The sequence below is a fragment of the Podarcis bocagei genome (genome assembly GCF_964188305.1).
Source record: "Podarcis bocagei genome assembly, chromosome: 4".
In the NCBI taxonomy this organism is placed as follows: Eukaryota; Metazoa; Chordata; class Lepidosauria; order Squamata; family Lacertidae; genus Podarcis; species Podarcis bocagei.
This window is the reverse complement of record NC_138128.1, coordinates 80,222,684-80,451,798: the sequence shown is the minus strand read 5'-3', so window position 1 is coordinate 80,451,798 and position 229,115 is coordinate 80,222,684. Positions and strand designations below refer to the sequence as shown.

Genomic DNA, 229,115 nt, shown 5'->3' with positions numbered 1-229,115 from the left:
TCGCTGGAAACCTTCGACGGGGGTGGGGACGTGTTTCCTTACTGCACCAAATCTCCTCACCTACCTGATACGTGGAGAGGGAGTGTCGGATTAATGTATAAACTAAACAAGCTATAGTTTAGGACCCCACTCTCTTGGGGCCCTCCAAAAAAATTTAAAGAGAAAGAAAACCTGGGTGTACATTTCCAAAATATAAGATAAAAAAACAAATAAAATAAAACCTATGTACAGCGACAGCGTTTTGTGTTGTGTTGTGTAGTAATGATGTAAGTAATGGGCACCGCCTGCTCCCTAAAATATCACTGGTTTGCTCATTTCTATATACAGTATAGGGTGCCTTCTCATGGACTGGTTGCATGGCAACATGTGCAAAAGCTTTAGATACCTATTAGGTCCATAAATTACCATATAGCATACATTCAACGCAAAAAAATCAACAATTTGTTGTTGACAAAGGACATTATAAAGGGCCCCATTACTTTCAGTAGCTTAGGGCCTCGTCAAACCTAAATCCGTCCCTGAGTCTCCCTGATGTGATTCAGTCCAATATCCACCCCCCCAACTTGGTATTACAGGATGCAGAAAGCGCTGACTCTGCCGTCGTTTGTTGAAGCCGTGCTTCCTATGAGAGTTGTGAATGCGAATGCTGCCCTTCCACCTTGTTTGCAAGGCGCTGCCAACGCACCTGTACGCATATAGGATTGTAGAGTTTGGAAGGGGCAGAGTCATCTTGTCCATTTGGCCCCATGGGGTGCTTAAGATCCACAACCCTGAGATTAATAAGAGTCTGATACTCTACAGACCGAGCTATCCCAGCTGTCCCACCCTGTATAGACATTTCCCCAACTGGCAGATAATGCTCTAGGTGTGGGTGTGCAATTCCGGTCACCACACCTCAAAAGGGATTTGTGAAGCCGGGAGAAGTGCAGAAAGCAACCCAAAATGAGGGAAGCAAGTTAATTCCCCTGCGAAGGAAGGAAGGTTGTTCTGGCCCTTTCAGCTTGGAAGAAGAAAATAAAAGAGAGCCTTGGAGCCAACCCCTAGGGGCCAAGTTGGCTCCTCCAGCCCAACCACCCCCAATGAAATATTTGAGGTGGCCAGGGCATTGTCATTCAAATACTGTGTGTGCACCGCATCTTGTGATCAATTTTGCAAGGCAGGGCTAACTTGCACCCCCACCCTTATTTTATTCAAGTTGGCACCCTTGAAAGGGAGGGCAATGCCAGAGGCATAGAAAAACACTGCACAGTGTGAAGAAAAGTGAACTGTGAGATCCTGGAATAAGGCCTGAATTGTCCAATGAAGTTGAATGGTGGGAGATTCTTCATGCAGCCCATAGCTGAACCTAGAAATTGCTGTCACAAGATTTAGAGACGAGCCACCAAAAGTGTTATAAAGCACCATTGATGTTGCTGCTAGGGTGGTACAGTGGAACTCAAATTTGATCAGTGAGGATGATACAAAAGTCTCTGAGATATGTAAGACCCACATTATTAAAGGTTTATAGGTCGATAACGAGTGCCATGAAATATTCTTAGAAGCCAAGAATCTTTTAAAATATGCAGTGGATTCCCGGGCCATGGGTTGTCAGTGATGTCAAGCAAAACATTTACGTATTGTTATTTCCCACCCCCTCTTTTGTTATACTTATGAAATAATGTTGATCTCATTATAAGAAAACTCATTACCCCAGAGTTTGATTAATCCTATCTTACTGGACTAACTTCTGTAGGACAAACAGTTATCATTAATGGCAAAGCTTGCATCCATGAGACCCATTTCTGGTTTGCATTTACCATATATTACCATTTTTATGTATATTTTATGTAAGCCGCTTAGGGCTTTTGATGATTAAGTAGTATATAAGTAATAAATTAAGGCTTCTCCCACTGCGCCTGCTTTTTCTTCAAACATTGTGGCCAGCTTGCAGTGCAACTGGCTCAAGGGAAAGGGATGAAATAGGTGTACTGCATGCAAGGTTGATACAGTATCCCAGCACAGGGGGGGGGGGCTTTCCTTTTCTTGCCTAATACTCAAGAATGGTTGTGTCTAGCTGCAAATACAGCATTGCTCTGCTACTTGGAATGTCGCCAGCCAGTCACCCACCCCTGATAGGTAAGCTCACCAACAGATGAAGGGATACTTTGCACTCGCTCCCTTCAAACCTGGTGTCAGCCATGTGTGTGCAATCTAGAGTGGGAAAGCTTTTTGGCTCAATGGGCCAGATATGTATCTCCTCCCACTCCACTGGCCAACTTTAACAGATGTTGTGATGGCAATGTGCAATCCTTTCCGCTCCTACTGCTCCCCCCCCACAGTCCCCCCCCCCAGCCACATTTTCCACAGTGGATGTCCCTAAAAGCATGCCCCAAAATTCTGGGTGTGGGAACTGCTAAGTGTTAAACTTCTCTGCACATGCCAGCCCTGGTGCTGCCATTTTGCAGCAGAGAAGCATCTTTGCTGCCAAACTAGTTTCATCCCTTGCAAGTTATTTGCGCGGGTATCTTCACTCACTTCAGTGAGAGGGGCAGATCACACAGTGCTCTCATGGTCAAGCCAACAGTGTCTGGGATTGCACAAATAATCCTATTTAGCAGTTTTAAGGTTTCTAGAGTGCATTCTGCGTTCTGGGGCATTTTAGAGGCACAGGCCTCTTTGTGTGGGTGGGTGTGGAAGAGTTGTTCAGATTATCCTGAACTGAGATAGTATGCTGAAGAGATCTTCTGTATCTTCAAAGTAAACTAGGTGTGTTTCTAGTGCTAAGGTGGCAGATCAATGAAAGGCAAAGAACAATTCCTGTTGCATTGGGTAGAGGTGAGGTTTATTTTTTAAAAAAGGGGGGAGGAGGAATAAAGCAGATTGAATTTGGGTAATCAAGTGACCTTTATGTTTAGGAATGCTATTTTATTATAGAAGAGTTCTTTCAAAACATGACAGTTCTATAAAGTACATTAATTTTATTTTTATTTCGGATCTCCCTGGCTTGATAATGTCCATTGAAACACCAATTTCACATGGTTTGTTCCCCTACCATATATATATATATATATATATATATATATATATATATATATATATATAGACAAGCCTCATGTGGGTATGCTGCAGACAGCATTAGAAAGTGTCGTTGCGGTTTTGGCAGCAAATGTTGTTAAAGTGAGTTGCATTGTCTGTGAAATCTACTGTAGAAGAACTCTTAGGTTGTGCTAACATGCTTTCTCTTCTCCTTCGCAACTGGCTAGAAGATTGTTGCCCAGGACATAGTGGCACTTTCTCATGGCAGAGTGCCCTCTTTAGTCGAGCAATTTCTAAAGGGTGCCTGATTGGGAATAAATGCTCGAGGCACTTAAAATTGGCAGCTGGCCTCCAACAGAATTCTGTGGGAAACACTGGCGTATATTGTCAGAGGTCCAATCCAATATTGTAAGCTAGCAGGCAGAATGAAGAGCTGCTGCTTCAGCTGGGGAGATGATAGCTTTGGCCTTGAGAGCAGTACTCTCAATACAAGAGTGTTTGAAACACTTCGTACATGCTGTGTTCTCAGCAACCCCCTACAGTTCTATTCATTTTATTCTGTTTGCAATTCTTTTATTATTCTTTTACGATGTATTGTTTTAGATACTGCAAGAAGCCTGGAGAATCAATTACCAAATTACAGGGCAAGGATGTTTTAAATAAATAGTTAAATACAATAAATTAATTAATATCACACTGTAAGAAAGTCCATATCTGTTATGTACTGAAGTTCTCACCCTGGACCAGCAGGGGGATACTGTAGATAGTTATGCAAATAAGGGATTGAAAGTGACATTCAGTGATTGGATAGTTTTAGAAAATTGTTACAGTTACATTGTACTGGAGCTCTATGTAAGCAGGCTGACTGAACCCTTCAGTTCAGTTCTGTTCTGGCCTGTGAATAAATAAGAGCTGTTTGAAGAATCGCTGTGTCGTCTGATATGTTCACCCACAACTTAATAGTATCGCCCCACGTTGCAGACTGGGTGGTGGGTGGGTGATTGCTGAGAGTTCGTGACTGAGATGAGATATGGCTCACAGCTCACACTCTTGCCTGGCACCATTTCTACTGGATCCCCATTTCACACATCAGCTAGTACTAATTAACACAGAATAATGTTGCAGTATGAATCTTAGCTAGGGAATGACGGGACTTTGTGACTGGCCATTTTATCCTCCTTGCATTGCTGGTATCATTGAGTGGTCACGGTACACATTACAGCTTTCTTATATGGAGGGGGTGGGATTGGAAGCAAAAAAATAGAAGCTTGTGTTAGTATACAAAGTGGGTTGCAAGTATATATGCATTGAAAGGTGCAGTTACACCAGTCAAGATACTGTTTCCCATAAATACACTGACTTCAGGAATAGTCTTCATGCAGAAAAATTGTAATGTGTAAACCAGTCCTGAAATCCAAGTACAGGAAAGTACTGTAAAAGCAAGCATGCAGCAGAGGGAAGGCAATGATTATTTTATTTCCCTTTTGTTTATGTGGGGAGGGTGTGTGAGGGGGTGGGGAGTGAAAGAATGACTGAAAGAGACTTGTCCAAGGTCACTTAGTGAAGCATGGTGGAGGATAATTCAGATTCCAGACTTCCCTGTTGCAAGTCTGGTACTATCTGTAACAAAGAAAATGCCAACTTTAGATTAAGGGTTTTGCATTTTTTACATTCTGTTTTAATATGGATAACAGATTTAAACAATAGAATGGGAAGTCTGTGTTATCTCTCCCAGACAGTAATGTGAAAAGTCTTTTCCTATGAAGTGCCTCAAATGGTGGAATATGTGAAGGGGGGAGAAAAAAAAAGGGTGTGTGTGTGTGTGGTGTGTGTTAAAACAAGTTCAGTTATAAACCTTGATGTGGAGTGCTGTGTTGTTCTTCTTTTGTAAACCAATGGTTGCCCCAGTTTGACTGATCCCACAAACCTCTTATTTCTTCATGAAGAAGTGTTTTTGCTTACCTATCAAATACTTTTTTTTAACAAGTATGCTATCCTAAACTTACTTACTAGGGAGTAAGCCCCATTGAAGGCAGCGGTGGTACTTCAATCTAAGAAAACATGCTTAGGATCGCACAGTTAACTGCTTATATTTTTTCTAATTCTAAATGCTATCAATTGAAACCTAAAAAAAAAATTGTTGATGCACTGAGTGTAGGATAACCAGCCTCATATAACCAAAATGTTTATGTCCAATTCATGCATGAAGGGGTTAACGCCATAGAGTAAACTGTCCTGCCAGGCTTAGCAAGGTCATTCACCATCACCTTGAGAGGAGTGGTCTATGCTAGATGAAGTGGGAAACTTTGGAAGGAATTTAGAAGGGCATATTTTAAAGGTCTAACAGCCTATATTTCCATTCTTTACTTTGCAGCATATTTTTGTGATTTCAAATCACAGCTGGGGTTCCCCAAACCTGGATCTTGCCACCCAGAGAATTCTCCTTTTATTTACCTATTTCCTTGCCAACCAACACTGAGTTTATTTCCAGCTTCATAAGCCCTATAGGCCTTGCTCGGTTTAAGCGCTCCAGTTGTCCATTTTACAGTTTGCATGTTGGATAAATTATTACCAGCTATATGACGAAAGTGATATAATTGCTTAATAGCGGGAGCAAAAATTGCACAACAGTATTTTTTATATTCCAATTAATTACGTTTTATGAATCAGTGTAGCATTTGCTCTGTTAACAACTACCTTTAAACCTGAAAGCAAAGAATCAAACTTATTTTATCCCTTTGCTTTAGTGCATGCATGCTTGCACTTTTCCCCATTTACATGCCCAGAATAGTGATAAAGCATTGTAAATGAAACGCTCAAGATTTTAAAAATCACAGCACAACCGCTAGAGAAGTTTATGACACGATCCAAAACCTTAAACAATAGTTTCTGTTGCAAACGCAGTCACAGGAAGCTCAGCTGTGCTTCTCTTACAATTAATTGCTTCCGCTGTATATAAAATTGAAAGTATTGGGCACTCTGGTGCGGAAAAAGGATATCCTCATACAGTGCTCCTATTTCCTTACCAAGGGCTATTACTGAGCCTTTCACCATTAATCCATTTATAATGAATTATCCTGTGATGACAAAAGAGAGGCTGAAACAGAAGGCCAACTATGACCCTTAGCGTTTTGCATTTTTGTGCTCTTTTCCATTTGGATCATATTTACAAAGTGCACCTCTGCTAGAAGGTGTTTACTTTTAGGACTTCAGAACTTTAGAAAGAACAAGGGCTTAACTCTAATCCTAGAATTGCCATCAGAAACATGAACTTTGGGGATGGGGCAGAGGGATAAGCAGCCATGGAATGGGAACTGGGGTAAGGGTTAAGCACTCCTTCCCCCCTCTCTTCTCTGCTCAAAATGGCCTCACAAAGCTACTTTTCCTTACAAAAAGGGCTACGATTATGCATTTGTGCATAATTTGGAGTTTGTCCCTTAGAGTAGTCTGCCTTTGGAATAATCGCTACAAATTCCCGTTTTGTTTTTAAATGTCTTTATACTGCTATTTTATTGGTTCCTGGTTGCACTTTTGTTTTATTTTTAAATGTATTTTTTATACTGTACAAATGCTTAGAGATTTTTTAAAAAATTAAACATTTTATAATGCTTTAACAAAATAAATAACATGACTTGAAGTAGGCATGTGTATAATATCCGTGACATTTCCTCCACCCCCGATTCTGTGTCTGGAGTAATTCATATGCATCAACCAAATCTGTAACTCTTTAATAGGCATAATCCATTTGGCCTCTGCTACCCAGGGTTCTGAAGAATTCTGAATTATTTATTTTGCAAGGGCTACAGGATGGGAGGCAAAATGCAAGAGAAATGCCAAAGGTTGAATATTACCTGCTTCACAAATAACAGTAAACCATGGCTTTTAAAACTATGGTTTACCAAACCATGGATTAGTGTTATGTGTGAACTCAGTCAGGCAACTGAACTATGTCTTATTAAATATGTGTAAAAGTCACTCATTAAGCAAGGTTTGTAGTTGGCTCCTAAATCTTAGTCAATGTTAACCATAGCTTAGTGTTACAGACAAGCCCAGACCTCCTCTTTAAATATGTTTAAGGAACTGTCAACCACCCAAAGGCACCATGAATGAAAAGGGGCAAAAAATCCAAATGCCTCAGCATTTTGGTTAATGTTAACCAAGTTGTAATGTTATGTGTGAACCTATGTATCTCAGAACTACTTTTCATAAAACAGTTGAAAACAGAAGATGGCTTTTTAAATGAGAGTATTCCTGGCTGATAAATTTTCTTTCATTCTCTATAAAGTTGAGAAAGAATTTTCACAGCGTTGGGTCCTTTTTCTTTTTTCTTTTGAAGGGTGCAGAATATTTTATTTGTGTTGGCACATATAATCCATGCAAAGTATATTCACTCACACCTCACAAATCACACATTACAATGAACATCTGAAATAAAAACCTAGGTGTTCAAAACCAAACCCATATGTAAAAGTAAGGTCACTTGTGGTGTCAAATCAATATTTCCATACATTTTAAAAAAGCAAGATGCATAGTGTGATTGCTGCAGAGACCAAATCACTGAGCTGCAAATGCTAATAACTTTCATTTTTTTACAAAATATCAGCACCTATTACCAGGCCTTCCTATTTAAAATTATGTGACCTAGCAGCAGATGCTATTTTTTAGTTACTGCTGCAGCATCCATGTTACTGAATACAGAGCGAGCTTTGAAATAAATATTTCATCCAAGCTACTGACCGCTGAAGGACCAAACCTGTGCCATTTGCTTGTGTGTATCGGTTTTATTTTTGTAAACTTGCTTTTTAGCATGCAGTGGTAAATTACATGAAATGCTTTTCTGAATGTCTATGACTTATGCAACATGTATTGTCCTCGAGGCAAACAGATTAGAAGCTAACTACAAAGGGGTTCCAAATCCAGATGGAAGGTTTGCCATGTGATTCAACAGGATGTGGATTGCACCCAGAAAGTTTTAAATAGATATTGGTGAGTTTCAACTTTAGAAAAAATAAAAGTTATAGTGTTTACTTAAATATCATTTCATATAATTTATCAAATCCCCTAAAATGATTTAATGCAACTTTCACCATTTGGTCATTCACAGGTACAGTATGTGACTTCTAGGAATAAAAGAAGCAAAAAATAATCACCACTCTTGCTAGTGAAACAAAATAGGAACAAAATTATTTTAGTAGGTAATAGTTATAGGTTACAAAGACGGTGAACAGCTGAACCTGCCTAGTGTTTTCCTTCCCTCAGTAGTTAATTTTCTACTTGACTATAGCCCCTACTCTGTATTACACATGCATATTCTTTTTCTTAAAAAGAGTGGTCTTGGCGGGGCAGATATGTGAGATACTACTTAAAGTTAACTCTTTGATGCTAGATACATTTACTGAGCAGTAAGAGCCACTGCAGATGTTACTTTCAGGCAGGCATGGCCAAACTTGGCCCTCCAGATGTTTTGGGACTACAACTCCCATCATCCCTAGCTAACAGGACCGGTGGTCAGGGATGATGGGAATTGTAGTCCCAAAACATCTGGAGGGCCAAGTTTGGCCATACCTGCTCAGGGCTTTGCATGTGAGAATTATTTATTTATACCCCACATTTTCCTGTCTTACAGATAAGACAGGAACAAGATAAATGGATAATGAAAACGGCTGACTTGCATGAGTCATGCAACATGGAAAGACCCCCCCCCCCCCCGTGGGAGATCTTATCCCCTTATCTGCAACGGTTTTATAGTCGCAGAAAGGCAGCCACAATCTCCCATTTGTGCCCTCCTGTATTCTACTACTCATTTGTGCAGAGCAGCTATTTCTGCAGGTAAACTAGTTACAGCAACACCTGCCCTGGCTCTGAGCAGACACCAGCATCAATGGAACCCTTTTCAAGTCAAACGTGTTTAGGGTCACACTCTACAACTACCACCTAAACATGCAGAGACTTCTGGCAGAGACGTATACAAAGGGGTATTTAAATAATGGCAGGACTGTGGCAGAAAACAAAGGGGCAAATGCACCTAGGAACCACTTAGGAACAGCGGAGCAGGTGAGAGATGCTCACCCTTGTGGTTTTAGTCATCCAAACGTTACTGGAAGAGCATGGGATCCAGTCGCGGGGCAGCAACAGCAATGCTACCCCTGCAACTTAAGAATGGGCCCTAAGTGACAACTGAGTGATTAATGACAGAGTTGTCACAGTACAGTCAACCCATGATCTATTGTAGGGTTTGTCATTCTGTTGTGAAGCAATAAATGTGGCTCACTGTCATTTTATTGGTAGAAAGTGCCCGCCAGAGATAATCTGAAGTGGAAAAAAGAGCAGTGTGATAATTGAGTCCTATTTGTGCGTGGTTGACTTCTCAGATCACAGAAAGTTTCATTGCCACCAACTATTCTAATTGTCTCCGGTTCCTAAGATGTAAAGAGAAAACCAGCATGACTCGTATATAATATTTTTTTTAAAAAAAAGTTTGACTAAAATTCTAGAGATTCTTTTAAAAGAACAATTAACCACACAGTTCTGCAGTCCTTGTTAAAATGACAAGACCAAGAAGAATTAAAGTGCTGTACTTGCATATATTCTGGAGGTCAGATATGCTTCACTATCCAACATAGAGACTGAGGAAAAGGAGCAAAATGTTGCATACAAAAAATTAACCTTGTGGTTTGTCCTCCAGTCTAAGGAAAAGGGGGAAATCAGAGCAGGATCCTGCAAAAGATGAGCACCTTTAAGTCAAATTGATTTGACTTAAAGCATATGCTAAACCAGGGTTTCCTAAAACTTGGGTCTCCAGCTGTTTTGGGACTACAACTCCCATCATTCCTAGCTAGCAGGTGGCTAGTGGTCAGGGATGATGGGAATTGTAGTCCAAAAACAGCTGGAGACCCAAGTTTGGGAAACTCTGTGCTGAACATTCTCCTGCAGAAATCAAAAGTGGTCTTAAAAGTGCATTCCATAACTTATTTATTTTAAAAAGGCATAGTGTTTGAGAGCAAGATAAAGCAGGTCCCCCCCAATTTTTTGACATCTAGTAAATAATAAAACACTACTTAAAAGGGGGTGCTATTTAAATACTCAATAGTCCAATAGTCAACATCCTTAAAATCAGATGGTTCTTTTCCCTTTTCATGAATGCTAAGTATGTGTTACTATAACCTTCAATTCCAAAGCTATTTCCTGAAGGGTATAACACTGGGATGATTTCAAAGTAAATGGCTTCAGATTATGACCATTTTGCGCACTCAGATGTTACTAACACTGACATACTCCTTCCATGCCTAGATCACAGATTAGGATGCTCCTCTGAGTAGACAGTTGCTTGATACTAACTGCTTAAATATCCAAACCTACAGACGGAATAAATACATGCTGCCAGTCTCAATAATACAAAAACTACAATAAGTATACTTGTTCTGATATTGTGCATGATTTGTTCAAAAGGCGTTACACTAATACTACTCTTAATATCCAAAAGCTTCGTTTTCTTGCAGCAGCAAACACAATCACACTTCAGAGGTGACGTTATCTAAGAATCTAATCACAGTTAGAACTGAGCATGCAGGTCATTCTGGGCTGCCCTGTGAACGGTATCAGTTTTAGCAGAAATAAGGGTTTGAATTGCCCCTGGCTGCTCTAGACTCCATTGTCCTTTTGGGAGCTGAGATTACACTATCTATTTTCCCTGCACCCATAAGATGAGAGGACAAGCAAGACGAAATGCTTCTCAGCTACACAGAGAAATACAGAGCGGATCCTCTCCAGGCTTTCCTCTTTCCTTATGTAGCAGCAGACTGGGGGAAACCGGTTCCCTTGTGATGCTCTGAATGAGGTAATCAGCTAAAACTCTTTAATGCTATATGCTCTCTGTTGCTTCTCTTCTTCTCAACAGGAATTATAGTTAACCAGCTTATTTCCTCCCAGCTCGCTTGCTCGCTCTTCCTACCAACCACCCCAACAGACAATTCCCTTCGTACATATCCAGAGCCTTGTGGCGACAGCTTCTCTGTAGCTCTATCCCACAGGATTGCCTCATGCATGTGAACACCGTAACAACTTGGGCAAAGCTGACTGCATGGTTTTCCCTCCCTCCCTTGCACGATCGCTACCCAAATGCCACTCTCCTTTCTGGTGGGAAGACTCATGCAATGAGCCCTGTACATGTGGTTGTGGTATAGACACGCATGTGTCATGGCCATAGCATCACAGTGAAATGGCTACCATGCAAATTCAGGTATGGGCAAAATAGGCCTGAGCTTACTCCACACTCTATCCCAACTAATATCAGGGCCAATTCACAGTCATGGCAGCAAGGAAGCTGCTGCCCCAAGGTGGTCTTGTGTTGCTCCAACAATGCAATGAGATGCACGGGAACCCAGGATGTGGCTTATTTCTATTCAAGTATTCACCAGCTGGGAGGGAGCACAATGCTCATGCAAGGAAAGGACCACATCATTGGTCCCGCCTTCCAGGATTCCTCCATATTCAGTTACCAGGGTGAGGTGGAACTGTACATACTAGAAGGAAGACAGTTCCACATCCGTGTGATGAAGTGTGGACATGCCCTTTGCTGTGTTCTGATTGCAAGCCTTGATTACGTTAACCAATGGGGTGTTTTTAGTTAACGCTATGAGGTTCATAAAAGTCATTCTAGAGTCTAAACTGTGTTTGTTTTGTGAGGAACACTCAGTTGGCCTATCACTATCGACTATAAAAGTTATGCTACGCCTACTATTTTGACACTTTGAGTTGTAAAGTAATACTAATAATGGTGGTTTTTTAAAAGCACTGTTGTGTAGTATAAGCTTTAAGTGTACGGTGCTGAACACACACACACACGAAGATATTCAGTATTTGTAATTTTATGCAACCGTTTTATAAATGATTCCCCCCCCACCCATTCATTTTGCTCAAACCTTTGCAGCAATCTTTCACTGTCAAGTTTTGAATATTCATTTCCTTTTTTAATATGAAGTATGTAGGAGAAAGATCTGCACATAGAAAAAGCAGCTGAATTCAATGTCAGAAGGTTCAAAATTCATTACCTCCCCTGACCCCTCCCGTCCCGGTCATGAGAAATCCATAACTATCTATATTTCGTTTGTTGAGCCAACTCCTAAACTTTTCACTTTGCCTTTAGCTTCTAGTTCTTCCTTTAGACATTGATGGCGTGTGCATGCTTCTTGCATAGCGGCTTATCCTTCTTCGAATAAAATGGCTGGCCTTCCAAATTCACATGGCACACCTGAAAATTAAGAATACAGGGATATTACGTGTAAACAAAGAGGGTGAAAGGCAGCATTCAAATTTCACGAGTTCAACAAAATGGCGTGTGAGTCCACCCCTAAGAGAAGAAGAATAAGAATTTGGACTTGATATCCTGCCTTTCACTCCCCTTAAGACAAGGATGTCCAAAGTTCGTTTTGGGGGCCTAATCCTGGTGTAAAATCCCAATTTCCTGGTGTAAAATCCCAATGAAAGGTCAACAACTTTGGGGTAAAATTGTAAAAAACAACTTCATTCTTAAAAAAAGGTCAACCACTTTAGCCAGCCCTCACGCATGTTCACTTCATCAAATCTGGCCCTCTTTGAAAAAAGTTTGGGCACCTCTGTGAAGGAGTCTCAAAGCGGCTAACATTCTCCTTTCCCTTCCTCCCCCACAAAAAACACTCTGTGAGGTGAGTGGGGCTGAGAGACTTCAGAGAAGTGCGACTAGCCCAAGGTCACCCAGCAGCTGCATGTGGAGGAGCAGAGACGCGAACCCGGTTCACGAGATTACGAGTCCACCATTCTTAACCACTACACCAGGCTGGCACTAACCTAGGCAACGAGCGAGAGTTGCACACAAAAGCATAGACAGTTGTGGCAGGTCCTTTAGGGCAGTGTTTTTCAACCACTGTTCCGTGGCACACTAGTGTGCCGCGAGATGTTGCCTGGTGTGCCGTGGGAAAAATTGAAAAATTCGAAAGATTTTAAAAAAATTAAAAAGTCAAATTTCCGCCCACTAGGCGGGCGCCGGACTGTGTCCACCCTATTTTCCATCCGTCCTGGGTGGGGGTCAGATCGGATGGGATCGGATGAGAGCGGACAGGCGGTCCGCTCTCATCCGATTCCCCATAGAGAGCAGCGGGGCTCTGACATCTCCCTCTCCGCACACAGTGCGGAGACGGAGCTGTCATCCGCCGGCTCAGCGGGGATCAGCGAATCGATCCCCGCTGAGCAGAGAACGGTCCGCAACGTTTGATTCCAGCCAGAATATCAGCTTTGTGTTCAGCCAAACAGGCCCAGGTTACGCACTGAATAAAGTATTTTATAATTTTTCATATTTCTGTTTACTTACTATTTCATAATAAAGTAATTATAAAATACTTTCTTTGTGTTTATTTGATTCCTATTCAAGAGAATTACTTTATATATAGTCAATATAGGCACAGAGTTAATTTTTTTAACATTTTCTAATGGTGGTGTGCCTCGTGATTTTTTTTCATGAAACAAGTGTGCCTTTGCCCAAAAAAGGTTGAAAAACACTGCTTTAGGGTGTATGGGGCACTGCCCCCCACCTCAGTCAGCCCTCAGGAAGCCCCTATCTGCACCAAGTGAAAAATGCCTTGGAGGTAGAAAACTAGTGCATCAGGAAGAAGACTACCCTAGAACCCTCCTATATAGTGAACCTCCCACCCACTGCAGTCAGAATGCTACAGTCCAGAAAGAAACTGCAGTGCCACAAATTTGCTGCACGGGAAGATTAGGAACAGGAGGACTGCAAAGCCCCAGCATGTTTTGATGCAAGAAACCTACAGCACAAATGAAGCAGGTGTCATGCCAAGTGTGTCCAAGGGCTTCGATGAACTTGTCTCCTGCTTCGACAGGGAAGTCGCACCCATGGCATTTGGTGCTGAACAAGGCCACATAATCTAGAAATGGAAACAAAAAACCAACATTTAGAATGCAAAACAGCTTTCTTCCAGGTCTGCTAGGTTTATTGTTGTTTGGAATACTATTTTTCTGCCTTACAAACTTGTTCTGGAATGGATTATTTCTCTCCTTCTGCCACCTATCCAAAACATCTGAGGGCAAATCCATGTGCAAAGTGTGGGCACAGTTTCAAATGGGAGGGTTGGTGGGGAGAATAGGCGCAGTGCCCAGTTATTCCATTCTCTTGGGCAGCCACACTTTTTGCTTGCATGCAGAGGTTTCCGAAAGAACAGAGGGCTAGGGGAGCATAAGACACTGAGCAACACTGTCCGTAAGATTTCCAGGAGCATAAGCTGGGTGTGCAATACCTTTCTCACAGTAGGGCTCTCCATCCTCCATATGGAAGAGGCTATTCCCAAATGGCTTCCTGCAGGCAGCACAGACAAAGCAAGTTGTGTGCCAAGTCTGCCGAAGGGCATGCATCACTTCCTGAAAGGCAAGCAGAGTAGCAGATGTATTGTTCACCACTGAAAGGGCATTCACGGAGAGAGAGACAGATGTGTCAGGCCAGGGCAGTGAAGGATAGGAGGACGATACGTTCTTCCTTAACTGGAGGGAAGAAGCCTTGGGCCAAGTGGAGTGGGGAGGGGGCTAAACCCTTCCCTCCCCAAGTGGCTTTCTCCCGCAAATCTGCTCTGCCAAATGTTTTGCCACAGCTGACACAGATCTGGAATGTCGGCTGGGGGGCAAATCAGCTGGTAGGAAAGGGGTGTGTGTGGATTAAGCATCTCCCACCCGCCCAAAACTTCTGTACAACACATCTTCCTAGGCCCTATTTCCCCAGAAACAGTGAGTGGGCTTTAAGAGCACAAGGTCAATGTGGCCTACAATCTGAGTTTAAAATAATCAAGTTCCTCCCTCCAGGTTCCGGCATCAGCTCAGATGTCTTTTTCAGATGCGAGAATACAAGCTTAGGCTGGCACTGTTTATTTTGGGGAGAAAGCCCCTTAAGCGGATGAGCACAGAACTGCTGTTGCCCCACAGGTGACCATTAAGGTTGGGGCTCCGAGAGGATATTTATGGAGCCCAGAGCCAATGAGACAAGGTCCTCTGACAGAGACATAATTTTGTATTTCTGGGATGGGCAAGAGATTTCAGTTATGGACCAAGACCCTGAGCAAGCTTTAGAGACCTGCTTTTGGACAGCAGCCATGGAGGACCCCAGTCTCAACTGGAGCCCAGGCCAGTTTCTTACCAACCCCCTGCTCTGCGGGTGGGGAGGTGGAGAGGGGGGGATGACTTTGGCATAGCTTGGGGTCCAGCATGGCTGCTTTTCTATCACAATAAAAATAGCCAGGTTAAGTGCACATTTTAGAGAGCGTTTTTAACAAATGAGAGAGAAAAGGGAGAGAGAGAGAGAGAGAGAGAGAGAGAGAGAGAGAGAGAGAGAGAGAAAGAACACAGAGTAATTTATGCACCACTCTGGCCACAGCTAATTACATGTCAGGCAATTGTTTAAATGTGCAGGTGGTGCTATAGGAAATGCTTCCTCTTTTCAGCTATTTAATTCATACTTACACAGATATTATGCAATTTGATCTGATGCTCTGCCCTTTTCGCCTAGCGCCGACAGCCCACCATCATTTAGGTCAGTAGCATGTCTCATTAGTGAGTCACTGTTAGCAAGTTTAATTAACTTTAATGAATGTGTTGCAAAACAACCCAGTAAATGAGCTTAGATTAAGTTATGGAGTTCACAGCAAACAAAATTCAGCTTGTGAACAGAGGCATGTTTGCTTACTGGATTAAAGAAAAAGCTATCAGTCATGGGCAGCCTGTGCTACTTACAACCTGATCAGAAACTGAACCAAATGGAAGCCAAGACAGCACCCTCAGGTTGACAGGCCCAGAAACTGCCTGACCTCTGGTGCTGGCAAGGTCACAATTCATCCTTCTTGATTGCTACTTTGTGGGCCTAACTCTGCCAGAACTCTGCCACAAGTCTTCTGCTGGCATTTGGCTGTGCTTGCTTGCAGACTTACCCCCATGATCTTGGTGTGGCATCTGGCACAGGTAGGGGCAAAGAATTGCTCATAGCAACGCTCACAGTACACACTGTTCTGCTCCTCAACAAAGCCGACGTCAGCCAGGGATGCCTTGCAGTATGCGCAGTAAAATTCCTCAGGATGCCAAGAACGACCCATGGCTACCAGGAAAGGACCCCTGTAAATCGCAGGACAGAAACATTCAAAGGTTGCAAATGTGAAGGACAGGTCTATATAACAACCTTGCATTGCTTTTCTATCTTTTATTTGCTCTGGCTTTCCCCACTGAATCCTGGGAGATGACGGTTTGATGGGGGTCCTGAAAAACCGCCTCCCAGAGGGGAAGTTGTGTCAGTCTGTTGCAACAAAAAGAGTCTTGTTGCACCTTAAAGGCTAATATATTTATTATGGCATAAGTTTCAGCAAAGCACAAGACTTCTGTTTGGTGGTCTGGCTCTAGGGGCACCAACGGAAGGAAGAGCATCTACACACATGGAGATTGCACTACTTTTCCATTCTCTTGAAAAAGTCAGACTTCCTGCAACCTAAGAAAAGACAGAAGAACCACAGGGAAAACGCAGGACGACAATGTCTGGGTGATGGTGCCATGTAGGTAAAGGTAAAGGGACCCCTGACCATTAGGTCCAGTCGTGACCGACTCTGGGGTTGCAGTGCTCATCTCGCTTTATTGGCTGAGGGAGCCGGCATACAGCTTCCAGGTCATGTGGCCAGCATGACTAAGCTGCTTCTGGAGAACCAGAGCAGTGCACGGAAACCTTCCCTCCGGAGCGGTACCTATTTATCTACTTGCACTGGTGTGCTTTCGAACTGCTAGGTGGGCAGGAGCAGGGACCGAGCAATGGGAGCTCACCCCGTCGCAGGAATTCGAACCGCTGACCTTCTGATCGGCAAGTCCTAGGCTCTGTGGTTTAATCCACAGCGCCACCCATGTCGGCGATGGTGCCATGTAGATGCCCCTTAAAAAGTGAGTGAACGCATGGCAGTTTCACGCTAGATACTTGGAGCAGGAAAACCCTAAGGCACCACAACAGCCTTTGCTCAGAATTGTCTGTTAAAATATTGCAAACATCTCTCCCAAACTACGATTCATAAAAGCCATTGCAAAGAAGGGATCACTTCTAAGTTCAAATCTGTAACGTAGAAATGCCCCAAGCTGAAAAATCTGAATGACGCTGACCTAGTGTTGCTATCAGGAGAATTAGATAAAGTAGGCATAATTAAATATGCTGTTTCTTTATATTCAGCCTTGGATAAGAACAGTTTGTACTCTCAACCAGATAAGTAGAAATGACACCTTGCGACATAACTCAAGTGCCCTGCATATGCTTCCACTGTCGTTAGTGATTCTTAAGTGCATATAAGTACCTAGTTTTGAATGCATACCAGCTCTGAAGAGCACATAAGAACAGGGCAGATGGTGATATATTCCTACTGAGTATAGACAATGCATAGATAGTCTTATTTCCCCAAAGCGCTAATAATAATTGTTTGGTTCTCTACCATGCTGGCAGGCTGCTAGATACAAAAGCCTGGGAGAAATTCTACTCCAGTATGGCCTATACCAGGGGTCAGCAAACTTTTTTAGCAGGGGGCTGGCCCACTGTCCCTCAGACCTTGGGGGGGGGGCGGACTATATTGGGGGGGAGAACAAATTCCTATGTCCCACAAATAACCCAGAGATACATTTTAAATAAAAGGACACATTCTACTCATGTAAAAACACGCTGATTCCTGGACCATCTGCGGGCCGGATTTAGAAGGTGATTGGGCCAGATCCGGCCCCCGGGCCTTAGTTTGCCTACCCATGGCCTATACGAATTATTATTATTATTTCAATGGCTTCAGCGTGGTCTCCTTTGCAAGGTAAGGAGACTAGCAGCAGCAGCAGCAGCAGCATGAGAAAGGTGATCAATTCCATGGATCACCTTAACAGAGAAGATGTTGCCTGCCTTGTGCATAGAGCTTAGCTGTGGGCAAAATCCAATCAAAATCCCATTGCAACAGTGTGCCCCAAGGCCAAATTTAATCAGAGTGACTAACACCAATTGCTTCTGCAGAAGACAATCTTATCAGGGTGGGGAGCATCCTGACCATAAATGCAGAGTGAAAAGAGGCATAGGAAATTAAAGGCTGTCTAGGAAGGAAGGACACCTTCCCCCAAAAGGTCTAAAAACTGGGCTTCTAAGACCACTTCCAGTTTCCTTTGTGTGGTACCACTCTTGCTGCTGGGTCACTTTGCTGCTGAAAATCCCTCCTGCTGACAGCCAGAATCCAGGGTTCCTCCACTTTTCCTTCACTGCCTCTGGTTTTTGCACCTCTTGGTCCCTGCTTGCTGCTAAGGGTTCAGAAGTCCTTTTCAGGGCTCTCCTTTGGGGCTTGTCCACACGCCCCCTTGTCCCATGCCTATAAAGCATGTGCCCGAGTGGTTTTCTGCTTGTGTCACGCTTTCTAGGCATGGGTCCAAGCAGTTTTGCCTTTGCCCCACCGCTATCCCCAAGGAAACCTCCTATTTAGTGCTAAATCGGAGCAGACACCACTCTGGAGAAAATCTGATTGATGCTTGATCCAATTCAGCAGTAAATAGCGGGTTTTCCGGGGGGGGGGGAGTGTGGAGCCCTGTTTCTGCTCCTCCAGGGTCCTGCTTGCTGAAGCAGAGACCCTTGTTCAAAAGTCCTTTTCAAGGCTGCTTTCCTTCTTCATCCTTCAGTGCACCCCAGTTTTGCTGCTCATCAGGGTAGGAAAACTAGCTTTATACAGTCGTACCTCGGAAGTCGAGCGGAATCCGTTCCAGAAGTCCGTTTGGCTTCCAAAATGTTCAGAAACCAAGGTGCGGCTTCCAATTGGCTGCAGGAAGCCCCTGCACGTAGGAGATTCAGGTTTCGAAAAACGTTCGCAAACTGGAACACTCACTTCTGGGTTTGCGGCGTTTGGGAGCCAAAAGTCTGACTCACAAGGCGTTCGACTTCCGAGGTACGACTGTGTTGTCTTCCGGAGATCCTTCCACTACAGATTGTAGCTGCCACACTGGCTCCATCTTCGTATCTCTACATGACTGTGTGTTCGAGAAGTATTTTAGCTCTTCCTTAAGTCAGCCTTCCACAAAGCTTGTGCTGGCTGCATGTAGCCAAGGCCTAGTTTGTGAGTGCAGGGAGAAATAGCAGTGTCACAGCAGCAGCAGCAGCAGCAGCAGCAACACATCTTTCCTCCTTTCTTAAGGGCCAAAGCCCTGCTCAACCTCACTAGGAATCCTGGCCCACTGGTCTAAATTGCTCTGCGATGTGATGCCTTCCCATTCCCCCTCCCTCAGAAGAGTCCCACTGGCATACCTGATGATGCTATTACAGTGTCCGCACAGCGGAGTCCGGCTGCTGGCTGGGAAGCGCTCAGCCCTCTGAATCGTTCCCCGGGCAACTGCCGGAGCCTGGGAAGAGGCCGGGATGGAAGGAGGCGGGTACGCGGGGGCCGAGGCAGGCGGGGGTGGCACCGGAGCCCCCCGTGGCAGGATATGCTTGGTGACAGTGGTGGTGCTTTTCCCCGGAGCAAACTTCTGGGAGAAGGAGTCGTCCGTGATCCAGGGAGGACGGCTTGAAGGCTCCGCTTGGCTTGGAGCTTGGGTGTGTACAGGCCCTGGGGCTGGCGCCGGAGCTGCTGTTAAGGAAAGGAAACAGTGTTCACCCGGCTGCCTTTATTTTCGCTATTGCAAGCCGCGGTATTGACCAGAACCTCCTTCAAGCCACAACGGCCTCAGGTGACCTCAACTGCCGCCCAGCCCATTATCACAAATCAAGTGCTGCGCAGCTGATCCAAGGATATCAGATAAGCCCCTGTCTCTGGAGCCAAATCAACGATAAAAGCCACTGCCGAGTCTCGGTTTGGCCATGATTATCAAGGTCACCTACAGTAACATTGCAGCAGCAGCAGTAGCAAGGTTTTATTCAGGGAGGATGGAGGGAGTTAATACATCCAGTGCATTTGGATAAAGGCAGCATGCGACTGATATATATGCAAAACCTGAAGGACTTTTCTTATCCACTGCAGCAAAATATGGAAAGTCCTTGGGTTGTGGTGGCCTATGGTGCAGTCAGAAGTTAAGACCCACTGTTTCAAGGGGGCTTAATTCAGGTAGGTGGGCAAATGTGTGCGCAGTCTCCTGGTTAGGGTGAAGGCGGAACCTCAGCCAACCCCTGCCTTCCTGGCTCCTTATTTATATCCAGTCTAGAGTATGGCATTGGCTGTTTTGCTTCCTCCTCCTCCTCAACTCTCAATGTTGTCATTATATAACTAGGTAGGGAGGAGGATGGGGGCAAAAGCTTGGATCTGCCTGGCATTAGCTCTGGCGCCACCTACTTGTGGTCTCCCTGTCTTCCACCCAACCAGTTCCAATAGGTGCCAGCCATCACTGTAGAAAACACACACAAAAAACAACACCTTGGCCAACTGTAATTGAAAAAGGGTGCCAGACATGGGCATAGCCAGGCTTTTTGTTGGGGGGTGGGGCAGGCTTTTGTTAGGAGGTCAGAACCTCAGATTTATATTGATTTGTATTTATTGTTACTGGTTTTTTTGGGGGGGGCAGCAGTCTCCCCTGTCTCCCCCCACTTGGCTGCGTGCATGGTGCCAGCAGCTTTAATCCAATTTGATTCCTCTCAACCGGGCAGAAGCTTTGTGTTCCTGTGCAACCAACAAAACAGCAACTTTTTTCTTCCTCCAGAAAGAAACGTGTCTGGGCAAATTCCCCAGAAAGACAGGCTTGCAACTCAGTTCTCATGCATTGCACTGCATAGTTCTTTTGAATGGAGGACAGCTGCAGGGACTCCCCATTCCCCCCCACCCAGGAATGGAAAGTATTTTTGTCTCCATCATAATGCTGTTTCCTGACTCTTACCCCCTCCCCTTAACGTCCCTCTCTACTTCTATTAAAAGCGTTGGGGCTTGCCTTTCTTCCTGAAAGGCACCGCCTCCAACCCGACCTCCCTGCTCCCCCCTCCCCCCATTTGTTGCTGGTTCCCTTCCAAGACTGCTCACTTTTCCAAAGTGTGAGCTTGATCTGATCTGCTGGCCACAGCTAAATTCCCTAGTACTTCTTGACGCACAGCTGTGGTATTGTTTGGTGGCTTCCTGACCTCTCCCCTCCCTCCCTCCCTCCCTCCCTCCTACATCCATACATCCATGCACACTGATCCATAGGGTCCCTCCTGAAATCCAGCTGCCTTTTGAGAATGCCCCCATTGTGCTGGGCTCTAATATTATGCTCCGCCTTAGGTATAATGCCTCCATTCACAAACAGCTGTAATGCCCAGGGCGTAAAATAGGCAGCAGCAATTAACCCTTTGCAGGCACCAAGGAATCAGGATCTCTTCCTCCCTTCCACTCCATAAAAACATAGGAAGCTGCCTTAAACCGAGTCAGCCCTTGGATCCATCTGCAACTATGGAAACTAGCAGAGGCCCTGAAGGGTTTTGGAGAAGGGACTCTGCCAGCCTTACCTGGCGCAGACATTCTATGAATGAACCCTTCCCCCATCTATTGATTAGCCATGCTTTCATTCTCCTTGCACTCTTGCCAGATAGGCATGTGCTTTTATGGGGTGCATTGAACTATGGCCACAGCAGTTCAGTTGCATTCTGACAACTCACTCCTGGCTGTGCAAATCAAGAGAGCTCAGCTATAGGATCAGCAGATGCCTGTGATGTTGTTTCTTACTGGACTGCCCCACTTCAGGTGGGAGATGCCGGCTGGGGTCATTGTTTCCAAATGCAGCCGCCCAGTGGTCCCTGGGAAGCTCACAAGGCAGGGCAGCGACAGCTCTCCGCTGTTGGTGTCCATAGCACCTGGTAGGCTGCCCCTGAACATGGAAGTTCTATTTCACTGTCACGGGTAATAGCTGTTGAGATGGACCTATGCTTTGAGAGAATGTGTCTAATCCTTCTCGAACACCATCTAACCCGGGCACCAGGCTTGATTTCAAAAGCTGCCTTCTGATGATCAGCTTGGACCTCTGGGCAAGAGCCACCTGTCCTCTTCTGTGGCAGCCTGCTGAGCTGGGGTGGGGAGGGAGAAGGGGTGTGGCGGGCAGGGAGGAGAGAGAGAAAAAGAAAAAGAGAGAAGGGCTTGTGTGTGTGTGTGTGTGTGTGTGTGTGTGAGAGAGAGAGAGAGAGAGAGAGAGAGAGAGAGAGAGAGAGAGAGAGAGAATGGGGGTTTTATTAGGAAGGAGAAGGGAGTGAATGTGTGAGTGAGAGAAGGAGAAAGAGGAAGGGAGGAAGGAAAGATGACAGTGGCCACTTTTTGCTACATTCGAAACATGTTCTTTTCCTCAAAGAATTCTGGGCACTGCGGTTTGTTAAGGGCTGCTGGGAGCTGTAACTGTGTGTGGAGGGGGGGGGGGAGTAAACTACAATGCCCAGAATTCTTTGAGGGAAACCGTGTTGTGAGGGTTTGATTAGCTGCTTGTGCGTGAAAACGTGCTCCCTCAGAGTTTGTGCGCCCCCACAAACCTCCGTGTGTGACGGAGCTCCTCAGACATGTCTGCTCTAGTCACTAGTAGAGTCCGACAGTGGCTGTCTGCGGAAGCGTTTCCAGCAAAGAAGTTCCTTAACGGAAACGCGTCTCCTGGACTCACGGCGTGACAGTTTCCTGCGAGGTATGGGTCTCCCTATGGGAGACTCCGATACCTCCCCACTGTTCTCGCTGGAAGCCTCCCTGAGCCCTCCCTCCTGCTCGCATTCCCTCAGAGACCCACTCCTCCCCCTGCTGGTCCCTGCTTCAGCAGTTGAGTCTCTTTCATCCTGCCTGAGTCCCTCCACCACCTGATGCTCTGATGGCAGTTCCCTGACATCCACCTCCCCTCCAGGGCCCCCCTCACCCCCTCCCAATTCCTCCCCCCTGGGAGGTGAAGGGCTAAAACCCCGAAACGAATCTTCCTCATCTTCTGACGTCTCGAACAATTCTCTCCATCGATCGTCGTCCTGGCCAGCTGAATCCTCCTCCTCTTCAGAATCTGGGAACCCCTCCAACTCCTCTTCCTCGTCGGTGGTGGCAAAGTATTCCCTTCGGAACCTCGCTACAGGCTGAGGTTTACGTGGGAACCTCTGATGAAAAGTCTCTATTAAAACCTCGTCATTGACATCCTCTGCCCTAACCCAGGTGTTTTCCGACTCCGGTTCCCCTTCCCACATTACCAAATACTCTACTTGATCTCCCTTCCACCTGGAATCGAGGATCTCCGCTACATGGTAGCTGTGTTCCTTCTCCTCCATTGCTGGTCCCCTAGTGACCCTCCCCTCACTGTCTCCTCTATACGGTGACAGCAACGACCTGTGAAAAACTGGGTGCAGCTTCATGTGGTTCGGTAACCGGAGCCTGAAAGCCACTGGATTGACCTGCTGTATGACTTCAAACGGACCCAGCCTTTTGGGTCTTAATTTCTTACAACCTCCTTTGAATGGCAACCCTTGGGTTGACAGCCACACCTGGTCCCCCACCCTGATGCTTTCACCTTCCCTTCTGTTTTTGTCTGCTTGCCTCTTATATTCCTCCTTAGCCCTGTTTAAGTTGAGTTGGAGCTGGCGATGGATCGCTTCCATTTCTTCCACGAACTGTTCTGCAGCTGGAACGCTCCAGTTCTCCCCCTCCCCCCCTGGGAAGGCTCTGGGATGGCACCCGTGATTAGCCAAAAAGGGGCTCATCCCCGTGGACACGTTCTCTGCATTGTTGTAGGCAAATTCTGCCAACGCCAGCTTCTCCACCCAATCATTCTCTCTGTCATTAACATAACACCTCAAATATTGTTGGAGAACCCCATTTGCTCTTTCCGCCTGCCCGTTGGTTTCAGGATGACGGGCCGTCGAGAAATTAACCTCTACATGCAGTAAGCTCATGAGCTTCCTCCAGAACCTGGAAGTAAATTGTTTCCCTCGGTCTGAAACCACCCTCAAGGGGGCGCCATGCAACCTAAACACATTCTCTACAAACAATTTGGCGGTTTCTTCTGCTGTAACCGCATGTGAGCAGGCTATGAAGTGGGCCATTTTAGTTAACAGGTCTACTACAACCATGATGGCTGTTTTCCCTCTAGACCTTGGCAGATCAGTCATAAAATCTATTGCCACTGCTTCCCACGGTCTCTCAGGTGTGGGCAGTGGTTCTAATAAACCAGCCGGCGCCTGCCTCTCCCCCTTGGCTCTTTGGCATTGTTCACACCCTCTCACATACTCCCGCACATCTTCCCTGACCTTGGGCCACCAAAATTCCCTGGTAACCAGCCACATGGTTTTGTGTTGCCCAAAGTGCCCTGCTGTGGGGCTATCGTGCAGCTGCTTGAGTACTTTCTCCCTCAATTCCCCTTCAGGTATATATAACGCTCCCTTATAATACAATGCCCCATTTCTCTCCTCAAAACCACCGGGTTTGTCTTCCTCCCCTCTGAGATCCCTGAGTTTCCCCTGGGCGTATGCATCCTGCACCGTACCCTCTACCAATTCCCTTTGCCCCACCAAAGTCGCCCCACACACCCAGCAGTCCTCTGGAATGATATGGGTTTCTTCGGGTGCTCCCTCCCCCTCCAAATATTCAGGTTTGCGTGAGAGAGCGTCCGCCCTAACATTCTCTGGGCCTGGCACATAACAAATCTCAAAGTTAAATTTGGAGAACTCTTGGGCCCATCTCAACTGCCTTTGGTTGAGCACTCGCGCCGTTCTCCAGTACTCTAGATTTTTATGGTCCGTGCACACTTGCACTTTATGTTGTGCACCAACTAGCAGATGCCTCCATCTCCGGAACGCCTCATGAATAGCAAGCAGTTCTCGGTCGTACACCGTGTAGTTCCTCTCGGATTTGTTCAGCTTCCGCGAGAAGAAGGCACACGGACGCCACTCCGACTCCTCCTTCCCCGGCTGCAGAAGAAGCACCGCCCCTATGGCTCTGTCAGATGCGTCTGTTTCAACCCTTAGCTTCTTTCGTAAATCCACATGCAGAAGTTGTTCTTCAGAGGCGAAGGCCCTTTTCAGTTCCTCAAACGCTCGCTCCGCCTCCGCCGTCCATACAAACTTCTTCTTACTGCTGAGACAGTCAGTGATGGGCGCCGTCAGATGGGCGAAGTTGCGGATGAACTTACGATAAAAGTTTCCAAACCCTAGGAACCTCTGCACATCCTTCTTGGTTTTGGGTGTTTTCCATTCCAGCACTGCCTGTACCTTGCCGGGATCCATGGCCAATCCCTTGTCTGACAGGCGGTACCCCAGGAATTCCACCTCCTTGGTATGGAACCGACACTTCTCCAGTTTGACCCACAGCCTGTTGGCTTGCAGTCTGCTCAACACTTCTCTGACGTCTCTCACATGTTGCTCCTCATTCTCAGAATACACCAACACATCATCTAGAAAGGCAACGCAATTCTTGTAGAGCAAAGGGCCCAGCACGTGGTTCATAAAAGATTGAAAACACGCGGAGCCTGCTTGTAATCCAAATGGCATAACGAGGTATTCAAACGCCCCCAAAGGGGTAAACATGGTGGTTTTCCATTCATCCCCTTTCCTTATGCGTATCAGGTTGTACGCCCCCCTTAGATCCAGCTTTGTGAAAATCTTTCCCTTCCTCACCATGGTCAAAATATCATCAATTCTGGGCATAGGGAACGCCACCGGTTCAGTCACTGCATTCAGCCGCCTAAAATCACATACAAGTCTCGGCTTGTCCGCATTTTTTTTGTCCACAAAGAACACTGGGCTCCCCCCTGCTGCTTTGGACTCTCTGATGAAGCCTCTCTTCAGGTTCTTGTCAATGAACCCTCGCAACTCCTGCATTTCCCTGTCTGACATGGCATACAACTTGCCCACGGGAAGCTGTGCTCCAGGGAGTAAATTGATCTGACAATCAAAGGGTCTATGAGGTGGTAGTTGGTCAGCTTCCTTCTCGCTGAACACGTCGCTGAGATCTGCATACTGTGGTGGTACCTTCACCTTCCCCATTACTTCAGTCCCTGCTAGGGTGGCTTGGGCCCCTACTGAACCCTTCTCCCCTTTGCAGTGTTCTAGGCAATGTGCTGAACCAAAGGACACCACTCTTTGATGCCAGCCAACCAGCGGATCATGTAGAGCTAGCCAGCTCATTCCCAAAATAATGGGAGCGCCTCCCAGGGTGGCCACATTAAACGCTATCAGTTCTGTGTGCCTTGCCACCCTCATTATCATTGGGACAGTCTGCAAGCGGACTCCTCCTCCCAACAACTCCCTGCCATCAATCGTGGTCACCTGCAGGGGGTTGCTTAAAGGGATGGTCTGTATCTGGTGTTCAGCAGCAAACTCCTTGCTCATAAAATTGCAGGAGCTGCCTGAGTCCAATAGCGCCTTTATTTTTAGGGGGTGCCCATTCTGCAGCTCTAGCGACACTTCAATCACTAGAGCAGGTCGAGGAGCTTCTGGCACGGGCACTTTCACTGCTCTTTGGCCTGGCTGCAGTGCCCCAATTGTGGCAACCAGGCGTTGGCTTTTACCTGCTCCGCTCCCCCTTCTTCTCCCCCCTCAACAGCTCCCACCATCCCTTGCCATTCCTTCCTCTGGGGGCAGACTCTGGCAAAGTGGCCTGGCTGTTGGCAGAGATAGCATTTCCGGGGGCCCTTTCCCTCCTTCTTAGCTCCCTCGCTGGTTTTTGAAAATGCGCGCGCGCGCGCTGTTCCGATTTCCATCGGCTCTGCCGGCGGGAAAGCTGGCTCAGGAATGTCTGGAATGCGGAACTCCTTCCAACGTTCCCCTCTCCCTTCCCGCCTCTCCAAGGCTCTTGCCTCCTGCCGCGCTCCTATGGTCAGCGCAGATTTGGTCAGCTGATCCATAGACTCCGCCCTGGGGCTCCGTGCCAGCTCGTCTTTCACCCCCGAAGAAAGACCTTCTTCAAATAGCATTTGAACGGGTGCCGCCGATAAATCCCAACTCAGTCTGTGAATCAGCATGGTAAACTCAGTCCAATATTCACGTACAGATCGACTCCCCTGCTTACAAGCCATTAGCTGTCTGCGCACCACCCCTTCCTCAATATCGCTGGAAAACATGATATCCATTGCACGAAAGAACTTCATTGTGTCCTTTAGTATGTCATTGTGCGTTGCCATTAGGGGTCGAACCCAGTCTCTAGCCCCTTTCTCAAGATGCCCAATTACAAAAGCAACTCGCGATTCCTCATCAGGGAACTCATCGAACTGCACATTAAGGGCATATTGCATCTCTGTCCTAAAAGCATGGTAGTCCTTGGGGTCCCCCCCAAATTTCTGCACCAATCCTGGTACCTTTCTGGGGAATTGAGTGGCTCTCCCCTTCTTGTCTGCATCCTGAGCCCTTCTCTCCTCCAGCCTCGCCGTCTGCAGGGCCAGTTGAACCTCCAACGCTCGGTATCGATCTTCCAAGCTTGGACCAGCTCCAGCCCCTGCTCCTCCGGTTCCGGTTGGTTCGCTCATGATGCCTTCTCTTGCACAGGCAGCGTACAAAGACTGTCGGACTGCTGTGAGGGTTTGATTAGCTGCTTGTGCGTGAAAACGTGCTCCCTCAGAGTTTGTGCGCCCCCACAAACCTCCGTGTGTGACGGAGCTCCTCAGACATGTCTGCTCTAGTCACTAGTAGAGTCCGACAGTGGCTGTCTGCGGAAGCGTTTCCAGCAAAGAAGTTCCTTAACGGAAACGCGTCTCCTGGACTCACGGCGTGACAGTTTCCTGCGAGGTATGGGTCTCCCTATGGGAGACTCCGATACCTCCCCACTGTTCTCGCTGGAAGCCTCCCTGAGCCCTCCCTCCTGCTCGCATTCCCTCAGAGACCCACTCCTCCCCCTGCTGGTCCCTGCTTCAGCAGTTGAGTCTCTTTCATCCTGCCTGAGTCCCTCCACCACCTGATGCTCTGATGGCAGTTCCCTGACACGTGTGTTTTGTATGTGCATTAAAGGCACGGTGTGTACATGTGCCAAGTCTGATTCTTGCTCTGTCAATAACAAGCTTGTTTTAGATAAGCATTCTTGACAGGCACCCAATAAAATCTTGTCTCACGCTCTGTTCTTCCTTCTCGCCCGTATTTTAAAAACAAAAACCCCTTCTGTTTGGTTTCCCCTCCCCATTTCCCCTGCAGCAACTACAAATATCCCTGCTTCGCAAGCAGGCACCCTCCACCTTAGCTCCAGGCTTCATCTTTTTCATGCGGTAAAGGTAAACAGAGTTTAAAGATATCTGAATCAAATCCCCTGCCCGCCTGCCCCCCATCACAATCACCCTAAGCCCCAGGGCCCTGCTATTTCTGTCTCATGGTATTTATTAAGTCAGTAAAAATTAGAGGGCGATATTTCATCTCTAATTGCCAAGTTCAAAAGCCTCCCACCTCCACGCTCTGTAATTAAACAATGTGATTTTCTTGAGTTGGTAGCGTTCCTGGTTTCCCCTCCCTCCCTGCCATCACCTCCAAGAATCAGTGCTCACTCATTTGAACATGAAATCATACCTATATCTCATTGTGTCATTTATGTATACACCACAGTGTGGATCCCCTATCACACTTTCAACGTTGGGGGTGGAGGGAGGAGCAGGATCATGGCAGCAGTCCCTGCTCTCCCGCCAAGTGTGTTCATTTCAGAGGTGTGCACACAAAGGGTTCCCTTTCCACAACCACAAACCCTGAAAAAGAAATTCAGGGTTCTGGATCCTGTGAAAACACCTCTACGTGCATGCAGAGAGTGTGTGTGTGTGTGTGTGTGTGTGTGTGTGTGTGTGTGAAGGTTCTCCCTTGGCCTGTGTACATGCTATGCCTTTAGAGCTCATTTGAAACACATTATTTCCCTCAGATTCTGGGCACTGGAGTTTACTTTTCACAATTACATTTCCTAGCAACACTTAAACAAACTATGGAGCCCAGAATTCTCTGAAGGAAAGAATGTACTTTGAAAGTAGAACGCAGACCCTCCAAGCGTCCCTATTTTCCAGGGACAGTCCTGGATTTACAGAAGCCATCCTGGTTTCTGATTTGATCCTGGAATGTCCTGCTTTTCCTTAGGATGACCCTGTTTTCACTGAAGAGATGTTGGAGGGTATGGAGTTATGTGACCCCCAAGTCAAGGAGATAAGTAACTATACAACTTTTAGAAGACAACCGAAGGCAGCCCTGTAGAGGGAAGGTTTTTTAAAAAAATGTTTAATGTTTTATTATGTTTTTATATATGTTGGAATCCGCCCAGAGTGGCCGGGGCAACCCAGTCAGATGGGCGGGATATAAATAAAAGAAAATATTATTATTATTATTATTATGGAAGAGAACATCCCTATTTTCATCAGAGAAGTGTTGGAGGGTATGAGAATGTGCACACAAATATATTTAAAGTGTTTTTTAAAATGAATGTATTTAAAATGGGGTGAGGGGTGGGACTATCTAAATGGCACTCCTAGTGCGGGAGAGAGAGCCCAACTTTCAGGCCTAGCCTTGACAAACTTTGGTCATCTGAGTAACTATGCGAGGGGGAGAAGAGATGGCCTCATCACGCCTATCCACATCCTAAGAAAAGGGTTGCCACGTGTCCTCTTTTTCCAGGACACGTCCTGGAAGTTTTCATGGGTATGTAAAATGAGAGCTGTGGGTTAAACCACAGAGCCTAGGACTTGCCGATCAGAAGGTCGGCGGTTCAAATCCCCGCGACGGGGTGAGCTCCCATTGTTCGGTCCCTGCTCCTGCCAACCTAGCAGTTCAAAAGCATGTCAAAGTGCAAGTAGATAAATAGGTACCGCTCCTGCGGGAAGGTAAACGGCGTTTCTGTGCGCTGCTCTGGTTCGCCAGAAGCAGCTTAATCATGCTGGCCACATGACCCGGAAGCTGTCTGCGGATAAATGCCGGCTCCCTCGGCCAAGAAAGCGAGATGAGCGCCCCAACTCCAGAGTCGGTCACGACTGGACCTAATGGTCAGGGGTCCCTTTACCTTTACCTTTAAAATGAGAGCCGTCATAGCGATCAACAGTTAAAAGCAGAAGTCGGCAAATGGGTCCTCTTTTTTTTGCTCTTCAAAATATGGCAAACCCAATTATTGCATTTTATGTGGCGTATTTTCAAACTCCAAACTAGCCCCACCCACTCAGGCTGGGCATTAAACCAGAAGTGTTATGAAAGGCTTCCTGGGTCAGCTGGCCTCTTGCCTGCGCTATAAGGTCTTCCTTGCTCATATGTGCTTTTTTGTATTCATTGGTTCACCTCTGACTGCTGCCCCTGGCTCAGTCTTGACAAACCATCACATTGTGGAGCAGACGGCCAGATTCCGTGCAGAAGCTCCTGGTTTCTGGTTAATGTTTTAACTTGGAGAATAGTGTTGCTATTGACTATGACAAATGCCTTTGTTCTCTGAGCATTCCAAGGCCCAGCAGCCTAAACTTGGCTACACAAGGACCTGTAAGGAACACATTCCTGTATGAAGTGCTCTTGCATAGCAAAGTTTCCTTTAGAGTTAGACCCATTCCACTTTAGCTGCATCTATATATCTCTATCTATCTATCTATATCTATCTATCTATCTATCTATCTATATCTATCTATCTATCTATCTATCTATCTATCTATCTATCTATCTATCTATCTATCTATCTATCTATCATCTATCTATCTATCTATCATCTATCTATCTATCTATCTATCTATCTATCTATCTATCATCTATCTATCATCTATCTATTTATCATCTATCTATCATCTATCTTTGAAGAAGGCTCTCCTACATTCTAATTATACAGTGCAACCCCTCAGCAAGTTTAGTCAGAAGTAAGCCAACTGTGTTCAGTAGGACTTACTCACAGGTAAGTGGATTTTTTGGCTTAAATATTTTTCTTCTCTTTTATCTACTCCCAGGTAAATTTGCTGAGAACTGCAAAACAGGATGGGTGGTTTTTCTTTTCTTTTTTTACATATCTAATTTACTTTCAAATTCTCTCACTTCAAAGCATTTCAGACATGGGGGTACCTGGATGGTACTGTCCTCTCGCACGTAACGGCAGCATCTCAGGCTGCCCCCATGCAGAAAAGTCAGTTTGGTTTATACATGTGACAGGATGGCTGGAACGAATTATATTAGGGCTGCAGGTGAGGGAATGCCATTTTTAATGCTCCCCCATGTAAGGAAAAATACCCGGTAAATAAAAAGCTAGCAAGTAAGGAAGCAAGCAAGCAAGCGAGAAAGGTTGTAGCCCAACGTGATCCTGACTGTCCTAGCTTCCTGCTTTCAGTGAGGTTTTAAAAATAAATAGGTAAGAGAACACTTTAAAATATGATCCCCACCTAGGGCCTTAAGTGAGGTTCATCTATCCTATTATTATTATTATTATTATTTCAGTTTCTAGCGCACCCTCTTTTGATTCACAACCCTAAGGCAGGTTAAAGCACGGCATATTAACAACAATAAAAACACAGTAAGTTAAATGTAACTGCTAAAACACTAACTAAAATTCCAACTCTCTTGTTACAGGCCCTCCAACTGTCCCATTTTTACGGGTACATCCTGGAATTACAGAAGCCACCCTCGCTTCTGATTCAATCCCAGAGTGTTCTACCATTTCAGCCAAGGGGGACCAAAAGAGTGCAGAACCGAAAGACGTGTGCTTTGGCTCCACACCTTGCCGCTTGCACACGCACAAGGAAGGCCGCTGCTTCCTGAAATACAGCGCCACTTCCAGAAGTACGCCGCTGTGGCCCTCCTCATGTGTTGGTGGCCACAGTGGCGGGTGTGCGGCAGTGTGGGGTGCTGTGCAGTAGTGGGGCATGCACACACTTGAGTTGGCAAGGCAGTGGGTGGGTAAGCTTTGGCAGTGGATTTTGGGGGGTGCAAGGATGCAAGCAGTGCAGTGGCAAAGGGCTAGTCGGGGTGTGTGTCCCAATTTCTTCTTCAGAAATTTTGGAGTGTATGCTATTAACAAGACAGACAATAAGGGGGAGGGGGATCACAAGCTCATTTCAAAATGACTCCAGAGTTATTTTTGTTTTAAGTATCAATTTCGGCCTGGCCAGAAATACGCACAGCTACCCACGGAACGAGACCGCCTGCACATCTGCAACCGGAGCCCGTTCAGACAAGTGCAAAGGCTTATGGGATCCTCCCTTCCTTTTCCTGGCAGCTTCTCACACTGTATTGCAAGCAGCTTCTCAAATTCTTCCAAGAAGCTGCTTGCAGTACAGTGGAATTGCTTGTCTTTCCTGACAGCGACCCACCTCCAGGGAAAGGGCTGAAAGGGACTGTCACCTCTTTCTGACAGCATGTCAGGCCCACTCCTGACATCTGAATCTGCTCCAGTCCTGCTGCCTGGGAGTTGAAACAGCAGTCAGTCTGTAAATTGCTCAGCGTTCTGACAAAACTAGAAAAAGAACTAGGGCATCCTGCCACCTTGTGACTAGATTCGGAAACGGCAACCTGCAATCCTACGACAGATTTCTGAAAAAGCGATTAGGTTCCCCAAAGCATGCTGAGGGTGTCTAGTTTTATTTTAAAGTAAACCAAAGGACATCAAACGATTGCTAAGCTATGTAAGAATTCTTACTGGCAATTCGATACCACCAAGGAGCCACAGCAATCATTTGAAGTGAAGCATAAGAGCATTTATATTTCAAGGCAGATTTTCAGCTGTTGCCTGTAAAGCTGCTATTTTTATGTTATTTTCACGTCCCCCCTCTTCCTTTCAAGGAGCTCAAGGTGGCCTTCACAGTTCTCCCCTTCCCCATTTTATCCTCACCATGACCATGTGAGGTAGGTTATACTACTATAGGGTTACCAGACGTCCCCGGTTCCCGGATCCAGTCCCTGGATTTGCAAATCTGTCCCCGGACAAATTCCGTCCTCGGAATGTCCCCAGATTTGCAAATCTGTCCCTGTGAAACATGGCAGTGGCAGCCTCAGCAGCCCGGAGCCAGCCTGGTAGCGCAGTTGGCTCTGGCTGGCTTCAGGAGCTGCTCGCTGCCGTGGCACCCGCCATTTCCCCTGCACTACGGCAGCAAGCAGCTCCTGAAGCCAGCCAGAGCCAACTGCGCTACCAGGCTGGCTCCGGGCTGCTGAGGCTGCCACTGCCACGTTTCCCAGGGACATTCCGGGGACGGAATTTGTCCGGGGACAGATTTGCACTACCAGGCTGGCCTCTCCTGGGCAATGGTCGCCCGCCCGTGACTCTCCTGATCTGTCAAAACAAAGGGGGAAGGGGATCGGGGAGGGCTCAGGAGTTACGGGCAGGCGGCGCACTGTTGCCCAGTTTTTAATAAAACTCTGCGCATTTATGTTTCACAGGGTGCGAAAGAAGGGCTTTGCATCTTTATACAATATGCATGTGTGCTTGGGCCCAGGGTCTTTTGCCTTACCATCCAACACTACTGACTCCCTGTTGCTACTCAGCTTAAAAAAAAAAAAAAAGTGTCCCCGGATTCATTGAAAAAAATCTGGTAACCATATACTACTAGAACGTGACTGGCCCATGTTTGCACAGTTTGCATTGTGGTGGAGGGGGAGTTGAACCCGGGTCTCCCCACAGTCCAACACTCTCATCACTGGCTGTCTCTATTAGTGGAACGGATGTCCTGTAGGCACAAAAATGGAAGGGGGGAGTGAAGGACTAGGCAGCCTTTCTCAACCTTGGGTCCCCAGATGTTCTTGAACTACAACTCCCATCATCCCTGACCACTGGTCATGCTGGCTAGGAATGATGGGAGTTGTAGTCCAACAACATCTGGGGACCCAAGGTTGAGAAAGGCTGGACTAGAGGGATATGGGCAAGACACCCAGGATGTGAAGAACCTCCACCCAACCCTGTCAACAGGGCAAGGCAAGGCAAGAGCAACATTCCCTGGCAGTTCTTTCTGAGCTCCTGATAATCAAATAATAATAATAATAATAATAATAATAATAATAATAATAATAATAATAATAATGTATTACATTTGTATACCACCCTTCATCCAAAAAGAGTTCTGGCACCTCTTTTTCTAGAAAAATAGCACTGAAAATGGGAATGCAAAATACTTAATAAAAAAAACAAAACAATTTCACCTGTCTGCTTCCAAAGGAGAGCCAAAAACAAGGCCCATTCCATTGGCTTGGCTCAGACCAATTGCCATTTGGCTCCTCCTTCCCAGAACTGTCTGCCTCAGTAAACTTGGTCATTTCCCCAGTTTTGAAACATGTTGTATGAATTTGTACTGAATGTTCTTATTTTCCTCATTCCTCCCCCGCCCCCACTTTTATACCATGCTTATTTGCCATTATTTTAAACTGTAAATGACCTTGGCTGCATCGGTAGAAAGGCAGCAGATAGACATAGTAAACAAAAATGACAGAAAATGTGAGTTGTGGACCAGTCAAGTACCTGACTCACTATGTCTATAATGGCTTCTAAGCAAGCTCTCTACGAGTGTTTCTCAAATTTGGGTCTCTAGTTGGTTTTAGACTACAATTCCCATCATCCCTGACCACTGGTCCTGTTAGCTAGGAATGATGGGAGTTGTAGTCCAAAAACAGCTGGAGACCCAAGTTTGGGAAACACTGCTCTGTAGTATCTGATGTAGCAAAAGGCAGCCCCTTGTGTTAGCAGTCCGAAGTCTCCTTACCTGGCTGATAGACCGAAGGCCTGATGCTGGCAGTGGTGACAACTCTGGGCTTTGAGGCAGGAGCCGGGGCTTCGCTGTAGCCTGGGTAAGGAGCAGGGCTGTGGGAAGCTGGAGCTGATGTGTAAGATTGGCCTGGGCCTCTAAAACCAAAGCAAAGCTGTGAGCAATTCATACATATATACCACAGGATTAAGACCGATGAAGCATCTGTTGAATGGTGGCTTCCATAGAACGTTGTGAGAGCCTACCAGAAAGTTCCGGAGGCAAGGATGGAGAGATTGTTACCTTAAAACTCAGTACAGCCAGCATGTACTTCTAATGCTGGTGTTTTAAAAGACTGGGTTGAAAACATATTTAATAAAGGAGAGGCATTAGGTTGCTCTTAGCACATCTGCAAAACATTACATCGGAGAACTCTTAGGGCCGCTAAATATGGCTAGCCCCATAGAAAAAGGTGAGATTTCAATAGGGAAAATGGTCCATTGCTTCAGATTCCAGGGAAGATGGGTAAAGGTGGGGTGCATTTCATAGAATCATGGAAGGGACCCAAACGGTCATCTAGTCCAACCCCTGCAATGCAGGAATCTTTTGCCCAGTATGGGGCTCAAACCCACAGCCCTGACATTGAGAGTCTCATGCTCTGCAGACTGAGCTTGCCTTGTGACTGTTCTTGCCAGTTCACTGACTTGGGAATGCCACGTATGGTGCACATGGGAGACGGTGATTTAAAGTAGTTACGAGAGAGTTTCTTAAAGTGGAGTGGGGGGGGAGCCATTTCAACTGAACTCATTTCAGTGGGAACAGTGAAGCCACAAAGGAAGATCTAGATAGCCATCTCCTTCCTGGTGTCGAATTGTTGTTGTTGTTGTTGTTGTTGTTGTTGTTGTTGTTGTTGTTGTTGTTGTTAGTACCCTACCCATCTGGCTGGGTTTCCCCAGCTGCTCTGGGAGGCTCCCAACAGAATATTAAAAGCATGATAAAGTATCAATCATTCAAAACTTCCCTAAACAGGGCTGCCTTCAGATGTCTTTTAAATGTCAGATAGTTGTTTATTTCCTTGGCATCTGATGGGAGGGCATTCCACAGGGCAGGTGCCACTACTGAGAAGGCCCTCTGCCTGGTTCCCTGTATAACTTCACTTCTCGCAGTGAGGGAACCGCCAGAAGACCCTCGGTGCTGGACCTCAGTGTGCAGACTGAATGATGGGGGTGGAGATGCTCCATCGGGTATAGCGGACAGAGGCCGTTTAGGCTGCACCCCACTCCAGTAGTTTGGTCAGGGAATGTCAGGCTACATCTTGCTGCAGTTGCACTTTGCTCAGATTGAAGACATTGGCAGGCTCCCTTTCAGAGTGGAAGTAAAGGATGTTTCTGACCAAGAGACCTTGAGGCTATCCTCTCTTTTTGCACCGGGGATGGGGGTGGGGTGGCAACTGGATCAGAAGCAGTACCTGGCAGACTTCAGATCAACAACTAACAAGGTATTGCACTTAGTATAAAATAAAGGTGGGCAGCTTCTGTAGTCACTGCCAGGGCCATTTAGTTGTCCAGACAGGGGTCAAAAGGGCAGTTTGTTACACAACCAAACCTCTACACAGGTAAACAGGCTCATTTTTTTTAAAAACCACCCTTAGAGCCATCTAGCTGTAAGGGTGTCATATATTGCTTATAGTGTAATTTTAAATTATTATTTTTTAGTGTAATAAATTAGGTCACAGTGTACAGTCGTACCTTGGAAGTCAAACAGCTTAGTTCCCAAACGTTTTGGCTCCCGAATGTCGCAAACCCGGAAGTGACTGTTCCAGTTTGCAAACTACTTTTCAAAGCCAAATGTCTGACCGGGCTTCCATGGCTTCCTGCAGCCAATCAGAAGCCACATTTGGTTTTCAAACGTTTTGGAAGTCAAACGGTCTTCCGGAATGGATTCCGTTTGACTTCCAAGGTACGATTGCACTGTTTATATAGGAAATTTCCTCAAGAAAATTAAAAAGGGAGAAAAACGGTGTTATACAAAGACAAAAACTCCCAGCATCACAATTCATATAATAAAAAAGATAACATCCAGCAATACAGCCAAAATAGGAATGCGGATTAGAATTTGCAGTGACGCAGAGGCTCCTGAAAGAGAGAGAGAGAGAGAGAGAAAGAGAAAGAGAAAGAAAAGCCCACTGTTTCATTAATATAAAAGGTTTTATAGCAAAGTTAGGTCAGCTGTAGGAAGGTATCAGTTGGCATTTCTGCTGGAGAAAGTTAAAACGTTGATGAGGGACTGTGGTGTTTTTTTGAAGAGAACAGTTTAGATACTGGTGACAGTTTCAAAGAACAGCTCAGCAACACTGAAAGCAACTGTGATTGCATCTGCGGCAGATTGCAGCAGGTTTAGACAGCATGTACAGTTGGAAACTATTAGTTGTCAGAGAAAAGGAAAACCACTGCTGAGAATGAGAAAATTATTTAGATTAATGCTTTGCTAACCATCAACTGGTAAACGGAAAGCAGTGCACTAATTGATTAGCATCTGCACAAAGGCGGCGCACTTTATACCTCTTTTTGGACTGGCAGGTGATGGAAGTAGAAGACTGGTGACTGACGCTAAATAAAAAAAAGACAAAAGTTGGTGTGTGTTTTTTTAATGCAATGGAAAACAGGTTCGAAATTTGGAATAATCTGAGAGAACTGGGCAAGTCTGACTGTGCATGGTTTCCAGGTTAAAAAAAAAAAGCGCAAGGTTTGTTAAGGATGTCGATATTGTAAAAAAAGATTAAAGTTTCTTAAATTCATGATTCCCTTTCCACAGGAGTATGTTTAACTGATGCTGAGTCAAAACCTATTTAGTACACTCAATCTCAGGAAGTCCATTAAAGCCTTGCATTTAAAGCCATTTGATTATTAGCCCACATGGGTGTTCTCATTTTTCTGTTTCAGGACTGTTAAGCAGTGCTCCCCCCCCCAAAAAAAATGTTTAGGGGCACTCTCATTTTGACTAAAGAAAATCACCATTTTATAGTTCAAATTGGGAAAAATAAATAAAGTAAATGGACAAAAGTACAAAGATTCACAAAATGTTTAGGGGCATGCGTACCCCAGCGTACCCCCAGAAAAAGCACTGCTGTTTAGTATCATCTTTTAGTAAATGTCAGAAGACAAAAGTATTGCTTTGTTACTATGACTGAACGCCTGACATTACAAGGGAAAAAGAGAACATGTGGGGTCAAGATTAGAATGATTATGAATGATTCAACTAGAGAAAGGCCCTAGCTGCTACAGCGCTATTATTTGGCTCTCTGAAACACTCGAATGCAGTGTTTCCCAAACTTGGGTCGCTAGTTGTTTTTGGACTACAACGCCCATCATCCCTAGCTAGCAGGACAAGGGATGATGGGAAGTGTAGTCCAAAACAGCTGGAAATCCAAGTCTATGAATCCAAATCTTATGGCTCAGGACATATCATGGCTGTTCCCTTACTGTGCAACAGGGGAGCAGGATCCAGATGTCAGGTGTGAGATCAACAGGACAGGAGAACTTTATTAGAAAGTAGTTCACACGGCCTTTGGTGCGTGGCGTGAGACAGCTTCTTTTCCATCCAGACTCAAAATGTGCTTGTGGTGAATGTGGGGCGGGCCAAGCAACATGGTCGGGTCTTCTCCTGCACATCCCACCTGGCGAGTACATTGTTTCCCCCTGCTTGTGGCCAGACCCAGCTGAAGTCCTGCTTGATACAGCAGGTGGAAGAGAAGGCCGGAAGGGAAGTTCTGTGTGTGGAATGGTGTTTCACTGACTGGCAGCAGCTCTCCAGGGTTTCAGACAGGGGACATGTCAAACCCCACTTGTGGAAACCCTTCTTCATGCAGACCCTTCTCTCTTAGGTTTGCTGTGAACACTACCTGAGCACTACTCCTTTGCCAGGGCGATAGGGAAAAACATACATATTCACAATCCTCGTAGGCACCAGCTGCTTTTAAATTAACAATTTCTTGCTGGAACTGCCATGCAATATATCCCTCATACCTCACCAATTGCTGTTATTTCAGTTATCCGCCTTGGAAGCAGATAACACTAAAGTTACAAAATATATACTTTTAAAACCCCCAAATCGATTTATTCCACTTATATTCCACTTTTACAAAAATCTCCTGTCCTGGTTACTTAATGGGTCAGTGCCCACTTATTTTCAACAGCTCTGTGTTTTCCCACAGCATCTGTTGAACTTGGGGAGAAAGAGAATTTCAAGCCCCTCTGATTTGTTTTGTTGCTCTGGATCTAAATTACTTTCAAATAATTTTTCCTTGCTCACAGAAATGTCTATTCCAAGCCAACGAGGCCTGTCCTACACATACATATACTGTATTTTTTGCTCTATAAGACACACTTTCCCCCTCCTAAAAAGTAAGGGGAAATGTGTGTGCATCTTATGGAACAAATGCAGGCTGTGCAGCTATCACAGAAGCCAGAACAGTAAGAGGGATTGCTGCGCAGCGATCCCTCTTGCTGTTCTGGCTTCTGTCTTCGCCGTGCGAAGCCTCTTCAGGGCAGGGGAACCTTCATCCCGCTGCCCTGAAGAGGCTTCACGTGGCTATCCCAGAAGCCAGAACAGCAAGAGGGATCACTGCACAGCAATCCCTCTTGCTGTTCTGGCTTCTGGGATTCAGAATATTTCTTTTTCTTGTTTTCCTCCTCCAAAAACTAGGTGCGTCTTATGGTCTGGTGCGTCTTATAGAGCAAAAAATATGGTACTTTAGTTACCTGTTTTGGTTTTACTGATTTTATCTGTGTGTTTTTTGATGATCGTTCTGGGTATATCTTTTTAATCCGTTTTGTGGATTTTAAATGTGTTTCAACCAAGGTTTTAATACGTACTCTGCTCAGAATGCGCTTTGATTTAAGCACTTCATAAATCTTACAGATAATTTGGTAAATAGTTATCTCCCCCCCAGTATCCTCCGTTTTCTTCCTCTCTTCCCCCACTCCTCCCCTCATTCTCTTCCCAACCATGTTACACACATCTAAGCCAACAGGTGAAGCAAACAGGCACAAAGTATTACCTTTGGCAAGAAGACGAGATGGAGTCGTGCACCATGGAAGTGGCCGCGGCTGACGGCAGGGTCATCTGATGAGCGGCACTGTGAGCGGCAGCAGAGGGCTGATTGGCTGAAGCAGGCGGCACAGCAGAAGGGGTGCAGCTGGTAGACACTGGCGCATGCTCAACAGGGGTACTGATCAAAGTTAAATGGGATAAAACAAGGTTGCGTCTTTAAAAGCTGCAAGCCATTTTTTTCTTTTAACAAAGCCAAGACCTGTTTTGCTCGGGCCCGAAAGGTACATACATACATACAAAGAGGTGAGCAAAATTACTGTCAGGTAATTTTGAAGCACGACTTAACACAGTGTTAAGCTTTGGCCACAGTTAGAGCTGAGGTGAAATGATTTGGCGTTCTCGTTGGACTGGGTCCCACAGCCGAATTTCAGCATGGGGGCAAAATAAGGTTAGTGTGAACTGGGCGGTGCACATGGGACGGATCAGCAGCCACCTTTGCTGGGAAAAACGCAGAGACGATATCAGGGACAGGATCACCAAAAGGGTTTTCTGGGGCCAACACCAATTCTGCATCCTTGCAGGCCTGGCTACACAAGATCTAGGGAGCAGGGGCACCGACTTGCTGCCCCCCCCACATTAAGGGGGCCAGGCATCACGTGACCTGTCCCACCCCCACCCAGCAGGCCAGCCCATCGGTGGCAAGGAGCACAGAGGGTGAAAATTGCCCTCGGCGCCCCCCCCACCTGGTTAGCCAGCACTTGCCCATTGGAGGTGGGGGGTGGCAGCCCCCTCAATATTGGGGGGGGGCTCAGCCCCCTGTCCAAAAATATCGAGGGGGCTGAAGCCCCTTTTGCCCCCTATAGTTGGCGCCCCTGTTTGGGAGGAAACACGGAGTGCAAAACTTTAGCAAGCTGTTGAAAGCAGCTAACATGTGCAAAGGGGGGCGGGGACTTCTATATGCACAGATAGGTTAGAGCTGGAGCAAATTCAAAAACTCTTCCTTCCCTCACCTCTGCTTCTAACTCTGATACAACCACAGTCAGATACATGCGTTGCCAGGTGGATATAGGCCCCACACAACAAGCGCATCTCCCTAAATACCCTTTCCCCCACTTGAGCTGTCACCGAATTGGTTACTGCTTCATACGTGTATCAACCAGTTTGTTATGTACTGAGTTGAATAGGATCCAAAATGCAGCAGTCTGATTGGTCCTAGAACAATGTAGCAGTATGATTGGCCTGCAGGAGCCACCCAATCCAGCTCCAGGTGAAAGTGAATCCACAACCTGATTGGCCTACAGGAGAATCCCGGAATTAGCCAATCATGTGCAGCCCATTGTGTAAATAATGTATATAAAGCACATACTTTGGGGAAACTTTCATTCCTCCTCATCACTATGAGCTGAATAAAGAGCATGAAATCCACTCTCGACTCCGAATATATTTCACAGTTCACAAGAACCTTTCTTAAGTCTACATAAAAAAATTCCTTCCAGTAGCACCTTAAAGACCAACTAAGTTAGTTCTTGGTATGAGCTTTCGTGTGCATGCACACTTCTTCAGGTATCTGAAGAAGTGTGCATGCACACGAAAGCTCATACCAAGAACTAACTTAGTTGGTCTTTAAGGTGCTACTGGAAGGAATTTTTTTATTTTGACTATGGCAGACCAACACGGCTACCTATCTACTACTAAGTCTACATAGTTATGAATGTGCAAATATAATTACATGGAGAATTGTGTGAATGAGCACTGTGATGTAAAGCGGAAGCCCACTTGCCCTCAACAGAACTTTACAACCTATGCAGACTCCCTCCACTAGCAAAAACTCTTCAAGAGGCAGAGTTCGCACATGGTGGTCTCCCTTTGTGGAACTGCACTCATTGCTTACGTGACCCTGTAATGGCACTATGAAGGGTTCTATCTCAGCCATCTCCTGACATGCTCATTTTCTATATGCAGGGAGTTTTATTGTTGCACGGGGGTGGGGGAGCATTCAAATGTGATTCCCCACCTGCAGTCCAAATGGTGTAGCCTAGCAAGAACTTCAGCATGTGATTTTCCTGATTCAATTCGTACAGTCTGGTTGCATAGTGCTGTGGTGCACATCAAACTCCAACATCAACGATCTGGTGCCCTTGTGTTGGCATTGGGACCTGGCCTTGTTCAGCTCATGACCAGCAAAAACACTCCTGTGCCAGGATCTGACTGCTTCCCCACAATCTAGATTACAGGAGTGCCATTAATAAGCAGGATTTACGACAACAGATCCACAGATTTCCTTTCGCAGTGTTCTAATGATTGTTTAAGCCCTGAGAGAACCTGAGGAGATATGAGCAGGTTCTCCTGAACTTTGACAGAAACATGGTTTTCTGAAGGTACAAAAATTCAATTAGTGGTCCCTTGACTTGCTCATCCTGCCTGTTTGCTAGCTCTACAACCTCGCCAATGGCCAGGTTTCCTTGTCTGCCATTACTGATCTTCCCATTGAAAGCTATCCTGATGGATCTTATGCCACCTTTTCTGGTTTGAATCACTAGTGTGTATTTTTGCCTGTTCACAGATATTTCAGGATTTGTCTCCCCTCTAAGTTGTTCTGCCCACCAAAACCCCACTATTCTAAAGCGCCACACATTATATTCTACTTCAGAGATGTTATGGGTGCCCCCCTAAATAACAGGAGTTGCTGTTCCATCTTACTGGTTTGCATGGAAAATACAAAAGTAGATATGCCAAACAATTGGGTGGAAGAATATCACGGGCATCAGTTGTGTGTAAACACATCGCCCAGGGATGGGGAACCTGTGACCCTCCAGATGTTATAGGACCACAAATCCCAGCTTCCTTGATCAGCATTAGATGATAGTAAACTTATGCAAACCAAGTCATAGTTAAATGATCATGAGGGCAAACTATTACGATAAACTAAGGTGGTTTAGAGCAGTTGATTGCACTTAACCAAAATGATTAGTCTTGAAGGGCTATTGGGGGGTGGAATAAACAATAAAATGAGGAGTTGGAAGAAAAAGGAGGGGGAACAGAGATAGGAGGAGGAAGAGAAGAAGGGAGGAAAATTGGGTTTTTGTTTTGTTTTAAGAGACTTGAAGAGTTTTAAAGGTGTTGAGATATCATTCCTAGAGATTGCAACACTCTCTGAATGAAGGATAAACTGACTGTGCATATACATTGACTTCATTTCTATATATTCCAGTTAGCTGTATCAAATGATTACTTTATCTATTAATTGCAGGAGTGTGTTCCAGCGAAGGTGAACCAAAAAAGCTGCAGGGGGAAAAATCAAGTAAGTTATTTACCAACTCTCCTTTCCCTGTTTCACACAAAGGACAATCCCTGTTTCTTACCCAGTATTTCTATGTCAATGTACACCATGCCATTCTTAACAAAAGTTGTAGAGATGCAGGGCACGGATGTTTCGTAGATTCTGTCTGGATTCTAAGTGCCCACACATGGAAGGAATTCTGTCCACAGCCCAGGACAGAATTCAAACTCTATACCTTGTTGAGCTTGGAAAAACGCTATCAGGATCATCAGTAAGTTATTAACATACATATATAAAACAGTGTGAAAATGCTATTTTGACAGCCCTTCATGTGGTTTTAGAATGATTACTGATGTACCAGAATTCATATGAGCCATTAGATATTATACAGAACACTGTGCAAAAAATTAATATCTTATACCTCACAACAGACCCAAACGTTTGTACTGGCCTTCAAAAGCAGCCCACTATCATATTATGTGACAGTTGCACAACAAAACCATTGGATGTTTTCATGTTAGCTTCTACCTGTAGATTGGCTGATTCATACATGCACATCAATTGTAGTGATAACGGCAACATGAATGGATGACCTAGGTGTGTGAATGAACCACCTCAGAGCTAAAATGCAGAATGAACATTCAAAACCACAAAACCTTCCTTCCAACACAATAGTCCACAGCAGAGGCAGTGATGCATCTGAACATGAGTAGCCTGAAATGGTGGGGTGTGTGTGGAGTGTTATTGGGCTCAGATCCTGCTTGTGGGTTTCCCAAAGGCAGCTGGTTGGCCACTGTGAGAACAGGATGCTGGACCAATCCAGCAGGCTCTCCTTACTTTTTGTTGGAATCCATCCGCACGGTCAACTGCAAGCCATCAAGTGTTGCGGAAACAAGTAGTGAGACGTAGTATAAAGCACATGCATGTGTGAACCAGCCAAATCCTCTTGATTGTTCTTCCTATTCCACCAGCTTCTATTAAATCCCATATTTAGAAGGGGGAACTTCAGAGGAAATCCAAGTTTCTTAACATACAACACATACCAGGACAGCACCATACAGGTGAAAATACAGACACACACACAACTTGTCGGCAGGCTTGATGCCTTCTCATACAGAACTGCACAGTCCAGCACACGTTAAGATGATGAATTTTTTTAAAAAACTGTGTTTAAAACACACAAAACCCACGCTGAAGCTTTTAAGCACAAAGTAGGGAACACACTGGTAATATGGAGAATAATGACCAGTCATCATGTGTGGTCTTGCAAAAGAGCACATGATGGACATCTGTGGTTATTCTCTGTTAGGAAATGCACAAATGTATACTTGCACCTAGTTCTCAAGTAAAAATCTAAACCTGGTAAAAGTTGCAAGCTCTGTATTGAATGGGAACTTGGATGGAAATGAACATAGTTTGGAAACTATATGGAAATGTTTTTAATCTTTACAGTTCAGTTCAATGTGTTCTCGGAGGCCCCACTAATTTTAGTAGGATTTACTCCAAAGCACAAGTAGCAAGAAGCTTGAACTAAAACAAATCACAACTTGACTAAATACGGATGGGCAAGCAATTTAGGAAATCATTTAATTCAATAAACTGATATTTCTCCAGGGGTGGCTAACTTGTGGCTCTCTAGCTGTAGTGGGCTCCAACTCCCATTAGCCACAGCCAGGATTAGCCAATGATCAGGATAATGGAAACTGTAGTCCAGCAATATTTGGAGTGCCACATGTTAGCCAACCCTGATGCAGAGATTTTTTTTCTTTACTCGAATTCAGTAATTTCTTGCAAGTGTGGGAATGGTAATACACACCTGGTTCCCAGTCATGGGAACTCTATTCATTTCAGTGGAGAAATCTGATTGTGCATCCCTTTGCACAAATGAAACTGTTATGTACTGAGCTGAATCCTAGAACAATAGGATCCAGAATGCAGCTGTCTGATTCGTCCGCAGGAGCCACCCAATCCAGCTCCAGGTGGAAGTGAATCAGTGACCTGATTAGCCTGCAGGAGCAGCCAATCAGGCTTCTGGAGGCGGTGAATCCGCAACCTGACTGGCCTACAGGAGCAGCCCGGAATTAGCCAATCACACGGGGCCCATTGTGTAAATAATGTATATATAGCTAGACGTTTTGGGAAAAGTTTCATTCATTGCTACTATGAGCTGAATAAAGAGAATGAAATTCACACTCGACTCCGAGTATATTTCAGAAACTGTGCCCTCCGCTAAAGTGAATGGGGGAAATCTCACGCAGGAGCTCCAATTCTGGACCTAATTTCTCTCTGTGGCTAACACAGCCTCGTATTTAAGCACGCACCTTGTAGAAACTGCATGCCAACGAGTGAGTAAGCTAGTGGAGGAGGAGCTGAGAGCTCTGCTCCTCTGAGCAGATTGCAGGAGGAGGGAAGCCCAGGATCAGGAGGAGGGATGCGGCTGCCCACCCCTTCTCTGCCAGCCTACAGCAGGCTAGTAAAACAACTGTAGGCTAGCAACCTCTGTAAGCATATTTACAAAGGCTGGGCCAACACATACTTGTGGAATTGTTTTTTTGAAGCAGAATTAGTTGGGGCAAATTCCCTTTATAAGTGACAGTTGCAGTTATTGTGCAATAATCTGGAGACGTGAAGCTGCTGTAATCATTTATTACAGACAATTATCTAACAGTGAGGTAAGATGTAACATTTAATGTCTCATATTAAATACTGTGTGTGTGTGTGTGTGTGTGTAGACTGTATAGAGCAGCCTTTCTCAACCTGTGGGTCCCCAGATGTTGTTGGACTACAACTCCCCTCATCTCTAGCTAGCAAGGCCAGAGCTCAGGGATGATGGGAGTTGTAGTCCAACAACATCTGGGGACCCGCAGGTTGAGAACTGCTGGTATAGAGAGTCTTTAAATATTGGAACGTTCCATTAGAAGTTAGAAGAGGTTATTACAAAACCCAAAGCAAAGATCCAAACCAGGTCAGTCATGGAGTTGCATGGTGCAGTGTACCTTTGGTTACTGGAGAAAGCAGGAGGGACTGTCTGGCCAGCGCTGTGGCAGCTGGCTTCCTTCTGACTTGTACCAGTCCCAAATCTCACGGACCCTTTGGAGGCCATTGCTCTAGCTCTGTCAGTGTTGGCATCTGTGCTGCAAGACTTAGGGCAATGCCAAACACTTGACGTCGCATACTGTGCATCGTGAGCAGTACCTGCAGCGCTGGGCAACAGAGATTACAAGGGTGCATGTGCATAAGAGAGGTCATTGGGTGGGGAATCACATCATCTCCAACTTAAAGAACAACCAAGACTTTGGCTGGGGAGGGACAGGGTTGGAATCAGGCCAAACAAGGAGCTGGCATTTAAAGGCCATAGATCTACATGGCCACTATGTAAATCTACTGTAGGATGCAATGCTTTGAAACGTTTTTGCATCCTGTTGTAAAGCTCTCATGTAGCAGGGAGGAGATGCACACAGAAGCAGATTGCCGTGTGTGCAGGCAAGGCGGGTGCAGTGTGCATCTCAATGCACAACCATATTGCACTGGTCATCCAGCTCCTGCTGGAATGACAGGATGCAACTTTTGATGTGGACTCACATCCGCATTTGGGGCCACTAGTTTTTATGCAGAACTAGTTGCATGGGAGCATAGCTGCCTCAGGGTCACTATTTCCCATGTGTTAAAGAAGAGCATTCAAGGATACAACCCACCCGGCATAATTCCCATAAAAGTCTTCCGAATTTCAAAGGCTTTTGTGAGAGAGAGCTCAACGAGTTGCTCCTTAAAATAGAATAATAATAATGCCAAGATATAATATTAGGTGCCCAAATAAAACTCCTGGATTTCATAATGAAGACTGTGGTTTTTCTGACATTTTTGTTGACATCATAGATACAAAAGCACCTGAAAATATGCCATATTTCCGTGGTAAATACATTCTACTAGTGGGAAGAGAAAGAAAATAACCACTAGCTTTGTTTTACAATCCCTTGTCCAAGAGTGCACATACTGTAGTGCTTAAATGGGTAGATTCTATAGCAGTTCTTATGCTTCCACTTGCTCATGAAGTTGTGCAAACTCCTGGACAATTTATTGTGCAAACAGGGGGGGGGGGAAATAGGAGGAATGAAAAAAAGAGAATATTTTTATATGCCACAGCGGCAGCTAGAATATTAATAGCTAGGAATCGGAAAAGTGAAATAGTACCAACAAAAAGGGAATGCCAGGATAAGCTATTTGAATATCTTGAGTTGGCAAAAATGACGGATGAGATTAGGAGACAACCTAACCAAAAATTCCAAAAGGAATGGGGAATCTATAGAGATTATGTAAAAAAAACCAGTGTCTCCAAGTAAAAACTTGGATTTGCTTTGAATAATATTTGCAAACCACAATATGGATTATTAGTATAGTATGTGGAAAATAGGAGAAATGAAGAAAGGATAAAAGGAGAAGTTCAAATAGATAAAATAGACCCACTTAGAGGAAGATGGAAGTCTATTGGAGAAGACAAAGAATTCGGATTAAAGAATATGGTGACATAAGTCTGTACATAAGAATTTATGGATTTGTAGTTGTATGTATGCTTTTTGTATTTTGTTTCTTTGTTTTTAATATATTTTATTAATTTGGTAACTTTACTGTTTATGTTTGTCTATTAAGTAAGAAAATTAATAAAAAGCTATTATGTGTGTGTGTGTGTGTGTGTGTGTGTGTGTGTGTGTGTGTGTGTGTGTATGAATTTGGTTTTAATTTTCTTGTGCAGGGTGTTAAAACAGAACTTCCATGAGCTGAAGATGCCCTTTGCTTGAAGATGCACTTATGGATCCAACCCACAGCCTAGGAGTGTCTTCAGAGAACTGAGAAATCTAGAAACTTGTTAGAACTTTCTTTAACTGTCAGGTAAAATGGGAGGTCCAAATACTGAAAAGCAGGAGATTTAAGTCATAAAGCAAAACAGTGAGTCATGAATGGAGGAGATGCATGGTGAACACAGACCAGCTGCACAGTGATAGCTGAACTAACCATATTTCAGCAGTAACATGTGCTGTATAGTACAAAAAATAAAAAATAAACAGGGAAATGGGTGTGACTTGCAAACACCCCTATTATGTGTCCCCTCCTAATTCAGCTGTGAAATTTTCGAAGAGAAATTTAGAATGAAAGCACAAGAGAAGAACCATTCTGTTACTTGACCAGAAAGTTAGGGGGGGGGGAATGTAACTAAAAACACTTCTAAATAAAATGGTGCAGAATTCCAGTGGATTTACATTTGAAAGGTTAACATCTATCCTGATTGAAACCAAGACCAATCTCTTTCTAGAGGACAGTTTCACAGTGCAGACACCCCTTTTTATCCACTATAAACATGTATTCTAATCTGTTCAAACAGTTCATAAATCAAATAACCCCAAATCTAGGATAAAGTTAAGAGGGCTTCAACCCACTGATGAGCAGGATTTAAAGGCATATAACTATTTGCTGGGTGTGACCGTTCTGTGTCCGAGGGAAAGCATCTGTAATAAACAGGGGAGTCAAGTCTACAAAAACACATTACCTGTTTTCGGGAGATCCAGCAACATTTTTCTTGCCACTGTGGAAGGAGGGGAATATAGTATGAATACAATTAATGATTGTTCCTGTGGTGGGAGAACTATTGAATTGTGCTGAAAGGTAGGTGGTACACGGCTGGCTCCAGCAGTTCGCAAAGCAGGGATGGTTGTTGTTAGGGTCCAGACACAGATAAGGGGCTCACTGAGAACATCAGGGAAAACAATTAAAAATGCAGGCCTAATTTCTCATTAGGTGGTACACCTGCACCTGGACTGCCCCACTTCAGACTGCAGGGGAGCTGGGAGATCCAACAATTCAATGTCTCTCTGTACAAAATATTAGTAAATCCATGCACTTAGAAAGCTAGATTACAAGGGGTCTAATCTAGCCGAGCCTTCTTTCTGACAGGCTAGTTTTCTATGTGGAGGGTTGAGGATTTCTTTGGGGAGGAGGGGGTAGGTTGTATGAAAGAACATTCAGTCCCAAGAGTCCCCATCTGCAGTGGTAACAGAAAATTTAATGGATTGAAATTTCAGTGAGAACTAGCACCCCATAAACTAGTTAAAGGAACCCACTGGATATCTATTGCCATATATTCTGTCTAGAGTAAGAATTAGGGTTGAAATGTTTACATTCTCTGCATGTTTGCAGAGAATTACGACCTATTGTGACCAGTGGGGTTTACTGTCAGGTAGGTCTGCATACTGCAAGTCTTAGTCGATAATTAATCAACCAATTAATTAATCATTCACTCAATTCAAAAGGTGCCCCCCATTAAGTGGGAAACACTTTTTCTTTCCTTTCAAAGGCTGTTAATTATTTTAATACAAATTCCGGGTGGCAGGCATCGTCTTAGAAGATGAGTTCCCTCCGCCCTTCTCTCATAGAACAAAATGCCTCATAGAAGATAGTAACTGCTTGCTATTAGGGATGGACAAATTTGTCAATTTCAGTTTCTCTCAGTTTCCCAACTTTAGGTTCAGTTTCCCCCTTTTCTGCACCCATTTGCAAGTGCTTCTTTAAAGCCTACATTAAAAATATGCATTTTCATATGCATTTCTTCTGATATGTGCAGTCTTTGCACACAAATTTGCCTAATATACACATTTTTGCAAGCAACTTCCCCTACCACAAAGCGGCTTGGAATGTTATTTTCAATGATATATGCATTTTTGGGCATACTTTTTGCGTGGAAAAACACTTCACAAAATTCTGAGAAGTGTAGATCTTGAGGGCAGCTGCATCTTGGTTCAGGAAGTGCAAACTAGTTATAGATAAGCATCGAAATGCAAGCTGAATGAATTTCTCCCCGTGAATGATTTTCTGCTCTGTTCCTAGCTGCAATACATGTATGGCTAATCTAAATAATGCGTGGGGAACCTGCGGCCCTCCAGATGTTGATGGATTACAACTCTTATCATTCCTGACTACTGGCCCTGCTGGCTGGGGTTGATGGGAGTGGTAGCCCAGCAAAATCTGGAGGCTGTGAACATTTCCCGTATTTTTCGCTCCATAAGACACATTTTTCCCCCTCCTAAAAAGTAAGGGGAAATGTGTTTGCATCTTATGGAGCAAATGCAGGTGGGAGGCTCTGCTCAGCGCTCCCTTTAAAGAGCCGGGTGGAGCATGTGTGCGGCTCTTGGGGGCTTTTCCCCGAGGAGGGAGAAGGGCAGCCCGTCAGTCCCTTCTCTCTCCTTGGGGAAAAGCCCCCAAGAGTCGCACACACGCTCTGCGCTGCTCTTTAAAGGGAGCACGGCTCTTGGGGGCTTTTCTAGGACGTGGGGGAAGGGACTGACAGGCTGCCCTCTGTCCCTTCCCCCACCTCCCGCAAAAGCCAGCAAGAGCCGTGCGCTCTTTAAAGAGTCGCGCCTAGTGTGTGTGCAGCTCTTAGGGGCTTTTCCGTGAGGTTGGATAGGGAACTGACGGGCTGCCCTTCTCCCTCCTCGGGAAAAAGCCCCCAAGAGCTGTACACACGCTCCGCGTGCTCTTTAAAGGGAGTTCAGCTCTTGGGGGGTTTTCCTAGAAGCCAGAACAGCAGAGGGATCGCTGCACAGCGATCTGTCTTGCTGTTCTGGCTTAGCCGCGTGAAGCCTCTTCAGGGCAGCGGGATGAAGGCTCCCCCTCTCTTGAAGAGGCTTTGTGCGGCTATCCCAGAAGCCAGAACTGTTCTGGCTTCTGGGATTCAGAATATTTTCTCTCTCGTTTTCCTCCTCCAAAAACTAGGTGCGTCTTATGGTCTGGTGCGTCTTATAAGAGCGAAAAATACGGTAATCAACAGCAATAAAAGACCACTACTGTTATGGGAGCAGCTAAAGAGAAACTTTGGTTTCCTGTTTCTGATGTACTTATGTACTTGGTCACTTAATTAAAATTGAAGTGTTTATAAATCAGGTGCTTTGCAGATATACAGTAGGATAAATAGACATATGCATTTAGATCTTTAGTTTTGAGAACTGTCAATCCTTTTTTAAAAAATAGACTGCCATGTTATTGTTTGTTTATTTTTAAATACACACCAGTAAACCCCATGCTCTACCAATACATTGACCTAAATAAATTACTGAGCCATTGTGATGGCACCCATTTACTGGGGGTATAGTATTACATTCCTCCAAAATGCCCATCCTTTGTGAAACACCTAATAGTTGATGGACTCCATACAGATTTCAGTGATTTGTGCCCAATTGTGTACTAATTGCCACTGACGTCCAACTCTCAGCTTGGTTTCCAGCTCTTGGAATAATTGCGTAGGTGCAGCAGTTTACATCTTTGGATCTCTCCAGAATTGAGGATCCTTCTTGCTTTGTCAAACAAAGCACTTAAATTATAAAGCTTTTCCTCAGGAGTTCTGATGCGTGATATCAAACACAGGGGAGATGCACACCTGACAATATCCCACCAATCTATTACTATTGAGAAGATCTATTACTGTGAGAAGATGGTCACTATGCCCATCAGCTAGCTACGCTATGCATTCTTCATTTTGAAGCATGAGAATGGAGTCCCTAAATCAAGCACTACTTATTTTCCATTGAAGCAGGGGCATTACAAACATGGAAACAGCAGTACTTTGGCTACACCAACCCCTTCATTTGTATATGCTCTGAAACTGGCCAGTCCAGGGGTGGTGAGATTTGTGTTCAACACAGATGTATCAACCAGCCTCGGACTTCAAGTTGGGAATAAGAAATTCTGACCAAAGTTGCCTATCCCCTGTTATGCAGCTATAATATACCACATAAAAGCTGTATGGGCAAGCCCAAGTTATCAATCCACTTGCAAGGTTACATATAGAACAGCAGTCAGGCTCGGTGGTGTGCGAGTGTGTATGTTAGACAAAGTAGTCTGTGAACGAAAAGAAGTGTTAAAATAATATACCAAGAACCAAAGGGCATGCAAAAAACATTTTAAAGATAAACTTCCACACCCATTCAGCTTGGGGGTGCGAGGAAATCTGAAGCAGTTTATTTCCAACATAGCCAAATTTACAGCAACATAAAGCAAATGATCCAGATCAAAGACAAGACCAAAGATTAGGCTTCTAGCAGCATTAGGCCTCTAAAATTATGGAAAAGGCACCGGGGAGTGGGAATCATTGTAGGCTATGCTAGCCTAAAGGTGAATTTGTTTTATATTTCTGTTGCTCCTGTTCCAATGCAATTTTTGGCATCGCCCTGTAACAAGGTCCTTATGGAACTAGTCTGAATGGTGACAATTCCAACTTAATTTTCAGCCTTCCACTACATATGTGTGGTGTTGATGTTTAAGCTTGGGCTCAGAGATCCCGTGAGCAGAATTTTGCTTACAGGGGATCCCTGCTGGAAGAAGAGGGGCGGCCATTTTGGCTGATTCCTCCTTCCCCCTACAGCCCCCCTGAAAGGCTGTTCTGTAGGGTTGCGGGGTCTGGGACCCTCCTGGAACAGTGGGGGATCAGTGAGAATCATCCCCTTCTTCCAGTGGAAGCCTCTGTTGGATCTCAGTCCTTTCTGTGACTGTCAGAACGTCAGGTTCCTCAACCCTTTGTGGTGGCTGCAGTGACACCCAGGTCCATGTGCATCTAACTGGAGGAGATCAATAAAATAGGTGTGACCGAGGACAGACAACTGTTTAACAAGTGCACTCAGTAAACTGGTCCTCTGCTTACATACCAGCTTTGCGCACTGCAAGATGATGAGTGAATATAAACGATAATTTATCAATTAGCAAACTCTTGAAGTGCAATAGAACTTTGCTCCTTATGCTAGTCGTCTGTATCATCCTGAGAAATAGTAAGGAATTTTTTTTTTTTTGCTACTCTTTTGCACTTAAAGCTGGGAAAGTAGGCGACTGGCATGATTGTCTACACTACCCGGCAGGGTGATAAAGATGGCCAGCTATTTGAGTGGCAACGTTCATCCATTGGCAACCATCATCTTGCAGTGGGGGAAAAGTGAATCTTACAGAAATTGTTCTTTTAAGTGTCTGTATCAAAGGAGCTACTGAATGATGACGGCAGGGGAGTTGTGAAATTTAAAATGAGAGAGAATGGCATGAGACAATGCAGGGGGGAAATACAGTCCCTTACAGCAATGCAGAAGAAAAGGAAAATATTCAGAGTTGTGACAAAAGGAATCAGCAAGTGCAGATCTCAGCGGGCAATTCTCTATTCTATTTTGTTTTTAAACTTTACATGTTAATCTTTCTTGATGTGCTAGCAATGGGCTATATTAGACGGTCGAACGGAAGAACAACAATTACTGACTATAAACCCAGCTGCCGAGCTATAAGTGCTTTCTGGTGCAGATATCAAGGGCCAGTTCACACATGCGTGTTCATCACTTGATGGTTAGAGAGCATCAAGGGATGACTTGCATATGCAAATAGGCCATTAAAAACTAATCACTACAGGTAGAACTTTCACGTCACCTCAACCACAGTGCTTTTCAGTAGTTTGTTCACACATTCAGCTGACGGTGTTCAAGTGCTGAACAATCAAGCATATGAGAACCAGCCCATTTGGCTGCAGTTGATCTACTTGCTATTGCCATCTATTTTCTGATTTATTATGAACTGCTCCCCCCCCCTTTGGCTCTTTATCATGACAAAGAACTCAGCTAGATCGGTCAAGAAAAAGTGTTTTATATGCATTGTATATGCATTATAACACTGCGACAACACGTTTAACCGAAACGCTTCTTTGATGTGTCTAGATCCAGCCAAAGACTACAAACAAGACTTTAGATAATGTTTGGGGATAATGATACCTAGTCTTGTGTTAAGTGAATATAATGGGCCAAGCAATCCCTAGTGTAATTAGTGAAAAACTTTTGAGCCTAGTAGTCAGATATTACATTATAAGATTGGTACAGGAGAGAGAGAATGCTTTGGACAATATGGTTTTATTTCATTAGAAGCACCAATTAGCTTGCTGTTATATGTGCAGAATGGGACTCATTCTACAGAGTTGCGGCATTATCTCAGGGCCAGGGCCAAATGTGGCCATCCAGGCCTCTGTAACCAATCTTTGGGACTCTCCCTGGGAAATCTGCCTCTCAGGCACAGCAATGACCCTGCCCCATTCCCTCTTTCCGCCCCCATCTACCTAAAATATGTCACTGGCTTCAACTGATATTGCTTGCTTGGGTAAGGAGTGGGGCAATGCACACATGCAAATGTAGAAACTTCTGACTTTTGTGTGGGTGTACAAAGGCGTCACATTTCTTGGTGCTCCACACAGTTGTGCCTCTGGCCCCTCTGATAGGCAGCACCCCAGGAGAGACTGGGAGAATGCGTCTTTCAGACTTTGAAGGGTCACCCATCACTGTTCTAATGGGCAGAGCCTCAGGCAGAATGAGACGGGCAAATGCTGGACGGTTCAACTGCAGGCAGTAACTGGTAGAAGACAAAACACCCCGGTTTCATTTTGCCACCTTACTCTGCATAATGTTGTGATCAGGGTGGGGGGCAGAAAAGTTGCCCTTTCCCCTCAGGCATGAAAAGTTAAGAAACAGAAGCAGCGCTTGCCAAAATGAACAACATATACTTTGCCACAATATTAGCTTGCATGGCGAACATAGGAAAGCCAACTTTTGTCAGAAGGCATTGTGGTTAGTGCAGATAGGAAGACAACAAAATGCTACATCGGAAACAAAACAATGTGGCAGAAAACTACTATAAACTCACGTGCTAACAGCCAGCGATAAGGAAAGCCAGTCAACTCAAGTCAATGCCAGAGATTCATTTCTGCAACATTAATTAATTTAGTCAGGGCTGTGTGCTCTTTATTTCTGGTCGTTTTCTAAAATTAAAATTCTACTCCAAGATCGCTGGAATTTTGCCCCAAGAAAAATGGAAGGCTGCAATCCATATCAATTTATGTATATATGTATTTGCTTATTTTCATAATCAGTCGTAGAGAATGCAGGGTCTAAAAGCTTTATAGGATCTGATTCATGACAATGGGAGGCACTAAGTAGCCCCCCCCTTTTGATTTGATATTTCACCAGGCATTTCCCACACTTTTTAAATTAAAAAACAAACCCAAACTTATACTCACATGGGCCAGAAAATTACTTTTTTAGGAAAAATAAAAATGAAGGCCAAAGTTCTCAGGACACTTAATTTGATATTCTCTATAAAATTTGGTGCCCTTTCTGCATTTGCACAAAATGAAGAACTTACACAGCCCTGAATATAATGTTAAGGCAAATGAAAGCACTGGCTTGATGCAGGCCAATAATGAGGGTATATCTGTAGACAAATTAAAAATGGCTTAAGAGTCATCTCCCTAGGGAACTCTAGTTCTGAGAACAGAGAGATCTCAACATCGCCAGCAATTGACAGTTCCCAGGATTCTTTGGGAATGGGGTGGGAAGCCACAGTGGTGAAACTGATTTAGAAATTAAGTTTATAGTGTAGGTATACCCTGAATGGTTTGCTTTGGCCAGCGGGATGCATTAAAGAGAAATGGGTTTGGCTTTCAATCTTGAAAGCTTCAACATGGCACAGAAACAATCCTAGTGGAAGCCTCTTCCACTGGTCCAACCAGGAAGCAAAATTAACAATGTAGGAAAGTACCTGAACTCTCATCCAGGACTCTCATCCAGAATCCAATAAAGACTTGGTATAGAGTTGTAGAGATGTCTGGCTTGATCCTGATACAGTGATACCTCGCAAGACGAATGCCTCGCAAGACAAAAAACTCGCTAGACGAAAGGGTTTTTTGTTTTTTGAGCTGCTTCGCAAGACGATTTCCCCTATGGGCTTGCTTCGCAAGACAAAAACGTCTTGCAAGTTTGTTTCCTTTTTCTTAACACCGTTAATACATTTGCGACTTGACTTCAAGGAGCAACTCATAGAACGCGGTGTGGTAGCCTTTTTTGAGGTTTTTAAAGACTTTGGTGATTTTTGAAGCTTTTCCAAAACTTTCCCGACACCGTGCTTCGCAAGACGAAAAAAATCGCAAGAAGACAAAACTCGCGGAACGAATTAATTTCGTCTTGCGAGGCACCACTGTAGCTCTAATCCCTCCTCTTGGTAAGAACTACCAAAGCTGCACTATTTGTCTCCGTGGAAGCAATTGCCTTTTCTGTATACTTTTAGATCAAAAGCCGCGAGCGTTTCCTCTCCTGTGGAATGTTTGCAAGGTAGTCAGCACCATCTTCCTAAACACCTTGCGCCCTCAGCCCACAACTGAGCTTGCGATTCAGAGACATACACCTGAAGCGTCCATGATGTCCACACTGGGGTTTTCTCAGAAAGCCTTTTCTCTCAGTGACAGTCGGCACAATCAGGGCTGGTCTTAAAGGGGTGAAGGGCCCAGGGCAAATCACACTGTGTGTAGTCCCCCCCCCCCATTGCCTTGACCTCCCCCTGCTCTGCCACCCCTCTTCCTCTCCTCACCTCCCCCCCCCTAACATTTCCCCCTTTCCTTCTGCTTTAGCGATAAGAATGACAGTAAGGCCCCCCACCTCCTCCCTCCCTGCCTTGTTCTAGGAACTGAGAAGGCAGAGACCCTCCTTGTGTGGGTGAGAGACAGATGGGTTGCTGGCTGTGGCACCCAACATGCCCCCTCCCCATCCAAGCACAAGGCCAGGTCTGGCCCCAGCCAATCTCCCTGGCCCAGTCCCACCAGGGATGTCCCCGACCACAGTGGTCTCTCAGGGTTCTGTTTTAGAACATTGACTGCAGTGTTTTATCATCCTCTGCCCAAGCATGTGCCATTTTAAAAAATTAACTTATCAGCTAAATTTCTATCCACGCTTCCTCCCGAAAGAAGCCTTGCTTAACTGTCATGGCTACAACTGGGACTTATAACTGGCAAGAATGCGAGAGGGAGAGGAGGGGTGATTTGAAATGCAACTGTGACACTATCATATTTAATTTCCCCTACGGAAAAGGCAAGGTGTGGGGGATAAAAAAAAAGCACAATGGGAGAAAAATGAGGCACACAGAAAGGTTCTTAATAGTAAAGGTAGAAGCTAAGAGGTCACCTTAGTCAGACAAGTTAGAATAATAGAATTGCAATGCAGGGATCTTTCACCCAACATATGGTTTGACCCCACAACCCTTAGATCATGAGTCTCATGCTATATCGACTGAGCTATCCCACTCGGGTTGCTCCGTATCGGCTACAATGACTAGCTCTGGTTTTCCATGGTTTCAGACAGGCGTCTTTCCCATGGCTACGTGGAGATGCCAGGGAACCTAGGGCCTTTTGTATGCAATGTTGGTGCTGTATGACTGAACGGTGTCCCTGTCCCACTGAGGCATGGCTCTTCTCCTGGGCTAGAGATGTGGAGATGGAGAACATGGGTCTGCCCTGAAGCACAACCCAATAGAGGTCTTTGCCCACACAAGTTCACCCCAAATAGCACAACTGGCTGTATGCTAGGAGCTTGGAACTACCTCTTCACCCCTCCCAATCCAAGTCCTTCAAATATTTGGAGGGGGAAAAAATAGATGTTCTGTTCTCTTTCCCAAATGGGCACCTAACCTTTGGTTGTTGTTCCACTTGCCCCCTCCCCAAGAGTTCGGGAACAGTTTGGTGAAATGAACAGAGAAAGTAGAAATGGGAGACTTCTGGCCGCACCAATGACAGGAAGACTTGTGCCCCATTGATGAGGACTAAGCTTTTGCGCCAAAGAACAGGAAGTGGAGTGCTAAATACTCGCAGACATGGGGGTAGTGTGAACAGTGTAACCCTCAAGTTACGAAAATAATTAAGGAATCTGTACTCAACCAGGCAGAAAAAACTGCGAAGCCAATCTCCAGTACAGATTTAGGCATTGCGGGAGGGCAGGGGGAAATCAGTGGTTGTAGCTATGCATTTGTACATACGTTCAGCCATGGGCGTAGCCAAGGGGGTGGGCAGGAAGGGGCAGCTGCCCTCCCCATCAATAAAAGTCAATAAAAAATACATAGCCAACTGAGGTTCTGCCCCCCACTAACAAGAGGCCTGCTTCCCACTAACAAAAATTCTGGCTACGCCCATGCATTCGGCAGCTCTGAACTCTGTCAGGAGAGATTGGCTGTTGTTGTCAAAACAGCTTGTCTAGCAAGAAAGAGAGACTGGGCAGGCCTAAATGGAGCCCCACGTTCTCTTCCCCAACAGCTGTTTGGCAGAATGCCTTATCTTTCTGACTGGTGGTAGTAATGTGCTATATACACGTAGCCCTGTCTGTGTGCAAGTTTCCTTAGCCTCCTAACTGGATTGCTATTTGGCTCTGTCCTTTCATATTTACAGCAATTAAGGATAGACAATAAGAAGACTAATAAAGGAGACTTTGGATGTTACGAAGCAAGGTAACTTAAGGTAAAAAGGCACGTAAGGTCATCTGTTTTTTAGAGTCTTTATTTCAGGTCAACCACACTGCTATATACAGAGAAAAGTGGGTTTCAAAGCAACTGCGAATACAGAACAGGCAAAGTTTTGTCTAAAAGTTATGCCATGCTTTTTAAAAATCCAGCGCACAATTTTTCCTCATATTTCCTCATTTCTTCTGGGCCAACATTACAAGGTTTTGATATCTTGTGCCTTTTGCTTCTCTAATTCCTGAGCTACCACCTCCCACTTTACACTCACAGCAAGGTTCAGGTTTCAAAGGCGACACCTTAAGCCTCAGCGCTTAAAGATATGCCACAGACAAGGAAAAAAGAAATTAAACCCTGGACATCAAATGTCTTATCTAAAATGACATCATTGAACTACGCCAACTAAGAGGTCTACATATTTGGCAAGCCCAAGCCCTAGGCACACTTTCCATTCCAACTTCCTATTTCCAGTTTTATTTAATCTGCAGGAACATACTCTGGAGCTATTTTATATATAAATATACTTGCTCGCAGAAATCTGCCCATCTCCCTGTTTCATTTACATTAGTTAAAAGCTAGAAATTATAATAGCTAAGCCAGTCAGCATTTTCAAGCTACACTATACGTGTGGTGAAGGCCAATCTAATCCATTTTACAATTCAGAGGACTTACAGGATGGTGGAGGGAAACCAGCAACAGAAAACAAAAGACAAGCACTTTGAGGGAAAAAACAACACCCAGTGTTATGCCTTCCTAGTGTATCAATATACGGAATACTCCTAGGCGCTAACTCAGGAGAGCAGTTTATTCTTTATAGAGCAGGTCTGTCTTGCACATTTGTTTACTATTCATAGGATTTATTTAGCTTTTGACATTAAGGATTTGCGCCGAAAGGCCGTGATGCCAGTTGCGCAATTTCGCAAAGCGTGGGCTGTTACGTTCCGTTTCAAACCTTTCCCTGTGGCATGAAGAAAGAGACAGAGGGAGAGAGAAAGAGAGAGAGAAAGAGAGGGAGAGAAAAAGGGAGAGGAGGAAGAAAGAAAGAAAGGGGTTAGGGACAGTGGCTACCGCTCCCCTGCCTTACAACTAGGGCAATGGCAATTTATTTGGATTTAAGTTGCCTCAAAAATCAGCGCAAAAGAGAAAAGAAAAGGACAAAAAACAACACCACCACCAACGAGCCTTTTGAAGAAAAATTGGGGTAGTTTTTCATTTTAAAATGCTCAGCTTAATTTAAACACAAATTCCTGCCCCTTAGTCTGAGTTTGGCTTGGCTTGACAGGGCTGCTTTTGCTAGGAACTCATAAGTGTATAGCCTCATCATTTTCCTGCCAGCAAATTTCCGTCTGATTAGGCGGCAGAGTTTTACAGCATGCAAGAACAAAAGCAAACAATTTAAAGCATTCTAGCATCTAAGTAAGCGTACGGTAATTCGTATCCAACGCACACCAAACACAAATCTCAGCAGCTGTTTAACAGATATTTTCCCATTTCTGTTATTAAAGTGTGACCGATTAGAACAGCCTTACACCAACCTGGTGCCTTCCAGCTCCCATCAGTCTCAGCCAGGTTAGGGATGATGGGAGTTTGAGTCCAACAGCTTCCAGATGACACCAGGTTGGAGGAAGCTAGACCAGAACTAGCACAACAAGCTTTGGGTAAGCTCAGAGGCAGAATATTTGACCAAGATGTTTTGGCATCTAGGACAGAGAATCCAAAGGCATCCCTCTTGCAGTAGAAGGGAAGATAATATATCAACAGTGCAATCCTATTCAAGTTCCATTGAGCTCAATGGGCCCTACTCCCAGGTAAGTGAGGATATAGGGTTGCAGCTGGAATAACTTGCAATTTGACACCCAAAATTGCAGGCCTATAAGTGGCTGCTTCACTATGTACAGGTATAATTCTGCAATGTGTCTGTTAACCCCTATGAGTTTCAGGGGCTCTCAGCAATCTTTCCACAAATGTTAAAAATGCACAGAATCTGCCAGGCATTCTACAACTCTGTGGATTGATCTGTGCCAGTAGTTTAGTGGGACGACCATACAGAGCTGGAAAAATTAAGAGAGACAGGTAAACGAGAACGAAGAAGAAGAAGAGGAAGAGGAAGAAATAATTCGTATGATTATCTCAATGTTTGTTTATCTGTTAATAAGTTGTTTAAAAAGAAGAAGTCCCTGGAGCCCCAAAATATCCTTATTTTGATGCAGCACTGGAGCGTGAAACTGGTGAGATGAAAGAAAAAGCACACCCCTGTTCATATGTTATGCCTTCTCCTGATGGGGTTCAGTAAAACATGATGAAATGGAAAGCCCCTTGAATTGAACTTGGTTTCCTTTCTTTTATTTTGCCAAAGAAGACAGATTTGTGGATTTGAAGGGACAGGAATTTGTAGATGGGTTTGCTTTCCCCAGAAACTGGAAATTCTTGCCCTGTGTACAATCTCCCTGAGAGAGTTTGCTCTAAATGAGCAATATGGATTGAGGTGGTCTAAGTACTTATCAGAGTCTGCTATGCTATTGAGGTAAGACTCAGTGATGCCCCTTTCCCTGCATCTTGACACCAGATCTGACATGTTGTTAATTGCGCAGATATAATTAACAGGTATGCTTAAAAACAAAGGTAAGCAGTAGCTGCACTCGTAACATAAAACTAGATAACGGGATAACAGCCGCATGGGTGTTAATTGTGTGAATAAATTGATTGTGCCCAAGCAGCAGCAGCAGCAGCAGCAGCACTGCAAAGGGTGTGGGTCCAAATTGCTGTGATCCAAATAAAAACTGTCCCCACCGCCAAACATCTGTATGGAGAGAAACCTCCATTGGCACCTATGGAGGCTATCTGGCTGATGCAAATGGCAACTTTGAGGGATCAATGTCCATTGAGATCATGGCAAAGAGCAGTGTTTCCCAACCGGTGTTCCGCGGCACACTAGTGTGCCGTGAGAAGTTGGCTGGTGTGCCGTGGGAGGGAGGCGGGCGAGTCGGGCGGTGAGAGGCGGCGGCGGCGAGGATCCGCGTCGAGCCGGGGGCGGCTCCGCGGTGGTGGTGCCGAGGTTTCTCTCTCCATTCTCCCCTCACACACACACACAGGAAATAACAGAGGATCAGCTGACAGGACCCAGCCAATGGGGCGGCGGCGGGGCAGCGCGTGCAAAAGGGAGGAGCGCGAGACAGCGGACGAGGAGGAGGCCGGCATGTCCGGGCAGCAGCAGCAACAACAGCAGCAGCAACTCCCGGCGACGGCTCCTCAAGCCCCGGGCAACCCTACTCCCTCACCGGCCTCGGCCGCCCTCCTGCTCCACCCGCCGCCGCCTCCCCCGCCGCCGCCGGCCACCTCGGCCCCGCCGCCGCCCCCTCCTCCGCCCGCTATCGCCGCCACCACCACAACAGCCGCCGCCGCCTCAGCTACCGCCGTCCCTCAGTCCCTCGCTTTGCTGCCTCCTCCTCCCCCACCCCCAAAGCTTGGAGGTTCCCCGGCAAGGGGGAGGGAAAAAAATTGAAAACTTTCACTTTCGTGCGTCCCTCCCGGCGTGACGCTGCGCGCTGACGTCACGGGGCTGTAATGGTGGTGTGCCGCAAGATTTTTTTCCTCAAACAAGTGTGCCTTTGCCCAAAAAAGGTTGGGAAACACTGGCAAAGAGGGAAGTTCCCCATCTCTATAGTACAGCTTGCTACCATGCCAATGGTTTCTCCTGGGTCCTAGTGTCTGCCCTTCTTTGGCTGCACACAGAGGGCTGACAGGACTGAGTGGAAGCAGCCAAGAAGGCTTGCTGGTGCCTCCCCACATATGACCTTTGAACTCCCCCTCCACTGGCATTTGGCTGACATGCCACACTGATGTAGCTTTGCCCTTAAGTCTGTCATGGCAAAAAAGTGTAGGAGAACATGATGGATTCTAACTGGCTACCACTCTGCTACCAGAAAGCGGGTTCAGGATTCAGGATTGGTGGCTTGTTTGTTTTTTAAGTTTCTAAGTAACATATGAACAGGACCTTGGTTACCGTCGAAGCCAAAAGAAGCACAAACAACAAACAGAATAAACAGTGGAAACCAGACCTTGAAAAAAGGCTTTGAAGGCGATACACAAAGCACAGACATATTGGGGAGTCCTTCTAATGTACCATTTCCAAGGCATGACTCCCCATCCTAGTAAACACGGAATGCCCTCCAAGTGGTGCCATCAGGCCAGGACTTTAGGGCAGCCCAACTCAGCACTGGAGGGCCTGCAAATGTAGCATGGCCTGGCTGAGAACATTTGAAAGAAAGTGAAGGGATGCACAAAGCCACCTAAAGGGAAGAGTCTTCCTGCCTCCCCTTTGACATACCACTATGTCCAGAAACTAACTCAACCAGTAGAGGATGGCCCATTAGGGCACCTGGGGCAATACCCCACCAACCTCAAGTCTGCCTCAGCCAGTATCCACCTGCCTAACCACTCCAGGGGTGGTTCTGCTGGTCAGCAGAGAGAAGGGCATGGACAAAACCAGAGTTAGCTGCCTCTGCCTGTCTCTGGCGCCACCTACTGTTAACCTCCCTTCCCAAGAGCTACCAGCCAGCATTGCTGCAGGCCCCCATCTCAAGTATCCTCTTCACCCTTTGTGACGTTTCATGGCGTTCTGGAGTTAAGCCGAGCTTTTCCTCACCTGTAGTTGGTGGCATGGAGTAGGGGCAGGGAAACGAACAGCATAATTGCACCCACAGGATGCTATGTATTGAGGAGGGGAGATGGGAACTCAGCACAGGCCTGTCCCATGAGCCTTATAACATGCAGCTCTGCCCTTAGATGTCTCCAAAGCTTCAACAGTCCATGGCTATCTGCACATCATACCTTTAAAGCATGTTCAAGGGACATCCCTCCCCCCCAAAAACTTTTTGGGGCATTGTAGTTAACTAAGGGCTATTGGGGTGTGAGGGGTGAACTACACTGCCTGGTATTCTTTGAGGGAAAGAATGTGCTTCAAATGTGCTTTAAAGGCACAGCATGCATGCGGTCTGTAGGTGGGAGGGTTGGCTGAAGACCAGAGGTGCCATCTTCTTAACAGGATTGAGGGGGCCCCATGGGCAACACCATGTGATGCCATGACGCCATGCGCATGACACCCTGACGTCGCATAATGCAAGAAGCCAGGGGGCAGAAATTGCCTTGGCCCTTGGCAATTGTCGTCCCTATGCCAGCACCTCTCCTGCCCCACTTGCCCTCACCAGCAGCCCAGCTGCCTTTCAGCAGCCTTCCGTGGGTGGATGTGAAGCTCTGGCTGGCTGTCTCCCTAACAGCAGCACAAAAGAGTCCACAGTGGACCCAGAACTCCCCAGCCTGCCACACCACAGATGCTCCTCGAAAAGCAGAGCAGGAGGCGCACAGCCCCACCAAGCTGCCGCTCTGCTTTGCTTACTTTCCCATTCAGACAGGCTCCACTCTGGTCCTCCCTGTCTGTGCTGCCAACTCTCAATCCCGGACTCACAGAGCCCACAGCAAAAGCATCCTTGCGACGCTGCAAGGAGCCAAGGGCAGAGCCAAATGCCCCTTGAAGTTGGGGGCGGGGTGCTCTGCTTGCTCAAAAAATATTTTTTGGGGAGGAGTGGAAACTGCCTTGGCCCCTAGGAGTTGGCACACCTGCTGAAGACGTTTTGCTGCCTGAGGCAAAGGGCAAGGTGGTGCCTCCTCCAATCTTTCCATGTGCAAAAGCAGTATGGGTTGGAAGCTGACTCTTACTTCAACTTCAGCACAGAAAAATACCCTCCCCTGTGCCTGAGAGCAACAGACTGGCTTGTGAGGTGTAGAACAGGTTGTGTGGCAAACAGAGGTCTCTGTCCTCCAACTTGATCTCCCTGCCACACAACTCCTCCAGCACAGGTTAGCTGAGGCGTCTGCCTCATTCTCCCTAATGACTCTCTCTCTCTCTGTGCCATTTATTTAGTGCACAGTTCTCTAGCTAGGCTGCTCCAAATCAAATTAATAGGAGTCTCCCAAAAGACAGCATTTCTTTTAGAAAGAAAAGCTTACACACACACACACACACACAGCCCATGTCAAGATATCTCCCTCTGTCTCGGCATGATAAAGAATTCAAGAGATGTCATTAGAGAAAGGCAAACTACTTCACAATTCACTGAATAATTCATGGCAACCCCATAACAAAGGAAAATATTACAGTGAATGGGAACTTTACAATCTGAAGCACCACATACTTTCATTCTGAGAAAAGGCCACACATTAACAGTGGTTGGGACTGGTTATGGAGTGACAGTCCCCAGGCCCAAGAGTGAAAAATGTAGTTATTTTCTTTTTTTACTCTGGAACTGCAGGGTTTTTGAGTGGAAGACTATAAGGAAACAGGGAGTTCTGTGGAAAATCATCCAGCCCTTCTGATTTCCCACAGTGAATGAAGTTGAAATACAGAGGCGACACAGCAACAGAGAATAGTATTCATGTGCTAATTAGCAAGCAGATTGTCTCTTACATTGACAGTCTGAAAGGACTTATTTTGATTTTTGTTTGCATCCATCTATGGCAAGCTTCCTCAACCAAATGCCCTGCAGATGTTTTGGACTACAACAGCTGCCTGGGGCTAATGAGAATTGTAGTGTAAAACATCTGGAGGACGAGGCTGGAGAAGGCTGGCACAAGGGCAGGTCAATTTTGAAGAGCCACCACAAGGCGGCATCACCCCACAATTGTTGCATGAAAGTCTACCTGCACAGCCTGAAAGCAGCAGAAAGGAAACATTTTCCAAGATGGGAGAGTATTGCATGGATGGAGACTTTTGCAAGTCCATTTTACTAGTTGCATACTGATGAAAAATATCTTTTTTTTTTAAAAAAAAATACTCATTAATGGTTTTAGGCCTCCTCTCTGAAGACCACACACAGTGAATACTGGAAGAATTACATATTGCAGTTGCCACAGGCTCTCCCACAAGCCCATTGCTTTGGAGGCCATGTTGTACAAAGTTAAAGACTCCACTATAACTATACTACTAACAGTACTGGGAGTTTGACACAGTACTCCATCTTTATCTATCCAACTTTTTGGAATGATGGGTGAATGTGTCTGGTAGTCTATGTTGGATCAGGACGTAGCATACCACTGCAGCAGCCCCTTCTTCTATGGTTTAAAAACCTGCTACTTTGACCACAGATCCTTCTTAGTCATCTTTTAAAAAATGAATCTGCAGGCTCAGGATAGTACTGACTGAATGTGTAAACGCCTACTTTAACCTTCTGGCCCATCATGCCCAAAGTCACAATGTTCACCAGCAGCTGAGCACCCCTGGCAATCATAGTTTGAGAAACAAGTGACATGCACAAGGCTGACAACACACAGCACATGACGCATAGAGTATTGTTACGTACATTCAACAAATTACGCAGTCTTCTATAAATGGATGCATCTGCCTATTTCCACTTCTGAAAACAAAAACTATCATTCCTTGCCTGACTTTCAACTTCAGGGGTTTTAAACCGAACCTTTCCTTTGTTGGCCAATGCAAGTTCTTTGAGGAACATATTTTGCCTTCAAGGGCATGCAAAGGAACAACAAACAGTCTCATATTAATGGGTCAGATTGTGTTACTTGTGAAAACATCTCAAATCCTGGGGAATTGTACAGAATCCAAAATACTTAACTGATGCAGAAGCTATTGCCTTAGTTCATACAGGAGTCATAAACAGAGGCACTACATGGTAAGAAGCCTCTAAGACAGTGGTTCTCAACCTGTGGGTCCCCAGATGTTGTTGGACTACAACTCCCATCATCCCTGAGCTCTGGTCTTGCTAGCTAGGGGTGATGGGAGTTGTAGTTCAACATCTGGGGACCCACAGGTTGAGAAAGGCTGCTCTAAGGTGACTGCTTCTACAGTCCCGCTCAGAGTCCCCATTCCAGCACTACTGTCCCCTTGAGCACCCTGTTCTCCTTCCTGGAAGGAGGTGGGTGGTAGTGCCAAAAGAAAGATGGAAGGAAGCTTTTCTTAGGTGGCTGTAGCAGTTGTCAGAGCTGCTACAGGAACCCAGAGTGTTCTCATTATGCAGAGGCTTTATTTAGGGTTCCTGTGCGAACCAAGTCAGAAATGAGATGTTACAGTAAGTCAGCTACAATCAGAATATCATTCAGCAGAGCTCCAAGGGATGTGCATTTTCTGTCGCTACCCAGCACATATACAGCAAGTGTAGATGCAGTGGAAAAACCCACATGTGTGGATGTCACACATGGCAATCTACATGCAGAGATGGCACACTGATTCTAACGGAATGCCTTCCATGTGCAAATTTTGCAACATGTGATGCAGTTCTCTAGCCTGTAAGCATTCTGCTAAAACAGAAGAAGCCAGTCTAGAGACCTTAATCTTAGAATAAGCGTCTGAGAGACAAGCAAAGCTCCAGTTTCATAAACGCCTGGCACTGAAGGCGAATGGCAGCCAAATGTACCTGCAAACATACATCTAAAAATTTTCTGGTGGGTGGGTGCTTTAGAAATGGGGATATGCATGGAAGAATCACAGGGATGAAACACCAATAAAAGCAAATCTGCAGCAGCGCAGTGGGAACTCTGGCGAGGCAAAATTATAAAACCGATCACAATCCCAAGACCCCGCTAGAAGAATATGCTTAGGGAGGGAGAGCTACGCAAAAAGAGGGTAGACTAGGATCCAGAATTATCTACTCCAGACAGCTACACATAAACTGAATGTAGGAACAAGGTAAATCCTGTAGCCTATTCAAGCTAGACAAGCACAAGTAATGGATTAATATTTGAGCTTCTGTGAGACAGAATATGTGAAAATGGACAAACACTTTACTCTAGTAGCAAAAGCAGTCCTGTATGCTCATACTGCATTATTATGAGAAGAAACAAACCAAATAATCTTGGTTGAGTTGGGTTTTTGCTTTCCCCCGCTTTAGTTTCCATTAAAACAAACTTTAGGTGTTTTAATCATATCGTTGGGAACAACTCCTGTACCGTGATCATCTGTGCATCTCCATTGAAACAAGTGCCAATCACAAGGTCATCCAAATAAATTGCTCATTAAAATTTCAAGACTAGCCACACCATCTTATTACATTTCCATCCACTTAACACAATTTAGGGCAGTCACATGCACACTGGCTCATGGGGGGCTGTCACACAAAATAATCCCACCACAAACAAATGGGAATTCCTTGTGCAAAGACTGGGCACGCCCCCTGAAATTAGGCCACTTTCCCATCTATTCCACCTAGAGACTCTTTGTTAAGCCAACAGCACTTTCATTTTAGTGGTTTGAGTAAATGTAGTAGGCTTCTTAAGAACTAAATTTTCATAGTGTTCAAATTAATGCCAGTTTAGAGCACTAAATATTTGTTATCAGTAAAGAGAAGGCCATAGTACTTGCTGCTAGTTGCCTACCTTGATCTCCTCAGGGCATCTTCATCTGGATCTTGCACTGCAGATGAGAAATTGACTCCATTAGAGAGGAAAAAACAAACAAGACAACTAGGTGGAGATTACAACCTAAGTACAAAGGGAGCAGGAACTGGTAATTCAGGTTCTCTAGGGATCAAATGACACTTTGCATGGGAGATCTGTGATTGGCTCTCCCAATGCTGGCAGGTGTGAATTTCTATTCAGTGGTTTGAATTAAAATAGGAAAAAAACCTACTTTGAATTTCTCTTCCTTTCCGAAATCTGGTTAAAGTGTTAGTTTATTCTTCCTGCTTTAAAAAAAATAAATCAGTTTTCAACTAGAACACCACTTAGGATTTTCTATTTATGTGTGATTTCAGTTCACACTGTTACAACTGGAGGAGGAATAAATTTGTTGGTCTTAATATCTCTTAAGAACCAAAGAAAGAAATTGCAGGATGAAAGGAGGGGTGACCATGATTAGACTTGTCTCAGCAGCAACTTCCCCCCATTGCACCTTAACTTGACATTTTGGAATCTTTTTGTTACACTGCCATTTCAGTCAGCATGTTCTGTCTGAAATGTTAATGTTTTGATTTTGTAAACTGTCCTTCGCTGTCCCTTTACCATCTCATTTCAGGTTTGCTTTTGGAACAGACACAAAACTGATAGCCCTGTTGGATGGTTCACACCCAGATACCAACAAGGGATAAACTTTTCTGCTGACCTTGTTCCTATCTAAGGCTACTGCCTGGCATCATACAGTTCTCATGGACAACTGGAACATCAGGTCACTATGTCAGGGCTTCCTTACCAGTGATTTTATTTTCATCTGTCCAATCAGATGCAGAGGGTAACCACTGGAGAGGCTTGCTAGGCCCCATGGCAATTGGCATGGGGCACTCCTTAGGCTCCAGAGATCTTTAACTCAAAGATGGCTGAGGAATTATCTGGACCTTTGGAGTTGGTTGTCATCAATACATGGATCAATACATGGATACCTGGGATGCTAAGGCAAGTTAACTTAAACAAGGTCATGGAAGTAAGATTCCCAGTCCTATTCTCTGAGTTGCAGCCACCTGCACTCCTGAAACACTTCTCCAGAGAGTCAGGGGCCCTCTTGAACAATGAAACCAGTTGGGCAAACCTCCACCCAATTTTGGACAACCTTCCCTTCCCCAGCAGATTGCCAAAGTGAATTATTTGTGCCCTGGGGGAATTAAACATGCTGACAATCAATATGATGGTTGTCATGCCATCAATGCAGGCTCATGGCATTGGTATTATCCTGCATCCTTTTTCATATGTTGGTTGCTATGCTTCTGCAACAGCATTATGATAGTTTTGTCTTCTGCACAGACTGTGTCCCTTCTTGGCAAGGACCCTGCCATGTTGATACACACTTAAGTACCGCCTAGGCTTGGCTACTGTAAAACATTTTGTGTGGGACTGCCTTTGAAGATTACTGTAGAGTGGTGTAACATGCTATAGTCCAACTCTTATGAAATGCCAGGAGATGGGAACACACTCAGCCTTTGTTTTATTTTCCGGCCACGCTGGCTGCAGTTCTGCTTCCATGCCCAATTCAAGAAACATAAGAACTTGTATATAGCATGGAATCGACATACCTGAGTGATGGTATCTCTCTGTATCCATCCTCCTGCAATCCTTCAGCATCATCTCATGCCCCCCTTCAGTTACCATCTATTCATGAAATCAGGCCTGGCATCTGAACATGGCACCCTCAGGCAAATGTCAAGGACCCAAGCACATTGGAAAGCCCACCCTGGCTGATGCTAGCACCTCTTTAGTTCCCCCCCCCACCCTTACAAAATGTTTTTAGGAACCAGGGTTGAGAGGAGTGTTGGGCTAGGTAACTGTTGTTGCTGCCGCCACCATCTTAATTCCCCCCCATGATGCCTCTGGCACAACACTGTAATGCTGCAATGTGATGCCAGTGGCACTGAGAGGGAATTAAAATGGCTTCCCCGCTTAAGCACAGAACTCCACCTCTCATATTACCTTATGACTACTGGCCGTTGGTATACAGAGGGAAAACAAAGAATTCCATCAAAGACGTGAACTGGGGCTTCCCAGCCTGACTTACTGTACTCAGTTCCTGTCATCTGAGCCAGGATGCGGAAGGACCTGGACTGCAAGTGGGAAGAACGGCGACTCCAATCATCAAGCTCATCTTCAGGCTTGTTCTGAGTTTTAAGCACAGCCTGATACACTGGAGAGGCACTGTCTACATGAGGATCTTTAACAGGGAGGCTACTGCAATGCAGAAAGAGGTGCACTGTAAAATGGCCAATGCTGATTTTGTCCTCCCCTCCCCAACACCCTTCCTGCGGCTTGTCTTCAGATCCCCAGTTCCACTTAACCACAGTTCAGTGAGATGATGCACTTGTGATCAATGTAAATGTCGGCCAGCAAATGTAAGGAGACTAACAATTCTGACTTGCATTTGTTGTCCAAAGGGTATTTGTGGTTCTGGTGGTGATGGAATGGAGCCAGACTAAGTCCCATTGAAATCAGTGGTACTGAGATTAGTCATGATAAACTTTTTCATTTTGGTTACAATGGGAGCTAAGCGCAACCAACAGTTGTCTGTATCCAACTCATAACCATCCATATATCTATATCTCTATATATTTCTATATATCTATATCTATACAACTTTGCCCATCTTCTACTTAAGAATGATCAGTACGTGGACCTATTCCAAACTATCAAATAAATCTACCAACAGGCTAAAATATTTCAACTCATTTATCCAAATGGCCTGCAATTGTCCAAAATACTTCGATAATCAGTTCAAATAAACTCTTTACATAGAACTACAGGGAGCGGTTTTTCTTCTTCTTACACCATGATGGATTTTCAGAGTAACAGATCTATTACATTATCTAGGTTCCACTTTCCTCTATTATCATTTTGCTGTAGAACTATTATATCCCAGGCTTCTTCAGCCTCAGCCCCCCAGATGTTTTTGGCCTACAACTCCCATGATCCCTAGCTAGCAGGACCAGCGGTCAGGGATGATGGGAATTGTAGTCTCAAAACATCTGGAGGGCCGAGGTTGAAGAAGCCTGTTATATCCTATATGTAGGCATATTGAAACCATACATTGCTTGGCCTTTATCCCACTAACTTATCCACATCCGTGTTAACAGGTTTTTTTTTTTATAAAAAATAAGCCTATAAAATAGATAAATAAATAAATAAATGCTCAAACTTTTATGCTGGTATATCTGCCTTCAACGACACCATAGCACCATGTTTTGAATATTGTTGAAAGATGGCAACTGGTGAGTGCCATTTGAGGAATATTTGCTCATATTATAAGGATATCAATGCTGATCAGAGGCAGCCCACTAAACAAAATTATGTGCATACATAATCATGGAATTAAATTCACTTCCCTTATCACTAGTAGCATTGTATTGGGCATGTAATGGGTCACCAAGGAACTTTTTTTTTTTTTTTGCTTTCAGGTGGATAGCTTCAATTAACAGAGATGGACACTCTTCAATTTATATCATAAAAAATAGTCATACATTAAAACCCCCCGCAGGCATCACAATGAAATATATCACCAATGCAAACATCTTGGAATGGGAATCCATTTGATCCCAGTCTCCTGCTTACAATCTGTGGAGTAGACCAGCTGCTAAAGCCTTGCTGAATCTAACCAAAGTTCATCAGGCCTAGCATTTTGATTCCCAACAGCAGCCAGACAGATGCCCTTGGAAGCTCACAAGCAGATCATAAATGCAGTGTTTTTCCCCATGGCGTTTGTTCCCAGTTATCTAACAATTACACAGCACACCGGCTCTGAACACTGAAGACTTGATTTAGCTTGCATGGCCAATAGACCTCTGCTCCGTTAATTTATCTAATCCCCTTTTCAAAGCTGCCAAACTCCAACAGCCATCACCTTGTGATAGTGAATATTCTTCTTATGTGTTTTATGAAGAAATACTTTCCTTTGTTGCTACTGACCCCAATGTTCAAAGACAGAACAAAACCCAAAAAAGGTTTTCGGAATTTGGCTCCTCAGGTTAATTGTGTCATTGAACTTTTATGATTTATATTAAACTGGACAGCTAATAACTGAAATCACGACACACCACAATGACAGAAATCCAAGGAACTGTAATCTGTATCTTGTTATCAGGTTCATTCAAAGTATATCTGAATTTTTTGCAGTATAATCCAATGCATGCCTACTCAGAAGTGAGCCCTGTTACTGAGTTCACCATGAATTACTCTCAAGTATGTGTGAACAGGAGTGTAGCCTAAAATGTTATTCACTTCCTTGGCATTTGTAGTCCATTTCACTTATTCAGTGGTCATTTATTTATGTATAGTTCTGCAGTGACTATCCCTTTAAACAGGGGCAGAAACAGAATGATAAAAGTTTCCTGCTTGGCAGGGGGTTGGACTCGATGGCCCTTGTGGTCTCTTCCAACTCTATGATTCTATGATTCTATGAAAAGTTTATGGAAAGAAAATTCATTGGAATATGCATGAAAAAAGAAAAGGCAAAACTATCTTGTCTTGGTGTATTATGAATTAAACAGAAGGTTAGGGGAAGAAAACTCCAAACTTATCATCGTGAACAATATAAATACAACCACCTTCCTCCTCTCCACCAAAGTTATAAGTAACTCCTGTATACAGGCAGGACTTCCTGGAACCTCATGTAGACCACTTTTGAGTTTTGATGGAAGATAGGAAGATAGGATTAAGATGCATTTAAAAAATCTGTGCCAAGGATTAAATCCAAGAGACACCCGCAAAGAACTGGCTCACTCCATTTAAAAAAAATGTAGCCAATATGAACCAGAAAAATGCTATGTGCATTAGAATCCAAGTGAATTTGAGAATAGTCAGCATAATCTCACATCTGTCATGCACAGAGCTTTGCCCAAGCAAGCCTGCAAGCCTGTCTGTGGACTTAGAAGGGGGAAACTGAAATGCATTCACATATAAAGCACAGTATAACATCTACTGGGAGAAACTAATGTACTGCAGGTGAAAAATTAGGAAGCTTAAAAAGTGAAAAGGAGCAACAACAAGAGCTGTGCAGCACTGAATGAAGCACATTCAGAGGGCTCTTAATTTAAAAGCAAAAAACCAAACCCCAAAAACACATAGAAACATTGTGAACAGAGCCCAGCTCTAGTATGGAACTGTATACTAAAGGTATATAAGGAAAAAAATTAATTGTGAAACTTTATGTATATTACATTATTAAAAAGGTGTCCCCCAATTTTATGAATTTACGCATGCTGCCTTGGGAGGGCTTTTTGCCCAGAAAGGCAGTGTAAAAATATTTCGGATAAAAATAATAAAATAAAAAATATGAAAACCCTGTGTCCAAAACATAGGACACAACATGCGTCTATGGAGTGTGTGCTTTTAAAGAGTGACTTGGTGTTTGAGGTAACAGGGAAAATATTATAATGGGCATATACATTCTGATAAAGAAATAAAGTTAATTATTTCGCTTTTTGACACCTTTCAGAGTCTTGTATTTGCTCTTACTGCAGATTTCACTGGAGCAAAATCCATTCCCCAAACTCAGAATCTGTCTTTCTGCTTATATTCTGGGTGGTTGGGGAGTCAGAAACTTTATAGTTCTTAATTTATGTATTAGGGTCTTTCCCACAGAAAACCAGTACACATGTGTTGTAGAATCCACATGTGGAACAGTTTCCTAAGGACTGTACCACTTCAGACTGAAATTAGCATGGTAAAGGTAAGACTAGCTCAAATCTCTTGTCTTTTTGGGGGGGGTTTTACCAGCAGAACATTGTAACATGTAATTCCCATGTGCAGTCTAAAGTGGTATCACCCAGAAAGACCTGCACCACATACTTCTACTGCATGTGTAAATCACTCTAAAGCCGAAATCCTTACAATTCATAGGTAAACCCCTTTAATGAGATTTAACCACAATGCAGAAGTGTGTCTTCTATTTTCATATGTTTGGTGCTATTATACTGTGACCTATCTGGAATTTTCTGGAGGACATGGTGGCTGTATTTAGTGTTTTGGTGTTACAATAATGAGCCTAGCCTGTGCCTGGGCTCACACGCTTCCCCTCCTCCAGCACAGCCATTCAGTGATCAAAAACTTCCGCTTCCATTTTAGATTAACCATAATTTAGTGTGTTGTCTAAACCCTAAACTGTGGTTAATCTTAACTATGGTTAAAGAAACAAGTCAGCTTCACAAACTATAATTTGAAGTTGACTTCTTTCCTTTACCTATGGTTAGGCCCAGTGGGTTTGGATGGCATGGCAAGCTGCAGTTAGTAAAAAAATGGAAGCCAAAGATTTTGAATTCCTCCTCATAACCATGCGAAAGGAGGTGCGAGGAGCCTTCAAACCCAAGGAAAGGATAAGCTCATTGTTGCAACCCTAAACAATGGCTCCTTCTTGAGCAACATTCTACTGTAAGAAAAGATATGCTGAATTGACTGTTCAATTTTGTGTGATCAGCTGTTTGGAAGATCCCACTGAACTGCCATCAGCAAAATACTGGCGCAGTTCAGACCCTACCTGATTTCTCACAGGAGACACCAGACTCCCATATCTCCATGAACATTGCAAGAGGGTAGCCTAGGGGGCCAGAGCTCCCAGCATTTTATGCTGTGCCCTAGATCCCTTGTCTCCTTCTTCCCTTTTTAAAAGAACACACTTTATAAACTCTGCTAACAGGGCAGCTGGGTAAGACTCCAGCCACGCACCACTTTAATATGCCCAGGGGCTCCTATACATATAAACCAGCGTATGCAGATTTCATTCAAATTTGTTTGAAGTCCTAGCAAGACCCCTGCTCCCCTTCCCCATGCAGATTGTGTCCCATATGATGTGAGTGCTAAATGGGAGCACCTAACTGATGCTGTTCACATAAGGTGTTCCCCAACAAAAGAGTAGAGGTGATTCAAATCAGGCATCAACATGACTGGGAGTTCATGTGGTGCACCCCCTGCCACTGAAAGGAAGTTGTGGACTTGGTAAATATCTGAACTAGGCCAGTAAAATTCTCCGCCATGAAAGTATTTTTAACATTCCTGAGTCTGCCTTATATGTCTTAATTTAGCACCGATACATACTAAATGTTTTTAAAATCTATAAAATTGGAAAGAAGTGGGCCATACATAAGAGGAAGATTAAGTTCTACTCTGCACTTCTTTGGTTCTATAGAGTTGGAAATATAAATCTACTTACGCCAGTGGAGATTCACTGTGAGTCATAGGATCAAAACCCAACAAAGAGTATTGAGTGTTTGGGGTCCATCATAATGGAGAGTTGGGATGTACACAACAGAGCAACATTAGTATGAGAAATTAACGAAAACCCACAAGGAATGTATAAAGGGGGGAAAGAAAGAGAAGAAACCATTATCAATACAAGGAGTGCAAAGGAGTAAATTAATACATCAGCAGTTGGAAGAAGCTTGCTAAAGTTGTTAAACCTAGGGTAGCAACGTTGCTGTTCTGTAACTTTGAATGCATTCAAAATTTTGCAATCTGCACACAAAGCAATATATATATATATGCATCATAAGAAGGCCATACACATATAACTTCCATCAGGATACTGGAGTAGCACAACTGAGAGTTAACTCCTAATCGACACAGCAAGGGGAGGTGGATGGAGGAAGCTGAATTCTTCCCCACACCCTTGCTTTCCCACCCTAGGCAGTTTTAAAAAAACACTGTTGTTCCACTTTTTAAAGGAAGTTTTCTTCTAGTCTCAGAACACCATTACACTGCTTTAAAGGGATTTTGCACACAGCTCTGCCTTCGTAATTGGTTGGGTTTTAGATGTATCTGATAAAATATTAGATTTCTTTCTCTTTCAAAATGAAAAAGCAAAAAAGGTAAACCCTATAGCCTTGGGGAAAGGGGGGTATGGACAAATAAAACAGAAATTCTAGATTTATCATGTCAAACCAACCCTTCCTCCCAGTTTCCCAGATCCTGTTGTCTCCAGCACTTTATTCCACATCACGGCACTTAGCAGATTGCTCAAAATGAAAGAGAGGGCAGTGTAGCATGCAGGGAGGAACCGGGGCACACAAAGGAAGTTCTCTTACCCAGCAAGTTCACCACCTTGCGCCTGGGCCTGGCCTGCAATGGCATCCATGATAGCATCTTGAGAATACATGCTTATTGGGGTGTTATACTGGGCGTGAATGATGGTGGCCTTGCCACCAGGCCCTTTCACCTCAATGGGTTTGTGCGTAGACAGAGCAGAATCCTTCAGGACGTTGGGGTTGAAGCGCTCCACGTACTCTGTGCTGGGATGGGGGAAGAGTGAGGTTACAGAAAGTGAGGGAAGAAAGAAGAAAAGGGGCAAGGAAGTGATGGTGGAAAGGGAGGGAAGGAGGTGCGTGCACAGAGGAGCATTCAAGGACATCGTGCACAAGTAGAGAAAGCTTTTGATCAGACAGAATGGACTTGAAATACCACGGCAAAAAAGGGCAGGACTTGCAGCCATTCCAGAGAATGGATGACCTGTCGGTAGCTTCTGCTTTTGCGGAAGAAATGCTATAATATCCCACCATTAAAAGCACAACGTTTTAATTCTGAGAAAGTGTCTTTCTTCCCTCAGATAGGGCACCCACTGGCACTGTGACAGCGGTTGGGAAAAGCCTCTGTAATACAAGTGTAGGGAATATTTGGCCATGCAGATGTGGCTGAGCTGCAACTCCCATGATCCCTGCCCACTGGCCATGCTTGCTAGGGCTGTCCCTTGTACAGTGGCCATATAAAAGTCAGTGGTTTATAAACGCATCTCTGTCTCTCACACCTTCACTCTAGCAAGCCAGGGGGATTATCACAGGCCAAGGACACATTTCAGCCTGACAAAAGCACTCAAGGCGACTGGAATGTGTCCTTGAAATGGACACATCCTATGACGTAGCCTGGGGGAGAGGCCCAAAGGTCAGGCAGAGAGGCAGAGAGAGCCGTCCTTGGGCTTGAGGTTATTCACTCCTGCTCTAGGGGCATCGGATATCAGATTCTCTTCCTGATGCATATGACCATATGCAGTTTTTTTCAAGAATTTTCTAGAAAACCCACACCACTGCTTCTGGGGCATGAATGTAAAAAAAAAAATCCCTGTCCTCCAAAAAGGAAATGTGAGTTAGGGACAGAAAATCTCCCAATTTGTTATTGTTCCTGAAGCCCAGTCTTATTAAAGTTGATTTAGAAATAGAATCAACGTGGGCTGGGTCCCTGGTAAACGTATATAGGATTACAGCCTTAGCAGGCTATTGATGCAACTCTTGCTAGGTCATGGTATCAGAAGCTCCCCCCCCTTCTTTATTTCTCAAATGATATTTTATAAGATACCTTTGTTGAAAGTCTGCCATACAGAAATAGATAATACAAAACCAGTTGTACGTAGCTGCTGGATTGCAAGAGGGACAAGACTGTCTTTTTAAAAGCTCTGAAGCAGAACAATACTCGACTGATGTAGATGTTCCTGTCGCGGCAGCAGTTTGACAGGAGAAACGACGCCTGACCTGTGGGATGTTTATCTCCCTCACAGCTATCGAAGGGGTGGGAGCCTTTGGGGAATGTATTTTGATGAACTAGGGAGGGACAGTTATAAAACAGATACCAGGATTCAAACGACGCAGTACATGCACAGACACTTCGAGGGAACAGAAACCTGCCACGACATGAACACATTAACTAACATGCATCACAAACTAAAATGTACATTTATAGTAACATTTGACTTCAAATGGTTTGAACCTCTTAGCAAGGTATTTCACGGCAAGAAGCCTCCACACACTGGTTCCAACAGCCACCACAGGCAACTGTAGCTAGTAAGCCTTCCAGCCTAGCCATGCCATGCTCCCGGAAAAGGAAAAGCCACTGCCATCCACTCACTCCTACTCTATACTAGTTATCAGACTTTGTGGCCAGTACATGAAGATCCTCTGGGAGCCACAACAGGAACAGAGAGGTCTTGCGGCAAACCTTTTGAGTGGATGCAAAATAATTAAATAAAGCCATTCCAGACCAAGTAATGCATTTGCAGTGGCACCATAATACTATGTAAGGAGGAGGAATATTCCTAGAACGGAACTACCAGTAGAACACACTAGTGCCATTTTATGCCTGCCACACCACTGATCTCTTGTAATGTGCATTCCACTTGCAAGCACACGCACACAGCAGGAACAAACAGGTTCATGCTACCCCAGGAAGTGGGGACATAGTCAAACATGTAACACCGGCACACTGTTTAATACTAACTTGGCAGCAGTGTTCGCTATGACCTGGGAGGGAAGAGAAAGACAAAAGGAGGGGAAATCAAACCAACAGATTTAAAATAAAATAAAAAGAGCATGAGGCTAGTAAGTATTAACCAGGCTTTATAAGGCTTTTGCAAATTCCTCTACAAATAGGAACAGAAAGCAGCTGTTATGTCCCAAACCTCCCAATGTGATTAACAGAGGGAAAATGTAAGGATTACAGTTTATCCACCAGGATTTATGGAGGTACTGTGACATTTTGCCTGAACATGAACACCAAGTTTTTATTACTGTAACATTGCTTGGCATACTGCTTGGCATGCAAGGGCAAGATAGCAAACTTTTGAAAGTCGCTTTGGAAAGTGACTATTAGATAACAACAGCAACCCATGTGAACACAGTAGATACTACACAGATGCATCAAAGAGATAATGCCTCACCTCCACAGTGCTAAGCACTCTGGGATCAAGCATCATTCTTTCTCAACCTTTTCTACTGCTAGTGTATTGACATCTTGCTTGACCAAGAACATCCAAAGCAAATATCAAGAAGCTGCACATGTCATAAACCCTCATTCCTAGGGTTCTGTCACACCACCACCGTGGAAATCATGGCAAAGCTCTGAAGCGAGAGGCCAATTCAGTTCTTTCTCCTATATAAATGAATGGCTTCTATTGACCTCATAGGACCTATGGGAAAATTTATAGCAGTTACACTTGCAAACTCCACTGTGGTTGGAAGACACTAGGCACTCCTGGTAACTAGGGAATCAAGAGAAAGTGTTGGATCCAAGAGATTCTCCTAGCTGTGTGTATATATATATATATATGCTCCTTCAGGGTCAGTGCAACTTCACCTGTATCAAACTCTCCCAAATTGCAAGAATTCCTAACCAACATAACCAATGTCTTGTCTGCATTAAGCTTTAGCTTGTTTAGCCACTCATTTCTGAACACTGACCTACCACTTTTATTGCCACACTGGTATTAGATTATGGCAAGAATTGTGTGTCACCCACACATTGATGACCCCTCTGCTCAAATCTCCAGATGACATCCCAGTAGTTTCATATAGGGGTTGAAAGTATGGAAAATCAGATGGAACTCTGGGACACTCCACAGGTCAAAGACTATGAGATGAAACAGCAGTCTCCCAGCATCACTTTCAGGGAGAGCCTCTCCATGAATGAATGGAACCACTGAAGAACAGTGTTCCACAAACCTATCCCCACCAAACAGCTTAGAAGGATACCATGGCTGATTGTATCAAACACTGCTGGGAAGTCCAGGAGACGCAACAGGACAGCCCTCCCTCTGAGCATCTCATAGTGTAGGTCCACTAGGGTGACCAAGTCAGCTTCAGTTGCAAAACCAGGCTGGAAGCCAGATTACAATGGTTCCAAAGAATCCAACCTACAGTTGGAAGCTTGGTGACCAACTCAAGAGAGTCTGGTGACTGATAGGATCAATATGTCACCTGCTATCCACTGATGTAGGCCAACATTGGGTTAGCTCCAGGAATGAATGTTGTCTTATTAACGTTTTCTGCAGCTCAGTTCTTAGGACTATTTCACACATTACATAGCAGCAAATGGGTCTTTCCACTGCATTTATGCTCAGTAGGGAGCTGCAGATAATTCCAGCTCTTTGACAAATGCACTTATGAGACACAGGTGTTTTTGCAACAATGTTTTTGTTCCACTTACTCCTGCCACATTTTTAACTGCACACTTAAAGAAAATGCAGGTGCACAGATAATAATGATGTCACCTCAAGTGCAATTTGGGAGGAGAAGCACTTGTGGACTGGCCAGGCCCTTGAGTCGACCTGAAACTTATTCTGCAAGGAACAACCTAGAACCTTGACCATCTCATCAATTTTCAAGGATCAAGCACTCTGCCAGATATACCCCACAGATCCCTGTTAGACCTTGCATGAATATGAATTGTAAGCCGCTTTGGGAGCTAATCTTGGCAGGGTGTAATGGAAGGCTGTTCCCGCTGTCCTGAGAGGTGAACCAGGCTGGAGCACTGTTCCTAGATTTATTTTTGTTATCCCCCCCCCTTTAAAAGGCCCAGATCTGGTTGAGGAAGAAACTCAGGTTTATGTTTTTAATTTATTAGAGGAGTCTTCTTAGCAAGCCGTTCAAGTTGCCGCTAGCAAGACTCAATCCACGATTCTTCTGATAGCTGACAAAGTTAATGAGGGAAGGGATTTTCCTGTGGATCCAGGGGATCAGGTTGCTGTGATTGTCTTGCACACTTCTCTTTAATGGACAACAGGGGTCTGGTGGCAGACACAGAGATTTCTTAAAAGAAAGGCGAAGTTGCATAGTATGAATACATAGATGTACTGTTTACTCCACTGCTTGCTGTCCAAGTTTTAATGGGGGAGGGAGAAAAGGAAGGGGGAAAACACTGGTTGCCAATACAGGAATTCACATCAGGATAATTAAAAGTTTCCCACTCCATCTTGTTTCCTGCCTTTCAGTTTCTCTCACTCAAGAATATTCTCCCACTGGCTTAGTAAACTGTGCTTTAATCCAAATATATCTGCCTGTTACAGAAACTCACTGAGATATATTAGGAACAAGTTGTATCAGTAAGCAGATCAGTGATTCTATATCCATTTTAGGAATGTGCAGGACAGCTGGGCATCTGCTTACTGAGAAACACGGTGTAATAGTATCATTTTCTGAAGTGGATGCTGTTGGCTATACTAATCCTCTAAGCTATGCCCATGCACGTAAAACAACATTTTAAAGTACGGCATAAGCCTTTAGTGATATACCCCTTGAATAAGAGGGGAACTAACTCTTCCACAGTATCTGATTGGACTTTCAAAACACATCAAAGGCAGAACGCAAACTCTTCACATACCAGCAGTCATGAAAATGGACAACTGACAGACCACATCTAACATAGCCTAATGAAATTGGTCGTGAACCCTGCGAAGCAAAGATGGCAGCCCAGACCTTGAGAGGGCTCCTGTATCTTTAACAGATGCAGAGATGAGAGAAGCTTGTCAGGAACCACCACACCTGGTGGAATGTTCCATTCTATGCAACTCTTAAAGGTGCATGAACTTGAGGTCTTGCACTGGTTCCCAAACTTGTGTTTGAAAATGAGACCTCCATGCAGGTCCATTTTCTACTCCTGCCCCTCCAACCAGTTTGGTGCACTCATTCCATTTCATTTGTATATTGTCAGCTTTTGTGACATCCAAATATTTTCCACTGAGATTTGCCATGTGACAAGAGGGCTTGAAACACTCTCTTTGTTGGCCCCACCTCCCCTGTTGGGTTTCCCAGTGGACTGGGAAAGGGAGAGGGGAAGTAATGGACATCAGTATAGCAATAGACTCTCTGTGAATTCATTTGCAGTAGTTTAAAATAATAGAACGTAAGACAACTTTTGCTTATGCAAAAGATGAGCACTGCCAGGTCCAAAACAGGACAAGAGCGATTTTGTAGAGCTCGTATTGCCACAGAATCTAATATACTGATCACTGACCACTAAACAAGATTTTCTCATCACATCCCCATTGATCTCATCCAAGGAGGCCTACAAATGGAATGACCATTGAATGCTACACTTTCACAGCTGCACAGACCTGGCACAGAAACACTTGTGTTGAATGGCAGAGTCAATCTGTGACATGGGTGGAATTTTATAACTATGGAAACAGTGCTCCCTCCTAAAGGCAAGCCTCTATTATGGGATGAATTAAAGGAGGACACATGAAATTTGATAATGACGTGGGAGTTGTCTGGGAGCATATTCATGCCAGACATGGACTATCACTGCCAACAGGCATCAGGGATGTGAATGTGCTCATGAAGAGCTAGGCGTCATGTTCATACTCATGGAGATCGTTAAAGAGGAAGTGCAATATGGGTCGATCTCTTTCTTTTATTTGTCTCTCTACACATATACTAGCTTAGGGCTCATCCAACCTGATTTTTCTCTGTGCTTTCTTGGCACCCACCCACTCTTTTCTGGTCTGTGCCTGAGCGCTTGCTCTCTCCAACTGCAAAAACCTGCTCTTTAATGCTTTTGGAAATCCATAGTAAGGTTGATGGTGAATCCTTTCACACTAAGGAAATAAAACCAGTTTAGGTCAAAGCTTTTTGTTTAACTAAATCAGCAAGAAAATGGACCAGTTTCTGATGCGACATCAATTTCATACCAGAGCAGTTCTAAAGAGGTCACTGTGATTCGATTGCTAATTGTGTGTCACCTAGGATTAAAAGTGCCGTTGAATGGAAATCCAGATATAAAGAGGATTATCTTAGATATTTATAGCTATTAAAGTATTAACGAACTGATGCTCTGTCCAGATGGAAACAATTGATCACTCTTCATTTTACCCCCTCTAAAATGCTGGTGCTTCTTGAATAATTTCTACTGAGTTTCCCTAACAGTTTTCCACAGACTCCTCACTATCTTCTGATTTGAAAACACATCTGAATGAGCAAAAGCCTAAGAGTTTTGAGACACAAGATTTGGAAAAAAACCCAGAGGATCCTACTAATTATTCCTCAAACTCCATTTAATGCCATTGGAAGTTGTTCGCTGTGATGGATAAGGGGGAGAGTGAATTTAAATTCTCTGTACTTTGTTGATGCTCTATAGTATCCTATAGTATCTACCGTAGTCATTTTATGTTGTATGACACTAGCACAAACCAAACAACATCGTAATTCAAAAGCCCAATGGTTATTTAAAGAACAGTGACTTTGAGGATCTATTTTTCAGGAAATCATTTAGAAAAGTTGGCTAGTATTCAGTAGTAGTCATGTCAATCATTACCAGATGTTTAGGACAAAAAAGGAGTCTCTGTAACCATTATACCCTGCTTGTGAGCTTCTCAAAGGCACCAGGCTGGCTACTATTGGTTTAGGTGGACTATGAAAGGCGAGTTCTTATGTACTTGATTTAATGATGGATTCAAGACAAATGCACACTCACTACCCAGAATGCTTCCAATGAGCTGTGTATAGAAATTGGCCCATTCACCAAACTATCTAGAATGCATGATCAGAAAACAAGTTTATTATATTTACATACCCTCTAAGAAGTCCACCTTCTGAAGCCCTTCGTGTGAGACTTAACTTATGCATCTCAGCCATTTCCCTTAGAGTTTCTGCTGAGTAAAGGCCAATGGGGTTGTTATATTGCCTTGCCGGGCTTAGCTGGTGTTTAGGGCTATTGCCATCTGTGATCGCTGAGCTTGTTTTGGAACCTAGGTCACTTTTTGCTGGCGAAAGGTCAGATGCCACAGACTGAGAGGACACTGAAGATCTAATGTTGACAGTCTTTAAGAAGGAGGAACTATGTGACAGGCTCATCTCTTGTTTGCTGAGGTAGCCTGAATATGCTCCATTGCTTGCTAAAATGCTACTCATGGACCCAGCCGATGTGCTACTTAGAGGATTGACGCTTGCTCGGTTGCCATTGACTTCCAGAACAGTATCCTGTAGAAGCAAACATGCAGGCAAAAGAAAGAAAGAAAGAAAGAAAGAAAGAAAGAAAGAAAGAAAGAAAGAAAAGCAATCATAGAACACATGCAAAAAGAAAAAGTCTACAGCTCTGGAATTCTACACATATCTGCAAGGTTGCCAACCTCTGACTTTTAAAAAATAATACTCTCCTTCTGGAAACCAACATGTCAGGGACAGAATTTTACATATCAGAAGTGAAGCCAGGTGGTTTTAGGACAGATTCTGGTGAAATTTGGAGATTTCTGGTTTTTCAGATGCCAATAGCAATTGCTTGACAGAAACACATAGTATTATGCATCAAGTAAGAGCTGTCTGGTTGGCAACCCTACATATCAGACATTTGCAATAGAATAGATGTATGCAACCTTCATAGCCTTGTATTAGTCAAGCGAAAATATTAACCACATCTCTTCCCAAAGCAGCATGTTTCTCAATTCAAGATGCATGTCAATAAAGCTTTTCATCTGAACAACTGCTGATATTAGTTACCATACATGGTTCAACTGCCCATTTGTTCTTACAGAAAGGATATGGGGTTCTTACATAAATTTGGCTTTTAGGATGGCATCTAACTACACCTACAACATATGCACATATCTATATCCATGTTGTTATGTAGATATGGGAGGGCTAATATTTCGACAATCGTGCCACATATGATTAGTCTCAAAATTAAGGGCCACTGCCAGCAGAGGCAGAAATTCATGCTAATAAAGGTCGTGCAATGTGGTTAGCAAAATAGGCTATAAAGAAGATTCTATTAATAGACAATCTCTCTGTACACTTTGCATTTGGAAAAGTGGAACATAGCCATGTACAGCCAAGGAATCTCCACTTCATGTTGACACCCCCCCCCCAAAGACTAAACAGGAAGAAATTAGGCTGCTGTCAGATATCCTTTCCATTATTGATATCCTGCTAATTTGGTCAAAATGCAGAAGAAAGGGAAAAGACTGAGATGTTTGAAAAAGCCAACACAAAGCCAACATTCTCCTGGCAGGACCAAAACTTGAATTCAAAGGAGAAAGTGTATTGATAGACAGGGATCAAACGAGTGGCTCCTAGAATCCAAAGCAACTATTCTGCAGCACATCACTCCAATTTCACCACTGATTACCTTTGATCTGGAAACATTCGATGACAACACGCAATACTGTAGCACAATGACTTTTTCAACAGTACGCAAGTGCTCATTGTTTTCACAAAGCACAGGTGTATAGAAATTGCTCTCCCTTCCTTTCTGTTTTTGCGGTCTCTGCCAATTTTCTGAGAGCTCTTCCCTGTTGCTTCCGCCATTCCTCTCCCCCACAAGCAATTTGGGAATGATGCTATGTAAGATGTTCCAAACGGACTTCATGGGTGTGCGTGAAATAGTGATTGCCAGCAATAGTTTTGTTTTGGGTTGTTGTTTTTTGCTACTGGTGCCCTTTGCTACTGGTGCCCTTTGCTACTTTGTCCCCTTTGGTCCACATTTAAAGGCTTTTCCGCCTACGATGCTTATTACCCAGGAACACAGAAAATGGCTAGAGCATCTCTGAGTACTAGTAACCAATAATCTGTTGGTTTGTATGTGTTGCACTAAATCACAAGGAGTGTGTGTTATAAACTAAATTTTTTTTTGCGTCCAGTCAAGGGTACAAATTCTTTGCCAACTATTTCATTTCAGTTAATACAAACTAGAGATGCATGACTAGGCAAGATGGAAAATTCTGATCCTAAACCTTCGCTGCCTTGTGGGATATCTTCAGGACGAGGAGAAAAGGCTAAGGAATAAACCCTACACAAATCTGGAGTGGAGTCCCTAAGACAGTTGGATGGCATCTTGTATGCCTCCTTGCAGCAACTCCTGCAGCCCAGCTGGTGCCGAAGGTATTACTCTGCTTTCCTTTGGACCACCTCAGCAAGGATGAGAGGTGGGGTTCTGTTATCTGGCTAGCCCAGGACCTCCATATACACTGCCCAGGCTTCTGGCCCAGGGAGATCATTTTAGTGCTGCTAACACAGCAGTTTGACTTCACCCCCGGAGGTGCACCCAATGTCTCCTGAGACAGACAGATGCCGCCAACAACAAGTTTATACCTGGTGAATACTGTCTACTCTGGCAGCAGGTCTCTATAGCCTGCCACCTGCTCCACCTGTCACCTGCTCTTTTTAAATGGAGATGCCAAGAATTGAACCTGAGGCTTTGGCATGTGAAACATGGGCTCTCCCACTGAGCTTTGTTCCCTCTGTGTAGCTTTCTCTTTTCCGTCTCTCTGGCTGTCCCAGTGTGGCCTTAGGGGTTACGAAAATGAGCATTATTTTTTCCACGGCAAACCTACTGTAACTTTTCTTGTGGCCAGAAGAGGAGGCTGTTATCCTGAGCATCATCCCTGGAGACATATTACTGTCATCTTGCTAGAATACCTTATTTCATGGCAGAGATGGAGTTGGTCTTTCATTCTGTGGCTTCTAGCAACATTGTGATGAATGGAGAATTCAGGAAGCAGGAGTCTAATCTTTCCCAGTGATGCCACGTAGGACATAACTGGCAACACACACACACACTGCATCCCCTGACTGCACTCTTTTTACTTTTTTAAAGTGCACTCCCCCCCCCCACTTAAATATATAATCTTGGGGAGGGAGACGGAAAAAGAAATCTATGATGAAATGGCTTATACCTAGCAATGTTTTATGCACAGATACCTGAGCCAGCTACATTTCATACATTTAGCTCCTTACTCTAATGATCTATTCCCATGAGCAGTGTAACATTGGAGGAGTGAATTGGCAAAAGCCCATAGATCAGCTTCCTTAAGTTGTGTGGTACATTGTGACTGGGAACTCCTGTCCAGGAGAATGAATCTGCGATCCTTGCACTGATGTTATGCTGCTCTTGTAGGCAGGCCACTTGCACAAGCCCTTAAATGTCCAGACTCAGCCATATCAGGTGCAGTATGAACTGGCTCTCAGCCTGAATCAGAAATGCAACCCTCCACCCGTGTCCTCCTTAGGGACATGATTTGGAAGTTTAGGGACAGTCACTTATGCTTCCTCTCTTGGCACTTGCTTCGAAATCTGAAGCAGCATGGTAGCAATATCAACCCTAACATCCAGAGGCTCTTGGTTGCAACTCAGCAAAGCTCTTATCCAAACCTGTTCCACAAAGCCCTTTATTTAGAGATGCGAGGAGTCACACGTGAGGTACTTGATCAGTAAGAGTTTGCTGAGCAGGCTTTCTGAAGGGATTTGTGCTACTCCTGTGACAGGCTTGTTGCCCTACCATGGTTCCCATAGAGATGCAGAACTGATGGTAATGGTATGAACAGCATCATGTGGGATGTGAAACACAAGAGCAGTCAAGTAAAACATTCCTAGAGTGAACATGTTTACACACGGGGAGGAATGTTTGTCCAGCCAGCAGGTAAACTTCCTGTTTCCTTCTGGGCTGGGACAGACTTCCTCTGCATGTGACTAGAGGTGGGAGTGGCCTCACCTGTGCAGGTAACGACAAAAGCACAGGGCAGGATAGCCATCTCTCTCTCTCTCTATGACTACTTTTGTAGAAGAAGCAACATCTGCTTAGCCAAAGATGCTTCCAGCCAAGAGAGGACAAAGGGACTGTCTCCTTATGAGATAGTATCCAGGTGTACGTTACTTTTCTAAGCTAAGTCTGCCTTCTGGGATCCGATTGTGAACAGAATGTGAGTAAACTCTTTTTTATACTTTTATAGAAGACTGTGTCATGTCTTATCTTTTATGGGGGAATAAGGGGGAAATACCGGAACAGTTATTATAGAGGCTTTAGCGAGCCTGAGCAAATGCATCCGCTGTGAGTTTAAAAAAGGGAATGTTACTCTGCTAAAATTGTGAACTTGTTTACACAAGTTGGAAAGGCTATAATTAAACAATAAATTCTCTCTTGCATCCCTGAACATTCCCACACATCACACTTAGGGCTCATACAGACTTGTGCTGGATTCATAGAATTGTAGAGCTGGAAGGGACCCCAAGGGTCATCCAGTCCAACCCCCTGCAATGCAGGAATCACACAATTATTGAATTGTAGCATTAGAAAGAGCCTTGAGGATCATCTGGTCCTATTCCCTGCAATGCAGGAATATGCAGCTGCCCCTTATGGGGACTGAACCTGCAACCTTGGCATTATCAGCACCACACTCTAATCAACTGAGCTATCCAGAAGACAGGTTTCCCGCTTGTCCTGTGCTTTCTAGGCATGAGTCTGAACGGTTTGCTTGCGCCACCACTTCCCCCAGGGAAACCAGTTCTTTAGTGATAAATCGGAGCAAATGTTGATCAGGAGAAATCCTGATTGACATTTGCTCCAATTCATCAGTATAGATCAGATTTCCATGGGGGAAAGGGTGTGGCAAGGGCAAGCCTGGATAAGCCCTAAGTTAGTGGGGCTGAGCTGCTGCTGAAGTTCAGGTGTCCCTGAATTCACCTGTGCTGTAATCCAGGTAGCATTGTAGCATCCTCCCAATTTGTGAGGTCCCTCAAGGCCTTGCTACCTGCACCTCTGCTACTTCCCTCTCATCTGGAATGTTATGAGGCCTTCCTAGGGCAGAGTCAAAGCCCCCTGCACCCCCTCACCCCCCCCTCATTGGATGTAGCCCTGCATCCTACAAGCACCACCTGAGCCACATGAGTAAAGGACTTAGATATTACAGCTTGTAGCATGGGAACCAGCCACAAGCAAGCAGAGCCAGCTCTGCAAAGGTTAACCTAAAGCAGCTCTCCACAGGATGGGCCCAGCAAGAAATCGGCACTGGTCCAATCTTAAATAATACGTACTGGTTCCCCCACAGTGAAGCATGGGGGAAACCTGCCATTTTTGGCCAGAGAACTGCAAACTGACCTACTTTTTCTGCTATGGACTACAAATGAACATTCTAAAAGGTGTCCAGGAGAGAGAAACATTTAAGACTTCACACAGACCTTTGACCTTACTTGATCCTGGGATGCCAATGATAACGTCAAAAATTTGTATTTCTAGAGCGAGGGCTCAAACACTCTTTGCAAATCAAACAGCAGTGCCGCAGCGTTCTGTTGCAACTGGTAACCGGAATAATGAGCTCAAATGTAACATTTATTTATCTGAAACTTTTTTTTTATCCCATCTTTCACTGGCAAGGTCCCTGAGGCAGCATAATAAAGGCTGCTATCTAGAATACAATCAGATGTCAAATCTTCAGAGGTCACTGGTCCTACGGGCAATTGCTCAACCAATGTACCTAAGCTGGAGCTGATAGATCTATTCTGGTAATAGCTGCCACTTTAGGCCAAGGTGTCCATAGTCTTCTTTCTCAAGGCTAGGACTGCAAGCTTGCTTAGTTTCTTCAGGAGGGTAATCAAGTAAGGTTGCAAACCTGCACCCAGGTAGGCTATTTGAACCCTAACTGCATAGAGAGAGTCCTATGTGCTGTGCATACAGTTGAACTTGAACAGGTTCTATGAAGACAGTCATGAATTGGCACAGGCTGAGAGGATGGAAGATGGGGAGTAAACACACACACATAACTCAATGTGGAAAAGAAGCTATCTCACTGGCTTTGACTGATTCTGAGGTATCTCAGTATGTGTTTGCTCATTCTCTACAATTCATCTTGTGAAACAGCTCCCCTCCCGCAACTGGTCTGTTTGATCTGCCTCCATGGTCTTCACTGTCACTTGAGCTCTAATCTCCACCATGCTTATGAAGTGCATACACGACATCACGGTTTTCATTCCAAATTGCTTATTATGGAATAACTGCTACCACCTCATTCTCTATCACAGATGGGGTGCGAGCGAATCAGTGTGTGGCAGGGGAAATGGCCTTGTGTCAGGTTGCTGCCAAAGAGAAGCAGAAAGGTACACATCTGGAATATCTGGTGTGATGAGCCGCAGGAGTTTTCCAGAGCACCTACCTTTTGATGAGGGATCACAGGCATTGGAGAGTCAATTCTTGGGGTGGCTGTAGGAACTGGAGCAGGACGTTTTGATCTGGAATTAATGCAAAAGAAAAGGTAATTGATTAGCTGGAATTTCTCCCCATAACTTAAAGATAGCACTGAAAAATACTTCAGAGAATATAATGGTGGTCTCTCCCCCCCCACCCCTGTCCCCCAGATCAGCCTCCCTCCTTCTGGTTTGGTAACAGTAGCATCCACTTCTTCTTTTGGGTCTCTCTCTCTATATAAAAGCTTGTTGCTGACTTTCCATTACACAGAAAGAAACATAACCAGGGCGGGGCTACACAGACGTTGGGCCGCAGGTAAAGAAGCAGCCTTGGTCCTCTGTGGCAGGAGTCACTGGGAACAAGCTCAGCCCTCAATTAAGACTCAGCCAGATTTCTTTTGTGCTGTTTTTCTAGGCACAGGGCCAGGTTTTAAAATTCTGTATCTGAGCAGGGGGGTTTTTGGGTCCAGGTGCTTTCCCCAAGAAAACCGACATTTTACCACTGAATCGGAGCAAACCGCAGCCAGGTTTTTCACGGATTGCCATTTGCTCCAATTTAGCAGTAAAGCACAGGTTTTTCTGAGGAAAGAACCAGGACAGAAAACACAACATATTGGGACACAGAGCTTTAAAGTGCGGACTTGCACCTGGAAAGTGCAGTACAAAAGTATGTCTGGATGAGCCCTCAGTGATATCCAGTGCTATTTTTCTAGAAAAAGACATGCCAGAACTCACCACGAACATCTCCCTTGTTCTCTTAGAATGGCAATGGCGCCCACCTGAGAGGTGCTGGAACTAAGTTTCGGTAAGTTCCAGCTGAAAAAAAAAGCCCTGGTGATATCCCCACTGAAGCATTTGGTTGTCAAAATCTGCCCTCCATTCCTGGCACTGGGTGGCTTTTGTCTTCCTAGTCCTAAAGTAGGTTACAAGGCCTCTTCATGTGCACAGAACCCTGAAATATGCTATGACATACCATGAACACACCTCCTCTGTCATAACAACAGGTATTTGTTGCTCTCACACATAGCACAGTACCTCGAATTGGGGACATGGTTCTTAATTTTTTTATACTCCTGGCTAGGGGTGGGCAGTATATCAACATACACTATGTAGAAGAATGAAAGGTTACTACCCCCTTTCTCTCCCCCGTCCCCTGCTCTCTCTCCCCACCTCTTACCCCCCAACCTTATACAGCATACAACACAAAAATCTCACATTGAATATAGCCGACCCAGAGAAATAACTTTATGATCTGAAAACAGAGACGAAGTTTGTACTATTGTAACCCAAGAAATCCTTAATAAAAACAATACTAAATAAATAAATCACCTGAAACAGACCTCAAGTTCAGATTGCGATAACCGTTTCTCCGGAGGGAGCTTTAAAACAGAGCATTCATGTCCAGCAAGGGGCCATCACTGGGAAGGGCATGCTGGACAATTTGCTGGGAACAGCTGTGAGGGGCTATCCCTACTGTTGCCCGCTCACTCCCTCACTGGGAAGGACCTGCCAGAGAGCGTGGTTGCGATGGCTCCTCCTGCCCACCCCCTCCCTCCCTCCACATCCCAGGACCTTGACATCATGATGTATTGCCATATTGCGATGGTTAGCTTGTGATATATCATGATGTTGAGAACCAGATATTGCCCAGCCCTACTCCTGGCTGTGAATTGTTGGAGGAATTTCTACAGAAGCACAACCGTTCCTGTCCTTGGCCCCCCAAGGGACTTCCATGTATATGGGCTTGCACCCAAGCTGCTTGAGTGAAGCAGCACAGCCAGAGGTGTTACAGCAACCTGTGCTCTTCAAAGGCCTTCAAAGCCATGGGCCGCTATGATGACATGTCCCACGCCTGACTGATATGCTGCCATTGTCGCTGCCATTGTTATTCTTGTGGAAGCTCTTTTCTAACATTAGCTTTTAAAGGCATTTCAAGGCACCACGCTAGACACAAAGGCTTTACGGATAATTCTTGTCTTGAGCATCTTCCGCGGTGGCATTTACAACTGAGCATGAAAGCTCACTGCATTAGGCATACAAAGAACTGAAGGGGAGGGCAGCAGAGGTGAAATCCCTCGAGGAAGAATGAAAACATGATTTATGCAGGGGCCATGGTCTCTCAAGGGCTTGTCCCTTCGTTCAGGGACACAGGTTTCCTGGAGCTCATTCTTTCACTGTCAGGGTCAAATCTGAACAAATAAATTCAAGGTTCTTTCCCCCTAAAGTAAAGGAACTGCTATTGAAAGAGGAAAAATATGTACGGCTGTGAACTGTTTATTGCACAAGCACTAGGGAAAGTTTTCATTAAAGAAGTGCAAGGTTTCAAGCCATGACTCATTCCCTCCTTCCTCAACCCTCTTTTTGGTCTTCTTAATGGGCATTCTAATGTAATTTCAGAAGTTTCTTGTACATGCATTTTTTATGCTTCCCGTTTAATTGCGGAAGGAGAAATTTGCACCTCTCTCCGTGTAATTTCCAAAGCTGTCATGCATCCAGCCCTCGTGTGATCTCCCCAGGTCACTCCAAACCTTGCCAAGCCTGCTCCACACCCTCCTGGAATATTTTCACCTTGCTGGAATGGGTCATTTAATTATAATGATACCTCTTGCCTACCTGGGCTGAAGATGCATATGTGTACAAAATGTACTGATTCTGTGTGGTTTAAATGTGGCTTATTATACAAAGGTGAGAGTCATATTCATTGCTCCACCCACTTTCCCCTATGGTGTTCCCCACCAGTGGAATGTGGCCTGGAAAGGCTGTCCAGGAGAGTATTTGACCCTTGATCTGAAAAAATGTTTCTAATCCCTGCACTACAACGAAGTCACTTTCTTCAATCTAGTTAACATACGGGCTGAATATTGCACTTGGTTAGTGACATGTGTGGGTCCTGGGCTACGGGGAAAATAAAGGTGGGGTGTGCATTGCTTTAAACTCTTGAAGAAAGGTACAAGAGCATCAAGGCATACTTCCAGCTTCCCTTTGGTGTGTCACGACAAATGATTTCACAGACAAAACTGAAAAGGTTGCGTCTGTCATCTTGCATTTGTAGCTCCTTGGTGATCCTGGAGCAGGAATGCCATTTTATTCTTCAAGTTACTGATTTGCATCATGTTATATTGCAACACGACACATAGCCTCCCTACGTTCTCTGGAGCTATACTATTCAAACTATTGGTTTTGCTTATATTTATTCTTGCATGAGAATCTAAGAATACAGCTGCCAAGTCCTCAGTGGCAACCACAGATTCAGTTATGGTGGGCAGCTGGAAATCTCTGAATCTTTTTCTACATCTAGAATAATGCTGTTTTAAAAAAGTTGCTAGCAATCCACAGAGACAAAGAGTGAGAGAAACAAACCTCACTGGGTGTTAGAAAAAACAACTGCCTGCCAAACCACATTTGTGGGCCTCCTCACTGCTCAAATCAAAACGAATACCAGCAATCTGGCGCAACACACGTTTAACATCTACTAATATCACCCTGTTTCTCTGTTGTTTCACCTACATTTCTCATGGTTTCTGATCTGCTGGTAGCTGGTTTCAACGAGGCACATTAGCAAGACAGGTTCTTGATTTTAGCACTATAGACAGCTCCTAGCAAGCAACTTGCTCCAGGGAAAATTGAAAGTGAACTGAGGCCTTACGAGCCTCTGCCTCCAATGTACACTTTCACTTGATTGAAGAATGGAGATTGTTAACAGGTCAACACTCGTCTCTTCTCCCCAACGCCTAGTTTCCCAAGCACAGGGGTTCCACAATGCAACCCCAAGCCCCACCTGAGGTCTGAATAGGTATATCCTAGATGCAGGCCTACAACCTCAACGAGAACTAGGCCTTGGCCTGCATAACAAAGTACCAACTACATGGTGCTCACAAGCTCTGATCCATGCTTCACTCCTCCCTTGATCACTAACCCACAAGCACTCCCCTGGTTCCTCATTCTGAGAGTCCAACTATCTGTTCCTCTTGCTCCTCTTTCCTCCTCTACTTGGCCTGCCTCTCTGGAATTTACCTCAGCTTTCCAGCCAATGATTTCCTCTTACCATTCGGTCAGATCGCTTAGTGCAAGGGTGGGGTGGTGCCTGCAGCCCTTCAGATGCCATTGGACTCCATTATCATTAGCCCCAGCCCAGCATGGGCAAGCGTCAAGGATGATAGGAATTGTAGTTCGGCAAGATCTGGCAGGCCACAGGTTCTTATTTCTTTAGAGGCCATGACTCTACTGATAGCAGGTGGGGTGGGGGTAGTGAGTGGAGATTTCCAGAATCACACTCAGTCCAGTTATTCAGGGAAGGGAACAATAACCTAAAATCGTACAGCCTCATTTACAGTGACTAAGCCAGCCTTTTCTCAGCTTTTAGGTCTGGAACTGCATTAAAAGCAATGGTCAGGTTACTTACAGCAGTCTCAAACACACCTGTAGTTTCAAAGCAGCCCACTTTCGAAAAATCCTGTTCTTTTCATTTCAAATTCTGATCCCAAATTATATTTTTCGGGTTATTAATGCAGTTCTAATATACAGAAAACAGAAAGGAAAATAATCACATGCTCAGATAGCCACGTGAGAGCTGCACTTTATCTGATTCAAAGGGTTTTTGAATTTTCTCTCCATAAAGGGCCACTCAACAGAATGAGAGTTTCACCTTTTCCCCTTCCTATTCATTTTCTCTGTGCATTGAAAGACAGAATAACCAACATTTGTGCTTCTGGATGAATGAAGCAAATGTTGACAGTTCCAGAGAATTACTTAACTATTTTATAGTGCTGTCATACAACCACACTTTGGTTTCTTTAAGTATTAATGCGAAACCAAAGCCACAATTGCAGTGGCATCTTCGAACAGCTGGAAGCTATCTATCCTGCTAGCCAAATAGCATTCAATGCCCTGTAATGCAATCTGGTTGCCAGATCAATTACACCTGAAAACAAAACAAAACAAAAGCATCGGCCACTGAATCAAATATCAGTAGATACAAAAGAGAACAGATCAAGTATACTCACCCAAAGCACACTCGCTGCCTATCTACTTAAGAGTACAAATCTCACCTCTGAAGAAGATGAAAACAGTCAGTAAGACCACTTGTATCAAGAAGGTTGTAACATAAGACAAGGGAATCAATTCAGTATTTTTAAAAGTGGTTGCGGAACAAGATCTCCCAAACAAATATACCAGAAAAATAAGCAACCTACTTGGAAAATACCACGTAGGCACAAAGAGGTGCAATGGCAGTACAAACCACAGCATTTATAGCTGCATCACTGTGAGTCCTTAATATAGGTCATTTTAGCCTATGCCTTCATAATTTGCTGCTTATTTTGTCAATTCTCTCAGCTAATCAGCACTAACCATAAGCAGAAGGTAGTCTTGTGGCAGATCTAACCTGTAATAACTCTTTATCATGGCTTTATTCAGTCCGTGTCAAGCCATCAAGTGAGACAGAAGCACCATTAATGCCTGCTGTGACCTTTACAAGGCGAGCACAAAGTAATGTTGCAGAAGGAGATTATCTTCAACAACCCACCCAGGAGATATATACCCCAGACAAATGTGAAGGTTTGTTTTCACATTACCTTCTCCATTGGTATTTTGGGAGTGGGGTTCTGGGTGAGCAATGTACATTCCGCAAGAATCTCTAACCGCGAGGTAGGTTCTTCTGAGTAATAAATACTTCTGTGCCCTTTAAAGACATGGCATTGATTGATGGTCTACTGGGTCTCCGGTGAAGCTAAGAGGGTTTATGTGATGCATTTAAAACTGAGCTCTCCTCCACATGCAACGCAACAACTGACAGTCTCAACTTATGCATGTCTACTCAGAAGTAAATTTTATTGACTCCAAAGGGGGTTGCTCAAAGACAAGCACATACAGGGTTGCCATAGGAATTACAATGCACTCTTAATCTAAGGCAAATAAATACACATCCCTCTCAGCATTTTTACTATATATATCTCCATGGGAAAAACAGCTAGTTAAAAATGGTAAAATAAAAATAAAAATACGGACATTGCCTAGCCAATGTTAAGCACCTTTAAAACCCATTGATTTCAAGAGGAGATATTGAAGTGCATATTTTAACTTTTCATTTGAAATCAATGAGTCTTAATAGAGCATAACTTTGTCTCTGTTATTCCCACAGGATAGCCTATAATATTACCAACAGACTGCCCCACAATTACAGATTCAGTTTTATGCCAGCGGTTGTCTGGCTGATTAGTATTTGACTACGGGTCTGTCTACAGTTCCCTTGCTTCACATTTTGCTATGGCTTTGGCTCACATAATTTAAATTCAAGTCATTTTCTTTGGTTATCTGCTCATCCAGGAAATTGGCGCACATTTTCTTTTGCATGAAGTCTTCGGGTTATGCTAATAAAACGAGGTCAGCTCTCTGAATATTTGGTTTCATTTAGAGCAAAGTCCTGAAGACAGGTTGCATGCACAAACATTAAGACACCAGGTCATGCCTGGGCACAAGTAGGTAGGACATACTATTCTGACCCTGTTCTGGCAATATTTTTTTAAGGCTTTCAGGTGACATGTGCAATAGAAATACTTTCCCCACCAAATCCTGGGTTAAAGTCTAGAAAAATAAAGTTCTGGGTTCTATTTATTTCTTGGATGCTGATAGTTCTTTAGCAACAATGGGCACCTACAGGCTGGCTTCTGTGATCTCACCAACACACACACACCAATTCACAGTAATTTTTTTTCTTAAATCCCCCCCCCCCTTTCATAAGGCTATGGATGAACACATATATTATAAAGCACGCCCTACCTTTCTGAGCTGTGAGAAGATCCAAGGCTACCTCTGCCTGGGTTCCTTTTAGAGGACAGATCACTGGAGACTTAGATGTTTTTGTGATACTTTACATACATTCACACACAAATAGAGTACAGGTGGAGACAAAGAGCACAAGCACTCCTGGTGGGCAGCAGGCCTCACTCTCTGTTCCAAACTGCTTCTATTGCTACCACTCTTTCACACATACAAATCTGTCCCTCTTGAGCTTCACAGGGAGTCACCTTCCCCAAACTGATGGCAATCTCCATTCAGAACATCCCAGGAAAAAAAAAAAACAGCTAATCTTTGCTATCCATTAGGAGACATTTCCCTGGCCACTGTGAGACATTAGTTATTAAACTGCTTAACACTAGGCTCAGGCCTGCAATTTTAGCACCATGGATAACATACAGTGGTACCTCGGGTTACATACGCTTCAGGTTACATACGCTTAGGCTTACAGACTCCACTAAGCCAGAAATAATACCTTGGGTTAAGAACTTTGCTTCAGGATGAGAACAGAAATCGTGTGGCGGCAGTGCGGCGGCAGCGGAAGGCCCCGTTAGCTAAAATGGTGCTTCAGGTTAAGAACAGTTTCAGGTTAAGAACGGACCTTCGGAATGAATTAAGTATGTAAGCAGAGGTACCACTGTATTTTACTTTGAAAATATATCTAATGAATCAGACACACAGCAGAAGAGGCAAAGCTGGGGATTGATTCATGTGCTGATCCAGCACACAACTTCTTGGTGCCTACATTTCCGCCAACAATTGCAAAGCCAAGTTCACGCTGCAGATGAAGAGCCTGTTGTTGAGATCATTTAAAAAATGCTACATCTGTCTTCACCCTAACTGCATTTGCACACATCAACAGGGACACAGACCGGGGGTGGGCACAAGCACAGGCATTTACTGTATGCACTAGACAACTGCGGTGCCCAAATCATGGCAACCTTGAGCAGGGAAACAATTTGAATCATGCTACCAATGCTTTCTATTACGTCTGCTTCAGATGCTGTCACCACAGATGTTAAATGCCTGATTTATGACTGAATCTGCTGCAAAAGAACATTTGTCTCCCGGCAAACTGCCAAGGCTTTTACAACTGGAATCAATGGCAGTTTAGGAGGAGTGTCTGCACTGGAAATGAGTTATGTTAGAGGCAGTTCCTTAGACTGGGAAGATAATACTATATTTGATTTTTTTTAAAGTCTCATAGTTGTTGTTTTTTTACCCTTAATCTACCAGGTTGCAACAGCATAAGAATTCTCCACAAGTTTTTATGAGGTCAGTAAATATTGTATGAAGATCCCCACCACCATCTGCAAATATCTATCACTATCTGCATGTGGTGTAGAAGCTTCAGCTGCAGGTCAGAAAACTCTGGAGCCACTGATGTATATTATAGTTGCTGTAAAGGGAAGCACACGAGACTTGTACTTGGATAATGAAAAATGAAATCATCTGTGGTCAAAGCGAGTTCATCCGTTATCACAATAATGAACACTACAGAGATCATGGATCATTTAAATTTGTATATATGTTGAAAGAGGCACTATTGAGAGCTAAGCAGTGCTTGCCGGACTGCATCACTTCAGACTGTCGGCAGAGGATTCCTAGTTTGAGCGGTCTCCAATCTCCTACATGGACGCTCGGGTTGCGAATGTGAACCATGTGGGATGCACGTTTGCAACCCGCGTCTGCGAATGCGCAGGTTGCGATTTGGCGCTTCTGCGCATGTGCAAAGCACGATTTAGCGCTTCTGTGCATGAGCGACTGTCAAAACCAAGAAGTAACCCATTCCGGTACTTCCGGGTTTTGCCGGTCCATAACCCAAAAAAAAAAAACCGCAACCTGAAGTGGCTGTAACCCGAGGTATGACTGTATTCATATATATCCTGCAGACAATGGAGGAAGGAGGGTCTTCAGCTCTAAGGCTCTAAGGCTCACTTCAAGGCAAGTTTTTGCTCTATAACCAACCCTCAGTACTTGTTTTTATCCCTCTCTTCCATTTTATTTTTTAACTTCTTTTTCCACCAATCGCTCAGAAGAGGCTCAACTCCCCCTACTCAGCGCTTCATCTCAACATTCCATAAACTGCTCTTATACCATAAACTGGCTTCTTTCCCCCCTCCTTTACAAATCACCCAAGGTAAGAGATTATCCTTATTGCATACCCATCACAAGCCAGGGCAGTGCCAAGTTTCAACCTTTCCCTATAGCAAGCAACCTACACCTAGGCAAAACCACTGCAGATAGTCATGCAGAATCACCCATAGGGGTAGGCAGAGAGGGAACTCAATTTGCACTGCTGTTGGGGTGGCGTGCACTGGTGTCAAAGCCTCACAGCCTCTTCATTAGGTCCTCTTGACCATCATATTGAGGGCACAAGACCCCTGTGAAAACTCAGTGCATATTGATGGCCACCTGTCATGCATGCTTCAATTGAGATTCCTGCACTGTAGGGGCTTGGACCCAAAACAGCCTTAAAGAACATGCCTTGTAACACTTGACTCAAACTTATTCCCATTTTAATTTTTAAAAACAAACTTGGCCATCAGTAAAAATAAATAAATGAAACAGCTTATGGTATATAATTTCATCCACCTTGAGATAGTCAATGGGCTCAAGCTAGGGTCACTAAATGTGGATTTGAAAAATACTTGCTTCGGGGCTTGAACCAAAGAGGGGAAGAAGACAGGGCAGGGCCTAGGAGGTAGAGCTGCTACCTTAGCAGAATCGTGAAGGGCAGTGACTGAACTTGGTAGGTTGAGGTGGAACAATTTGCCACAATATCAGGATGCAAAAACAAGTGCAGAACAAGTGGGAAAACAACACACCTCTAGTTTTGAAATGTTTAAGTCCAGTGATATACAGCTGGTAATTCTGCACAGAATTCGACTTTGCTAACAACATGCAAAATAAAATGGCATTTGACACATATATGGGATTTTAATCTTGATTATAAAGCAACTTGAGCTTAATTCACACAGGGAGGCAGTGGGGCAGTGGCTGCCTGAAAATGCATCCACGTAGAGCAGCATAAACAAGTCTCATGTGGAAGCACCAGTTATAGGCCTTGAGCCCAGTGGCTACCCAGCGCATGCCCCAGGTACTCCTGTGGGGTGATTGTTCTCTTTGAATCAGACCTACAGCCAGGCCTACACAGCAAAACATTTGGAATTTCCATCAGATTCCATCATCAAAAGTGGCTCGGCAAGCTGCTTTAGATGCTGCTACCTTAAGAACAGGATGTGCAAGTTCGTAATGTTTTCTGTCCCCAGCCCAACAACATCACATCCAAAATGCAGCCTTTGAATTATTTTCTACTCTGGTGTGTGTGTGTGCATGCACATGCAATACAAAATTGGCTGATAATGCCAAGGTTGCAGGTTCGATCCCCATATGGGAAAGCTGCATATTCCTGGCTTGCAGGGGGTTGGACAAGATGATCCTCAGGATCCCTTCCAACTCTGCAGTCCTACGATTCTAAAAAAGGTAGGTTTAAAGGCTGCATTTACGTTATGTGTTTGCACAGGAATAGGAATCATGAGGAACCAGGACACCCTGCTTCCACACTACAACACAATGCCCACAGCAACACTCTTAAGGTGGTGCCTTTTAGCCATCTCCCCTCAATGGTAGTAACTTATCTCCTCATACTTTTGAAGAGTAAGAGACAGGTTGTAGCTGGCTGATTTTATCTTGTTCTGGGCCTCTAGGTGGGTCATGCCATCTGTGTTGACTCCATCAATTGCTACCACCAAGTCCCCCTGGTTCATCTGGGACTGAGCTGCCTTGCTGCCTGGCGTAATCTGCAGGAGGAAAAGAATGAGAGAGATAAACAAAGGCCGTCAAGACAGAGCACAATTCATCTACATATATGCTTGCATCTACTGACCCATGTGCTCACAGTCACCTACAGCTGACAATTCAAAGTCAAATCAAATTGATACCAGAGGGATGCACTGGATTTCCCTGCTCTATCCAACATCATTTCCAGAAATCTGCACACTGCAGTGAAGATCTACTTCTCAGCCCCACTCATCTAAATTCCTGCTAACAAAGGTGTTTTGGGGAATGAAACATACCTAAGTATTAAGTTAGCTGTTCTGCAGAGAGATAGCATGCAACAACATTGCACAAACTCTTTTCACAAGATCCTTTCCTTGCTCCTTGGCACAGGGATTAAGTTCAATCCTAAAGGTCTTGTTTACACTAACAGGTAACAGGTTTAAATAGATGCATCACTGTTTGAAATAAGATGAGTATTAGCTCACCTCTAGTGCATTTTGAAATTTACAAACAAAAACAAGGTCATTTCCATTTATTCCCAAAGGTGACTGAAAACAGCACAAAAGGGATATTTATCTGAACTTGTTTCAATTTCTCTCTCTCTCTCTCTCTCTCTCTCTCTCTCTCTCTCTCTCTCTCTCTGACAGAACATGTTCCTTCATGTATAAGGGCTACTGTCTGTGAATTGGACCTTTGTTCATTCTGAATGGTAGCTTCCATCCATTCACTAGCATTTGTTCAGGATAACTTATAGGTAGATTATGCCCATTTTTGGATATTTATAGAATAATACTGCCATATACTGCTCAGCTTCTCACAACCAAGGGTTATTTTAGATACACAGGAAGCATAATGTTAGTCTTTGAGCATATGCAGTTAAGTATAATTAAGTTCCCTCTCTGACAACTAGGGTCACAAAGGAAGGTTTCCAGGTTTCCAGCCCCCATTTGCTGCTCCTCCTCCCTCCTCCTCCTCTTCAGTCTGGGGCTGCCAAACCATGACAGATCTTGACAGAGCTGAGGGACTCATGACCTTGTCCCCTGATTCAATAAGCACCTCAACCGCCCCCCACCATTTTGTATCTCAACAGCTTCCCCCCAAGACTATGTTTGTTTATTTCATTTATTTAAGAGACCCTTAGACCAGGGGGAGGGGAGGGAACTGTCTTCCAAAATGGGTTACAACCATTTCCAACACATATCCCATAAGAAACAGACTTTAAACATTTAAAGTATCCATTGCCATGCAGAAAAATGCAAACCAATTGACCTTAATACAAAAAGCAACCACCACACAGCCTCCAATATACAGAGCCTAATTAGTCCCCAAAGGCAGGGTTACTTTAGATACGAATTAATAATGATAATGCAAGTCTTTAAGGTCCATTTGGAAATAATGAGGGCCGGGACTTGCCTGATACCACATGGAACTGAATCACTAGCCAAGGAGCCAGATGCGGTTCCTAACTACCTTGAATGCACCAGGTAGGAGGCCAAGGAATGGAGGAGGGCCCATTTTCTGGCTAGAGCACTGGCCCTTTAAGGACTCTAGTTCTCAAAAGCAGGTAGAACCTAGGAGAGGTTGACTGGACATAAGAGGCTCCAACTCTCACTCAGAGCTCTCCATGGTGCTGCAACCCCTGATATGTCAATAAGTCTTGCTTTGTAGGGTCCTCTACAAAACCAGACCAGGACACCACCCAAGGGTTCAGGCAGAAGACTCTTTAAGTCCAATTTCTGGGCCCTGTGAGAGTACTGCCCTCAGCTGCTGGCTCCTGTATGTGCAAGGCAGAGGCAAATGGTGATGAGAAGCCTAAAGGAAGGGTTCTGCCACAGAGGAAGGGGCTACAGAGCCCTTTGCCTGTGCCTCTGTTTTGTGCAGAGGACTAACAAGCAGAGCAAACACTGCTGTGATTCAGCCCTTGTTCAGTTCAATACATGCCTCTTGGTAAAAACAAAAACTATATCTACAAAAAGTTTATATTAACGAATGCAAAGTTTGCGATGAAAACAAAAAGAAGTAAGGGTTTGAGCCTGGCTAAAATGAGCTCTTTAAAAGAAAAGAAAGACATCTTTAGCCGTCACCTCTATAAGACTATACATTTCCCCCATCTTGAAACATAGATGCCCATCTTGTCATAAAAATGTTAACTACTCTGTTCTGCTGACATATCTGCATTCAGGAAAGCTGACTCCTAGTGCTTCACACCTGCTTGTACTTATCAAGAGTGGAGATTCATTGCTGAGTCCTGACTCCCTTGCTGAAAAAAGCCAAAAGACGGCCTAAATTTGGAATTCCTGCTCAGCACATCAGCCTCGCCCCCTTCTTTCTTTAACATCACCCCATGAACTCACAATGAATCAAACACTCCCAGAAATATATATTGTAAACTAGACTTCTTTCTGTTTCCCTAATTTTTGCAATGTTTGTGTGCAGGTGACGCCAGACATCCCCTTGTGAAATTGAGGTGGGAAGGACCCTGTAGGAAGGCTGTTCCCTTTTGGACATGCTAAACCAGAATGAGAACTGGTTCATCTTAAAAAGGAACTTTCCAATCTCTGGTGGGAGTGAGGGTGAAGAAGAATCAGAGCGTCGATTCCATAAAGCAATGCTGAAGCTCCCTAGGAGCCCTGGACAAACTGCTCTGAGATTCACCAGCATGTATCTATATAATAAAGGACCTTGCTTAAATTCAGTCTTGCTCCCCAGGGAAATGCAATGACTTCTCAGTACTCCGATAGCAGTGATAAGAGCTGTACAACAAAGCAACAAAGCTGGATAGAAAAGCAAGCCTGCAGAGCTCTTGAAAGAGGATGATCTTTAACCAAGGTTTGTGAGTCCAAAAGGACTGCCTCCTCTCAAGGGCTGAAGTATAGCTGCTAAAATTAGATGCTAATTGGCCTGCACAATCTTACTTCCAAGAAAGCTAAAAGCATGCAATTGGGACCAGTGCAGGGGACACTCCGTTATCAAAAGCCAGCGACGTTTCAGTACACCGTGACAGATAAGGTGAAGCCAGCTCTGAAGTGTCAGGGAACATGAGGGAACTATCTTGTTCCAAACTAGGAGCAAGGAACGAATTGAAGTGTCTGTGTCTGCTTACACAAGGAGCTTGTGCACTGCAGCTGACCACAGGTCAAGAGGGCCCAGAACTGGTTCTTGGGACTGGCCACCTCTGCCGCATCTAAATGCTGCCAAATTCCCTTAAATGGGTGGAACAAAATATCACGAGGCACAGCTTTTGCTGGGCTGCACCATTTCAGACTGCAGGAGAGGGTTGATGTCTTTAAATGGTCACCTGAATCAAAACATTTTTGAGAATATACTGAACTGGCAGGCAACAAATAGGAATTCTCATAAACGGTCGGGCACACAGTGCTAAATATCGCTGAACGTTGCCTGCGAAATCAGTCAAATATTAAAATACTGCTACATAGCAACAAGCACTGCTTTCACAGAGAAATATCGAATACCAGCACAGCCATAACCAGGGCTAGGGGAGATCAGCTTGACCCTTTCCACCAGCCAGTGAAGGAGAAGCTGTATGTTTTAGACTTCTATCACCATTCCTTTTCCATTTTGTATCATGTGTGCGGGCAAGGAATTACCTTTCAATATCTATACAAGGTTTAAAATTTTCTATCGGAAGCAACAATGTCCTTTAGTGGGTTGGGATCTCTACTGCTCATCTGTTGTGTGTGGTTATTATTGGCTGTGTTTGTTGTAGCAGATTTTAGTGTTTACATTACATTTGTAAGCAATTTGGCATCATTTTTATAAGGAAAGCAGCTAATAAATATCAGTAATATTAGCAAGACACAATCCATTGGCTTTTGAGGCAGATGGATGCCAACAAGCATAATAAGAATGATTATTATTGCCAAATATCAAATACTGAACTCAAGGAACATTAGAGGTCAGATGCTGATTTAAAGTATTCATTGAACAGGCAGCAATGCTGTGAATATTCCACATAAAAATTAGCAAAGTTTGAGCAAATTTATTTGAAACTTGATCATACAATCGGTCTACCGGGTTAGGGGGTCACCTGTGTCATCCTGCCCAACGGAGGATATCAGCACACATTTGGCCCAGACGTGTAGCAACACATCTCTTTTAGTGCGGCCCTTGGTGGGGCATTCTTTTATATGTGTTAAAATCATGCACAGGGTAGGTGCAACACAGCACATGCTGTTTTTGACCCCTGCATCCTCATCCCTGCTGGCTCCACCCTGACCTTCCTGTGTTGTGCAGGAAGATCTGAAGGGATATTAATGTGCTTTTATGAGTGCACTTAGAATCTCCCCTGGGGTCAGGAACTCTTGTTAAGGGGAGGCTTATAAGCAGGCAAAGGAGTTGGAACTGGCATGTGCCGCCACAACCCCTCCAAAACATCACAGATTTATTAATCACCTTCTAAACCAGTGTGTCAATGTGATCTACGCATAAGATAACTGAGAACAGTTAAAAGCACACAAAAAAAACACAAAAGACAAAACTAAAACTAACAAGCAGACAATATCATCATTGGCTCCCAGTATGTTTCCGAGCACAATTCAAAGTGTTGGTGCTGACCTTTAAAGCCCTAAGCGGCCTTGGTCCAGTATACCTGAAGGAGCGTCTCCACCCCCATTGTTCTGCTCGGACACTGAGGTCCAGTGCCGAGGGCTTTCTGGTGGTTCCCTCCCTGCGAGAAGCCAAGTTACAGGGAACCAGGCAGAGGGCCTTTTCGGTGGTGGCACCCACCTCCCACCAGATGTCAAAGAGAAAAACAACTACCAGACTTTTAGAAGACATCTGAAGGCAGGCCTGTTTAGGGAAGTTTTTAATGTTTAATAGACTATTGTATTTTAATATTCTGTTGGAAGCCGCCCAGAGTGGCTGGGGAAACCCAGCCAGATGGGTGGGGTATAAATAATAAATCATCATCATCATCATCATCATCATTTATTTATGCCTCCACATCCACTTTCAAAGCCTGACAGAGGTGTACCCACTCAGTGTGTTCATTTCTCTTCCAATTCCAGCGAGTTCCAAGTAGAAAATATATTAAAATTCTCTTCCAATTCAAAGAGCTGTGCTGTGTTTTTGAGAGACATTTAAATCTTGTTCATTGATTATGAAGCCCCAGGCTGTTCAATATAGTTATTGCATTTTTGCCCCATTTTGTGATGTTCTAAGCTCCATCTTCTTCTCCTAACCTTGGCAAAAGCTAATCATGTTTATTACTGTTTGCACACTAGTAGTTTCAATTGGGGATTTTATTCCTTTTACTTCTGGCAATTGCACTGGGATTACTTTAACTTACTGACTCCCCCTAGCCTGTTCTGTCTAATGCAGCTCAATGAAAATAATGTAAGTGCTTCATATTTTCATGTTGCTCCAAAGGCTTTTTATTTTTCAACCTATTCAGCATATCCAAGCTGTAAAGTCACATCCTATAAGGTCACTCAAGACAATACAAAGGGTTTTGAATGCGATACCCATCGACCTGAAGTCCCTTTTCATATTCAGCTGCTTAAAATAGCATTGACTTTGAATATGACCTGATGTTCCAGGCACTGCCTTGCTGCTCATGTGACTGCTTTTATTGCCATTATTATTTGGTCAAATGAGAGTGTACACTTCTTATTCCATACATATTACATGTAGTCTCTGAGAATCAAGTTTTCCATTGGTTTAAAACATTTAACTATCCTAGCTCTGTTTGTATATAAAACACAGACCGAGAAATAAGCAATATAACTTAAACTGTGCTTTATTCTTTTTGCCATTTGGGGTAATCATAAGCTATATTTCCTTAGCTTCCAAAAAAGTGAGAGGGAGGGCAACTTCCTCTGCAAGCGATAAAATTCTGGATGTCAGTCTACTTTAGCAAAAAGTATCCCCGACCTCCCACCCCACCCCAAGATTATTGCTACGAAGGTTGCACACCAACACCCAATCTCTGCTGAACAATTGCAAGATCCCAAGGTGTTCCAGGCAGCTACCCAAAGTCATGTTTCCATTGGGACTGCCATGTCTTTAAGAAATATGGTTTCTTTTACATATGTTTACACCTGAAGCCTTCAATGGAGGGGGCGCAGAACATTATGCCCCAAAAGTGTCCCCCATGGCTCCTCTCTTCAGCAAGCTTGGGTGCAAAGTAGCAGCCAGTCATGGCTCCCAGTCTCTCAGTGCAGCCTCCTCCAGCCAGCGCCACATAGAGTTCTTCCCACTTCCTCCTTCTCTGTCCCAGAAAACCCCATGCCAAGTAGCTCCTCCCCTTCTTCCCGCTATCCCAAACCAAGTTTTAGAAGGTGACGATTTACCCACAGCCTACGTCATCGCTCAGCGTAACCTTGGCAACCTCCATTGGCACAGGCCCAAGGATTTCCCTGTGATGCGCCATCAATACTTTTTGTCATACTTAATGGCTCCTATCCCAGGTGAGGCCCTGGCCTGGAAAGGGAGCGTAGCCTGTATTTTGCTACTGGCCTGGCATCTTCCCTTCAATACTCCAAATATGAGCTCAATCCTACCCCTTTTTTAATTTCTAACATTCACTAACTAGCAGTTATGGGTGCCCTTGCACCCCCAAACTCTGTTGCCCCAGATCTGCAGCAATATTTTCTCAAGTTTTACAATGCAATTCTGCATATCACAAGAAGATACTCTAACTCTAATAATAATAATAATTTATTATTTATACCCCACCCATCTGGTTGGGTCCCCCCAGCCACTCTGGGCGGCTTCCAACAAAACACTAAAATACAATAACCTATTAAACATTAAAAGCTTCCCTAAACAGGACTGCCTTCAAATGTCTTCTAAAAGTCAGATGGTTCCTTATTTCCTTGACATCTGATGGGAGGGTGTTCCATAGGGCGGGTGCCACTACAGAAAAGGCCCTCTACCTGGTTCCCTGTAAGCTCACTTCTCGCAGGGAGGGAACTGCCAGAAGGCCCTCAGAGCTGGACCTCAGTGTCCGGCAGAACGATGGAGGTGGAGATGCTCCTTCAGGTATACTGGACCGAGGCCGTTTAGGGCTTTAAAGGTCAGCACCAACACTTTGAATTGTGCTTGGAACCATACTCTATGGCATACGTACTCTATGGCATACGCTGGGTAGGGGGAAGGAACCACAAGCCCAAGGTCCAAATGTGGCCCCCAGGACTCTCCCCCAGGCATACCCAAGCCTCATTGAAATGAATGGGAGCTGTACGAGAGCATTGGGGCAGCTCCCACTCATTTCAACAGGGCTTGTGTAGAATAATTTCCCTGTTGGGTGTTACCCTCTTCAATAAAAAGAGTGAGCAGAGAGGAAAAACAATGTCTGGCTCTGGAATTACTTCCATTTGTCTTTATTTTGCACCTTGGAGGAAGATAAAATACAAGTGACTTTCAACCTGAAGTCAGCCATCCAGAATGCTATTTGCCTCCTCTGTGTCCTTTGTCCTGAATAATGGAAAGTGTAAATATTTCTGAAACTACAGTTAATCTTTCCTCTCTCTCTCTCCCTCCAAAGACAGCTATGGTTGATATTTTTGGCTACCATCTGAAAGAAAAGAAAATTGCAGCACAAAATGCAGGGCTTATATTTCAGTCAGCAGAATGTTTAACCAGCAGGTGTTCCATTCAAAGCATTTTGCAACTTTGAAGAAACCTTTACACACTATTTTTCCAGAGGAGAAAAACCAAACCAAACAAACAGAGAACAATAACCATGAGAATCCAATGTACAAATGTTTGAGGCATAACAAATCTGTTGTATCCATTGTTGACTGTGCTGCACATCAAACCCCTAAAAGTAAGAAAGAGTTCTGTCTTCCCACCCTATGGATATGCTAGGACCCCTTCCCCAAACAATCAGTTTTTGGTTTTTTAAAGGACATTTTTTACCTACAGTGACATGGAGAAAAACATGCAGACCACATTTTACTTAGCTGCTCAGCAAGAAGTAATCTTGTTCCCAGCTTCCAGTGTCCTGGCACTGGGGTGAAAGCCAAGCAATGTACACTTCCTTTTAATAAGAAATATATTTCCAAATATAAGAAATGACATTAACTTTGGTTTTTGGTGCTTCACGTTTACTTACAATGCCCCCTTCACATCATCCCGCTTTCTGATTACAAAATATCTGCTTGTAAACTTAACAATGTTCTTTTTTATTTTAAAATAAAATAATTGAAACTTAGAGGGAAGTCCCCCAAAAAGACAAGGGTAGGACGTAGGGGAAAGATGCATCACTTGTCACTAACAATATGACAGTCATTATCCTAGATTATTGACTTGGAATGATTGAAAAAATGATATGCCCCTACTTAAACTCATGAGTAAAATCAATGAATACGGTAAGTAGGGGTAGAGGGCTCCATGGTCTAGTCTCGTACCTGATGTCATGGAAGCACTGCCCCCCCTCCCCAACACCCTCACACTGAAATGGGTGTCTAGAGAGGGGGAGACTATCATATAAGCTTCCCACCATCAAAAGTCTACACCAGTGCATAGAGGTCAGGAGGCTGGGACAAGTGATGTTAGGGGCAGACCAAGCTAGCATGGACCCTATCACTTGTAAGATAAAAGCCAGAACAGAATTCTTGTGATATATATTCAACAACCAATCAACAAAGGAGCATTTATTGTTCAGAATATGGATTGTGCAGAAAAGCACTAAATGGGAATCCAAGTTCTTTAATTTAATGTAGTATCCATTTTGCACCATTCCCCCCTAATATTCTCATAATGATCCTGGGCAGCAGCTGCAGATGAGTAGCAGGCACAAGGTCATCCCGTGTCAGGACCTACTGGTGCTAAAACAAGGAACATTCAGATGCAGAGTCTGCAACCTATTGCGCTCATCCACTAGAATAGAGCTGGCGAACTTGTGGCCTGTGGTGCAAATGCACCAGCAGGAGTGCTGGATTGACTCCACCAGTGTGTTTACACTGCACCAACCTTGCCCCTCCCTACTCTGGTATGCAGCAGTGACACAGAGTAGAGATACTATATCGAATAGATGGAAAACTCTTTAATTTGAGTAGGCTGAAAGCAAAGAATAAGGTTACAATAACTTCTATCACAGAGCTTCAGTATGCTGATGACAATGTAGTGTGTGGACACTCAGAGGATGACCTCCAAACCATCCTAAATATCTTTGCAGAAGCTTACAAAAAGCTTGGCCTATCGCGCAACATCCAAAAAACCAAAGTGCTGCACCAACAAGCACAAAACAACCCCTATGCAGTGCCACAAATCCAACTCAATGGTGTAACATTGGAAAGTGTCCATCACTTCTCCTACATCTTTCCACAAGGGCCGACATCGATACTGAAATCCAGCATCGCCTGAGCTCTGCGAATGCAGCTTTCTCCCGATTGAAGTGCACAGTGTTTGAGGACCAGGACTTTCACAGGGAAATCAAAATGCTTGTTTACAAAACTATTGTACTACCAACCTTACTGTATGCTTGCGAAACATGGACCACTTATAACAGCCATCTTCAACTACTTGAAAGATTCCATCAACAGTGTCTCCCCCCAAAATTTTACATATCACTTGGGAAGTCAGGTGAACTAATGCCAGTGTACTGAAATAAGCAATGATTCTTCAACATCAGCTTTGTTGGACTGGTCATGTTGTTCAGATGCCTGATTATCATCTTCCAAAGCAACTACTCTATTCTGAACTTAAAAATTAAAAGCATAATGCTGGTGGTCAACAAAAGAGGTTTAAAGACTCTCTCAAGGCAAATCTAAAAAAAAAAAAAAGGAGTATAAACACCAACAACTTGGAAACTCTGGCCTGCGAGCGCTCCAATTGGAGAACAGCCTTTTCCAAAGGTGTCATGGACTTTGAAGATGCTCAAGCTCAGGACGAAAGGGAGAAATGTGCTAAGGAGGAAGCCACATTTGGCAAACCCTCACCATAATCAACTCCCACCCGGAAACCTATGTCCCCACTGTGGAAGGACATGTGGATCCAGAATTGGCCTCCACAGTCACTTACGGACTCACTGTTAAGACAGTGTTCATGGAAGACAATTTTACTCTGCTGTGAGTGATCGCTGAAGAAGGAGAAGAATAATAATAATGCAGCAGTGACACAGTTGGAAGGAGGTCAGGAGAGCAATGCAAGCACAGCATGCTGCCCACTACTGCTAATTATATCCTACCCAACCCAATAGACCACAAGTAAACAAAGACACAGCATAGCATGGCACCAGTGCTACATTTATTGCATAGCATGGCAGAACAAGCCCAAAGAATAGTGTGTTTTCCTGCAGGGCATTTTCAGTGGGTATGAGTTGCCTAATTAAGTCAAAAGAATTTTTGAGGAAATATTTGGTCCGAATGCATTTTGAACCAAAGCACCTTTTTCCCCTGTGGATGCCCACCTGTAGTTCTTCCTGTCACAACAACATGCAGAGAAACAGCAAGTCAGAAAGCTATTGTTCAACAGACAAAATCATTTTCGATAGGAATAGAAAGAGCTGTCTGACTCTTCTCCTCCTTTCATCATCTGGTGTGAAATGAATAATTCAAGGCTGGCAAACAAATCAGACGATTGAGCGAGCACAAAGTGGTTCTGTTAATTTGGGATTTCTCATGCCTGCAACATGGAGATCACATACATTAATTGTAGTAGGGGGTGAAATCCGCTATTGATAGTGGAGGAGGGTGGGGTGCAATTAAAAGCCGTTTCATGCACCCTTGGCTAAATTTCTATGGAAAAGTGGGCTTCATCCATTCATTCCTGCAGCCAGGTCACATGCTTGTTAAATTAAAATGACATTTTTTGGGTTTCATCAAAGAAAGTCATCGTGAAAGAATGATAACCACGGCAGTGTATGGAAGGGGAAATGGATCAGTGAAACAGATTTCATATTGGGTCAAAACCAGAAAAAAGCCTTATCCCAGAACAAAAACATCAGTGTCGTTAGGTACGTAGATCCTTTGCCAATGGGGGAACCAGGATTTTGGCCAGCATGAACTGAATGGACAGGAGTCAGGTGGGTTCTGCAGCGTCCAGCTGCACAGGGTGAAGACTTGGTGCTAAATTCATTGTGAATGGTGAATGTAATTAGCTGCCATTCCTTCTCCGGAACTGAGACTGTAGCATTGACCTGACTGTATGGCACACTTTCAGTTCTCCACTGAAAGCCTTTTGAAAGCTCTTTAAACAGCAAAAGTGTATCAAAGATGCTTGGGGAAGGGCTGTGGCTCAGTGGCAGGGCACCTGCTTAGCATCCAGAAGGTCCCAGGTTCAATCCCAAGCATCTCCAGCTAGGGTTGGGAGGGACCCCTGTCCAACGAGAGCCGTAGCCACTCCATGCTAACAATACTGTGAAGAAGAAAAATGCACATGATGTCAGGATGTCAGAGGGGCCGGGGTTGGAGCCAGGTGTGGTGGCAGCACAGTGGCAGCACAGATTCAATGGCCGCAGGTACTCCTGCTGCTGCTGCCACTAGCTGGAGCTACCTCCTGCCACCTTTGGACTGGGGGGGGGCACTCCTTCCCCCAAATCACTGGGGGTGCCAAAAGGGCTCGGCTCCAAGGAGATGGCACCCCTGGATTCAGTATGTCAGTTTTCTATGTTCCTGGGGGACTCCATAGTATGTTTAATTGTGTTACTGTGTCAGAGTCACAGACATGACAAACTGATTTAATACCTTCAGTGCCTTTCTGATCAATCTTCATATTTCTATGATATGAAGCAACAATACAGGCTGAGGGCGGTGTGCTGCTAAGGGTGCTTCTTGATGCCTCTGTTAAGACTAACAGTAGTGTAAACAAAGCATTTGAAATTATATCGTTAAAGGGGTACTTCTGGTTTTAAGATTTCGAAAGACTGTTTTGGAGTGATGATAAACTCTAGACCCATGTGCTGATCCTGGAAGCTCATAGGGATTGCCTCTTTTCATCCACTTTTCATCAGATCAGCGCTCTGAAACAGCATGCCAGTCACATACCATAATGTTACAACACCTGGCAAACACTGGCAAGAGGAAACAACCTTAACCTGTCAGTGATTTAGTTGTTTGGCTGAAACACACCAGCCAAAAGTTGTACGTGGTTGGGTTCTATTTTCATCCCCTGCAGTTCAGGGTATTGCCCATTAACAGTTGGCCCATCTCCAATAATAATCATTAGCAGCTCCTGCCACCACCCCAGTTTAAAAGCTTTTTAGGTTTTAAATGCTGTTTGTGTGGCTCAGACCCAAGATCCCTTTAAAACAAGCCTGTCTTCGTCGGATGCCTCACAGACAGAGCAGTCCTTGCCTTGCGATAAGGCGGCTGTTTTATCAGATGATGCCTAAGCTTAGGAAAGGGGTGGATTTGAGGTTAGGTCAAAGCTTATTTTCAGTCCACAGTTCAGCCAAATAGCCCCTAAAGTGGCTCGCAGAGGTTCTAATACAAAGTTACAAGATTAAAATACCATAAATCAAATCAACCCCAGGAGCAGTAAAATGTTCAATAATAAAAATCCTGGTGGAAACGTATGGTCTGCACCAGAGGTGGGAAACTTACTTCAGGCTGAGGGCCACCTGGGAAATCTTCCAGGGGCCACATGCCTGTGGTAGATGAAGCCAAGAGAGAAAAAGTAGGTAGGGGCAGAGACAACAGTGGGCAGTGCAGCACATGGGACTTTCCCCTTTGCGCAGATCACGAAGTCGCACACAAGCCAGAGGTCCACATACACAACTCCATCTTCCTGCCAGGCAAGCAAGAGGCATTATCACAGCTTCGAGAAAAGCACTTGAGGAAGCAGCAGAGCACAGACATTGGCCTAGGGAGAGTCCTAAGGGCCCCCTCTGAAGATCTCAGCAGGCAGGCAAGATCACAAGGGAGCAAGGGGGTTGGGTTACATTAGACCTGTGCTTTTCATGGCACAGTACTTTTATAATCCTTTTAATAATATTCATAAATTAGTTGTCTTTATTAATTTTTAAAGCATTGTTGCCCATCTTGAGCCCAATGAGGATAGGGCACATCAATAATAAAACATGCAAACTAAATGGCTACATTTCCATAGCCTTATAGTGTTTTCTTTTTAATGGCAAAGCAACATGCTAACGATTGCCCCATTTTTCAGATTATGGAGGTGGGTTGGCACAGGTGTTTTAGACAGACATAATACTCTAGGATATTATGCAGACCTCAGATATGCAGATGACACAACCTTGATGGCAGAAAGTGAGGAGGAATTAAAGAACCTTTTAATGAGGGTGAAAGAGGAGAGCACAAAATATGGTCTGAAGCTCAACATCAAAAAACGAAGATCATGGCTATTGGTCTCATCACCTCCTGGCAAATAGAAGGGGAAGAAATGGAGGCAGAGAGAGATTTTACTTTCTTGGGCTCCATGATCACTGCAGATGGTGATAGCAGTCATGAAATTAAAAGACGCCTGCTCCTTGGGAGAAAGGTGATGGCAAATCTAGACAACATCTTAAAAAGTAGAGACATCACCTTACCAACAAAGGTCCGTATAGTTAAAGCCATGGCTTTCCCAGTAGTGATGTATGGAAGTGAGAGCTGGACCATAAAGAAGGCTGATCGCTGAAGAATTGATGCTTTTGAATTATGGTGCTGGAGGAGACTCTTGAGAGTCCCATGGACAGCAAGAAGATCAAACGTATCCATTCTTAAGGAAATCAACCCTGAGTGCTCACTGGAAGGACAGATCTTGAAGCTGAGGCTCCAATACTTTGGCCACCTCATGAGAAGAGAAGACTCCCTGGAAAAGACCCTGATGCTGGGAAAGATGGAGGGCACAAGGAGAAGGGGACGACAGAGGACGAGATGGTTGGACAGTGTTCTCGAAGCTACAAACATGAGTCTGACCAAACTGCGGGAGGCAGTGGAAGACAGGAGTGCCTGGCGTGCTCTGGTCCATGGGGTCATGAAGAGTCGGACACGACTAAATGACTAAACAACAACAATACTCTAGGAGAGGTAGAAACTAGAGAAATTCAGTAGGTGATGATTTTCCCACTATGAATATGCCTGTCAGAAGCAAAAGCAATAGTCTTCTGACATCTTAAAGACTAACCATGTCCACAGTGGCATGAGTTTTCATAGGCAATAGGAAATTCCATCAGACAAAATTGCAGTGGTGGAGGCAGCTGAAACAAGCACAGATCACATGAGAAAATATCTCTTAAGTCCCTTGCTTATCAAAACTCTGGCAAACCCCTGTTTATTCACTGAAGCTTTTAAATTGCTTTTTTAATTAAAACCCCCCCATACTAATAACTAACGTTGATTTGCTCTTTTATTTGCTGCCTCATCTTTTATTTGCAGTTTTATGCATTTGCAACTGCTCAGCCTTGTAAATCACCCTGGAGTAAATTTTGACAATGGGAGATATAGAAATAAACAAAATGAAAATGCCACAATACACTTGCTAGTCTTCCAGCTGCCATGAAATGGAAAACTAGGGATAGACAAACAGTTGATTTTAGTTCTCTCTCATTTTTCCAATCTTAAATTCACTTTCCCATGTTTCTGAATGGACTCTTGGGCTGGGGAACTGTTTAAGGGCAGGGGTTTCTTGCTGTTATTGATTTTTTAAATATCTTTATTTTTAGATCTTATTATGGTTTATGACCTTTGTGGAAATTGTTCAGTTTTGTTGTGTAGTTTTTGACATGTTTTATTTATTATAACAACTTCTGCTTTGTTTGTAATTCTGGAAACCTTTTCATGTTGTAAGCTGCCTTGAGAATGGTTTTAACTATGGAAAGGTGCCATATGAATAAAATAAGAAAGATTTCTGCAGCAATTTGCTTTCAAAAAAAAAGTCCTCATGAAAATTATTCAGCATTTTAGTTCAAATTTATTCTAATAAATGTATTTTTATATACAGTGTTGACTACTATACACATTTTTACGAGGAATTTTCCCCAATACACTGCATTTTTGTATGTTATTCACAAATAAATTCATTGTTATGCACTTTCCCCTAATATAATAATATATACTTTTCTGAACATTTTTAGAGAACTGCGCTGAAAAATTGAGGTAAGTGAGACAGCTGGAGTATGGCTATGTTTTGGTTCTTTTGTTTCAGAAAGTGCATAAGTGATAAATTCACCTTTAAACATGAACTGCTTGATAGTGGCAATGATGCAGGAATGTATCTAAGTGATCTAAGTAAAAAACTGCCAAAAAACCGTGGCCCATTCTTAATATTATTTTCTAAGTACTATATTATAAGTATGTATATCTGTATGCATATGTATGGTTTTTTTAAAAATTACTGTAGATATGCATGTATTGAAACTTCTAAGATGTCTTAAGTGTTTCCTTAATAATAATTATTTTACTGTATTTATCTTGATTTTGAGCATGCTAATTTCTTTTCTTTTTTTAAGTTTGGGAGTTTAAAGGAGATTCAAATGCATACTGACTATGAGCTGTATCCCACTAATTTGTTCTCTCAGTGCAAGGTTTTCTGCTTGCACAGAGTAATGCTCCCCCCTGTACACCCCCAAATCTGTTCTGGGTCGTCCCCCCCCCCAACCTTCTACAGCAGATTTGGGGAGGTTGCAAGGCAAGCACAGGGAGAGCAGGTTGGTCTCTGTAAAACAGGTTCAGCAAAAAGCTGGCAGTGGAGAACATCGACTGACAAGCACTCATGATGTCACAAAGACACCTCCCTACAATCCCTGGAGCAGTTTTGTCTTTTTCAATAATAAAAAAACATGCTTTAGTTGTTTTAATTTTTTTTTTCTTTGCAGAGGATGAACATATACCGGTAAGTGGATAACATCCTAAAACAGCTGCTTTTGCAAACTACAGGGATGGGAAATAAGTTGAACTGCACATCCTGCTCCTTTTATTTTTGTTCTCTTTCTATGCACATGCAGTAAATGGAACCTTCCCAATTCTGATTAATCGGTAGGGGAAGCTTCCCATTACTTTTTTCAAGGAGACCCTGGTTTGCTGTCCTCTGAATATTAGCTAACCCTTCCGACAGCACGGTGTCCAGCTCAGCATTCCTCAAGGGTGAAAATGAACTATTAGCTAACAATGTGAATTCAGAATGGTGTCTTTGAAAGGGAGTGGCAGGGGAGACTCCCAGGAGACACACACACACATATCAAACGGAGATGTATTAATAACTTGCTCGCAGCCCCACGATGACTCAGTTGCATGTACTTCTAGAATTACAGGCTCCCCAAAGGACGGTAAACTGACACACCCTTGGTGTTGAAGAAGGGTATGGTTTAGGCTCTGCTTGGAATGAATTGGCCAAGGGCAACTCAGGATTAAGAAGAAGAAGAACATAACTGCTTTGGATCACCTTTCTAAGGAATTTACAAGGCTGGCTTGTACCTTCTGGGTTTATTTTTAGCAAATGTATTCTTTATCCAAGTTCAGGATACCTTTGCATGGAAAACAAGATCTTGAGGTAGAAACAGGGCCAGCTGCCCTTTGCCCCTGCACACTAAATATAGCCCCATTCCTTGATCCTAACCAAACTCGATTCCTAGTTCCATAGCTCAAATGTATCCCTGGTTCTCTCCGTGGTGCTCCTCAGAACAAATTGCATCAGCACCAGAGCAGTCATCTTCCTTGGCTGTCTCCCATTAAAATGCACTGCATGTGCACCCAAGTATTCTGTACTTGAAATGACAGAGACCCTCTCCAGTCCTCAAAAAAAAGATGGCCCCTGTGAATATTTCTGCAAATTCTCTTTGGTATGCTCAATCAATCAAACTGGCATCAACACCACAAGAGGATGTCCTTCTTGCAAATGGGACAGGTATACAGCTGCTTGGAGAACTGGCCAGTGGAAGCATTTCCCCATGTGGCAAAGGAGGGCTATTTCACACCTAGTCAGAAATGGGGGAGCGCACTATGCCAGCAAATGCAACAGCTGATCAACCAGCTCCCCTTGTGGTGGCGCACCAAAAGTGTGGTAAATTGCCACAGCCAATGGGGTGTATTCACTCTTTCTTAAATAAAGAATATTTAACCATGTGCAAGAAGGATCCTTCCTTCTAGTGTACTGCAGCAGATCTTCCTTCCTTCCTTCCTTCCTTCCTTCCTTCCTTCCTTCCTTCCTTCCTTCCTTCCTTCCTTCTTATTGGATAAACAGTCACCTGTATGTAGCCAGAGTTAGAATCTTTGGCTATTTAAGATAGGCCTGCCTTGATCTGGGCCCCTGCAGATGTTATTGGCCTACAACTCGCATCAGCCCTGACTATGGGAAGTTAGAGCCCAATAACTTCTGAAAAGCTGAAGGCTGGGAAGGCTGCCAAAGACCCAACAGAGGACAAAATATCGGCCTTGGACATGGAAGACCAGCGTTGTTCAGCTACGCGCTCTCTCTCTCTCTCTCTCTCTCTCTCTCAGTAGCCAACTTCACAGGATTGTTGTGAGGATAAAAAGGAATAATTGCATTTCCACCCCCTGGTGCTCCTCAGAGGAATACTGGGAAGCAAATGTGATAAAACAAAATAAATAAAATTTATGTTGTGCAGACCATCAGTTTAAGAGCCATCTGTTTTTCGTGTGTTTTGGTGGAAGCTGCTACAATTCCATCATCTTTGCACTGAAGCCTGTGGGCTTCGTTCCCAGTGCATCAGCTGGATAATGGCTGAAACCTTGCAGACAATAAGTTATCAGTCACATCCCTGATCAAGGCCCTTATCTTCGTTTGCTTTTTCTGTCCTGCATGACCCTGTAAGAATGTGCAACATGATAGCCTGGGAAGAAGAAGAAAAAGTAACAGCCCACCAAGCTGGCCTCTTTTGGCTGCCATCCAGCAATGATAGGGATTCATGCTTGCCATATGTAAAGGCTGATAAAAAGGTAGTATTCTACTTATACTAAGGCTCCAGGCAACAAAAGGGCATGTGCTTGCAAGGAGGAGGCATGCAGATAACAAGACCCTCCGCCTTTCTCCAAAAAGCCAGGAAGGAAAATAAAAGTTTAAGTATTAAAGCTAATGCCCTATTTCAGCTACCAGTGTATATCGTTTCTATAACACTTTAAAAAGCATTCAAGTAGTTTGGGGAGGTACTAATAATTCTCTTTTGCATATCCCCCCTTGTTTTTGGCATCCATCTGTCCCCGGAGACAATGGAGTACGCCTCCAGGGGTGAAGTCAAACTGCTGTGCTCGCAGCACCAAAGTGGCCTTTCTGGAGTGTAAGTCTGGGCAGTGCGTATGAAGGTCTTGGGATGCCCAGATGACAAGACCCACCCACCCCTTTCCACTTGTGTACACAAGGATAGATTATGTTTTCATGTGAAGGTATATATAACTGCAAACTGCTACATAAAGCCGTACTGTGAATAAACAACATTTGTGTGTTGCAGAGGATGTTGCAATAGCCTTTGTGCGTTGCATTTGTGTGTTGCAAAGGCACATAGCCTTCGTTTCTAAAATTCCAGAATAATTTGTTGCTTTTTGCTTCAATAGGCTAGCACAGATAGTTGGGTCAATCATTTATCTCTGTCTAATCATTAGCTTAGTCATGCTGGCCACATGACCTGGAAAAACTGCCTGCGGACAAACGTCAGCTCCCTCGGCCTGTAAAGCGAGATGAGCGCCACAACTCCAGAGTCGTTCACAACTAGACTTAACTGTCAGGGGTCCTTTTCCTTTACCGTTTAATCTACCCAAAAGTTGTTGTGAGGATCAAATACTACACCCTCAGTTGTGTTTCCTTCAAGCTTTACGGGTGGTAATATTTCAGTTAGAAAAATAATCAGTTGACAAGCTCCATGCCTTCCCAGTGTCGCAGTGAAAACTAATGGGTGATATCCAGCAAAATAGTTCCATCTGCACAAGGACTTTTAGCTGCATAGTAGAAATTCCCCACTCTCTCGTCTCCTTGCATGCCCTCCTGCATGTACTGTAAATCTGCTCCCAAGGGTTGACAGGAACCACTTCTGAAATAATCTAAGGGCCACATTCCTTCATGGGGAAGCTTTGCAGGACCAGATGCCAGGAGTCATGTCAGAGGCAAAAGTGGGTTGAGCCACGGATGTGATGGTTGTCTTTGTATGGTAGGCTACACTCCAGCCACAAAATTCAGAGCTTCTGCATTCACAAACACCTCTTTCCATCCTTCACCCAGGCAAGCGAGGGGCATCATCACTGTTCAAAGACTTATCCTGCCAAGCAAAAGCACTCAAGGAGAATGAGGAGCATGGCCAGTGAGGAGTGTGACCAGAGAAGAGGGTAGGAGGCAGTTGTGTAGCGTGGGTTGCCAGTCCCCGGAGCCGTGCAGAGGTGGTGGGGTGCGTGGGAGGGAAATGGACAGAGTATGCATGCACATTTAACTGCACAACGGCATCCATGTCACCCAGGAGATCGCAGCCACAGAGATAAGAAAAGAAGAGTCATTCTGTTGTCTGAAGAGGTCACTTCCTGGTTCGCATGGGGAAGCTGTTTTCAGTTCAGCCCAGCAACAGAAGCATGTAGCTGAATTGAGGCAGCACCAGGTGTTGAAATTTTTCACCCCAAACAATTTGGGAATTTGGAAGGCTGCAATTTGGCCCAGGGCCTGAAATTTCCCCACTCCTGCATTTCATGCAGATTTTTACAGTAGAGGTGGGAAAATGTTTCTAGCCCAAGGGCTGCATGCCCTAGTCTTGGGCAAGGGCAGATGCAAAGTGGGCAAAGCAATGAATATATGCATATTTTTACTTTGTACGAATTGAGGTTCTTCTTTAATTCAGAGGCTGGATCTCCTGAATAAGATTCCAACTAGTTCACCCATTTTATCCTGACTGCACTCTTTGATGCTTGAAATTCTGCCCTGCCTATTGCGGATGTCTTATTCTTCTTGCATCTACTACAAAGAAACCTGTGGCACTCTTAAAAGACCCACAAATGTATTATGGCATGAGATTTTGTTCACTTCATCAGACATATCTATTTGCATTTGCTAATGCCATCTCCTGCACAGGGTATAACTTTGGAAACCACACACTGCTGTGATTAGAAATAGCAGAATCAAGAGACACTGCCTTTCTTTTTAAATGCCTGTGCTTGTGGGACTTCAACTACTTAAAAAGACCACTCAATAGAAATGGAGTTAATTATAAATGAAACACGTTCTCTGCTCTGCGGCATTTAGAAGCCCTGGCCTTCCTTATTTGATTTGCTGCATGATCTGAGGTAAGCTGTCGGCTGAGGAAATGAAAAGACAGAAATGCACTCGTTTATACAATATTGTGAGCATATAGGGTGACGGGGGAGGAATGAACAAGGAGCAGAACTGCACATTTGTTTTTTTCAGATGCCAGCTTTCAGATGTGATTGTGCTCACTGGAGAGTTGTGAAGCAGATGGGACCTAGCTGAGTTCTGAAGATCCCCAACCCATAGCGGCACCTGGTTACATAAATACAGTGCTACCTCAGGTTACAGACACTTCAGGTTACATACGCTTCAGGTTATAGACTCCGCTAACCCAGAAATAGTATCTCGGGTTAAAAACTTTGCTTCAGCATGAGAACAGAAATCATGCTCTGGCGATGCGGCAGCAGCGGGAGGCCCCATTAGCTAAAGTGGTGCTTCAGGTTTAGAACAGTTTCAGGTTAAGAACAGACCTCCAGAATGAATTAAGTTCTTAACCCGAGGTGCCACTGTATATAAAGAGATCAGTGGGTTCTGGATTGGAAAGTGTTTTCGCAACTAAACCAGAATCCTCCACGTATTAACCTACATCCACATTCTAGAACTCAAGCCACACTATCCTGCTAACAGGTAAAGGCTGTGTTCACTCTTTGTGCTACAACACATATGTGAAAGTGCTACACCACGAAGAAGTGAATCCTGGCATCCACCCTTGATCCCAGGGGATAACAAATGAGGTACCATATTAAAAATAATGTAGTATTCTCTGGCTGTGAACTGCCACTAGACCCAACAATAATTCTTCTATGTTATCATGAAGGAACACTGAACATTGTAATCTAAAATGCACAATGAATTGGTCGTGCACTGTGAAACTGAGTATTGCAGCTCGCTGGGGACGAGTGCACTGCAGCTTTATGACTAGCTGAAGAAAATATGGCAAAGTGCTGCAGTGACAGGGCTGGCCTGTTACATCAATGTTAGTGATGACTGCTCACCACCTGACAGATTGCAAACCACCATTATTTGTCTGAAAATTGCATCATCCCTTGGGATGATGCACATAATGAATTTGGAATTCAGAATACATCACACTTATATTAGATCTCAAAGTATTTGGAAGATTGTTTCCTTGGCTTTACTCTTTAGCATGACCTTCCTTTCATTGTACCCATTTTTCAGTCTCCACCCACCTGCTCTTTTGACTTCCTGAACAACAACGAGACCTCAGGATAGATCTCACTTTTCCACACGCTATCAGCTGACACGCAATGAACCATTTTCAAAATCTCTTGTAAAATCAGCAAGCAATGAATCCTGGGAATGAAGGCTCCCTAAGGCAACTGGCTATGCAGCCAGTTTATAAACATGGCAGCGCAGGCAGCAGTGGGATGTGGGAGAAGGGACTATGAAAGATTTGCAAAGGTTAATATCTGCTAGGCCTACTTGACAGTCAGCTCAACATGAGCAACCAGAACCCAAGATGTGCTCCCCTAGGTAATCTCTAGGCATTGCACACAAAACAGAATAATATACAGTACTAATAACTCCAAAAGTATTTGGATACTGGTTACTTGTGTTGCATTTGGTATAAATCTGTCTTGTTCCGACCCTTCATCATCATCATCATCCATTTATTTATAAGTGGTTCCAATACAAAATGTCACAGTGCAGACTAAGGTGCTCCCTGTTCAGGATTCCAGCCGCTCCATGTTTTTCATCCTGGTTTTCCATCCATCCATGTGTCCCACTCATCCCATCAGTCACTATTCCATGGCCACTGAGCATATGCAATCTGCACTGGGCAATCTGGAGAGGAGGCCCTCCCCTTAAGGTTCCCCCACCCTCAAGATTGATGGCACATCTGCAAACCTCAGAGTTCCCCCAAGCCTGCTGATCTCTTTTCTCCTGTGTGATGGTGATGTTGTTTTACTTACATAAGCAACAGTACTCATAGGGTGGATCTAGAGACAGGAAAAAGTGCTATGAATAATAAGTCAGAAATTAGATTGTTATAAGAAAAGGGAAAAAAATCTGTGGGAAAATTGTGTTTTACAATTTCCTGCTCTCTTGCACCACCTGGTGTCCCATGTTTAGAGTGCATTCAAATCTCTGTTTCTTTCCTAATGTAGCTGAGTTCTCTGTGCATTGATATACCATATATCTAATGCACAAGTTGCCGTTCTGAGCCCGGCTTCGACTGGGGAAGGCGGGATATAAATGGAATTTTATTATTATTTATTATTGCTTTATAGAACAACATAAAGGAGACAGATTTCTTTCCTGTGGAACTTTATAGTCCATGTCTTCTGTTTACACTTGAAAGATTCAATCTCTTGATTTCAGGACTTGGCCAAGATCTTTTTCAGAATTTCCCTAATTTTTACCTCTTCCTTCACTCAGTTTCCTTCAGCCTTTTCCTAAACACATCTTGAACAACAGAGGTGCCATTTCCAGTAGGCAGGGAAAAGAGATTTTATTGGATCAGGCAGTAAGATTCACAGCAGGGAACAAAGGCCAGTCCACCACTTGCATATATTCAAGTTAGGCAGATTAATCCCTAGATAAGAAACCTCACTAGGTTCAATTCAGTTTATTTCCAGAAGGATTGGAGCATTAGGGTGCAATCTTATGTATATTTATTTGGGAATAAGATGTATAAAAGATAGCAGGACACACTCCTAGGTAGATCTGCATAGGACAGAGAGGTTAATTGCCCCAAAGATGTCTATTTTAAGAACATTTGTGGTGGTTACTCTTTAATACCAGCTAAGACAGGGAAGGGGAACACATGACCCTCAATGCATTGTGGGACTCCTGCTCTCACCAGCTTTACTCAGCATTCCAATAGCCAAGGATAATAGTTTATGTTGTGAACAACCCTGAGATCTACAGGTATAGAGAGGTATACAAATTATATATAGAGAAGAGTTATTCCAGGGCAGGTCCTGGTCTCCCCATCTATCATCTATCTATCTATCTATCTATCTATCTATCTATCTATCCATCTATATTTCTATTTACACCCTGCTCTATTTGTAAAATGTTTGCCTGACCTTTGCTGTACTTCTATAAACAGACTTTGCCTGTCAACGCCGGCCAGCGAGATCTCAAATAAAACAGAAGTTGCTGGTCCTGCACAGAAATTCCAGGAGAGTCCATTGAAAGATTGCCAACAATAGCAGCTTCCTGTGACTCTCTGGAGCCCGTGTTGTTGATAAGGGATAGAAAAGAGGAACATCAGGTACTGTACACGGACAAGGCATTTCTGATCTGGTAGGTCAGGAAGGTCTGGGCAAGGCCGCCCAGGGCTTTCTCTACAGGCTCTAGGGAGAGGTGATTGTTGCAAAAGGAGGACTGGAAGGCTGTGCTGAGCCAGCCAAATGACATAGCTCTGCCAAGCGCTTCCATCGCAAGAGAGAGAGAGAGAGAGAGAGAGAGAGAGAGAGAGAGATCATGATTTATTAGCACTCAGATTTGCATCCCGGTACATGATCCTGGAGCAGCACTGCAAGCAAGACTGCACTAGGTCATTCCTATAGGAGCAGGTTGTGTAATCCTCATGAGTTTCCTGTTGGAGGGCACCTGTGACATGTGATGCAAAGTAGCACAAGTCTCTTCCCCTGTGCCATTTTTAAGAGCTCCCCCCCCCCCACCGCCCTTGAGCTCCATGCAAACAGTCTGGCTCTTTCCTCTCCCAGAAACATCAAAGGCCACGTATCCCTAGAGGAGAGAAGTGTCACCAGTATGCCTACGACACCCAGCTCTAATTCTGCTTGTCATCTGAGTCAGGTGAAGCTGCAAAAAGGTTTAACCTGGTAATGGGCTAGATGAGGCCATGTACACCAAAGCTTAGCCCTGACAAAACAGAGGCACTTTGCATAGGTGGTTGTCTAGTTCGAGGTGGCGGTATTCAGCACTCTCCCCAAAAGAACAATTTGGAAGTGCTTCTCAATCCAACTATACTCATTTATTTGCAAATATTTCTATACTGGCAATATTAAAAAATATATATATCCGGGCAGTAAACAACAGAAAACATAAGGCAGAAGACAGCCTAAACTCATCAATAAAATTACACCAATAAAAACAAATTTAAAATAACAAGCCAATGAATCTAGAGTTGCCATATTTCAAAAAGGGAAAATACGGACAAAAAGGTTGTCGAGATTTTCTTCTTTTGGCAAAGTTGTTTATTATTAACTCAAGTTAACTGGATCACACTTCAGGGAAAGCCTTGGATAACAAATGTGTTTTAAGCAGATGCCTAAATGCATCTGGAATTGCGTTCCAAGGAGCAGGTGCCACAACACTAAAAGCCCTGGTTTTTATAGGTAAACCTTAGAAGCATGCAGCACAACTAAGAGTGCCTCACCCAAGGAGTTTGTGGATTGGGCAAAAGCTTACTACTACTACTACTACTACTACTACTACTACTAATATACCCACAGATTCACAGAACTGAATCAGGTAAGGTAAGGTGTTCCTCAAGATAATATGATTCCAAGTTGCTCGTAGCTTTATAGGCTAAAAGCAAGACCATGAATTAGATCCAGTCATATAGCAGCAGTAAATGAAGTTTCTTTACCAATAGCATCATGTGCTGCCAAAGCATACCCCACCTCACTGCAGCATTCTGTACCAGCTTTGGCTTTCAGACCAGCCTTAAGCCAAGCACTGTAATGTAAAGAACATTACAGAAATTGAATCTGGATGTTACCAATTCCTGAACTACTGTTGCTAAACTAGCCTGACCCATTTTAAACAGCACTGGGGGTGAGAGCACTCCTTCAGAAGCCTTTCCCAGCCCTACCTGAAAATGCCAGGGATTGAACCTGGGATGCTCTGCATGCAAAGCATGTGTTACATGGCTGAGTTACAGCCTTGACAGCTGCTTTAAATCTCTGTGTGCACACCAGCTCCATGCCCAGAGCTATATGCAGGCACAGAATCAGGCTGTCTGTGGTTTGTGCAGCAATGACATCCATGCAGCCCAGTTCTTCAAATGGCACCAGATTATTCTGCAGTTCTATAAATGGCTCCTGTGTCAGGACCTGGCATGCACAGCCATTTAAAGGGTCCATTCTGTGCTCAAGGGTCATATAAAAAGAAAATGCAAACTAGGCTATCCACAGTAATCTAATGAGCTTGATGGGATGACATATGTGCATGCTGATCCCTTAATCACCACAGGACTAAGGGGTGACTTGCACACGTAAATGTGCCTTCACAGTTCTAACGCCACAGGCAGAACTTCCATCTCATTTCCCATCACCTAAAACACAATGCATTTCTTTTACATATCCCACTGTGGGTCATATCATGGGTGGGTGCTCATGTGCTTTGCACTATGTAAAGGTAAAGGTAAAGGTAAAGGGATCCCTGACCATTAAGTCCTGTTGTGACCGACTCTGGGGCTGCAGCGCTCATCTCGCTTTATTGGCCAAGGGAGGTGGCGTACAGCTTCCGGGTCATGTGGCCAGCATGACTAAGCCGCTTCTGGCGAACCAGAGCGGTACCTAGTTATCTACTTGCACTTTGACGTGCTTTTGAACTGCTAGGTTGGCAGGAGCAGAGGCCGAGCAATGGGAGCTCATCCTGTGGCAGGGATTCGAACCACCGACCTTCTGATCGGCAAGTCCTAGGCTCTGTGGTTTAACCTACAACACAACCCGCGTATTTAGGATAGTGCAAATTTCCCCTTCCTGTGTCTGCTGCATGGAGAGCCTCACCTAACACATCTCACTTTGAGCATCATAGATGAAGGCTTATCTGGTCCTCTAAAATGTGGGGAAGGTATCTAGCCGATGTAGGTGGCTGAACTAATTGTCAAACATCAGGAAATGCATCACTCCCCACAAAAAAAGCAAATGAAGTTGTGGATTTGCATAAGATTCGGATATGCTCGTTTCTGTATAGATGCCAATGTAAAAATATATTTACAATTCACATCTATACAATGTGTGTGTGTATGTGTCTATCACATCACCACAGTGGGGGAGACGGTGGCCAAGTGACCTGTGTGTCTGCTCAGTCTACTGTCCAGGTACTAACTGCTGATGGCCCCTGCTCTCCCATCTCATGGTTCCCTATCATTGGACTCAACAGGCATTCAAACAGAGGACACCTTCAAAGGGAAGGCTGTCCTCTGTGAAGCATGACACATGGCGACTTTGATCATTGCACGCAACTCCATCCGGATTGGAGCCTCATGTTACAGAGCTGCTGTGAAAAGGATTTCTACTTTTCAAATCTGTGCCCGTTCCCCTTCAGCTTTGAAAAACGTCTCTTCCAGCTAGCTGTGAAGGGCTGGTATTAGTTCCACCCTAAATCCTGCCACATCAGTGAGCGAAACGAAGTCTGCAGGTGGATGAAAAAGACTACCATAACCTCCACATCTGCTTCTTACAGAAGATGTATAGAAAGCAGATCTCCAGAGGTGGGGCTGGAGGTAGCATGGCTTCCCTCAGAGATAAAGCCTTGTTATGCTTCTCATGTCACAGTGGTATTTTTTAAAAGGTGTTTTCATTCTCCAACTTCAGCTGCAAAAAAATAAGTGTGCTGTATTTGCTCATCACCATGGCTTGTTATGGTTGCTTCTCCTATTCCTCTGCTCTCTCACCACTGTCAAGCTTTCCAACTGCAATCTCACGGGGGCAAGGACCTACTGCTTTTCCTGCCGCTGCAGAGCACCATGATGAACATTGATGGTGCCATATAAATGAATAAAATGTAAGAATAACAATGTGCATGTGTCATCAAGCACAAGTGTGAGGAGAAGCACGCATGCCTTAGAAAAGTAGCACGAGGAATTTAATTGTCTAATACCTTCAAAAGATAGATACAACTTATATTTTTAGGTAATCTCACAGTAGCTTCACAGGCATCTCTCTGTCTATCTCAAATATAAAATGCAAGACATATAAACAACCAGACATTAAATATAAACTGAAAAAAATAAAAAGAGCTTTTGGCAAAGCCTAACAGGCATGAAGGACCAAGAAGCTTTCTGCCTGGCATTCCAAAAGAAAGCAACACTGAGGCCAGGTAGGGCCTTGAAGGAGAGAACACCATATAACGCAGACACCTGGGCTCAGCAATATATCGCTGTATTGCCCAAAACTGGTTTGATGTTCATATCGTGATGTTGGTTTGACTTGGCAATATATCGTGAATCATGATGTGTGTTAGGGCTGGGCAATATATGGTCCAAAACCAGTTTGAAGTCCATATTGTGATACTGATTTCATAATTTTTGAGCTGGCAATATATCATGTATATGATACGTATGAGTGTGTGTGTGCGCTATGCAAAAATCATGATGCGGGAAAAAGCATGAAGCCAGCCAATGCCTCCACATAGCTCCATCCTTATTTCAGGCATCATGATATATTGGTATATCGCAATGCTTAGCTGGTATCGTGATGTTGAAAACCAGATATTGCCCAGCCCTAGCAGGCACCCTCTTGAGTGTGAGTTTTCCAGAATTTTTTGAACTGGAAAGACTTCCTAGGCACACTAGGTTCCACTTCAGCATGTTTCTTTTACTTACATTTAATAAGGGAAGCCAAAAACTTTGGAAGTGCCAAGCTTGCCTAATATTGGATTTGCAATTGTCATCCATTCACTGAGTCTAACCATTTTGAATTAATTCATTTATTTATTTATGGTCAAGCGGTATATACATTTCATAAAATAAATATAACAAATAAATGATTGCCAATGAACTTATGAAAATTTTCTGCACGGTATTGCTGGCTGCCACCTGCATCACTTCTATCAGAGGAGGCCCTCAGAAAAAGAAGCAGAATCAAAACTGTTTGGTTGGCTGATACTTGAGAAGGCACTTGGGTCTCAAGCTTGAGCAGTGTGATCCTAAATGTACCTGCTCCCAAAAAAGCTTCATTAAATCTAATTGGACTTACTCTTACTCTTAACTGCAGCCTACAAGTCAGTACCAGCCCTTTAAACTGAGTCTGGAATCAATCAAGAACCCCAAAGCAGTAGAAGCAGTTGGGTGATCATAACACTCTGACCAGCTGCATTGCTGCTGCTTACTCAGAAGCATGGGTTACACCAGCGAGTTTGCACCATGCTGACCACACCACTGCCCTCCACTCTCCTCTGCTTCCCAGCAAGCAGCAGCAATGTGGCCTGCTGGAGGTCAGGCCATCCACTACTCTTCCAAAAGGGGTCATTTTTCTATTTTTCATGGCCCTTCTTTGCAGTTTTTGGGAACTGTTTTCCTTCTGCCTCTCAGAACTTCTCAGCTTCATCCCTTCCTTTCCCACACACTCTTTTGCAAAAGGGTCGCCACCTCTCTCAGAGGGGAAAAATTGTTCATTGATTTAAATGCATGCAAATGGAATTTGCTATGGCCTAACAAGAAAGCCATGGTAAAAAAATAAATAAAAATGGGACAAGAGGCAAGATCCCCAAGGAAGGAGCAATGCTGCATTCATGCCACTCATGCGCCAAAGCAGATTGGCTACGGCCTAGGTAATTTGTAAACGTTTCCACCATGGCAACAACAAAGAACTCCTTCTTCTTGCCTACCATTGCATTTGGAAAAGTTTTATCCAGTGAGGCTGTTCTGAGTTGTGAATGCCCCAGTATATCTGGGCTGACTTCACCCGTCAAACTGAATTCTCTTCAGCCTTTCGGCTGAGGCTTCACAAATTGAATACGGTCAGGAGTTTGAGGTTTCAGATGCTCAATCCTGTCTTCCCTGTTTGGGCTAATTTAACCTGTCCTTTTTACCAGTACAGTGGGTGATGAGAAGGTGGCCATGTCCAAATGGAAAACCTTTGGTGAGCAACTAAATTCCCATTTGAAATGTTTGAGCGGTTAAACACTCTGTGCAAGGCAACTGGGCAGAGCCAGCCAAATCTAAGCATAATGCGTTGAAAGGTCCTTCAGACCTCCCTGCTGCAGATTTTATGGAAGAAGGACCATAGCTCAGTGGTAGAGTAGATGCTGAGGCTTCACAAATTGAATACGGTCAGGAGTTTGAGGTTTCAGATGCTCAATCCTGTCTTCCCTGTTTGGGCTAATTTAACCTGTCCTTTTTACCAGTACAGTGGGTGATGAGAAGGTGGCCATGTCCAAATGGAAAACCTTTGGTGAGCAACTAAATTCCCATTTGAAATGTTTGAGCGGTTAAACACTCTGTGCAAGGCAACTGGGCAGAGCCAGCCAAATCTAAGCATAATGCGTTGAAAGGTCCTTCAGACCTCCCTGCTGCAGATTTTATGGAAGAAGGACCATAGCTCAGTGGTAGAGTAGATGCTTTGGATGCAGAAGGTCACTTGTTCAATCCCTGGCATCTCCAGGTAGGATTGGGAATGCCCCCTGACTAGTACCCTAGGAAGGAGAGAGGGAGGTGTTATGTACTGAAGTTCTCACCCTGGGCCAGCAGGGGGATACTGTAGACAGTTCAGGTCCACATATGCAAATAAGGGATCGAAAGTGACATTCAGTGATTGGATAGTTACAGAAAATGGTTACTGTTGCATTCTAGTGGAGCTCTATATAAGCGAACCCTTCAGTTCAGTTCTGTTCTGGCCTGTGAATAAACAAGAGCTGTTTGAAGAATCGCTGTGTCGTCTGATATGTTCACCCACAACTTAACAGGAGGGATCTGTCAGTTCTGGTTCTCCCAGTTACCCATTTCTCCAATCTTAAATTCAGTTCTCCATATTTCTGCGGTATGAAAATTCACCAGCATTTTAGTCTGAATTTCTCCTATTACACACACTTTTTTCTCCTGCTCCGGAAGGCAGGACTGTAACCAATACCTTCAAGTTACAAGAAAGGAGATTCCAACTGGACATCAGGAATAACTTTCTGACAGTAAGAGCTGTTCAAAAGCTGTGGAACCGTCTCCCCTCAGCAGGTTGTGGGCTCTTCTTCTTTGGCGGTTTTTAAGTAGAGGTTGGATGGCCATCTGTCATGGATGCTTTAGCTGAGATTTCTGCATTGCAGGGGGTTGGACTAGACCCTCGGGACCCTTCTAACTATACAATTCTATGAAATATCCACTGGTTTGTTTTTCAGAATAACCTACTTACATACAGAAAACAAGCTTTTCAAGAGGGAAGATCCTAACCAGCCCCAGCCACACAGGGATGAGAAAGTTGTCCCAGCTCAAATTCTGCCATTTGCACAACTTTGAAAAAAGTGCTATATTTTTCCATTGTGTCATCCTATCTACTATACACACACATTTTAATTAAGTGGAGTGTTTTCTATTGAGTTGCATAATATTTAAGAAAAATATACAGGCTCATTGTGATGGGTACATTTGGGCTGCATGTTTGATATTTCTTTTTTATGCCTTTTGGGTAATTACCAACAATATGAAACCGAACCCGAGCTGAAAATATACCAAGTGCGTTTAATGTCAACATGTGACTATTTGCATCCTCCAACTATTTGCAAGCTTTGCTGTCTTTCCAAACAAAAGTGCTTTCACTTCATCTCAAATTCCTTCCTCATGCTTCTGCAATAATAAATCCATGAGATTCCAGGAGGTATTCTACCGCAAATTCATATGATCAAGTGTGTTTAATTTCCTGGCCTCTTCAAGGAGGCCCACCTAACGCTTTGTAGATCTCAATCAGAAAAAAGGTAATAATTTATCAGACAGGGAAGAATTGTTACATCATAAGGATTTGATCTGGTTAATAAAGCCTTTGTTTTTTGCATGTTAATTGGACTGAAACAGCACAGGTGCATTTTTGAAAGATGTCTTCCTATTTTGCAATTCTACAGCTCTCTTTTCCAGGCACCAGACATGCTCTAATCTCTCATTTCTTCTTTCTGAAAAAAGCCCCCCAAACAATGTTGCTTCCAAACTGGGCATGAAAAGACACACATGAGCTGAACAATTTGGGGTGACTATTTTGGGTAATGAGTACAGAGCAGTGGCTTTTCTGTGGATGTATCCTCAGATAGAATGTGCTTCCCACAGAAACTTATCTGGCCCTCAATTGATTTTGTTCTGTTGTCAAGTGAATACTGTGCCTCAGGAAGCTGCTCTCTGATCATTGCATTGGTGGGCACATAAGTGAAACTTTAAATCAGCTGCTGTCAAATATTACATGTAGGCCTGATGTGATCATTCGCTTCAGTAGTTATTGTAACTTTATTTTTTAAGAGGACTGTTTTTATCATGGGTTTCATGCATTTAAGTTATAGTATTTATGTCTTTGGGTGCTGAGAGCCTGGCTTCATAAGTAAGGCTCATGTATATAATTAAGTAGACCCCCTCCCTCCCTGCTGAACTGCAGGTGCTTGACAAAAACCTTCCTATTTAAGCAGGCATCTTAGGGTGATTTTCGGTTTCTGTGAAAAGTTTAATTGCCTTTAAACTTTGGGGGGGAAATGCATTTTATGTAGACAACATAGGAATTCTGAATATTAAGTTTTTTAAAGAAAGAAGAAAAGAGAAATACATGGTTAGAGCAATCCAACAGACACACCCCATGCTGTGCTGGGCCTATTTATTTATTTACGTATGTATTTATATTTCTAAAAATATTTATATACTGCTGTAATATAAATTTGTGTGGATTAGGCAGAGATATTCCAGCAGAGGCACGTGTGTGTGTGTGTGTGTGTGTGTGTGTGTGTGTGTGTGTGTTGATTAGGCAGAGGAAACCCAACTCTCCCAGTTCAGTTGGCCTTAAACCGCCCTCACCAACCCACCCACTGTTTACATTGAATTTATAAGCTCCCTTGGACTTTGCCACCCCCCCTTGTTTTACACTATGTTCAGCACTGCTATTAGGCAATGATGTTGATGGTCACGAGAGCCCACAAAACCAAGCTTCAGATCCATATTTAACTGAAGGAATCTCTTCTCTGCTATGCCTGACCTCAGAGGCACACCTGAAGCGCTGGAAACCAATGCTGCCTTATTTAGCTTGCTCTGGATCAAGAAGTTCAGTCACCTTGCCTTATGCTCACCACACAATCTGTAGTTCCCACCACCAACCTCTGCATTAAATACCACTATCAGGGAAAACACTTTAAAATTTAATTCGTGCAAATTTCATTTGGATTGCCTTGCTTTAAAAAGAGAGAGAAGAAGACAAGTACTAGAGTTTTTAATCCTGTTTTTTGTTCTTTTCTGTTTTTTGAGATAGGATTTGAACAGAGTCCAGTTGATCTCTTGTGTGAGGGTTTGATTAGCTGCTTGTGCGTGAAAACGTGCTCCCTCAGAGTTTGTGCGCCCCCACAAACCTCCGTGTGTGACGGAGCTCCTCAGACATGTCTGCTCTAGTCACTAGTAGAGTCCGACAGTGGCTGTCTGCGGAAGCGTTTCCAACAAAGAAGTTCCTTAACGGAAACGCGTCTCCTGGACTCACGGCGTGACAGTTTCCTGCGAGGTATGGGTCTCCCTATGGGAGACTCCGATACCTCCCCACTGTTCTCGCTGGAAGCCTCCCTGAGCCCTCCCTCCTGCTCGCATTCCCTCAGAGACCCACTCCTCCCCCTGCTGGTCCCTGCTTCAGCAGTTGAGTCTCTTTCATCCTGCCTGAGTCCCTCCACCACCTGATGCTCTGATGGCAGTTCCCTGACATCCACCTCCCCTCCAGGGCCCCCCTCACCCCCTCCCAATTCCTCCCCCCTGGGAGGTGAAGGGCTAAAACCCCGAAACGAATCTTCCTCATCTTCTGACGTCTCGAACAATTCTCTCCATCGATCGTCGTCCTGGCCAGCTGAATCCTCCTCCTCTTCAGAATCTGGGAACCCCTCCAACTCCTCTTCCTCGTCGGTGGTGGCAAAGTATTCCCTTCGGAACCTCGCTACAGGCTGAGGTTTACGTGGGAACCTCTGATGAAAAGTCTCTATTAAAACCTCGTCATTGACATCCTCTGCCCTAACCCAGGTGTTTTCCGACTCCGGTTCCCCTTCCCACATTACCAAATACTCTACTTGATCTCCCTTCCACCTGGAATCGAGGATCTCCGCTACATGGTAGCTGTGTTCCTTCTCCTCCATTGCTGGTCCCCTAGTGACCCTCCCCTCACTGTCTCCTCTATACGGTGACAGCAACGACCTGTGAAAAACTGGGTGCAGCTTCATGTGGTTCGGTAACCGGAGCCTGAAAGCCACTGGATTGACCTGCTGTATGACTTCAAACGGACCCAGCCTTTTGGGTCTTAATTTCTTACAACCTCCTTTGAATGGCAACCCTTGGGTTGACAGCCACACCTGGTCCCCCACCCTGATGCTTTCACCTTCCCTTCTGTTTTTGTCTGCTTGCCTCTTATATTCCTCCTTAGCCCTGTTTAAGTTGAGTTGGAGCTGGCGATGGATCGCTTCCATTTCTTCCACGAACTGTTCTGCAGCTGGAACGCTCCAGTTCTCCCCCTCCCCCCCTGGGAAGGCTCTGGGATGGCACCCGTGATTAGCCAAAAAGGGGCTCATCCCCGTGGACACGTTCTCTGCATTGTTGTAGGCAAATTCTGCCAACGCCAGCTTCTCCACCCAATCATTCTCTCTGTCATTAACATAACACCTCAAATATTGTTGGAGAACCCCATTTGCTCTTTCCGCCTGCCCGTTGGTTTCAGGATGACGGGCCGTCGAGAAATTAACCTCTACATGCAGTAAGCTCATGAGCTTCCTCCAGAACCTGGAAGTAAATTGTTTCCCTCGGTCTGAAACCACCCTCAAGGGGGCGCCATGCAACCTAAACACATTCTCTACAAACAATTTGGCGGTTTCTTCTGCTGTAACCGCATGTGAGCAGGCTATGAAGTGGGCCATTTTAGTTAACAGGTCTACTACAACCATGATGGCTGTTTTCCCTCTAGACCTTGGCAGATCAGTCATGAAATCTATTGCCACTGCTTCCCACGGTCTCTCAGGTGTGGGCAGTGGTTCTAATAAACCAGCCGGCGCCTGCCTCTCCCCCTTGGCTCTTTGGCATTGTTCACACCCTCTCACATACTCCCGCACATCTTCCCTGACCTTGGGCCACCAAAATTCCCTGGTAACCAGCCACATGGTTTTGTGTTGCCCAAAGTGCCCTGCTGTGGGGCTATCGTGCAGCTGCTTGAGTACTTTCTCCCTCAATTCCCCTTCAGGTATATATAACGCTCCCTTATAATACAATGCCCCATTTCTCTCCTCAAAACCACCGGGTTTGTCTTCCTCCCCTCTGAGATCCCTGAGTTTCCCCTGGGCGTATGCATCCTGCACCGTACCCTCTACCAATTCCCTTTGCCCCACCAAAGTCGCCCCACACACCCAGCGGTCCTCTGGAATGATATGGGTTTCTTCGGGTGCTCCCTCCCCCTCCAAATATTCAGGCTTGCGTGAGAGAGCGTCCGCCCTAACATTCTCTGGGCCTGGCACATAACAAATCTCAAAGTTAAATTTGGAGAACTCTTGGGCCCATCTCAACTGCCTTTGGTTGAGCACTCGCGCCGTTCTCCAGTACTCTAGATTTTTATGGTCCGTGCACACTTGCACTTTATGTTGTGCACCAACTAGCAGATGCCTCCATCTCCGGAACGCCTCATGAATAGCAAGCAGTTCTCGGTCGTACACCGTGTAGTTCCTCTCGGATTTGTTCAGCTTCCGCGAGAAGAAGGCACACGGACGCCACTCCGACTCCTCCTTCCCCGGCTGCAGAAGAAGCACCGCCCCTATGGCTCTGTCAGATGCGTCTGTTTCAACCCTTAGCTTCTTTCGTAAATCCACATGCAGAAGTTGTTCTTCAGAGGCGAAGGCCCTTTTCAGTTCCTCAAACGCTCGCCCCGCCTCCGCCGTCCATACAAACTTCTTCTTACTGCTGAGACAGTCAGTGATGGGCGCCGTCAGATGGGCGAAGTTGCGGATGAACTTACGATAAAAGTTTCCAAACCCTAGGAACCTCTGCACATCCTTCTTGGTTTTGGGTGTTTTCCATTCCAGCACTGCCTGTACCTTGCCGGGATCCATGGCCAATCCCTTGTCTGACAGGCGGTACCCCAGGAATTCCACCTCCTTGGTATGGAACCGACACTTCTCCAGTTTGACCCACAGCCTGTTGGCTTGCAGTCTGCTCAACACTTCTCTGACGTCTCTCACATGTTGCTCCTCATTCTCAGAATACACCAACACATCATCTAGAAAGGCAACGCAATTCTTGTAGAGCAAAGGGCCCAGCACGTGGTTCATAAAAGATTGAAAACACGCGGAGCCTGCTTGTAATCCAAATGGCATAACGAGGTATTCAAACGCCCCCAAAGGGGTAAACATGGTGGTTTTCCATTCATCCCCTTTCCTTATGCGTATCAGGTTGTACGCCCCCCTTAGATCCAGCTTTGTGAAAATCTTTCCCTTCCTCACCATGGTCAAAATATCATCAATTCTGGGCATAGGGAACGCCACCGGTTCAGTCACTGCATTCAGCCGCCTAAAATCACATACAAGTCTCGGCTTGTCCGCATTCTTTTGTCCACAAAGAACACTGGGCTCCCCCCTGCTGCTTTGGACTCTCTGATGAAGCCTCTCTTCAGGTTCTTGTCAATGAACCCTCGCAACTCCTGCATTTCCCTGTCTGACATGGCATACAACTTGCCCACGGGAAGCTGTGCTCCAGGGAGTAAATTGATCTGACAATCAAAGGGTCTATGAGGTGGTAGTTGGTCAGCTTCCTTCTCGCTGAACACGTCGCTGAGATCTGCATACTGTGGTGGTACCTTCACCTTCCCCATTACTTCAGTCCCTGCTAGGGTGGCTTGGGCCTCTACTGAACCCTTCTCCCCTTTGCAGTGTTCTAGGCAATGTGCTGAACCAAAGGACACCACTCTTTGATGCCAGCCAACCAGCGGATCATGTAGAGCTAGCCAGCTCATTCCCAAAATAATGGGAGCGCCTCCCAGGGTGGCCACATTAAACGCTATCAGTTCTGTGTGCCTTGCCACCCTCATTATCATTGGGACAGTCTGCAAGCGGACTCCTCCTCCCAACAACTCCCTGCCATCAATCGTGGTCACCTGCAGGGGGTTGCTTAAAGGGATGGTCTGTATCTGGTGTTCAGCAGCAAACTCCTTGCTCATAAAATTGCAGGAGCTGCCTGAGTCCAATAGCGCCTTTATTTTTAGGGGGTGCCCATTCTGCAGCTCTAGCGACACTTCAATCACTAGAGCAGGTCGAGGAGCTTCTGGCACGGGCACTTTCACTGCTCTTTGGCCTGGCTGCAGTGCCCCAATTGTGGCAACCAGGCGTTGGCTTTTACCTGCTCCGCTCCCCCTTCTTCTCCCCCCTCGACAGCTCCCACCATCCCTTGCCATTCCTTCCTCTGGGGGCAGACTCTGGCAAAGTGGCCTGGCTGTTGGCAGAGATAGCATTTCCGGGGGCCCTTTCCCTCCTTCTTAGCTCCCTCGCTGGTTTTTGAAAATGCGCGCGCGCGCGCTGTTCCGATTTCCATCGGCTCTGCCGGCGGGAAAGCTGGCTCAGGAATGTCTGGAATGCGGAACTCCTTCCAACGTTCCCCTCTCCCTTCCCGCCTCTCCAAGGCTCTTGCCTCCTGCCGCGCTCCTATGGTCAGCGCAGATTTGGTCAGCTGATCCATAGACTCCGCCCTGGGGCTCCGTGCCAGCTCGTCTTTCACCCCCGAAGAAAGACCTTCTTCAAATAGCATTTGAACGGGTGCCGCCGATAAATCCCAACTCAGTCTGTGAATCAGCATGGTAAACTCAGTCCAATATTCACGGACAGATCGACTCCCCTGCTTACAAGCCATTAGCTGTCTGCGCACCACCCCTTCCTCAATATCGCTGGAAAACATGATATCCATTGCACGAAAGAACTTCATTGTGTCCTTTAGTATGTCATTGTGCGTTGCCATTAGGGGTCGCACCCAGTCTCTAGCCCCTTTCTCAAGATGCCCAATTACAAAAGCAACTCGCGATTCCTCATCAGGGAACTCATCGAACTGCACATTAAGGGCATATTGCATCTCTGTCCTAAAAGCATGGTAGTCCTTGGGGTCCCCCCCAAATTTCTGCACCAATCCTGGTACCTTTCTGGGGAATTGAGTGGCTCTCCCCTTCTTGTCTGCATCCTGAGCCCTTCTCTCCTCCAGCCTCGCCGTCTGCAGGGCCAGTTGAACCTCCAACGCTCGGTATCTATCTTCCAAGCTTGGACCAGCTCCAGCCCCTGCTCCTCCGGTTCCGGTTGGTTCGCTCATGATGCCTTCTCTTGCACAGGCAGCGTACAAAGACTGTCGGACTGCTGTGAGGGTTTGATTAGCTGCTTGTGCGTGAAAACGTGCTCCCTCAGAGTTTGTGCGCCCCCACAAACCTCCGTGTGTGACGGAGCTCCTCAGACATGTCTGCTCTAGTCACTAGTAGAGTCCGACAGTGGCTGTCTGCGGAAGCGTTTCCAACAAAGAAGTTCCTTAACGGAAACGCGTCTCCTGGACTCACGGCGTGACAGTTTCCTGCGAGGTATGGGTCTCCCTATGGGAGACTCCGATACCTCCCCACTGTTCTCGCTGGAAGCCTCCCTGAGCCCTCCCTCCTGCTCGCATTCCCTCAGAGACCCACTCCTCCCCCTGCTGGTCCCTGCTTCAGCAGTTGAGTCTCTTTCATCCTGCCTGAGTCCCTCCACCACCTGATGCTCTGATGGCAGTTCCCTGACATCTTGCTACACGATCTGACGTTCATTTCATTTTGGAAAATGCCATGGAACAATGCGCACCCGGTAGCTTTTCTGGTAAAGCTGATTGAAAGTATCAACCTTCTTATGTGTTAGGGCTATCGGATGGTTGCTTGAGAGCGAACAGGCAGGATCCCTCACTGGTCTTTTCAAAAGCTTTATTATTGGTTCAAAAACCTTTACAATGCAGAACACGCATCTATTCCATGTCTTGCTCACTCACTAGCAGAATCTGAGAGAGGGTGGTCCTTAAACTTTCCCCGGCAGAGTAGTCTCTTGACCCCCAGCCTACGTCTCCCTTCTCTACTTGAAAGCCTACTGCGCAAGGAAGGCTTGAGTAAAGGGGGACCTCCCTCCTCACCGCTTTACTCAGGCAAGGTGTCCTGGCACCGCCTTGCAGCCTCCAAGCCCTGCAGCTCTTCCCCACTAGAGGCGTGGCTTCCTTCCTCCGCTGAGGAAGTGCTGCTTCCAACGATTTTTGGAGGCTCTCTGTAATCCATCTGCCTTTCCCCCTCTCGCCTCTGAGCCGATGGCAGTTCCCTGACATTATGATACATAAGAAGCTGGGTCTGAAATAGTTACCATACAGAAGGTGGGGCGACCTGGATCACACCAACCTGCCCTGTTATTTCACTGGTATCTGTAAGAAGGCTTCCCACAAAGGGGGTGGGGGTGGAACTACAACAGACTGTTGGGCTTATGTAGACTTTACATGTGTGGGCAGGGGTGCCAACTTCAATAAAATATTGGGGGGGGCAGGTAAGCCCTGCCCCACATAACTGATCACATAATGCAGCACATGCATACCATTTGAATGGAAATGCCCATCCATTTTGGGGCCCCTGGCCCCCTCAAATATTTTAGGGGGGGCGAAGGGACCTCAGCCCCTAGGAGTTGGCTCCTATGTGCGGTGCTGTTGCTGCTAATGCAGTCAATACAGGTAGACTAGCTGGATCCAATGGACTGAGCAGAGCCCAGGAGGTGGGCTGATCCTATATCAGCCCACAGATTTAGGAACGGTGTTTTCCTTCTCCAAGATGGGCTACCTTCCCAGGTTGACGAGCCCCATCCGTCCCGCAAGCACCAGCTGATCCTATTCTTGTGCTTGGCGGTAATAGCACTGGAGGAGGAAAACGGGACATTCCCGGTTGAAATCAGAAGCTGGGATAGCTTCAGTAATTCTTGAATGTCCCAGGGAAATAGGGACACTTGATGGGTACAGAACTATGGCCTGTAAATGAATTCCTTTATTTTATTCTAGGCATTCAACAGCTTCCTTCCACTTCACCGCTTCCAGGGTGGCTTACATTTAACAATTAAAATACATTATTCTGCCACCACAACCATCACTGCCTCAGAGGCAGATTTGAAATGCAGCGCTGTGCTAGGCAGGGTCTGGTCTTCTGCTCCAGGTTAGGACGCAGTGACCCAAAGGAACTGTGGGTGGAGGAATGTTCACATTACAGCTGGCCGATTTGCACCTGTTGAGGGGATAAATAAAGCAACGCTCTTCTAGTTTTTCATTCACAGCCAGCCCCTTGAGTTGCAGGGGAATGGAGACGGCATCTTCTCAGCCTGTCAAAGTGGAAACATTCCTCAAGTATGATGAAAGCAAAGCTCGCTACTGCTCTCGCACTGTTCTGTTTAGGCAGAGGTGGCAAACTTCACTAACAGCATGCTTTTGTGTTGTCAACCATGGACAATGTATTCCAACATGGTTTTTCAGCTCTCTCTTCTTTTTCTGGCTATTGTGCCTTTAACAGCAGACTTTGGATGCAGAATTTTAACAACAACAGTTTTCCATGGCACGAAGCTGTCCTGGAGATAGCCCCAGCTTTCTAGTACCAGCTCTGGAAAAGCCACTATTCCCCATTTGGTCTTCTTAGAGAATACCTTTCAAAACAATTTGTTTGAGTCCCTAGAACTTGCCATTATTCCAACTTCAGCTCCTCCGGCAGTGCAGGAATCTCTAGGGATCTCTTGGGGGGGGGGGAGGAGAAAGTGGCTACATCTTAACTGTATAGCACGCTCACATGGGAACATGTCAGCTCATGGCTTCCTTTCCACACTTTCCACAGCAATTATCTACGCACAGCCAAGACTGGCACTGAAATTGCCAGATGGGTTTATCTCCCCTCTCCTGCTCTGGGGGTTCCCTTTCTTCTTCTGCATCTGGCCACCATAGACAGAACCTCTCCCATCTCAGAGAAAGAGATCACAGAGAGCATATTGTTAAGCATCCTCTGCTTCCCAGAGTGGTGAGGACCTGTCCAAGTACAATGTTATAGGGCTTACTGGGCAATCCTATAATCCCACCTACTTAGAACTAAGTCCCACTGACTTCAATGGGCATTATCCTGAGCAAGTGGGTATAGGATTGCACCCTTAGCTTCCTTTAGACAAGCAGACTCCTAAAAAAGGCAGAAAACCCACTGGTTCCATATCAGATTCCCAAGAACAGGGGAGGGCCCCGACCCTGGTCTGCTTATGTCTACCTAAATTCACAATTCTTTTTGCCCCTACATAACCTTTCTCTAAATTAAAACTTGCTTTTTACTCGTTACATTACATAATTATATTTGTATTTTGCCTTTTCTCCAAGGGGCTCAAGGCAATGGTCCTCCCTGCCTCCATTTTATCCTTGCAACAATCCTGTGTGTTAGCTTAGGCCCAATATGGGCTGAAGGCCAACAGTGAGGTTCACAATGGAGCTTCTCTGCCCCTCCCATTACCCTGGATCTATATTACATTCTAAGCACAGAAGAGGCATTGCAGAGTTGGAAGAGACTCCGAGTATCATCGAGTCCAACCCCCTGCAAGGCAGGAATATGCAGCTGTCCCATATGGGGATCGAACCTGCAACCTTGGCATTATAGGCACCATGCTCTAACCAACTGAGCTGTCCAACCTCCCTGGATCTCCTCAATGAGTCAACTTTCACCACCTTCTGAGAAATCCCAACATCTAAACAAACAAACCTTCGCTGCAAACTATTCTTAACAGAAAACTCTGGAACTGGCCACCCACTTTGGACCGGCTTATGACAAGATGTATGTTGGATGTTCCGAATTACTTGCCTTACCCATACATTCCAGGGGTGTGAAGCAAGCACTGCATTAGTTCCTGATCAAAATGCCTTCCTACATTACAGGGGACTTTAAATATAGAGTGTCAATCCATGGCTAGGCTTCAGAGCAGCATACGTGCGATCCAGGGCAGGTAAAGACTGTCTAGCCCTTCGCTATTGTCATTTTATGTGGCATGCAGACACAGAGTAATTGCAGCCAGGGCTGGCTGTACATCAAAGGGCTATAGGCTGTTAAAGTACATTAAGAGTCGTGAGCCAACAGCCTTTTAAAAAGAAAGGGGTTTAAATCAGTATTTAGGTCAGCAATGGTGGCTAATCAGCAGCAGTGGAGAAACGAAGCCAAAATAGTCCAGCAATTGGTATTTGTCCTCCCAAGTATGGCAAGATGACATAGCTCCATGATCACGAAAGGCAGAGTTATTTCCAGTTCTACCAGCTGCCCCTTGCCAAACACACCAGAACTTGTAGAGGACTATGAATATGAATTAAGTCAAAATGTATATAGGAAGCTGCCTTATGCAGAATTGGACCCTTGGTCCATTTAACTTGTATTGTCCACAATGACAGACAGTGTTTCTCCTGGGTTTCAGAGTGCTGACATTTCCAGTCCACGTGGAGATTTTGTCTGTGAAATGGCCCCAATCTCCCTTCCTCAGCAACCCAACAGACAGCCGGGGGAGGGATGGATAGATCCTTTTGACAGATGTCTGAAGTGGTAGCTTGCAAGGGGCTCCCACCACACACTTCTCCTTCCATTGCTCCATCTGCACACCCACACCCATTTACCCCCTCCTTGTTCTCCCTCCAGGCTCGTACCTCCCATTAAATTATGTCATGAGCCATATGTTCCCCAGCTGTGCTCTACACGCCCATATTTCTGTAATAGCAAAATGAAGTATTGGTACTTGTAAAAGCGGTCAATGAGTGAGAGCCAAAGTGATCACTAGGGAAGTCTGGCAATACTTTCAATTTTTGCATGGATATTATTATTTAATGAAAGTTTCTGGATGTTGATGGAGCATGCAAGTTACAGGAAGCAAAAGAGGTCATTCTTGACGGCTCTATTCTGATCAGAGCCACTAGGAGAATGGAATTGATTTAATCCAAGTTCTCAGATGCTGCAAAGGAATTGATGGAGCGGGACTAACATACTCGGAATCCATACCCCCCCCAAAAAAAAATTACAGTTGCTCTTCTTCTTTTGAGGGATATTGCACTGTACTAAAAAAATATAATAGAAGCACGGAGCATAAGAATAGTGGGAAGAAATCCATTTCTCACATGACAATACCCTAATGATTTGGGGAAGGGGAATACTGCTCAGTGAATAGCTTCCACAGCCTTAAATCATGTGAACTGCACTTCTTCCGGCATCACGTTCGCAGGGTTGACTGAAATTTTGTACAAGACAGCAGGGGGACACAGCACCTAAGACTACGAGCTACAAAGCTGCTTCTTCAAATCTTACCTCTGTCATTTTATTATGGGGCACTGGCACTACTCCCCCCCCCCACCAAGTATCATAATTGCTCATGAAGATCTGCTGTCTCAATAGACAAGGTGCTGTTTTTGCACTCATTCAATATCCTGTCTCTTGGCCTTTCAAATACTTGCATTTTCCCTCTTTGATAACCAGAAACTTTCCTGCAGTTGCTAATTAAATTTTTTTATCAATGGATACTTAATGTCCATTTGTTTGTATGAACTGTCCTTTCACTTAAATATTTCCTGTGTTCAAGCTGAATGGGTTCATTTCTAAAGGCCAGAACAAAATTCCAGATGCATCACCTTCACTCAAAACATCCATGATAGAGTAACTCAAGTCGATTATGAGCAAGCCAAGTAATGTTATGCCACAATGAATTCCGAAAATAAAGAACATGTAACTGATACGAAAAATGGCAGGCGTGAAACACCTTTTTCAACTTAAACAATATTTATTTGCCACTATGCAGTGCCTGCTACTGCTACAGGCAAAGAAACACACATCATGATGCCAGAACTAACATCCAGAACACTAGATGTTGCTGATAAAGACGCCTGCCATTGCTGAGGTTCTAAATCCCAGTTATATTAAAAACTCTATATACAAAACAACAACAACAACAAAAAAACACCACGTTGGTAGTGCACGTGGTTGGCTTCAACCACCCACCATGCCCTGCAAAAAGATGAAGCAGAGTCATTTTGGAAGGCAATATGCTTAAAATTCCCCAGGAAGCAATAGCGGTGAAACCAAAAGTCTTTTTAAAAACAATCAGACTGCTGCTTCATTGCATACTAGCTCTGACATGCACACCTGCCTAGGGGATAGAGAACGCCGCCTGTTGATTCAGAAGGGCTTGCTCAAAACTCTGCCTCTGGGCCATTCAAGGCCCACCGTGGGAAATTACTCGGCAACTAGCTTTCCTTGGGCCTACTTAGAGCAAGGTATTGGCCCACCACCTCCTGGCAAATAGAAGGGGAAGAAATGGAGGTAGTGAGAGATTTTACTTTCATGGGCTCCATGATCACTGCAGATGGTGACAGTAGTCATGAAATTAAAAGATGCCTGCTTCTTGGGAGAAAAGCAATGACAAACCTAGACAGCATCTTAGAAAGCAGAGACATCACCTTGCCAGCAAAGGTCCGTATAGTTAAAGCTATGGTTTTCCCAGTAGTGATGTATGGAAGTGAGAGCTGGACCATAAAGAAGGCTGACTGCCGAAGAATTGATCCTTTTGAATTATGGTGCTGGAGGAGACTCTTGAGAGTCCCATGGACTGCAAGAAGATCAAACCTCTCCATTCTTAAGGAAATCAGCCCTGAGTGCTCACTGGAAGAACAGATCCTGAAGCTGAGGCTCCAATACTTTGGCCACCTCATGAGAAGAGAAGACTCCCTGGAAAAGACCCTGATGTTGGGAAAGATGGAGGGCACAAGGAGAAGGGGACGACAGAGGACGAGATGGTTGGACAGTGTTCTCGAAGCTACCAACATGAGTCTGACCAAACTGCGGGAGGCAGTGGAAGACAGAAGTGCCTGGCGTGCTCTGGTCCATGGGGTCACGAAGAGTCGGACACGACTAAATGACTAAACAACAACAACAAGCAAGCAACCTTTCTACTGTGGAAGGCCACATACCTTTGGGCATAAACTATGTGTCAGTACTGTAGTGGGAAGAGTCTCAACCAGGGATGGGGGGGGGGTGCCAGAGACAATAGTGTTCTGCATTAACAGAAGAAAGACTATCCTGGAAGAATACTGATCTTGAAATTTTAAAAAGTTATTATTTTATCAAACACAATACCGCCCCTTCCAATTGTTCTGAAACGAAAAGCAAAGAAGGAAAATATGGAGGAAATGAAGAGAAGGAAGGAACTCTGATGAGAGGAAAGAATGGGGCAGCCTCAGGAGATGTTGGGGGCTACATAAAATAGGCTGCAGGATGCCCACCTGTGACTTAGAAAAATGGTTGGCCACTCTTTGGCTACATGGAGATTGGGAAAGGACAGGCAGGCAGGATTCTTCTGATTTGGTTCAGAGGTTTATAATCTCTAGGGAGGCCCACCTTCTTATAGCACTGGGAAAGTTTACAGATAAGATCACGGTCACCTGTGAAGGCCACACACACCATTATTTTGGCTTCCTTCCCAACTTGGCAGCAAGCTCCCCGAAGCAAGCTTGTGGAGGAGCCCACAGGGACGAAGGAGAAAGGCAACCGAGCTGTGTTTGTGGCCCCGTGTCAACAACACTGGGCTACAGAGAACACGGAAACTGCTTTTCACACCTGCCTGCAAGAAGAAGATATTCGGTTCCAGAATTTCAGGCGCTGGAAGCTGCAGGGTGACCTTAAAATCTCACACGCCTGCTTCTCTTTCCTCGCTGCCACCACTCAGCCACTTATTTTTAGATAAATGACAAGGCGTTAAGCACAATGCTCCATTTCATGGGAACACAAAGATATGCCTTCACCTGTCACCCTTCTGATTGACTGCGGCTCCTGTGCTGCATGCTTTTGAAGACGCAACAGAGATCAGATCACCTGGACCTCCCAGAAGGGAATAACTGAAAGTTCTGCCAGCCATCAATTAATTTTTGAGCTTTTGTTATTATTATTTTATGTTGGAAGCTATTTAGTTATGTTGGAAGCTATGTAGCTATTACATATTACGTAAGTGTTCAGTTAAGGGACGCGGGTGGCGCTGTGGGTAAAACCTCAGCGCCTAGGACTTGCCGATCGTCAGGTTGGCGGTTCGAATCCTCGCGGCGGGGTGCGCTCCCGTTGCTCGGTCCCAGCGCCTGCCAACCTAGCAGTTCGAAAGCACCCCCGGGTGCAAGTAGATAAATAGGGACTGCTTACTAGCGGGAAGGTAAACGGTGTTTCCGTGTGCTGCGCTGGCTCGCCAGATGCAGTTTGTCACGCTGGCCACGTGACCCGGAAGTGTCTGTGGACAGCGCTGGCCCCCGGCCTCTAGAGTGAGATGGGTGCACAACCCTAGAGTCGGACACGACTGGCCCATACGGGCAGGGGTACCTTTACCTTTAAGTGTTCAGTTACGTCGACATAAATATGGCAAATATCCAGGTGTTGTGTTTTCTATGAGACCTTTTGTGTGAGGATATGTGATGCCAGTTGATAACTGATCTTTTTCAGTATTGCGGGTCTGTACAAATGTACCAGTGTGAGAACGGCAAAGGCAGTCGTGGTGCTTTGCAAAGAAGTTTGCTTCTGTCCCAAAGCGAGCTCTTTAAAAATGGGTCAGAAAGGGTTTTTAATGATATGGAGCCACTGGTCAAGGGACTGTATTATTGGGACTGTGCCATCACAAACACACAATTGTATCAATTCCTAGTTCAGTTTTGAAGCTGCTCCCCCCCCCAGGCAGTTTGGTTTTTTAAAGAAGAAATGAGGTGGAAATGTATAACTGAAACAACATACCTGTGCAATTTTTTTAAAAAAATGGTTTGTTTGAAGCATGCATGGGGAAAGGGTTAAGACTGCTGGGTGAATTATCATTTGATATATTAGCTTGTGCATCTGACATGCAAATTCCAAAGCCAGCAACAAGCCAGACTCACACCACAAAGTTAAGAACCCGCTCTTGACTTAAGCCTTCTTACACCATATATTTTCTTCATCCCAATATTACCAGTTCTTTGCTGTAATGTGTAACTTGGATAAATGAATAATCATTTTTAAAAATTCCCCATACCAATGAACCACCACAAGATACACACACACACACACACACACACACACACACACGAACAGAAACCAGATCTTCCATCCTCACTGTTTAAAAATACCATGTAACCAACTAGACTCCTTGACATATCTGCATTTAGCCAAGATACTGAGTCTGAGTTGACATTTTGGTGATATGAACATTCCAGCTGTTGTGTTTGTGGTCTGGGTTCGCCCCATTCATACATGCTCAGTTGCTGCTACAGTCATTGAAGTATGAATATCCATGGAGCTTAATTTATGACACAACGGTTATGTCATTTACATTAAAAAAATCTTTTTCTTCCTTGCCCCAAGAGTCTAAGGAGAGTAACCATTTTTCTCTCGTTTATCTTTACAAAATTCTTGTGTGTTAAATCAGGCTGAAAGTGACTTATCCAAAGTGGCCGGGTTTGGACACAACACTAAAAAGTATGATTTAGAGTTGTGCTAAGGAATCCCAGGTTTTTACACTTTCCATTATCTCTTATCCTCTGGTTATAGCTGCGAGGAGGAGATTGGGAGCTTTTGCTTGTTTTTAACTAGCTACATTTTAGCACCATGTCCTAATCTAGACAAAGTGTGGCTAGCGTTAATTACAATTTATTGAAAAGAGCCAATTCAAAATGCAATTCATGGAGGTGGCTTGTTTCAATAAACAATGCTTAATATTAACCTCAATTAACTGGTATGAATTAAAATGGAAGTGAAAGCTTCTGTTCTCCAACTCAGCCATGTCAGAGAAAGAAAGGAGAGAGGAAGTTCACAATCCCAAGTCTCGTTCATATACTGTAATGCTAAACCAGGCATGGCCAAACTTGGCCCTCCAGCTGTTTTGGGACTACAACTCCCATCTTCCCTAGCTAACAGGACCAGTAGTCAGGAATGATGGGAATTGTAGTCCAAGAACAGCTGGAGACCCAAGTTTGGGAAATACTGATCTACAGGATGCCACGTTAGGTACCCTTTGGTTTAGCACAACATTTGAATGAGGTAAATGAGACCATTGCAGAAGAAATATTCACACACTGGACCTCTTTTCTAAAGATGAAATTCTCTGCCCTGATGGTGATATATATATATATATATATATATATATATATATATATATATATATATATGATTACACCAGAGGCTACAGGTACCTGGTGGTAAAAGTCCCACACAACTTACCGGTATATTGTAAGAACTATTCCTGATACAGTGCCTAGGTGCCACTTTTATTTGTAATAAGGGTAATATAACAAACAGCCCATAAAACTTTATTCCTGACAAAAAGGAGCTTCTTGTCTGGTTTATGACGCTTTTATAGAGAGGACAGTATAAAAGTGAGATAGGACAGTATTGAAAATTACAGCTTTGTGTGATATCATCACTCAAATGGATAGCTGGTTGGATGTTCTGAGAGCAGCTTCTAGGTATCTCTTATTTCCTTATTCCCCATGAGCAAACAGTCAATTATCATGGCAAGAGAAAAGCTACAGGAAAGTTGAGAGACTCCCGAAAATACTCATAAAAAGATGAATAAATGCATATAAGAAATAGGAACAAACGTGAAAGGTTGATATGCAATTTCCTAATAAAAGTGTTAAAACATGTATCTACAAAAATATTTTTGTATATTTTTTATTTTGTATATTCATGTTTGCAAATCAGTCTCAAGAATGGAATCACTGTGTGTCATGAATAACAAATCCAGCTCTTGCTCTGTTGCTCAGATGCTGGTCTAGCATCTATTTCAGGATTTGCCTTATCCTAACATGAATACTAAAGCCAAGTTTAATTTTTCCTGACATTAGCACAGCAATTTAGTGCTCAAATTTTGAAAAATACTAATCCCAAAACTTTCCATGGCAAATGCTAGGGCTGATCATACCCTCTATCTTGCAGATATTAATACACACAGCCATAAGAAGTCTGGCACCAACTGGTATCTGAAAACCACTTACTATGTTAATTTTTTGCCAACATGAAATGACTACGGTGTTCTTGTCTGTAAACACGTAGTTAATGAATATTGAAGACTGGATCCCTTACGTACCCATGAACTGTGGAGCTCCGATAGGCTCATCACAGATTTTGGGGGAACAAGGCATTTGTATTATTTATACATACACAAAATTATACATGCATGGAAGACAAGGAGTGACTCATGGGTGTCTATGTGCAATACAACTATTACTGGACTTTCCCACTTCAAATAACAGATGGGGGCATAATACGTTTTAATGCTCTCCTTAAAAAAACAAAACCCCAAAATATCCTGTAGCTAGAAAACTAGCATGTCAGGAGAAACGTTCTAGCTGCTTCCCTGATATGCTAGCTTTGTATGTGCAATGATACTTCTTTTTTGCAATATATAGAAGCTTTCTAATCTGCAATCCCATAAATCACCTTCCACCTCTGCCTGCTCAATGCAATAAACTTCTATGGGGCATTTCCAGCTTCAGTATCTATCACCAGAGCCCCAAACTTGGAAGATCTACACCAGGAGTAGTCAACCTTTTTATACCTGCCACCCACTAATGCCACCCACTAATTTCCTTACTGCCCACCAGTGATCGATGGAAGGAGGATTCCGCTTGTGCCGTAGAACCCCATACTGCCCACCTAGAATCCTGAAACGCCCACTAGTGGGCAGTAGGGACTAGGTTGACAACCCCTGATCTACACTGCAGCTCTGGATTTGGGTATGGATGTCACAACCACAGCCTAATCCTGTTAATACTTCTTTTCCCTTAGAAGATTCTTACATAGTACTTTTCTCTCTGAGGAAGAAAAGCCAGGTAGAATAGAGAAGGGGGGAAATCGTCTTACTTTGGAGTGAAAAACCTTTCTGACCACTGCAAAACAGAGAATCATAAGCACAGTCTGGAATCTAGCCTCCTCCCGGCAGAAAGCCTCACAGGTTTTAAATCCTACCATGACGTTTTTCATGCACATTCCTCCACAGGTGCTCTTCAACAGAGCTAAAATGCCACAGGAACAGTATATGCACCTGGATCATTCAGAATTAAACATGAGAAGACTGGGATGGGAGGAAGCTTGGAAAACAGGAGAGGTGCCAAGCACAGTGGAGAAGACATAGTAATTAAGAGCTTTTATAGGTTCATTGCTTAGACTACTTTAGTTCATTTTAGTGGTCTCCTGCACTCCAAACAACTACAAATCATTCTTCATATTTCCCAAAGAAACATTGGGTAGCACCCAATTTTGCACAAGGGGGCTTTCCCCCCTTCCCTTCCCCCTGCTGCCACAGTGCCCCCTCCCTCAAAATATGCTCCAGAGGGGCTGCATGAGAGAAGTAAAGGACTCCATTCTGCTGGAGAGCAGACACTGCTGGATTTCACAAATGGTTGAGGACCACATAGTATAGGGAAGGAAATTTAAACATCCATGCAGCCACACTTGTCTGGATATCTCTTTTATTTCCAGTTATCTATCTTGCTGCTACATCCAAAGCATTTAGAACAAGCATATTGATCATTCATTTTCTTTTGGGCCTACCCAGCTCACTTCTATGCATGGTAAAATTGCGAGTGGGCTTTTATCTCACACGCTTCCGCCCTGCTCCCCAAAGGTGGAAATTATGCTTTATTGTGGATATTGAACCTGTAGTAGAAAGAAATTTCAGAGTCCAAGGTACAGTTACTCTTGCCTCCAGATAAATGAAGGCTCTCCTGGTTTGAGGTTCACTTCTGAGAGGAGGAGAGAAGTGTTCAGACCTGAAGCCCACTCCTGATCTCACCACACAGAGAGTTGAGGTAGGCAAGTAACAGCTAAACAGCCCCATAGTCTTCAGCAGGATTTCTGTGGCCCGGTCTCAAGAGAAGTGGTTCATCTCTTTAACAGCCCTGTGGCTACAGGTGAGAGGTTGATCTGTGGCCTTTCCCAATCCCCTTTCCCCTTGATCCTGCAGCTGACCCACTCCTCCAAGAAACCCTCTGCTGCAAGGAACACTACGCTCATGGTGCCCCACAGCAGGTGAGAGGGATGGGTGGCCTACGAGACCAGGTACAGAACTGTAGCCTCTTCCATAGAGACAGGATGTTTGGGTCGGAACCTACAATGCAATTCTATACATGTCAACTCAAAGTAAGTCCAATTGTGTTCAATGGAGCCTACTATCCAAGTTGGTGTGTAAAGGATTGCAACTGGCCACCAAAATTTCTGAAATTTCTGAGAAATTCTCATGTTCTGATTTTAGACTATTCAAATACATTGCAAATATTATTATTTTTTGGTCTGTATGCTTCTAAATAATTGGAAGGTACATTTCAGGCAGCAGTCATAAATAAACCCAAGTACTTAACTCCAAAGTGTACATTCTTTGTGTAATTATATAGGTAAACGGAAAACTGACTGCAAGCACCATTAAGGAGTCAGAGTCGTCCCCCCCCCCCCGTCCCACCCGTCCCCCAATTATCTTGATCCTTTTAGGAAGTCCCTGAAATAGATGGCTCCCCACCAGCAGGCCTTCCTCTGGTTAGGTCGCCAATAGTTCTTAAGGAAAGTGGAAGACTGGAATTGCAATAAATAGAATAGTCAAGGCTAATTGCACCAATTAAGGAATGCATTACTTGAAGCAGAAAATAGCAGGTACCTTTTTAATGCAAGGCATTGTTTTTCACACCCCAGAGGCCTACACTACTGGATTTAAGCTTATCCTATTACCGTAATTTGAAAAACTTTGCTGGAAAAGCACACCAGTGTCTTTTTCAGATGCTGAAAACGTTTCAGCCTCTCTCTGGCACTGACAATCGCAAACCATTCTGGTAGCTTAACTATTTTATCTGAACGCAGGAAAGGAGGAGATAAGCCTTACCAGGATGAGATACAAGGGGAACAGAAATAAGAGCTTGGTGTGATTGTTATTATATTTTCTGGGTAAGTATCCGGTTTGCAAACACTCGGCTCCACCCTTGTCGATGTGGACTTTTAGTTTGCAGAGTATGGGCAACGTTATGCAAAACAGAGTCTCTTTATCACCAGTTCAGATACACTTTTGCAGACAGAAACATTTGTGGGGAGAGGGAGAGAGAAGATCGGCTGCTAAAATATTTTCTCTGAATCAGAGAAGGCGCAAATGCAGCACACAATTTTTTTTTGGGGGGGGAGGGGTAGCACTGTATTAATGCTATCTTCATAGACACCCCCTCCCATTTTTAACCAAATACAATCTCCCTCTCTCTCATATCTGCCCAGGTCAGATCACACCATTACAAGCAGGTTTGCTTCCTTATCCAAGCAAATCTCGAGAGGTATTTTGAGTTGTTAGCACTTACTCTGGAGATGGTCAGAGGCATATTGAAGTCCTTGCCCCCTTGCAGTCGGAACCCCCATGGTCCGGGTCCGTTGAGAGTCACGCTGTAAGACATATTATCTCTCTTTTACGCCAGGAACCCCAGCAGCTCTGTGAAACAGAGGGAGGGGGGGGACACAGGTGGGTATTTTGGTTTTTAAAAAAGGAGATATTCTTTTCTCTCGCTCTCTCTCTTTCAATTTAAAGCAGAAAAATAAAGATCTTTTTTGTCTCTTGCCTGGTCAGTCCTGCCGAAGTGTCACCTAAGAATAGATAGGAGTTATAATGCGGATACTGATATCCCTGATGAGGGAGCCCATAAAAGGCATGTAACCAAACACCGGCTATGCAAAACCTCTGTGACTCAGAGGTCTAATATAGTCCCCCCCCCTGGGAGGTTAGCAGACCTTTCTAGACTCCTCAGGTCCCCTCGTCAGACTCAAAGCCACTTTTCTAAGATAATGAAGAGGATGTCGTTTTTAAGCGTGTCAGCCGCTTAAAAAACAATGACATGAAAAGGAACCTCTGGCCGATATACTCACTTGTCAATAGCATCGTTCTCAAGGCTTCCCTAGTGTACAGTCCCTGACCTATGTCAAATGTGTTTCTGTGACTCTTGTGTGTGAAAGAGAGAGCATTAAATGCACCATTGTGTGGTTCTGTTTTCATACGACTAGGGTTTCTGGAAAGTGAGGAGAAGAAATAAAGGGGAAGGAAGAGGGACTGCACCCCTGTTTTAAAACATATTGCGTTTGAAATGTTAAGGCTGCACAACCTTAGGAGTTTTCCCCCCTGGCTTGGGAAGCCAGGCCTCAGGATATTTTGCTGCCTGAGGTGAGCAGCCAATGGTGTCCCCTGCCCCAAACCAAGGGGTATATAGCCCCTAAGTCAGTCAAGGTATTTTGTCAACTGAGGCAGAAAAATACACCAAGCCCCTATCCCTGGTAAAACAAACAAACAAACAAACAAACAAACAAACAAACAAACAAACAAACCACCATCAGCAACAAATTGAATAACTATTTCCTTCCCTTTTGTGACAGCCTCAGTCAGTTGCCTGAGGCAACTTCCTCCCTCTGAGGCTTGACCCTCCTTGAAGGCCTCATTCTCTTCAATGTTCATGCAGACGCTTCTTAGATACTGGAGAAAATGAAGCAGGCCTCCATCATGTTGCACACTGTGTGTGCATTGGGGGCCTCTCGTGTTTAGGCTCCATATTTATTGTGTTTTATATCTGATGTTTTCTCTAAGGAGCTCCAGGTGGCATACATGGTTCACCCCTTCTCATTTAATCCCCACAGCAACCCTGTAGGCTGAGCATCAATGGCCCAACCCAAGGTCACTCAGTGAGCGTTATGGCTGAGTGGAGATTTGAACCCTGGTCTCCAAGGCCCAAGTCCAACACTCTAACCACTACACCACACAGACTTTCATCTGCACCATATATTTAAAGCACATGGGTTTCCCCCAAAGAATCCTGGGAGCCATCGTTTACCCCTCACAGGGCTAAAATTCCCAGCACCCTTAAAGTTTATTTAAATGTGCTTTAAATTTATAGTGTAGATGTGACCTTTGGTTATACAGAAGGTTTTCTTTCTCCTGTAACACACCAGAATGAATGCATCTTGGGACAGAACAGTCCTAAAAAACCTGCCCAATACCAAACCAAATGCAACACAGCAGCCATGTTCAGGGACGCGGACTTATAAAAAATATTGGGGGGGGGGGCCGAGAAAGCTCATGAATAATAAATAAGCTCATGAATATGCAAATAAAGTGGCGCCGCCTCCTCGTGAGCGAATAGGGGAGAGCGTGCTGCGCCTATTAATCAGCTCCGGAGCGGAAATTGGGTGGAGCTTTTGCTCGGGAGGGAGGGCAGGAGGCATGCAGCCCGACCCTGTGCATTTTGGGCTGGGGGAGGGGCGGTGATGGCGCTCTGCTGGAGGGGCGCCGGAGATTATTGGGGGGGCAGAGCCCCCCCAAACGAATTTTTGAGGGGGCTCGGGCCCCCTCAAGCCCCATGGAGTCGGCGCCTATGGCCATGTTCCAGAGGAGCAGGGGCTGGTGTTGCGCATGATGGCACACATAAAACATCCCAATGTCACATCAGGACCTCAGAGGAGCCAGGAATGTGGCTCCAATGGCCTGAAGCTCCTGCTGCTGCTGCCACTACCTGCCATGGCAGGAGGAGGAGTTGGCTATTGAAGCTGCTCCATGCTGGGCCCTGATTTTTTGGAACATTGGGGGGCCAAAAGGATGGGCCCCCAGGAGTTGGCGCCCCTGCCATGTACAATGGCCTACCAAGGCTTTGATAAACCTCCTGGTTTTACTACAACAACGAGGGTTGTCTAGCAAGCACCTGTCAGGCAGGAATGTCCAACAGCTCTCTGTGTGTGCACCCCAAATAACAAGATAAAATGGGGTGGTGTGCAGCAGATTTCCATGTCCCCAAGTTTAATCACACCATGTCGAGGTAGATCAGGGAGTCCCCAACCTTCTGAGTAGCTCCTTTGCTGGTCCCCCCCCCAATACACTACCTTCCCCTGTCTGTTTCCTTTTTGAGTGGGGAAACACCCAAATCTTGGAGGAGAGGCAGTGGAGAGGGAAGGGGTGGAAAGTGGGGGGGGGGGAGACTTTTTTCATTCTGATGGGCAAGTCTAGATTTTAATCACAGTGAATTATTTCCCCAAGGCACTCGATCACAGTGATGTGGGAGGAGGATGTTGAAGCAAATAAAGTGTTGTTTTCAAATGGGTTGTCATTGGCCTTCGATTTTTGGCTGTGAGAGCAGAGCTTAAGTGGTGGCGTTAGACTTCTTTCCCAGTCATTCTTTTCCCTAACAATTTTTTTTTTAAATCAGCAATCTTTTTCTTCTAGTTAGAACTTTATAGCCTCACCATCTAAATCAGCCAACTCACCTCTGGCTGCCTAAATTCAGCTAAGATGGCCAAGGATCAGGTCATGACCTCACATCTCCTAAAAGCTCTATTCACGTCATTTGGCTGCATACAAAAATAATTAACCTTATCTGCCTACTTTCTCCTTTCTCCTTTTTTTCTACTTGCTAAGGAACCTGGGTGTTTCACCTAAGGATGGGGGCAGACTTGAGTAACAGCAGTTCTTTTGTATTTTCCGTGTTTCACCTTCCCAGCAAGTCTTGGTGCAATTGCATGTCTGCTGCCTCCTCCATCTTAAGACTCTTCCATTTAAATCATCATCATCATCATCATCATCATCATCATCATCCAGCCTTAGGAAGAGTTCTGTAGAACTTAGAAAGCTTACACACAACTTGGTGAAATATGGGTTGGGCTAACAGAGGTACTGCCTAAAATAGATTTTGGTATTTTTCTTATGGGACAAACAACACAGCTATCATCCCTCCTAAAAAACTAAAAAATAAAAAAATCTGCAGAGTGTTTTTGCAAACCTGTCACACAAGACTACCAAACAGTTCTCTGTAACTCCCTACAGCCTTGATGTAACAGGGCCTCATTACACAGAACAATTCCCAATAGACCACTCTGAGCAGCTGCAAAAAAAAGTTAGGACTTCTTTCCTGCCATCCCCTGCTCTTTAGATCCTTGTCTATGCTGGCTTATTAGAGCTAGATGGAGTGGGTTAGCCGATTACTGGTAAAAAACAAAAAACTTGGCATCATAGGGTGTTACCCTTTGCCCTTAAAGAGGCAGTTGTGTATCCACTTCTTTAGAAGCCTACTCTAGACCCAGTGGTGCATAATAGGTAAAAGGTAAAGGACCCCTGAACAGTTAAATCCAGTCAAGCTCTGGATCAGTGGCTGAATGCAGTGGTGGATGGTGTCCCAGCTACATTAGTAAAAAAGCAATGATTCGACTGCACTATAAACATGCAACACCAGATGGCGCCAGAGAGCAGGAAATTTTAAAACAAGGTTTTCCATAGTAATAATAATAATAATAATTTATTATTTATACCCCGCCCATCTGGCTGGGCCTCCCCAGCCACTCTGGGCGGCTTCCATAAAAACCAAAAATACAGTAAAATGTCACACGTTAAAAACTTCCCTGAACAGGGCTGCCTTAAGATGTCTCCTGAATGTCAGGTAGTTGTTTATCGCTTTGACATCTGCTGGAAGGGCGTTCCACAGGGCGGGCGCCACTACCGAGAAGGCCCTCTGCCTGGTTCCCTGTAGCTTTGCTTCTCGCAGTGAGGGAACCGCCAGAAGGCCCTCGGCGCTGGACCTCAGCGTCCGGGCAGACTGATGGGGGTGGAGACGCTCCTTCAGGTATACTGGACCGAGGCCATTTAGGGCTTTAAAGGTCAGCACCAACACTTTGAATTGTGCTCGGAAACGTACTGGGAGCCAATGCAGGTCTTTCAAGACCGGTGTTATATGGTCTCGGCGGCCGCTCCCAGTCACCAGTCTAGCTGCCGCATTCTGGATTAGTTGTAGTTTCCGCGTCACCTTCAAAGGTAGCCCCACGTAGAGCGCATTGCAGTAGTCCAAGCGGGAGATAACCAGAGCATGCACCACTCTGGCGAGACAGTCCGCAGGCAGATAGGGTCTCAGCCTACGTACCAGATGGAGCTGGTAAACAGCTGCCCTGGACACAGATTTGACCTGTGCCTCCATGGACAGCTGTGAGTCCAAAATGACTCCCAGGCTGCACACCTGGTCCTTCAGGGGCAGTTACCCCATTCAGGACCAGGGAATCCTCCACACCTGCCCGCCTCCTGTCCCCCAAAAACAGTACTTCTGTCTTGTCAGGATTCAACCTCAATCTGTTAGCCGCCATCCATCCTCCAACCGCCTCCAGACACTCACACAGGACCTTCACCGCCTTCACTGGTTCTGATTTAAAAGAGAGGTAGAGCTGGGTGTCATCCGCATACTGATGAACACCCAGCCCAAACCTCCTGATGATCTCTCCCAGCGGCTTCATATAGATGTTAAAAAGCATGGGGGAGAGGACAGAACCCTGAGGCACCCCACAAGTGAGGGCCCAAGGGTCTGAACACTCATCCCCCACCACCACTTTCTGAACACGGCCCAGGAGGAAGGAGCGGAACCACTGTATAACAGTGCCCCCAGCTCCCAGCCCCTCAAGACGGTCCAGAAGGATGCTATGGTCGATGGTATCAAACGCCACTGAGAGATCCAGCAGAACTAGGAAACAGCTCTCACCTTTGTCCCTAGCCCGCCGGAGATCATCAACCAGCGCGACCAAGGCAGTTTCAGTCCCATGATGAGGCCTGAATCCCGACTGGAAGGGATCCAAATGGTCCGCTTCTTCCAGGCGTGCCTGGAGTTGTTCAGCAACCACTCGCTCAATCACCTTGCCCAGGAATGGAAGATTTGAGACTGGGCGATAGTTGGCCATCGTGGCCGCATCTAAAGATGGTTTTTTAAGAAGCGGTTTAATAACCGCCTCTTTCAGCGGGTCTGGGAAGGCTCCCTCACGGAGGGAAGCATTCACCACCCCACGAAGCCCATCGCCCAGTCCTTCCCGGCTAGCTTTTATAAGCCAGGATGGGCAAGGATCCAGGAGACAGGTGGTTGGTTTCACTCGTCCAAGCAGCCTGTCCACATCCTCGGAGGTAACAGATTGAAATTGATCCCACTCAACTTGACTAGACAGAACTCTAGCACTCTCCCGCCCCGGCCCTGCTCCCACGGTGGAGTCTACTTCTTCCCGAATCTGGGCGATTTTATCTGCAAAAAACTTTGCAAAATCATTGCAGGAGAACATGTGGCCCGTACTGGGCCCCGATGTTGCAGGTGGTTCCGCTAAATTGTGAACCACCTGAAAAAGTCTCCTGCTGCTGTTTTCTGCAGATGCAATAGAGGCGGTGAAGAAATTCTTCTTCGCCGTCGCTATCGCCACTTGGTAGGCTCGACGTTGAGCTCTAACCTGTGTCCGGTCAGATTCGGAATGAGTTATCCGCCACCGGCGCTCTAGCCGTCTCAACGATTGTTTCATTGCCCTCAGATCCGTGGAAAACCACGGGGCTGTCCGGGCTCCATGCAATCGGAGAGGGCGCTTCGGAGCCAAACAGTCAATAGCCCTGGTTAACTCCACATTCCAGCGGGCCACCAGGGAATCGGCTGAAAGGCCATCAACATGGGATAAAGCATCCCCTACCACTCTCTGGAAACCATTTGGATCCATTAAGTGGCGGGGGCGGACCATCCGAATTGGTCCCACCTCCCTGCAGAGGGGATGGGTCGCAGAGAAGTCCAGTTGCACCAGGAAGTGATCTGACCATGGCACTTCTTTCATTTCGCTTTTACTTAGTGTCAGATCACCAACATCCATAGAGGTAAACACCAGGTCCAAGGCATGTCCACGGCTATGGGTTGGGCCAGACTTATTCAGGGACAGCCCCATGGAGGCCATGCTTTCCACGAAGTCCCGAGCGGTCCCTTGTAAGGTCGTGTCGGCATGGATGTTAAAATCCCCTAGGACGACCAGGCTAGGTGTCTCCAGGAGAACATCCGCCACGACCTGAAGCAGCTCGGGCAGGGAATCCTTGGTGCAGCGGGGAGGTCGGTACACCAAAAGGAATCCTGTACTGCCCCTATTGCCCAACTTCCAGAACATGCACTCAGAAAACTGGGTCTTCCCAATAGGACGCCTGGTGCAAACTAATGACTTCCTAAAAATCACTGCAACCCCCCCTCCCCGCCCACGTGACCTGGGTTGCTGTGCGTAAGAGAAACCTGGTGGACAAGCAGCGGCAAGGACAGGCCCATCTGCTTCATCCAACCAAGTCTCTGTTACACATGCCAGGTCAAATCCTCCATCCATGATCAAGTCATGGATGGCAGTGGTCTTACGAATCATTGACCTGGCATTGCACAGCAGCACCTTCAGGTCACGTGGGTATCCCTTGCTGATTCTAGTATCCTTCCGGACAGGACCAGACCCGGAGGCAGGGATAGTCCTCAGACAACATAGGGGTTTTCTCCCTTTTGTTATAACGATATAATTTCTGGCTTATTTATAGTGGTTTTTTCCCTGTGTGTAGACCACCCTGTGTTTGAATCCTGGGAAGACAGAGGTTCTGTGGGTGGGTAGTTCTCATGTCCGAGATAGATGCAGGTTACTTGTTCAGCATGGGGTCGCACTCTCTCTGAAGGAGCAAGTGTGTCGCTATAGACCCAAGTCCTCTGTTACTGGAGTACCTTTTGCCAGCTCTGTCTGGCTTACCAACTATGGCTGTTCCTGGAGCTAGCGATAACATGACCACTGCAGTCCGTTAACTGGTTATCTTGAGACTAGATTACTGCAATGCTCTCTATGTGGGGCTGCAGTTTAGGTCCAGGGTATGTTAGTGACTGCCTGAACACTTGTATCCCAGCTGGATTACTGAGATCTACAGGTGTGTAGCTGGTTGTCCCCTGAGTTGGTGAAGCTCATCTGGTAATAAGAAACAGAACATTTAGTTTTATTGGCCCAGTCCTATGGAATGCTCTGCCAACAGAGATTCAGCAGGCACCTTCTGCCTTAAGCTTTAAAACTTTTCTATACTGCCAAGTGTATACAGGCAGTGACCATTTTAGGCACATCCAATTGACACGCAATCACTGATGCACGGGTCCTTTCGGAAGAGGGAGGAATGGGGACAGGGCATAATGGAGCAGGGGCCGCTTATGCATGCTCTGCCGATCTGCGCAGGGGCTCGGGAGCAGAACCCTCCTGCAAAATGGTCGCCGCCTGTCCTGGCAATTAAGAAAATATCATGCTATAATAGTTGATCTCTAATTTCAAATTTTATATTGTTTTTTTGCTGCATGGTTTTATTGCTGTGAACCGCTCTAATTTCCTTATGACTAGCCATATCAAAATATTTTAAATAATTCAAAACAGTGCCATTGAGCAAGTCCTAAAATGGATTCTGAACTGTAGTTGATGCAATGCATCTCATGTGATCCACCACTGTTTTAACTGTTGTCCTTTCAATACCATCGGATTCCCAATGAACTCAAAAGCTAATTATTTACTAGAGATAAATCATTATTGAACAACAATTTCTTTTTCTTCTTCATGTTCTCTTCTGTGCATTTTAGCTAAAATAATTTTAGTTATAATCTTTGCAGGTAAAGGAGGAATCTGTCAGGGATTGTTTTTGTTTTTCTTTGCTTATGGTGCTCTGTGAAGGGCTAGGCATGCTCTCGATGCTATATAAGGGAACAGGAATATTGCAGACATTTGGATTGAGAGCCTTGCCCAAGGCCACTGTTGGGTGAGTTTGCATCAGAGATGCAAGTAGCCTTCTAAAAGTATGTAGGTACCTGGAAGCTCACACTGTCCCACAAGGTGGAGTTCTAGTTCTTCCACGATGACCCTATCTCCACAGACTTCAGTTTCACATTTCCCTTAAACAAAGGAACAGTCGCTCTCCCTTCAAATAGCAAGGACACCGAGCCAGAAAAAGAAGGTCAAAGGCTTTGGAAGCAGTATTTGTTGAAATCATTTCAGGGAACAGGATGAGATTCTCTCTCAAAGATAGATACCAAAATGACCAAAGTTCACAAAGCCCCAGTGAATTCTGCCCTTTAGCAGCACCAATCCCAATTATATGCCCGGCATGCGAGGGAAGGAACGAACACCTCAAGGTAGTGGCTCAGAATAGGAACATCATCATGCTTCGACAACTAATGTCAAATCCGTTGCCATGCTGGAAACAATTCATAATGAAACAGGATAGGGAGTTGTCGTACCTCTGCTCACGTTAGTCATCGCTCTCCTAAGGATGTTTTACAGCCGAATTATAAGGCATAGTGCTAGTATGAACAGATTATTAGCAGAAATGGTGGTGGCAGCACAAGAGAAAGTATTGTTGTTGTTGTTAATAATAATTTAAGATTTATACCTGCAGGTCTCAGGGCAGTTACAACACAAAATCATAATATAAAATACATAATCAAAATAAAAACGAAAACAACCCAATAATGCCCCCCCAACCCACATTTTTAAAGGGCGTCAGATGTCAATTCACCAAAGGCCTGGTTAAAGAGGAACGTTTTTGCCTGGTGCCTAAAGGTGTATAATGAAGGTGCCAGGCGAACTTCCCTGGGGAGAGCATTTCACAGATGGGGAGCCACTGCAGAGAAGGCCCTTTCTCATGATGCCACCCTCTGGACCTCTCGTGGAGAAGCACACGAAGGAGGGCCTCCGAAGATGATCTCAGGGTCTGGGTAGGTTCATATGAACAGAGGCGGTCCTTGAGGTGTTGCAGTCCTGAGCAGTTGATAACTTCAAAGGCAGGAGGAGATAAAGTGCAGGATTGGGTTTCGGGAGCAAAATTTAGCTTCCTGACAATTTCAGCTTTCGCTTTCTTTTTTTGAAAGATCCCAGAGACTTAAGGCCACCTTAGGCCAGCTGATTCCAGATGCCATACAAAGGCAAAAACTTGTTAAGTCACCGAGTTCATTATTGTTGTATTTTTACTGCCGGGGAGGGAGAGAGGCACTTGTGAGGTGTTCTACCTCAGGTGTCACAATAACTTTACCAGCCTGGGATACCTAACTGTGTGTGTCTCTGTGGTGCGTGCCATTTGCTGTTCCACACCAGGCAGCAAAATGTCCCCGGCTGATCCTGCTCTTCCAGTTGTAGGACTTCCAGAAACCAGAAGTGTTTCTGATTGAGATTCCCAGTGACAAGGCGTCAGCTCTTTGTTCTGCAGCAAGAATGGTGTGGCAGGGAGCAAATGCCACAGCCACCCCTCACATCACTTTCTGTAGCTGCTAACAGCTTTGGGCTTGATACTCCTTGACTGGCTGCCTTATGAAAAACCAGGTACAGGTTACAAAGACCACACATCCCAGGTTTCCTGGCAGGAGAGGAAGAGTCTCTTTCATCATGGCAACGCCTCCTGTCATCTTGCTTTCCCTCTTGGTCAGTGTTAACTTTGGCTCTGCTGCCCACGCAACAGTGGGCACTGTTGTCCCAGCAGATGTCATCATGCATCACATGTCCTGGTAATTTGTGAGGGTGTCCCATCATCAGCCTGGACAACGGTGCCATCATTAGACAACACACAGTCTCCATTTTAAGGTGTGTCTCCTACTGCCAGCGCTGCTGGCTATTAGGTTTTTGTTTTCAAGTATGTGACGGGTTTAAAGGTTTGGTAGGCAATCTTTAAAATGTCACTGTAATTTGAAGAGAGCACATCTGGGAAAGCACCTCTGAAACAACACCTCATATGTGTATTAAATGCAAAGCTTCCCAGAGCAACTTGCTGAATGTAGATACCTTCTTGACCAACTCATTCCTCCATCAGCAGCCCCTACACCATATCGCCAGGCTCCCACACCCAAACCCCTTCAGTGGCAGAATTGTTTTATAAAGAGGTGCACAGGACTGCAGAGAACTCACTATGACCTCCCTTGTTCCCTTTTAAGGGCAATGGCACCCACCTGAGAAGTGCCAGAACTGAGTTCCGGTGCGTTCTGGCTGCATAAACTATGTTAGAAGTCGACCGATTTCATTACTTTTCTTCATAATATTAGGTGCTTCATTTTGAAAGATATGTCAGATTTATGGGAACATAAGAGAAATGGAAAGTTGTACACACTGTCTGGTTACACAGATTTCTCTTTCTTTATGCATAGATATGTTTTTAAATGGAAACAAGAATTCTGTTTTGGGAGGTTTATTGCTTAGCTTCCTTCTGAAGCCATGATCTTTTATAGGGGCAATAACACTAGATCTGCCACAGATACTCCAGGTCACAAATATAAGCTATTTACTTCAAATGCAAAATAATCAAAAGGACCAGATGCGGTTAGGAGAACAAGGATACCCTAATCCTTTAATGCCGTTTGACAGATACAAATAGGACATCACTATTGAGCTTTGTCATAAGATCAAAAGCTTTTGCCAGGTGTTTTAAAAAAGCAAGGCCTTTTCAGCCAAGAACCCATCCATAAAAATTTAAATGCAGCTTGACAATGGCGACGGCTTTGGGTCTTTAAATAATACTGACATTGTCCCATTAGATCACTGCCTGGCAGGAAGTCATAGCAGTGCGTCAGTTTACACTGGATTTCAAATGGGAGCTAGCAGTGATACAAGAAATGATTCGGAGTCCAATCCCGCGGTTGTTAGAAGAAGGGGAACCGCAAGACGATGAAACTGAAATGATGAAATTTCCTTTGACCCGAGTGAAAGGTGGACGGGCATCGAGCTAAACAACTTGTACCAGCAGCTTCTGATCTCCTCTTGCTCTTTGGCAGCACGTAGACATGTTAGCACTTACAATGATACAAAGAGGAAGAAATGCAATCGCCCAGTCCAGGCATATAGCCAGTTTAGAGTGTGTGCACAGAGGGAGGGAGGAAAGCAAGGAAGGAGAGGTTTCTCCAAAGGTACATTGGGGCAGCAGCATTAGTAAAGGCAAAACGAGGAAAAGCAAAATAGAAATAGTCGAATTTAAATTTTCCAAGCACCTTTTAACATTTTAGAAAGTGAACCTGGAACCCTTAAGAGCTAAGTGCCCAGTCATCTCAACACTTTTGGCCAAAGCACCGGAGAGCCACAGGTTATTTCTTCCTGGCAGACCCGGCTACTGTGCAATTAAGGGTGAAACGAGGCAAGGAGAGATGACCTTTGCTCCCCATTAGATGCCCTAGATGCTTCAGGCCTGACTACACTGCAGGAGCAGTAAACGTGTCACCTGCAGGGTCACATAAGGTTCTCTAAAAAGTAGTAAAGGAGAGTGGGCGGGGGTCAACTTTGAATGCTGGGAGGCGAATGGTAATAGCTCAGAGGGAGAGCATCTGCTTTGCAAGCAATCCCTGGCTTCCCCAGTTAGGACTGGTGAGAGGGGGGCAAGAGTCCCCTGCCCCAAACCCTCGAGGCTGCTTCTGGTCTTCACTGACAATCCTGAGCTAGATGGCACAATGGTCCGACTCAGTATAAGGCAGATCCTATGAATCAGGGAATGTAGGAAGGTGAGATGTAACCCTTGCCCCCCAACCCTCGATCATGATCAGAACCTCTCTCCACCACACCCTCCTATTGGAGCAGGAAAGCCCAGGGCTGGGCGATGTAGTGATATATCATCCAAAACCAGTTTGAAGTCCACATTTAAACCCCTCGAATCATGATGTGTGTGTCTGTGTGCCATGCAAAAAATCACGGAAAAGCCGTGAAGCCAACCAACGCCTCTCCATAGTTCCATCCTTATTTCAGACATTGTGAAATAGCACGACGTTGAAAACTAGGTATCGCCCAGCCCTACTCTTTGCCTCCACATACATAGTTCTTAAGCGAAACAGACATACATGTTACAAAATTAAAACTGGTTCCTGCGCTGCAGGCTGGAGTTAGAGGCAGGTTGGAGGTGCAAAAAGATCGAAGATGTGTAGTCTAAGGGACGTGGCTGAAGAGCTGCCACCCACGGAGAACAGCCCAAGTTAGACCAACACGCTGCTATTTACAAAAAGAGCAGAAATGCAAGTATCCCTGATGGAGATAAAGTTCAGGATTTTTGCTTTCAAAAGTCAAACACAATTATGTTCCCACGAGCCGTCAGGTCACTTATTTTTAGTAGTTCAACAATGGAGTGCAGCTATTTATTAGATTTTGTTTCAATGATGTTTTTTCCTTGAGCTGCTTTTTATGGATATTTATTTGGATATATATTTTTTTATTATAAGCAGCTGGAGGGTAAGTGCAGATGGGCATGTGGAGGTGGGGGAAAGGCCATCCTATGGGAGATGAACCATCAGACCCAAAGTCCTGCCAGACTCATAGACTTTAAGACTTGGAAGGTACCTCAAGGGTCATCTAGTCCAACCTCCTGCAATGCAGGGATCTTTGGCCCAACATGGGGCTCGAACCCACAACCCTGAGATTAAGAGTTTCATGCTTTTCCAGCTGAGCTATCCCAGCAGCCATTTTCCTCCCACTGAGAGGAAAAATAGTACATTTGTCCCAACGTCCATGTCCATTTCTTCCCATTGCCATGGAAATAGGAGGGTTTTGGGTCCACCACCAACATGAACCCAGAATACCGGCTTTTTACCTTCTCCACCAGATCACCAACAGCAGAGGAGCAACAACAATGGATCTGACCACAGAGACAAGCATGTGGTGTCCGAAAGGGAACTTCCCACTATCAATGGAGACAGAGCTTTGCAACAAAAATTCCTCTGGCCCCTGGGACATCTTCCCAGAGACCATAGAATTGAACCCTACAATTTTATAACTGAGGTGTGGGGGAACATCTGGACCTCTAGTTGTTGCTGAACTGCAACAGCCTCATCAAGCATGGGCAACGGCCTGAAATGATGGGAGCTGTAGTTCAACATCTGGACGGCCACGTTGCCAACACAAGGCAGAGGTAAAGGTAAAGGGACCCCTGACCATTAGGTCCAGTCATGGCCGACTCTGGGGTTGCAGTGCACATCTCGCTTTATTGGCTGAGGGAGCCGGCGTACAGCTTCCGGGTCATGTGGCCAGCATGACTAAGCCGCTTCTGGCGAACCACAGCAGCGCACAGAAACGCTGTTTACCTTCCCGCCGGAGCAGTACCTATTTATCTACTTGCACTTTGACGTGTTTTCGAACTGCTAGGTTGGCAGGAGCAGGGACCGAGACACGGGAGCTCACCCTGTCGCAGGGATTCGAACCGCCGACCTTCTGATTGGCAAGTCCTAGGCTCTCTGGTTTAACCCACAGTGCCACCTGCGTCCCCACACAAGGCATATCCACACACACATCTCTCTCTCTCTCTCTCTCTCTCTCTCTCTCTCTCTCTCTCTCTCTCACACACACACACACACACACACACACACTTATGTAACTGCTTAATTCTTCAAAGAATCCTGGTTCTAGTTTGGCAAGGCTGCTGGGAATTTTGTTAGAGATCATCCCCAGAGACTACAGTTCCCAGGGTTCACTGGGGCTACAGAGGAACTTCCAAGCCAGTTTAGGCCTGTAATATAGGCGCCCGCCCTTGATGGACACCCCACCACCACCAACACAAACACCACCCCCACCCCACTTTTGCCTGTTGGATTTTAGATTTCAGAGCAAAGCTGACCATTTGAAAACAAAACGTTTTCCTCGGAATAAAATCCAACAGCAGCTGTTTAAGAGGTCAGCAGTTTTAGGCTGCTAAATTGAGACTCGTTAGCGCCACAAAAAACTGGAAAGCATTTCTGCACGGTGCCAGCATGTAACTCAGCTACTAAAGAGGCAAGGTTGGGTTGGGCTGGTCGCTCCAATGTGCCGTAAGAGAAGCTTTTTTTGCTTTATTACTAAGCCTGAGAAAAATAGGGTGAGATTGACTTACTCATTGCTTGTACTGTATAGTTCAGGGGTCAGCAAACTTTTTCAGCAGGGGGCCGGTCCACTGTCCCTCAGACTTTGTGGGGCGCTGGACTATATTTTGGGGATGGAAATGACGATTTCCTATGCCCTACAAATAACCCAGAGATGCATTTTAAATAAAAGGCCACATTCTACTCATGTAAAAACACGCTGATTCCTGGACCGTCCGCGGGCCGGATTTAGAAGGCAATTGGGCCTTAGTTTGCCTACCCGTGGATTGCTAGAGGTTCCCTGCACCTGGGCTATATACCTTTCAGAGGCACATGATGCCATCAATCTCGTGCTGATGGCTAAATTTCCTCTGCGGGTGGGGGCAGAGGGGTTTAAGTGGGTGGGTCCAAAAGCCAACCCTTTTCTCTCTTGCCTTAGCCTTCCCCAGCCAGCTGGCTCCTGGGGGAAGGGACCTACTGCTCTTGCCAGAGGCCTGGCCTGAGGACTTGCAGAGGGCTTCTGAAATTATGCCAAGGAGCAATAATGTGGATTTAGGATTGCAGGTGGCCCACCCCAGGGACAACTGGGAGAGATTGTCTCAGGATCCGGAGTGCATTGTTATCAATAGGCTGATGACCTGCAGCTCCTTTACCTTTAATACCAAGGAAGCTGTTGGCTTAATCACCACCATCACCACAATTTTATTATTTATGTGCAATTAATTATATGGGCTGGGCAAGGGCTAATAAACTGAGGCTTAACCAAAACAAGACAGGGGTGCTTTAGCTCAGGAAAGTGATGGACTCCAGAACAGGGGTCCAACCAGTTCTCGATGGGGTGGTATTCCCCCTGATGAATCAGGTCCACAGATTGTCGGTTTTCCTGGATTCAGCCTCGTCCCTAGGTGCCCATGTGCCAATGGTCAAGAGCAGGCTTCCTCAACCTCGGCCCTCCAGATGTTTTGAGACTACAATTCCCATCATCCCTGACCACCAGTCCTGCTAGCTAGGGTTCATGGGAGTTGTAGGCCAAAAACATCTGGAGGGCCGCGGTTGAGGAAGCCTGGTCAAGAGTGTCTCAGCCCAGCTTTGACCGCTGTGCAGGCTGTTACTGTTGAGGTCAGATCTGGTCATGGAAACAGACATGTCCAATTGCAGCTGGACTTGGTCACTGCCAAGGACCAACCTTTGAAGAGGCTTCAAAACCCTCAGAATGCAGCAGCAAGGATGCTCATGGGCACTTGCCCATAGGATCACATTACATCTGACCTGCAACAGCTGCATGGTTTGCCATTTGTTTCCAGGCAAAATTTGGAGTGGTGTTTCTTTATCTATAAATCCCTAAAGGACTTGGGTCCAAGATTCCAGGGGGACCTCTTCCTCCCATACTCATTATGACCTAGCAGGGAGGATCTTTCCAGACAAATCTGATGTTGTTCTTCTAGTCAAGTTCCCTCTGATTGCTGTTATATATTTAATTTGTGGCTCTTAAATTACGGTTTTAATTGCTATAATCTGCCTCGTGTAACAAAAGTGTATTAGAAAAGGTGGCTATAACTTTTTATGTAAGTAAATAAAATAGAATGGTACATTCAAATATCCAGAAAAGAGATGTAACAAAGTGTGAAATGTTTAGTATTTATTCTTTTGTGTGAAACTTCATGCAAACTTTTTTGTTTTGAATGAATATCTTATTACAGCAAGAGGATATTATTCTGAGAATCAAGAGTTGTCAGCTAGAGGTGAACTTTAAAGTTTAGAAGTAAATCTGTAGAACTACTGTCAATATCCTGCTTCTCGGTTTGAGTATCAGTTCTGCGGAGATGTCTATTAAGCGTATTGTTTGAACTTTTTAATCTGAGTTGTGACATGGGGGGGGGGGCAAACAAATCATCTGGCTGAACTGCCAAGAAACCAGTGCAGCACAACTAATTATTTAAAAGTGTTTTAAAATGGCAATTCTGTGCACACTTACTTGGGAGTAAGCCTGACTGGCAGGCTGGATTTCTGAGTAAATATATGCAGGTTTTCTGTGTGTCATCTAATTGTCCAGTCACAAAGGCCATGCTGAGTCATCAACAGTTTCAGAGTGCTTTTCTACAGAATATTGTAATCCTTATTTTAATCTGAACTGAACAAGGGCTTTCCACTTAAAAAATAAAGGGAAGGAAACTACAGTGCATACATTAGTGGTTTGACAAGCCGCAAGAGACTGGCCTGAGCCTTTTTGCACCCATGTCTCTTAACCAGCAGCTTATGTGAGGGGTAAAGGAGACGGAAGGTGGGGGAGAGAATGATAAATATATAATGTGGCTTTGGATATGGGAGCCATGCGGTGGAAGAAGCCGGTGGACTCTGGGCTGTATTAGCAGCTCTGGCTGGGTGGCGGGTCACCCTTGTGGTTTGCAAACCAGAAAGGTGGGGTAGCAGAGGAGGAAGAATAATAAAGAAAAGGCTGATCCGGTGTGATTAGTGAGCAAACGGCCTGCAGCAAATCCCATCTGGCACATCCGTTTGATTAATAGCCCAACAGGCGCAAGCAAGAAACGCAGACAACAGGACAGCAGCCTCAGTAAGGAAAGCGAGCGTGGAGTGGGGGGTGGGGAGAAATGAGGGGCAACTCTCAGAGAGGAGAGGAGCAATCCTCGAATTGTAGAGTTGGAAGGGACCCCCGGGGTCATCTAGTCCAACCCCCGGCAAGGCTGGAATCTTTTTGCCCAGCGTGGGGCTCGAACCCACGACCCTGAGATTAACATGCAGTCAAGTTGCAAGGTAGGACAGAAGAAGGTTAGTGCAGCTAGACAGGTGACAAGGAAGGAGCTGGAGACCAGCCGGTCGCCTCTACCTGGGAGCAGCTCTGCAGATCCGCGCGGGGCTTCGCGTGGTGCCTCCTCCGGATTCCTCCAGCTGCACATTTATTAGTTGATCTCTGCCATCCCCGGTGACGCTGCCCACTCCAGAGCGGCGGCGGGAGGAGGTCGATTTCCTTAAGGTGGATCCCTTAAAGCTACAGCTGGCCACTGACTTGCATCTTTCTTTCTTTCTTTCTTTCTTTCTTTCTTTCTTTCTTTCTTTCTTTCTTTCTTTCTTTCTTCCTTCCTTCCTTTCCTTTCCTTCCTTCCTTCCTTCCTTCCTTCCTTCCTTCCTTCCTTCCTTCCTTCCTTCCTTCCTTCCTTCCTTCCTTCCCTGACTTTATCTAGCTTGCTGCATTTCTCGTGCTGGAAAGGAAAACGACAACTGCAAAATTAGTTTCTCCACCCTAGGCAGCCCAAAATTCTAAGTGGCAACACTACATCGGGAAATAAACATTCGGTATTAGATGCTTTTAACTCCGCCAAAAGAGCAAGGGGGAGAAAAGGGGAGTTCGGCAAAACTGAAAAGTAAATAAAAACGAATCGCTCAGCTGATAATGGATGAATGGGAAGAGACGGCAGAGGGCTCTCTCCGTTGGCTAAAATGGAGCTATTTACATGAATAGAATCAGCCACTGAACACTGACACATTGTGCTGTTGTTTGCTTTCAAATGGCAAATAAGAATGCAGATGAGTCGCCCTGTGTGATTTCTGTGATTCAGCACAGAAAGGGAACCACAAGCAGAGGCTGCACATGTAAAACTGTCATGTTCAATAGGTCTTTCAAACTCCTCCAGGAGTTTTCACCTCCAGTACCAGATTTCTGCTGTTGTCTTTTGTCATTATCTCCGTGTAGGATTTCTGCTTTCTGTTGTTTAAATTTGACGTCCTCACAGGTGCCAATAAAAGCTTGGAAATATGAAGAGTGAATTGGAAGATGACCAGAAACGGAGCCCAACATTGGCAAAACAGTAAAACTCAAATGATTTTGGTAGCTGTCCCTATACAATCCAAATTTATTTATTTTTAAAAGAACCCAGAAACATTCTAGCAGTGACATCTCCTGTTAAGGCTGTGACAGCCAAGGTGTCTATGATCGTTCCATTCGCATCGCAATCCATAATATTTATCGCATACTTATCACATACAAAACCACAAACCAAGAGATCCAGGTTAATTTCTGGATTAATGACAGAAATGACAGCTGGCTGAGCTAGGCTGGGATGAATCTCATCCATGCTCGCTAACTACGTAATATCTATTGATAAATGTGTCCTCCATTGATTTGTATAGCCCAAATGCTTCTCAGAGATGCTATTGGTACATTATATTCTGTTTGGGCCCTGGAAATTGGACGGTATAATCCAGTGTGGGTACCATTCAGCTCTATGATGCTAAAGGAATAAACAAGAACCTTATGGGCCAGGCTGATTCCCTGTGTAACTCTCAGTGTCACTTCACAACCATTACAATTTTCTCCAGGCACAACTGTACATGATGCTCAAAATACAGACAGCTTTAATACTTGGCTTAGCATTAATCTCCTTAAGAGTCTCTCCCCCCTCCCCCCCTGCATGTGCAGTAAAAGCTAACTGGGGGCCAAACAGGAGGAAGAGCACTAACGGCTTGGCACCTAGATGTGAAGTACAAACAAGAATTAAAACAAGAATATACAAAAATTGAAAGATTACCCTGTTACACGGGGCTTCACAGTTTACTCCTTCCTTCCTTCCTTCCTTCCTTCCTTCCAGTGGAATGAAGCAGGAATAAGAATGAAAAGAACCTTTTCCTTAGTTAAAGACATTGACCACAAAACCCCTTCTATTTGTCCTCCAAAAAATATTATCGGCACTCCCATGGCCTTCTCCCCATGTCTGCGGCTGAAGAATCACCAAATGCCTCTAGGAAGCTCACAAGCTGGGCATGAAGTTGACAACCATCCCATGGCGATTGTCCCAGACACCTAGAATCCAGGGACAATCAGCCTCTGAACTAGGGGCGAGAACACTCATCAACCCCAAAGCAGAGGAAATGCACCTTCAAAAAAGAGGACAAGAGAGCATTTGGGTAACATTTGCATATGTTCGTCTTATATGCAAGTTTAGATGGAAATACAGTACGTCTCACTATAGCCGGGAAGACTGTGACCTGTGTGCTTGCTCAATCTGTTATCCAGGTACTAACTGTTGAGGGGCAACTTCAGGACTCCTGCTCTCCCTTCTTATGGTTCTTGATCATGGGTAGGCAAACTAAGGCTTGGGGACCGGATCCGGCCCAATCGCCTTCTAAATCCGGCCCGTGGATGGTCCAGGAATCAGCATGTTTTTACATGAGTAGAATGTGTCCTTTTATTTAAAATGCATCTCCGGGTTATTTGTGGGGCATAGGAATTTGTTCATCCCCCCCAAAAAAAATATAGGCCGGCCCCCCACAAGGTCTGAGGAACAGTGGGCCGGCCCCCTGCTGAAAAAGTTTGCTGACCCCTGTTCTTGATCTTTGGACTGGATAGCCCTTCAAACAGAGGACTCCTTCAAACAGAGGACTACCCTCTGTAAGGCAGGACACATGGCCAACATGCTCTAAGCATGGAGATTCCATTTAACTTCAAGAGTCCGAAATTAACCTCCTTGCACCACTGTCATTCCTTGGTTCTGCTGATACCAACATTCCCTACTCCCTGGGGAATATGCCCTGTTGGGGTGTTGACATTGTGCAAATTTGTTTAAATTCAATCAGTCAATTGGTTCAAAGTCTTATATCAGATTACAGCACAATCCTGTGCATGTCTGCTCAAAACACCCGGGAAAGATGTTATAGGATAACAACCTAAAATGATTTGATTGATCAACCTAAAACTATTTAACTGGTTGACACTTAAACTAATTTGTTTTGTTTCTGAAAGTGGCTTGATACTGCATCCAAAGGAACAAGGTCCAAAACTCCAGCTCACTAGAATTCTGCATAGGGTGGTAGCATGTTGAGGCCTCTCATTTGCAATTCCACATGCTTGCTTCAGTCCTGACCTACTACAACCTCTTGCCATTCCAGGCATCAGCCCCTCTCTGGGAGCGCCTGCCAATTTGCTGAATTGTGACAGAGCGCCGAGTGATTTTTTTGTACTTGGGGAAACAAGACCATCAAGCACATTTTCACTTGAGCAACCTGAGCTGAAATTTGAACTCAGTGTCTCTGGAGGCGAAAAGCTCGTGTGCCACCCGCAGATAATATCTCCCAAGGACAGCTGTTTTAGTGCAAAAAGCCAAAGTGAAGCACCTCAGCTCACACCCTCTTTCAGCCTGAACACATCCTTCAGTTAAATAGGGTGCCCAATTTTCACAATGCATCATATTTTGTGCGTCATTTGGAGACGGGTTCCAAAATGTATGTTCTGTGAAGGATACATTGACAGCCGGAACAGAGACATAAGCACAGGCCATCCTTATGAACGATATCCTAGTGGAACCATTGACTTTTTTAGGTCAAAGATGCTTACATTTCCAGGCTTTAGAATGATGCATCTCAGGATATCTCACCTGTGATGGATATCGAGTGAAACAAAGTCAGTCTATAGCCTGATGGGATATGTCTCTATTGCTTTTATGGAAAACACAACCTCATTCTGTACTTATCAGTAGCAAACAAGGTGCAAACTTTTGTGAAGATGAATGGATTAATGAAGTTGAATCGAATTTGGTTGGGCCAAATTCCCCATCAGATGCCCAGAGACCATGCCTCTATTATTATTATTTTCTACACAGGTAAATTCACCTCTGTCACTACATGTCAGTGTAAACAGTACTGAGCTAGTTTTATGGCACACCTTCCTGTACATTTCTCCCATCCCTTTCCTTATTCCGAAAAATCCAGACTTTGGGGGAAGTCGGTTTGGTGCGCATGACCTCTCAATCCACTGTAGCAGGACGACATGAATTTGCCGGTCAGTATTATAGCTCTGTGTGGGGTAAAAATACAGTGCTCAGGATTCACTGAGGGAAAGAATGAATTCTGAATGCTTTGCTGGCATCGCAGGTACACAGCCCAGGTCTTCAAAAAGATGGGAGGACAAAAATAATCATAATGCGACAGTCTGGCAGTGATGTTAGTCTAGCAGGCCTGAGTGAGCAAATAACAGGAATTCCAGAGAAAAGGACAAATGTGGAAGCAACTCCTTTGAGCCCTGGTGGAACTTCCCTCCTGATGTAATTAGCAGCGCGGGGTAGGGGGGAGTCAGATTTTAAGCAGGACCACACCAGGGAGGAAAGAGTTAAACTTTCTCTTTCCCCGCCCACTGCAGTTCTAAAACTTCCCCTTCAATAAGACCCCTGGTATGGATTTACCCTGAGTGCTTTATGTCATGGGTAGGCAAACTAAGGCCTGGGGGCCGGATCCGGCCAAATCGCCTTCTAAATCCGGCCCGCGGATGGTCCAGGAATCAGCGTGTTTTTACACGAGTAGAATATGCCCTTTTATTTTAAATTCACCTCTGGGTTATTTGTGGGACCTGCCTGGTGTTTTAACATTAGAATGTGTGCTTTTATTTAAAATGCATCTGAAATATACTCAGAGTCGCAAAGTGATTTCATGCTCTTTATTCAGCTCATAGTGGTGAGGAGGAATGAATGAATGTCCCCTCAAAGTATCTGCTTTATATACATTATTTACACAATGGGCTGCACATGATTGGCTAATTCTGGAATTCTACTGTAAGCCAATCAGGTTGTGGATTCACTTATATCTGGAGCATGATTGGGTGGTTCCTGCCAACCAATCATACTGCTGCATTGTTCTAGGACCAATCAGACTGCTGCATTCTGAATCCTATTGTTCTAGGACCAATCAGACTGCTGCAATTTGGATCCTATTGTTCCAGGACCAATCAGACTGCTGCAGTTTGGATCCTATTCAACTCAGTACATAACAGCATCTCTGGGCTATTTGTGGGGCATAGGAATTCGTTCATGCCCCTCCCCAAATATATAGTCCGCCCCCCCCCACATGGTCTGAGGGACAGTGGACCAGGCCCCTGCTGAAAATGTTTGCTGACCCCTGCTTTATGTGATTCCCATCGTATCTGATGAAGCCCCAAACCTTTCTGTAAGCTATGTCGAATTGTAGCCTGGATTGGTTTATCTCATGTTGAAGTGTGGAGATTTGTTTGTTTGTTTGTTTAAAAAGAGGAGAGTAGGAAGGAGGGGACAAGTTTTCACACACATACAGGAGACTTCAAATGCTGCGGGAGCAAGTTATTCGCTAATTAACAGTTGCATTTCAATCCTCTTGTAAGCAGACACGTTCTAACAGCTGAAGTTCTTTTTATAGCAGCAGAATCTTCTTTGGTACACGCTGAACATTGCACTCTAGATTCAGATGGCATTACTAGCCGGCAAAGGATTTCCTCACTACTCACTGTAAGCAAAGTTGTACCAGGGGGATAAAGAATATTATGTATGCCACAGCATATTAAATAGTAATAAAAGCCAAGAGGCAAAGGAAGCAGTTAATGGGCACTTGGCCGCACTGCAACATACAAGGTGCAGAGTAGATTAACCTGCTACTTTTGTTGTGCACCAAAGTCCTGCAAGCTTTCAAAGTTCCACAGGGGCTTCAGTCACTGGGACTCACATTGTGTTTATTTATAAGACTTATTAGATGCCTTTCAAGGGCAAGTAAGGCAATATACCACACATATTTATCAATTGGAGATGGAGACCCTAGACTCACTTAGGGCTCATTCACACTTCCCTTTGTCTCATGATATCTTCCGTTTGTCGCATGATTTCTAGGCAAGGGTCTGAGAGGTTTTTCTTTGGTCTCCCCACTCTACTTGGGAAAACACACCATTTACTGCTAAATCAGAACAAATGCAGACCTTCCAAGTGTCCCTGTTTTCCAGGGAGAGTCCTGGATTTACAGAAGCCGTCCCGGTTTCTGATTTGATCCCAGAATGTCCTTCTTCTCCTTAGGACATTCCTATTTTCATCTGAGAAATGTTTGAGGGTATGGAGTTATGCGACCCCCAAGCCAAGGAGATAAGTAACTATACAGCCTTTAGAAGTCATCTGAAGACAGCCCTGTATAGGGAAGGTTTTTTTTAATGTTTAATGTTTTATTATGTTTTTATATATGTTTGAAGTCGCCCAGAGTGGCTGGGGCAACCCAGTCAGATGGGAAGGCTATAAATAGTGTAGTAGTAGTAGTAGTTGTGGTGGTAATAATAATAATAATAATAATAATAATAATAATAATAATAATAATAGGATGTCTCTATTTTCACTGGAGAAATGTTGGAGGGTATGCAACTGCCCACCTGCAGAAAACCCAATTGACGTTTGCTCCGATTCAGAAGCAAATGGCAGGTTTTCCTGGGGAAAGCGGTAGGATGACAAGAAAAGCCTCTTGGATCCATGTCTAGAAATCAGGGGACAAACAGAAGCATGGATGAGCCCTTAGATAGGAGAAAAATCCCACTGGATTCAAAGAGACTTACTTTTGAGTAGGCATGCATATGACTGGGCTGGGGGGGGGACTTTAAACTGCCCTTTGGTCAAACTTTAATCTGCCCTTTGGTAACTACAATACATAGATATAATTGCAGTGATGACGTGGTTGTTGCTGTCTTGCCAGAGTGAGAATACTAATGGTCGGTCAGTGCTCAGTTTCCCCAAATTAGGAAAGAATCAAAGCTGATATATTTCTGTCTGGGTGCACCCAATTGTTGCTGGTGAAGATCCCAAGAGCAGCAATGGCTGGTTTCCCCAAATTAGCATTTTAGCAGGTACACATGCAAAAAACAAGTTCATGAGAATGTGCGCACTGGCTCATTAGCAGAGCAAGAGGGCACATTTTGGGACTTTCAGAGATTTATAAGATTCCTGTTTATTTGGTTTTGCAGAGAGTGCATATTTCATATATTTCATATTGTTCAATGTTCCATATAGATTATAGAAAGAGTTTACATTGATATTGCATTGTTGTACAGTACTTGGTCATTGTGTTGCCTTGGATATTACTGATACTGTTTGCAACACAGGGGTTTAATTGTTTGGTTACTCATTAGCAGATCTGGCAACAAGCCCTTGACTGTGGTGTGAACCCCGTACATGTTATTGGTGCTGCAACAAACAAGCCAACCTAGATTATACTCAAGACGGCCTTCCTAATCTCCCTTATCAGCCCTGGGAAAGAGAAGAACCCATGGTATGTGTCTAATATAGGCCCTAATGGGGTAGATTAGGAGGTCTGGGAGCATATGGTGGCGAAGATCCAATTCTCTGGATCGGCATTGTGAATCGGTGGAATTAAATTGGAAGCCTGATTTGGCAGAATGACATCTAATATTTTGTTATTAGACTGTCTGTTCAATCAGTTTAGTATCTATCAGACCCTCTGCCTTAAGTCAATATCCTGCCCAGACAGATGAAGGGAGGAATTATAATCAATCTCTTTCATCTTTTTATTTAGCTTCCAAGAAGCCATCCTGGTTTCTGCACTGCGTATTCCCTTCTTTTCCTCATTGACCTCATAATCTTGCTTTCTACCTCAAAGCAATAATGGGGAGTAATAACATCAGAAATCAAGCAGCCTCGATATCTGGCAACAGGTTGTGGATATTTATATATACAATTTTTTATTGTTTAAAAAGAAAAAGTACATCGAGATACTGAAAATCATAAAATATTGCAAAGTACATCGCCATTACATTATTTGTTCCCAAAGACAATGAATTCGTTCCAATTTCCAATAAAACCTACACTGTGTTTTCTGTTATGATACTATTTTGCATTGGATATAGGTTGCGTGAAGTTCAGGTTCGGGGCTGTGTGTGGAGGGAAGGAAGGAAAGAGAGAGAGAGAGAGAGAGAGAGAGAGAGAGAGAAGCAAAATCCTCTGGAGGGCAAGCTTGAATCAAGTCGCTTCTATATGGGGCAAGATGTACCACATGATCTCCTCTTGCCTATTAATGTGAAGGCATTTCCTTGTTCTGGGTGCTGGTTTCACAGGTTGAATGTCTTCCTGTCATTCTCAGGAGAGGGCAAGTTGTCATTCTCAACCCTATTTCTGTGACTTTACTGTTTTTGATGTTGAATTTTAAATTGTAACCTGCTCTGGCACTTGCTCGTCATGGGCTGGCAATAAATTTATTTGCTTATTTATCTGAAAAAGTGCCAAGTTCAGGGCCCAGTGCAGGTGCAAGTCCTGACATCTTGTTGATAGAAGCCTAGAATACACATTACAGTTACTGTATTGCAGAGAGACACCTTCTCTGTCCCCATGTTTGCAATATATGGACACTAAGTATGTTTATAGATTTGCCTGAAGATACAAACTTTGTATCTGGGGCAGGGGGAATGCATAGAAGCAGTCCTGTGAGTGTTGCACCCTGCATGTTCAGTCCCAGGCATCACCCCTGTGCTCAGTGGGAAAGTTCTGCAGAGGGTTCCTACTTATGAGTTGACCCCCTCGGTGCCACTGGGGACTCTGAAATAGCAGGATCCCTGATCAATTATGTGAGCCCCCTGCTTGATGTGGAGACATTCAGGAATGCGGAGGAGCAGGGGGTGGGGAGCAACTTGCATGAGGACATTGGAGGCATGGCTTTCATGCACACCCCACCCCTCCATCCACACTTTGGAGCATTTGCATGTTCAGCTGAAGGCCTGGGCATGCATCCCATGTTGGCACTGGTACCTCCACAGCATCCATTAAGTGCAACTTGGTGATGGGTGTAGACGGGTGTCACACGGTCTTCCTGTGACACTTGTCCCATGTGGATTAAGCACAGTGCAGATGTTACATTTTCCATGAGACATGTGCATAACCCCCATGCCTTGATCTTGACAGAAACATCTTATTTATACATTTATCTGTATACATACAGTAAAATGGCAGGCACCACTTTTTCCCTCTCCAAAGGGCTCTAGAGTCCATTTACACACGATCTACAAGACTTGAGGTGCAGTAATATGCTATCAACTTGTATCCTTCAGCAGAACCTGTGACAAAAAGACCACTTAGCTATGCCTGAAAGCCCTATGGATGAGATCTCATCCGCCAAAAATGGTATGGACTGGTTGCACGATGGGATTGATATGCACATAGGCCTTGTCATGGAAGGCTGAGTGGACAGACTAGTCAAGGAGCTAAACAATAACTTTATTGTTTCTCTAAACAAGAACAGAACAGTAGCAGGAACCTCCTGACATCACTTAGCTACACACACAAGCCCAGCACCACCTAGTGACTAAGCTATGCCATGACACTATCCACGCAGGCCTTGAGTCACACACCTTGGTACCAAGTAGCTGTACAGCTCAAACCAGGAACTTTGCAACACCAGGTGCCAGTCCTCTTCTCTTGGCACCAGCAGGGCTGCTGCGTGAAGAAGGAAACTGGAGGTAGTTTAAGGCAGGAGGAGACTAACACCACAGATAAGAATCCTCCTGGTCCCAGGAATCAGGCAATTGAGGACATAGGAAGCTACCTTAGACCAAGTCAGATGGTTCGGTCAATCTGGCTCAGTGTTGGGACCTTCTGCAACAAACCATGTGCTCACCCACCATGGAGCTACAGTTGTTCCCTGTTCTGGAGAGCCTATCACAAACCACTGCTGGCTGTAAGGCTTCAAAATCCCTCCCTTAATCCAGGCATCTGTTTGTTGCAAGAAGAAGCCACTAGGCTATATAGCCCTTTGAGCTACCAGGCTAGGGGGCCACCAATGCATGTGCCAACCAGGATCTTCTACAATACTTGTGAAAGGTCTCACTAAATATCCCCTTAAAAAATCAACAACGTTTCCTGCTTGGCAGGGGGTTGGACTCGATGGCCCTTGTGGTCTCTTCCAACTCTATGATTCTATGATTCTAGGGACAGTTTGCTGTTTCTGTTCAGTTTATATTGGCACTGCTTTGGCTTCTGTGTTGCACACATGCTCATATTTCATTGGATGGCAGGACTGGACAACCAAACCTCCCTTCCATTCAAACCAAGAGTGAGCAAGTGCAGTTGTGGCTGATGTAGGTGCTCCCTGCTCCCCATTGATAGGGGAGCTGATGCAGGGAGGGTGCCCAAGCCATCTTTGGTCCTGCCTCTTTCAGATGTGGTGGCCATTTTGTGTTATGCCACACCATGGCAGCCATTTTGCGACTGGCACATGCAACACTTTCTCAACATTCCCCCCACTGGTCAAAAAAGGTTGGGCATGTCAACCGACTCCCTGCCTGCTGCCTCTCCAAGCTGGACATTATCAGGGATTGCCTGCCTGACAGTTGCGATCTGTGGATGGCTGGGTGTAGACTGTCCATACAAGATTCATGTGTGAGCCTGTTCTCAGGATAAAACGGGCTACTGCCTCTGTTTGTTTTAAATGCTCAACTTATTAACACAAACATCGTGGAGAACGCAATCAACATGTAAAGCAAATTAACTATTGTGGAGCTGTTTTTGAATCTTTACAGGAAAGCTGGCGATTTTCATTCTTCTGCCCCCTCTTCCTGCTTCAGTGATGTTTTGGAAGGTTTTCTACACTAAGCTGACACATGTGTGTCTCTGGCGTAGGACCTAAGGCACTATCCTGGCACAGCCACTCTAGCCGGCTGCTGGAGTTCCTCTCCCAGCTATAGCCACAGTTCCTGGAGCATGAAGGGTCAGAGTTGGATTGAAAAGGCAGCTCCATTCGCTGGACGTTGCTGTAGGTTACCACAATGCTGGGTATCTGGGCTGTAGATGAGAGGTAGCAAGAATCTTCTGCCCTCACGCCAAAAGTGTACTGATCGTCACCTGTCTTAAGAAAGTACGAAAAAGAAGAGGTTAATACACAATGTGCCTGAGTAGACAACAGCCTATGGGGTGGGTGGGAAGCGATGTATATTTGCCACATGCATTGGGAGAATCCACCCTTGCCAAGACAAAACAGGCCTCAGAACAATGTGCATGTCAAGAGAGGAGTTCAGTGTTTGTCCATCCCCACAATCAAAGAAGCAAGGTAGATACAATGCATGCAACATCTGCTGAAAAACCCTATTTTTAAAGGCACAGCCTCTATTTAGCCACATTCCACCACTTCGGACTACAAGTAGGAGCTACAATTTTCTGGATTCTCCTGCCTGCCAGAAGAAAACGAGCTCACCAGGGAGAATGGTTCTAGAGTCTAGAATGATTCTAGTAACTATGCTACTTTCCTACTTGCAAGGAAGGTTTTCTTTTTCATAGTCAAGCATTAAAAAGTGACACACACACCTTGCAGTGTGAAGTGGTACAGTCTATTCTAACACCTCAGGACTCTTGACACCTCATTCTGCTGCATGCAGAGACCTGTTCTCAGATTCATGCTACAGATTTACAACAGGGGTTAGCAACCTCCAGACCGCATGCCTAATTAGACCTGGCCGGCTCCCCATTTGGACCGCAAGCCCATTTCAGCCAAGCCAAGCCAAGCCAAGCCCCTTGCCCCATGTATGACATCATATATGATGTGTGGACAATCTTGCCACTATGGAATGAGCATTAGGTAGCACCTGTAATGGTGCCAGTCACGCTGATTGACGCACAGAGTGGGCATACATGGGTGTAAGGCGAGCCTGCAAGCAATCTGGTCTCAAGCCATTAAGGGTTTTATATACTAATGGTAACATCGTGAACTTGGCCCGGGAGCAAATTGGCAACGGGTGCAGATCTCTGAGCAGAGATGTAATCTGTAGTAGGGTTTCACTCCCATCAGCAGTTGTGCTGCAGCGTTCTGCCCTAAGTGCAGCTTCTAGATCGAGCACAAAGAGAAGCTGTGCAAAGAGGCATTGCAGTAATAAGCCTTGAAGTCACCAGTGTGCTACTTGAACTACTTGTCAGTTTTCATTTCTTAGTACAGAAAGTATTGATCCGATGTGCTAGAGATCTTTCCTATTCTACTTAATTCAGGAGGGTTCTGGAAGCAGAAGGTTCATGATGTTTGGGTTATTGCTTCAGAGAAGCTGAGTACAGCCGGCTTAAACAAAACTACCTCTTTCAGTCAAGGTCATGCTGACTATAAAAATGGGGCCAGAAGGAGCTTGGGCTTCACTTTCTCTTTCTATCTCTTTTCCTTCTGGCGTGGTGTTCTGTATATTGTATGCTCAGTGTTAAGGTTTAGACTTACTATAAATTATTGAAAGTTTAAGTTAAGTCTGCTGCAACTGGATTTCTTATGGACAGTGTCAATCCTGAATGTATTGGATTTGTGACCATAATGTTTATTAGCCTTCAGTGGCCGTTAAAGCTCTGCTGGATGGAATATTCATTGCCTCTGGTCTATTTCTGGGGAATCCTGCAATGTGTTTTAAGTTTTTACTCTGCTAACTATACATTGGAATCTAATCTGGATAATATTGAGTAGAATTTCAATGACACTACTGTGGTCAAGCTCTCCTGGTGCAGGAACATCTGTAGCTGTCGCACCACTTACAGCTGGCGAAAGGTGCTTCTAGCCAGAGGCTACCTGGGTCTCCAGCAACAAAGCTGGATTCAGAATCACGCCAAGACTACATACCTGTAAGTCTGGCTTCATCATCAGCCCAAAACTATGGGGAGGCCACATTGTTCACATTTCCCACAGATTATTGAAAGCTGGATGGCAACTTACCAGGCTATCTCCAAAGATGTAGTTTCCAAAGGCTAAGTCCTAAAGAAACAATATAGAGAATTGTGCAAAACGTCCACAGTCATGTTTCCACATAGCTCTTGAACTGGTTAACCCAAAGAGTCATTTTTAAATCAGGGGCATGGATAGAGTGGCCTGTTGCAAAAGAAAACAGGGTCACTGCCCCACAAAAAATCCTGTAGAAGAGGGCACTTCAGCAAGTGCCACTGGTTGTGTAAGCTGCACCTGTTGAATTTCCCTCTTCTACACAACTCTCAAAGGTGCAGGAGCCTTTAGCACCTGTTCACTTTACATGTGCATTAATTCCCTGGCTTGTCCCCAATGCATGTTTACTCAAAAGTAAGCCCCATGTCAGTGCATAGTAAAGTGTATTCTTCCACGTCTGTCTTATGCATGTTTGCTCAGAAGCGCCACTTAATATTTAAGGGTGCATTAAGGTTGCAACTTTCATTGCATGTACATGTACTAAGGACTGTGGGTTGATTTCAGCAACAAGACTTTGAGCTTGGCAAATTCTTTTTTCTTTTTCTTTTTACAGGGCGAGAATGGAGGCTGTGAAATAATAGATTGGCCCAGGCTAGCACCCTTCCAACTAGCAACTCACCCATCCCAGCTATGCAGAGTGAAAAACGATCACCTGCTAAGTAGCAGTAGATGAATGCAGGAAGAGGTTTGATCTAATGAAGGGAGGAAGCGACTCCTAAAGATGCGGGAGAATTTTGTGCTTCCTGAACCAACATGTGAATTAAAATGCATTGAAATCCATATTTTTCTCCATTTTGTGATGCAGCACTCTAACCAATAATTCTGTCCGAGACAAAGCATATATTATGGGGAAGTGGACACAGAAACGTGTATACTGGTGAAAGTACTGTTCAAAACCGCATTATATTAGGGGAAATGGCTTGCAAAAATGTGTCTATTAGGGAAAATGGCATATAAAAGGTGTACATTGGGAGAGAGGGGCAGACTTTTAAAATAATAATAATCGCAGACTGATGCGGAAACCAGGCAAATTGAATTTAAGACTGTAGAAACAAGAAACTGGGATGAACAGATTTACCCAGACCTAGATACTGTCCTAGAGAAAGGAGGGCAGACTTCTGGATTTTTAAAAAGAAACTAAGCACTTTTGATTCTCTTTGCCTTATGGAATATGCAGTGGTGACTGAACTATGCTCCCTATGCAGCATATAGAAGATTTACAATGAGCGGCAAATACTGAGCAGTGAAATATAACAATATGCACCACTACCGCTACCATATTACAGGCCAGAAAAGAACCAGTTTGATATTTGAGCTATAGCCAGGGTGCAAACTATTAGCAGTATCAGGAACTGTTGGCAGGGAAAGGCGTTCTGGCAGTGTGGTCATAGAATTGTGGAGTGGGAAGGGACCTTGAGGGTCATCTAGTCTAACCCCCTGCAATGCAGGAATCTCAACTAAAGCAGCCATGACATATGGCCATCCAACCTCTGCTTGAAAACCCCCAAGGAAGGAGAATCCACCTTGAGCTCCTTGGAGGAAAAGCGAGATGGAAATGTGATGGATTAGACCAGTGGTTCCCAACCTTTTTTGGGCCATGCCCCACCTAAGCATATCTAAAATCCTGACACCCCCCCTTGATATATTATTCTTATTTTTCAAAAAGTGAACTCCTATGCATGTGGAGGAAGCCTAAAAGGCCATTAACTTGGTTTAAACAAGCTTCCAAATTGCCCCCCCAATCAAATTACCCCCCCCTGCGGGGCATTGGGAACCACGGGATTAGACGGACGGACAGAGATATAAATAAATTTGAGCATGTCAGGTGGGAGGTGTTTAATATATGGCATGGCTGCATTGCTTTCCCTGAACATCCCCATCCCTGAAAGAATCACATGAAATGTTCACACTATGAAAAGAAACCAGCAATCTGGGATATTCACCTCTGCCATAGAAATGTCATCTGCATCCACTGAAGTCTACAAAAGAAGGGAAAGAAAGAGTGTGTAGCAGTGCAGACAGTTCTTACCCCTGGATATGGAGTTGTCACAGCATGGTCCTATCCTTCTCTAAGTGCTGTGTGAGAAGGATAATTCCATATGTAAGTTATGATTGCGCCCTCTCTTAATAACTGTGCAATGTATTGTGCCCAGTGCCCGGTACAACTATGACCTGGCCAAATGAGGAATGAGGGGCGACCAATTATTAGGTATTCTTTTCTGCCATCCCAGGACTGGGGCCACCCGTTGCACCAGTGCTGTGCTGCACACGATAATATATGCCCAGCGGCGTAGCGTGGGGGGTGCAGGGGGGGCCGGCCGCACCGGGCGCAACATCTGGAGGTTAGGGTTAGGGGGCGCAAATCCACGGGTTAGGGGGCACAAATTACTTGCCTTGCCCCGGGTGCTGACAACCCACGCTACGCCACTGTATATGCCCAAATATACTGTTAAAAAGGTAAAGGGACCACTGACCATCAAGTCCAGTTGTGGCCGACTCTGGGGTTGCGGCGCTCATCTCGCTTTATTGGCCGAAGGAGCCGGTGTACAGCTTCCGGGTCATGTGGCCAGCATGACTAAGCCGCTTCTGGCGAACCAGAGCAGCGCACGGAAACGCCATTTACCTTCCCACCGGAGCTGTCCCTATTTATCTACTTGCACTTTGACGTGCTTTCGAACTGCTAGGTTGGCAGGAGCTGGGACCAAGCAACAGGAGCTCACTCCGTCGTGGGGATTCGAACCGCTGACCTTCTGATCGGCAAGTCCTAGGCTCTGTGGTTTAACCCACAGCGCCACCTGCGTCCCAAATAAATATACTGTTATGCCCAGTTTAAAGGACCATCCCATCCCATTCCCATCTTGCAGGACCAAGAGCAAATGAGATCAGAGGATAGGACTGAGATTATTCCAGCAGCCAATCACAAATCAGCAGCAGGCCCATAGAAGCTGCAGCAGGTGAGAACAGCTCCCTGATCCAGAAGGGCACAGCCTGGGGCCACAGGGCTGAGCTCAAACGCCTCTGGGAGTGTTTATGCAGGAGAGGAAAAGCAGGGGAAATTGTGATGGGGTGAAGGGGTGACAAGCGCGGAAAGGAACCACTTGCACACACAAAGGCACCCAAGGAAAGAAAGGTTGCAAGCTGAATAAAGTGTGTGTTTTGTGCATGGGGGTGAGGCTGATGGGGTGGGGGGAGGGGAGAGAAGCAACATTGGCTGGACACAATGTTGCTTTGTTTCCTCCCAGCCACTATTTATAGAAACACATTATTTATGGGACACGACTGCGGTCACAGGAAAGCGAAACAGTATTTTGGATTTTCCATAACAAAAGGCACCATATAAAAACAAGCCAAAATGCCAGAGAGAGGGAAAAAGGTGCAAATATTCTGCCAAAGATGCCCTTCTGAGGGCAACAGTGACAAAAAGTGGTGGAGAGCTGGAAACAGAATGCTGGGTGTTTATTTTTAGGAGAGGGGCGTCAAACTAAATTTGCCAATTCCCCTGTGACTTTGACAGCAATCTGATGTGCAGAATGGAAAGGACCAACATCAATGTGCACATCCCACCAATGGAATGTGATAGGGAAGCATCCCCCTGTTAGAAAACGTGAATGCCAGGCTGCTGTCAAAGGCACAGAAGGAGGGCCGGTGCAAAGACAGAAACGGTAGCCCTGGTTAGAAGCCAGCTTCAGGCAGATCTACATTAAAGGGTATGTGTTTACGCATGGCTATGACAGATCAGTAAACCAAAATGTCTTCACCTATCATCATCAGCATTCACACATACAGTGCACACAATTTCCTTTATCTTGGGTCCATCCCACCAGTTTCCACCCTTAGAAGGAGCACTCAGTGGTACATGCTGGACAGGAGAACAATACTATGGGGAATGTTCTTCAAGGTGAGTGCTGCTCCTCTTGTGACAAATCTTTGCGTTCTCAGATGTGGGGAAGTGTCAAGACTTCCACTAAGTGTTCAGAGACTCATAGAATCATAGAGTAAGAGTTGGAAGGGACCCTGAGGATCATCTAGTCCAACCCCCTGCAAGGCAGGAAAATGCAGCTGTCCCATATGGGGATCAAACCTGCAACCACACTCTAACCAACTGAGCTATCCAGTGTTCATCAAATGACAGGGACTGGGCACGAAAATGCTGCATCAGGATGGGTAAGCTATGATACAGGCAGCAGAGTTTTTCTTTTTCTAAAATGCTCTGCCCAATCTTATCTCCCACTAGCCTCACAATTTCTTTTTCAGCGGCTTTTGAAAGATTCCTTGCTCCCCACAGCACATTCTCATCAGCACTGCTCTCCCCTGCTTATGTTTGGCCTGTGCTTTGCATAATGATTTCCGTACAGTTGCCGGGCACACGGCATTTGCTGTTTTGTGCTGCGGCCAGCCCTCCCCTTCAAATGTTAGCGACACAGGATCTCCCATGCTGCAGAACTGGCAAAAGGAATAGCACACATGGAAATCGTAATTAGTGAAGTGGGAGCCGCTTGACTGCCAGGCATCTTTTCAAATTAACAAGATGAAATAGGTGACAGCTGCTTGTGGGCTGGTGTTGGAGATTGCGTCAGTGCCAATAGGTGTGAGAAGAGGAAGGAGATTAGAGTGGTGTCACAACCGAGCCAGGATATGTGCATGGACTTGTTGTGGTTTCTATAGGGAAACACTCTTGTTTTTAAAAGGGAAAGCATATCTCACAAATGAAATGGACAAACTATTAAGTTCTCCTCTATTTGAGTCTCCTAATGGCAGCTTTCTTATACAGGTTACTGAAGGCATTTGGGAGGAGGGGATGGAGAGAGAAAGAGAAAAAAATTACTGACATGGAATAATACAAGCTGAGGCAGAGATCTGCAGACCTGTCTGCTCTGACAATAGGACGTTTTGTTACCTTTTCGAAAATCCCTGAATCGTGGCTTTTCAGTTTAGATTTGACTTTGACATCGTTCATTTCTGCCGTGGTGTCTTCACCCATCTCGTACGAAACTTGCCCGCTAGCACCTCTGGAGTTCAGACTAGAGATATCCGCCTCTGTGTCAGTCCATTCCTGCAGTGACAGGCCAGCATGAAATTTTTTCAGAGAGTCTCTTTGGGTTTAATGACTTTCCCTCAATCAGTTCAGTTATGTGCCAAATGGCTCTCATTAGAGAAAAGAGCCAGCAATGTGAAAGGGACTCCAACAAATCCTGTCTTGGGGCCAGTTAGACAATCAGTAAAATCAGGAGGTGGGGCTGTTCCTAGACTGCACCCGTTTAGGCTCTCTGCCTCCCCACCCACCCCTCTTTTTAAAAAGCAGACTTTCCTACTGCACAAACGCCCTGTTGGACACCCTGCACAAAATGAACACACAGCGTTCTTTGCTCCTTGCTTACACCCTATATCAGTGATGTTATCTCCAAAGGAGTCAGTAGTTCTTATCTACTTTACAGCGATAATTCATTTATGGCTCTGCCTTGTGCAGTAATGTTACCCGCCTAGAGAAGAGGAGGGTACAGTCCAAACGAAGGTGTTTTAATATGGTTTGGGTAGTTTCAAGTATGGAAATGGAGTGCATTCTACCCTTGTAGCCCCGTGCTTAATAAACACATAAGGACAACAAAAGAAGATTTTACAAGCCCTTACAGTTGCTAAGAGTCTTATACTTTTCTGCCTGGAAAGATAAAACACCCACCAAGTATTATGCAATGGTTTGAGGACCTCACGGAGCTACTTACATTTGAACATATGTCATATAAACATCATTTTTGTGTGGATACCTATTTGGGCACCTGGAGGGCTTGTATCAATTTATATATTCTACATTAGATGTACATACTGATGCTTACAGCATCCATAATGTGAACTGATGGTGGGTTGTTGTTGTTGTTACTATTAGTATTGCTCATAGATTATTTTTCTTTTTAATCAAATTTACCGGTAACTATTTTTTCATTAGCAATTTCATTTAATTTCTGTAATAATGTCCCCTCTTCCTTTTCTTTGTTAAGTTTACAAATAATTTTTTTTAAAAAAAACCCCAAAATAAACCTGTGTCTCCCGCATGCTCTCATTTTCCCAAGTGCACATTCTGTGTCCCACCACATACCAACCCCACCCTGCTTTCATAGCACAGTGGTACCTCGGCTTAAGTACTTAATTCATTCCGGAGGTCCGTACTTAACCTGAAAATGTTCTTAACCTGAAGCACCACTTTAGCTAATGGGGCCTCCTGCTGCCGCCGCGCTACCGGAACACAATTTCTGTTCTCATCCTGAAGCAAAGTTCTTAACCCGAGGTACTATTTCTGGGTTAGCGGAGTCTGTAACCTGAAGCGTATGTAACCTGAAGCGTATGTAACCTGAGGTACCACTGTATATGCTGCAGATTTAAGTGCTCCTTGACTGAAAATAATAAACATTCTGTACAACACTGAGCATATCAGGGACATGGTTAGACCAGGGTTCCCCAGACTTGGGTTGTTGGGCTACAACTTCCATCGTCCTTGACCGCTGGTCCTGCTAGCTACAGATGATGGGAGTTGTAGTCCCAAAACAGCTTGAGACCCAAGTTTGGAAAACCCTGGGTTGGACCAAAGCTTTCCCCCCAATATGCTTGATTTGATATCTATTACCCTCAGTCCTTGGCATTGGTCACTAGCCCCCATTATAGTCTTGTTGTGACAGTGAACAGGTCCAAGCAAGGCCAGGGCCAGACTTCAGGGGACACTATGCATGATTTAGCTGATGGGACCCACCCCACAGTCACCAGTGCCCTGCCAGAGCATCCTCCTCCCCAGATTTTGTTAAAGGCCTAAAACAAATTGTGAGTTTTAAAAGCCTTTGTAGCTGCAAACCAGAGCAGCAGCACAGTAATAATAATATAATAATAATTTATTATTTATACCCCGCCCATCTGGCTGGGTTTCCCCAGCCATTCTGGGCGGCTTCCAACAAAATATTAAAATACAGTAATGCATCAAACATTAAAAGCTTCCCTAAACAGGGCTGCCTTCAGATGTCTTCTAAAAGTCTGATAGTTGTTCTTCTCTTTGACATCTGCTGGGAGGGTGTTCCACAGGGCGGGTGCCACTACTGAGAAGGCCCTCTGCCTGCTTCCCTGTAACTTGGCTTCTCGCAGTGAGGGAACCGCCAGAAGACCCTTGGCGCTGGACATCAGTGTCCGGGCTGAATGATGGGGGTGGAGATGCTCCTTCAGGTATACTGGACCGAGGCCGTTTAGGGCTTTAAAGGTCAGCACCAACACTTCGAATTGTGCTCGGAAACATACTGGGAGCCAATGTAAATCTTTCAAAACCAGTGTTATGTGGTCTCGGTGGCCGTTCCCAGTCACCAGTCTAGCTGGTGTGTTCTTGGCCAGCTCATTTGGAGGTGGAGCCAAACAGTTAGGTGGCCGCTATGAATGGAAGCTGAGTTTGGCTCCTAAGCTGTATCCACACACCTCCACTTGGGCCTGGCAAGAAGTGGTGGTCTGAGCTGATGAAGGGCCCTTCTATGCCCTGGGCCCCTAGTAGTGTGGTAGGAGAGCTGGGGGGAAAATTCACATCTGGCACCAATGTACCCCTTTGGTTTCAGATATTATATGGGTAGACGAGTCTAAAAAGCCGAGGCACAAATTTTTAGGGCCGTCCTACGACTATGGTGGCTCATTTTCCAGAAGTAACTCTGGAAGTGTATACTCAATTCTGACCCCACTAAGCCTCCTGGTGTATGTTTTGCTCTAGGGAGCTTAGTTTGGTCAGAATCAAGTATACACTTTCAGAGTTAAAGCTAAATACAATACTTCTGGTAAATGAGCCACCATAGCTGTGAAAATTTGTGTCCCGGGCTTTTAAAGACCCGTCTACCCATGTCATATCTGAAACCAAAGGGGCGCATTGGTTGCCAGATGTGAACTATATTGGCATTATTTTCAGCAGGGAATGGCAACCAGGTGGCAGTATACCATAATGACAGCTTGCTATTGTGCTCAGGGACCCCAATCAGAACAAAATCTACCCCCTACCCCCAACTGAAACCCATTTTGAGGCTCAGGAGAAGGAAGGGAAGGTTTTGCTCTCCCTCCTCTCAGACGTCTCACTGACTGCAACCTACTTATTTTCTTCCACAGGAATCAACAAGACTCTTTCCTATCTCAATAATTTTGTTGCTTCTTCATCACATCAGAGTGTGAAAAAGAGACAGGAGCTTAAAAATAATAATAAATCTACATGATGCCATCATTTCAGACTAATCATTCTGAAGAATAGAGAGACACCTGAGAGATTTTGGCCTTGCTGGAAAGAAAGGCCCATTCTGAAAAACAACAAGGAGCCACAAAAATAATTCATGGAAAAACTAAAATATTTATCTTGTCTCATGTAGAAATGTGTATGTTGTACGAACATGGGCATTCCCAAGTTGGCTTTATTTTTGCAAGATCTGCTTTGTTGTATTTTTAATCAGGGATATAAAATAGATGGAGTGCAGAACCCACACAGCTCCGAAATCTCCTGTAAGAATTTGGAGCATGCCAGCCTCCCCTAAAAGCACATTAACCTAAAAACGTAACAGCTTAGGGGGCATAATAGCATTTTTGTGTTTTTAGAGCTGGTCTAAAAAAATTAAAAAAACTGGTTGAAAAAGAACACATTATTCTGCCTTGGATGGCACAGAAGGAAAGTCTCTTAGATTCCAAAGTGAAGAACCACTTCCGGCTTCTTTGCAAGTAACCACTAAGTACTTAGCAGTGATACAGCAAGCTTCGGGTTGCTGGGAGGGGGATCCGTTGATGGATTTGTCAATTTGTCTAAATCTGCCAGCAAATCTCTTTCTAAATTCAGCCTGCTTCACCCTACAGAAGCATTAGCCCTCACGTCACAAACCCGTTTCCTTCCCCCTTCCCCCGCGAAGGCTTCATTCTATGTTATTGTTGCAAAACAGTACGATCACATCTTGCATGCAATTAGGTTGCACTATTGCAACCTTGCATGGCTGGCTTGTTGATTGCATGCAAGGTAGAGAGCCTGGCACAGAGAGAGCTTTTAAGCTCTCTGCCTTGCTCACAGGGATCTGGGATTGTCTCGTGGGAACTTGGATGGCCCTGTGAGAGCCTCTCAGAGTGCTGTAAGCTAGGTGGAGAGCTTAAAGCCTCCCTGCCTTGCTTAGAAAACAAGGGCGGTTATGTGGAGGTGGTTCAGGTATATGCATTTTTGCATCCCCAGAACACACAAGACATGGCCTCCCTCAAGTAATAAAGGTAAAGGGACCCCTGACCATTAGGTCCAGTTGTGGCCGACTCTGGGGTTGCGGCGCTCATCTCGCTTTATTGGCCAATGGAGCCGGCGTCCAGCTTCCGGGTCATGTGGCCAGCATGACTAAGCCGCTTCTGGCAAACCAGAGCAGCGCACGGAAACGCCGTTTACTTTCCCGCTGAAGCGGTACCTATTTATCTACTTGCACTTTTATGTGCTTTCGAACTGCTAGGTTGGCAGGAGCAGGGACCGAGCAACAGGAGCTCACCCGTCACGGGGATTTGAACTGCCGACCTTCTGATCGGCAAGTCCTAGGCTCTGTGGTTTAACCCACAGCGCCACCGGCATCCCTCCCTCAAGTAATACTTCACTCTTTATGTATTCAAAAATCTTGTGAACTAGAAGTTCAGACTTTAGGTGAATTCCGCCATGATCAGACAAGGAGTCTAAAAAGAGCCTTCATATATCGCTGGGCTACAATTCCCATCACCCCTGACCATTGGCCATGCTGGCAGGGCCGGATAGAAGCTGGAGTCCAACAATCTCTGAATGGCCACAGGTTCCTTATTCCTGCTCTACATGACCAGAAGCCTCTGGCTGCCTGTAGCAGGTGCTACTGTTGGTGAGTCCTTTTTTTAGCCTTCTCTCCGCTGTGCTGTTGCGAACCCCCTCATTCACCTGCTGGCAGTTCAGGGATTTTTCCTGCAGCACCAGAGGCTCCCCACTTGTCGAATGCTCTCTCTAGGGAGACTCGCCTGGTGTCTTCATTATACACCTTTAGGTGCCAGGCAAAAATGTTTCTCATTAATCAGACCTTTGGCTGATTGACATCTGATGTCCTTTTAAATGTGTTGTGGACTATTGGGTTGTCTTTGTTTTTATTTTTATTATGTATTCTGTGTTTTTTATATTGTGAACAGCACTGAGATTTACGGGTATAGGGCGGTATTAGTAAATACATAAATAAATAAATAATAATACTATCTAATAGCTGCTACAGCCAGCCAGAGGCTTCTAATCACATGGAAGCTCTTTTGGGGCTTAGTACGGGGTGAGCACCTGTTGCTTGGTCCCAGTTCCTGCCCACCTAGCAGTTCAAAAGCATGCCAAGTGCAAGTAGATAAATAGGCACCACTCCGGCGGGAAGGTAACCGGTGTTTCCGTGCATTGCTCTGATTCACCAGAAGTGGCATAGTCAAGCTGGCCACATGACCCAGAAGCTGTCTGCGGACAAACGCCGGCTCCCTCGGCCTATAGAGCGAGATGAGTGTGCAACCGCAGAGTTGTCCATGACTGGACCTAACGGTCAGGGGTACCTTTACCTTTACCTTTACTACAGATCTGTAAACCTCGAGAGATTCCAGAGATTTTGAGCTCCGTTTGGGTCTCAGTTATAGAATCATAGGGTTGGAAGGGACCCCGAGGAATGCAGGAATCACGACTAAAGCATCCCTATCAGATGGCCATCCAACCTCTGCTTAAAAACCTCCAAGGAAGGGGAGTCCACCACCTTCCAAGGGAGTTCATCCCACTGTCGAACAGCTCTTACCATCAGAAAGTTCTTCCTGATGTTTAGTCAGAATCCCCTTTATTGTAACTTTGAAGTCATTGTAGAACAACAATGGAGTCGCATCCATTGCTCAGCTATTGTTTGCCTCTGACTGCATCTGCTGCTGGCATGTGGCCCCAGGAAGGTTCCTCACCAGTGAATGTGGCCCTTGGGCTGAGAAAGGGTTCCCCACTGACGACTTAAGCATGGACACGTCTAATCTATGCCCACCAGCTTGTTGCACACCCCTTTCATTGATACTGTAGATTAGACAATGTAGATGAAGGTTATCCTTACAGATTCACTGTCTGAGACAGAAGAGAGCCGTCTGTTTCCTCTTGGCAGCCCATTCATATCAGAGGACTGGCTGGTGACAGTGAAACGTCTGGTGGAAGGGAAGCTGTTAGATCTGGAGTCCTTATGAGAAACCCTTAGCAGAGATCCAAGGCAGGGAAGAAATTTTGCAATCGCCATTCTAAGGGATAAGAAATTAAGACCATCAGTCTTTTTTCTACCTCTGCAAGGACAAAACACAGACTAAAACATTTTTGTACATTCATTCAGAGAGGGAGAGGCGAAGAGCGTGAGAGAGGCCATATTGAATTAAAGACCTTATTGGACTATAAAAGGATATGACTGCACTGTGGAATCCAGTTTACAGTTGTGTGCATCAGCCCGTTCACAGGCAGAAACACATGTTGACGGTGTTTGTTCCCACTAGTATCAAAATATAGCAGGAAATCCTGATTGCTATCTGCATCATGAAATGTGAAAGGAAGCTGCTCAGATGAATGTGCACTCTTTGGGTCTGCAGATGTGGTTTGGGTCCCAGCGTACGACATGTAAGCTGCCTCCAGTCAGGCATTACCCTTGCTAGATCAGGAGTGCTTCAATACAAAAAGGAACGGATGCTTGCATTTTCATTTCAGCTGGCAGAATCTCCACATGGTGGGTGAGCAGTCCATGTGTGGCAGCTTGACAATGGGGACCCCTGCTGCTACTTGGTTTTCTCCTTATGAACAAAACTATCTGATCTTAAACACTGACATGCCTGCAAACTTCACCGGCATGCATACCAGTCACTGTATATATCATATATATATATATATATATATATATATATATATATATATATATATGCAGGTTTTGGTGTCTTCGGGTGTCTTCGTCGAAACGTCGCCTAGACACCCCAACTCTTACACGGGAAGACACCCGAAGACACCAAAACCTGCATTCCTGTACCCGTGAAAATCTACGAAAGCATATATATATATATATGCTTTCGTAGATTTTCACGGGTACAGGAATGCAGGTTTTGGTGTCTTCGGGTGTCTTCCCGTGTAAGAGTTGGGGTGTCTAGGCGACGTTTCGACGAGGTCTCACTCGTCATCTTCAGGCTGGTGCTTTCGGCTTCTTGTTACTAGAGCTCTGTTCTAGTAACAAGAAGCCGAAAGCACCAGCCTGAAGATGACGAGTGAGACCTCGTCGAAACGTCGCCTAGACACCCCAACTCTTACACGGGAAGACACCCGAAGACACCAAAACCTGCATATATATATATATATATATATATATATATATATATATACTCATTGTACAATCATATGATCTTTACCATTCAAGAACTGTCAAGCAAAGAGACTTCATCAATTCAGCAAAAACAACTCATTTTGCCTGGGGGTTTTTCTGACTTTGCATTTAAGATGGAGATGATTTGAGGAGCCAGATGCTGGGATTTTTGACAGCTGAGTATAGCTGAGCATAAGAAGGGGGCTGTCGATGGGTGCTGCTTGTGAGAAAAGCTGCACCTGCTTAAATCCCCTGTATGTGCACTTGTAAATTGTTACTAGCCTGCTGAGATGCTAGCATCAATTTCCATGCATGACATGGGGCCAGAGTGGCTAGTAAAACAATTTTTGCCTTTTCACTGTGGGCTGGTGGAGGAGGGATGGGTCTGATGGATGGGTTTTCCTCCCTCCTTAGTCAGTGTAGAAACCAAGCAGACTGGCAGAGGAGGAACAGAGAGATCAGGCCCTCCTCCATGAGCCCCCTCGCTCATTGGCATGAAAACCTTTACTGCCGACACCTACCAGGTGAGATGTTAAATATAAGATAGTGTTAATATGACAGAAGTGGCATCCCGCATTGCTTGCGGTTGCCCTAAAAGAAGACCTGTCACTGGTTGCAAGCCCCAGTTCTTTACAAAAGGTGAAGCTTACCTGTATTTGGGGTGGGCAATGGCGTAAACGATTGGGTTGTAGATGGATGAAGCTTTGGCAATCACTGCAGGTATTGTGTTCATTAAGGGAGTGAGCACATGGGAGTACCTAAAGCAAAGCAAACACACTTTCTTAGATTTAATTCTGCCAGGGTATGGCTACTGTCCCTTTTCCCCTTTTACATAACATACTGTACTTTTGAATGCTCCTCCACAAAGTTCTTCAAAGTGCTAGTCCACACTGGATAAATTCAGACACGCAAAATCTTCTAAATGATGCACCTCGGCTGAACTTAGGAGCACATTCACATGGAAAACAGATTTATCAGCCTCCTCCCTGCCCAAAGGCATGCATTTAAAATAATGAAAAACCTTGATCTGAAGCAGCAACTCAGCAACGGCATAATTAAATAGATAATTAAGTAGATTAAAAGCAAGATCCTCTATTAAAACAGCAACATCACCTGTCCAACACTGCAAAACAATGCACACAAGCAATTAAAAAAACAAATCGCTGAAGCACAGCATCAGCAATTGAAAAAGAACACTGTGGCCATTAAAAAATTTCAACAACAAAAAAGTGGCAGCTGGAGTAAAAGCAGGAAGAGCAGGAAGGTATGCTCAACAACAAGTGGAATCAACAGCATCTGCCTTGGTAGCAAAAGTGTTTTGAAACGAGAGCATCTTCACCTGTTAGCTGAGAAGTGCTATGGAACTGGTCATGTGGCTTTCCACTGGTAAGCTGTTCCATGGTGTATGAATGATGAAGAGGAGGCAGCCATGACCTTTTCTAATTTTACTGGGGGACAGTGATATGGAGGCACATAAGGCCACCATATCACTGAAGTACAGCAAGTCTGGATATGGTTAGTGTCTGGGTGGAACAACCTGTGTGCCACTAGGGGTTCCATGACTGAAGGAGGGATGGGTGGATGACCAGGCAAAAACCTTCCCTGTGATCTCAAAGAAAGAGGACCACAAGGAACTTATGGCAGCAGTGAAGCCAAACTCCAGCTTGTTTATTTATGGAATTAATATCCTGCCGTTCCTACCCAAAACTGAAACAAGCATCAGCCAGCGAAAATTCCTGAGCTTAAGCTGGAGATACATTTCTTTTGTTTTGCTCTGATCAGAAACTGAGTTACAAAGTTCTGCACCAGGTGAAACTTCCAAGCCAGCTTCAAGAGCCATCCACAGATATGATTTGAGCTTTCTGGAGATGATTTCTGCAGCCACAACAACGGCATCTTTTTCAGCCATTAATAATGCAGGATTTCCCCCCTAGGTAGCTGTGACTTTATCTGTGATACAGTCTCCATGTCAAAGCATCCCTGGGGATGGTGGGACAGGTAGCATCATGTGGAGAAAGTTTAGGTTCAGGGTTTGTTTGTTTTTTGCATGTCTGCACTGGCCAATATCCTCAATTCCAGGTAAATCTAAAAAAATGTGTCTATAAGATCAAATACCGGGAGTTGGGTGGCTAACACATGCCACATTTATAATCTCCTCTACTTTGGTTACAGCTGCCGATTATAAGGAACTTCCTGCAGTAAAGCACCTGGATTCATTGGTTGGCCATTTGTGGTGTGCTTCATTCACTGTTTCTGTTAGAATCATAGAATCATAGAGTTGGAAGAGACCACAAGGGCCATCGAGTCCAACCCCCTGCCAAGCAGGAAACACCATCAGAGCACTCCTGACATATGGTTGTCAAGCCTCTGCTTAAAGACCTCCAAAGAAGGAGACTCCACCACACTCCTTGGCAGCAAATTCCACTGTCAAACAGCTCTTACTGTCAGGAAGTTCTTCCTAATGTTTAGGTGGAATCTTCTTTCTTGTAGTTTGGAAATGTTCTCATTTCATTTCCCCCAGGCCCCTTGCAGACATAACAAGATTTTTTGATTACCCTGCAAAAGCCAGCAAAGCTACCATCGAATATGGAGACCAGGAAAGGACATAAAGCAAGATGATAACCAGGGCTACTTTGGCCATTTTCCATTCATTCGTCATCCTCTGGGACAGCCTTTGAGATTCTTTTGTACCATCTGAACTGATGGTTTGAACAGCCCTGAGGAAAAGAACAAAATATGAATGAAGGAACAAAAGTGAGGTCTGTTTACACAGAATGCCACTAGTTTATTTATTACTGGGTCAAAGCCATTGATATCCAAAGATCCACTTTCACCAATGGAAGCACATAGATGTGTTTGTGTTGTCAATTTGCCCTTTTCACAGATGCAGCTTCAGCAGTCCCTGAAAAGCCATTTGGGAGGGTTAGGGGCTCTCAACATAGGAAGCCAACTTGTGCTGAGTCAAGCTATATGTGCATCAAACCCAGTGTTGTCTCTGACTGTTTTGGTGGCTCTCCAGAGTCTCAGGCTGGGCTCCTTCCCATCATCAGCTTTTTGATATTTTACCAGAGTTGAACTTTGAACCTTCCACAGGCAAAGCACATCCACACTGAGCCATTATGGCCCCTCCTTCTTTTGCTCTGGAGCAGAATGCAGCATGATGGAGGGAGCTGTGTCTGGGGCAAAATCGCAAGCTCCAATTATATGAGAGTGCTTCTGCATGTGGATCTTTGAGTGCAAGCATGTGGTTTTCTTTCCCCAATATAATCAGTCACAAGATTTTCATCCACAAGAAGCAGCTGGTAAATCGGGCATGAAAAATTCAAATCTTCGGCATGCGCTGCCAAAACCTTCATTATCTTGCCAGGCTCATCCATCAATACAAGCTCAAAGCTGTTTCAGAGATGTTGATTTGTTATCGTTACCAATAAAGGGACCCTAGGAATTACAGCTCTGAGACAATGAGGGTGCCAGAGATCTCTAATATTGGCACCTTAAAAAAAACTGCATTTCACAACTTCAACAGGGCAAGAGATTTTCAGTGAGGTTTAAGCCTGCAGTGTAGAACTGCCCATTGTGTATACCCCTCAAACTGAGATTGCAGTGTGCATGCAATGCCATTTTCCATCTGATCATGCTGCAAAGGTGTCAAACTTCTACCCTCCCTTCTTCCTGTATCATTCTTTTTTCTTTTTTCACTTAACACCCCTTTCCCCCATCTTCTGCTTTATGCAACAAAAATGCAGTGTCATTTCTTATTAGGTGGGATAGCACAGTTGGTAGAGCAGGAAACTCTTAATCTCAGGGTTGTGGGTTCAAACCCCATGCTGGACAAAAGATTCCTGCATTGCGGGGGTTTGGACTAGATGACCCTCAGGGTCTCTTCCAATTCTACAATTCTATAGAATAACAATTATAGAGTTAGAAGGGATGCGGATCATCTGGTCCACTGCATACAGCTGCCCCATACAGGGATCGAACCTGCAACCGTGGCTATATCAGCACCATATTCTAACCAACTGAGCTATCCAGGTTCTTGATGATTCTGATTCCTGTAGATGACCACACATGTTCCTCATTCTTTCCTGTGCCTATCAATCCTGGGGAAGGATTCTCCAAGACAGCTCTCAACAGAAGCAGAACAAATTGTGCAAACTATGAAAATAGAGGCAAACTGGACTAATAATGATGCTTTAGAGTAGACCCACTGTAATCGATAGGACTTCTCAACCAGTGTGCTCCAAGCATCAAGGGAGTCTGGATCTAACCCACCATTAAGTGCTTTCAAAATAATACATTAAATAAAGCAAAATCTAATAAAAAAGATGGGAAAGGGGGACAGACACAAACGAAGGGAAATAACCATTGGCAGAATTTATACAGGTTGCAGAATTTTGCTTTCCATGTTCGTTTTAAAGCAAAGAGTACAAACAGCTCTGAATTAGATTTACCTTCCATCCAATACATCATGTCAGTTCTTAATTGCAACCCTGGTTCTCATTCATCTTTGTAAATTAGACTCAAATAAAATCTGATTCGTCTCTGTCTGTTCCAATCCTCGGATAATTCATGGAGCGATTCTCCAAATCAGACACCCTAATATCTCTCTGAAATCTGATCCAAGTGCCTATCAAAATGATGTGGGAAACTGGTGCAGAATCTACAGCCGTTTTTGCCTGGACTTCATGTTCCTGTTTTGTTTCCTACTGGCTGGAGGTCACAACTTTGGGGGGAAGGGGGTGGGGGACAAAGTAACCTTCCACTAACGCAAACAATGGGAAGCACATGCGTGACTCACCTGTTTGTATTCCGGATGGCTCTGAAAATGAAGAAATAGCTGTATATGATGGCAATTAGGGGAATGAAGAACACAAAGCAAAAGAGGAGCATTGTGTAGGCACGGACCGATGGGGTGAAGGTAATATAATCCCAGGAGCAAGATGTCAGCAGGCCTTCCGGAACATAAGCACCTTAGTGGAAAGAAAAGACAGGAAAAAAAATAAGCTTTCCCTCCAAAAGGTATTGGAACTTAAATTTAAAATGTAATCAGAAATTTCAAGCTTACTAAAGCTGTGCAATACAGTGGTACCTCGTGTTAAGTACTTAATTTGTTCCGGAGGTCCGTATTTAACCTGAAACTGTTCTTAACCTGAAGCACCACTTTAGCTAATGGGGCCTCCTGCTGCTGCCACACTGCCGGAGCATGATTTCTGTTCTTATCCTGAAGCAAAGTTCTTAACCTGAAGCACTATTTCTGGGTTAGCGGAGTCTGTAACCTGAAGCGTATGTAACCTGAAGCATATGTAACCCGAGGTACCACTGTAATGCTGTAAACCACATTTCAGAGGATAGCCTTTTGCTTGCTTGCTTTAGAAAGTCTGTAGTTAACTCATAGGATTCATTGCCGCGTAATCTTGTGACAATTTAACAACTAGCAAATTTATATTCTGGATACGTTTTTGTGGACTACATCCCACCTTATCAGATCCATGAATTGTTTTCCTGAGTTGCAGATCAGCAATAACTAATACTGAGCTGGGTGGACCAAGACTAGATGACTCTGTATAAGCCAGTTTCCTTAGGAAGGGAATAGTGAAAATCACCGATATGCTGCACATGTGCAAGTGAGTTGTGCTTGCACAAGAGACTTCCACTTATGGAAGAGCACCTTAGGATGCAAGCTATTGCACTGAGGTGATTAATATCCTGAAACTTAATAAAGACAATAATACTGGTCCATTATGAATTTGTCTTACAGTGTAAACAAGTTCAGTGCAGCTCAGATCTGACATTGTCCTCTCCTTGCTTCAGCTCCTAGAAGACTCCTGGTGTTCCATTACAGAGATGGTTTTTAATTTATCAACCTTGCTCTGGCCACAAGATAGATTGTGCAGACTGACACCTCTCTATTCCCTGCTGCTAATGGAAGGTTTATTTGATAGGCTTTGATGAACAACTAACACATCTCCTTTTGTTGGCTAAAAAGAGCCATACCTCTCGTGACAAAGCACAAGATGAAACAGATTATTAAAGCTCTTGATAAAACCACCAGCAGAATAGAAATTAATTTGGTACGTATAATTAAGTTTGCGGTTAAATAAACATTGTTTTTAAAGAAACACAAAAGAAATAGGAACTATTCTCCTGATGGATGTTGTGTAGGAATGCAATTAACTGCGGACATTAAACTGCTGTAGCCTCGGCGATTCCCAGAATTCCTAGCAATAACTTCTATCATTTCTGCTTTGGGAACTGTCACACCAGATGTTGAGCCCAGCTTTCCCTATTGGTCCCGTGAGAGTGCATATTTTGGATACAATGAGAATCTAATTATAAACCAGTGAGTCTAATACTCTGTAAGTGATTATTCTGTCTCATCAAATTGTGCCTCTTTTGGAAGTGAGCTTTCTCATATTGCCCTCTTAAGCTATTCGTGAAACCAAAGAGTCTCTTGTCAAAGCAACTGAAATTTGCTTTTGGTGCATCTTGCATGGATAACACATATTGAGTTGGTTTTTATGAGGCCTCAGCCCTGGTCAGCTTGTTAGCCACACAGAGACCTTTGCCACAGGTGACATGACAAGAAGGGCAGGAGATTTGCAGGTCCTCATCAAATCAATCTCCACCATTTGGCACTCCAGGAAGACTGCAGTTGCTGCAGCAAGGTATTCCATAGCCCTCCTCCCCATGCAAGAATGCTCGCTCTGAGCTGAGATGTCCTCAGAGTCTGCCTGCGCCACTCCTGTTTTCCCAGAGCAAAGATAACAGTAGTAAACAAGTAAACTAGTAAACTCTTAAGCTTATTATGATTATGATTATTTGTAGTAACAGCCCACCCATCACCAAACAGTCCCAAGGCAGGATACAAAAACATAACAATTCAAATGAGTACAATGTACAATTAGAATCATAAAATAAAACCCACAAACACAACCAATATCAGAACGACAAAGCAGCAACACAGAAATGCAATGCACAGCAGCGTAGGATGGGGGAAGATGTCTACTCAGTCAAAGATGTGGGCAAAAAGGCAAATCTAACTGTCAATAAACATGTGCTGATAGTGCAAGGCACACCTGATTCTAGCTACAGTAAGAGCTGTTCCACAGTAGAATTTGCTGGCAAGGAGTGTGGTGGTGTCTCCTTCTTTGGAGGTCTTTAAGCAGAGGCTTGACAACCATATGTCAGGAGTGCTCTGATGGTGTTTCCTGCTTGGCAGGGTGTTGGACTCGATGGCCCTTGTAGTCTATTCCAACTCTATGATTCTATGATTCTATTTTCCATGTGCTCCCTCCCAGCTGTGGACTTTATTCCAAAATGCTACGTAAATTAGGATATGGTATGGAAATTCTGTTTCACAACTAGATGGACTGGAGGGAATTAGCAGGCCAGCTCTTCAATTAGGTTAGGAAACAAGCTCTGATTGCCCTGTAAAACCTATTACAATGTTACCCTCATATTATTTCTACTCCGTATGATTTGCTATGTGCTTTATTGCTTCATGTTGCTATGTTTTGATTAAAAGCTCAGAACATCATTCTATTTCACATGATGATAGCAATATGCTTTGAATGGCACATTGCACATCAACAAACCAGCAGAGCTGTTTCAGTTACAATTCTGAGTTTCTAGTTTCTATCTACCCTCTACTCCCCATCTCACTGGGTTGCTAATAAGCAATTTGAACTTTGATTAGAGGACCCAATTAACAGTAGTGCATTGGCCGGGTAAACCCAAACACTGATTGGATCTCCAAATTAACACCTGGGGGGGGGAGGCAATGAATATTCAATTTTACTGCCCCCTCCCATAAACTTGCACCTAGCACTCCATCTCTTTGACACACTGTGAAAACTTAACCTTAGAGCACAGCAAAGACGTAAAATGTTGGGAATTGGATCAAACACACACACTATTCCATGTCATCAAGGCTTTCAGTATGGCCCCATTGTGAACAATCAATCTATATGAAAATCAGGAAAATATCCTGTATTTATTCATGCCTATTATTTATGCTGTTCAGCTCAGCTTGAATGCAGAAGGTTATGCAAATGTTATGCAAGATGCCCCCCACCCCATTATTTTTCATCCCTGATTTTATCTCCTCTTTTCTCTGTAATTCGCTAATGAGTTTCCCAGCACAGGCGTCACTGCAATGTAATTGAACAGACCGTAAGCACTACAAAGCTTTTCCCCTTGGTTGTATGTCTTAGAGATTTGTTCGCTCCGAACCCGTCTCCCTTACAGAGAATTTCTTCCTGTTAAATATGTAAATCCTCTTTCATCTGTCACAAGCTCTAAAAGGCCCATTCTATAAATTCCTGCTTTTCCTCTCAGTATCAAGTAATCAGATTTTAAAAAATTCTGTCTCACTTACTCCATCCAAAGAAGGGAGGAAGGCTCCATGCTAAGGAATACAGCCAGACTCCTAACAGGATTAGCAAAGCTTTCTTCTTAGACATTACTCCAATGGAAGCCAAGGGTCGCGTAATCACAAAGTACCTGTCCAGGGCTATCACTGTTAGAGTGATCATGGAAGCGATGCCGAAAAGCGCTCCACAGAAAGCGTACAGCTCACAACCTTTCCAGAAAGAGCACAGCAGAGTTAGCAGGCAAATCAAAATGCACACTTATTTTACTTGATTTAATCATAGACACTAGGTGAGGGTAGGAAGGGACTTATTCGCCCTTTCGATTTCTCTCTGTTTTCTGTTTCTCTCGCTTTAAATTCACTTATCCACATTTCCACACCGTTTCATGGTGATGATGATTGTTTTAAGTTCCCATGAAGCATTTGAGATTATTTTCACCTAATAGGGGACTTCCGGTCGGTGCCAGCGCTTAATGGCGGTCCTAGCTCCGAGCTCCGGAGAAGGACTGCTTCGCAAGTTCGGGTCTTACCCGCTACGGCAAGCGGGGGACCCCTAAAATCCCAGGCGCAGAAGCCTGAGAACAAGGAGACTCGGTGGGCACCTTTGCGCCCCCCGGTACCGTGAAAGAGCCTTTTTAAAGGCTACGGATCGACATCGGGAGTGAGCGCGGTGCTGAGAGTCGCTACCCAGCCTGCGAAGTGAAGCCGCGTCGCCATAAGCGGAGAGCGCCGATTCCTTCCTGAAAAGAAATTCGGACTGATTCCCCGTGAGTAAGAACTGGAAAATAACTGGGACTCTTTTACGTTTAAAAATTGGGCTAAAAACGGGGGAGATTTAAACAAAGGAAGTCTGCCTCCCCCCGACTGCATGAAAGCGAAAGCAACGGAACTTTAAACCTGCATCCGTTTAAATCTGTCCTTTGATCAGCTAAACCGGACATTTAAACCTTTGATCTCCCCTCTAGCAAGCAGGGCAGAGGGGAGGCGAATCTGACCATTAACTGCATGACTTATTTGGAGGAAAAAAACATCTGCTGTCTCATCTGTTTGATTGTACGAAACGGTCTGCCTTCTTAGTACACTGAACTGACTTTTCCCTGTGAAGTGATACTTTGATACAAAGTTTTTACACTGCCTGACTATTGTATATCACAAGAAGAAACAGTATAAATTGGGCAACTGTGGCAATTTGATTTAGTAACGTTGGCTTGGACTGTGTTAATTTCCCCTTTTTCTCACTTTTTGGACTGTCTCCTTTGTTTTGGTACTTGGAAATTTTGTTCTATGGCCATTTTGATTTGCTCCCTCTAGAGGATAAAGTAAAGTTCGGCACGGCTTAAGACAGTGGAATTTTCCAAGGGAGAACAAATCCCGTGGGAATTGACCTTGACATGAGTGGCCCACAAGAAGAGATAGTGACAAGAGCCAAGATCAAGCAACAACAGCAACAACAACAGCTGCAGCTGCAACAGGCAAAGAAAAGAGGTTCAATTTCAGGCGCAACAGCCGGATCAGCAGGAACAACAGGTCAAGACAAAGGAGCAGCCGTCTCTATGGAAGCTGTGACAGAGGCCTTGCTCAAGATAAACCAAACCCTGGAGTCTTTGACCAAACAGACTTCAGAGAACACACAAAAATTAACAGAAATATCAGCAAGATTGAATCAGAATACAGAATCTATAAATAGATTGGTAGAGGAGAACGCCACCACGCGCCAAATTGCCGAGGAGGCCAAAGCCACTGCCGGAGAGACACAGGAGAAGCTAGAGCCCCTTGCCAAGAAGGTCTATGAGCATGATGCAACATTGGCCTTGTGGGACTTACAGAGGAAAGAGAGAAACTTAAAATTAAGACTGATTCCGGAGAACGAAAGAGACAGCCTTGTGGAATACTTGACACGGGAGTTTGTGGATTGTTGGGACCTTGAGGAAGACGAATTTAAAATTACGACTGCCTTCAGATTGGGTAAAAAGCAAGATAGAAAGACACCGAGAGACTGTTTGATTACACTCAGATCCAAGGAGGAGAGAGACAAAATATTAGGATTACACTTCGAAAAGGCCCTGCAAATTGGAAACTCAGCTGTACAGATCTTTAAAGACATCCCAAAATACATTCTGGATTTAAGAAACTTTTACAAGGACCTGGTTCTCTTGCTAAAGAAGAATACTATTCGCTTTAGGTGGGAGTTTCCACAAGGACTGTCATTTGACTACAAGGCAAAGAAAGTGAAAATAAAGACAATTCAAGACAAAGACAAATTTTTGGCAAGATACCAGGAGGATTTACAGAAGGGGACTGTGGACGTATTTGCAGAACAGAGGAGAGCATTGGACATCTTGAATCTCTTGCCTGGACAAAAATCATTACCATCAGAAGAAGAGCAACAACTTGGAGCTGTTGGAGGAGTCTTAAGAAAATAACAAGATGGCTCTGCAATTCCTTAGTTGGAATTGTAATGGGCTCAATGGGCCTTTGAAGAGAAGACAAGTATTCCATATATTGAATAAAGAACAATTGGACTTGATATGCTTACAAGAAACCCACATAACCAGAGCCCATAGGAGATTACTTTCAAATAAAAGGCTAGGACAAGAATTTATTTCATCAGATAAAGTTAAGAAGAGAGGAGTTGTAATATATGTGAAGGAGAAATGGGCTCCAAAAATGATATTCAAAGATGAACAAGGGAGATATCTGGCTGTGGAGATACAAGTACATGGAGAAAAATTCTTAGTTGTTGGAATTTATGCACCAAATGAAGGCAAATCTGACTTCTTTAAGAGACTTCATGAAACCTTGACGGACTATTTGGATTATAATATGATAATCATGGGAGACATGAATGGCGTGGTCTCCACTAATATGGACAAGGCACAAAGACTAACAGTCACTAAAGAAGGGAGACTCCCTAAGACTTTTTTTGAAATGACAGAAAATATGGACTTGATAGACATTTGGAGAACAAGGAACCCTCTGGAGAGAGAGGGAACCTTTTTCTCCCAAGCAATGATGACCTGGACCAGAATTGACCAAATTTGGGTTACTAGTGGACTGGCTCCAAAGATTAAGAAAGTGGAAATCTGTCCAAAAACTTGCTCCGACCATAACGCCGTGAAGATGGAGATGAAACCCACAATAACTGGTCAATTTAGATGGAGAATGAATGACACCCTCTTTCGAGATAAGGAGATTCTCACGAAGGCCCAAAAGACCCTAAAAGACTATTTTGAAATAAATTTGAGGACCGACGTGGAGAAAAGAGTGATCTGGGACGCAAGTAAAGCGGTTATGAGAGGATTTTTGATTCAACAAAATTCAATAAAGAGGAAAAAACAAAATGAGAAAAAAGAGAAGATCTTGGAAATGATAAAGGAAGGAGAGAGGAAATTAAGAACAAAACCAAAGTCTCAGGACATTTTAAGAGAGATCAAGTTATATCAAACTCAATATATGGAATTGATGAACCAAGAGATTGAATGGAAGATAAAGCAAATGAAGCAAAAGACTTTTGAATCAGCAAATAAATGTGGCAAACTTTTGGCATGGCAATTGAAGAAAAGGCAGAAACTAAATACAGTTACAAGCCTAGAGGTGGATGGAAAGAACATATCTAAACCCAATGAAATTAGAAATTGCTTTTTAAGTTATTTCAAAAAACTCTATACTCAAGGCCCGCAAAATGAAGAAGATATAGACAAATTCCTTGGAAGATATGGATTACAAAACATCTCTCAGCAAAGTAAGATGGACTTGAACCAGAGAATCTCAGAACAAGAGATAGAGGCTGCCATTCAGAATATGCAACTGGGCAAATCTCCGGGACCAGATGGATTGACTTCTAGATACTACAAATCGCTGAAGGAATGGTTGATTCAACCATTAAGAGAAGTTTGTAATGAGATCCTTGAAGGAAAAAGGGCACCTGAATCGTGGAAAGAGGCTTACATTTCACTCATACCAAAGTCAGAGACTGAAAAGACCCAACTCAAGAACTACCGCCCAATATCATTGCTCAATGTGGATTACAAAATTTTTGCAGACATTTTGGCAAAAAGACTTAAAAGAGTTTTGATGGAGATGATTCATAAGGACCAAGCAGGCTTTCTCCCTAAAAGACACCTGGCGGACAATGTAAGGAATGTTATAGACATTCTGGAAAAGCTAGAGGTGAATATAAACACTAAAGCAGTATTGATATTTGTAGACGCGGAGAAAGCCTTTGACAATATTTCTTGGAGTTTTATGAAGAAGAATCTGCATAGGATGGGGGTAGGTCCGGGTTTTGAGAATGGTATGGCTGCAATATACTCTGAACAAAAGGCCAAACTGATTGTAAATAATGTGGTGACTGAGGAGCTTAAGATAGAAAAAGGAACACGACAGGGGTGCCCGATCTCCCCATTACTTTTTATTACAGTTCTGGAGGTCTTGCTGAATATGATAAGAAATGACCAGCAGGTTAAAGGTGTGCAGGTCGGAGCTAAACATTACAAATTAAGAGCGTTCGCAGATGACTTAGTATTGACTTTGCAAGAGCCAAACACTAGTACGAAAAAGGTATTAGAAATAATACAACAGTTTGGCCAGGTAGCTGGATTTAAGTTGAACAAGCTAAAAACCAAAGTTTTAGGGAAAAACCTAACAGATATGGAAAAGGAGAAATTTCAAGAGGAAACAGGTTTGACTGTGATCAAAAAGGTCAAATATCTAGGGGTTTATCTAACATCCAAGAATCAGAATTTGTATAAGGACAACTATGAGAAATGTTGGTCAGAAATCAAAAAAGACTTAGAAATATGGTCAAATTTGAAACTGTCAATGTTAGGCCGAATTGCAGTAATTAAAATGAATGTATTGCCTAGAATGCTATTTTTGTTTCAGACCTTGCAGATTATTGACAAGATGGAATGTTTTAAGAGGTGGCATAAAGATATTTCGAAATTTGTCTGGCAGGGCAAAAAGCCCCGAATTAAATTTAAAATACTGACAGATGCTAAAGAAAGAGGGGGTTTTGCCCTGCCGGACCTAAAATTGTACTATGAGGCAGCAGCTTTTTGCTGGCTCAAAGAATGGATGCTCCTCGAGAATACAGACATTTTGGATCTGGAAGGTTTCAACAATGCTTTTGGTTGGCATGCATATCTTTGGTATGATAAAGTTAACAGTGCCTTCAAAAATCACATTGTTAGAAAAGCATTGTTTAATGTTTGGATAAGATATAAAGATCTACTGGAAAATAAAACCCCTAGATGGGTGTCACCAGTGGAGGCTAATGCTGTGAAAAAACTCAATATGGAGGTCGGATGGCCGAAGTATTGGGAAATCTTAGAACAGGATGGAGATAAGTTTAAATTACAAAGCCAGGAAAAATTGAAACATAAAGTGGAAAATTGGTTTCAATACCGTCAAATAATGGAATTTTTTAAACAGGACAGGAAAGTCGGCTTCCAGGTGGAAAAATCAAAATTAGAAACCGAATTGCTAGAACCTACCACTAAGAATTTATCTAGAATGTATAACTTGTTGCTGAAGTGGAATACAGAGGAGGAAACAGTCAAATCAGCCATGATTAAGTGGGCACAGGATGTTGGTCATAACATCATGTCAGATGACTGGGAATGGTTATGGAACACCGGTATCAAATTTACGGCATGTAATGCCTTAAAGGAAAACATTATGAAAATGGTATACAGGTGGTACATGACCCCAGTCAAGCTGGCAAAAATTTATCATTTGCCCGATAACAAATGTTGGAAATGCAAAGAGACTGAAGGTACCTTCTACCACCTTTGGTGGACATGCCCGAAGATTAAGGCTTTCTGGGAAATGATTTATAATGAAATGAAAAAGGTACTTAAATGTACTTTTCCTAAAAAACCAGAGGCCTTTCTCTTGGGCATTGTCGGCCAATTGGTGCCAAAGAAGGACAGAGCTTTTTTCATGTACGCTACAACAGCAGCAAGAATACTCATCGCAAAGTATTGGAAGACACAAGATCTACCCACTCTGGAAGAATGGCAGATGAAAGTGATGGACTATATGACATTGGCAGAGATGACAGGCAGAATCCGTGATCAAGGAAAAGAGACAGCGGAAGAAGAATGGAGAAAATTCAAAAGATATCTTAAGGACTATTATAAACTTAATGAATGTTAGAGTGTTTTGGTTCTTAGGAACAAAGGGATACAGTGACATAAGGCTAGAATATAGAGATGACTAAGATGATTAAGGTTGGAAAGTAACAATTGGGAGTTGCTACAAAATTATGGACATTGGGATGCAGAAAGGGGGGGTATGGGGAAGTCTTAGAAAAGAGGTTTATGAAAATATGTTATGAAATTATACGTGTATGTTTGTTTTCTTAAGTGTTTGTTTGTTTTTTTTAAAAATTTCGTAAAACCAATAAAAATTTTATAAAAAAAAAAAAAAAGAGATTATTTTCACCTAATATGCACATGTTGGGAAGCAATTTTCACTAATGTAGAGAATTTCTGCAAAGCAATTTCCCCCAATATAATGGGTGGAATATAAGAAATATTTAATGGAAGCCACCCAGAGTGGCTGGGGCAATATTAGATACAGATAGGTAGCCGTGTTGGTCTGCCATAGTCAAAATAAAAAAATTCTTTACAGTAGCACCTTAAAGACCAACTAAGTTAGTTCTTGGTATGAGCTTTCGTGTGCATGCACACTTTTTCAGATACCTGAAGAATACCTTCTGATACCTTCAGGTATCTGAAGAAGTGTGCATGCACACGAAAGCTCATACCAAGAACTAACTTAGTTGGTCTTTAAGGTGCTACTGGAAAGAATTTTTTTATTTTGACTGGGGCAATATTAGTCATCCTCCTCCTCCTCCTCCTCCTCCTCCTCCTCCTCCTCAGGTTACAACAGCAAAGGGAACATCACCTTCAAGTCTCAAGAATGGCTTTTCTTGACCAAAGAGGCAGGGTGTGCGAAAAATTGGGAAACCATCAACAAACTATTATAAATTCCTTGTTAAGTCTTCAATGGCAGTTGATTAAAAACAACAACAGCAGTCCCACTGGCAATCTGATAAACTTCTAAGCCAGCCTGTTCAGTCTAAATGATTTGGGGGACAATCTGTTTCTAACATACCCTTTTCACCAAATACCCATCGTTTGTTGAGACTGCTGGTGAAGAAAACTGGACACTGGGTGACGGCCATTAGGAAATCACTAACAGCCAGGTTGATAATGAACATGTTGGCGGGAGTCCGAAGGCCTCTGCTCCTGTGAGAGAAGAGAGGAGAATGCAAGTAACTCTTAAGAGGGTGTCAGGGCTACGGCCTCATCTGCACCTTATATTGAAAGCGGTGTCACACCACATGACTTCCTCAAAGAATCCTTGGGACTATTGTTTGTTAAGAGGCCTCATTCCCCTCACAGAGCTCCACCTCAGAGTGGTTTAACCATAAATCCTCTTCCCAGGGAGCTCTGGGAATTGTAGCTCAGGGTTAACGACTCTCTTCACCCGTAAGAAATGACATTTCCCATAATTCTTTGGAGGAAGCCATGACTATTTAAAGTGGTATGACACTGCTTTAAATGTACAACACAGACTAAGATGTTCAAAACAAGCAGCAAGACCAAAAAAAAAGGTAAGCAACTTACGTTACCAGTGTGGGCAGATTCATATTTACACACACACACCCCACAAATTGAATTTGAGCCCCATCTTTACAGCAGGGGTAGCCAACCTTTGTGTTCTGGGGTGCTTCTGTATTCTGAAGATATTGGTCCAAAGGTCTGAGGTAGATTTTACAAAGGCAACTGAGATGATCACGAGTGAGGGCTTCCCAAGACACAGGCTTTCATCTATCAGTACAGCCTTCCCAGTTATAGAGAAATGCATTCAGGCAGAGCATTGCCTACAAATAGGTATATTTGCGTGATATGTGCAAAGGAAGCTCATTCGTAGAGCATCTGCTTTCCATGGAAGAGGTTGCAGGTTCAATCCCCTGTTCAACCTCTACATGTAGGGCTGGGAATGTCCCATGGCTGAAGCCTTGGAGAACCACTCCCAGCCAGTATAGATAATATTGAGCTACAAGTGAAAGGGTGGCGCTGTAAAATTTGGTAGGGCCACCAGTTGGTAGTGGCCAACTATTCACAACAGAGTGGCGCACATGGACAGGCTTTCACCACTAGCCCAGTGACACAAATAGAATGCCTGCCTCTCTGAATGGTCTGTCCTACATTTCTCCGCTGCTGGTGATTAATGGGAAATTAAAACAGATGTACTATGGATTTTCTGCATCTGGGTCATATTGTATAGGGAGGCCATTTTCCACTGCTGACCAGATTAGCAGCAGTTTCCAAATACAGGGATTAGATTCGATGGTTTTGTGTGTGCTTTAATCACCAGCAACATTAATAACTGCAGAAGGTCTCATCTTTTACTTTATTCTGCTGGCAACCTACACTATTTGAGGGAAAAAACAAGGAGGAAATGTCATGGCCCCAAACCCTGAGTCTTCAATTGCTGAACAGTCATAGCACCAAGGTGGAAATGGATGCACACCTAGCTCATCCTGGGTAGACCTGGTGTGTCACCAGATTCCACACCTCACCCCCCCAAACATCAAGGATGTACCTTCATCTATGGACTCCAAGGAATGCTCTAATGATTCCTTCACAGATCAAGGTAGTATCCATGGACCAAATCTCTGAAACCCCAAACCTCACAGCCTGAAAGGAGCACCAAAGGATGCTTGTCCTTTAACTACCCATAAGCCTTCAGTGGACCCTTGAGAACAGACCACAATGCTCTAGCACAGGGGTCCCCAACCGGCAGCCCATGGGCCAGAAGCAGCCCACAGAGGCTGTTTAACCAGCCCACAAGCCACCCCCTGAACCGACCTGTCTGCTCGGCGAGTCCCCTCACACTGCACTAAACCAGCAGAGTGCAGCGCGGGGACTCTCTTCCATGGCTCCAGAAATCGCATCTGCGCATGTCCGCTGTGCCGAAAATTGCTTCTGCGCAGGCGCGATTTCCAGCACCACAGTGCGCTGGTCTGGCCCACGGAGGATCTCCACAGGAGTGATCTGGCCCATGCCCAGTAAGCCTTGCCGACCCCTGTGTCTAGCAGTTGCACCAAGCTTGTGCTTCTGTAAGAGTGCTGGCCATGGTCCTGAAACTCTTGCTCTTGAACTCTGACCTAGCACCCTTGGCACCCATAGAAATGTAGTGTTGGAAGGTACCTCAAAGGTCATCTAGTTTAACCCCCTGCAATGCAGGACTCTCAGCTAAAGCATCCAGATGGCGGTCCGACCTCTGCTTTAAATATCCCAGGAAGCAGAGTCCACCACCTTCTGAGGGAGTCTGTTCCACTGTCAAACAGCTCTTCCTGTCAGAAAGTTCTTCCTGACGTTTAGTCAGAATCTCCTTTCTTGTAACTTGAAGCCATTAGTTCATGAGAAAACGTTTGGATCAGAAGAAAACAGCCTTGCTCTATCTTCCATGTGACAACCCTTTAGATATTTGAAGGTGACTGTCATATCTCCTCTCCTTCTTCTCTTTTCTAAGCTAAACACACACAATTCCTTAACCATTCCTCATAAGACTTGGTTTCTACACCCTTGATCATCTTGGTCACCCTCCTTTGCACACATTCCAGTTTGTCAATACAGTGGTACCTCGGGATGTGAACGGGATCCGTTCCGGAGCCCCGTTCACATCAAGAAGCAAACGTAACTAGCGATGGCACATCTGCGCACGTGCATGTTGCGTTTTGCCGCTTCTGCGCATGAGCGTGACGTCATTTTGAGCGCTCTGTTACTTTCGGGTTGCCGCGGTGCGCAACTCGAACATGCTCAACAGGAAGCATATTCAACCCGAAGTATGACTGTATCCTTTTTAAATGATGGTGCTCAGAATGAGACACAGTACTCCAGGTTTGGTCTGACCAAAGCAGAATAGAGTGGTACTATTAATTCCTTTGATTGAGATACTATATTCTGCTATGCAGCTTAGAATGGCACGAGCTTTTTTTTGCCGCTGCATCACACTGTTGACTCATGTTAAGCTTGTGGTCTACTAAGAACCCCAGATTCTCCCATCTTATATTTGTGCAGCTGTTTCTTTCTGTCTGAGTGTAGAAAATGACATTTGTTCCTATTGAAATTCATTTTGTTAGTTTGGGCCCGGTTTTCCAATCCGTTAGGGTCATCTTGAATCTTGTGGCACTGTGTCTTCTGCAGCATTAGTTACCCTTCCGAGTTTGGTGTCATCTGCAAATCTGATGAACATCCCTTCAATTCCTTCATCCAAGCCATTAATAAAGGTGTTGAACAGCAACCAGCCCAGGACAGAACCCTGTGGCACCCCACTTGTCCCTTTTCCCCAGGATGGCGGTGATCCATTAATTAGCACTCTTTGGGTTTGGTCAGCCAACCAGCTACAAATCCACCTAACAGATACCTTGTCCAGCTCACATTTGACCCACTTGATATTGGGCAGCATGCGACAGAAGAGCCCCAGTAGCAATAAATATCAGGTTGTAGCAAGCTCAATCCCATTACTAGAATGAGACCATGCCACAGTTGCTTTTTCCTGGCTTACTCTCATGAGATCTTGACACTACACATCCATTGCTTAATATTCTCTACAGCCTCTGGCCTAGTTCCCATTGAGTTGGTTTATCTTAATCTGAGCTGAAACCCTTAAGAATATAGTTGACAACTGAGTCCAGCCATACAAACATGTTTCCTGCACGTAGAAAGCTATCATGGCAGGAAAAGGGCTGCGTTTGGACATTACTCCTTGAAATCAAGTTTTCCAAGCAGAGGGGATTTTTTTTTTCATATTGAGGATCACACAACTACACAAGCCGGGGGGCTACACAACCCTCAACCAGCATTCTGCAATACCGCCCAGATATAGGTTAATACTTCATTGAAAAAGTAGGCCTCTGTCATTCCCTTTAAAAGCACAATTAAGAAAGGAAGCCTGTATAATAAATGTATGTGTACACACACACACACACACACACACACACACAGAGAGAGAGAGAGAGAGAGAGAGAGAGAGAGAGAGAGAGGGAGCACTAGGGAAACACAAATCAAGATGCCTTGAAAATAGTGGAACATTCCGTAGGCATCAACAGAGAACCGATTTTCTGTCAAGGGCACCTCGTTTCAATACCGTTAAGTTTGTCTTGGAATGGAAACATTGATTCCTCAGGCTCTTTTCCTAACTGCTTTTCTTCAAACAAATGCACACTGTTTATACAGTTCGCCGTTTCAAGAGCTTCCTGAGAACTCACTATGCAGAACAGTTTAAGGAATAAAATGCAATAAGAGAAAAGTGCCCAATTGAGATTCAGAATTACTGAACTAGATGGATCAACAATATACTAGGATTGTTTCCTAGATACATTCCAATGTCCTCTGGTGCTGCTAGCATGGAAACCTATCCCGGGGAATACTGCGCAGCAGAAAGTAACTGTGTTGAATACCTGCAGAAAGCAAAGATGACCAGGAGGTTACCAAGAGTTCCTGTGATCCCCACTGCGAGAATGACAGCCCCGATGGTATAGTGAGTGTGGGCTGGGACGTTCACTGTCGGGAAAGGGTGTGGGGGATTCAGCATCGTCAGCTCCTAGAGGGGAAACAGAATGGCAGAAATTCACAAAGGCCCCATTGTCTTTCACCCACCAGAAGGGCAGGTATTCCGATGTCTCCTGGCGAGAAAGAAGAAAATCAAAATCTGGGTGGAGGAAATATTTCAGAGAATATTTTCCAACCAGATTTGCTCATCTTTCAAATGTAAACACTGTAACTATGGATGACGGAGCTGCTTTGGTTTGCATTCACTAAGCTTTAAAGCATGGGAGTTTGTGCAGAAGTAAAGCTAAAAGGACCTCCTTGCCACCGAAAGAGAAAAGAATCCACATGGATCTGTTTTATGTATTAGCTACACCATAAACTTATATCAGCTTTATACATCTCCTCCGGCCCCGAGAATTCTGGAAATTGTAATTTTGTGAGAACTCACTGTTAGGGATCTCTAGACCACCCTTCTTGTTGCAAAACAATTCCCAGGATTCTCTAGGGAGAAGGAATGACACACATTTTAGCATCTGGTGTAAATAAGGCTCCAATGAAGGTAGTAATCAACATCCAGTGAGCTCCATGCCTGTGCTTACTCAGTGATGATAATGATGATATAAAAATAATAATACCCAGGTAATTCAAATACTGTGCCAAGAAAAGCTGTCACCTGTATGTATTCAAATTCAATGGATTTGAATGATTTCAGTACTCCCAGTGAAGGGGACAGAAAATAAGCTGTGCATGGGATGGGATCCCTGATCCACCCACTGGAAATCTTAATTTAGCTATACTCAGCCCGTTCCCCCACAACTAGCCCCCTTCTTTTTGTAACTTGCAGCTTGATGCCCTGGGCTCCTTTGAGAGGAAGAGCAGGACATCCATTCAATGAATGAATGAATGAATGAATGAATGTAGAGTCCTGGAGAACTCAAAAGCTTGCTTGCTATTATGTGACATTTTGGCTGGTCCTAATCAAGGCTTTGCCTAACTGTGGATTTTGGAAATACAGTGGTACCTCGGTATTGGAATGTAATCCATTCCGAAAGAACATTCAAATTCTGAAACGTTCAAAAACCAAAAACTCAGTAGCCGACAGCTGGGCCTCAGGATCTTGCACTCAGCAGAAGCTGTGTTTCATGTTCGACTTCCGAGGCGTGTTCGAAAACCGAAGCATTTACTTCTTGGTTTACGGCATTCGAAAACCGAAATGTTCATCAACAGAGACGTTCAAAAACCAATGTACCACTGTATTATTTTAGTTCTATGCATCCTCTATACTCCTCCATGCATCCACCTCCTGCTTTTTGTAACTTATAGTTTGATGAAGAGCACAAGAAAACTTGATAGCTTACTCACTTCTCTATCTTGTGACACTTTGGTCGGTCAAAACAAAGGCATTGCCTTACTGTGGATTTTGGAGTTGGTGTTGTTTTTCCCTTACAGGCCAATGTTGCGTGTGTGTGTGTGTGTGTGTGTGTGAGAGAGAGAGAGAGAGAGAGAGAGAGAGAGAGAGAGAGAGAGAGAGAGAATTGCAAAAACACCACAATTCATTTATGTTTAATGCCACACTCTTCAGAAGAACACCATCAATTGCAGAAATGCATCAAGCCCAAAGTGTTCCATCAAACCATTGAAGAATGAGGTGCAAAAAGAATCTTGCATCTAAGGCTTCAGGCCACTTGGTGCCAGTATTCTTTCATTGTATTGCTAGGACATGAAGGCAGCATTCAAGCAGCAACACCTTCAGTATAAGAACCCAAACCCCGCTTCATGCTGCCACTGAAAACAACTGGGGATAGATGTTTTCCTCTTTAGGAACATTGACACAATTCAAATCGCTCGTGACAATAATGAAGGAAAATGCAAAGAATTTTCTCTTTTTAATAGGCCTTTCTCATGCAGGTCCCTCTGGGGACCCTTTTGAATGAAGAGGGGTCCTTCCTCACCTGCAGAAGGACAGAAAGCAGTTTGCTGAAGTTGCTGGAAAGCAGGCACAATGGCAAACTATCAGGATCCCTATCCTGGAAGTCCAAGAAGCTGTGGCTTAGAGTGTAAACCTTAGATGATGAAGAAGAAAAAAGAATGTGGTGGGGTTGGGGGTCTAGGATAAGGCAGGTGTTTATAAAATTTATGCATGGAGTAACGGAGGAGTCCCCTCCCCTACATTTCTCATGGCATGAGAATCGATGCAACTGGCTGGCAACAGCATCAGGGCAGTCCAAACGAAGGACTTCTTTGCATAATGCACTTTTGACTTGTTGGTTTCCCTCCTCAAGAAGTGGTGATAACAGTCAGTTTTATTATTATTATTATTTTATTATTTTATTTTTATTTTGCTTTAAACAAATACAGATAAATATAAACAACTGAAATCACAAAAGAAAAATCCTTGATGATAATGATAATGGAAAAGGCTAAAAAAACTCCAAAAAATATCAAAGTACATGGCATAGAACATAAGTGTGATGGCCTGGGATTCCGAGTCTGAGAGCGATCCGGAGGAATCCCAGCCGGCACAGGAGTCCCCGCCTCCAGGGCCGGCTGAACTGGGGCAAGGCCTAGATGCTGAGGAAACTCAAGAGCAGGCACCAGGTGAAGCCATTCTGGCCCCAGAGGTGCTGGAAGACTCAGTGGCCACAGGTGAGCCTCCTCCAGGGCCCAGTAACCCTTCGGCCTCTCCTGATCTGCAGAGGCTTAGGGCAGAGAGGCGAAGGGAACTGGTTGCCCCCAGGAGGAGTGCTCGCCTTAAGGCCAGAGTAGGCGGGGCTCCTGGGGGTCGGGACCACCCCTGACCTTAGAAGAGGATAAAAGCCCACTCATCCCGGCCCCAGGTTGCGGGAGCAACGTCGTTGTTGGCTTCGGACCTTCCTGTGATCCTGATCCTTGCTCGGCCTCCTGTTCGTGACTAACCGGTACTCCTGTTCCCTGCTCGGCTTCCTGTTCCTGACTATCCAGTACTCCTGTTCCCTGCACGGCCTCCTGTTCCCGACCATCCGGTGTTCCTGCTACCTGCTCAGCCTTCTGTTCCAGCGTTCCTGTTCCCCGCCCGTCTCTCTGCATCGGACCTCGCCCCGCTTCGTGTGGACCCTGCTACACTCACAGTACCTTACCCCCGGGACCAGCACAGTTTGCTCCCGCCACACCCGCACTCCCCCTTCGTAGGGGTGCGTTCGGGAGGAGCCAGAGGCCATGGAGGACCAGGCGGCTGCACTGGTGACTTTGGCCCAGGAGAACCAGGCCTTAACTCACACCGTGCAGCAGCTCAATGACGCAGTCGTGGCACTTCAGCAACGCTTAGAAGCCCTACCGGCTCCTGGGGCCGACGCCCCGACTCCTGGCAAGTACCCAGTGGCTTTGCCTGAGAAATTTGATGGAGCCCCGGCCAGCTTTCCTATGTTCCTGGCCCAGGCCAAGCTATATATTCAGGGGCGAGCCCGGAACTTTCCTGACGACCGCACCAAGGTGCACTTTTTGATTAGTTTGTTAAAGGACCAGGCGGCCAAGTGGGCGTTGCCGCTACTCAGGCAAGACTCCCCCTTGCTGGCAGACTATACGGGGTTTTGCAATCGTTTGGAGGCCGCGTTCGGCAACCCCCAGAAAGGGAGTCAAGCCAACCGGGCGATTCGGCGGTTGAGACAGGGCAAGTCCACGATGGCCGCATACACCACAGAATTCCGGCTGCTGGCACAGGACTTGACCTGGAACGACTCGGCTCTCCGGGACCAGTATCTCGAGGGGCTTTCAGATGAGATACTGGACCAGCTGGCCACGATGGAACGCCCCACCACGCTAGACACCCTTATCCAATGGAGTCTACAGATTGACGATCGGCTAGAGGACCGGCGTCAGGCTCGGGACCGCCGGCACCTCCAGTTCTTGGCCCCAGTGTCGACCAGCAGCCCCACGGGCCCAGCTAAGTCATTGGAGGAACCTATGCAGCTTGGGGCAGTGCGGCCACGCCTCTCCCCCGCAGAGAAGTCGCGGCGTCGGGAGGGGAATCTTTGTCTCTATTGTGGCGGAAGCGGACACTATGCAAGGTCCTGTCCTGAGAAACGCCAGCCGCAGGGAAACCACCAAACCCCAGTAGCTGATGGCCCTGGCTACCGGGGGTCCCAAACAGCACAGAATGGGGCCGCACCAATTGAATTACAACACCTTATGGTTCCGGTACATCTATACCCTCCAGGAGGGCCATGGATTCTTACCCATGCGCTGGTGGATTCGGGCGCAACCCGCTCTTATATGGACGCTGCTTTTGCTGCCCAGCATCGGGTGCCACTGCGGAACAAGCCAGAACCGGTGCAGGTGGAGGCAATCGACGGACGGCCCCTGCGTTCGGGTGCCGTCACTCAGGAGACCCAGCCCCTGGTCCTGTGCCTCCAGCAGCACCGTGAGATGCGAACTCTGGATATTGCCTCCATGCCCCGGTTCCCCCTGGTGCTTGGGATGGACTGGCTGGAGGCTCACAATGTGCGGATTGACTGGGTCAAACGGACTGTACACTTCCCAGACCCCAGTTCTCCGGCTGAGACTGAGATGCTAGCAGCTGCGCCCACTGAGGAGGTTGCTGCAACGCTCCCCGCTGAATACCGGGACTATCACGACGTGTTTGAGGAACGGGGGGCAGACCAGCTGCCGCCGCATCGGTCCTTTGACTGTGGCATAGACCTCCAGCCCGGAGCGCCTCTACCGGTGAGTCGCTTATACTCGTTAACCGAGCCAGAGCGCGAGGCTTTACAGGACTTCTTGCACAAGAACCTGGAGCGTGGGTTCATTAGGCCTTCTACCTCGCCCACTGCTGCGCCAGTGCTCTTTGTTAAAAAGAAATGTGGGGAGCTCCGCCTTTGCCATGATTACCGGGCCCTGAACAAAATCACCATCCCGGACCGGTACCCTTTGCCCCTTATTTCGGAGTTACTGGAGCGGGTGCAAGGGGCGCAGGTGTTCACCAAGCTAGACCTCCGGGGTGCCTACAATTTGATTCGGATCCGTGCCGGGGATGAGTGGAAGACCGCATTTGGGACCCGGTACGGTCAGTTCGAATACCTGGTTATGCCCTTTGGTTTGTGCAACGGGCCTGCTGTGTTCCAACGGTACATCAACCACGTGTTCCAGGACTTGCTAGACAAGTATGTGGTGGTGTACTTGGATGACATTCTGGTTTACTCCCGTGACCCGGCGTGCCACGAAGGCCATGTCCGGACCGTGCTGCAGCGCTTGCGCGAGCATCGTCTGTATGCAAAGCTCAGCAAGTGCGAGTTTCATCAGCGGTCAGTGGACTTCCTGGGTCACCGACTCTCACCAGGTGGGGTGCAGATGGATCCTGGGAAGGTGGCAGCGGTTCGAGAATGGGCGGCACCTCGGAACCGCAAGGACCTACAGCGTTTCCTGGGGTTCGCCAACTATTACCGAACCTTCATTGCGGACTATGCTCACCGCACCACCCCGTTGACCCGACTACTGCGCCCCAAGACGCCGTTTTCCTGGGACAAGGAGGCGGAGGAGGCGTTTCAAGGGTTGAAGGCCTGTTTCCAGAGAGCGCCAATCTTGCAACATCCGGATCCTTCTCGACCCTTTGTGGTAGAGACTGACGCCTCCAGTACGGCTCTCGGTGCCGTCTTGTCTCAGCAGCACGGACCGGAAGCGCCACTTTTACCCTGCGCCTTCTATTCCCGCCAGCTCCTCCCAGCGGAGCGTAACTATACTGTGTGGGAGCGGGAACTACTGGCCATCAAGGTAGCCTTTGAGGTCTGGCGCCACCATCTTGAGGGGGCACGACATCCGGTGGAGGTGAGAACCGACCACCGGAACCTGGAGTACCTCCAGACCACCCGCAAGCTGAACCAAAGACAGATCCGGTGGGCGTTGTTCTTTTCCCGGTTCCAGTTCCGGATCCGCTACATCCCTAGCTCCCAAAACCAGAAGGCGGATGCTCTGTCCCGGAAACCTGAAGACAACGCAGACACGGTACAGCAAGCAGAACCCACCACGATTCTACCTCCGGCTGCATTCCTGGCCACCCAGGAGGCGCAGCCACTGCAGGCTCGGGTGCGGGAACAGCAGCGGGTCGACGCTTGGGCCCAGGAACGACTCCGGGAACTGGCCGAAGGATCATGCCCTCAGTATCCAGGGCTGGTCTCGCATCAGGGTCTTCTGCTGCACCACGGGCGCCTGTACATCCCATCAGGGCCGCTGCGGGCTGAGATTCTCCGGATGACCCATGATGCTCCAGCGGCGGGGCATTTCGGGCGGTATCGGACCACCCATCTGGTAAGCCGTGAGTTTTGGTGGCCCCGTTTGAAGGCCGACGTGGCTCGCTACGTCGCTGGTTGTGACGTCTGCAGGCGGGCCAAGGGGCCTACGGGGCGACCCCCCGGCCTTCTTCAGCCGTTGCCGGTTCCACCACGCCCTTGGCACACAGTTTCTTTGGACTTTGTAGTGGAGTTACCCCCGTCTCGTGGCTGCACCTGCCTTCTTGTTTTCTCCGACCACTTCACGAAGATGGTGCACTGTGCCCCCTGCCCATCCGTACCCTCAGCTAAGGAAACTGCGCAGCTGTACCTTCAGCATGTCTTCCGCCTGCATGGCCTACCTGAGCGTGTAGTGTCCGACCGTGGCGTTCAGTTCACGTCCCGGTTTTGGCGTGCTTTGCACCAGGCCCTCGGGACAGAGGTCTGTCTCTCATCTGCTTACCACCCACAGACTGATGGCCAGACGGAACGGGCGAACGCGGTGCTGGAACAGTACCTCCGGTGTTACTGCAGCTACCAGCAGGACGACTGGGTCGACCACCTAGCGTTGGCGGAGTTCGCTTATAACAACGCGGTGAATGCGTCCACCCAGCAGACCCCGTTCCAAGCCAGTTATGGTTTTCATCCACGGTTGTTTCCGGATGTGCTGCCGGCATCTGCGGTCCCTGCGGTGACAGAGTGGCTTCAGGAGCTCCAGTCCCAGCAACAGCTGTTGATGGAGCAGCTGCGCCAGGCCAAGGAGGCGTACAAGGTCCAGGCCGACCGCCACCGCCAGGTGGGGCCGGAACTTCACGTCGGGGACCTGGTGTGGCTTTCCACTCGCCACCTCCACCCTTCTCGACCTTCGCGGAAGCTGGACGCCCGGTTCACCGGCCCGTTCCCTATCGTGAACCAGGTCTCGCCTGTGGCATTCCGTCTCCGGTTGCCAGCACACCTGAAGGTTCACCCGGTATTCCACAGGTCCCTTCTGAGTCCGGTGGCCCCACCCGACGAGTTCCACCCAAACCGTCCCCGACCGCAGCCAGTTTTGGTGCAGGGAGAGCCTGAGTACGAGGTGGAACGCATTCTGGACTCCCGATACCGCAGGGGAAGGCTGCAGTATCTCATTGACTGGAAGGGGTATGGGCCAGAGGACCGTTCCTGGGAACCAGCGGCCAACGTCCACGCGCCTGCCTGCATCCGAGAGTTTCATGCGGCGTACCCCAGCAAGCCGGGTCCGGACCCTCAAGTGAGGGGGGGGCCTGGGAGGGGGGATGGTGTGATGGCCTGGGATTCCGAGTCTGAGAGCGATCCGGAGGAATCCCAGCCGGCACAGGAGTCCCCGCCTCCAGGGCCGGCTGAACTGGGGCAAGGCCTAGATGCTGAGGAAACTCAAGAGCAGGCACCAGGTGAAGCCATTCTGGCCCCAGAGGTGCTGGAAGACTCAGTGGCCACAGGTGAGCCTCCTCCAGGGCCCAGTAACCCTTCGGCCTCTCCTGATCTGCAGAGGCTTAGGGCAGAGAGGCGAAGGGAACTGGTTGCCCCCAGGAGGAGTGCTCGCCTTAAGGCCAGAGTAGGCGGGGCTCCTGGGGGTCGGGACCACCCCTGACCTTAGAAGAGGATAAAAGCCCACTCATCCCGGCCCCAGGTTGCGGGAGCAACGTCGTTGTTGGCTTCGGACCTTCCTGTGATCCTGATCCTTGCTCGGCCTCCTGTTCATGACTAACCGGTACTCCTGTTCCCTGCTCGGCTTCCTGTTCCTGACTATCCAGTACTCCTGTTCCCTGCACGGCCTCCTGTTCCCGACCATCCGGTGTTCCTGCTACCTGCTCAGCCTTCTGTTCCAGCGTTCCTGTTCCCCGCCCGTCTCTCTGCATCGGACCTCGCCCCGCTTCGTGTGGACCCTGCTACACTCACAGTACCTTACCCCCGGGACCAGCACAATAAGCCATTATGGGAAAGAAAAAAGAAAGAGGAAAGAGGAAAGAAGGAGAAGGAAGGGGGAAAGGGGGGGGGATGAGCCAAAACACAAGAAGGCTCGTCTATTGTACTCTTCCATCGAGGTCACAACAGATCATTATTCTTATCAATTCTCTCTATCTGCATTCCGTAGAATCCCTCATCTTGGTTTCAGGGAACATTTCCCTATGCACTTTTGACTTGTTGGATTCACTCCTCAAGATGGGGTGATAACAGTCCTTTGCTTAGATGGGTAGATTACACAAATTCACAGATGTCAGGCCAACAAATAGCTAAATGGAACATCCATAGTCAGAGGCAGTATACCTCAGAATGCCAGAAGGTGGGGAGAAACAGCACCAGTGGGCTGCTGGCTTTGTACTCTGCTTGTGAGCATCCCAAAGACATAAAGCTGACTGTGACTGGAAGCAGAACACCCAACTACTCCACCCCTATCTACTACTCTTGAGGGTAGGACTTGAGGCAATGGCTTCCAAGTTACAACAAAGGAGATTCTGACTAAACATCTGGAAAAAACCTTGTGACAGTAAGAGCTGTTTGGTGGTGGACTCTCCTTCCTTGGAGATTTTTAAGCAGAGGTTGGGTGGTCATCTGTCCTGGATGCTTTAGCTGAGATTCCTGCATCCCAGGGGGTTGGACTAGATGACCCGTGGGTCCCTTCCAACTCTAAGGTTCTATTATTCTCTGATCTGGGAGCTTATTCACCAAAATTGGGGGCAAAAACTCTTCAAATACACCTTTAAATAATTTTAAAGTACAACAACACAGAGTTTTAACAATCTAGTAAAGCTGATCAGTGTACCTTGGCACACTGGGAATGTATTTGCAAAACCTGATGTCATTTTCATAAGTGATAGTTTAAATCAGCCCCCCCCCCCAATCTCCCACATTTGAAATTCCGTTGTAAAACCTACATAGGCTTGGAATATACTTTGGGCTGCTCTACATTAGCATCCAGAATTGACGCAGTAAATACTAAAAGGCAGAACTGCATATGACAACACTCTCAGATGTTAAAGCTCTTTGCTGAACAAGTGAACTGCGCATTTTAAAGCAGCTTAAATCACATGAGCAAGAAAATCTTTGTTTATCTCTTCTGGGCATATATTCCCCCATTTCATTTTTTTAATGCACACAAAATGAAATGTCAAATCCATCCAGTGGCCAGAAGGGAAATGGTGGCAAAATATCCTGACCCTACTGCGTTTGCATCACTGAACGTTCTCCAGTTTCCCAATATCGACATATAATCCCCTGAAAATATTATGGAGCAAGCCAAGTTACTTTTCACGGGCAACCATCCTGTTGTTAGAGATTTGCTGACTTCTAAAAATAATATACCAATTGCGGAAAACCAATTAAACCTAACAACATGCAAAGAGGAGGCAGGGCCCAGGAGTGTCTCTCCATTTTTCTATGAAAACAAATAAAGATCCTGTCTTGCCCAGCAGTCCTATAGAAAGGAAAGAAGCAGACTTGCTCTAATGTTTATACACATGCAAAACAAATCCACAAGGAAAGAGCAAGACTGACTCCAAGTCTGAAGGGGCCTTTGGCAAAATGCTCCTCCAATCTCTGGCCTGCATGGCTAAAGGTAAGGAATAAAGGCATTCACCATTCAGAAACATATGTTCAGCACCACTTTGACCACATCTGTTCTATGGCAGCCTTCTTCAACCTTGGGAACCTTGGGCTCCATTAGGGTATGTTGAATTTTTCAACTTTCAGATTCCAAAAACGAGGGATGCTAAAAAGTGTTGCAATGGTGGTAACAGTATTTGTGTGTGTGTAGATGTGTGTGCTTTTTGTTCAGGATGGTGAACTACAGTTTTCTTTTTCTTTAACAAAAACTAAGCTGCTGCTCCAAAGAGACACGGGTGGTGCTGTGGTCTAAACAACAGAGCCTAGGACTTGCCGATCAGAAGGTTGGCGGTTCGAATCCCCATGACGGGGTGAGCTCCCGTTGCTCTTAACCAAGTCCAAGGCTGCAATCCTGCACCCACATACCTGGGAATAAGTCTCATTGAACCCAGTGGGGATTACTTGCCAAGGAGCCACGTGTAAGGGTTGCACTGTAAGAGTTTTTAAAGGTTGATTCATCCACATACTTCCACCACTTGGTGAGTTATTACTTAAGTACTCTTAGCCAAGAGGGTAAATAGTCTCACTTTAAAAGAGAATTGGGTTTTGAGTTGCCTGTGGGTATAATATGGCCTTTCGGTCTGTGGGGTTTAACCTGCAGCGGGTGATTCACACATGCAAATTATTTACTCAGTGCTACCATCTGTACTTTTGGCTGGAGTCAGTTCACCCTTTCAAATGTCAGGTGTGGAGAAATACCGTACATCTCTATCTATCTATCTATCTATCTATCTATCTATCTATCTATCATCTATCATCTATCTATCTATCTATCTATCTATCATCTATCTATCTATTTATCATCTATCATCTATCTACCTATCAACACACACACACACACACACACACTTTCAAAAAAATTATGAGTTGCAGAGCTGTGGGAGATTTCCACAAAGGGTGTCCCATAGCAAGTCCTGTAGCATCTGTGTCTTCTCCCCAAATTGAGTCTATACATCGCATTAAGCAACACATATGGTCACCTTTAAATGCCACACTTTTGCATACTAAAAAGCACTGGTAGAAATGTAGAGCTAAAATAAAAGGCATACAAGTGACGTAGAAAATATACCTACATTGTAATCTCAAAGGTCTGCCCTTTCCCCCATTTGCAAATGACATCCCTATTGGACTGTCAAATTTGGGCCACTTTCCACTAATCCTGTCTCTCTTTCACTCCTCCCCCCCCCCACAGCTGTTGCCATCTGCTATCCATTTCCATGATGAGATCCAAAAACCCCCAGAAATATATGTGTTCATATAGCACCTAACACGTTCATTCTCTAATGAACTCTAGCCTAAGTGTGTGTAACCGCATGGTCACCTAGTTCCAATTGCAGGGAATCACAAGCAGGGAAAGTGCTTTTGTGCTCATGTCCTGCCTTAAAGAATCACAGAATCATAGAGGGGACCACAAGGATCATCTAGTCCAAACCCCTGCAAGGCAAGAATCTTTTGCCCAACGTGGGGCTTGAACCCATGACCTTGATATTAAGAGTCCCATGCTCTTCCAACAGAGCTGTCTATCCTTGCATGTGGGTTCCCCAATGGCATTTGGTTGGCCATCATGACAGCAAATTGCTGGACTCGACGGTCTCCATGCATGTTCTCATTCTACTTGCTTTTACCTTTCCTTCTCCTCCCCTGTCTGCCACTGTCTCTTGCTCTCTCAGAAAAGACACTGTAAGCTTTTGCAGGTTGACTGGTTGCTCACATTACTCTGTAAAACACCGTGCACATCAATGCTGCTGTGTCAATACATTTCAATATAAATCCTCATAGTCAAATCCCACTATTTCCCCAAGCGCTTGCCTGCATGCAGTTTGGCACTGTTATTTATCTCTTTTGCATAAAGAGATTTTGTTTCATCTTTTGAATGAATAAATATTACCAGCGGGACCTGCAATAAAACATTGCTTTGTAGAGCGTTCTGGTTCAGCAGTGCAGGATTTGGGTGGTGCGGGTTTTTCCCTGTACAGAGCACCGAGCCGAAAGGTTGCAAAATATTATTATTAATAATAGTAATAATAATAATGAAACCTATATATATATATATATATGGGTACCTACTGAGAAGAAGCATAAAAAAACAACTGCATGAAAATGAATTATTGTGAAAATAAGAAGTACTGCCATATTACCAAAGTCCGCCTGTGGTTCCAGTTACCCATCTCCTTCTCCTAAATGCTACATTCCATTCCTGCTCCCACACAGTTAAGGCAGTGAATGTCCTGTGTGAGTGTCTGGAGGTAGTTGGAGGATGGATGGTGGGTAATGGATTGAGGTTGAATCCTGACAAGACAGAAGTACTGTTCTTGGGGGACAGGGGGGAGGGCTGGTGTGGAGGACTCCCTGGTCCTGAATGGGGTAACTGTAGCCCTGAAGGACCTGGTGCACAGCCTGGGAGCCATTTTGGACTCACAGCTGTCCATGGAGGCACAGGTTAATTCGGTGTCCAGGGCAGCTGTCTATCAGCTCCACCTGGTATGCAGGCTGAGACCCTACCTGCCCGCAGACTGTCTTGCCAGAGTGGTGCATGCTCTAGTTATCTCCCACTTGGACTACTGCAATGCGTTCTACGTGGGGCTACCTTAGAAGGTGACTCGGAAACTGCAATGAATCCAGAATGTGGCAGCTAGACTGGTGACTGGGAGTAGCCGCTGAGACCATATAACACCGGTCCTGAAAGATATTCATTGGCTCCTAGTATGTTTCCGAGCACAATTCAAAGTGTTGGTGTTGACCTTTAAAGCCCTAAACGGACTCGGTCCAGTATACCTGAAGGAGCGTCATCACCCCCATCGTTCTACCTGGACACTGAGGTCCAGCGCTAAGGGCCTTCTGGCGGTTCCCTCACTGCGAGAAGTGAGGTTACAGGGAACCAGGCAGAGGGCCTTCTCGGTAGTGGCACCTGCCCTGTGGAATGCCCTCCCAGCAGATGTCAATGCAATAAGCAACTATTGTACTTTTAAAAGACAACTGAAGGTGGCCCTGTTTTTAATATTCGGTTGGAAGCTGCCCAGAGTGGCTGGTGGAAACCCAGCCAGATGGGCAGGGTATAAATAATAAATTTAATATTATTATTATTATTCTTTCCCACAACCAATTCCCAACCCACCATCAGAATTCTGTTGCTACCGAGCATGCTCCATCCTCATTGGGCAGTTCTGGGGTTCCCCTCCCACTTTGGGATTTCCCCCCTAAAGGTTGTTTCGACTTCTGCAAGCCTCTGGTACTTTTGCAAACAGACTCTTGAGTGTGAGTGGTGCCGGTTGACTTACATAAGGACCAGCACTAGCAGAATTGAATCAGCTATTAGTATATATCATAAGATTGCTATGCATTTTTGATCTTGGGTTGTATCCAGTGCCGGAGTAGACCCATAGAAATGAATGGACATGACTAAAGTACCGTAGTTTCATTAATTTCAATAGGTCAACTCTGAATGGGACTTAGTTGGATGCAATCCCTCATATATATCCTCCATTTACAATTAACACGCACATGATTTAAACAGAAAACTAATTACGTGTTGTATATTGTTGTAATTTTTGTAACCTACCCTGGAACCTAAGGGCGTAAGACAGGTTAATAGTAAGAGTAAGAGTAAGAGTAATAATACTGAATTCACCTAAGACAGTGAAAGATTTTTGTACATTTTGATGCTCATGCAAATGATCATCTTATACAACAACATAATGTCAAAGGAGAGAATTCACAGAAGATGCATGGAGAGCTCGCTGGCCTCAGAAGTCCATCTGAATTTTTCAATGTGTTCTCTCCTCTGAAGTTATGTGAACAGACCACTTGCATGAGCAAGACGGCTGCCAGAAGTAATAGACGACTTGGCCCTCAGAACACTAATTTCACTGATAGCCGTGCCAAAACCCATTCACAAAAGTTAGACCTGAAAGATTGCAAGAGGCAGTTTGAAAGATGGAAGTAAATTATGTGCGGCAAACTATGATGCATGCCCATCACTTCCGAAGTGTAGCATAACACCAGTGTAGTTAGGCAAAGCGAACCATACAGTTTTAATTCACTGCATGCAATAATCTCTGCACCAAGCCTCTTCACAGCATCCCACAAAGGAGCCCACTCCCTGCTCAATTGGAAAGTAGTTTAACTATCTTTGATTCTTGGTTTTGTTTGTTTCAACTTTAAGGACTATTTAAACAGTGGACAAATGTTACTAAATCCCCTGTCCAAAGTGAGAGGGTGAGAGATGGGGCATTTTACTTTTCAGAACTCCTGTGATAAATATGCGCCACTCGTTTCCTTAAACACCAGAAAAATGATCACAAGGTTACAGGTAAAAATAGAAATGGCAGAAATGATTTTTTTTTAAAGTCCTTTCCTACTTTATAAGGATTATAGAGAGTGTATTTGTAGCAAGAGCTTTGATAGAAAAGATCCACATTTGGAGCAGAGCCACCACTTCGACTTCCTATAGAAGCTCACGCTATAATAAAGCAGTGTTTCCAAGGTGCCACAAGGCAACTGCTTTTGCTGCAAGAGACCAATCTAGCCGCCCTTTCGGAATTCCATGAAAGCATTTCCTTCCTATTGAAAGTTTCTTAAAAGGCCTTAGAGGAGGACTCACTCAACAAGTGAATAAAAGCACCACGACCATCACCCGGCTGCCGACAAATAGCAGCTCTGACTCAAGAGTCGCATTAATTGACACCCATGGGCTGCCACTCATTTCTCCAATGGAGTCAACCAGTTGTTTCAGAACAGGGAAAATAGTTTTGAACCTTGCAATTCAGTAGTCTATTTCTGTTCGTGTGACCCTGACCACATTCTGAACAATGTTTCTCTTCTTCTACTGTAAAATGCCGTAAAATGGCAACCTGCGTTCTTCTTCCCGGTGGAGAAATCACCGGTTTTAGCACAGACAGGTCACCCACCTTCTGACTAGAGAGGTCTATTTGCAGTTCCACTGGCGATCTTTAAACAAATTCCATTCCTGCTCCCCTCAACTTTTCCTTGAAGATGCTCATTTGTGAATTGCTAACTTTACACAGGTAAAGGTCACACAGTCTCACACACTCTTGCCTGACCCAATAGTTCCTGCACAGTTCCATTAAAATTCGGCACTATTACCACCAGACTAAACTTTTGCTATATAGGCTTAAATCACCCACAAGCAATTTCTCGGTCGCACTTACTGTCGGGGTTAATGGAGCCAGGTCCACCAGCTTGAAGACATTTGCTTCCGAGTCATTCAGGAAATCTGCGACTCTACTGTGGTAGGAGTCCGTAGGCGGGTATGAGGTGTCTCTTTGCATGGACTGCGTATTCATATGGGTAAGGTCGAAACCATTTACCCAGGAAATACCACCAAAACGAACAAAAATCCCTCTCCGTAGGACCCTTTAATCGATCGGCACAGTTTCACCCATTTTCAACTTCTCAAAAAGACTTGTCTGATTTCTCTCTCCCAGTCTCTTCTGAAGCTGTACACAATCCAATGGTGATTATTTTTTCTCTCTGTAAAGCCTCAGAGTCCCTCTTTCGGTCTCTAAGCTCAGCAAGAGGCAGCAGCGATGGAAGCAGCTTTCTATTTAAATATGAGAGCCTGCAGCTTGTGCACATGCCCAGTTAGAACCTGATTTGTCCCATGCAAATTCAAGGCAGCAGCGTAACTATTTCATCAAACCAATGAACATTTCAGTATAATGTCTCTTCCTATTGTCCCTTGGGCAAATTTGAGACATGGTTAAAAAAAACCTCATCAGCTTAATATGATGGGAGAAATAAAAGGAGAAGACAGGTTGGTCTCATTCCAAGCTGGCCTCACTTTTTGTCATTTTAAAACATGTGTGTGTGTGTGATATTCATGCATCTACTCCTTTTGCAGCCCTGGCACATTAATTAGTCTATACCTGATAATAAGATGTACTCTGAATACAAAAGGACATGATCCAGCTAATAAGCAATTTTTACAAGTGCTTTTGATATTTCAATGGGAAAGTGTTAAGCATG

At 44.9% G+C, this 229,115-nt stretch overlaps 2 protein-coding genes and 1 long non-coding RNA gene across 18 annotated transcripts; 1 reads left to right on the top strand and 2 right to left on the bottom strand.

The window, feature by feature from the left end:
* Nucleotides 1-7,330: 7,330 nt before the first annotated feature.
* LDB3 (LIM domain binding 3) lies at nt 7,331-168,507 on the bottom strand. 14 transcript variants are annotated; one of them, XM_081190854.1, is made up of 18 exons: nt 151,238-151,486; nt 99,781-99,932; nt 89,304-89,379; nt 77,891-77,913; nt 75,715-75,918; nt 74,844-74,858; nt 69,708-69,877; nt 67,604-67,640; nt 48,432-48,467; nt 45,886-46,092; nt 39,617-39,787; nt 37,119-37,166; nt 34,576-34,715; nt 19,328-19,649; nt 15,978-16,158; nt 14,304-14,424; nt 13,819-13,934; nt 7,331-12,265 (listed from the first exon to the last, which is right to left on the bottom strand). In XM_081190854.1, the coding sequence occupies exons 1-18, from the start codon at nt 151,328-151,330 to the stop codon at nt 12,176-12,178; spliced, it is 2,202 nt and encodes a 733-aa protein (XP_081046980.1). In that variant the 5' UTR covers nt 151,331-151,486; the 3' UTR covers nt 7,331-12,175. The 14 variants fall into 14 exon arrangements, with proteins under 14 accessions (XP_081046980.1, XP_081046972.1, XP_081046978.1 ...); XM_081190846.1 differs by lacking the exons at nt 74,844-74,858; nt 75,715-75,918; nt 77,891-77,913 and adding exons at nt 82,958-83,364; nt 168,357-168,507 and having other exon boundaries at nt 151,238-151,365; XM_081190852.1 differs by lacking the exons at nt 74,844-74,858; nt 75,715-75,918; nt 77,891-77,913 and adding an exon at nt 82,958-83,364 and having other exon boundaries at nt 19,328-19,646.
* LOC308585386 lies at nt 161,196-168,860 on the top strand. Its single transcript, XR_014007358.1, has 2 exons — nt 161,196-161,297; nt 168,712-168,860. It is a non-coding gene; the product is annotated as an uncharacterized lncRNA (long non-coding RNA).
* A 9,371-nt stretch (nt 168,861-178,231) lies between these two features.
* On the bottom strand, nt 178,232-228,670 carry OPN4 (opsin 4). Of its 3 annotated transcripts, XM_081190920.1 has the most exons (12): nt 228,299-228,670; nt 213,183-213,325; nt 208,823-208,956; nt 201,707-201,910; nt 198,128-198,299; nt 195,885-196,046; nt 193,980-194,087; nt 192,058-192,235; nt 185,874-186,029; nt 182,920-182,955; nt 180,974-181,012; nt 178,232-179,143 (listed from the first exon to the last, which is right to left on the bottom strand). In XM_081190920.1, exons 1-12 carry the CDS (start codon nt 228,431-228,433, stop codon nt 178,859-178,861), a joined length of 1,752 nt encoding a protein of 583 aa, XP_081047046.1. In that variant the 5' UTR covers nt 228,434-228,670; the 3' UTR covers nt 178,232-178,858. The 3 variants fall into 3 exon arrangements, with proteins under 3 accessions (XP_081047046.1, XP_081047047.1, XP_081047048.1); XM_081190921.1 differs by lacking the exon at nt 213,183-213,325 and having other exon boundaries at nt 228,299-228,431; XM_081190922.1 differs by lacking the exons at nt 178,232-179,143; nt 180,974-181,012; nt 182,920-182,955 and adding an exon at nt 183,001-183,052.
* Between the last annotated feature and the right edge of the window lie 445 nt (nt 228,671-229,115).

Excerpts from the sequence above, each read along its gene's own strand:
- LDB3 (XM_081190846.1), bottom strand. The coding sequence starts at position 151,330 with ATGTCTTACAGCGTGACTCTCAACGGACCCGGACCATGGGGGTTCCGA. Across the intron at positions 89,380-99,780 it reads CTGTCTCTTACTCTTCAAAA|ATCAAAACGTCCTGCTCCAG; the intron begins GTATGAGGAGAT and ends CATTAATTCCAG. Across the intron at positions 69,878-82,957 it reads GAAGGTGGACTTCTTAGAGG|TAGCCTCCCTGTTAAAGATC; the intron begins GTATGTAAATAT and ends TCTGCATTGCAG.
- OPN4 (XM_081190920.1), bottom strand. The coding sequence starts at position 228,433 with ATGAATACGCAGTCCATGCAAAGAGACACCTCATACCCGCCTACGGAC. Across the intron at positions 208,957-213,182 it reads GTCATCTTTGCTTTCTGCAG|GAGCAGAGGCCTTCGGACTC; the intron begins GTATTCAACACA and ends CTTCTCTCACAG. Across the intron at positions 194,088-195,884 it reads GCTTTGCTGGCTTTTGCAGG|GTACTCCCATGTGCTCACTC; the intron begins GTAATCAAAAAA and ends GCTTTGCTTTAG.